Genomic DNA, 246,378 nt, shown 5'->3' with positions numbered 1-246,378 from the left:
ACTCTTGCATTCATTAGACTACTCCACCCACCTGAAAAGCCCACAAAAAAAGATAAACAACATTCATTGGGCAGGGTGCTATTGCTAAATTAGTAACTCCTGTTATCATTGAGATTCACATTTATAGATTAAAATTACTGTTTAGCACATGACTGATTACATTGTCTTTAATCATGTTCTTCAAAAATCAAAATCTATGGGAAATCATCTCTCTGTGTCCTCAAGTTTGAATTCACATAGTGTCTGTTGCTTTTATTATTATTAAATAAAAGTTATTATTATTAAATAAAAAAATCAAAAGTTAAAATTCAGGACTTGGGAGATAATGGCCCAGAGGGTAAGAGTGCCTAGTGCTCTTTAGGGGGCCTGAGTCTTGTTCCCATCACCCATGTTGGACTGCTCACAAATACCTGGAACTCTTGCTCCAATTACTCCTATCTAGAGTCAGGCAGGCACCACCTGCATTCACCCGCACATACGCCCACACACAGATACACACCATTTAAAAATAAACCTAAAGAGGGAAGTAACAGTTCTAGTATGGACCCAGTTTAAGCTAAGGTACATAACACACTTTATTCACCTGTAATTTCAAGCCCCGTTGTGATGCACACACAATCCAGTTGCATTCGTGTGTAAACATCTGTGCTTTCCATATACAGTTAACAAACTATGGGCATGTCATCGTGTTTATAAACTTCAAACTGTAGTGTCTGTATATATTACACACACACACACACAGAGAGAGAGAGAGAGAGAGAGAGAGAGAGAGAGAGAGAGAGAGAGAGAGAGATAATATTACACACACACACACATGGTGGGGGGGGGGGCTATTACCTTAGGATCCTTTCTACAATAGTGTACTAGCCAAACGTTTTCGAAATAATCCAAGAAGAAGTTTGTGTCAAAGTGTATAATAATCGACTGTTTCAAAGGACCAAACTTCAAAGCTGTAGGTTTTAACATCATTGTTAGCATGGTGATGCATTTTACTTAAAATAACTTTCTCCCTTCCTGGTAGTATTTGTGAGCTCTGCCAACCAGCTTCCTGTGTGACCTTTCAGAGACCTCAGCAGCCATGGCCATCTCTGCTCCCAGTGGCTTGCACTTCTGCCCAGCTCTGCAGAGACAAGAATGGTACAGACTTCCTAACCTGCTCCTGGTTGGAGAAGACCAATTCACATTCACTTCAATGCTCACAGGGAAAGGCAGATTCAGAGATAGAGACAGACAGAGACGGAGAGCACCACAAGCCTCCTGCCAGGTGATGGAGACAAGGGAAATCCTGCACATGCAGTCTTTCCCCCTCTTGACTGATACACGTACATGTATATCTCTACCTGCTACTAAAACACTCAAAGACGGGTGCGTGTAAACTATGTTTAGTTGACTGTTTAAATAGTCCTTTATAACACGAAGTTTCATACTTCCCAATAGTGGAAAGTTAGGTGAAACCTTCAATTTGGGGTTTTTTCTTTCAGTTTGATTTTTTTGTTGTTGTTGCTGTTTTGGTTTGGTTTCTCTTTGGTTGTTGTGGTGGTGGTTTTTTCATTTGTTGTTGTTTAATCTAAGAGGAGGTTTATTTTTGTTATTTCTCCACTAGAACACATTTCAGACATTAGTCTCTGTACAAAGTATGAACCAAGTTTCTATTCTCATTAAGCATGGGATTAAAGGTTGCATACTTTAAAAAAAAGGCTAGGGAACTGGAGAAATGGCTCAGTGGTTAATGATGCTCAGCGCTCTTACAGTAGAGTAGACCTGGATTCCCCACAGGGCAGTTTACAACCACCCCCATCTCCAGTTCTGTGTAGCATGATTAATGCTGAACCCAGAGACAGAAACTGGGGTTCAACCTGAAGGTCAGAGAACACCATCCTGCCTCCAGGAATCTCAGAATGAGACTGAGTGAGAGCTGTCTCCTCCCATTTTATATTCCCCTCTAAGGCTGGGATTAAAAGCATGCACCCCTGCCTCCCAGTTTCTATGACAAACTACTGGGATTGAAGGTGTGTCTTGTCTGCCTGGTCTGTAAGGCTGATCAGTGTGGCTGTTTTACTCTCTGATCTTCAGGCAAACTTATTTATTAAAATACAAATGAAAGCCACTACAGTTTCCCATGATGCACACCTCCCTTCTGGCACTCTCCTATATGTATGTGGTGCTCATAACGTAGGCATACACAAAATTATCAAATAAATTAAGAAATCTTGCTTTAAAAGTTGGAACAGTATGTCTTATTCAATGAAGAAAGCTTTAAGAGAAAGGAAGTGGCCAGAGAGAGCAGGGCAGGTGGGGAGTCAGGCCAGCCATGATGTGAAGCACAGCACTTCATTTGCTTCTGAAAGAGTCAAGAGAGCAAGCCTGCAGTTCTCCACTTCTGGGTGTCTTCATTCACCTCTCCCTCTGCCATCCAGCAGAGGGGAAAAACAGCTTTAAAAACCAAACACTTCTGGGGAGCCAAGAGTCTCCAGCCTGTCCCAGCAAACACTAAGAGGCTTTGCCTGCTTCTCTTCTTTAATTCCCTCCCCCCCTTTGATGCTCAGGTCAGAGGATCAGAAGACTGAGAAACTACAGCTTGCCCTGCCTCAGTTGCCTTCAGATCCCTCCCAATCCAGAGTCTATGTGTGTATAACCAGGTGCAGAGAGCCGAGATGACGAGACAGCAAGGAGGTTCTTGTCTGTCCTTATCAGGGACATCCACTCTGGGCTTCCGTGATTGAAGCCACTTGTCCTTCCAATACCCCAAATACCATTTGAGTGGTCCCCACTGGGAAGACTCTCTGAACCCCATCACTAACCTCTCAGCCTCCCACCAAGCTTAAACTATTACCAACTGGGAATAATTCTGTCAGATTTTTTTTTTCCTTAACGTGGTTTACCTGACACTGGAATAGTTCCAGTTAAACATGAAGGATTTGAGATTATTAACTTGAGTCAGGACATGCTATGTGTCCCAGGATAGCTTTGAATTTGCAATCCTCTTGCTTAGTCCCCTGAGTGCTGGGATTGCAAGCCTATTCCACCATGCATAGACTTCAAAACTTCTTAAATTTATCTTGATAATTAGAGGGCTATTTGGAGAATATTTGAGAAAGGACTGATCAGTGGTTAAATGTTCCCATTTAAACAAAGGGCATTATATGTGTTCAAAAATAAAATGCCTCTTCATGCTATGGACCACTGCCCTTCAAAATCTGACATGTGCCTGAATTGCCTGGAGAGCCTGGAGAGCCTGGTGAACTGCAGGTGACCAGTTTGGTAGGCGTGGGTGGGACCAGGGTCTGCATGTCTGATGCTCTCCAAGGTGACCTGGGTGCCACAGATGAAGCAGGAAGACTCCTTACACTTTGCAAAGCAAGGGTACGGAACTCTCCTTGAATAAATTGCAGGCCTCTGCTTTAAAAAGCTAGAAGAAAAGGTGACTATGTTAGTCAAAAATAACCAAGCTATCTAAGCATACCCACAACCAGGTAAAACCAGCACAGATGTGTTGTTACTTCTCGCTGTGACAAAAGGGCTCACAAATGCAGGAAGGGCAGGCTTGTTCTGCGCCAGTTTGGAAGGATGCAGTCCATCCTGGTGGAGAAGACAATGGGCATGAGGAAGATGGGCACACTGTATCCTCAGCCAGAAAGAAGAACGATGGGTACTGATGCTCAGATCACTTCCTCCTTTGTCCATTTTTCTCCAGTCTGGGTCCTCAGCCCATCGGGTGCTGCTGCCCACACTCAGGATGAGCCTTCCCTCCCCAGTTGAACTGTTCTAGAAACACCCCCTGTAGACATGCCCAGGGCATTCCCACACCCTGTAGACATGCCCAGGGCACCCGGAAGTCATGCCCATCCACTCAAGTTGGCGATGAAGATTAACTATCAGAGCTGTAGTCATCATGGTATTGTGGGCCGCATGTGTCCCTCAAAGAGAGAATGCTGAAGTCCATCTTAGTCTATCCGTGCTGCTCTGTTGAGAGGGGCATTTGTAAATAGTATAAAGCCACTGTTCGTGTTATGAAGGCCAGGAAGTCCAAGGGCAGGGTTGGTTCATAGATAGTAAGGGGTCTGGTGTTTGTTTTCCAAGATGATATCTCAGTAGTAGAGGGACACTGAATGCTATCTCAAAACCAAGTGGGGGTGGCACTTAGGGATGCGGTTTTAAGATAGACTCTAGGGTAGGTAGGATGTCCTTGAACTTAGGATCCTCCTGCCTTCACTTCCCAAATGCTAGGCTGGCAGGCATCTTTATATAGTGCTAGGGATGGAACCTAAGACTCATGCGTACTAGGCAAAGCTCTCCACCAACTGAGCTACATTCTCAGCCCCTTCATAAGGTCACCGGCGTAATTTTCGAAGGCTCTGGCCTCAGAATTTACCACTTAGAGACTTTACCTCTTATTACATCACACAGATTCTGGAGGGGACACAAACATTCAGGTCATTATAAAGCTATAACCCTAGTCCCTCTGAATAGGACCTCATTTGGAAACCTGGCCTCTGAAGGTGTCACTTAAATAGTGTCCCAATGAAGTAGGGTGGACCCTTCTTTCAACCTAATCGGCACCATTTCTTGTTGTTGATGTTTTAGTTATTTTGTTGTTTTGAAAGAGCCACAATGTGGTGTATTTTAATGTTTCTAATTCTAATTCTCCATCATTAGTGTATTCCTCAACACTGGATTTGGAAAGCAACATTCTTTTCAGAAGAGACTGGAGGTGCAGAAAGACACAAGCCTGGGAGGAAGACAACCTATGACCCCGAGACATAGGCAGAAGTGACACATTCCCGAGCTTCAGTGGCAAACACTAGAAGCTAAGAAAGAGGCCAAGGCGTGGCCCACAGAAACTTTGTTTCCAGTCTCGCTTCCAGAACTGAGACGCTGTCCTCGGCTGCTCACTCCGTCTGTGCCTTTTTCTCACAAAAGCCCTGGGGTTCTCGCTGCTGATAGAAAAAGCACCAACTGCCCTGGGAAATAAGAGTGTGCGCAGCAGGGAGCTGTGGCTGATCCTCGGAGAAAAACATCCCTAGAAAAGGGGAGGACATCAGGCCAGCAATGTCACATGACACAGACCGCCTTCTTGTCTGGGAGGTTCAAAGAGGCTGAGGAGTGGTTTAGCAAGTAACCAGAGGACCTCCTTTGGAATCTTCAAGACCCCAGGCAAAGGTCTGAAGAAATGTGGATGCTTGCCTCTCCCCGTCCCCCTGCATCTGCAGTTGGCTGTTCTGAAACGCAGTAAACATCCATAGGTTGTGCAAGCATTCCTCAGGCAATCCGACGTCCAGCCAGGGTTGAGAATCCTTGTTAAAGATCTAAACCTTCAGAGACAGGATCAGCCTGGGAGCCACAGTCCACGAGTGTTCCTTGGTCATGTGCTTAGAGCCTGAAGTAAGCAGTGCCATGTGGGTTGAGGTTGGATGTCTGCTGTCTAGATTGCTAAGTACCAGCTCTTATGGGAAGTTCCTCCCAATGGGAACCCCTGCTCTTTAGGGGCAGAGTTTCCATAGTTAGCTTTGATAATAACGGTGGTTCACATCCATCTGCCTGCTCTAAGGATCATAGGCCTGCATTGCCAATTGTCCAATGTCTGGAAACAACTGTGTTTATTGTATCCAGCCATTGACCTGTTTATAGCAGGTAGTCAAGCTAGTTTACTGGGGCCGCCTGGACGAAGCAGCACAAATTGGGCGGCTTAAGGCAACAGACATTCATTCTTTCACGATTCTGAAGGCAAGAGTACAAAATCAAGATATGAGAGAAGTGGGTTCCTTCCCAGGGATTCTGAGGCATAACTCGAGTCCCCTGAGTTCTGACTATAGTAGCTTCTTGGCATTCCAGCCTCCTAACTCTATGCTCTGCCCTCTGCGGTCACATGGTCACCTTCCCTCTGTATCTGTCCCTGCGCCGTTTTTCCTCTTCATCAAAGGACACCAGTCAGACTGGATTAAGGGCCCACCCCCTTCCAGAATGACCTCACCTAAGCTAATTACATCTGCAACAACCTTACTTCTAAATATGGTCACATTCTGAGATTCCAGGAAAGACGTGTGTTTTAGGGTGACACTGTGTATCGCGGGACAGTGGGTCACTATAATTCTGTTACTCCAAAATAGAATTTTCACTTGAATTACACACCCCAGGCCAGAGGATTGGTTTTTATTTATTTTGGGGGATTTTTTTTTACAGTACTCTAAACCAGAGCAATTTAACAGTTTGAGATGAATTAGGGTCACATAGTTAAAAAATAGCCCAGTGTCCTATAAGTACAGGTTCCAGGGCCCACACAAACCCTGAGAGGACAGAGCCTCAGAAGCTGCAGACTAGGAACCTGAGTTGTTGAGGGATCCTTGGACTCTTCCTGTGGACTCCCGCCTCGTCTGCACCCTGAGAGGCGGGCACTACACTGCACAGCAGTCTCCTGGAGTTTGCAGCGAGGTGCTGAGTTTGAATCTTATGGGAGACAGTAAGTCAGAGCTCTCCAGAGAAACAGAATCCATCACATAGAAGAAGACATATAAAGAGAGATTTCTATATAAGAAGACATACAGAAAGAGATTTCCTTGATGGAAATGGTTTGTGTGATGACACGGGATTAATAAAAAGTCTTCACAGTGGCCTGGAAGGCTAGAGACCAGGGAAGACTTGGTGCTGCGGCTGCAGGTGGGAGGCGGGCTGTCCAGAGACTCCTCTGGTCCTCTGGGACAGGGGTCTGTCTCCTGTTCCATCTGAATTTCAGCTACCAAGATGACCCCCCCACACACACAATGGAAGACATCAATTTGCTTTACTCAAAACATACCAGTTCTAAGCTGGGCTGTGATGGCGCACACCTTTAATCCCCAGCACTCGGGAGGCAGAGGCAGGCGGATCTCTGTGAGTTAGAGGCCAGCGTGATCTACAAGAGCTAGTTCCAGGACAGAAGACTGGCTTCAAAGCTACAGAGAAACCCTGTCTCAAAAAGACAAACAAAAAAAAAAAAACCCCAACAACAAAAACAGTTCTAATGCCAATCTCATACAAAAACATTTCGGAAGCATCCTGAATAATGTTTGGCCATGTATCTGATGCCATGACCCGGCCACACTGACACACCGTATCACCCATCACGTGCGCTCTTACAAAATCCAGCACTGAAAGACACCTAATTTGAGGAGAGCAAGAGGAAAGATGAAACCCTTCTTCCAATTTCATAAAGTTGGGAGTCTGACCCTAGACACCAGCCTTGGAGGTCTCCAGGGAGACATGGATCATCAGACCCCATCAGGAATCAGTAAACGTGGGTATGACAGAGGCTTCTATGTCACAAATCAATTCCTTCTGTTATTTTTAGTCTAAGTGTATACATAATAATTTCATAAGTGTATCAAGCGCAGACATACTTAGTAAACACACACAATACACTTCTATACAAAAGCAGATAATTGTCAACAAACATCAGATAGAAGCCCGCTATATAAATACTACTCAGAGATGTGTTTGTAGGTACACTAGAAACATGCACACCCACGAGCAAAGCGGAGCCTATTGTCAAGTTAACTCTTTCTCTGTATCCTTGCTCGCAGTGTCTGGGTCTGCCCCTGATGCGGGAAGGTGGGCATAACACATCACAGCAAGCAGCGGGCTGCCACACCTGTTCCAAAGAAATAGAGAAGGAAAGGCCACTTGGGGAGGCTGGCTCCAAGTGACATTTAGGCAGGACGAGAAGATGTCACCACGCTGAGAGGATAGGTAGTGAACTTGGGGGTGGGTAGAAAGCAAAGATGTAGGGTTTGGGGATAGAAACCCAGATTCTCTGGATGACAGGGTGGAGATCTGGGTGAAGATTGAACACTGAAGACTCCTCAGAGCCTGTCTGCACTTTGATCCCCAACTTCCCTCAAGTTATACTGTTTAGAGTCCTAACTGTAGACATTCATTATGACGCAAACTGTCAGAACAAGAGGGCAGATTTGGATGATTCCAAAGTCAAGGGTTCCCTAGAATGAGGATGGTCACCAAGGCTGATGTCCAGAAGGTCCCAGCCCTTTGCACATCTAAAAACCCCAAGATCTCAGGAGATTTTTTTCCCCTCTCTTTCTTAGCAATTTTATCCCATTCCATCATCCCAACAAGCTTATCCCTCATCCTCGCTGGGGGCTCAGGGTCACGTGAGCCCCAGGGGTGTGTGGCATTATCAGTATTTCAGACCAAACTTCCCTGGGTCCCCGTTGCCTGCAAGGCCTGCAAGTCTATCAGAGTAAGTCATCAAGGTGTTTATGAGCTGGCAGGATGCCTGGGCCATGGGAGTGCAGCTGTGTGAGAGAGCAAGAAGATTCCTCCGCCTGGGTTCTGGATTTGCTCCCTTTTCATCTTGGAAAATGAGAAACCATGGTGCATTTAACATGGAGTACCAGTTACTGTTGCTGCGTGAAAACAGAAATGACGCCATCTGTGTGAAGAGAGACCCTGCTTTCTAATGCCTTCCTTTCCTTCCTTAGTGTGAGTGTAGAGGGAGCCCTGTCACCCAGTCTTTGTCCCAGGGCACACGTTCACAGGGATAAATCCCTCATTGGGCACAGAGTCGGCTGTCTATTGCTATCAGGCCTCCAAATCAGTGACCTCAGCCCCTAATAGCCAATTCCTCTAAAACACACCATGCAAAACAGCCCTTTCCCTCTTTGGGAGTGCTTTTTAGGTCCTTTAAAATAGGCTCAAAGTTGTTGGTTTTTTTTTAAAACAAACAAACAAACAAACATGCTGGGTGTGAAAAAGAACACTGTCTGGGTCAGGGTTGTGGCTCAGGGGTAGAGTAGTGTTTAGCATATGTAAAGTCCTGGGTTGATTCCCAGCATCCACAAAACAAACCCATTGTCAACGTAAGAGCATAAGACAAGGAGCCATAAGGATTCTCTTCCTTCATTGTAAGTATAGCCACAGGGGTATTTAGGTGGTGGTAACAGTGAATTTAAAAGTCCGTTTTCACTAATATTAGCAACTGCAATGAGTGCACCTCCCCTCTTTATTTCTGAACATTTCACAACCTCATTGTTCAGATGTTTGTCGTTCACTTGCTGTATGCATGACTGTGTGCTGGTCATGGAGGGAAAGGTCGCCAGGCAGTGTGCAATCTAGCTAGAGATAAGCAGGCACACTTACGTCTTCAGTGATCGCCTCCGCCAGTCAGTGTCCTCTGCTTTCTCTGCCACCACACTCTCCACCCGTGGCAGTCTAGTCCAGTCCCCTGCTCCATGACGGTTTCAGCGCTCCAGGAACCCACTTCCTTGTGCACAGCCTTCCCTGATGACCTAATGGTTCTGTTGGTATTACGTTCATCCCTTCAGCTGCACTGAGTTTTTTCTGAGGCCATTGTGGGGTAGGTGGGCAACCTCATTCCTTTGCATTCTCTCATACAAGTACCACACAGACAGGATTCAGCAGTCCATGGATAATGCCCAGGGCTTAGATCATGAGATTTGCACTTGCTTTGAACCATATACACAGTACCTGATTAGCCCTCCAGGAGTTCAAACAGAAGAAGGGCCTCTCTGAAAAGTCTGAAATTTCCAGAAGGAGGCACAACACAAGCAACCCAGCTGTGATGTTATCACTATCCGTTCCATAATCTTACGTAAGTCTTCACTTAAGCAGCTGCTAGAAACAGTCACGTCAGGGTGGTGAGATCCTTCACTTCTCCGAGGCTGCAGGTTCTGAGCATCAGTGACTTTTATACAAAAACAGATAATTATCAACAAACATCAGATAGAAGCCCGCTATATAAATACTACTCGGAGATGTGTTTGTAGGTACACTAGAAACATGCACACCCACGTGCAAAGCGGAGACTAGTGTCAAGTTAACTCTTTCTCTGTATCCTTGCTCGCAGTGTCTGGGTCTGCACCTGATGCGGGAAGGTAGGCATAACACATCACAGCAAGCAGCGGGCTGCCACACCTGTCCCAGAGAAATAGAAAAGGAAAGGCCACTTGGGGAGGCTGGGTCCGAGTGACATTTGGGCAGGACGAGAAGATGTCACCATGCTGTGGTTTGTGGAAATGAACCAACCACTGCCTTTCAAGCTTTAGATTCTTGCCAACAAAATCAGAGAACTGTTATTATGGAGAGTTCCCTGTTCCCTGGGTCTCTCGAATTTATGAACAACATACTATATTTTTGAGAGGTCTTTTGCAAACCCAAGACAACTGTGCTGAGTTAGAAGATAACCAGTGCAATTCAAATGCATAACATTCCAAACTCTTATTCCTGCAGGTGTCCTCAGTGCCTGGGGAAGGACTTAGCTTGACCGGAACCATTTCCTTTATGGTCCTGGGCCTGTTTGTGCAGCCAAGAGCAAGTTTCTGGCCTGCTAGCTCATTTTCCCAAACTAAATCCTACAGAAAGAACAGCTCCACCTCCCTTGCCTCTTGCATGTAATTTAGTTTAGTTTAACATTTTGAGACAGGGTCTCATACTATAGCTTGCTAAGATATATTATATATAATATATACCATATATAACATATAACATGTAATTATATTATATACTATATAACCAAAGATCACTTCAAACTCACATAAATCCTCCTGCCTCAGCCTCTCGAGTGCTAGGTTTACAAGTGTATGCAACCATGCCTGGTTTTGTACATGTTTTGAGTGGAAGGAATGTATCGCATCCTAGAAATCTGGTACCTAATTGCCCTCTCCAGACCACTATTTTTAGGGACAGAGGTACGTTTAGCACACTGCTGTTCAATCAGCATCCCTAGGGACTCAGTTTCCCTTAGCTGGAGCAACCTCAGACTAGTCCAGGCTTCTACAAGCACAGCCTAACGGTGCCTTCTTCCCGGTGCACCCCAGTGTGCGACACCTCAGCTGAGATGCATGGCCTCCAGTCTGAGATGTGTTAAGACCGTCCATTCTGCCCAGTCTTGGTGGAGATGGAATCCCAGTGTAGACTGGTATCCTGTGCAGTAGCATGCATATATTTAAATCCCTACTAACTTCCTCCAGTTTTCTATTGATTACTTTTATATCACTGTAACAGAAATACTTAGCAAAAATAGCTCAAGATTAATTTGGTTCAGGATCTCCGATAGTACAATCTATCGTATCAAAAAGCTATTGGAAGAGTATGTGACCAAAGAGGTGTGTGGTATGGACTCCTCACAGAGCAGTGGACCAGGAAATAGAGGGAGACCGGCTGGAACCAGGAAGGGTTCTAATTCTCTAAGGCTAGCTCCCAGTAACCTACTTCCAGTAGTCAGACCCCACCTCCTAAAGATTCCAGCTTCCTACCAAAACAGTGCCGCCAGCCAGGGAGCATGGGCCTGGGGCGGCAGTTCAGATTCAAACACACCATCCCTCAGTAGTTAGCATCCTCCTTTCCGCTCTCTGCTCTTGACTGCGTGGCCCCTGTGCTAACTTGCATTCAGAACAAGACACATTGTATTTTTTTTAACTCATGGCTAAGGATTAAATCTTTCCCTAAATTCCATAGTTTCTTTCTCCTGATCTCAGCTGGGAGTAAAGGGCCAGGAGTAAGAGGATCTCAGTTTTTCTTACTCCATTTTGCACATTTATAGCTTATAAAAAACCTTTTATTCTTTATAACCTTTAAAAATGTAATCAGGTCCAAGACAAGATGTAATGTGTGTCTACACAACTCTTAAATATTTCAAAGCCATCTTTTAGCCACAGCAAAAGCTGTATCTTCAATTATTTTAGTTCAGCTTTCCTTGGCCCAGCATGTCCCAGGAAAGCAAGGGGAGACAATGGTTGCACAGGGCTCTCTCCAGCACACACACTGTGTCCTGCCTCCAGCTGCAGATTATCTTCTGCCTGCAGGTGACAATGTGCAGTCTTTTAAATGCGTGGGCACTGTCAAGACAGAAGAGAAGCACGGGACAGCTGAGCAACAAGGGAGTGAAGACACAAGACACATTTCCAGGTCAACGCTTCTTCAGTCTTCCTCTTGTTGGCTGGCCCCTCACTAGAAGCTGCAGGTACCACCAACAGTGTGGGGGAGGGGAAGACAAATGTTTTTATATCTTAGGACCAGAGTTTCTGGTTCAATGTATGAACAATCACACAAGGCAGGATATATGTAAAGAAATCAGTATTGTGCCTGGTACGCCAGACAGCATTCAGCAGTTGACGGTTATTATGATGACAATAGCAAGCATCCAAGAAGTGGCTGTTTCTCTCTCACCCAGATATTTATCAAAATTCCCTGCATATTTTGGTGAAAATGTTGGTCATCCAATGCCATTTTTGTAAGTAACACATAGAATAATATATTTATCTGTAACATCTGATATTTACACTAACATTTTATTATACTTCAATACAGTTCTATTATTTATGCCAGCTTAATAATTTCTGCTATATTATTGTATAGTTATCATTATGTCATACATAATTCGATACAAAAACTAAATGACAAATTCATTTAATGAGAAAAAACTTTTTCCAATGTTAGCTAATATACATATGATGTAACCTAAAAATGTGAGCTACATGGACTTTGAAAATATAGACCTATTTATTTTATGTATATGTATGTAAGCGTTCCACCTGTGTTCCTGGTGTCCAGGAGGCCAGAAGAGGTGTTGGAACCTCTGGAATTACAGAGGGTTGAGAGCTGCCGCATGGATGCTGAGAACAGATGCCAAGTTCTCTAGAAGAGCAACCCATTCTCTTTAACTGTGAAGCCTTCTCTCCAGCCTCCACATGGACAATTAAAAACTGCTAGACCAGTAAAATGGCACAATGGGTGGAGGTGCTTGCCTCTCGGGCCTGGCAGGATGGGAGCTGGAGACAGGAGGATCAGCAGGAAGCGCATGGACCAGCTGGGTAGAAACAAGAGACCTTCACTCAGCAAGGTGGAAGTACAGCTCCCAGCTGTCCTCTGAACTCCACGTGTGAGCAGTGGCACACAACCACCCACATTCACATATCTCTCTGTCACACACACACACACACACACACACACACACACACACAAACATGCATATACACACTAAAATAAATAACTAAAATTTTAAATAGTAAAATAACAATTTTGTAGTGTTGGCTGTTCTGGAACTCACTATGTAGACCAAGCTGTCCTTGAACTCACAGTGATCAGCCTGCCTCTGTCTGCAAAGTTCTGGGATTAAAGTTATATACCACTACACCCAGCATAAAATAATAATCTAAAAATATTTTTCTAGAATTAAACTTTTCACCCTAGGAACTATACTAAGTAGGTAAAAATAGGTGAAATGAATTTCAACAATATCTTTTGGTTCATCAAGGTCACTAAAAATACCACAAGTTCAATGTGCAATCAATATGGAAAGATATTAATGACATTTTGATTTTAAACTGCCTTTAAAAACTAGACTATTTTAATTTTTATTTTAGAACATTTTGGTTCTGGTCTGCCCCATTTCAAATGTGCATGAGGCACACATGGCTGCTGACTCCCATCCTGGACATCACAGCTGTAGTGATGACTAGTTATGACTGAAATTGATAATTATGTAAAGCATTGTGGTTATTTTTATTGCCCTGGTTGCCAGGAAACACACACCTGGATTTGGTGTTCAATTACAGAAATTTTCTCATCCTGAGTTTCTTTAAAATTTCTTGCTCTCCCTCCTAAGTTGATGTGAACATCTTTTTTCCCTTTTAGAAAGAGAATTCTAGCAGTAGTTGACTTCTGCTGGCAATAGTGAGCTATCCATCATTCACTCTGTGTCTAGCACAGTGTGGTGTGATTTCTGTGTATCTCACATAAAGACCAGAACTTAGACTGCTAGAGCCCAGGTCAGATTCCACAGCCCTGGCTCCCAGCCATTCCTGCCTTCTAAGACTTCTTAAGACCCTGGGTACCCTTTGTCCCAGGAGCTTCACCTCCTCTCCATCTGGTCAGCCTCAGAGGACACCTGCAATACAGCGTTATCACTCCCACTTCACAGGTCAGAGCTGGGCTGGGAGGTCGTGTTGTTTAATCAAGTGTAGATAGGGACACCAGAGCTGTCTGCTCACTGTGTTTCAATCAGCTTTAAAAGATGAAATCCCCTTTGGAGATTAATGTGTTACAATGTTACGAACTCACTCACTATGCTCTGAACTCTCTTTGTGAGCTAGCCACTGCCTCCAAGGCTGAGAAGACAGGCAGAAAAGATAAAACTTCTGAGCTTAGGGAGCTCACAGCAGAAGAAACAGAAAAACATAACTCATGTAACTTGTAAATTACGAGACTGTGTGCTGCAGGTGCGAAACAAATAATTTCAAATAAATGTATCTGGTAATATGAACTGGGAAAACCGGAGCAGCGCAATCAGAACTCTGAGTGCAGGCAAACTGGCTGACGTTCGCGGCCACTGGAATGGTTTGCTCTCTAGTGGGAGCACACGTCTCTAAAATGTCTGCATGTATTCCCATCCGCTGGGCCGATGGCAAAATGCCTTGAGAGAAGACAACCTCACTGTCTCAGTACAAACCGAGCCTCAGTTCCATTTCACTAAATTGTCCCAGTTCATGAAAGAGAATTCAAAGGTGACCATTTTAACGTCTGCCAGGGGCTTACAAATGTGAGCCATCAGACTGGACATGCTTGTGTTTCTAACAAGTGCTCAAGCAAAAGATGGTCTTGTCTTTCTTGGTGCTGACATCTCGGTTTTCTTCCCAGCATCTGAACGTGGCTGACTTTGATAGCGAATTAAAATGTTGCCTGCATGATCATTACGTCTTTACTCATACAATATCTCTAACCCCAGACTGGTAACGCTATCTTCCTATGGCCACGGGAGAAACAAACAAGAAGATAGGGAAACGACCAGCAAAGGCCCATCCATCTGAACTCGGCTGAGTGCTGCTTGTTGGTTTACCAGGTCTCTAGTCTCCATGCTGGTATTAGATCCAGCTCTATAAATATCACAGCCTGAAGCCTAACCTTTGAATGACATCTCATCTGTCATGCAATTTTGTTCTTGTCCTCCCTTTAAAGCCAAAGATCTGAAAAGTGTACATTTCCAAGAGATTTGGACAGGAGAGTTGGTTTCCCAGGAGAAGCATGTGTTTTCTGTGTGCTTGGTGGTGATGTCTTTCTACCCGTGCTCTTTTGGTTTCAGTGGAGGCATGCTCCTACATCCCAGGAAAAGAGGGCTCCTTGTAGGACCCAAATCAGATAGAAATGCATCTGGATCTGGAAGGCAGGTCTCCAGCCTCTACCCTGCAGGGGCTCAAACTGAATGCCCTTGGCTCTAACTTGTGGCACCTATTCAGCTGCTAAACTCCATGTCCAACAACGTCCACTCATTGGGTCCAGCTGCACTTTTAGCATTCTATAGCCCAGACTTTGGATCTGTTTCCCTTGATGCAGATGCACAACTCTGATCAGGCAGAGGTGGTAGTGATGTACCATACATGTCTTCCTACCCAAAGGCGAGGCTGAGAAGGCAATTATTCTTAAATTGCTGATGCTGAAGGCTTGCGTTGCACTACACAGGGACAGAAGTAAAACCCCATGGCATGAAAACCAACAAAGAAACATCTAGAAAGCAGATACTATGTCTGGAACTGAAAAAGAAAATAAATTCAGCAGGAAAAATGTCACAGGTATTAAATACTTGCACTAGCCACCATGTCAGCACGCAATATGCACAGTTTTGTCTAAGTCTTCTGATTCCAAATTCCTGCAGGTGCCATTGCCCCAGTTTTATGTACAGCCACTAAAGTTTTAGGATATTTCCTGCAATCCTGTATGGCCCAAAGTCACAGAGCCAATAAATGGTGGAGTCAAGATCTGAACCCATTTGCACTTGACTCCACTCTCTGCCCTTTTCCACTATAAACCATGAAAAATCAGAAGAATAAATATTGGCACCATTCCATTCTGCGTGCTCGGAAATGATAACATAGATTTAGTTTCCTGCACACCTCTAACTATAGCTGGACTTTGCCCAGAGTAACATGCATGAATAAAGACCAAGAGGTGACATTGGGACTGTTGTAAAATCATTAACATAAGTCACTGGGTTGTAACAATGTGCATACTTGCTCCTTGGAAAAGGACCAAGCTCTCAAAGTCTTAGCTTGTCATAGAAATGGATTATTTTAGCACAAGTACAAGTTAGCCCAGCAACCAACTGAACCAGCTTGTTACTGTAACTCTCATCCCTGATGTCTTTCACCCTGAGCTTAAGGAAATATGCACATGCTGACCCAATCACACTTTCTTTCAAAAGTACTGCCAGAGTTTATATTATCATAATATTTAATGGATGACGTTAGTAAACCACCATACTGAGCACTGCAGGAAGGGACACTGAGACTTAACCTTTAAAGATCTCAGATGTAGCCAAGCTGTGGGATTAGCTCCAAGTCCAGCAACACACAAAGGGATGAAGGGATGAAGAAAATGTGGCATATATGTATTGTGGCATTTTCCTTTTCATGGAGAAGAACGAACTGTCATTTTGGTGGGAAATGGGTATAAGAGACCATTACATCAAGAGAAATAAGTGATGCTTAGAAAGAGAAATATCACATTTTCACTCACTTGTGAGTCTTAGGATGTGGGATGTGCTTCTGTCTATGTGTTGCTTTTATTGGTTAATGAATAAAGCTGTTTTGGCCAATGGCTTCACAGAGTAAAGCCAGGCAGGAAATCTGAATAAAGATAAAGAGAGAGTAGGGGGAGTCAAAAAGATATCATGTAGCTGTTGAATGAGACAGGACACAGAATCTTACCATTAACCACAGCCTTGTGGCAATAGACAGATCAATAGAAATGGGTCAATTTAAGTTGTAAGAACTAGCTAGGAATAATGCCCAAGCCACTGACCAAATAGTGTTGTAATTTATATAGTTTCTGTGTGATTTTTTGTGTCTGGGCAGTTGGGAAATGAAAGTACAGTCTCCATCTACAATCTTAGATTTTATTTATTTATTTTATACACATAGGTGTTTTTGCCTTCATATATGTCTGTGTAAGGATGTTGGATCCTGTGGAACTGGAGTCACAGACACTTGTGAGCTGCCATGTGGGTGCTAGGAATCAAACTTTTGTCCTCTAGAAGAGCAGTCAGTGCTCTTAACCACTGAGGCATCTCTCCAGCCCCCAGTCTTAGATTTTAGATAGATCATAAAGCCATTTTTACATATGATATGGGGGAAAGGAGAAAGATGGAGGAAATAGGGAGACTAGAGAGAGGAGAGAAAGAGAAAGCATATGTAGGGTGAGTATAGTCAAAGTACATGAAATACTTGGAAGAAATTGTTTCTGTGAAAACCAGAATAATGTACAATGAGTATATGGCATTAACAAATATAAATTAAAAATCATAATTTTTATTATAAAGAAAAAAGATACAGAAGAGCAGGTTAAAAATGTAATAAGAAATCCAGTGTCCACCTGCTGGTGCTCACTGAATGTAATAGGAGGAAGTCCTACTTCTTGAGTTGTGATAGGAAGGGCCATAACTGCCCATAATGTTTTCATCCCATTAAAAACTGTTATCAGGTTGAGGTAAAAACATATCATTGTTGGCCAAATATCTTTGAAAAATCAACAAGGAAACTGCACACACAAAGACCACGTGAAAATAAGTATCAGTCTCTGAGGCTAGGTCCAAGAACACAGTTGTCACCCTGAGGAGTGTCGTCATACCTTCCTGTCTTCCTGGGAGTGGACTTCAGCTGTTTTTGTCTCAAACTGAAGTATTACCAGGGCTAGCATGACTTGGGTTTTAGACAGAGTTCTTGGTTAAAATTACAAAAGCTAACCTGACTGGCTTAGTTAAAATGGAATGTGTGTGTGTGTGCGTGTGTGTGTGTGTGCGTGCGTGTGTGTGTGTGTGTGCAAATGCAGAGGCACCAGATATGTGCAAGAGTGCTGATGGCATCACTGTGAAGAAGAGCCACACCTGAACCCAAACCAAATGACCGTGATAGAGGGACAGGTGACTCCTGGGGTGGATGCTCATGTGTGCGTGACTACATCTCAAGGCGAATGGAGCATGCAGAACAACATGCACAAGAAGGGTCCTTCCTACAAATGCTAAGTCAAAGAACCTCACCAGTGAAGGCCCCTGCCTCATCCTTCCATGGTTTAAATCTCAAGATGTAGACAGAACTCAGCTCTGAGAGGGCTTCTGAGAAGCAAGAGCAGACATTGCTTTTGTGTTGAAGGAACTGCGGGCCGCTTCACTACACTTTTGGGCAGTGTGGAACAAGACTGACACGGGGCTGGAAGAGGGTCTTGTGTTTTGATGTCATAAGGACTTATTATTTGTTGTGAAAACTGGCCTAGCTACATTCTTACAATTTGTACAGCCTTATGAATGTATGTTACACTTCATACAAAGAATACCGGGTGGGCAGGGAAGCTACACCCATGAAATCTCAACAGTATGGCTGGCTGCCTAGATAAGACCTGAATGACAACAACAGCCAATGTGTCAACATGGATGAGGAAATCTCACAACCCCAGATGAGGAGCTGTAGGCAACTCATGACTCACAAGAATGGGAGAATTAGTCTTCCCCAGGGATGAGCCCCCTAATGGATTATCCAATAGCAAATGGACCCTGCATATATGACCGTAACACCCTGAACATGCCCAATCTCATTCGATGCCCAACAGTCTGTCCTAAAAAAGAAATACATGCAAGCAACACTAAATAGGTCCAGCAGGTTGTTATATATGTGTGTAGATATGTGTAACAATAACAAAGAGAGGGAGTAGGGAGAAGTTGGAGGGAACGCTGGAAATATAGCATTTACATATGAAATTCTCAAAAACATTCTTTTGAAAACAAGTGCCGTGGGGTTTTTTTTTTTTTCACATGTAAAAGCGAGCCTGGGGTTGACGTCCTTTGAGGAATCTGCTACCCATCAATAGTCACTGTGGCTCACAGGCCCCTCTCACTGTCACACACAGTGCCTCCATCCTCAACACAGCAACACCCACTGATTCTAATTCTGACACACGTATGCACAACTGTGTGGCAGAAGATAGTCTTGGGGGTGGTGTCTTGCATTTTTGACTCCTGTATTAGGAAGCTATGTGGAGACTCAGAACACAGGAAGGTCAGGGTCTCAGCAAGTAGCCAAGGGCAAATGTCTTCCATCACAGCCGTGGGGCTGCAATCTCGTTCATCTGATTCGTGTGACCTTATCCCTAGTTCTAGGTGTGTAGGGTCCCTAGGAAGATGCTGCCAGATGAATATTTGTCTTTGAAAAGGTCTAGAGATGGTCACTGGGTCTGAGTCAGCAACAGAGATCTGCTGGGTGCTGACAGGCATGCAGGGTGGTGGAGGAAGCCATGTTGGACCATGAGAACAGTCTTTCACAAACTTAGCATCAGTTTGGATTCACAGAACTGTTGTAAAACTAGTGGAGAGAGCTCCCGCCTCCCCGCAGTCAGCCTTTTCTCTCCCGAAAATGTCTTTGTTCACTCCGCCAGCACGGATGCCTCATTAGTAACAGGACCACATCCCTTGTCCAGATTCCTAACATTCTTTTTTATTCTATTCCGGGATCCCATCCCAGATTTATGCTACCTCTAGTGACCATGTCTCCTTGGGAACTTTTGCTTGTCTCAGTGTCTCAGACCTTCCCTGTTTCTGGTTTTGTTTTTTTTATAACAGCTTGAAGGAATAGTGATCAAGGATTCTGTAGAAAGGCAAACCGCACCTGAAGTTTGCCGGATGTTTTTCTCTTGTTCGATTAGGATCATAGGGAAAGGAACAAGAGTGGAATTGTCCTCGTCCTCTCCCGTAAAGGGCAGCAAGCTTGCTGGCGCTCACCTTGGCCATCTGCCCTCACAGTTTGTCAAGCTGATCCACTGTAAAGTAACCCTCTTCTGACATGAGCTCTCTGGAAAGAAGGAGGGTGTGTGCACCATCTCATTGAGGTGGGCAATAGCTATCCAGGTTATTTGGGACTTTTTCAGAACAAGAGTTTTGTATTCATAAAAAAAAAAAAACCCAACTTCTACCTCATTGAGTTTTGTGTTCCAGATAAACAGCCAATCAGATACTGTGTTCTGATCATTTTTAAAAGGCCATGTGTGTGTTTATTTCTTTATATAAGAAGCCATGAACCTGGGGAAGTGCAGAATTGATCTTTTCCTGTATTATTTTGTGGTGGCTGCTGCTGTCCTCCGTGATTGTTTGGTTTGGAGTTTTTGAGACAGGGTCTCACATATCCCAGGTTGCTCTGAGTTCTGTAGCAGAGGAAAAGGCAACCTCGAACTCCTTATTCTCTGAGTCCCGTCGCCCCCGCCCCCCCCCCCCCCGCGCAAGTGCTAGGATGACAGGAGCACCCCACCATGCCTACTTCCTGTCGTGTCTAGAATCTGCACCCAAGTGTAGCTTATGACTGCATACTGGATGTCAAGGAAGGGCACAGGCACTTAGTCATTGCCAAAGTGGGTTTTGATTATACCAGTATTCCAGATATTTCAAACATTTGATAGCTGGCTTTTATAGAAGGTACTCAACTTATAAAATTTTAATTCTGATGACATGAATCCAATCTTTACCAGAATTAATGCTGAAAGAGAAATGGATACACAGCTACCACCCCCTTAGCAGGAAGGATGTAATAAGCCATTCTTTCCCAACTTACAGGTTTGTATGTTGTGTTTCATTCAGGCTCCCGTGGATTTGAGATCCAGGATTATCACTGTGCTACCACGGAGTGGGAGCCAATGCCATTGCAAAACTCTATTGCCATATGCATCTGATGAGAATTTGCCTGTAAAAGTTTGCTGACTCATCTATTTCTGAATAAATTCCATTTTGTACTTAAATGGATGCATGCTGCTTTTCTTGATGTATATTCAAACTGGTTAAACCACGCTATAAACACTGCATATGTGTCTACATTTTCGGTGGTGTTCCTCATTGGTGAAAGTAGCTGTCTTAGATCTGAGATCCACAGCTCTTCAGACCTCAGCCTTAGAGCTGGGGTAGGCCTCCAGGGAATGTATTAGGGATTGAGGATAGAAAAATAGGAATGAGAAACAGAAAAGCAGAGCTACATTGGGTGGAGTTCAGCTGGTAGAATGCTTTCTCAGCATGCATGAAGCCCTGGGCTTGATCTCCAGTGCTGCACACACCGAGCACCGTGGCTGAGCACGGTTAGGCACACCTATGACCCCAGCACCTGGGAGAAGGAAACAGGAGGGTCAGAAGTCCAAGGTCTCTCCATTGAGTCTGAGGCTAGCCCGAGCTATGTGGAACTCTCGCTCAAAACAGCAGAACTACACTTGAAAGATGAGAAACTCAGAGGTTACTGTTATAGAAAGCAAAGACAAGATAGAGAGAAACAGGCTGTAACTCAAGCTGCAGTCAGGATGAAACCCTCTGCAGAGACCTGTTGGGACATCCTCCGTTTGCTGTGGGCCCTCACTATGCCCTAAGTGGTCCTGAACTTGACAGAGATGCCGAGTGAGACAGACACCTAGACTTGGGTTAAAAACTTAACCTTGGCCTCCACTGATCCCAAGCCCCTGCCCATGGCAGTGAACTCTACTCTTGGCGGCAGGCCTCCCCACAGGAGCAGCAGACGCCGGAATTCTTGGGTATAAGTGGCATCTTAGACACGAGAGGAATCTTAGAGAATACTGAAAAGGTTAATAAGTCCGCTGGCCATTTTCCAGCCTTGGGTTGCAGAATCAACACAGCTGAATTTTCAGATAAGAGCGCCCATTCTTTTGCTGGCTGTCATCTCTGGGGACTAACCTTTGATATTTCAGCCTTTGCGGGAAATTAGTTAATTGCTAGGCCTACTCACATTACTAGGAATGTGAAAAAAAAATCACTTTGGAAACACTGTTTGAAAACAGCCCCGGGGCAGCATGTGGAACTGTAGGGCTTTGAAGACGGAGCTGAGGTAGACGGCTAAGGAGCTGCAGTTCAGCCCGAGTCTCATTTGACTGGCATCAGGAGGCTTCATGGAACTGGGACGACTTTGCAAACAGAAGTGGTATTCAGTCACGATAATGGAGCGTCGGGAGAGCTGGGTGGGTCCCCACATGCTTGGAAATGCTCGGGTTAAAGGGCAGGTCTGAGCTTCGGCTCCACGGCTGAAGCACTTTTCACTTTCCGTTTCATCAGCTTCCAGTGTTCGAACCTTGAAGGCAGAGCTTTTGCATTCTTCCTCCTGCAATTTGCTGCCCAACTAGCAGGAGGCCCAGCTAGCAGCTACTCCCTTGCCAAACTGACTGTGTACGTAACAGTTTTCTCCAGAGACCCACAATTCTAACCTGAGGACTGCAACATGTTAAAACACACACACACACACACACACACACACACACACACACACACACACACAAAATGTACAATATGGTGAAGACAGGGGATTTAATACCACAGAGATCTTTTTTTTAACATTTTATTTGTGGGGGGTCCTACACATGCCACAGGGTCCATGAGGAGCTCAGAGGACCAGTTTTAGGAGTCAGTTTTCTGCTTCCACCGTGTGGGTCCCAGGAATCGAACTCAGGTCATTCCAGCTTGGCAGGAAGCATCTTTACCCACTGAGCCATATCATGAGCCCTCCCATGCGGTTTTTAACACAGCACTGACCACAGATCACAAAGTACAAGTATGTCTATGTAGCACTTGGAATAGATTCGCCCGAAAGCAAGGCATAGAAAATGGAGCAAGACAAGAGTCGACGTTATTACTCTATAACCATTCTCGAGAGCCAACAAGTCTAACTTTCTTGTTAGGTGAACCCAGAAAGTCTGGCCCCAGTGGACACTCCTAGGGCACCTGGTGGTCATCTGCCTCTCTGGAGGTGAGTGGTAAGGAAGCAAAGTTGTTTGGTTTAAGGAAGGCATTCTGTTTTAAAAACCATTGGAGGAGGTAGAGAATGGGACTTTATGAAGTCCTTTTTTTCTCCCTCTCTCTGCATCAAACGCTCAGTAACAGTGGTGCCATTTCATTTTCCTAGTATCTTAGGGTTTTTCTTGCTGTGAAGAGACACCATGACCACGACAACTCTTATAAGTAAAGCATTTAACTGGGATGGCTTACAGTTTCAGAGACTCAGTCCATTATCGGCATGGAGTCAGGCATGGTTGCAGGAGGTGCCGGAGACACAGCTGAGACTCATACATCTTGCAGGCAACAGGAAGTCGAGTGACTGTCACACTGAGGGAAACATGAACAAAAGAGACCTCCCAGCCTGCCCACACAGTGACACACGTCCTCCAACAAGGCCACACCATCTCCCAAACAGCACCATCAGTTGGGGACCAAATAGTCAAGTATCTGGGAGCATTTATAACACATACATCTCATCCAAACCACCACCTCCTTGACTGTCCCATGGTCACAGTCACCCCTTCCCATAGGCCCCTGTGCTGGCTCCTTGCCATGACTGACACTTATTGGAATGCTGCAGGTCTCCGTCCTCGGTTGCTTCCCTGTTTACCCTACTTTTGAGATGGCTTCCCTGGCTTCGGTGAGTTTAATGGTCTTTGCCCACCGATGCCTTCTGAGCACCTATCTCCTCCCAGCCCGGGCTCCAGCTCTTACCAGAAAGCTCCCCAAATGCCTGAGACGGTACCTTTATGATGCCTCATAAATGTCACTGTCTGCTCCCAATGTCACACCACACCCTGAGAGTCAATAAACACACTCTGCCTGCAGCCTCTTTTGTAGGACTGCCTTCTTCCAGTTACTCCAGCCCCAAACTTAGCGACTGCCAACATCTGGATCTCAAACTCTGGAGTCGTCTTTGATCACAATCTGCCACCCCTACCCACAAGATGTGTTTAAGGCTGAGTAGGCAAGAAGTTTGACCTGAGGGAACTAAGGAAAGCGGCTGCTGCATCGTGCTGGTTGTGGCTCCTCATGTCCCAGTGCCCCCTCATGAGTTGCAGTCAGGTAATTGCTGCTGCACCAGAAATGAAGGCACCAGGTGCTTTATGAGCCACAACTCATCCTTGCTATTGAAGGGCCTGCATCCTCAAAAGACCCAGGCCCCATTAGAATAATTTGTTTGGTGCCCCACCCCATCCCTTTTCTTTGTAAGCTTTTTGAGAGAATCATGGGAAGAAATATTCTAAAGGGGATATTGGAGCTGATATGATTTGGAAGGGGAAAAGGGGGTCATCTTATTTCATGAATTCCACTGCTTCATAAATATCCATAAACATCTTGAAAACTCACAACATAGGACCCAGTAAGCTGCCACCCAGGTTGGTCTGCTCCGGTCTCTCCCTTTGGCACATACTGTCTATCCGCTTTGCTTTGCTGAGTGACTGTCTGCTCAAACTGGGTCTCTCCGTTTACCGCTTCCCTTCAGAAGACTCGTGCCAGGAAGAAACCTTCACCTTGTAACACAGCTGTGGCGGGAGTTCTTCTTAGCTACCTCACTGCCCTAGCCTTGCCTCAGCTACCTGGATCATTCTGGATCATTCCAGGGACACCTCCTGCAGAGAGAGAGGCCACTGGCCCAACTCTCCAGTCCTCCCTCTGGGCTGTTCACATCTTGGCCTGATGTGTCTGATAAGGGCAGCTATGAACCACCATTTCTCTCCTCCAGCTCCTCCTAGCCTGCTCCTCCTGCTTTGGTAAAATCAAAGGCCCCTGGCAGCCCAGGGAGCTGGAGAGATGTGCGCCCAATGTTCTCTAACCACCTGTCTGCACTCTCACCCACTTACTCCACCGTGGCCTCCGTGTTGTGTTCAGATAGCAGACTCGGTCCTGCTTCAGGGCCTTTGCTATGCCCATTGCAACACTTTAGATGGTTGCAATACTCACTTCAGTCTCTTGCTGCATGTCACGTTGTCAGCAAGGCTTTACCTAAATTCCCTGTGTCACAGAATGACCCCGCCATGTCCGAGACCCCTCACTTTGGTTTGTTTTTCTGCAGCCTGGCCTGTGTTGTATTTACTGGTGTTGGCTTCTTGTCTGTGGTCCTGCTCCGATGGCGTCTGTTCCATGAGGACACAGGCATTGCCTGGAGCCAGGCCAGCCATAAGCCTTCCAGGACTTGTCACGTGAATAACAAAGGCTCCCAACAGCAAAAAGAATGCTCTCCTGGTGTTCAAGATACTTGGGGTCAAAGCAGATTCCCTGGAGCCTGGACTGCGAATGTTTTCAGGTGTCTTGCTTGTTATAGGACACCAGAGAGGCCATGACACAAGGACAAGACGTGAACCATCTAAAGCACCGATAAATGTGAAGTGAGCGCCCTGCTGGTATGCAGAAGGAAATGTCCCATGGCTGAGTCTGGGTCTGTGGAGCCACTACTGCTGCAGCCTCAGAATAAGGCTAAGCAAGTGGAACCAAGGTCTTCTGCCAGGACACGGGGCATGAGTACTGTGTGTCTACTTGCTTATGTATTATTGTCTTAGATGTTTTAGGTCATGGGACAGCCAGGATATACGTTTACTTGGTTTATGTTGGCATCATCAGAGTGAGCCACGGTACCACCGTCTCCATGACCTGCCCTCCTGTCCTGACAACAGCATCTCTTAGACGCTTACTGGTTTTCCTGCTCAGAGCCACGCTAATTGCCTGGAACCCAAGTGCATTTGTAATGGAGTTACAACCACCATAGCTGCAGCTAGAGTCGTAAGCCAACACTGTAAACAAGAGTTTCTTAAACTTCTTTTAAGCCTAGAGACCACAACACATACTTTCTTCTCTAGTTCCTTTGTTAAGAGTGAAACATCCCTAGGAAGTCACAAGAGATGGAACCATGGGAAAAATACATCCGACTGAAGCTCAGGCCTCCAAGAGAAGAGGGACTACTGTGTGCAGAATGTCCCCAGAGTGCAAAGAATTTGTCTTCAACATCCTTTGAGACAAAGGAGCGTCTGAGCTCACATTCTTTCCTCTGGGGTATAATGACATTTTTGCAAAGAGAGGAGACATTTAAGAGCTGAGTCAGTGCGGGGCTTCTTAGGGACGGACAAGCCTTGGTGGCAAGAGAGAATTGGAGTGCCCACTGCGATGCCGGGTGGGGGTGGACTCAGGGGACACCAAGTGTACCGTGAATGCCGGAGCCCACTTCTTATCTTTCCCTCTGTGGAGCTGTTAGGACGCAGGGCAAGGGCGATGGTGCACAGGCTATGTACAGCAAATACCACGGATCCTCTTGATGGAGTGGGCCTATGCATACCCAAGCAGTCACAAAGCAGCTCCGCAGCAGGGTTAGGCAGGTTCTGGACTTTTTGTTTGTTTGGTTTTTTTTTTTGGAATAGTCAATAGCGGTGGCAACAGGCTACTGTTTATCTCTTCTTGGCTAGTCCTGTACAGCATGTTCTCTTCTCATAAAATGTTAGTGCTGAGCAAGACCTCAGCGGTTACAGACATCCAAAGCTCTAACTGTGCTCTCAGCGCAAAGATGATAAGACCCTTGCTCAAGGTCATAAGTCTGGCAAGGACAGCGGTAAACTCAGACTCATTGTTCCATAGAGCTCTAGTCTATTAAGTAACTTCAGCTGTCATTACACACACAGACATGCATGCACACACATACACACACTCATGCATGCAATACATGCATGCACACACATGCACACATTCACATGCATACAACCAAATTGAAAATGTATGGCTGATTTTTACTTATGATCTGAAACCTGAACTCATGCCTTTCATTTGTGATTCTGCGTGCCTACAGAGTGCCAGGGCGCCTGCTAGCCTGGAAGCTTATCATACAGAAGGTAAACACCATCCCTGGCTCTATGGCTGACCACCTGGTAGAGAAGACAGACAATTAAGCAAGGCACTAAAGCCCCAGGTAGTATGGCATATGATGGGAGTGTGTGAATTTGGTCGCGGGTACAGAGATGGCCTTGAACTCACAAAGATCCACTTGTCTCTGCTTCCCGAGTACTGGGATTAAAGGTGTACGCCACCACCGCCTGGCAATTTTGATAATTTTCCTATGACTCAGTTTCCCCTCTCTCGACTTTTGACTTTATAGAAGACAAAAGTATCCTTGACCTTGCAAGTCTAGCAAGTCCTCATATAAAAAGCTATCAGATCACATTTATTTCATGGAAGAAGATTGACAATAATATAAAATGTAGTAATTCTCATACCAACAACTGGATATGATAATGGTACATGGGCAAGTCAAATACAAGATCCTGGTTTCCTGAAAGGGAATTATCCAATTCCCTGAAAGTGCTTATTATGACTGATATCTGATGAGACCTAAAGTTGTCTGCATTTTCAAAATACAATGGCTCATTACCAAAGAAATGTGAAATTAGCACGCACATTGCTAAATTATTTTAAGAGCTGAACGAACAGCACAGCCCTGGCCGTGAGTCATCCCTTAACTCGTTTCTAGAATAGTCTGAGGTAAACAAACTGGGAGGGGACAGCACCTGGGCTGGTTCTGTGAGTGAGACATTACCTGGTTATGTCATCATCATTCAAAGGATTTGTAGCAAGATCAACCAAGGGACACGCATTCACCTCCAGATGCTATGGCCACATGCTCCTTTCTCTCTAAGCACAGCTTCTCTCAACTTCAGAAGCAAACTGTATTCTGCAAACACTGAGAGAGGTCATTGGAAGCGAAGAAAGCCCAGGAACTGCCCAGAGAGAGAGCAGCAGCAAGCAAGCTTTGAAAATGATTACCAGAGATAGCCAACTGCCTACAAATAATCCACAGAGTCTGCAAAGGCAAAGAGACGCCCATCTAGCCTCACGGGATATCGTAGCCTGGATTTGTGAACTGTGTGATCACTATGGAGCTCATAAAGACTTTTATTTTTAAAAAAAACTTTAGCAGGGAGAAAGAAATTCGGTGGCAGAAAACATGACATGAGCCACTTCTCTTCATAGCCACGCACTTTAAGCTTAGCCCAGTGCCCATCAGGAACATCGGCATACTTCAGTTGTGTTTATTTATAACCTTTGTGGGTATGGGGCAAAATACAACACCCTAGGTACTGCCATAGGAGCCTTTCTTCTCTGCCCCAAACTAATTCCATGTTTCTGCTCCGCCTCGACTTTGAAAAGTACATCTTGTCACATTGTGACAAATTGTCACTGAGCCGGCAAAGAGCCGGCTCCTCCGTTCTCCCTTCAGCAAGTCCTCTATGTAACAAATTGAATCAAGTCTTTGTACCTCTGTAACCTTGAAAGAAGAGAGGCTTCCGCAAAACGGCTGGATTTTTCCCAAGCCTCCAACACAGTTTTAGAAACATCTTAAGATGAAATATTGCTGTTAACTTAAAAAAGGGTAACAGTATAGTTCGGCACAGAACATATCTAAAAATAGGTGTTTGGTGAACACTGAGGCCGTGTGCACACACACCCGTCGGTGCCCCGTGCTTTAGCACACTTCTGGGAAACACTACTAGTTCACACGAGGATTTGGAATAAGGCCGTTGATGAAGTTCTTTGTATTATTTACATTTTAATTTGCCACCCTTATCAGTGTGTGTGTGTGTGTGTGTGCATGTGTGTGTGTCAGTGTGTGTGTGCATGCTCACACAAGCTCTTGTTCCACACTGCACACGCTGTAGATGTGAGAAGGCAACTTTGGGGAGTTAGTTCTCTTCTTCCACCTTTATGTGGGCCCCCAGGATGGAACTCAGGTCCTCCAGCTGACTGCAAGCCTCTTTATCTACTGAACCATCTTTGCTGCCCCCTGGCAAAAATTCTTTGTAACCAAAGGTTAAAATTTAAATTCTTATTTGAGTGCTTTCTAGAAAGTCATCTGTAGAGGGAAAAATGACTTTGATTCACAAATGCCAAACTTCTAAAAAGCATAGAAAATACCTTTAAAAAATGACTAGTCTTCTATATCTGAAATAGAAGCATTTTAAAAAAAATTTAAATCCGGTAGACTAAGTAGTTGAGAAAAATTAATAGAATATTACCATATAGCTAGCAAAGAGGCTTCTCAAAGTTCCCAGCACCAAGAAATGGTGGGTGTCTGTATAATAGATAACCAGCTATCCGGAGCTGCTGCTTTGACAGTGTTTGAAATGTCACAGCAGACTCCACAAATACATGCAATTATATGTGGCCTAGCATGCATGAAGCCCTGGGTTGCCTACTCAGTATCACATAAAACAGGCGTGGAGAAAAGAAAAAAAGAAAAAGAAATTGGGCGGTGGTGGTACACGCCTTTAATCCCAGCACTGGGGAGACAGAGGCAGAGGATCTCTGAGAGTTTGAGACCAGTCTGCTCTACAGAGCGAGTTCAAGGCCAGCCAGGGCTATGCAGAGAAACCCTCTCTCGAAAAACCAAAACCAAACAAACAAAAACCAAAAACCCTACACATGGTGAAACAAGCCTGTAACCCTAGCACTCAGCGGGTGGAGGCAAGAGGATCAAAAGTCCAAGGTTGTCTTCTTTACTGAGTTAGAGGCCAGCCTGAGCTGCAGGAGATCCTCCCTGTCTCAAAACCCAAGAGAAAATGATAACAAGAATGCACCATTAAACCTGTTCCTTTCCATGACTGCTCACTGTGCGGTGATAATGAGAGTCCCAGGTTAGACCTTGTTCAGTTTCTGCCCAGACAATGTTTTACTTTGTGGAGACACGATCTTTCTGCTTGAAGAAAAGCATGGGAGAATAAGCTGAGGTAAGCATACAGTATCACCTTGTGAAGAGGCACTTCGGGGCTTTTAGTGCCAATGGATTTGCTAGTTACTTTACGTTACAAAAATAAATCCTTTACATGACTTGCTAGTGTTTTTCTTCCCAACAAAACACAAAAGTAGCTAAGAGACAAAAAATAATCATTCACAGAAGGCTTATGAATATACCACCATATATTTAATGGCAGGGTAAGCCTAAACTCCGTGATGCTTTAAATCGATTGTCAAGTTGACAGGGTCAAGGATCGCGGTGGAGACACACCTCTGCGCAGGTCATCGAGGAAGTTTCCAGATCACACTGACTGAAACATGAAGACCCACTCTAGATGTGGGTGGCACCGCTCCTTTGGATCCAGGACCGAATTAAAGGCAAAAAGCAAGCTGATGAGAAGCCTTTGACGGTGGGTGCTATGAGGCCAGGTGCCTCTAGCTGCTGCTGCTGTGCCCTCCCCAACCATAAGGGTCCTGAACTTCTTGTTAACTTGGGAGCATAGCCTTCTCCATCCCAGCCAACCTGGCCTGGGAGTTGCATTGCTCTGGACTCCAAATCCCAGCATGCCAGGTCCTGACACTCCCACAGGATATTTAAGTGGGCTTCCACAGGAAAAACACGTGGTTTTCGGGTCTGCATGGGCTCCCTGCTTTTCTTTCTTCCCACCCTGCGCTCGGCCACCTGAGAGCGTCATTCTTAATAAAACAATGGGCATTTGATATGGTTTGATTTGACCCAGTTGGATTTCTTGTGCCAGCGGAGCTGCCCTTTTCTTAACACCTCTCTCCCTGACGTCACTTTTGTGGGGGATTTTGTTGCATCAGCTAGGTGAGTCACTAACCGGTCTCCTTGTATATCTTGCAAAAGGAAGAGTTGGAACGCATGAACAGTTCTCCCCAGCTTAGACTTGTTTCTGAGCTAAGATCTCACTTCCTGATAATTAATTGTCCAGATAGCTGAAGAAAACCAACTGTGACAAGCATTGCCTGGATTTAGCCAATTATTTCCCAGCCTCATAAGCATGCAAATAAAAACTATATTTATGTACACTGTAATTATTAGCCAATCAGTGTTGAGTTCATTAAGGCGAAAACTGGGAATATCCTGACATGTTAAAGTTCCAGATTCTGAAGACGCAATAAGCCAAGGGAAGCTCACACAGTTCCCACATATGACGTTGGGTCTCCCTTTCCACGTTTTTATAACTAGAGGATGCGGAGGGGGGAGTGTTTTATTAAAATATGAATTAAAATTAAAAATTCACAATATTTTCTACCTTCCTTCTGGACTTCGAGTACTTGGACACGAGTACATAACCTGGCTTGTAGGTGTGTGTAAGATACCATAGTTTGAACATAGTCTAGCCAAATAATATTCTTTTGCTTTGAGAAATGCATTTGTAAGAAAGCTGATAGATTGTATAGGGCTTTCATGGTTGTGCAAGTGCATTTGTAAGAGTGCAGATAATTCTGCTATCCAAAACAAACTTCAGTTACATCTCCCACCCACCCAAGTGCAAAGTGGCCCGCTAAAATACTTTATGGCAAGGAACCCCACATTGGTTTTTATCAAAACAAAAACATCTCTCACTGGTGTTTTCTAGTCTTCTCCAGAGAATTTATTGTCCTTGATTTTCTTCTGAAAGACAGAAGGCCAAGCAGCCTGCTGCTAAGTGCACCTTAGAGCGCCTTTGTATTTATTATCAAAACTCACCCTTTCGTTTTAAGGGGGGTGGAGCAAAAAGAAAATAAAAAGTCTACAAAGAGGCAGGAGCCTGTGCAGTGCATGTGTTCAAAGAAAATCTCCCCAGAGTGACTGTTGGAAGCCACCGTGGAAGCAGTCGGGTGAAGCTGAATGTGGGGATGAAAAGGCCAAGCGAGAACAGTCCCATCGGCCACTGCGAAAGAGCGGGCAACAAGAGCCAAGAGGAGGATGGAAGAAACTGCTCATAAGCAATTTTAAAACAAAGGGCTAACTTTCTAAGAATTGGGAAAGAAAAAAAACATAATTTGTTATATCTTCTCATTTTTTTGAAAATAATGAGCGATAGATGGGAGATTTATTCAGTGTGACCACACTAGGAAGAGGGACAATTTATGCGGAACTGAAGAGACCAGCCAACGTGTGGTCCCCTGCTCCTCACTGTCTCAGCTCCAAGTCTCCCCTGCAAAGTCATTTGACAGGTTGTATGACTTTCTCCAGGAGACAAGTTTTATTTCTAGCCAACAGGGTCCTCTTCTGACTGTCCCCAGGGCTTTGGCCATTTCTTATCCCAGCAGGAGAGTCAAGGAGCTTTGACTGGCATCCAGCTTACTGCAGAACCAAGGTTGAACTTCTGATTCTCCCGTCTCTTCCTCCTGGGTGCTTAGATCACAGACTGCACCATCTTGCAATTTGGTTATGTGGTGCTAGGCTCATAATCCAGTGCTCCGTGCATGCCAGGCAAGCACTCTACCAGTGAACCCGCACGCACAACCTCTTAATTCAAAATTAAAGAGTTGTGTTGGTGAAGAGCTACATCAGGAAGCACTGGAAGATGAAAAGGGATGTAGGATAGTCATAAGAAGTATGGAAGCTTTGGTGAGAGCAGTGTTATATTTGGGAGACTTCTGGTGTTGTTTGTAGATTGAGATCTGATGGAAGACTGAGCTAGAGGTGATGGATTGAGGGCATGAAGGCCATCTGAGTAGGCTGCACACCCTTAGCAAAGATCCAGAACTCACAGGCAGTCATATGAGAAGAAGATAAACACAGCTGTTGTCTGTGTTCTCTGTCCTGCTTTGTTCCAGCAATCAGTAAGTCCCAAAGAAATCACCCAGAGGTCTACATTAGTTATAAACTGATTGGCCCATTAGCTCAGGCTTTTTATTAACTCTTATAACTTATATAGCCAATTATTAGCCCATTATCTGTGTTAGGCATGTGGCTCAGTACCTTATTCAGTGGGGCAGTCACACCTTGCTTCTTCTGTGGTCAGGTCAAGACCGCAGAAGAATGGGTTTCCTCCTTCCCAGAATTCTCCTGTTCTCATTGACCGGCCTCTACTTCCTGTCTGGTTGTCCCACCTATACTTCCTGCCTGGCTACTGGTCAATCAGTGTTTATTTAAAATATAATTGACAGAATACAAACTATTGTCCCACACCACACAGTGATAATGACCACAATGAAACCATTGTCAGAATTAATGAGGGTAGAAGGTCAGCCAAGATCCAATCACACAGGTCTTTACAAAACGTCAAGGAATGGCACATTAGATTTGTGTGGGCAAGAGGCTGTTGAAATGATACAAGCGCGAGGTGGGAAGCATGGTGGTGGCTACCTCTGGAAGGAGGTGCCTTGGGGCTAGGCTAAGGAGGAGCTGAGCTGGGGAGACAGTAGGCAAGCAGTGGGGAGTGTCCTGACTGTAAAAAGGCATCGATGCCTAAGTACACAGGAAAGGGCACCAGGTGGGGGAAATGGAGTACTTGAGAGCCAGGTAGCTAAGAAGATGCAGCTGCTGATACCGCCTGAGTGGAAGTGTTTTACTTCTAGGGTTTCTACTGCTATGAAAAAATGCCATGACCAAAAGCAACTTGGGGAGGAAAAGGTTTGTTTCAGCTTACAGATTATAATTGTTGTTCATCATCCAGGGAAGTCAGGCAGGAGCTGATGCAGAGGCCATGGAGGAGTGCTGCTTGCTGACTTGCTCCTCATGGTTTGCCCATCCAGCTTTCTTAGCTAACTCAAGACCAGTGTTGACAGCACCCACGGTAGGCCACACCTTCCCACATTAATCAAGAAAATGTTCAGTTTGACTTGGTTATAGGCCAAGGCATTTTCTCAGTTAAGAGTCCCTCTTCCCAAACGATTCCACAGGTGTTGAGTTGATAAAAATTAGCCAGCACAAAAAGGATGGGAGACGTTGGACACAGGTTTGCTGAAGCCACAAGAGTGGGAAGTGTGTCCTTGTTTACGGGAAGGCTTTTGTAAGTTACGCCATTAAAGGAAGTCAGAGTCAGGAAAGACAGTGAACAGGCTCCCTTGCCCTCCACGGTGAACAAAGGTTTGCGCATACAAACGTCAGTACTCAGAAAACACATTTTCTTTTTTGAGATAAAAAAATATGCCAGTGGTTTGTACCATGCTACACCACATCTAGCAACTGTGGGTAGAAAAGGCTGTAAATACCTTGGCCTTCAGACTTAAAATATCTTTAACAAAGCAAGTTATTGAAATAATAGCATTCATGACCAAATCCCTGTGCTCATCACGGAAGCCAAAATTACCAACGGCCTTGATGAATTTTTCCTCAGCAAGTCTGATTAGTCACACCCCTGGCTCTCTCTATAGAAAGGCCACACAAGGACAGTGGAGACACAGAGCCCTTCACCTGGAGAGAGAGAGAGAGAGAGAGAGAGAGAGAGAGAGAGAGAGAGAGAGAGAGAGAGAGAGAGAGAGGAAACTGGACGTCCAGGCTGTAGTTGCTGATGGAAAGAAACCCATCCCAGATGCCCTGGAGGAGAAGACACAGGGAAAAGGGCGGAGCCGAGAATTCTAGATAAATAGTTCCCAAAGTTAATGAATGTTCTTTGAAAATGTTGGAAGCTTATATGTTCATTCATTCATTCAACATATCCAACTCATTCCTCCAGCAATTGGATCAATGAAAAGATCTACCTTAATACATGATGTCCCAAGAAGAGATCGCAGGAGAGAAGTCACTACCTGCCCTGGTTACTTCCTTCAGACAGACTATGGAGGCTTCTGTACTTCTTTTACGTGTGGACATGCTGCACGTGAGTGGGGGCACATGTGTATGTAAGCAATGCACACGCGTGGAGGCCCAAGGTTAATGATGGGAATCTCCTCAACTGCTCCCTACCTTATTCGTTGGTCAAGGTCTCTCCCTCAAACCCAAAGCTTGCTGTTTTAGCTAGTCTGGCTAGCCATCTTGCCTCCACGATCTCCTGTCTCTGACTCCTGCGGCCGGAATTGGAAGTGACTCACCATGCCCACCTGTCATTTACACGGCTCCTAGATCTGAACTCTGGGCCTCTTGCTTGTGCAGCAAATGCTCTAAGTGTTGAGTCATCTCCCCAGCCCAAGGCTGTTTTATTCTTTCTGATTGTTTCTTGAGTCCACGGGCTGCAGCTGGAGCCCGTGTAGATCACAGGACAGAATTTCCCTATGTTTAACTCAGTGGAAGCCATTCATCAGTTGCATTGATCATCTGGTTTGTAAGAAGCATCAAATAAAGACTTGGCTATTGAATGATCTGCTGAGCACGCTTGCTTAGTTAACAGTCAGGACAGGCGGATGTGAAAAGCAGGGAGAAGAGCAGGCACTGGGCACTCCCTGACCGTAATCGCTCCACTTTCAATTTTGCAGCTTTACGATGGCATGAAACTGATACTCATTCAGTAGAAACTGCCTTTCGAATCACGATCGCCTCCCAGGCTGATGACGTGTGGCACCGCCATACTTTCTCACATGCCAGGCAGTATCAATGGGCCACACATCCTGCCTAGACACTGGGTCCTGAGGGCAAACTGTCAGTACTCCGCTGCGGTCCTCAGTGACGATGCTGAGGTGAGGTGAGCAAGTGCATTGTGGGTTCGTGCTATTTCCAGCCGACCACGGGCTAGGACAGTGCATCCTAGCTATAGTAGGCAGTCAGATGCTCAGAAGCAGAGAAGACTGCCCTGAAATTTGCCCCTTCTGCTCTCTCAGCTTCTTCCTACCTTTCTCTGAAATCATGGTAGCCAGGCTGTGCTCAGTGAACATTGCAGGCCTTAGGCATCCGTTAGCTGCACAGTTGGCGGCACCTGCTGTTTCCATTTGAGTCTGAGGAGTCAGAAGGGACACTGCAAACTGGCATGCCACCACGGCATCGCAGAGAGATGTTCCTGCAGAGAGGGTGAAACTGTGGGATTGCAGGAGCAATTCCTCCATGGATGTCATATCCTTTAGGCTTGGTTCCACTTAGTGCTCACACCGTGACTTGGGAGATGAACACGGCAGAGGAGGGGTAGAGCGTTTTTTGAAAAGCAAGATAGAACGTGAATGTTCACAACACATGACTGTGGAGAATGCTGGCAGATAAAGGAAAATCTCTGATGACTTGGAAAATATAATGCGAATAACAGTGAGGGAAAATGAATGGCATAGAATGGTATCAGATGATGAGAGAATTGAGAGGCACAGTCTTTAAGGACAATGTCCATCTCTATTGGATCCTGGCTAAAGAAACAGTAGCAAGAACTATAGGAGACATTAGGAGGCCAATTATGGATATTAACATATAGCCAGGACAATATTTGCTATTAAGGATTTCTCTCTCTCTTTTTTTTTTAAAAAGATTTGTTTTATTTTTAAAATTCATTTGGTGTGCATGTGTGTGTGTGTTCAGGTAGCTGCAAAGGCCAGAAGAGGGTGTCTAATCATGCAGGCTGGAGTTATAGGCAGCCATGAGCCTCCCAGGGTGTGCGCTGGGAACGGAAGTCATGTCCTCTAGAAGACGAGTGAGTCTTTTTAGCCATCCAGTCTTGTCTCTGGCCCCAGATTTTTATTATTGTTATTATTAGTAGTAGCATAAATTTTTTTATTTTTATGTATATGAGTATTTGGGCTGCATGCATGCATGTTCACCATGTGTGTGTCTGGTGCCCACAGATGGGGCAGAAGGGCATTGAGTCCCCTGAAATGGACAGTTGTGAGCTGCCATGTGGATGCCAGGAACTGAACCCGGGTCCTCTATAGGAGCAACAGTTCTCTTAATTGCTATGCCAACCCTCCAGCCTCAGTCCTGAATTATTTTTAACTTTTAGAAAGCACATGGAAAGGTATTGTGGTTACATAAAATAAATTCAGATCATTTTATGAGACAAAATGTCAAAATTTATTTATGCCTTACTGGGTTGACATGTTTTTATCTACGAATTGTGTAAGTTTTTGTGTGTATATGTATATATAATGAAGAAACTGAAAGACAAAGGCTATCCTATAATTAAAGTATTGGTTATTAAACATGCAGAAAATAATAACGTATATGCACCTAATAGTAGAGCCCCTGATCATAGAACACTGGGCATGTCTGAAGGGAAGGCTATACGGTCACCATAGAAACTAATCAGCCACTCTCCATACAGTTGCATCACCTAGACAGCAAATCAGTAGGAAAAGAGTACACACAACAACCCTGTGGGCAAACAGACCTAAGAGACGAGCAAATGAATATTTCACCCGATGCTGAAGTACATCCCTGATTCTCAAATGTCCATGGCACTTTGCCCGGGACAGATCAGCATAGCGGCTTACAAAAGAAGCCTCGACAAATCCAACCATTCCAAGCATCTTTTCTAATGACGAAAGCATGGAGCTAGAGATCGGTTCGGAGTTAAGAAATCAGGAAAACTCTCAGAAGCCTAATGGCTAAAACTAACATGCTCCTTAGCAACAGCTGAGTTAAAGAGCAATGGGAAATGCATAACCAAGCCTGGTGTAGTGGTCCACGCCTGGATCCTCACTCTGAAGGCTAAGACAGGAAAACCCCATGTTTGATACCCTGCTTGGACTGAGGTAACTTTTAGGACCTGAGGCCTGCCCCAAAGGACAGAAGCTCATGGTGGTGGCTGTCTTTGAGTGGACTACAATGGCTGCAAAGAATTTCTACTCGGCTACCTCAGGTGCTGTATGCCCGCTCTCCTCTTCTGGAGAAAAACTAACAACAGTGATCTGGACCAAAGAGCACATCAGACCAGGCCTTTCCAGTGTGCCAGCGCTTCGTGGGTGCCATACGGTTATCCTTCAAGCCTAACCACCACCACCAGAGTTTAGCTGCTCCTCTCTGTGTGGAAGATCCCCGCACTGGGCTTTCTCACAGCGGGAGGGGGATGGGAAGAGTCACGGGACCCTCACCTGCCTACACAACCAATCCTCCGAGCCAGTTTTATGCAATTCTACCCTAACTGCCCGTGGCCTCGGGGTCTTTGGGGGGAGGGATGGGCTGGGAAGGCAGGGGACAGGGGCTTCATCTGTACAGCTGTGTAGAAGCCATCATCTTGCTGGGTGTAGACTTCCATTGTGGCTGCCTTGGAGTCATCCATGCCCTGTGACAAAGTCTGATAAACTTATTGTTTCCCTAGGAATAACTGAGAAAGTCAGGTTTGTCACTGGGACCTTAGAAGTGTGGGGGAAGGCTACAGAGAAGGCTTGATATTGCCTAGTGCCTCTCCCCTCAGGGCCAAAATTCTCTCAAGAGTAGGCTAGCATGTTTACTGATAAGAGAAACTTGTTGCTTGACCAGATTTTACTGTGTTGGTCTTTGCTGGCTATTTCATAAGTTTTCAGCAGACATCTTGAACACGTGGAAGGATCCAATATTCAGCACAAAAATGGCAGTTCGTTAAGGGATCAGACGGGATTTTACCACTGTTCTTGCCATAGGTGAGAGAAATGGGCACGATGTGAGACATGCGTAGGCCGACTTAGCCCACCGCAGTAGTCCTCCTAACGTGTAGCACAATGTCGTGTCCGATAATTAAATACATATACATCTCTATTTACAAAATGTCTTAATGAGGGCTGGAGAGATAGCTCAATGGTTAAGAGCTATCTCTCCAGATAGCTGCTCTTCCAGAGGTCCCGAGTTCAATTCCCAGCAACCGCATGGTGGCTCACAGCCATCTATAGTGGGATCTGATGTCCTCTTCTGGCATAAAGTCGAGAGAGCTGTCATATACATAAGATAAATAAATGAATCTTTAAAATTATCTTAATGATATGCAACAATATACAGTACAGAATATGATATTCCTTTCTCATATGTAAGAAAAGTAATTTTACAAGCATGCCCATAGGGGTCATATGGGTCAGATTATCAAAGTTTTAATCAGATTATTCCGTGGGGCTGGAGAGATGCGCAGCGGTTACGAGCGTGTGCTGCTCTTGCAGAGGATCCAAGCTGGGTTCCCAGCACCCATGGAGAGCAGCCCACAACCACTTTTAACTTCAGGGGATCCAACACTGTCTTCTAGCCTCTGTGAGCACCTACATTAACATACACACTCACAATACACACACACACACATTTGAAAATAATGTTTGCAGTTATTAAGCACCCCAGCAAAAGTATTGTTTTTGCTTGTTTGTTTTTTGCCTTTCTTTCTTTTTAATTGCTGAAGCTTAAATTTCAGAATAGTGGAGGGAAAATGTGGAATTAGTCAGCAATGAAATCTCTCTTTTTAATCATTTTTTTAACTAGAAAAGAGCAATTTAAGGGGGCAATTTAAGCCCTTCCCCCACATCACTTCTAAATAACAAGATGTTTGGTCACACTGTAGAGAAAGCAATATTAAGAGCACCCCACTACAAAGGTATGCCGCTAGGGCTTTGTTCTCAGCACTAGACCTAATTTCGAATGACCCAAACGTGAAACTCTTCTCTAAACCTTCTAGCCTTGTCACTTTTTCAAGAATTTGGAGTGCCAAGCCTTCTTCACAACAGCCAGGAGGTGAGGCTTTCATTTCTGGCAGAGTGTAGACAATGCACCTGCCAGTGTTCACTCCGGAGCCTCACTGGGGTAGCCTCACTCAGCACCTGACACACAGGGCAGGCTCTGGAAGAGAACAGCCAAGCCTCCTGGTACAGTGGGTGACTGTCCTGCTCCTACTTGCCCTGCAGGGTGTGGACACTGGCTGCCCAGGGCAGAGGCGTGGGAGGAAGAGAAGGAGGGAGGGAGGCCACCTGCACGTGTCACCACGACACTGCAGGAATGCAGACAGCTGCAGCTTGGCCAGCAGCTTCCCTTTTGCCAGCAGAAGCATAAATAACAGGAGACCTAGTCACGTGCTCGCACCAGCTCCGGTCCCCGGCCTTTGGACTGTTTTCTCTGACCATAGCCACACAGGTTTCTGTAGTTTTAGAAGGATTTGAACCCATCTGCTACCTGAAATCATCAGGAATAACCATGCAACTGACTCCTAACCTGGAGTTTCCAGTAGCCTCGGCTGCAGGAAAAAAAAGAAAGAAAAAAAAGAAAAAGAAAAAAAAGAGTGGTTTGCCGCCCTCTGTCGGCCGTTGTGGTTAGGTGCTTTTGTTTAAAAATCTCTCAACCATGTTCCAGAAAGCATCACATTTCCAGACGACGGCGGCGGCTGAGGATAAAGTTTGTAAACGACATGAAAGAAAAGAAAAAAAGCAAAGTTGCTCTTTGATGTAGCAATAGATCTTCCCAGCTCAACCAGCACCTCTGTGGGTTGGATTTAATTCCGAGTGCGTCAGAGGAATTGCCTCCAGGCCCTGGGATCCCACAGAGGACATGGTTTCGGGATGATGATCTGCAAAGCCAAGCCCTTGGGTGAGGCAACCTTTTGCACGTCGTGTGGCCTAATCCTTTTCCCTCATGAGATTTTTTTCATTTTGCAAAAGGAGGCCCACTAAGAAAAGTTGGGTGAGCTGATTGGTTGTCTGTTTGTTGACTTGGCCTATGAAATGGACACTCCTACAGGCATGAATAATAGATAACAAAAAAAAAGCCTAAAGAGGAACACTTCACACATTTTAACAGGAGTTTATAGGCATAACGCATGCCCTGCATAGATTTGGGGACATACGACAGAATGGCTCCTCCTAGAATTTAGCTCCCGTTGGATGATATTCCTGCTAACACTAGAAAGCAAGAAAACCAACCTAAACCAACCAACCAACCAACCAGACAAACAAACAAAACCTTGCAAGCTGAGAGCCCACATCGAAAGGCACACGCCCAGGCAAGTCCTGTCAACTACGGTCTAGAGTAGGCCGTGTGCCCCCTGGTGGTTCATGATGATCATAGCAGGCCATGGACGCTGGTTTGAATTCTGCTCTTTCCTTTCTTTGCTTGACTTAGCCCCTCTGGGCTTCCAAGGGTTCTGTTATTAATGTAGGTACCTAATAAGTGCTCGTCTGGGTCCTGCCACTGATGGCTGTGGCAATGACTTGGTTGGAGCAGTCTGCAGCAGCAAGGCATGGGGCTGAAGGGCATGGCATTTGGTGCTAATAATCTCTGCTCCAGCTGGTCTCGCTGGCTGTGCCACCTCAAAGAAGTTACAGGCACTCTCGAGGCTGATCTCTCTCAGTCAGTAACTGTGAGTCATAAGGTTAGTAACTCCCTCGCAGTTTCAGGATGACAAGAAAACACAGTCACCTACAGCACAGGATCCAGGGGCACCGCTGCCCCCTTCCCAGTAGGGAACTGCAATGCGATGGCTAAAGGGGATCCCTTGGAACCCAGGTGCTTGGTTCTGCTGGTTTCCATTGGCATAACTTTGGGTGAGCTTCCATGTCTTGATCTCCAAAAAGGCAGTAACAGTAAAGAGAAAACACTGTGAGTGAGTATAGCATGATAAAGCCATGACATGGTTATGTGTAATACATATATATTATATATATATGATTAATATATATATATACACACACACGCACATTATACACACATACACATACATACACAATTTATTTTTGAGACAAGATCTCACTGTATATAGCTCTAGCTAGTCTGGAACTTACTATAAACACCATGCTGGCTTTGAACTCACAGAGACTGGACTTCCTCTTCCTCCTGAGGGCTGGGGTTAAAGGCACGCTCTACTATACCAGGCTATTATAGTTACTTCCAAGATAATGGGATACTTAAGTTAGCCACTAATGAAACCCGTATCTAAGTCATTTTCGCCATTAAAGACAGTAGCCTCGAAGGGCTTTTATGCCGCTGGCCCCTCTGCTGGGAGTAAGGAGTCATAGTCTGAGGCTTGACTTTTAATGCACTTGAAGCCATCGAGGCCGAGAATTCCAAACATTTAAGCTGTGTAGCAAGGTGGGAAAGGAAGAATTTGAAGGGAGACATTAAAAAACCTCATTCTTTCACAATTTCATATGTATGTATAGTACATTCTGAACGCACATCCGTCTTCCTCTTAACTCTTCACCTACATCATGAGTCGCCCCCCCCCCATCAAGTCCTTCTGCTTTTATGTTGTTTTGATTTCTCTAACCTTTGCTTTGTGACCTACTGGGTTTAACCAGGTCTGTCCAAGTGGACAGTCCCTGCTGAGGTCCCAGGGAAAGCCGGTATAAAGATGGGTCAGAGGGGCAACGAAGCTGTGTAGCCATAATCTGACCACAACCTCACGAGACCTCAAATGACAGAATTGCCCCCAGGGAGCCCAGTCAGCTCCCATGACCGAGAGAGAATAAAAGAGCCACTCTTGTTCTAGACCGAGTCTTTGGGGGTGACCCATTTCACAGCAAGAGGTGACTCCAGAGGGGCTCTATAGTATTGCGTTTATTTGATCAAACATTTTGTTGTTGTTGTTTTTCGAGACAGGGTTTCTCTGTGTAGCTTTGGAACCTGTCCTGGAATTTGCTCCGTAGACCAGGCTGGCCTTGAACTCAGAGAGATCTGCCTGCCTCTGCCTCTGCCTCCGAGAGCTGGGATGAAAGGTGTGCACCACCACCAACCAACCGGATCATACACTTTTGTAAGTAAGTAAAAAGTTAAAATTTTTTAGCTCCCATTCATTACAATCAGTTTCTTTCCATCACCGTTTTTGTGTTGGGTGATGTTGGGAGATGTTTGTGAAGTCCAGCCAAGGGGGAACTGAGTTCACACTCACTTCCCTGCACTCAGTTGTGTTTGTACCATGGACTAACAGTGCAAATGATACACAGTTGAAAAGTCTTTGACAGGGCTGGAGAGATGGCTCAGAGGTTAAGAGCGTTGCCTGCTCTTCCAAAGGTCCTGAGTTCAAATCCCAGCAACCACATGGTGGCTCACAACCATCTGTAATGAGGTCTAGTGCCCTCTTCTGGCCTGCATAGAATATTGCATTAAAAATAAATAAATAAATATTTTTTTTTTTTAAAAAAGAAAAGTCTTTGACAATTCTGAATATTCACTACAGTATCCTATCGGGCAGTGTGGCTATCCTTGGACCTCAAAGGCCTTTGATGTAACGGCTGCGTTTTTTGTTCAAGTCTGACCTCCTTGATATGGTGCAGTGTCCGGTAGAGGGACCAACCCTTCCACCAACCTAAATGCCTCCATTGCCTGGATCAGGGCATACACATTCCATATGCTTGGTGCACGCATCTCCTCCTTCCTCAGTCTCCTGGTCTATTCTCAACCTCCATGTCAGTCTCTTTCCTTAGAGAAGTCCTCCCCCCTCACCCCCGCTACAATCAAGTCTGGCACACCTGATACCCCAACACTCAGCACCCTGATGCACAATGTGCCCTTTGAAGAAACAGACACGGAAAAGAGAAGAACTTGTAAGGATGGCTGTTGTTGTGGGCTCCCTGCAGCCTCTACCCCACCCCCCGCCCCTTACCCCACACCTTCACACTCAGATACAGGTGTGGACTGCGGAGCCAGGGACCTGGCAGGGCTGGGGTGACAGGAAGAGAAGAACGGTCATACCCTGGGCTCCAGTGGCAGTGTGGGGGCATATTTCTCTGTGTCCCAGCTGGGTGTGGACATGGATGGGTGGCTGAAAAACCTTTGAGGTGGAAGCAGCCTAGGATCTTCCCAGGCACCCGGTTCTGGATGTGGGAGTGGATGCTGCTGCTCAGGTCACACAGACCAGTCCTTAAAGATCATCTGACTTCCAGCCAGGGGAATGGAGAGGTGGCAGGGGCCTCTCTTCTTACCCCTGAGCCCATAGCAATCAGCTTGAGGGAAGAATTCTGCAACTTTACATGCCCCTCCCCCATAGCCTTGCAATGACAGAGATTCCTTTCTTAACTTGATACAAGCACTCCTAGGTGCTCCTAAAACACACACACACACACACACACACACACACACACACACACACACACACACACATGCATACATCTTTTTCCTTGAATTAATTGTAAATACATTAGATTTTATAAATATAGCACGAAGAGGTTCCTGGTACCCAAGGTCTTGCCTCCTACAAAAGTAACATTTCATACTATGCTTGTTGTCACAGCCAGGAAGCCACAATGTCACGATCTAGGCACAGGGTAAACAAGTACTCGGTTTTCCTAAAAGACTCCCGTGGTCTCTTCTTGTCCGTGTCTCCCAATACTGTGATGTAAGATTTCCTTCTCAGTGAGTTTGAAGAGCAATGAAAGAGCTTGTCTCTGCTGTCGCCATGGCGACTCTGATCCTGAGAGCCGGAAGTGTCTGTTTCTTAGCTCCACCCCAGCTGTGGAGGCTTTAGGGTTGCGTTCTTCCTCCCTGTCAGGATTATTCTCCAAACTCATGACAAGTCTGTTGGGGAGGTGACCAGGGAAGCCTAGGGTCTTTCAAAGATGAGCAGACATGTGGACTTCTTCCAGAATAACCTAGTTAAGGAAAACACCATCAGACACCAAAGAAATCCTAAGGGCTGGCTCAGAATATGTCCCTCATAGGTTATGTTTTAACCACTGTGTAACCTCTTTCCAGGAGCTGAAGACTGATAAGATTCTCTCTCATTACATGGTCTTGGGGGCTGGGGAGCAAAGGCTGCCGCCCAGCTGCCTTCAGGTGAACTAGAACAGGTTCCTTAGGCCTTTACCATGATAAACCAACCTGGTGAAAGTGGGCACCAAGGACAGGCAAAGGGGCCAAGAACCTCAAGGCTGAAAGGGGGTGCTGCTTGAGTCCTTCCAACTTTGAGATTTCTCTCACCTGCTTCTGCATCCCTCAGGCTAGATCTCCCACTGAGCTTCTGGGGATTCTGTCTTATCTCCCATCTTAGAAGCCGTTGTGTCTGGCTCTGTGTGGGTTCTGGTGATCAGAACACAGGTCTTTGTACCTGGCCGAATGCTTTACCCACCCAGCCATCTCCTTATCTTGGTGTTTTTATTTTGAAAGGGCATGTTTTATTGGGCTCTTTAGAGACCTCAAGGGAGGAAAGCGTCCTAGAATGATGGCTCCCACTAGGCAGAACCCAGGGCAGGAAGGAGGTAGATGCTGGTGGGGGATTACTGGCAGCTGTAAACCTCAGATCCAGGACACCATTTTACCTCAGGAGTCATGAGTGCCTGCCTGGCCACAGCTTCACCTCAGGTGAGACTGCAAACTCAAGCTCCCTATCTGGGTTAGACTTTCTATTGCTGAGATAAAAGTCATGATGAAAAGTCATTTGGGGAGGAAAGGGTTTATTTCACCTTGTACTTCCAGGTCATAGTCCGTCACTGAGAAAAAGTCAGGCAGGAACTGAAGCAGAGGCCATGGAGGAGAGCTGTTAAGTGGCTTGCTCCCCATGGCTTGCCTAGCCTGCTTTCTTTCATACCTTAGGACAATCTGCCGAGGTGTGGCACCACCTCCCAGTGAACTGGGCCTACCTATATCAATCATTAAAGAAAGTGACCCACAGATTTGCATACGGGCAAATCTTAGGGAAGCATTTTCTCAATTAAGATTCTTTCTTCCAGCTGGGTGTGGTGAGGCACACCTTTAACCCCAGCACCCAGGAGGCAGAGGCAGATAGATCTTTCTGAGTTTGAGGCAAGCTTGGTTTACTTCATTTCCAGGCCAGCCAGGGCTATGTAGGGAGACCCTATCTCAAAAATAAAAACAGGCAAATGAACAAAACCAATTCAACCCAAACCAACCAACTAACCAAACAAACAAACAAAATAAAACCAGCCAACCAACCAACCAAACAAACAAACAAAAAAACCCCAAAACCAAAAAAGATTTCCTCTTCCCAGATACATCTAGATTTGGGTCAAGCTGACGAAAACAGCCAGTACACTCTTCTGGTGAGGCTGGGTTGACCGTTCCTTGGATCTAAGACATTCCTTGTAAGGAATATTCCGCCCTAGTATGAGAAGAGACCAGAGAATTCTTTCAGCTGTCAGAAAGCATACATGATTTTTGTCCGAGCCCATGCTGCCCAGAGCTAAGGCAATTAATTAGGTTTGCCTTCCATGTTGTTTTGCCCTCTTTTTCAGCTCTGAGAAGAGCCACAGACTCAACACTTAGCTTAAGTGCGGAGCTCCTTCAGGGCGGGAAATGGAGACAGGAAAAGACAGCACCTTTTACACAACCCAGAACAGTGTGGCCCACTCTTGTTTGCACTCAGGGATCAATACTTAAGAATTAACTATATAAGGGCACATAAATCTCAGGACGTCCACACCTTGGTGAGAGCATGGTAAAGCCGTCACACCTGCTCCTTAGTTCCTGTCATCCTTTCAGGAGGAAAACGGCTAGTATTTTGAGATGACTTCTCCTTAACACCATGGACAGAACTCTCCTGTCCCTAAGTATTGAATGGGAGATCTCTGTGCATGATCTATAGCTCTCTATTGTGCTATACTCACTCTATTCATGAGGCTAGAGTAGGACCCGCTATGGAAAAGTCTGTACACACTCCCCCACATCCGAAGCTGAGCAACGCCCTCCCCGGCTCTGCTCTCCTCCTGTGGGGAGTGCTGTGTGCTGTCATGTAGGAAGAAAACAAAACAACAGAGAATCACCAGGCCTTTAGGAATCGACCCGATTTACAAAGGAACGCAGTAGGATTGAACGCATCCTGGAATTATGTCTGGGGTGCACTGTTGCTACAACTCGTTCCTAGGGGGAGACCTAAACAAAGTCCCCTCCTCTTCCCAGCATCACAACAAACGGAGGCATGATTCCACTGAAGTTCCCTCTGGGGAACAAATGAATTTAATGGGCTTCCTTATAGATCATAAGGGAAGGGTTACAGGGGTGTGTGTGCTCTTCCTCCTAAAGGCCAGAAAATCTTCCCTCAACGGGATGATGCCTTCCCATAGTCATATAGATGGAGGCCTCTCTTCCCTACTCTTCCCCAGCCTATGAGAGCCCCTTCCAAGGGCCATGTACGGTTAGGACAGAGCGGCATACAGTACGTAGCTGGAAGCAACCGGATACTGAGGTGAGGGTCTCAAGACCCTCCCCGACTTTCCATAAGGGAATATAGACATCTGGCAAGCCCGACTAGGATAATCTTTTTGCAAGGGGGCACAGTGGACCACCACAAGGGGGCACAGCGGACTGCCCCAAGGTGGCTGCTGCTTGGTTTGCAGGACAGGCACATACAAGAGGCACATATTGATGCTACCTATATTAATTATTTCTCTCATCACTGGACAAAACACCTGACAGAAGCAGCTGGGAAGAAAGATTGTTTCCACCCAACAACCCTTTGCTGGAGAGGCTCCCGTCTGAGGCAGCAAAACCACCAGGCAGCTTGGTCACAGCTGGGTGTCTGCTAGAAACAAACTGGGCCGGAAGTAGAAAGGGACTTCACCTCAGCCCCTGGCATCCATATATCCAAAGAGTCTGAAATGTTCAGGTTAAAGTTCTATCCGAAGCCCTCTCCCCTCCCCCATCTCTCTCCAAACCCTGCTGTAGCTCAGAAAGCACACCAAACGATGCCCCCTCCCAGTGATGCTCAAGACCACTCCCACAGGGAGTGCCCCCCAGAGAACAGACCTGTGGTTTTGTGATCTGTCTTTCCCGTCTCCTCTCTGGGGGTCTAGTAAGCCATCTGGAGCATCATATCCATTAAACCTGGGCTTTTCCTAATTTGGTTTGATTTGGTCTGATTTGGATTGCTGTGTTGGTGGAGAGGTTTATTGGGGTACAGAAACTTTTCAGGGACTATAACCTTCAAGGCCTGTCCCACAGCAGCCCACTGGCACAAGCTAAGCCCCACCCAAAGATTCCACAAACTCCCAAAGCAGCATCACCAGGTGCTGACTAATGTTTAAATTCATGAGCCCGTAGGGACATATCATGTTCAAACCTTTAATGTCACTGAAATAAAAAGTCAAAACAACATGTATGTTTGTAGGCATACACGTCTGATAACATTCTTACGGTGATTGGTGGAGGAGGAGGAGGAAGGCTTAAAATCAGACTTGAAGTGGAAAGCAATGCTCACCGGCACACCAAAGCCATTATTTATTAGTGGAGTCTGGTTTTATTTTCACCAAAGTATGTTAGACAGGAAAAAAACCCAAAACTCTGCTTGTTACTGACTTTTGAAACCGCTTCTAATTTATTAAACGGAGCCAACAGGTTCACGGAAGCGGGGATGAGGTCAGGGATGAGTGTGAGGGGAGGAGAAAGCTGGCTGACAGAAATGCAGGGCCTGCTCACACTCAAGTGTTCCCCATCAACCTGCTGGGTGAAGCTCCCCGGGAGGTGTGAACAACCGTCTCTCCCCATAGGGCACACCTGACAGACCAGAAGAAACACTTCCAAGTGAGCCTAGCAGAGAACCAATGGATTTACAAAGGTTGCTTTACAGGAACACGGGTAACAGCAGCTGCATGGCGGCCACAAGTGATCTAGAGTCCGCCCCCAGTTGCAGCGGCTCCACTGAGGAGAATCTCCCATGCTCAAGCCTCTGCTTGTATGAAACTGAGGGTCGGCCTTGTAGGTCTTGTAGCTGACTGAGTCTCCTAAGATTGTCAGCCTCCTGAGTCTTATGAACCTCCTTCCTCCCTTGAGGAGGAGCGGTTCACCGTGCCACGTCATGGTGCCATCTCTCCCTCTCCTTGCTTTTTTTTCTTCTCTCTCTCTCTCTCTCTCTCTCTCTCTCTCTCTCTCTCTCTCTTCTCTCTCTGTCACACACACACACACACACACACACACACACACACACACACACACACACAGTCTCATGGGGTTCTGTAGAAGGTTCTACCTGAGGCATCCTGGTCCTCTGGTCCTGCACTAATTGTCATGAGAAGGATTTTGTAGCCAGGAAAGAGCAGTACCTGTCTCTTGTCCTTATGTCACACTGGAATAGAAGTCAGTTTATTTCAAAATATTTTCAAACACTAAACCAGTCTAATCAAGACAGGAAAGAGTAGACTCTAGAGTTACAGTTGAGAAGATTACCAGAGCCTGACACACACCCATAGCCCTAGCACTCAGGCAACAGAGACAGGGGATCACTGTGAGTTCCAGGCTAGCCTAGGCTACACTAGGAGGCTGTTTCAAGGCAATAAGAACAAATGGACAAAAAGATGATCTTGTAACTGAATCCCACCTCTTTTACTCCATGCCATGAGGCGTTACCATGGTTCTGTGAGTTCAGATGGAGAAAGGGCTACATTGGGTGTGGATAATGAAAGGAATGGGAAGTGAGAGATGATAATATTTGTGTATTTGTGTATGTGTGTGTGTGTGTGTCCCCAAAAGCCTGGGAAAGGACATTAGAGCCCCTGGAAGCTGGAGATGCAGGTGCTTGTGAACTGTCTGATATGGGTGCTGGGAACTGAATTCAGGTCCTCTGGAGCAGCAGTAAGTGTTCCTAATCATTGAGCCATCTCTCCAACCCTCAAACTGATTTTGGTTCTGCACAGTAGGTTAGCGGTGCCTCTCTGCGGTACAGTTCTTGCCTGGTATTCTGAGTCTCACTCTACAGTCCAGGCAAGGAATAAGATGCACCAGGATGGGTTATATAGTGCTTAAATTCGAAAGGAATGGGAATATGGCAGCTTTGTAAAAATAATATAGATTAATCAATCGATTAAGTCAACAGCAGGGCAGGGATAGAGGTGAGGGATTGCCAACACAAAACCAATGGCTACTCACAACATAAAAACTGAAAAAACAAGCTCATAAGTGTTTTGTAATAAATGCATTGAGACATCGCCTGCTACCCCAGGCCCTAATCGGAAAGCCTGAACAGTGTCCAGGTAACTGCTGGGAAGGTCAAGTGAGGCTGTGTGTGGACCATTTGGCAGAATATGGCATATGGAAGGCACTCAGCAAACATAAGCTATTTTCACAATTTCCTTTGTGGACCCCAAAACAAGGAAACTGAAGAAGAGGGAAAGAAATGGGAGAAACTGGGAAACACGGTGTCTGGGTGAAGAGGGAAGGAGAGTCAAACAGTGAAGAGGAGCGGAGTGGGGGAGTTGCCGCTTTCACCTCCTCTAGCATCTACTGCGGACTCCACTCTCAAACGTTTTGTAAGCTCCCTCCCTATTCGAGGTAATGTTTGCTCCTCTGTGTACAGCGGTGGGGGCCTCAGAGAATCATTAACCCCATTGGACTATCTTGCTTGTGGGTGCTTTTGGTCCCCCTTAAGTCAACATTTGGGACTGGAACACAGTTCTCCAGGTGCTGTCGGCCAGTCCCAACCAGAATGGACCATAAGGAAGTAGTCCTTCTCCTTCTCTTGTTTCTGAAATCAGGTAAGGTTTGATGCATGGTTTCGTTTCAACTTAAAAAAGAAAATTCTAGCCATATATTAAAAGTAGATTTGCTATGACTTTATGTGCAATTCCTTTAATCGAGCTATTGGGTTTATGGCTCAGACTGAGGAGCTTGACGTCGACACTCAGTCTCCCTGTGAGTACCGTTGCAGTGGGGACGAATCGGCACATGTGAGGTCTTCGATCCCTGGTGGCGGTAGCAGCGGTTACCCTCTGGGCCTAGTTTGCAGTGTGACTGATGAAAAGAGCTTCTGTTGAGCTGTCCTGGTCCCCCTGGGATTTTCTGGTTGGTTTAAGGAAGGCTTTGCATAGGTGCATCTCTGCCTCCACGAGTCACACAGATTCGTTTTAAAATGACAATACGGTAATTGAACAAATACCTATTTAGAGATTAGGATGTGCTAGACACATGTGTGCTCTCGAGTGTGCTCCTGTGTGTGTACGTGTGTGTGTGTGTGTGTGTCTGTGGTCTGTGTGTATACTCATACTAGCTTACAGAGCTGATGGCAGAGGAGGGTAGCATGTCTTCCTCATTGTGTAGATGAAGGAATCTAGACTTAGGAAAATCATGACTATGGCCCATGCTGGATCAAGAAAGTAAAAAAACTTGGATTTAAATTAGTGCTTTCCAAGAAGGAATCTAGTGTTCTTTATTTTTCAACTTTGTTTAAAAGCTTTTAAAAATTCTAAACACAGCCAGTCATATGTTTTCTAGAAGTGCTTTATACGCTATCGGATGCATTCGGTTCTGGAATGTTCAGAGGTGTTCAACTATCACAATAGTAGTTAGAATATTTTCATAGCCCCCATGCAAAGGGACTCTGCTTGCCTCAACCTGCCAGCCCTATGCCCCATTCATCTGGCCTTCTGTCTTCATGGATTTGCTATCTGGGACATTTCATATCAAAGCAACTATATTTCATGCTAGCCTTCTTCATGCTGACACTGTCAAGGGACTTGAGAATTAATCTGTAGGTCACCAAAGTTTTATAAGTTGCTCTTTATGGTTAAATACATTTGAATTTAGTGGAAACCACTTAGAGACAGGAAAAATCCAGAGGTGTTTGTGTGTGTGTGTGTGTGTCTGTCTGACTGATTCTTTTTTCTCCCTCCTTTCTGTGTGTGTGTGTCTGTCTGACTGATTCTTTCTTCTCCTTCCTTCCTTCCTTCCTTCCTTCCTTCCTTCCTTCCTTCCTTCCTTCCTTCCTTCCTTCCCCCCCTCTGTATCTGTCTGTCTTCTCCCTCCTTTCTGTGTTTGTACGCGCGCGTGTGCATGCATGTGTGTATGTATGTGTGTGTGTGTGATTATCCCACTTCAGCCCATAGAACCTAGGATTGGCAACACCGTGAACTCAGGGCTCACTCCCAGGGGCTAGACCTAATCTCTGCAGCAAGTTAGTATCTGTCTCAGTCAACCGAGGCAGGATTCTTTCGTAAGCTCTTTGTACAAGTATTGGCTCTCATTTTCTGTGGAAATGACTTGACTTTCGTTTTCTTATTGCATTAAATGGCCTGGGAGAGTAAATATCAAAGTGAACAAAAAAGTTTCCACAGCTGTGTACCAAATACTGGGGATTTTGGGGGGGTGGGTGGGAGAATAAAGTCATATTATGTAGCCCTGGCCAGTTTGGAACTCGCTCTGTAGATGAGGCTAGGCTTTAACTCTCAGAGGCCTACCTCTGCCTCCCAAGTACTGGGATTAGAGGTATCAGCCACCAAGCTCAGCTAAGATTTACACACACAAGCACACGCACACAGTGATTGAGAAGTGCTCTTCACTTTGATGGTATAATACACATCTATATTTGGGCTGCAATACAAGTAAGTTTTCCTACTAAAAGATTTGTTTAAAGTTTTCATTTCACTGCATTATACCAAACCTTATTTCTACATGAGCCATGGGGGTAAAGACTTGGAGAGAAATTTTAAGTATTAAAGAAAAAAACTCAACCCTTCTTGGGGACATGTCTCTGGGACATCAGCTCCTTGGGTGGATCTCAGCAACTGCACCATGAAATAAAGCCAGACACAGAGCTGATGACCCAGAGAGCTCTCTCCTCTCCATCGGCATCTGAAACCTACCTTGCACACTCCCCAGAACTCTTTGCACAGGCGAAGAGTGACTGTGTGTCTTCCAGATCACACAGAGCTCTTCTCAAAATGAAGAGTCTGCGTCAGAATACAACACAAGCCTAAATGCCCCTGTCTTCGTCACCTCTTATGCCTAACTCAAGTGCTTTGATAATTTAAAACGCACCAGCCAACTTTCCACTCTTTATTCAGCCTTCCAGTTTGGAGCATCGAGGGGGATGAGGTCACCAAGGAGGGAAAGGGAGACTTCTAAAGATGAGTCAGGATTCATCAGTTGCCTTCTCAAGTCTTCCCACTTCCAGTTCTGGTCACTCTTTAACCTGCTGCATCCGGCGTTGGTCCCCTCAGGAGGTCAAGGTTGCCATGTTGCCTAATTCCATGAAGACTTTGCTATGTTCGCTAACCTCTTTGTACTCTCACCCCTCCGGAAATCCCGAGTGTTTACTCGGAGCGACTGGCAGCCGAGGCGCAGGCTTGGGCAGAGCAGTCTAAGCCTAAGCCAGCACCTTAGCCCAGGGGACACTCGACAGCTGTGACCAGCCTCTAGGGTGACAAGAGGGAAGAAACCGACTCTGCCTCAGACCGCATTTCACACACAAAAAAAACAAAGGCAGGCCGCCATGGGAGCACACACTCGCAATCCAGTACTCAGGAGGCTGAAACAGGAAGATTGCCTTGAGTTCTGGGCCAGCTAGGGCTGGCTATACAGAAAGACTGTCTCAAATAAAAAAGTGAAGCCCAGTGTTTGTACTAGGCTCTACTTTTTTTTTTTTTTAAAAAAAATATATAACTTCCTCTGAAATGATAGATACTTTCTCCAAAAATAAAAGCCTATCTCATAGGAAAGTATACACCACTGGCCATTGGGCAGTGGCTTCCACATCCCAGTCTCACTCTGGGAAGACCAAATAAAAACCAGATTGCCACTGATGGCATCCTACTGGCTTATCTCATGGTGAACAATGGTGAGCCATATTGCTTACTCTTTATTTCGAGCTTCATATTCATACGGTAATCGAGAGGTGGTTACATGGGCCTCGTGTACTAATCTGTCAGTCTAGCTGTTCTTTCAACACTTTGCAATCTACTGGAATAAAATAAATTATCATTATGTTATTTTATTATAGTAATTAATTTAATTTAAATAATAAATTAAGTAAGCCATGAGCCATGCACATACATGTGCTTGTAGTACACACACACACACACACTCAAACAGCCATGCACATAAACAACGTTGTCATCTGATTTACTCAGTTTTCTTCTTTTTATTTTTTCCTTTTAGGCCAAGGGGACTCCCTGGACGAGTATGTAAGCACACAAGGGGCTTCCCTGTTCAGCCTCACCAAGAAGCAGGTAGGGGCAGGAAGCGTAGCAGAATGCTCGGCTAAATGCGAAGAGGAAACAGAGTTCGTCTGCAGGTACCCGCGCCGCCATTGTCTCAAGCCTGCCTCTGGCTGTCCCAGATTTTCTGAGGAAAATCAATCTATTCATCTGTCAGGAGGGAGAGGGGGGCTGGTGAGGTGGTCCCCATACCCTAAGGACTGGAGTTTCAGCCTTAGAGCCCACACAAAGGTGGAAAGGGAGCCCCAGCGTTGTCCTCTGCCCTCCACATACATGCTGTGGTACAAACAGGCCTGTGTTCACACACTACGCACACACTAACAATAGGTTAAAAAAGCAGAATTAAATTCAAGGAAATTTCAAAACAAAACCCAGGAAAGGGGGAAGGGTGGAGAGATGCCTCAGTTGTTAAGAGTGTTCCTCCAGAGGACCGGGGTTCAATTCCCAGCATCCATGTGGCAGCTCACAATGGTCTGTAATTCCAATTTCAGGGAATCTGACACTTTTACACCAATGTACATAAAATCAAGTTAATTTTTTTAACGAGAAGGGACTTAATAGGGTTGGAGTTTGCTTATGACATCAAAGACTCACAGTAGAGGTCTTATTAAGAGTTTTTTTTTTTTTTGGTTTTTTTGAGACAGGGTTTCTGTAGCTTTGGAGCCTGTCCTGGAACTATCTCTTGTAGTCCAGGCTGGCCTTGAACTCACAGAGATCTACCTGCCTCTGCCTCCCGAGCGCTGGGATTAAAGGCGTGCGCCACCACCATCAGGCCTTATTAAGGTTTATTAGTGTTCCATTAAAAAAGAAGTCCCTGGGCTGGAGAGATGGCTCAGAGGTTAAGAGCATTGACTGCTCTTCCAGAAGTCCTGAGTTCAATTCCCAGCAACCATATGGTGGCTCACAGCCATCTATAATGAGATCTGGTGCCCTCTTCTGGCATGCAAGCATACATGGAAGGAATACATAATAAATAAATTAAAAAAAAAAGAAGTCTCTGAGGAGATGCTAGAGAGATAGCTCAGTAAAATGCTTTCCTTGCAAACATAAGGACCTGGGTTTGATTCCCAGCACTGTGTAAAAGCAATAGGAAGTGACTGTCATCTTAGTACTGGGGAGACAGAAACAAGCAGAGCCACCCAGTCTAGCTAATGGGGGAGCTCCAGGTTCAGTGAGAGACCCTGCACAAAAATATGACGGAGAGAGCTGGAGCGGACATATGATGCTGACATCTGACCTACACAGAGGGTGGTGTGGAGGCGGGGGGGGGGGGATGACAGGAAGAATGAGAATACAGAAACAGGCCAGAGGAGCAAAAAACCATACATATACATACACGATCTGGTGGGTCCTTTTGTACTTACGCAATAACCCAAGGAAACACCAATCATGTTAAAGATAAGACAGGTATGGCTTAGTGCAGAATCAATGTGTGTTCTGTAGAGGTTCAGAGGAAAACGCCGAGGAGCTGAGAGAGTTGAGGAAAGTCATCAGAGTCAGGGAGAAGAGGGAGGAGAGTTAGGCTTTGGGGAGAGGGATTTTGACAAGGCTGCAGGAGGGTGGAGAGGCACTCCAGGCTGGGAGAAATATGGTGCTAGCCTGTGTAAGACCTGTTTGATTCAAGCAAAGCCTTTAGGGAGGGGATCAGGATAAAAGATGGCCACCTTTGGCGCTGATTGCCAATGGAAGATGGCTGCCTTTGGTATTGACTGCCAAGCTGAGCCTCAAAGGCAGGATCACATGGGGACAAGATAAAAGAAGTTTTGGTTGTTTTCTGGGGCTGTACCAGCATTTCCAAGACTGGGCAATTAATAAAAGAAAGGAGTGTGTCAAATGCGTGGTTCTGGAGGCCGGAAATTAAGGCCAGGCAGCTGTACCCAGCAAGGGCCTGGTGGTGAGTGGGGACATGGCAGGAAAGGGAAGAGAGAGCAGGCAGAGGCTGCTTCAGGAACTGTTAGTCCTTCTTAACTTCATCACCTGTCACTAGGGAAAGAAAGCAAAGGAGTCAGATGGGGTAGCATATTCCTGGGGGAGGAGGATTGAAAGTTGGAGGCTGGCCTGGGCTGTAGCAGGAATAGCAGGCCCATTAGGTACTCCATCTTAGAAAGAAAGGAGAGAGAGAAGGAAGGGGGAACGGACAGGGAGAAAGTGGAAGGAGAGCATGGCTGAAACAGACTGCCAAGGGCGAGCGTGGAAGTTTAAGAACACGAGAGCAGCTGTCACGCTGGTATACATATCCTTAGGACTGCACTGCACAGACGCAGTGACCAAACCGCCCAGAGGTGACAATTCTGAGCTCCGAGGTCCAGCAAGAGACACACTCGTTAGTGCCCTCTTTGGTAATGGATGCACCCATCACCTGCAGGTCATTCCAGTACCACAGCAAAGAGCAGCAATGTGTGATCATGGCTGAGAACAGCAAGGGCTCCCCCATCATCCGGATGAGAGATGTCATCTTATTCGAGAAGAGAGGTATGGCCGTGTCCCTCCTTCCCCTCCCTTTTTCTCATAGCCTCAATTTATGACACCGGGGAGTATCACACAGACACTGAGTTAAGACTGTACCCTTGGGCTCCCACTTTTGAATTAGCCCCTGGCACACTAGGCACTGATGTTTCAGTTCTCAGTAACATCTAGGTGTACACAAACCTTCTTACTTCTATTTGATTTTCCACTTCTTCTGTTGAGGGGCTGTATTTTCCTCACTTTCTTTAAAGTTTGAAGATGATAAGATGTGTGATTTCTTTTCCAGTTTCCTTTACAACAAACCAAGAATCCATGGCTTAGGGCTGGGGGTAACCTAGACTCCTTTTTAAGAAGACACAAGTATTATTAAATGGATATGGGTTTTTAATTTGTACCATTCAGAAAACTTCTGCTATACTCTTCCACTGATTGGGTAGCACAATAAGATCATTGATAGAAACAATTTAGTTCTCCATGTGTTTTGTATTGGGAGTGCTGAAAAGCACGAGAGAGTTCTGATTTCCTGGGCTTTTAATAATGTTTCACATTACAAAACCACAGTGGTAACCTCTTCCTTTAGGTTAAGGGCTATTTCCCCAATCAATCCGCCTTCTTACACTTAACGAGACGTTTCCCTGGTATTCCCTTCCTTGCCTCTATATTTTTTTAAACTTTATTTCTTTTACATGCAATGGTGCATTGCTTACATGTGTGCCTGTGTGAGGATGCTGGGTCCCCTGGAGCTGGAGTTACAGACAGTTGTGAGCTGCCATGTGGGTGCTGGAAAATGAATTCAGGTCGTCTGGAAGAATAAACAGTGCTCTTAACCACTGAGCCATCTCTCCAGCCCCAGCCTCTGGGTATCTTGAGATTCAGGAGTCACCTAAATCTAAATCTCATCAAGTGAAGCATTTGGCTCTTACACAACGAAAGGATAAATTGACTTGCCCACCATTGCCTGGATTTTATAAAGAAGGACGGAGTAGGATTCTTTCTACGAACTGCTAAGACTTAAATATGACGCTGGTCAATGGTTAACCAGGAGTAACACAAGGGTTGAGTTGCAAGGCTGAAGTCTGAAGTTTGAAGGCTGGTGTTGCTTGTTTTCAGTGGGTCAAAAGGTTATATCCACCATGCTGGGAACGAACAAACAAACAAGGGAGGAGCAAACTCAGAGGCAATCACTCTTGGTTCCTGGTTTCTCTGCTCTGAATCTGGACTGGTTGCTAATTTATCAGCCAGGATTTTTCTAGGATCCATCACTGTCTGGTGACATTTCACCAGCTGCATTGGCACTGTCTCTACTGCCACGTCTAGAACCAAGCCACCCTGTGTCTGGCTAGTGCCTCTGCTGTCACTGGTCCTCTGGTTGTAGCTGTATATGTGACTGCTAAGAAATGAACCTTCCTGGCATCAAGCCATTCCCAGTATAATTTAATGTATTTATAGGGTACATTGTAATAATTTGAGGAGTGGGGAGAGAGATGTAATCAGAGTGCTTACAATTGTGTCTCTTCAAACATACAATAATTCCTACGGGTTGGGAAACTTTAAAATTTTCCCTTTTAACTCTTTTTAATATATAGTAAACTGTTTGAAGGCATATTCACCCCGCTGTGATAGGGTGAGTGCTGTTTTTCAAAGCCTTTCCCAGCTCCAGGCCTCCCTTGCTCATCACCCTTCAAGTTTATACCTTTGATGTGTGGGGTACCACTCCTGCCATGAAGCATACCCATGAAACCACAGTGCCCTCTTGTTTACGGTGTTTGTTTGTTAAACATCCTGAGGGTCAATGAACCAGAGAGTAGGCCTTAGTGGGGAATCTCGGTGGCACAAATACACTGGAAACACTATTGTGTGTCTTTACTGAAAATCCAAGCTGGCTTGTGATGTAGAGCAGAGACCTTTCACTTGGGATGCAGGGCCCCACTAGGGGCTCTCTGCAATGGGTCCCAGGGTGTTATTTCTAACACTGGTCTCCTGATCTTGGCAGTCTTGGTAACACAATGATTCTGCAATGCCTTTAGGTTCTTATGACTCCCCCTCAAGCTCACTGTAGTCAGTTATATGAGTGTTGTCCCCGTGAAACCTGACAGCAATTTTAAAATGATCCAACTTCCTTACATCCTTAAAAGCATTTCATTTGGGGCTGAGGAAATGGCTCAGTCAGTAAAATGCCCATAGCCGAAGCCTAAGTGCCTGAGTTCAGCTCTCCAGAATGTGTATAAAATGCTGGCAGTCCTGTGTGCCTGCAACCCTGGTCCCAGTGGGGAGGCAGAGAAAGGCCCGTCTCTGAAGGTCACTAACCAACTAGTCTAACCAAATCAGTGAGCTTAGGTCCACTGGGAAAATCTGGCAGAGAGGGATCATGGCACCTGCTGTCAACCTCTGGCTTCCAAGTGCACCCACAAATATATGTGCACCCCACTTCACTCTAACACATACAAACACACATAAAAAAGTATTCAACTGGCTGGTCATGGAGGCTCTTGCCTTTAGTCACACGGCTCAGGAGGCAGAAGCAAGTGGATCTTTGTGACTTCAAGGCCAGCCTGGTCTATATGGAGAGTTCCAGGCTAACCCCAATGATACATAGTGAAACCCTGTTACAAACAAACAAAAAAGGTATTTAACTTGCTTTAAAAAATGAAATATGAGCACTGTTCTTTCCTTGTTCATGTCTCAGTTAATTATAACAAAGCATCACCTATTCGGATAATTGCACATTACATACAAACAACGCCTGGGACACCGAACAATGTTTGGTGGGGAAAGAAGTAGGTACATGCTAGAAAGGTCCGCCTAGGGGGTCAATCCATCACTTGAGAGCCACAGTAGCATTTGATCATTTTAGAGACAGGATGGGACCCACTGGACGGCTGATGGTTTAGGTAAGTGGAGGCTGGCTAGGAGTGTTTATCATAAACATTGTGATTGCCCTAGCCTGCACTTTTTATATTGAGAGTTGTACAAAACACACACAAACACACACACACACACACACACACACACACACACACACACACACACACACACACTGGTTGGACTCTCTTGGGCTCTGAAAAGCCTGCTTTTCTCTTCCCTACCTGAAAACCCCTCTCTTTCTGTTGCTCAGTCTCATCACTCTGCCCCCTCCCATGATGCTGGGACGTTAGCTTATTTCAAACTGTTTCTCTAATTCCTTTTGTCCCCAGCCCAGCTCCATTAGGATTTATGCTCCAGGAGAGTGGCCTATGCTTGTTTTGTGTCCTCCTGGAGTCCAGTCCTGGCACAAATTAGGCACAGAGGGCCCAAGGAAAGAACTTTGGAATAAACCTATCTGTTCTAGTTTCATTCTGATGCTGTGATAAAACCCTCTGACTGGAAGCAATTTAGGGCAGCCAAGGGGTTATTTGGACTCATAGTTAAGTCTAGGTCATAGTCCATCACTGAGGGGAGGTCAAGGCAGGAACTCAAGCAGCTGGTCACATCACCTCCATAGTCAAGAGCAGAGACCATGTGTTCATCGTTGCTTACCTGCTGCTTTTGCTCCGCCAGCTCTCTCCACTCTCATAGAGTTCAGGGACAAACCCACAAAATCTTTACCTTCTGGGTAGGTCTTTCCACCTCATTTAACTCAATTAAGAAACCCTCTCATGTGCTGGAGAGATGGCTTAGTGGTTAAGAGCACTGGCTACTCTTCCAGAGGACCCAGATTCAATTCTCAATACCTGCATGCTAGCTCACAACTGTCTGTAACTTCAGTTCCAGGGGATCTGACACCCTCACAACAAGGTACATAAAATTAAATAAATTATTAAAAATTATCCGTCCACAGATACACCCCCAGGCCAATCTGATCTAGACAATTAATAGTCTTCCCAGAAGGTTCTAGGTGTGTCAAGGCAACAGTCAAAGGGTTCTAGGTGTGTCAAGGCAACAGTCAAAACTATCACATGATCAACGTCAAAGAGCATTTTCAGAGGAGGAAGACATGGCTTGGTTAGAGGTCTTTCCCATGGTGGGACTATGCTAGGAAAAGGTTGTTTGTTTGCACTTTGAACGACTGTGTGGGGGTGTCTTTCAGTTTATCTGTCGGAGTGTAAGACTGGCATCGGGAAGAACTATAGAGGAACCATGTCCAAGACGAAGAATGGGGTCACCTGTCAAAAGTGGAGCGCCACATCCCCCCACGTACCCAAGTAAGCCCTTTCCACTTTCCGTACCCTGCTCTTTGATGCTGGTACTTACGGAAGTATTTAGAATGATTCCATTGCTCCTAAACCAAACCTGAATGCTGAGCGCGGGCAGATAGAGAATCTTCGGATGCAGAACAGCTGCACTATTCACAGCTCTAAAGCAGAAAAGGGTTGTTTCCTATTCGTCTTGTCTTATAATACCCCAGAAGTCCTGACACAGAGGGGGACGTGTTAAAGACCGTACAGCTGAATTGGAGGCTGTCATCATTTTCATTCTGTTGCTGTGTTAAAAAAGAATTATTGCGGCAAAAAGGTAACTCTTGGGGGAAAGGGTTTTATTTTAGATGACAATTACAGATTGCCATCATTATAGTCCATCATTATGGGGAAGTCACAGCAGCAAAAGCTTGACTCTGGTAGTCACATCACAACCACAGTCAAGAACAGAGAAACAAATGCATGCAGGCTTATTGGTGCTCAGCTCCCCCTCTGTCCTTAGACAGTCCAGGATCTCCTGCCTAAGGAATGGCACTGCCCGTGATGGACTCAATCTTCCCACATCAATCAATGTAATAAGACAATACCCTCACAGGCACACACACAGTCGACAAACCAACTATCATAGAGGCCAAGTATCAGAAAATGATGTGTGCTTAGAGAGAGATGTGTTTCAGTCAGACACCAATTTAGAGTTTGCATAATACGCCCATCTCAATGCAATGACCCAACGAGGATATAAAACATGAAAACAAATAGAAAGTTTGCATCTTATTTATAACTTTAGGGTCATTCTGTTTGTGTCCCCCCAGTGCAGCATTAGGTGGCATTGAGTTCTCTGTGATGGCTCCAGGGGCCATAGCCACAGTCCAGGCTCATTTATGAGGCAGCTGAGCTTCTCCCCGGGTACACGGAGGAACCAGAAGTCAAGCTTGCTTCTTTAGAGTGCAGGTTTTTGCATGTTCTACCTAGCTATCTTTGCAGTAACTCTTTCCAGAACCGACAATGGGCTCAGCTTTCCCCCACCCCTTCACCTTCAGGCTGCATCTCAGAGAAAACCTGGTCCTGTGTGATCTGACAATGGACTTCCCGGTCTCCACTTGGCCCTGGCTGGCTAGGCACGCCTAGACACCACCTGCTGTGCCTGTTTCACCACACTCAGTTTTCCCAGCAGTAACGTGGGGGTAATGACCCCTTTTGAGCTGGTTATTTTCAGTAAGGGCAAGTGGCAGAATGTAGAAGGGGGTTCTAGTGGATCAGCAGGGGCAGAGTTCACGCAAACAAAAGAGCAATCGTTGCCATGGTTGCATGGGGAGGAGGACAACCAGAGAAAGCCTGGGTTTGGAACGAGCCAATGATTCCTCATTTGGGGCCTGGGTGTTCTGCTGCCTGCTCGGTACACATGCTTTGGCTGGACTTCTGAGAGTTAGCTGGTCATAGAGCAAGGACGGCGGGATGGGTTGCTTGACCCAAGCATCCCACCCATCGAGAAAGAGAGATGTGATAACCAGTAGCTAAAAGACATTCAGATGGCTCAACTGAGCCCCTGGGTAGGAAGCACAGCGTCCCCTGCCTTGCTCACACGCGCCACTCTTTAGGACTCAGGCCCCACATTCCATTGCTACCCTGCAGCTATTCCCCCAAAACACACCCCAATGATGGACTGGAGGAGAATTACTGCAGGAATCCAGACAATGATGACAAGGGACCCTGGTGCTACACGACAGACCCAGACAAGAGATTTGACTACTGTGACATCCCTGAATGTGAAGGTAGGTGTGGCTCTAGACACCTCCTCCTGTCTGCTTGTCACCTGGACTATGCTATCCAGCCATTGCCCACACAGACATCATAAAAAAAGACAAAAAAACCCGATTCATGCTTTATGTTACAAAACAGAGTAATGGACTCTTCTAAAGGAGCCCAGTTCAGACCTTAACCTTCTTTATTAACATGTTATCTCAATGTGTGAGCATGTATAGCCAGATCCAAACTGTGGGTACAAATTCCTCTGGTTAAAACCCGCACACAGTGTAAAACTCCAAACATGGTTTGAATTAAATAGCTAAACTAAAATCATAAAAATCAATGAAATTCGAGGAGGGGACTGATTTAATGTGGGCGATTCTGTTGTTGAGTTTGAAGTTAGGCGACACACCCGTATTTATGCCAGCATGCCTGCATTCTAGAGGGCCTATCAGCTTCACAGAGAACGCCAAAGGTCAATGCTAAAACATTAAGGTACCAGACTGGAAAAATGTCATCTTTTCCTATTCCTCGGTGTGTCTATTAGAGCAAGAAAAAGAGCCAGGTGGGGCTGCGGGGCAATGCGGGCATGTCTCAGGTGCCAGCTCGCTTGTCTCATTACTTTATCTATATGGTCAGAGGAGCTCCTGTATTTAGATATGGATACAGGTCATTTGGCCTTGAAATCCCATGAGCATGTGCTTTTCATATCAATTTCACAGCTGTTTTTTTAATGACCCCATAAAACTCCAGTTCTGTGTTATTCCTCCACACCATGGGATTTTAACAAATTCAAGTCAAAGTCTAAGTCTTTAAAGAAATTAGAGAGCAAAAAAGAGAGAAAAACATGACAACATTCAGGCCACCCCCATCAGCCAAGTTTCTCAGCAATACACAGACACTTGGGAGATTTGAGGCGAAGTGGCAGGTATCAAAAGAAAATCCAGCAGAAAAATTCCAAGATAGTGCCCATATATTGTCAGTCATCAAGTGATGAAAATAAATTCATAGAATTTTAAAAGACTATTCTAGAAATGATGTTCACTACTTAAAAATTAAAATGGAGAATATACAGGCTTCTGAGAATATGTCTTCCCCATGCGTGCCTCCAAATTCAAGGACATGTACGCCAGTTTTTGAATTTGACTACGGTCATCATAGTTAAGGCGGCACAGACCCAAATAGCCTAAATATACCACCTTAGAGAGAGAACAGAGCACTGACTGCGTCAGAACATTCCAAGTCTTTTTATCAGAAGTCAGGTCTGGATGAGTGGCAGGAAGCGTTGGTGACTTCTCTAGAGGGATCCCAGTCTGTGCTCCGCTGGGCTTCACTTCCGTTTCTTCCTTTCTCTCTCCCCTCTTTCACCACACAGAAGAATGTATGCACTGCAGTGGAGAACATTATGAGGGAAAGATCTCCAAGACCATGTCTGGACTCAACTGCCAGGCCTGGGACTCGCAGAGCCCACACGCTCATGGGTATATCCCTGCCAAGTAAGTCATGCGGCCAAGGTGGGGGCTCTTTAGACACGCACCACTCCTCCGATATGTCTGCTTGCTTCAGGATTTGAAGGCTAGGTGACTGAGTTCCCAGCTGGCATCCTCCCCCATTGGCTGCCTATGAAGTGTATCTTCTTGTTAATCATCACATGGTCCAAGGGGTATCATGGGTGCTTCTTAGAAAGGCAGCATCCAAGGCCCTATGAATAGAATTTGGGTTATAACCAAACCCACAGTCAATCTGTGATTCTGTTAAAACTGAGAAGCACACTTAGCTTGTGATGTCCCCTTTTCTCCCTTCCTTTCCTTTTAAACTCCAGTTACACTGTAGACTTCCTGACTCTGATCGATGCGTGAATGAATACTAAGGGTCTTGCAAATCCCTGGTATTTTATATGTATTTACATTGGGTCATTCACAACTTCTACCAAGTTCTCACAGGTGACTATGAATTTAAGTAGAGTACCTGGGGGTCCCCGTTCCAGAAAGCAATGATGGTTTTCAGAGTAAGCACTTGCAAGGATTCAAGCTGACATTTTGCACAGGAAAACATTTCCCACAGATGCCGCTCTCTTCTCCCTCCCTCTATGATGACCCCAGTGCCATTAATAAGGATTCTAAGACTCAAGGTAATGTGGCTGAGCCATAGCTGTCCCTGTGGAAGATGACATCACTGAGTTTTCGCATCTCCCATTCCATATAGCTTAAAATATGGTTCCTGCCATTGTCTTCCAAAGGCAAGCACAGTAGGGTCCTCAAAGTGTGACTAGGTCAAGCCATTTGTAGAAAACCAGAAGCGGGGGAATAAATTCACCATTGCTAGCTTTTTTCTTTCTGTCCTAAGCTCTCAGTCCTAGAGAGGAACAAGGAACAGAGACAATCTGGCTAGATCCCTGGGTCCCTGCCAAGGAGGTGTCACTGGCCAGGTGCTTACAGGAACATAGCTCCCCAACCTTGGATTCTCAAAGCTTCCTGTAGTGGGATGGGAGCCTGGTAGACCAGTAGGACCAGGCATCGACTTCTTGCCTGTACCACGTCACTGTCTTCAGACAGTGAACACTTTGTTCTTTGAAGAGTGCTATTATTTGTAGTAAATAACCAGAGCTTGTTTGCTTCAAAATTCTGCATGGTTAGAAAGATACAGTTTCTCACCCTCTTCTGTTAAGTCTTACATGTGGAAACTTCTAGAACTACAGTCCTTGGAAGGCTGAGCCTTCCTTCTTCCTGGATTGTCAGCAGAGGACCACCTTCCTCTAATTGCAGGCTGCTCATTCTCAAAGATTCTCATGCATTGATGTTTATAATAACTGTTTAAAAAATCCTTCATCCAGGCAGTGGTGATGCACACCTTTAATCCCAGCACTCGGAAGACAGAGGCAGGAGGATCTCTGTGAGTTTGGGGCCAGCCTGGTCTACAGAACTAGTTCCAGGACAGGCTCCAAAGCTAGAGAAACCCTGTCTCAAAAAACAAAAACCAAACCAAACCAAAGCAAAAAAAATCCTTCTTGTCCACCCAGATTTCCAAGCAAGAATCTGAAGAAGAATTACTGTCGCAATCCTGATGGGGAGCCACGCCCCTGGTGCTTCACCACAGACCCCAACAAACGCTGGGAATACTGTGACATCACCCGCTGCAGTAAGTTCACAGCCAGAACACTGTGCGCACCCTATCTGCCCCTTTTGGGAAGTATGTTGGAGCTGAGTCCCAGGGAGCAGTCCACAGATCTGCAGGATATTTTTGTCCCCTTTCATCCAATTTAATAGCTAGGAAGGTAGCCGATAAGAGGATCTATTTGTTGATTTGTCCCCAGCCAGAGACTTCTGCCTTTTGTCAACAGTATCATTTTAAGACAAACTCCAGCTCTAGGAGCCCTGACAGATCAGACTCACCCACTTCAGTTTGTCCATTAAAGACACAGGAATAATAAAAGACAGATAAGCAGACATAAGCAGAAAAGACATAATCAGTGTGGCCAACTAAGAAGTACAGATAAAGGGTGATGCTGAGTTCATATTTAAGCGGGAACAGGAGCTCTGAGACTTTCTGGAAGGGGAGAAATGAAGGATGGGCTTGGGGTTCACGCAGCTGATGGAGCAGGTGGTCTTGGTCATGGGTGGGCTGTGGATTGTTATCTCAGCTCTGCTCCTGCTGGAGAAGACTGTTATCATCATCACTTGAGAGGAGTGGTCTGGTTCCCAGGAGATGATGGTTCTCTGTGATGCAACCTCATCACCATGGGTAGCTGCCCTCACTTAGGGATGATCTGTCCCTAGAGGTGTGGAGTTTCTGGGGGTTTCACTCTGACCCAGAGGCTGATGGGATAGTTCTGTAGGTAAAGTGCTTGTCCCACAAGCCTGATGACCCAAGTTCAGTCTCTGGAACCCATATTAACAACAACAACTGAGAATATAGCAGTGGTTTATAATCCTAGTCCTGGCCAGGAGGAGGGAGACAGAGCAGGTGTAGACAATCCAATCCCTGGATCTGCAGAGGCAGAGGCAGGCATAGACAAGCCAGTCCCTGGATCTGCTGGCCAGCTGGTTAACAAGCCTACTTGGTACTTCCAAGTAAAAGACCTGCCCCCCCCCAAAAAAAAAGAAAAGAAAAAGCGAAATGTCTAGGGAATAAAAGTTGGGCCTGTCCTCTGGCCTCTACATGCACCAATGTGAAGATGTAAAACACACACACACACACACACACACACACACACACACACACACACACACACACACACACACACAAAGCTGTTTGCTCATCAGTGTAGACATTCCTCAAATCCAAGGTGACTATAGAACCAAGTAATCTAGCTTTCTGCTTTCACTCTGGGTTAATCCATTTCTGTTTGCCTTCTGTATTTTGAAGCTCTGTTGTTAGAATACATACGTATCAAAGATATTCTCCTTTTCCCATAGGCTCTTTCTCAGTTCTGTGTCTTTATGGGAGATGGATGCTGTTCAGTTGTGTTTATCCAGTGAATCATGTATTCTTCATAAAAGGGCCCGGATCACTGGTCTATGTAAGGACTTGAGGTTGGAGAGGACTTAACACTGATTTTTGCCATGGTTGATGAACACAAAAGACTAGAGAGAGAAGCATCTGACCCAAGGGTCCATGTTTAGAGACATCCCTGATGAAATTGCCTTAAAGATACAGAGTCTACTGGACTGAAGACACTAAGAAGTTCTCAAGTGTAAAACCCCAAGGGAGGAGTAAGGGGGTAGGCAGAGGATCTTGCATTAACCTTCCCATAACATCTGTTGGGTCATTCTTTATAGAGAACATTCACAATCAATTCTTTCCCCTATTCAAGCAACACCCCCACCCTCTTCTGGTCCAACCTACCAATGTCTGAAGGGAAAAGGTGAGAACTACCGAGGGACCGTCTCTGTCACCGTGTCCGGGAAAACCTGCCAGCGCTGGAGTGAGCAGACCCCTCATAAGCACAACAGGACGCCAGAAAATTTCCCCTGCAAGTATGTCCCTCCCGCCTCCTTCCCTGCTCTGGTAACTGTGGGCCTGTGAAGTCCATTGATGCTACCTTGGTTGTACCATAAAGAATTCAAGAATAAAGACTGATCAGGTCACATGCAAGGAAAGTGACATCCAGCAATGTTTTTCCTCTTAAAAGTCTTTCTCAAAGTGTGCCCCACCAATACCATCAGGAATTTACCAGAAATGCAAAGTCTTGGGCTCAACTCTAGGGTAAGTCTGAGACCCTAAGGACAGTGTGGAATGTCCTCATTACTCCTGCGTACAACACAGAACTAGAGACCTATCCCATCACACGAAGACAAGGAATAGGTTGGAGCCATCAGCTCTTCTGGGTCAGAGTCCATGACATGCTATGTGATATCTAAGCTCCACGTAAGCTGATACCTGACAGTCATTCAGTGTGTGAGATTCTAGAGTATCAGTTATGTGCAGCACCCCCCTCTAAAACGCATGTATACACCTGGATTATTCAACCCTTTGAATAAAAAACTCATACTTCTATTCTAGAAATCTGGAAGAAAATTACTGTCGTAACCCGGATGGAGAAACTGCTCCCTGGTGCTATACCACGGATGGAGATCTGAGGTGGGAATACTGTGAGATTCCGTCCTGTGACTCCTCTGCATCCTTGCCAGAACCTTCCGATTCCTTAGGTATGAGTAGGTCACAAGAGCTCACTGGGAGTCGGGTTGCTCTGTTCATGTCTGTGCTCGAATGGCCTCTTCACAGCGCACTTGGTCTCGCTGTGGGCCAGAGTGCTGCTTGTGTGAGTTCAAGGACAGCGTTTTCTTTTCTTTTTAAATTTTTAAATTGCATTTATTTATTTTGTGTATGTGTGTATGCATCTATGGAGGCCAGAAGACAACTTGTGGGAGTCTGCTCTTCCCACCATGCGGGTCCCAGGAGTGAATGCAGGCCAACAGGCGCCTCTACCTGTCGAACCTTCTCTCTGGTTCTTAGTGCTAATCTTCGTTGTTGCTGCTGCTGCTGCTGCTGTGCTGGAATCAAACCCAGGCTTCAAGCACACTGCACAAGTATTTACCACTGCGCTTCCAGGAGTAGTAAAGGGTTCCTTTAGTTTTGATGGGTTTAAAAAAAAAAAAAAGGACAGCGTTTTCAATTCGCTGTTTGTCTAGTGGCTCCGGGTACAGACTTCGTGAGTGTTTCCCGAGGTCTTGAAAATTTGACTTTCTGCTGTTGTGTTTAGAAAGTTTCTTCTAAAAGTCAATGTGGGCTAGAGAGATGGCTCAGTAGTTAAGAGCATTGCCTGACTCTTCCAAAGGTCCTGAGTTCAATTCCTGGCAACCACATGGTGGCTCACAGCCATCTGTAATGAGGTCTGGTACCCTCTTCTGGCCTGCAGACATACACACAGAATATTGTATACATAATAAATATTTTTTTTAAAAAGCCAAAGTGAACAAATCTTATTAGGGCTCTGTATTTCTGTTATATTGCTTACCTGTCCAACTTTAACGACAGATCAGTCTGTATTTCTTTGGTTGCTGTTTGCCTTCTGTATTGGGAAGCTCTGTTGGTAATACACACACATTGTCTTCATCTTCTTGATGAAAGGCATCCTTTGTTATGGTGTAACGTCTCCCCAAGTCTCTGAACATACTCCTCATTCTGATTTTATCTTGCTGATGTGAAGCCTTTGCCTACACTAGTGTGTGTGTAACTTATTCACCTTCTTTTTTGATTTTTTAAATTGTTTTTATTGAGCTATACATTTTTCTCTACTCCCCTCTCTTCCTCCCCTCTCTCCTTCTACCCTCTCCTGTGACCCCCATGCTCCCAGTTTACTCAGGAGATATTGTCTTTTTTTACCGTTCTATGTAGGTCCATGTATGTCTCTCTTAAGGTCCTCTTTGTTATATAGTTTCTCTGAGGTTGTGGCCTTCAAGTTGTTTTTTCTTTGCTTTATGTCTAAAAGCCACTTATGGGTGAATACATATTATATTTTTCTTTCTGGGTCTGGGTTACCTCACTCAGTATGTTTTTTTTCTTCTAGATCCATCCATTTTGCCTGCAAATTTTAAGATGTCATTATTTTTTTCCACTGTGTAGTACTCCATTGTGTAAATGTACCATGTTTTCTTTATCCATTCTTCAGCTGAGGTTGTTTCCAGGTTCTGGCTATGACAAATAATGCTGCTATGAACATAGTTGAACATGTGTGTTTGTGGCACGACTGAGCATGCTTTGGGTATATACCCAACAGCGGCGGTATTGCTGGGTCTTGAGGTAGATTGTTTCCTAATTTTCCGAGAAATCTCCATATTGATTTCCAAAGCAGCTGTACAAGTTGACCTTCTGAGAACTTTGCATTTATACAGTTGTGTGTGGTTGGCTTTGAGCCCATTGTTAAGGGAGTTGTTCTGTCCCCAGTTTTGTGGCCACCATTCGTCCTTCCTCTTTTTTGTGTCACGTGGAACACAATTACCCAACTATGTTTTAGTTGACTTGTTATCCCTTAGCTGTGTCTCCTGCTGATCGAGTCACTGAAGACATTCCTCGTCTCCGATGCTGTAGGTTTGGCTCCTTCAACTTCTATTTTGTTACTATTTTTAGAAGTTTCTACCTCTACTCAAATTCTCCTTTTATCCCCCTTGGTCATCTTCACCAGAAGACCCACCGACAGCTAACCAAGACTATTTCACACCCCAACCTAATAGTGCTTGACTATGGTCATCGTTAAGGAGCAACAGCTCTTCGTGTGCCCTACACGCAAGGCCGCCTTCTGCTCCATCTCCAGAAGTTCAAGGCTTTGGTGTCCTATGAGCAAAGAGAGGGTCTAGGGAAGTAGGCAAGCGTTTCAGGTCTGTCGTTTGCCCAGTCCCACCTGCTGCCCTCACCATGGAGCCCCTGCCCACTTGTCCTCATGACCACCTGGTAGTAATTTATCAAAATAACTTTTACACAGTGACGTTTTCAGTTAGCAGTCCTCGTTTGTTCCTCTTCCAAGGGCTTTCGTTTTGCTTTCATAATATGTTCTACACTATAAATCTTGTGTTTGTGACTGGACTATGCATGTGTATGCATGTACATACGTGCATGTGTGTGTGTGTGATGTCCAACTACCTGTTAATATGGTAAAGGAATTCCCACACTGCTTTACTGTGTGTGTCATAAATCGGTGTCCAGGTGTCTGCTCCAGGTCTTATTTGCTCCCCTTTCTTCTGCTTTAATTTTAGTTCTACCAGAGCAGACACCTGTGGTCCAGGAATGCTATCAAGGCAATGGGCAGAGCTATCGGGGCACATCGTCCACCACCAACACAGGGAAAAAGTGCCAGTCCTGGGCATCTATGACCCCACACCGGCATCAGAAGACCCCAGAGAATTTCCCAAATGCGTATGTCTTTGATTTTAACCATGAGAGAGCAATAGCTGACTTAGGTTTCCCCATACTGACCCAGGCTCTAAACCAAAGTCTTTGAACCAAAGTTCTCTGAGATCGGCACATGGGCAGACTGTCAGGAACTCGGTTTTGGCAAAAAGGGCCCGAGAAAAGAGAAGCCACCTACTGGCTCCCTTTCCTGAGAAATTTTGTAGAGGCAATGGGTGGTAAGGTCCTGTTGGTGGAAATCTTGAGAGAACAAGTCACCATAAAGCTTAGAAATGGTACCATCCCCCAACATGCGCTAAAGATCATGCCACCTCTCAGCATTGGGGTGTGCCACTCCGATGGAAACCACTGGAATGGTGTTTGAGTTTGCTGTTGTTCTTGACTTCCAGGCCAGCCTTTCTAGCTGCACCTGCATCCCTAAGGGGTATGGGTTACCAGAGAATACCAGTGTTGGTAGCCACTGCGTTAGACAATGAAAGGAAGCAAGCTGGTTAGGAAGGGAGGAGGAGAGCGAGGGAGACAAAGAAGGAAGGGAAGAAGGGTAAAAGGGACAGAGAGAAGGAAAGAAGGGAAAGATGGATGGATGAAAGGAAGGAGGGAGGAAAAGAGGGAGAAAACAAGTTAGGAAGGGAGGGAGGAAAGGATGGAGAGAAAGGAGGAATGAAGAAAGTGGAGACAGAGAAAATGAAGGAAAAAAATCAAGTTAGGAAGGAGAGAAGAAAGGAAGGAAAGAATGGAGAAAGAAAGGACGTGATGGGAGGAGGAAGGGACAGAAGGGAGGGAGGGAGGAAAAGAACAAAGGACAGAAGGAAAGGAAGGGCCTCAAGTTTTGAAATGAAGTACAGCATCTTTACTGGCAGGGCACATGACTAATGGACACAGACAGTCATGACAACTGAGCGAGTCTGCATGTTCAAAGAGAATCCGGTCTACACGAGGCCGACATTCAAACCATTGCACTCTACACTAGCTACACTTAACTAACAACGAAACCTTAAACACCACCAGCAATAACATAAAAACCACAAAGTACCTAGAGAAAATTTTAAAGTAGCATACCTAAGAACTGCAACTGTATAGCTTAAACATTGTTAAGGGGAAAATTAAGAGCTAAATAAAGAGAGATACTGTATAGCGATCAAAAGATTAAATATCTATCAGTCCCTTACCAAGTTAGGCTTTGGATTCAGCCCACAAATTCTAGCAGTATGTTTTTGGAAAAAGTGGCAACATTTGCAGGCAAAGTTCTCCAAATCATCAAGATAATGGTTAAATGAGCAGTTCTGGAGGGTTGGCACTGAAGTCCACAGAAGCACTGTGATCAAGACACTGTAGTGCCATGGTGTCAGCAGGAAGGGACAGAGACGAAGGAAATGGGGACAGTGCAGAAACAAACTCCGGCTCATATGGACAGATGTTTTTTCAGTGCAGGAGGCAAAGCAGCTCAATGCATAAGGGACGTCTTTTTCCAGAAAATCCGGCATAACAAATACTGTGTAGATAAACAATGCCCCCAACCCAAACCCTAAACAAAGCAAGATATTGATGTATTTGTGTTTGTTTTTTCCAATCTAAAATTACATTTCAAGATCTACATTGGGGAAAAGTATTTAACAGAGTATCAAAGGAGAATATTATGATGCCTGCTTTTACATTTATACAATGTAAATATATTGCATTGTACATTTTAATATATTGTACATTATGATATAATTCACATTGATACAATGTACATATATTATAACCGTATGCAATATAAATTATTACATTTACATTGTCTCGGTTTTGGTTAATATACATGATGATACATGTGTCTTCAAAGGTACCTTGCTAACACTGTTGTAACAAAATTGAGAAGGAGCTGAATTCCTCCATCACTGACAACCGCTGTCTTGGGGTTTGCAGAGGCTTGGAAATGAACTACTGCAGGAACCCAGATGCCGACAAGGGCCCTTGGTGTTACACCACTGACCCAAGCGTCAGGTGGGAATACTGCAACCTGAGGAGATGCTCTGAGACAGGAGGGGGCGCTGCAGAGCCGCCCGTGGTCCCCCAAGTTCCAGATGTGGAGGCCACCTCTGAGCCAGGTAAGGAGCGGGTGATCGGACATCTGTGGGCAGATGTGGACACTGGACACAGAGGAAGTGGTACTGATGTGGGCACTCCCATACTGTGTAGGACACCCATGGGGGCTGAGGGTCTGCTCTGTGGAATGAGCCTGAGTGCCATCTTGCGGTGGGTGGGGGAGGTGATCATCGGCAGAAGGTGGAGGGACAGCTTCCTAAGGCACCCTGTGAGCCCTCCAGGTGTTCTAACTATTCACACTCTTGTAAAGCTTGGCTTTCCTGTCTTCTAGCCTGAATTCTCCTTCTAAAACATCCTACCAATGATGGGATCGTTTCCAACCCTGTGCCTGTAAACATTTCTGGCAACTTCTTAAACCAAATAGGAAGTCTTGCTAATTGTCAGTGTGTCGGTGTTTGCTGAGACCCTGGGTCCGCCACTAGAGGGCAACCCAACATATTAGAACAGTGGTTCTCAACCTGTGGGTCCAGACCTCTCTGGGGTCTAATAACCCTTTCACAGGGGTCGCCTAAGACCATCAGAAAACAGATATTTACATTATGATTCATAACTGTAGTAAAACAAGTTATGAAGAAGCAATGGAAATCATTTTACGGTTGGGGGTCACCACAACACGAGGAACTGCATTAAAGGCTCATAGCACTGTATTAGAGCAGCTAGGACTGACACATTTATGCCGTGCCATGCTTGGACCTCCCAGGGTACATAATCTCCCTCTTCCTACAGACTGCATGATTGGGGTTGGTAAAGACTATCGAGGCAAAATAGCCGTCACTGCGGCTGGCACCCCCTGCCAGGAATGGGCTGCCCAGGAACCCCACCCTCACAGCATCTTCACCCCGGTGTCAAACCCACGGGCGGGTCTGGAAAAGAACGTAAGCTACTCTGGTTCATGTTCTGTTCTGCATTTTCCATACATCAGCTTCTTGAACAGATTCAATTTGGGGTTACACCAACTTGGCCAGGGCTGGTCTTTGATGATGAGGGGAAAGTTAGGGAGGAGAAATTTGGAGAAGGTCGGGGTTAGGGGACAAAACTGAGGCCATGACCGGTGTCCTCCAGTTTGACCCCATTCTGATACTGTCTGGGCAGAGCCAAATCCCATGGCTCCTGGGGTAACTACTGTGGGGAGGGGTGGTAGGCACTGCATGGGAGGGGTGTGGAGACAGAAGGACTCTTGAACTTTCTGGGTACATCATTCTCCAGCTCCCCACACCGCCTGGGAATTTCTTTAAACATGTATTTTTTTTTAATGGAAGCTTTGTTATGTTGGCGTGGTTGTTCATAGTACTGACTTTGGTGACCAGAGCAACCTTCAGGCTCTCTCCTTCTGTTGGGGGTCAGAGCATAAGGAGGCAAAAAGTCACAATTCTTTGCTCACGAGAGGTTCTACTAAACACCCTTCACCTCCACATCCCTAGCCCCTCTAGATGCTCTCTTGCTCACTTCATTAGAGCAAAAGATGCTCTTGTCAATCAAGGAAGTCACAAAGGCTTTAGGAGCTGACGCTCCTCCGGATGTAGGATAGGTCATAGGAGTCCGGAAGCACAGAGCAGAGACCACATTGTATTTACACACTTGTATGACTCTATCAGAGAAAACATGGCCCCATGGAGGGCACAAACCTTTTTTTTGGGGGGGTGGGGGAAGGGTTTATTTATTTATTTTTATTTTTTTAATTTATTTATTTATTAAGGATTTCTGCCTCCTCCCCGCCACCGCCTCCCATTTCCCTCCCCCTCCCCCGATCAAGTCACCCTCCCTCATCTGCTCGAAGAGCAATCAGGGTTCCCTGACCTGTGGGAAACCCAAGGACCGCCCACCTCTATCCAGGGCACAAACCTTTTTAATCAACGATAAGGCCTCATGACAAGACAGCCAGGAATGGCTCACTGTCCCTGATGGCTGGCTCTCTTACATCGGGCCCAGGGAGTGGCTTCCTAGCTGGAACTTGGTTTGAGCAGAGACTTGACCAGTGACAGTCTGAGACTTTAAAAAAAACCTTAAACCAACTATCAAAAAGTAAGATGGGAAGAAAGCAAAGGGACAGTCCCTCCCCCACCCCCCGTGAGAAGGTTTTCGTCTCTACATCTGGAGTCCCCTCCACCCCAGGGAGCCTCCCCTCAAACTCCTGTCTCTTTTCAGTACTGCCGAAACCCGGATGGTGATGTCAATGGTCCTTGGTGCTACACAACAAACCCCAGAAAACTTTATGATTACTGTGATGTCCCCGTGTGTCGTAAGTTCCTCCCGCTGCCCTTCGTCCCCCTTTCTCTCTCTTCCCTTCTTCTCTCCTCTCTTTCCTTCTTTGGCAAAAAAAAAAAAACAAACCACTTTCCAGAACATAGAGTGACCATCTTCTTCATGAGGATGTACACAAAACAAACAAGCACCACAGGCAGGCTTGAGCAGAGTGCCTCTGAGGAGACAATGGCTGCCTCTTACCCTGGGCCCTCATCCAAACATCTGGAACCTGGCCTATTATTGTCCTTGCCCCATATCAGCTAAACTTAATACTAAATCCTCAAAGTGCAGAAGGGAATGACTGAATCAGCTCCAGGAGGCATCCCAGGAGCTCCTCCACATTGGACTGGAGATGCTCACAGAACAAGTTCAGAGGCACTGGACTAGGACGTGTGTTAGCTATTTTGTTGCTGCTACAATAAAAATACCGTGATGGAGAGCAACTTAAGGAAGCACTCATAGCCCACTGCTCCAAGGAACGAGACATCCACAGCGGCAGAGACTTATGGACCACGTCAACTGCACCCAGAGAAGCAGAGAGTGACTGGAGGGGGCTGAAGTAGTGAACTCTCAAGGCCCAAGCCCTAGAGATGCACTTCCTTCAAAAAGCCTCCACATCTCAGAAGATCTTTGACCTATCCAAACAACCCCACCACCCAGAAACCAGTGTTCACATCCACGAGCTCTTGAGGGACATTTCTCATTTAAAGCACCGAAGATATCTTCCTCTTCAGCCTCAGAGAAGGGGAAAATACGCACATATTTTGAAAGCTTACAAAATATCTTCCTCAAATTTCATTGAAAAGAATGCAGATCTTTCTATTAGCCCCACTATCCCCCACCATGGATTTCCTACTCACTCACCACCTAACTTAGAGATGCCTTGTTAGGTTCCATCCTTGGCAAGTTGAGACTCTTGGGGAAAAAGAGGCTCGGACCTGGGAAAAGAGAGTTGACTTTAGTTCTTGAGATCGGGGTGCCAAGTTGACGGCTGACTCTGCAGGTAAAACTGCTTCTGCCCTGTGCTCACCTGCTGTGCAGTTAGAACCCATCACTGTGAACTCTTCTTTCTCCCAGTGTGCTTGCCTGGGGGAGGGCATGGCTGGGCCCGGAGGGAGGGGCTTACTTCACAAAGCTTTCCCTGGCTGGCCGTGTCCCTGGTATTTTGGGGGCAGTGGTTAGGAGCATGTAGGTGGCTCTTCAGTGGAACAGGGGATAGAGGGAGAGGAGGAAGTGATGGGCAGGTTCTACTTGCCAGTGTTACCATAAGAGTTGGGGAAATGGATAGAGACCTTTTTCTCTAGCGGGAGCTTTTGTATATTTAGAAGACACTGTCTTGGTGGCCTCTTTACCTGAAAGTTCCTAAGGTGTCAGTGTCTCTCAATCTCTGTTCTCAGTTTCTATCCCTTGTATGCCCCTCCCCCATTGTCTTCCCCTCCCCATCACAGGCTGCCCTTATGTGGTAGTATGGCATTCAGACCTTGGGCTCTCTGTCCTGGCTTCACAGATTCCTGATCGCCTCACCTCTGATCCTCTCTGGAAAAGCCTTGAATACCAGATGAGATACTCATCTCAGTATAAGTCAATAGTCAAGTCTTGGTACTCAAAGCCACGTCCCATAATGCCAAGCCTCAGCTACTCTCCATAATCCCTCCATGCCTTCAAAACAAGTACCACATGGGAGGGGCTTAAACACAATTTGCCAAATTCCGCTGCCAGCTTGATGTGCAGCTTTACCCCACCCCCACCCCAAACAGACTACAACTCCCGAGTGCTGATCTGAGGAGAGTCTCTCCAGGAGGTTCCACCTCAAAAATGATGGTCTCTTGTTAATCACAGCTGACCAGCATTGATTATCCAAACAAAGCAAAGGTTTCACTTCACAGATTCCCAATTCAAAATATCACATAAATAGGGCCAGTAGCGTCTTTGAGGATTCTCAGACTCCCCTCTGAATGCCACAAGCCAGATCTTCATTTTTGTTGACAGAGGTTTCTATCACACATGGTCCCACAGCTGTTCAGTCCCAACAAAACACACAGAGGTCTACATTAATCATAAACTGGTGGGCTTATTAGCTCAGGCTTCTTATTAATTAATTCTTACATCTTAAATTAGCCCACAATTCTTGTCTGTGTTAGCCATGTGGCTTGGTACCTTCATCAGTGAAGTGTTTTCATCTTGCTTCCTCTGTGTTTGGGTGAGGACTGCAGACTACATCTTTCCTCTTCCCAGAATTCTGTTCTCATTGCCCTGCCTCCTCCTGCCTGGCCACCCTGGTTCTACTTCCTGCCTGGCTACTGGCCAGTCAGTGTTTAATTAAAATACAAGTGACAGGGTACAGACCATTGTCCCACAGCACAGTTGTCTCCTAAGCGTCCACCGAATAGCTCTTTAAGCTCCAGCACAAATCTCCAAAATCCTTCCAGAATCCTCCCCAATATGACACACTCAGGTCTGCCACAGCAATCGCCTACTGACTGGTACCAATGTCTGTTCTAGTTAGTTTCTCTGTTGCCATGATTAAACACCATAACCCAAAGCAACCTGGAGAAGAAAAGGGTTTCTTTGGCTTACCCTTTCATATCACAATCCATCACTGAGGGAAGCAAGGCAGGAGCTCAAGGGAGGAACCGGAAGACGGGAACTGAAGCAGAGACCATGAGAGGACACTGTTTACCAGCTTGCTCCTAACGACTGGCTCAGCCTACTTGTACCACGCAGGACCACGTGCCCAGGGGATGGCACCACCCACAGTGGGCTGAGCCCTACTGCATCAATCATTGATCAAGAAAATGGCCCACAGATGTGTCCAAAGGCTTATCCGATGGAGGCAAGGCCTCAGCTGAGAGTCCCTCTTCCCAGGTGCCTGCAGTTTGTGACAACACTAGCCCGTGTGTGCATGTGGCTGAAGTACAAGGCACAGACGTAGCCACTGAGCTGAGCTTTAGTGAGGGGGCTCCCGCCACAGCGCAGCTATGTGTGAAAAGCCTTCCCTACATAGATCCTCAGAACAGGCCATGGCAAATAGAAAGTTAAGCATTCCGGTTCCAGCTTCTTCAGAGTATGGACTCTCTGGTTGACTAAGGCTGAAGGAATTTCTTCTAGGGAACGCCATGAACAATGCTTCCAGATGCCTTTCTGAAGACTCGGGGCTGCAGGCCACCAAGAAGTGTTTGTGAATATCCCCTGCACCCTTCTTAGTGGGAGTTACCAAAGATGGACGCAGACCCTGCTGTCTAGTTCACTGGTGGGCTGGCTGATGACAGGGAGCGTATGCAGGAGATAAACAGAGAGGAAAAGAAGGCAGGGACATGTGGGTTGAATGATAGTGGTTCATTACAGTAGGCTGTTTGGGGTCGTGTTCAGGGTGGGGTGGGATGGGGGAGCAAGGGTTGGGTCTGTGCTGAAACAGCAAAGAGAAGGTAAAATTGAGCTGAGAATAGTGCATTTGCTGTCTACACATACAGACAGATACAGACACACAACACACACAAATACATAAGAAAAAAACCACACTGTCTTTCAGTATGGGGGAAGAGCTATGGCCTTCAAGAGCCCCCTGTGGTTTGGAATTTTGACACTGCAATAGGATGCTGTGTCATCAACAGATGTGCCACATCTGGAGCTTTCCTGAGATTCTTGGGGGCTGCAGGCTGGGCTTGCCACATAGATGGTGTTGACAAGCAAAGCTTGGTGTCCCAAATTCAATATATCTAGTATATTATAGAAAACTATGTTTATGTTTGTCAATCAAAGCACACCAAGAAAAGCTCTTATTTTAATTCTATACTACGCCAATTTAATTAACCAATTAGAGTTTAGAACTTCTTGAGAGGAGAGGGTTCTGTGCTGCCTACACTACTTTTAAATCTCAGGGGAACTGTTTCAAAGGTTGCCTATGACTCTGGGATGCCACAAACTTGGTACCTGGCCACAGCTGCCTTTTGCAGGACTCTTTGACAGAACTAGGATGTTTGCTTCTGTATGACCTTCTTCTCCCACATCGTTTCATAGCACAAGCACCGTACGAGTGTGGGAAGCCTCGTGTGGAGCCGAGGAAATGCTCTGGGAGGATAGTGGGCGGCTGTGTGGCCTATCCACACTCCTGGCCCTGGCAAATCAGCCTTCGAACCAGGTAAGAGTTCGCAGGCGTGTTCTCCCGCCTGCCTGTGTGAATCTCACGCGGCTGTCATGCTAAACCAAAGCTGGCGAACGTCACCACCTTCCTCTGCATCCTTCTAAGGCGTAAAGACAGCGCCATAAACTTTCAAAAGCCATCTTATTGGGTTCTCTGCTTTGAAACTGACTAAAAATGGTATTTAAGGAAAAAACAACTCTGGGCTGCTGTCGTTAAACCATGCGAAATGATGTCATTCCCAGAGAACATGGAGGCGCTTTAGGGGGTACGTGCACCCACTGGCTGTTGTAAAATGAAAGGAATATCTTCACAGACACGACACTATGCAGGTGTGGGCTCACGAAGGGGTTTGCCTGCTGGAGATGCAAGGCTTTGACAATACTATGTGCCTTTTTGTGACCCCCCCTTGAATTTAACAGAGAGGCTGCATATATCCTTACAAATAAGTGAACAAACCAGCACATGACTCTCCTGGTTTAAGAGCGATGCATCTGAGCCTGTGGGAGCAGGGCTGAGTGTGGCAGAAAACATCTGTAGGCCTTAATTCACTCTTCCTGGGCACGGCTTCTAAAGTATATGTGTACAGCAGGCTCAGCACGGGCGTGTTGGCTTGCCCGGCTCACTTCCAGACCTCTGTGCATGCTCAGTTGCTGTTCACAGTCCCCTCAGCGGATTTGCAGAACGCCACTGACAGATGTGGGCATGGTTGGTTGCACTCTGTTACGGGGTATTTTTATAGAGACTTTATTTATATGAATGCTTGCCTGCTTGTATGAATGTACACCATGTATACATGGTGCCCTTGTTGACCAGAAGGGGGGCCAGATTTCTTGGAACTGGATCTACTGATGGGCATGAGCCACTGTGTCAGTGCTGAGAACCAAACTTGGCTCTTCTGGGAGAACAGCCCAGTTTCTTAACCTCTGAGCCATCTCTCCAGCACAGAGCTTGTCTGCTTTTTCACTGACCTCATCCTACACAGTAAGCTGTTTGCATTCAAGCCATTCCACCCTGGTTGGGAGCTGGTGATCTTGTCATCCTGAATTATTGCTCTTGGGGTCATATTTGGCTTCTCAAAGGATGATCCATGAAGACTTTTTGTAAAGTTCTAGCTAAGACGAAATAAAGGTAGCAGCCTCAAGGGCGGGTTTTGACTGGTGGTTTATGTTGGGGCTGAGGGTTAATAGGTCAAAGTGTAGGCACAGGACCACACTGGAGCCACCGCCTCTGCTTCATGGAGACAAGTGGCCCTTAATACTTCCGAGTTGGGTAGCTAGATGGTGCAGTGTCCCGACTGTTCTGTACACGGGCTGGCAGCCCCCTCTTCTGGGAATGAACTTGTCTTTCTGATTTTCTGTGCTATTGGATGAAACAAAACATCTGGCTTAACCGGAAGTTCTCGTTTCCCCCTCTAGATTCACTGGACAGCACTTCTGTGGAGGAACTTTGATATCCCCGGAGTGGGTGTTGACTGCTGCACACTGCTTGGAGAAGTACGTTCCGTGGGTAACTGGTGTGAGGTCTCCTTCTAAAGACTGACACCCTCCTTCCCTCCTCCCCTCTGTCATTCCCTCCTCTCCTCCCACTGCCTTCCATGGCAGTGGCATAAGAGACCCAGGAGTATGTATGCAGAAGTCCACAGCAATTACCAGGTCAACCAGGCAGAAGGGAAACAGTTCTAAAGAAAATCTATCTGCCAAGGATGCAGAGCAGGGCCCAGGCCTGGAGAAAAGGATCTGTTCAGTGGCAGGCACTGGTCCTGTCAAGGTCAAGAACATCACAGGTTCAAACAAATCTGGATTCCATTTCTTGCCATCCAGGAGTCACAGATGCTGGCGACTGCATGTGTTTGGCTGCCTGTGTCTGACACAGGATGGCACCAAGGAAAGGTCTGGACTATGTTTTACTCCTAATGTCACCATCTTTTCAGATCTTCAAGACCTGGATTCTACAAGGTTGTCCTGGGTGCGCATGAAGAAAATATTCGTGGGTCAGATGTCCAGCAAATAGATGTAGCCAAGCTGTTCTTGGAGCCCACCCGAGCAGACATTGCCCTGATTAAGCTAGCCAGGTATGCATTCCCTGGGGACTGCACCCCAAGCTGAGTGAAGACGGTGGTTCATGGCTGGGTTTTATGAGCGACAACCATGTGTGGGGTTAGAGAAGTGCTGCCTCGGATGCAAAAGCATGGGTGTTTGGGAAAAACAGGCCGACTTCATCAGAAACCAGAATCCAGCCTAGTTCTGCAAGCCCACAGGCACGTTCCTGAGGAGGGAATCAGGACTCCGGTTCCTCACGTGAAGAGTTAGAATGTAAAGTGGCCTATCACCTCAGCATCTCTTGCCCCTCATGCTTACCAGCTGACATGCATTCACCATCAGTTACCCCAGGCTCACAAAGGCTATCTTGATATAATGTGCTGAGAGACTCAAATGACATTATGTATCTCAAAGCACTTTTAAAACCACAAACAGATGCCTGACATCGTGGCCCATGCCTGTGGTCTCAGCACTCGAGAGGCAGAGGCAGGTGGATCTCTATGAGTTTGAGGCTAGCCTGGTTTACCGAGTGAGTTCCAGGAAAGCCAGGGCTATGTAAAGAGACCTCATCTCAACAAACCAAAACAATAACAAAAATAACACCCCATAGATGTTGAGGGGCTGGAGAGATGGCTCAGCAGTTAAGAGGGCTTGCTGCTTTTTTTTTTTTTAGAGGACTAGAGTTTGGGTCACAGCATCTTCATCAAGTAGTTCTCAACCCACCTGTAACCTCAGCTCCAAGGGATCTAACGCCCTCTTCTGGCCTCTGCTGGCATCTCATGCACATGTGTGCACATGCATATACTAAAAAACAAATAAACCCACATAGGTCACACAGAATGAAACAAGAAACAGTTCACAAACACAGGTTCTACCTCTGTTCTTTTCTTTGGCCCTATTTTCCCTGCTGAAGTGTGTGTGCGTGTGTGTGTGTGCGTGCATGTGTGTGTGTATGTGTGTGTGTGTGTGTGTGTGTGTGTGTGTGTGGTTTTAAAGCCTGACACTGGGCAATTAGGCTTGTGCCATAGAGTTAGGAATGTTTGGAAACAGGTCCCCGTAAGCTGTTTTGAGAGATACTCCTTCAGGACGGGCAGCAGGCACGTGGATCACATTAGCTGTGCCTGATTGATGGGGTCCAGATATCAGGGAGAGGATTCTGGAAGTGAGAGGAACTGGTCCAGCTAGGGCAGGCTGCTGGAGGGAGCATTTCGGGGCTGTAAACTGATGTCTTGGGTCATTCGGATGCACCAGAAGAATGGGCATCCATAAAGCAGCTCACCTCCCTGGTGTTCCCCAGAACCTTCTCTTGCATCCCACCAAATGAGCAAAACAAGACCTCCTGTCCTTGATTGCTCAAACAAGTAATTCAGCCAATAGGAGGATTGCGTCCTCTGACAGCCTGATATTTGTTTTTGGCGGGGGGGGGGTTTACTGCATCCTCTCCACACCTTGCAACCTGAGGGCCTGATGTCTTTGGTGCCCCTCACAGGAGCCTGTGAATTACATCCCTGAGAGAGGCTGGGTCTGCTTTGGTCATTCTGGGAAAATGCATCTTCCCTGAAGCTGGAGACAGTGTGGATTCTTTATGAGAACAGGGCATTTCTCATTTCCAGTCATTTTTCCTCTTGCACTCACTAAGGTCTGAGAAACCAAAGTTAGAACTCTTGTACATCCATGAACCTCTATGCAGGTGAAGGTTCCTTGGAAACTGGGCCATTTGCTTCTGCAGGGAGCTTACTTCAAACCCTCTCTTGCTTGGTGCCTGCCCTTTGCCTGGATTCTTATAATCATTTTAACCATTTTAACTGGTGAGGAGATTTGGGACCCCGAAATGGTGGAGCCCCTTGTCCTGGACAAATACCTTTTGGTCTTAGTGTAGCTGGGTGGCACCACCTTAAGTTAGCTGACCATAGGACAGCTCCAAGGAGAGGCCTCAGTTGGCAAAGAGCTTGCCACACAAGCATGGGGACCCACCCTCAGACCTCCGGCATCATGTAAAAGGGTTGACCTGAAGATGCACACCTACAGCCCCAGCACCAGGGAGGCAGAGACAGGAGGATCCCTGCAGCTCACTGCAGCCAGGCTCACCAACTCAGTGAACCCCAGGTTCAGGGAAGACCCTGTCTCAAGTGATGGGCAACTGAAGAAGAGTCCCAATGTCAACCGCTGGCCTCTATCTGCAAATGCCCAAGTGTGCATTTGGTACCTGCGTGGACACACATGCATAAACATACACACCCTCCCAGACGATTGATGGTTTAGCTCACAGGACACTGTAGGGCACTGTGGGGTTGAAGAGTTTTCTGTATTGTTCTTTGTCAGGGAAGTAGAGAAATACCAGCTCAGAGGATGCTGGGACATCGAGGCATGGCGGTGGGTGAGCTGCAGGTGAACGGGGGAGGCCTCCAGCAGAGCAGCAGATGTAACACTTCATGCTCACTTTTCAGCCCAGCCACCATCACAGATAAAGTCATTCCAGCTTGTCTGCCATCTCCAAACTACGTGGTTGCCGGCGGGATGCTGTGTTACATCACTGGCTGGGGAGAAACTCAAGGTGAGATGAACTGACTTTGACCTACAGCCTCTATGACAGAGGGAACAGTGGGGAGCAAGTTGTACAAGGTCCTGCACAGGAATGCGGTCCAGCCCCTTTCTGGATTTGTCTGGCCACTTGCTACATCTCTATAATTGGTCACCAAGATGTGAGGAAGAGGGGGACTTCCCCTTAGACCCTTAACCTACAAATGTCCCTTTGTCAGGGGAGGGGCTTCGGCACAACCCATCAGTTAGCCTATACTTTTCATGTGACTTTATTATTTTGAGTTCTCAAATATGACATAACACAGTAACAGCAAAAGTTGAGGCTAAGCTAGCTGTCTCCCCAAATAATCACACACTTAATGTGTGTGAAAGGCACTCAGAGAGGGAACAAGCTGTCTGTCTGGAGAGGAGAGAAAGGCCCCCAGATGTCTGGATACAGCTGATGGGGTTAGGACTAGAAGAAACCTCATGTAGGCTCCCCTATCAGAGTCTGTGCTTACTTGGTCGGGGGCCGGCGGGGCTCTTCCTTATCTCTTCGCCTACGCCTAATGACGATTAGATCCAGCAAGCTGCCTCAGCTGTGGGGACAGTAAAGCCACCTTACAAACATGGGCTCCCTCTCAGTACACACGTGAGGCGTGTGCTGGTTCTGGAGAAGACTTTCTTTCAAAGAAAGATTTTGTGACTTACAAACACACAAGCAGAACTACTAGTCTAGATTATTCCTTGACTTCCCCTATTTCACCGACCTCCAGTCTCCCTTACCACACTTCTGCAGCACTGAGGTCAAGGAAGGGGAACCTGGGAAACTGACGTGTCCCTCAGGGAAGTGTTAGATGGTTCTTAGTGCTTTGCAAAAAAAAAAAATGTTCCTTTGTGTAAACGAGGAGCCTGGTGCTCAGGGACATATGGTCGCACAGCAGGGACACAGCGCTGTTCCTGGCTGCAGAGACCTGGAGAGGAGCCCAGGTTACCAGCTGTGGATACCGAGGGACATCTTAATGTCAACTTGACTAGAGTCACCCGTGAGAGACATCTCTGTGAGGGCATTTCCAGCGGGGTTTGACTGAGGAGGAAGGTCCGCCCACAGCTGGAAGCCCAGATGGGTAACCCATGAGCATCAGCCCTCCCTTCGCTGCTTCCTGATCCCAAGAAGTGACAGGCATCCTCCTGCCACTGCTGCAAACTGCAGCTGTTCCCAGGTCGTGACAGATCTCGCTAGAGCCAGAAACCAAAAGGACTATTCCTCCCTTTCTATCATGGGTTTGCTCATGGAAACAAGGGAAGTATCTTGATTAAAGATGGAGCCCAGCTCCCAAGTATCGGATAGTAAGTTCCAGCTCGGTGTCCCTGTGACAGTGAGAAGTTAGCTAACTTCTGTAAGCGTCAGTGTCCCCCATTGTAGTACTTTATAAGGGCATTGTGGGTATTAATATTATGATATAATTAATACACCAGCATCAGTGTCATCATCACCATCACTATCAATACCAGTATCTTCGCCTCAGCACCATCAGCAGCAGCATCACCATCACTATTGCCACCACCACAGCTATCATCATCAACACCCTCACCTCCACATCAGTGTCCTTGTTACAATTACTATTGTCACCATCGCCAGCAATGTTTCTGTTTCGCCATCCATCACCATCACGGCGATCTTCACCATGACACCACCGCCATCACCTCACCATCCCCTCTTCCTCATCAGTATCATCAACATCACTAATTCACCGTCTGTGTCTCCATCATATCACCACCATCATCTCCACCTCTCCATCAGTGCCATCATCACTATTACCATCCTCACATCACCAAAGTGTTGAGCTCAGCCATACCTGATTCTCCAAGCCCATTTCCTTTCCTTCCCTATCCCACACCAAGCTCGCTCTCATTCCTGGTCCTATAACACACCTCCTGAGAAAATGATTCTCAGGATAGTAACTGGACTGAGAAGAGTCACATAACTCTAGCTCACTTACCACTTTTTCTCCATATGCATAATGGCATCAGGTCAGTCAGCGCTCTTAGTTTCTTAGACCGGAATTCTCCCTCGCTTCACTTCATGCCCTGGACTTGATCGGGTTTTCACATTCCAACGCTGACTTGCTGTTGAGGCTGAGGACTCCTTCAGGATGGCCCTTGCTGTCCCCCTCATATTCAGGGGTCCTGCTGGTTCCTCTCAGCCGAGTTTCTGATCTAAGCCACTTACAAGTAGTCCTCAGCCGCTGGAGATGCCTTCTTGACTTTGGCCACCTGATGGCAGCATATCTCCACAGACTACAGAAACTTCCAGTCACCCGGAGGTGATTTTTCTCAGAGCTCAGAAAGTGAACAACAGTAGCGGCACTGCAGTAGATTTACGGCCAGTCAAGTATTTTAAGAGGGGTACCGCCTCCATCCCTGTACTTGGTTCAAGCAATGCCCACCACCCCATCTGGTTCCACAGCCTTAAGTCTTCCAGCTCCTGCAATCACCAGACAGATTACACATTTTCCGAGCCCAAGACAAGTCTAGTCACAGTGTCTGGGGAGGGACTATCCGTTATTTCTTGGCTGCTCCATGCTAGCAAGGCAAAGGTATGTTACAAAACTCTGAGGAAAGCTGGGCTTGCGAACTGGAAAGCTGGGTGCTGTTCACAATTGTGGGAAATCCTGGGTAGGTCTCTCTGGACAACGGCAGGCACTCCTGGTGGGTCTGCAGGAGTCCAGTCTCAGGCTGGCTCACAGTAGCAGCAGCTTTTCATACAAAGAAGAAAAACAAACTCCTAAAACCAGCAAGGGAACGAGTGCCCCTTCCTCTAAGTGCCAAAGAAGTAGAAATTAGAGAATAAATTAGAATGATTTACGCCTACTACATTAGCTCAGTTTTTAAAAGTTACAACATTTTACTAATAGTGCAATGTGGACACTCATAAGGCTATTAAGGACTGATGTTTTCTAGTGGTGTTTTTAAGGCCATAGCAGTCTAGACAATAACCTGATCATAAATATGTGTCTGTCAGTCTGAGAACCAAGGCTTAAGAAAATACCGTGGGATGAAGGTAAACTGTAGCGATAGAGATGTCATATCTTTGTGAGCAGGAGGGGCCAAAGAGCACAGTGAAGAAGTGTGTCCCACGGTCCAGGTAAACACCTCGACCATACTAAGCCTCATTTCTTTAACTGCATGCCAAGAATCAAAGAGGTACCTACTTCCTGGCACTAGTGCAAGAATTAAATGAAATTACACTATGCCCACCAGCTTGTTCCTGGAACAGTTAATTCTTAGAAAAAGACAACTATGTTATGTTTTTATGGTTTAGGGAGGCCATAAATATACACAACATAAAATGGACTATTTGAAATGCCTGTAGTTCATTTACAATGTTGTGCAACCACCATCATGTTTCCAGAATATTTTCCTCATGGGAAACCCCATGGTCATTAAGCAACTAATCCCCATTAAGCTATCAGGGAGACTGGAGCATTGCTAAAACAGCAGAGGCTGGCTGGGGAGATGGCTCCGTTGGTGCAGTGTTTGCCATGCAAGCCTGAAGACCTGATTTGGATCCCCAGAGCCATAAATACAGCCCCGGTGGTCTGTCTTTGTAACACCAGCTCTAGGGAGCTGGAAACACGTGGATCCTTAGGCTCACTGGCCACCCGGAATAGCCTGCTAAGCATTTTCCGGGCCAGTGAGAGACCTTATCTCAAAAACATGTAAGGAGGGTAACATCCCAAGGAATGACACCTGAGATTCACCTCTGGCCCACACACACACACACACACCACACATGCACACACACATCCCCCCCCACACGTACACACAAACACCACACATGCCCACACACCACACATGTATACACACACACCCTGCACATGCACACACCATACATGTATACACACACCCTGCACATGCACACACACCACACATGTATACACACACATACCCTGCACATGCACACACCACACATGTGTACACACACCACACACATGCACACACACCACACATGTATACACACACACCCTGCACATGCACACACCATACATGTATACACACACCCTGCACATGCACACACACCACACATGTATACACACATACCCTGCACATGCACACACCACACATGTATACACACACACACCACACATGCACACACCACACATTATACACACACACCCCCCGCACACACTCTTACGGAGCTAAAGAGATAACTCAGTTGGTGAAGTGTTTACCTGGCAAGGGGGCTTGCCCAGTTGGGGAATGGGATTATCTATGAAAACATGGAGAAGTCTTGGGTATGTCCACCTGGAAAACAGCATTTGATCCCAGAACCCATGTAAAAGAATCTGGGTATGGTGGCACACACTGTAATCCCAGTGCTGGTGAGGAGAAGACAAGGACTGTCCCTAGGGTTTGCTGGCCAGTAGGCCTAGCCTACGGGGTGAGTTCTAGGCCAGAGAGAAACCTTGTCTCAAAAGGAATACAGTGCCTGTGAAATGACACCTGAGATTGTTCTCTGGTCCACACCCCCATCCTTATGCTACAACAAGGACCAGCTGGATTTGAAGTGGAGCAATATCATATGGGTGATAAACAAAGCCTAGAGAACCTGAAAAAAGATTACGTAACAATAGTAGCAATTGCATTTTTAAAGCTCTCTATAGTAAATGTATTTGGTTTTTTTTGTTTTAAGCTGGAAATAAAATGTGGACAAACAGCAGAGCTCCAAACACCATGAAGACCCGGGAATGTCACGGCAGACCCTGGGCACATAACATCTTGTATTATGTTTACAGCTTAGAGGGTTAAAAGCGATAGTAGCCCTTCCTTGTGCTACCCAACCTGATAAGCGAGAGCTCTGTAACTGCCCTCTGTCATTCTGGAAGTTTCCTGTACTGGATTTCTAACCACGTCTTTACTGCTTATCCCAGGGACTTTCGGTGCTGGCTATCTCAAGGAGGCCCAGCTGCCCGTGATCGAGAATAAGGTGTGCAACCGCTATGAGTATCTAAACGGCAGAGTCAATTCCAGAGAGCTTTGTGCCGGGAATTTGTCCGGTGGTACTGACAGCTGCCAGGTAAGAAAAGAGACCAGCTTCGGTCGTGGGCTGACCCATCTCTGCCTCTTGGAATTTCAGTCCAAGAGAATTTGACAACCTAGGGCCTGCAGAGGAAACCATTGCAAAGATAATACAAAGATGACATCCACAACCTAAAGGTGTAGCTCAAGCCTCATGTGGACTCTCCTTCCTTCATCTAGGGTGACAGTGGAGGACCTCTGGTTTGCTTCGAGAAGGACAAGTACATTTTACAAGGAGTCACTTCTTGGGGTCTTGGCTGTGCTCGCCCCAATAAGCCCGGTGTCTATGTTCGCGTTTCATGGTTTGTTAATTGGATAGAAGAAGTGATGAAAAATAATTAATTGGGCGGGAGGCAGAGCAAAACATCTACTTACTAAAACTTCCTAGACACTGCAAGGTAGGGAGGGGACTTGGGTTTCTTGGAAATAATTGGCAATAATCAGACCAAGACGCTACACCTCCCGTCACCCCCTCAGCCCCTTTTTTTGTATTATTGTGGGTAACTTTGTTCTTGTCCACGGACTTCTGGATTTTGTGATGATAGGGCCAACACTGCTGTGGTATTTGTTGAAAATAAACTCTATAGTTACTTGGCTTTGAGTTGGTTTTCGGGGTAAGGGAAGTCTTCAATATTTGTATACTCTTTGTTCACCCTAACAATTTAAAGACAACTGACTGAAGGGACTTAGGTGTTTTCCTAAGGGCCAGCTGCCCGTAGGACTAAGCAGATGGTAGGGCCACCAAGAAAAGAGCTGAAGGTCTCAGTAAGTCACTTGTACATTGGCCTCGTCAGCTAACAACAACCTGACACACATCTTCAATGTCTCCCAAGAACCTTGTTTTCAAAGCTGCCACATGGACGAGGAGTCAGGAGAACGAGTTCTATTCTGGGGATCAAAATCTGGTCCTGACAACTGGGCTCTAGCCCAGATCCTGGGATGTGAAGCTGGGTTGCGGCATAGACTAGGCGAGGGAAATCTAATACAAGACCAGCTGAGAATCTGAACGTTATTGTGGGTCAGATCCGAGTTCACGCACAGTGCCAGGAGCCCATAAAGGAACAACAAGTTAACAGTGAAGCAGTGTTTTTCCCAGTCTGGAGACAGTAAACAGCACACTGTTACGTGGGATAGTGTTTTACCATGACACATGTCCAGATGGAGCAGGAAGGGATGGATATTTTAAAAAACCGTTTAAAACTTGTTTATTGTTATGAAACACAACGATCAACTCCAAATGCAACCCAAAGGCAATAGTAAAGTGGACGCGAGCTGTGCTACAGCAATGAAACGCACGAAGAGCACAGCACGAATGTCTGTGCTCGCACGGTGGAGGTGGCACTGAACACCCAAGAGGCTGGTGCAAGACTCAACACTCACACTCGGTTCTCGTGTGCTTTAAGGATTACAGCGTTTGTTTTTCTGTCATTACACACATCTTCATAGTGTCAGAAGCACAGATATTCTCCACACACATAGTTTTTTCTTCCACATGGGTAGGGCTTTCTTTTAGTGCTAATTTTGCCTGCCCACATCATGTTTGAAGTAAAAATAAAAATCAGCCTAAGATACATACTGAGTCTGAAAATAAATCAAGAACAGCACAGATCGTGGAACACGGTGTTTGCATTTGAGTCCTCACGCCAGAAAAGTCTTGATTTAAAACAAAAAGGTCCAAGCCCTCATTTACGAAGTCACTTAGGAAGCGGCTACTAATTCTCTTTAGTGTGGATATAGTTGACTTTCCCTTTAAATGAAAAATAAATCCCCACCCCAAGACAAGTCGAAAGTGCCAAGATGGCCCGAAGGCAGGCTGTGCGAGCTTTCACCCTCAGCCACAGACACCACTGGAACTGAACTCACCAAAGGGACATGATTACTCTTTTCCTTTAAAATTCTAAGACCCAAGAAGTCATAAACCATGTTTTATGCTTCCTCAGTAATGAGTCTGTGATCACAAGGGTCCACTGAAGGAGGACACAAAATATCGGGGTCTCAGGACCCCAGTATGACTGTATATGAATACAGCCAGGTTCTCACAAGGTGTTGTAGATGTGTGATTTGTCCTTACTTAGGAAACTGTGTTTAGTCTGGGGCCTGTAACCTCAGAGGCTGTAGAAGAGAGAAGGGGTGGGGGGCACACGGACATGGGGACACAACACCTGACGTGTCGGCTCGGTGAAGCCGTATGTTTGGAGCACAGGGGAAGCAGAAATAGCAGTCCTCAGACTTCGAAACACAGCTCACTGCTGTCTGGATGGGATCGCGGAGCACATTTCTGTGCACGTGCCGATCCTCGGTTTGTTCATCCTGCCTCCTGGATGGGGCTATCCTGAGGACCATCTCCCCTTAACCCAATGGGTCAGAGCCAATGCTCCCGACAAAAGAAAGCCTACGCAGAATCTGTGTACCTATAGGCGCTTTGCAAGACAGGTCAAAGATTACGTGTTCCCAGAAGCTTGGGTAGCATGACAAACCTTCCCCGTCCTATACCATACAAAATACTCTGACTTTAAGGTTCCTTGGAAAGGCGTCACCAGGAGGAGTTGAAGCGCACCACACAGCCATATTCCCAGCAGGCTCGGCTTCCCCTGGCTGTGGGTAGTACCCACACAGCTCCAGCCCTCCAGGCAATGTAGGGGCCTCAGACATTAGAACTGGAGACCTGGGTTTTCTTCTTCCTGCCACACTGATGCAACTGTGAGCTGACAAGACAAAAACAAACAAAGGATCATGTGATGGCTTAGATTACAGTGGTTCTCAACCTGTGGGTCGTGACCCCTTGGCGGGTCAACCGACCCATTCACAAGGCTCCGCAGAAGACCATCTGCATATCAGGTCATTTTCATTATGATTCATAACAGTAGCAAAATTATAGTTATAAATTAGAAATGAAAATAATTTTAGGCTTGGGGTCATCACTCAGCATCAGGGAGGTTGAGAGCACTGGAAGACAGCCATCTGTCCTCACCAGCATGGTTTGTTCTATCAAACACACCCATGATGTTGCCTGACTTTCCCAATGCAAAAGTTAAGAAGCGGCTCTAGGCTCACTTTCCACATCAGGTTCACACAAGAGCCTTAAAGATTTTACTAAATGACATACGTGGTTTGGAACCAAGCTGTTGATGGGGACAGAAGATCCATCCTCTTGGTTTCAGAAGGAAACATGCTAACGGGCTGTAATAAACTGGTGCTAGGTAGATTTAGTTTATGGTAAATCATTATGGGCCGTCTTACTTTGTAGAACTATAAATTACTCTTTGTTTTTTTTTTTTTTTTTTTTTTTTTTTTTTTTTATTTTTCGAGACAGGGTTTCTCTGTAGCTTTTGGTTCCTGTCCTGGAACTAGCTCTTGTAGACCAGGCTGGCCTCGAACTCCCAGAGATCCGCCTGCCTCTGCCTCCCGAGTGCTGGGATTAAAGGCGTGCGCCACCACCGCCCGGCTTTGTTTTTCTTTTTAAAAAGAAGTTAGACTTATTTTATATGTACAAGTGTTTTGTCTCCATGTATGAAAGTGTATGGTTCTCCTAAAGAAGTCAGGACACTGGAGCCAATGGAACTGGAGTTATCAGGGGTTGTGGGTCACCACATGGGTGCCAGGAACCAAACCCAGGTCCTCTGAAGAACAGTAACTTAACTGCTGGGCCATCTGTCCAACCCCACAATACTATTTCCCAGAAAACAGAGACTAGGTATAATTAATTTATTCTACTTTCTATTATGGAAAATTTATGAACATGAAAAAGTGAGAATTTGTGCCCAGTTAAATTTTTTAATCTATTTTTTCATGTTTCTGTAATACTTTGAATAACTGATTTTCCCCACAAATATTTTAGGTCTGCCTAACCCCTAAAATTCTCTTGTCCAGTACTTTAACCTAGTGTTAGTATGAATGATTTGAGGAAGAGTCCCCAACTCCAATGGTTTTCTCTGACTCTTCTCAGAACCTGACCCCTGGCTGGTGAGTGTGAGGGTGTGGGGTCATAGGAAGGGACTTTCCAATCCTACCGGAGTGCTCTTCACGCTTTGGAAATATCACAGTAGGATGCAGAACAAAACAGAACCACATGCAGCCACCCTGGTGCAGCCACCCAGGTGCCCCCGACAGGGTCAGCACCACTCCTAGCATGGTGAAAAGCCTTTCTGATTTCCCAATGGGGCTAAAAAAAATCTCTACTATACAAAACTATTTTGACTATTAAATGAAAGAGCACACGAAAAACCATGGAGCACGTAGGTATTTTAAAATATCAATTTCTACGTTCTTTCTAGCCTGTGAGCAAGGAAAAACAGTGCCTTGAAAGGAACAAAACCGAGTCTTTTAAAAATGCATTTATTTGATCACTTTTAAAATTTAGATGTCTACCCTTAATTTCTGTCTCAGTAAGATTAGTTATTACCTTTAATATGTTACTTTAATATAGCACCAAATTACTTGTTAAGTATGCAAATAACATCAGACCATGTCATCTAATTGAAACTGATCAAACACTGCAGAATTATGTGGACAGAAAGAGGCTGACCCTCCTCCTACACTCTTCCCACTCCTGTCCTTTCCCACGGGGGGGAGATTACTGTTGGACAATTTTTAAAAATTATTATACATTCACGTTTCTATCTTTGTATTGTGAAATATTTCAGAAGAAATGGTAAAAAATTGTACACATAAAAATTTTTGTAGATATAACTCTTCAAATTTAAGTAGTGGTTGGAAGTGAATCAGTATATAACCAGAAATGATATAGATTTTCTCTCCAAAGCTTGATCTCTCTCTTGTTGTCTATCTATTCTATCTATCTATCTATCTATCTATCTATCTATCTATCTATCTATCATCTACCTGTCTATCTATCATCTATCTATCTATCTATCTATCTATCTATCATCTACCTGTCTATCTATCTATCTATCTATCTATCTATCTATCTATCTATCTATCTATCATCTACCTGTCTATCTATCATCTATCTATCTATCTATCTATCTATCTATCTATCTATCTATCTATCATCTACCTGTCTATCTATCTATCTATCTATCTATCTATCTATCTATCTATCTATCCATCCATCCTCCAGTCATCCATTTATCTACCTATCTATTGTCTTTCTTATCTTTATTTCTAACTTATGTATTTATCGACGAATCATTTATCTATTGTCTTTTTATCTAATTTCTAGGTATCATCATTTATCTCCTTTATTCCTATCTATCAATGCTCCAGCTCTCTTTTGTCTGTCATATATGTTCCCGTATCATCATCCTTTGAAATGATGCTACGCCCACGGCTTGCATTCCCCTTTGTAATGGATCTCGAGGAACATCGGTGTTGGTCCATGGGACAGACACCACTTTTCATCTCCGGGTGGCCCATATTCTGATGCGGTGCCATCTTCCCGATAGTTCCTCACTGATGCACACTTGGGCGTTATCACGGTCTCTTCATCAGCCCTGGTTTAAATCACTTAGAGTTTTAACACCTTACTAGGAAATGCTTCTCAGCCACGTTTTAAAAATAGCCCACATTCTTTTTATAGCTCTAAGATCTTCTGCATTAACCTTTTTAATCTTTTGAATGTTTTAAGGTATAAAATGAAGACAATGTGATTTCCCTTGTGGATAACCAATGCCCCATGGGTTAATAAGATGCTTTCATTTAGGGAGTGTTGAATCACGTAGTACCTGCCAAGCTTTTCCACGTCGTCCACTGTCTCCGGCAAGGCGATGCCCTTGGTTTCAGGCAAAAGCATCACGAGGCCTCCACAGATAGACGCCAGGATGCCTGCCAGATGAGGAGAGACATGACCACCTAGGAACACACAGACTGTCCCTTCCCACCGCTACGCTCACTCCCTGACCTCACCTGCCCTCAGCAGCCACACCCCTCTGCTCACCATGACCACCTTCCTCAGTTCTGCACAGTTCATGGTCCCTGTGCTCCTGGTGTACACTGACACTCAGATATCATGTAACCGTAGGGACATACACTGTGAAACGTAGCGATTTCATTGTCCACCACAGATAGAGTGGACGCAGGTAAGCTACGGCAGCTGTGCCATTGCTAGGCGATGCGGTCTTAAGGGTGCCACCATGCAGGCTGTGAGGCTCCATGTTTGTGTTATGTGACTATGTTTCCAGCGCATCTGCCAGGCTGCAGACACTCCGGGCCTCTTCTGTACACTGGGAAGACAGAGTCAGTGCACAGGAGCCCCCTCTACCTACTATCTTTCTGTGACCCTCCTACCGCATTACAGTCTAGGGTCACATGACTGTCTAGGGCCACTTTCTTCTTCGGGGTAAAGCCTTGGCCATGATTGACTTTGGGGACCCCTCACTGAAGTGTCTAATCTACTTCTCAGACATCTTCAGTCTGTTGTCAGACACGTTCAAACACACCAACCCTCTTCTTCCACGAGCTACTGACCCCATACCAACCCCTGGCTACCACCTACATTTGCTGTTCTTTTTGTTTGCTTGTTTTTTTTTTCCCAAGACAGGGTTTCTCTGTGTAGCTTTGGAGCCTGTCCTGGAACTAGATCTTGTAAACCAGGTTGGCCTTGAACTCACAGAGATCCACCTGCCTCTGCCTCCCTAGTGCTAGGATTAAAGGCGTGCGCCACCACCACCCAGCTTCCCTTTGCTGTTCCTTAGAGCCAAACTTCTGGGAAAAGCGTTTTCTGCTATTTCTTCTCCATCGTCACAGACTAGGTGATGTGCTGGTAAGCTTTTAACAACTGGCTCCTGAGGATAAAGAGCTGACTTTTGGCTTTGCCCGTCCCCAGAGTGTCAATGCTGCTGTATGCACACTTCAAGCCACCAACCTGACCTCACTGCACAAGGCACTAGAACGAGACAGACAGTGGGGCCTCCAGTCTACAGTATCCTCAGACAGGACGCATGAGGGGCGTGGATGATCACGGTACATGTAAAAGCAGTATCGAAGCAAATTTAGACATTGAATATTTTAGGAAATACAATTAGCTTTCAGGCCCATCTTTAAACATAAGGCAATGAAGCTAAAACTTGGTCCCTGGAAATGGATGTTTTCCTCTTCCACCATCATCGAAGAATTCCACAGTGTTTGATTTTAACTCAGAACCTCACGACAGAAGCTGACACAGACACTGTTTATCACATCCTGTTAAGGTAGAGTAACTTGAAGCCATTTAGCATTTTGAATGTAATGATAACAAGATTGACTCTTTAGAAATGAAACCGTCATCAGAAGATGGACTGGATGTCAGCAACATCTAACCCAGTGACCATTACAGGTTCTGTCATGCATGAACAAGTGAGAAGATTTGAGACCCACATGGAGATGGGTCAGTAAAAATCTGCCACGCAGGCAGGGGGACCTGAGCTATAGCTGCAGAAAAAAAGCAAAAAGCTGAGCATGGTAGCATGATGGCGGCATGATGATAGCATGACGGCAGCATGATGATAGCGTGACGGCAGCATGATGATAGTGTGACGGTAGCATGATGATAGCGTGACGGTAGCATGATGATAGCGTGACGGTAGCATGATGATAGCGTGACGGTAGCATGATGATAGCGTGACGGTAGCATGATGATAGCGTGACGGTAGCATGATGATAGCGTGACGGTAGCATGATGATAGCGTGACGGTAGCATGATGATAGCGTGACGTTAGCATGATGATAGCATGATGATAGTGTGACAGCAGCATGATGATAGCGTGACGGTAGCATGATGATAGCATGACGGTAGCATGATAATAGCATGACGGTAGCGTGTTGATAGCGTGACGGTAGCATGATGGTGGCGTGATGGCAGCATGACGATAGCGTGACGGAGCATGCTGATAGCGTGAGGGTAGCATGAACTTATAATTACGGTTCTGTGAATGGACCCCTGAGACTTACTGGCTGGCTAGCCTGGTCCAATGGGTAAGCCCTATGAGAGACCTTGTCTTGCTAAACAAGGTGGCTAGCTCCCAAGAAACAACCCAGAGGTTGACCTCTGGCCTCTGCAAGCATGTACACACATGTGCCTTCGCATGCACCTACATACACATGGCCCCACCCCTCCACTCACTCGGACCCACTCCCACATGAATCAAGTCTTACCGAAGATGATCAGAGGTAGTTCTAGCCACACAGCTGCTAGTCGGAAGAGTAGAAACGGAGCTATGATCCCCCCAAAGTCACACAAGCCTGAGCAGAGTGAAACCCCAAAGTTCCTGCAGATTAAAACATACTTTCAGGTGGAAGTTTGCAAAACAAACTCAGAAAAATAGAAATATCCAGACATACTAAATTACAGAGGTTGTGTCAATACTTCCTGTCATTTTCAGTTTTGAAAGCTACTACTGCCTCAAGCTCTAAACAAGCCACTCGCGTTCTGTACTGTCAAGCAGTGAGACTAGCGACTGGGCATCTCCAATGTTGGTGAAAAGATGTTTCTTCATCAGCAGCTCCATAGCCTGCCAGTCCATGACACTCAGAGGTCACTTTGGTACCCTGCAAGCTAAGCCTGCAGAAATATAGCAACTTGCCCTAACACTCCTTCCGTAGCCAGCTGCTCACAAGCAAGATAGGATGTCAGAAAAGGCTTCGCCTGGATACAGGGTGCTGCTGGTGGAGGCAGACCCAACTTACCATCTAAGCAGGCATGGTAGGAGACTTTCTGGTCCCAAGTCAGTGCTCTTTCAAAAATCATAGTTTTGTCTCCAGTTACAGCCACTGGACATATTTCTAAGTCACCAAATGTGGCAGGTAATGAGCGGAAGCTACAACTCAAAGCCCATTGTCTTAAGGGGCTGAACTGAGCCCTAGTTAATAGATCAGCAACCCTGGAAACATTTGGCTATAGTTACTTAGGAGAAATGGCAACATAAATGCCAGAATTACCGTAATGTTGTCGGGTACAACTCTGAATTTACCAAATAAACTATTTCAAAGGCCATGGTTATCCCGAGTCTTCCCAGGGTAGCAACTGTGGTCCTTAGCCATGGTATCCCTGTGAACAGAATGTGTAGAAGGGGAGAGTTAGGGCTCTAATGATCTCAGCAACGTTTTACAAAACAACAAAATGCATCTATTGGTCTCTCCAACCTAAATCCTTGATAACTTAAGAACAAATGGCAAAAGCTTTATATTATAGACAAATTCCATTAATCCCACCTCGATAGCTACCATTTAGTGTGTGGAAGATGCTTTCCTGAGTGCAGAATTGGCTGAAGAAATACAATTAAGAGCTGTTTGCTGAGAGATCACTATGCTAAAAACGTCCCAGGTAGTGCCGTCCTAGAGAGACCAAGCACTGGCCTTGATCTGGAAGTCCCTCTTGTCCCCTTGAAAACCATGGCTACAGTCAGATGTCCGTCTTTGCTCTGCACAGACCCAGATAGGTGTTCTCCTTAGCTAGGCTGGTTTCCAGTGAGGAAGAAGATTGAGAACTGGGATCCTGGGAAAGGGACTTTGGTTCCGTGTTATCCCCATGGCATGTGTCATTCATTGCCTTCATCCCCAGCCATGCTTCTTCCTCCAGGAAGCCAGTTTCATACACATACCTGCCTCACCTTAAAAAATAAACTGCTTTAGGAACATCTGCTTTTACTGGATGAAGACCCCCGCCCCAACCTGTCTTCTACTGTAGCAATGGGACACAGCAAATATTCCAGGAAACACTTTCTTCAGTTTTAAGGGAGACAAAATGCAACCTTTTCATTCTAAACAGTCAGGCCTTATGAATGGCTTATGAGTTATGCCATGTATGCCATCCTATCCTAGAGGTATGGGGGCATGGGACAGAAGGGAGACTGTATCTGCTGGTCGGTGCACAGCTGGGGTACCAGCATCTCTGCACAGAGGTTCACACCACACCAGATCATTCTCTCATCTCTTAGCAAACACTGCATCTCCCTGAAGGGGTAATTAGGCCTTATTGTCTTGTTGTGCTGAGGCTTGAACCCAGGACTTATGCATGGCAGGGAAGTGCTCACCCCTGAGTTAGATAAGGACCCTTATTTCTTGAGACAAAGTCAAGCTCAAGCTGGTCTTGAACTCTCAATTCTCCTGTGTCGTCCTCCTGAGTGCTGGATTCTAGTGTTCTCAGCATACACTACCACACAAGGCATAGTTTTTGTTTTGCTTTTGCCTTTTTTTTTTGAGACAGGATTTCTCTGTAGCTTTGGAGCCTGTCCTGGAACTCACTCTGTAGAACAGGCTGGCTTCAAGCTCACAGAGGTCTGCCTGCCTCTGCCTCCCGAGTGCTGGAATTAAAGGTGTGTGCCACCACCTCCTAGGCCCATATTTTTTTTTATGGAGAAGTCATCACAAACACAGATGATGAAAGAAGAAATTAAGCTCAGCAGTGTATGCTCACTCTTGAGAATATTCAACAAATTAAAAATCCAAACCACAAACATCTGTCAGGTAGGCAAACAGAGAGCGAGGTTTTGAGAGCCCAGACCATTGCTGGGAAGTTCCAGAGGATTAAAATTTAGTTGCAAGCTGGCTGAGGACATCCCATGCACTTGCTGCATTTGCAGATGGGACACCTGTAGTTGCTGCAACAGTAGTTAAATCAGGACGTGAGGAAGGTCAGAGCTGTGCTCATGTTCTGGGCCGCCACCTGCTCAGACACAGGACAGCTGTAAACATGGGTCTTATTTAGACTTTGCATCCTCGTGAGAGCCAGAGGGGGACTAGGAAATGCATTCCACCCTTGTCTGTCAGTGAGCAGTTGCTGCTGGAGATGCAATGGAGAGGAAAGCGGAAGCTCACCCAGATGCCCTGGGTCGCAGCTGACGGGATGATAAGGGCAGCCACAGAAGAGGCTGTCTGCTTCCATGGAAACCACTATCCAGGGTAGGTGCCTCAGGCAGAGCCTCTTCTTACTATAACAAGATGGCGGTTGTGAGTCCCACCAAGTTCAATGTCTACTGAGGTTTATAACTGAGGCTTACATTGTTCAATGGGAAAAAAATTAAAGACTAAGAAACCAACTTAAAACACATCCATGTTCTTCCTATACACCACCATCACCACCATCATAAAAAAATTTGGTTAATTCATAATTAACTAGTCAATTTGATAGAACAGGAAGTGTTATCAGTTTGACATCCTCTGCAGAAGTGGTCTGTCCTACAAGACCTTGGCCTAAAGACTTTCAGCTATTTTTCTCAAACACTACACTGCCACAGAACTTTCGTTGGGAGGGAAAGAAGTCCCAAAGATACCATACTACATTAACTAGAAAACAGTTCATTAGCAGATGTAGATTATGCACAATTACATATGGAAATGAAAATGATTGATTATTCTGATAATAGACATGTTTTTGATGGTAAAAACAAACCAAATTAAAAAATATCAAAGACGGGGGAATGTAGCTCAGCTAGCAGAATGTTTGCCCAGTATGTACAAAGTCCTGGGTTCCATCCTAACACACATAAACTGGGCTTGGTGGCATCTGGAAGCCCAGCACTCAGGAGGTAGAGGCAGGAGGATTTAAAAGTTAAGTGTTGTGGGATATTTGAGAAAACTGTGTAGAGATGTGTTCTGTTTTTGCCTTGCCTGTATAAGTCATCTGATTGGTTTAATAAAGAGCTGAATGGCCAGTAGCCAGGCAGAAGAGGTTAGGCAGGACTTTCAGGCAAAGAGAGAAACTCAGGATAAATCCAGGCATGTGGGAGAGATGCCGGTGAGGCACAGAGGGGGTCGGACATACAAAATGGAGGACAGGTAAAAATAGACACACACACACACACACACACACACACACTCACACTCACACTCACACTCACACACACACACAGCAGAATGCAGATTAATAGAAGCAGGGTAATTTAAGATATAAATACTCATTGGGAACAAGCCTAAGCTAAAAGCCAAACTTTAATTAATAATAATAATAATAAGTCTCCATGTCATTATTTGGTGCCTGGAGATCTAAAAAGAAAAGAAAATCTGACTACAGTTAAGGTCATACTCAGCTATATAGCAATTTTGAGGTCAGTCTGGGCTACTTTGATGCACAATCTCTCTCTCTCTCTCTCTCTCTCTCTCTCTCTCTCTCTCTCTCTCTCTGTGTGTGTGTGTGTGTGTGTGTGTGTGCCTGTCTCTCTTTCTTCCCACACATGCTCACATAGATGAACAATGACCACACAGCATCTAAAGACACTTTCCACAGTCATGTGTGAACACAGTCATGAACACAGTCATGAGAAACGATCCTCCTCTATGACGGGGACTTGCTCAGGCAGCTAGAGCCCTGAAACTCGGCTTTTGAAGAAAAGATATAGAATTTTAAAAGATGCATCTTTCACTCTCTCCTAGATGTACCATCTGCTCCGAGTCCTGAAATAAAGTTTAGAGAAAAGTCCTAAGAAAGATATGTAAATTGGGGTAGACAGACGCACTTTCCACTTGGAAAGCAAAGTAAAAGATAGTCTCGTTCTGGGAGGGGTCCTTGCCGCACAGCTAGGTTTGCTGCCACGCTGAGTAGAAACAAGTGGCAGTGACAGGTGGCTGTGAGCGACAGAAAGTGCTTTTTTCCCCAGGCTCCAGGATTCTGCTTTCTAGACAGCGAATCTAAGAGTTAGCAGCAAAGATCATTTCTTTTTCCCAAGTTCATTCTCAGACCATAAAAAGTAAGGTTTTCAGAGAACTAACTTTCAGAGTTGACCTCTCCAAAAGGCTTGGCAGCATTCTAGCCAGGGGCTGAGGAGATGTCAAGCCCAGCCGGGAAGGGCAGCTAGAAAGACTTTCCAAATGCTAATTCCACAGCCCCTCCCTGGTCCCTGGAGTCAAGAGTCCTTAAAATCGGAAGGAGCACTCGCTGGATAGAGGGGCTTCTGTTCATAGATGGAATTCGTTTTGGAAATTTGGAACATCTTCTGGCCCATCAATTGCGCAGACTTAGGACTCTAAAAGCGCTTATGAGGACGGCGGTTTGACGTCCAGGCCTCGCATGAAAAGGTCAAGTGAGGCACGGGGAGGGGCTTGAAGTCCCGGCACTAGGGAAGTGGAGACATGGAGTTCTGGGTTCACTGGCCAGGCAGCCTTGGCTGCTTAGCAAACCGCAGGCCAGTGAGAGACCCTGTCCCAAGAAACAAAACAGATGGAGCTGAGCGAGGACACCCATGCTGACCTCTGGTCTGCACATGGCTGGGAACACCCACACCAGCGTGAGCACTTGTGCACACATCAACACACACAAATACATTTAGACTGAGAGAGAAGGAGAGAGAGGAAGGGAGGGAGGGAGGGAGGAAGAGAGGGAGGGAGGAAAGTAGGAAGGGAGGGAGGGGCATAGAGAAGGAAGGAGGAAAGGAGGGAGAATTGTAAAGCTCAGAATTCTATAACATTCTTAAATTTTTACCCTTTAATCAAAATTGTGTACCTCTGAGAAAGGCAATTATGTTTCTCTCATTGCTTTCCATTCCTTTCTCTGTTTAGTGGCCAGCAATTAATCAGTATTAAATACATACACACTGACACACGGATGGCTGGTTATTTCTTAGCTTCTGCACTGCTTTTTTAAAAGATCTGTTTTTATTTGTCTGTCTGTCTGCCTGTGGAGGTCAGAAGAGGGCATCAGATACTTGGAGCTGGAGTCGCAGGTGTCTGGGAGCTGCCTGATCTGGGTGCTGGGAACTGCGCCTACATCCTCTGGAAGAGCAGCGGGTCCTCTTAATCACTGGGCCATCTCTCCGGCCCCAGCTTTCATAGCTCTTAAGAAACACGAACTGGGGCTGGAGAGATGGCTCAGAGGTTAAGAGCACTGACTGCTCTTCCAGAGGTCCTGAGTTCAATTCCCAGCAACCACATGGTGGCTCATAGCCATCTATAATGGGATCTGGTGCCCTCTTCTGGCATGCAAGCATACATGGAAGGAATGCTGTATACATAATAAATAAATAAATCTTAAAAAAAAAAGAAACACTAACTGTGTCGTGGGCTATTTGTGTTTCTTTGGATTCATATTTACTTAGAGGCTTGCAATGCGATCACATTAGGGGACAGAGGCCAAGAGGGAGAGTGTGTCCCGTGACGACAGAGGCAGAGATTGGAGGGAAAGGAAGAAAGATGAGGGTGACCATAGAGAGGCTAGAGACGCTGCCCCTCGCTCAGAGGCTCTGGGAGGAGCCACCTGGCACTGTGCTTTTAGAGGTCACCCTCCTTGCGTCAAGAGTGGGGGATGTAGGGAGGGGTGTCTGCTGTCCAGCCACCCGCCTGGTGGAGATTCATTGCTGTGGTCCGGGGAGTCGGAAGCACTTGAGGAAAAGGAAAGAAGCCCGTGTTTCTGCTCTTCATCAGTCACGGCAGCAGGGTGGAATTGCACGTCATTTACCTTTTCTGTCCCGAGGGCTGGCGTTTCTGTAGTTTTTATCCAAGTAAGGTCTAACTGCTACTTTAGGAATTCATAAACAGGTGTCTAATGTTAATGAAGTCTCCTGTGCGTGTCTGCTCTGATTTTTTCCACGTTAGCCATGTCTTTCCTGGCCCTTGGTATTCTCTGAGACAGACGGCTTCCTTCGTAAGCACAGGGACTGTGGAGAACCCCGCTTCCTGTAAAGCCTTCATGGCATACCCAGAATACAGAAATACCTCCTGTGCTCCAATTCACACCTTGCTGGGGGGTCCGAATGGCTTCCGAGGTCATCTGGCTGCAGAGTGAGCATCTAGAGTCTTTTTCTATCCTCTCTTCCTCCTCCTGACCCCCATCCAGCAGCCCTCAAGCCCCAGAATATTGACCTCTACAACACCTCTAAAAGAAGCCATCCTCCTCTATCCCAGCCAGACTACCCAGCTGCGAGCCAGGTGGCGTCTCCCCCTCCTGCCATACCCCAAAGCACTACAGGTGTGAGCAGCTCTTAGTTCCTTCTCCAGAAGCTCATAGGCAGCAGCAGGTCCTGCCATGTCCTGTGGGGACAGTCGTGCTGGGGACTGACCTTCCTCTGACTTCGTCATGCAGTTTCCAGCAATCACAAGGAAGCCTAAGTTCCTGAACTCATGTTTTATGTTTTGGGAAAATAGCAGGAAGAAACGGTAGTTAGTAAAGAGCTCTGGCTTCTCCCTCGGGTCTACACAGTACTTCTTCCTCAGCCCTCCTCTCCCTCACCCTCCTTTCCCCCACCTTTGTCAACTCTATTTACCACATTCTTGTTGTGATGTTGTGAACATGTCTATGTCTCTCAACAGGCTGTGAGCCAAATGAAGCCAAGAGCCACATGGTCTTTCCGTCCCTAACCTGGAGTGAAGCTTGGTGTCTGCATCATGGTAGGTATGGGAAATACGTTAAACGTCCCATCACCATGACCTAGATCTAGCAATCCCATTCCCATCAACAAACAAACCTGACATTTCAGCAAAGATTGATGCAAAGTTGTCTTCGATCTTTGCATCCAGAAAGAAAATAGGATGACATCACCCAAGCTTTTGAAGCAATAGCACAGCTCATAAAGACAAGGGACCCCCACCTGCTCCACCATATGCAATCATTACATTTTTGGTAAGTTCTTTGAGAACTGTCAGCTAAACGTGAAGGAAGATACCTTCTGGTAAGAACGCGGTGACCAGGCAGGCCACCCCAGCCACTATATTGCTTGCTGCGAAAGGAAGGCGTCGTCCAAGACGCTCGATGGTCAGAAGGATCAAGAGGGCTGCAGGCAGCTCCACGAGCCCCGAGATGAAGAAGTCGATGTAGAGGTTGCCTCCGACGATTCCCAGGCGCATGACGAGTCCTTGATACACCACGGCGCTTGTGAACCTGCAAGATGAAGTGAGAGAGAATAGGGCCTGCAACCAGAAGGAAATGGCGCACTTGAGCACCAGCTCCAAAAGTCAGCCCAAGTCAACTTACCAAGCAAACATCAGAATGAGTGTGCACTTCCTCATTTGCGGAGTCCTCACAAGGTCTAGAAAGGATGGGTTGCTAACTTCTTCATCTGTAACAGTGATCTGAACAAGAGAGACAGACTTCAGTACCATGTTATAGCAAGGTACACCTACATTGTGTAAGCGTGTAAACCGAACAAAATTAAAGTAATGTTCCTGGACTTCTGGGCCCTTCACAATTCCATCTTCAAAACTGGGCAAAGAAGAGTTTGTCTTCCAGCATTTTCAGTAGGTTGGACCCACAGAGATGCAGTTAACTCAGGCAAACGTCTGAGGATAAACCCAGTACTGGTGCTAAGTTGTTTCAGATCACGCTCCCCTTACGTCACCATGTACCTTTCCTCTCAGCACCCAGCTAATACCTGTTTCCCAGAAAACCTCAACGTAAGGGTATTATGCTGTTGAATTGTCAGCTTCACATAACCTAGAAGCACCTGTAAAGAGAGTCTTAGTGAGGGAATTTTGAGATCATGTTGGCCTGCAGACACACCTGTGCGGGGGCTGTTTTGATGGCTAATCAAGGTGCGAAGATTCACTCTGAATGTTGGTGGTGATCAGAAAGGACGCTCAGAACCAAGCAAGGACTCATATATCCTGGCTTCTCTTGACTGTGGCTATGTCGTGACCAGCTGCTTGAGGTTCTGTCCTGGCTCCCCGGACAGATGGACTGTAAGCTGCAACTGTGAGCTAGATAAGACCATTCCTCTCTAAGCGGTACGTGTTGGGGCATTTTTATCATAGCAACAAAAATGACAGCAGGCAGGACAGAACCACGGAGGGATTTCCCTTTCTGTTCTCGACTTCAGAGTAAGGCAATGATACCAAGTAGAGGGTGGGCACGCACAGATGGCAGTGATAGTTTCCCATGGTTCATTACCAAGTGTTTCCCACAGTGATTCTGTGCATTGTCTGAGGCAGGCAAGCACAGGAGAATGTAGGACACTGGGATCTCCATTTGATTTCGGTTTATGTACACTAGCCTCTCACAACAATGGGCTTGGCAGCCTAGTTCTCCCATCTCATATACGATGCTTATGAAATGCACCGTGTAACCCCAGGACCCTTAGTCTCTCACCTGCACCTAGATACATATACTCCCGTCTCTGGACAATTTGATAGAAGGTTCCCAACCCCTGTTGTCAATGAAATTCAGCAAAGTCAAGACCACAAGGACTAAATAGCAGAGGGTACAGGTCAGTATCTGACACCTGTATCCAGGAACCCCTCTCTTGTTGACCTCCCACACTGCTGTGGAGTGTGGAGGAGTCTTCTAACCATACGCATTCTATGGTTGGTGGCCATTTCCATGTGCGTTTTAAAGAACATCAAAATTAAAATGGAATCTTCCAGTTCAAACATGAAAAGGTTAATTCTGGCCTAAAATGATTTAGGTAAATTAGATTTGAGTGAAATCATTTAGATTTTTCAAAAAGGATCTTAATTTCAAGATGAAAACAACACACAATAGCAGGATGTCTCTCGCATAGACACATCATGACCAGCTTGGCCGGGGCGTCTTTTTCCTTCAGGTCAGATTTTCCCACGAGTCAGAGGATTCACCTCTCTCTTCAGCCCTGAGAGCCACTGACATCACTGCGTCCACATCCTCACACTGGCCACCCAGCACACACCTGGAGTCCAAAAGTTAACCCCTGGTGTCATTCCTTAGGAGGCATTCACCTCATTTTTTGAGAGAGGGTCTCTCATTGACCTGGAGCTCAAACATAGGCCTCCCGACCAGAGTCACAGGCACACAGCACCAACCCAGCTTTTTTATGTGGGTTCTGGGCATGGAGTTCATGTCCTCATGCCCATATGATAACCACCTAGCTGGTTTTAAAAGAGGATATATACAGGGAAAAAAAAGAAGAGAAAAAAATCACCATAGTCTCCCTAACTCATAAGAACCATGATACTGATTAAAAGTGTAGGTTGATCATCTCATTCATGGTTCTTATTTTGGAAAAAAAAAATCCTTTACTTCCCTTAATTCAGAGAGACCCAAAGGAATCTCCTAAAAAAAAATTAATGACAAAATAGTGGGCCCGACTAGATTTTAGCAGACACCCCACATCCTCAGGGAACCAGACTGAGAACGCAGCTGGCTGCTCAGGGTGGGGAGAGGGATAAGCAGAGTTTTAATGAGTTGCCCAAACCCTGGCTAGGACACCTCTGAACCCAGCTGGGTCTAGACTTCCAGACACATGAGCCCGTCCTTATTGTCCCAAAGCATTTAAATTGGCTTTCTGCCACTTAACGGCCAAAGCAGAATTATCTGAAGACTCCAACCCAGAACAATCTCTTGCTTTGACCTCTGAATATTTTGGGCAAAATAATTTTATTGTTAAAACAACTGCTTCCATTATTCTAATTCACTCGGATTCCAATTCGCTGTAAACATACTTGTTTCAGTGTAAAATTCATGAGATTTGGGACAAAGCAGGGACTCAACTCTGCTTTTCCAAAGCCCAGGTTTAACGTGTCACTGTATAATCACCTGCGGGACGACTACGAACTCCCCGAAACAAGGGAAAGTAATCAGTCACAACACGGTCCTTCCCTGCTCAGTGAATGGAGGGATTAACAGTACTGCCAGGCAGGTAAGTGAATCCAGCTCATCTCTGATTTACTAGCAGCGTCTCCGCAGTGACGCAGATATTCTGAAAGATGACCCACTTTCTGGATGTCCAGAGACCTCGAGAGACTAAGAGCCGTATCCTGGATGGAACATATCCAGTCGCGTCCTGCCAACTCATGAACACAGCGTCTGGGCTACTGCTCTTTTACAGAACACCTCCCTCCATAGCTGTGATTCTTTTCTACTGCCAAAGGGTGCTGGACTCTTGCCTAGTCTGAGTCAGAAACAAAAGACCTGAAATGCTATTCCAGATTGTTACATATTTTTTTAAAAAATGCATTTTAATAAGACGTGGTCTCTATACACTAAAACCCAGCAATTTAAAATGGAGCCCTCTGAGAATTCTGATGGATCCATGACCACCTAACAATGACTGTGCCTACAACATGGCACATGGCCATGATTCCCAAGTTCCTTCACGATTTCCCCAAACTCTGGATGAGGGTAGCCCTTATCTGCTCCCTGTTGGAACAACTTTGCTTTCTTTAGAACTTCAATAGACACAGAATCTCTTCCACACCATGGTTACCACTCTTCTTTGCCACACCTTTATGGGTTCCAAGTGGGACAGGCCCTGCTTTGCAGCAAAGGGCAGGGAGTTGCTTGTATAATACTTGTCTGTTTAGAGGCTTAGTGTTTAGTAATGCTCTCTTCAAGAAAGGTACCACCCAAGGCTCAGCTATGGATGCTGGCCTCCTTGCTTCTCACCAAGGTGAAGAGCCACTTGCTCTAACCATCCCCCCGACCACCTTTCCATTCTGCCAAGGTCTCATAGACCATCAACAGGGAGAGAGGCTATGTTAAAAAGAGTACTCTGTGATTAGCTCAGGTGCCTTTATAATTCTTCCTGGTACCTTTCTTCAAGATATGTTTCTTTGAGGTGAATTTTCAATTTAGATTGCCAAGAAAGAGAAGGGCTTTACAAATAACCATGCCATAAAAATAAAAATGATGCTCAGAGCCCCCCAGATGGAGAACTACTTTCAGGTCAGAAAACACACCCAGATGGATTAGGCTAGTGCTGTGATATTTGGCTCATAATATATATTTTTTCACTCCACACGTTATTGGGGCACCATGAGCATGGTTTTCTCTTCAGTAGTACAAGAAAGCTAATACTCTATGATTTTGAAGATTCAGTTGGATGCTTATGTATATCTGTGTAGATACATGTTCATGCATGCCGGATGCTATTAGTCTTAGGGTTATGTTTTAAAAAGTAACATTTAAAAGGAAATACTTGTAGGGGATAATTCGCTCACCGCTTACTCATAGCTACTGCTGTCATACAGACAGATACTCCAAAATGCACCGTGACACGAAGCCCTTCCCAATGTGAACTGCCACCATCCATTTTTAAAACTTGCATTTCAATGCAGTGTTTTTAATATAACAGCTACATCATTATCAGTTTGTCATCATTGACATATCAGGCTATAAGGTGGGTGTGATTATCTTAAAATGTACACACAACTAGTGTGTTCAAGAGACTTGGTACACGGAGTCAATCACCAGCTCACTGTACCCACGGGCTCACTAAGTACTGCCCTAGGTCTCAGATCTTGGTTTACATTTCAGGTTCCTTGGGAACTAGTAGAAGAAACTGAGTCAATGAATAGTTCCAGTTCATCTGCCAACTCCTAAGCCTTAGCTCTTCCCGGAACCCTGGGTTTAGAAGAGGTGTTGGTCCCCCAGGCTCAGGAAGGAATAACACGGTTTACACGCAGGATCTGCCCTGGGCAGGAGAAGGGCACAGGGCTGGTGGCTGCATCTGTAGCCTTACAAATCATTTGGTAGTTCTCAGTAGGTAATGTATGGTTGAGATGGCCATGAGCCCTTCACCATCACGATGTATCCAATGATGATGTTGTCATAGGTTGACTACAGGCTCCACCCTCAAGAAGCTCCTATTTTCTAAGTCAGTGGGAATCAATGGTTGTTTGAAGATTTGAGGTTTACTTATTTGAGCAGTCAGAAACCACTTCAAAGCTAAACCTCCAAGTCTTAAAGAGGAAGAGGGTTTGTAGGTGCTGGAAGGGTGACCAGTGACTGCTGGGGGATACCGAGGGTCTTTCACATACTGTCTAGTGCGTGACCCCATTACTCAGACATAGACAAGCCCCAGAAACATCAGAAGTTCTGGCATCTGACATGAAAGAGCTTCAGCCAACTCCTGGCAGAAGAGCACCGCCTGCTCTCCGTAAAGAGAGCAGGGTGCCGAGCTACCTGCTGTCCACACTGTCTGCTCTACATGAAGAGAGCGATATGCCAAACTACTCACAGTATATCCTGCCTGCTCTCCATGAAGCAGAGTTGCCAAGCTACCTGCAGTACTTTGAGAAACTTAGAGAAAAATCTATTAAACTAAAACGGAGGGCAAATAGAACATCTACTATGTGAGAGCACATAAACAAACGTCCGTGTTGACCCTTATTCCCAAGGCTCAAGGAGAAAGGGGAAGGAGGGGTGTAGGAGGAGGAGGGTGTAGGATCAGGACACCTGCTGAAGACAGTGTTGTCTACATGTGACACCCATGAAATCGCAACAGCATGGCTGTCTAAACAAGACCTGAGAAAAGACAACCACAGCTGACACACCAACCTGGATGGGGGAAACCTCACAAAATCCTGCTACTAGAAGAGGAGCTATACACTGCCGAGAGAGAAGGGGAATGTGTCCGCTCTAGCGAGAAGCTCCTGTAGGTTAACCAATCCCAAGCAGCCAGCTCTAAGTCCACATACACACGAACAACACTAAATGAACTCAGTAGATTGTGTGTGTGGTGTGGTGTATGTGGTGTGTGGGATGATTGTGTGTGTGCGTGGTGTGTGTGTTTAACAACAATACTTAAAGAACAGGAAGCCATGAATTTGAGAAGGGGTTGGGAAGGAATAAGAGGAGAGATGGTGAGGAAATGATACAAACACATTGTATCTCTTTAATAAAGCCTACAGTTTTTTTTGAAAATCATCCACAACAAGGAAATATCTGTGCCAAGATGTTTAGGAATGACCATTGCTTATCAAAATTAAGGATGAACTATATATAGTCTCCAGGACCAGGGCTGCACAGTAAAACTTACGTATGAGCCACATAGGTGAGCTGCCTAGTAGTTGTGGCACAAATGGTAAAGATAATAGGTGAAATTGATCACTCTGACGTGTTTTATTGGCCATAATCTAGTCTAATTAACGTTATCATGTCCAAATGAAGTCACTTATGAAGCATTTGTACTGTTTTAGAGCAAATCTTTGCAATTCACCATGCAGTTTTCTCTTATGGTAAATTTTAGAACGAACCAATTGATCCCTCCCCCCCCCACGCATGTGAGGCCAGAGGCTATGGTACTAGACAGCGGGCACTGACACCCTAGACCTTGGGATCTTCCTCAGGTCTTCTGCGGCTAAGATCTACTCTGAGAGCTCGTTGGCCCTGAAGGAGTCCCTGTCTCCACCCGTGTGACTGGGCATTCTGCACATGCTACAGAACCACCATGGTGGTTCCCATCTGAGGCCCCCCAGGGACCGGCTGCTGCCACAGCCTCAGCGAAGGCCCAGCGCTGTGGCTATGAGTCACTTGTGGATATATTTCTTCACCTTAGAAACAAAGCTGGGGACATTTATTATTTTTATTCTTTCCTAGGCGCGTTAATGAAAGAAGTGTCTTCCAGGGAGCAGGAGACGGCACTCACTTCCAAAACTCTAGTGCTCAGGAGACACAGGATGTGTGGGAGACAGGGTTTGGTGTCATGGGACTGAATCAGACATGGTAGAGAACTTGCCAGGAGCACCCATGGATGCTCATAACCACTACGGAAACAGAATTGTTCTCAGCGTCAAAGCTCAAGAATGCCCAGTGTCAGAACTGAGTTGACATCTGTTCTCTTGCATACTAATATTTGAGATGCCGAGAAATTTTGTTTTTAAAATATATATATATAAACATAATCATATTTCTTCATTAACATCATATGAAATATAATGCCTCATAAAATAAAATAAATAATGAAAACACTGGGTTTTTTTTATTACAACTTGTTTCCATTCTTACTTGGAAAATGGAAAATAAAAATCTGTAACAAAAAAAACCCAAAAAAACAAAACAAAACAAAAAGAACGTCCATTGTCTTCAACAACAGTAGCCCTCATGGATACACACAGACTTCAGTTCTGGATAGGCAAACTGGGTAAGACGCTAGACAGGGAGTGTCGTGTGGTATGGGAAGAGGAAAAAAGGCACCGTGAACAAAGTGAAGCAAGCCGTCTACTACATATAAAATTCAACAGCCCAAACCCACGCCATCATGATTCCCATCGTCTCTACGTCTCCGTCTCCCTACGCACCAGGAGTCACTGTCCTGAGAATTTGGTCTGTGATGTCTTGGTAGGTAACAACCAGATTCTGCTCACAAGTGGAGGGCGTCCACTCCACCGTCAGGCTCTCTCACACCGGTGCTGGGGTAATAGCCCTGCAGGATGAGGGTGACGAGGGCAGCAGGCCACTGCCCACACATCACGTGGGGCAAAGGTAGTCGGAGCTAGTCCGGGATGGTGTTCTCTAAGAGCTGGGGATGAGGGAGTGCTGGGGGGCAGCAATCGCCTTACAGGAGGGGTGGGACTGTCTAAAAGGGAGAAAGTGGCCCTAGCTCAAGCGCCCACACATCAGTTCTTCAGTTCTCTCACACTACCGTGACTGCTCAGCCATGGTGGACTACATCTGGACTTGTGAACCCCCGAAGTGGCTCCCAGACAGGCATTGTCTCACTACAGTGGGACAACCCAAGACAGGCGCTGCTCCCTGGCGGCTCAGGCAGCCGGTCTGTGCCCCCAACTGAAGTTGCACAGAGGTGCATGCTAAAGCCCTTGAGAACTGGAATCCAGAAAACCAGGTTAGACTCAGAAATGGAAAGGGTGCAATCACATGTCTGCTTCTTACCTGGTCCTCAAATCGGTTAAGTTAAGGAACAGGAGGAGCCACTCTTCTGTCCCATCCTGGACTCAGGAAACTGTACCAGCACAGAGATGCGAGATCTAACTACACTCTACACCTGAGAATAAGTAACAGCCACCAAATGCTCTCATAGGGGCCACCGAAGTCTCTTCAGAATCAACCCCCTTTTTAATGTTTCATTTGGGAGTGCTGAGAAATTACCCAAGAAATTCCGGTATGACCAAGGAGTGTGGAGATCAGTTTATATGCTCCACAATGAATGTCCTCATCCTTTGATGAGGGCTCCTCTTTCTGGGTCTCGGTTTTCAGACTATTCTGGATACGGTAACTTACTGTTTACCGGTGTATTCTTGTCACTCAGAGCAGAACCTTTCCTAGGGGAAGAGGAGACGCTTGAATGTGCAAGCCATGATCAGGTGGTTCACAGCACCTTGGGGTTCCAGATTGGAACTGTACTGAAAGGGGAGTATGACATTTGGTAGGATCTGCATCATTATAATATGTGACGACCTATCCCTGCCTTTCTGAGCTGTGACTTGATTTATTGCAAACAAATAGATAGATTAGCTTTCATAATTAATAATTATACTGGCCAAGATTTCAATTTGATGCCTTTCTCATGTGTGTGTGTGTGTGTGTGTGTGCGCGCGCGCGCGTGTACACATATACATGCAGATGGAGGTATCTGTCGAAACTGCTCTCTACCTTATCTATGAGACAGAATTTCTCACTGAATCTGGACCTCACTGGGACTGGTTGCCCAGTAAATCCAGGGATCCACCTGTCTCCAGACCTCCAGCACTGAGGTTACAGATGTGTGTGCCACACCTGGACCTTACTTGGCCCTGGGGCTCTGAACTCAGGTCCTTTCCTCTCATCTGCATGGCAAGCGCATGACTGACTGGGCCACCTCCCCAACCCCTCAAAATTCCCGATGTTTATTCACAAAGCAATCAAAATTCAAGCATGCCGGGGCTCACTCTGTGAACATAGAGGGAAAGCTCACGTTTGGTCTCTTTAAACACGTCTGTAAGGAAAGGAAGCATAGCAGGATAGAGAACAGTCTTAGGAGACAGGAGAGATGGCTCAGGGCTTATGAGAGCATGCTGTTCAATCATGAAGCCTGGAGCCCAGATCCCAGCATCCATGTAACAAGTTGGGCTTCTTGCCCATACATTATTCCAAAGGGAGTTGGGATAGGACAATCACGGAGGCTTGCTAGCTCTCAGCCTAGTCAATAAACCCAAACTCAGGTTCAAGGAGAAACCCTGCCCCAAAGGAATACATGGACAGTGATGGAGGACCACACCAGATGTCCCTTATGTGGTCTCTGTGTACACAGGGGGGTGCATTCATCACATGTATGTACATAGACACATATACATCATAGACACACACATATTCACACTCACATGTATGTACATAGACACATACACATCATAGATATCATAGACATACACATTCACACTCACGTGTATGTACATAGACACATATACATCATAGACACACACACATATTCACACTCACATGTATGTACATAGACACATATACATCATAGACACACACATATTCACACTCACATGTATGTACATAGACACATATACATCATAGACATACACATATTCACACTCACATGTATATACATAGACACATATACATCATAGACATACACATATTCACACTCACATGCATGTACATAGACACATATACATCATAGACATACACATATTCACACTCACATGTATGTACATAGACACATATACATCATAGACACACACATATTCACACTCACATGTATATACATAGACACATATACATCATAGACATACACATATTCACACTCACATGTATGTACATAGACACATATACATCATAGACATACACATATTCACACTCACATGTATATACATAGACACATATACATCATAGACATACACATATTCACACTCACATGCATGTACATAGACACATATACATCATAGACATGCACATATTCACACTCACATGTATGTACATAGACACATATACATCATAGACACACACATATTCACACTCACATGTATATACATAGACACATATACATCATAGACATACACATATTCACACTCACATGCATGTACATAGACACATATACATCATAGACATACACATATTCACACTCACATGTATGTACATAGACACATATACGTCATAGACATACACATATTCACACTCACAATGCAGAAACAAACCTTTAAAGAACAAAAAAGCATAACTATATATAATAATATATAATAAATGAATAAATGCAACAATACAGTGCTAGGGAAAATACAGGGATGGTGAATGTATGGGGGAGACAGTCTGGAGGGCAAATATTATGCAGGTTATTTTAACAACAGCATCCAATACGGAGCCTTGAACCTACCCTGAACATGAGGATGAACCAGTTACAGTGTGTGTTTCAATACATCTGTGTTTCTGAGAAAGCCTCTGGGAAGCTCTGTTCATCTGGAGTTGTCTAATGTGTTCAGTTTTTAATGTGAAAAAGATTTCATTACAGCAATTAGTAACCGACTTGTTGAACTTGAGAGGTTAGTTATCTTTAGAACATGGAGTATCCCCAAGAAAGGAGACTGTAAGCGATCCTGGGTGAGGTAGTTGTATATTTCACCCAGCTGACAATTGAGCAGGTTGCTCTGAATTTCAGAGTGAATACATGAACTGGCTTTTATAAGCTGTCTAGGTCAGGTCCCAGAGACATGCTTAAGACTTGAGGTTCCATATGCTTCTGGAAACACTTGAATAAATGTTTAATATCTTCTTCACTCCATCTGACAAACATAATCATGACAATAGCCATCCAAAAAGTCTTCCCCAGCCTCCTTCAAGATCTAGGCCATTTGAGGCGTGTTGACCTTAGTAAAAGCAGGAAAGGGAAACCAAGATTCTCCTTTGGGAGCTGATGAAGCACGTAAGAACTCAGTGCCTGATTAGCATAAAGAACTCATCCTTAAGGCCAGTAAATGATCATAACATAATCAACGTGTGAGTTAATCAAGGGTGCTTAGAACCTATCAAGGATTCTAAGCTAATCAAGTCCATGGGATTTGACTTTAGTTTTTTTCTAAGAACAAGTCCTACCTTGAACATTAGTCACCTGGGACAAAGTTCAGCAGTTAAGGAAGATACAAACATGTCCAGGTGCCCTGTGTGTGCGTCCAGGTGCCCAGTGTGTGCGTCCAGGTGCCCAGTGTGTGCGTCCAGGTGCCCTGTGTGTGCGTCCAGGTGCCCTGTGTGTGCGTCCAGGTGCCCTATGTGTGATTCCAGGTGCTCTGTGTATGCATCCAGATGTTCTGTGTGTGCTTCCAGGTGCCCTGTGAGTGCATCCAGGTGTTCTCTGTGTGCTTCCAGGTGCCCTGTGTGTGCCCTGTATGTGTTTCTAGGTCAGCAATTTCAATCCTGAGTATGAGGACTTAAGGTGAAAACATTTAGAGGTTGGCAGGGGTTATGTTCTACTTTCTGGTTACCGAGACCATGTACATATCCAAATGCTCTAATCACACCCTGTTCCTTAGTAATTACTCACTATGATGGCACTTCCCTTCACCTGAAGAAACACACATTTATGTCAGACTCCAATGCATCATACAGACAAGGTCTGAATGCCAATGGCTTGTGCACCCAAGCAGTGTATCCACAGCAAATAGAGAGCTGGTCCACTGGCCCAGCCATGTGACCCTTCTAGAGCCTCTGGGACTGAATTTACATCTGCTAGGACACAGGCCTGTGAACAAAACTGTTGCAACCACTCACCCAGGGGATCCTCTTGGCCTCCTCTCCATGGCTGTCTCTGGGGAAGGTGACAAGAATGTGCTATCACGTGAATAATTTCTCTAAATAGGAAAAAAGTCCTTGGTTCTGGCCAGTTTCTTTCCTTCCTTCCTTCCTTCCTTCCTTCCTTCCTTCCTTCCTTCCTTTCTTTTTGTTTGTTTTTTATTTTAAATTTTTAAATTCACTTTACATACCAACCACAGTTCCCCCACCTCCCCTCCTAACCCATCGTCCATCCATTCCTCAGAAAGGGTAAGGCCTCCCATGGGGGAGTCAACAAAGCCTTCTGGCTAGTTTCTCAAGAGGCCCTAAGTCATCTTCGTCTTCTTTTTTCTGACAAAGGATTTAGAGATTTCTTCTCTTAAGATTTTCTTTATTCAGACCCTTGAAAGAGACAAGTTCATCACGGTAAAAGGAAAGCTCTCAGCCTCCCTTTCTACATGGGTGTTAAGTTGTATTTTCCTCCTTCCACTAACACTGAATTCAAGTGAGGAACACACAGCATGGAACATATTACTTGTTCCTGCTTCTGAACTGAGTATCAAATTAGGTCCTGTTGTCAGGAGCAGAAAGGACCATGGTCAGTGCCCACATGCTACTATGTCATCAAACCATTTAGTCATGGATCACAGGAATCTTGAACTCAATTCTTCTCAGAGAACAGAGGATTTTATCCCAGGAAAATCCAGCATCTGGCACCTTGCTTGCCAGCTCCTGGTGGACCCCAAGAGATTAGTTTTGATGTGCTAGTTCCTGGGATGTGTAGTAAAAGTCCCTCCTGGGGTGTCTACATAGTAAAGACTATCTTTGTGCACCGATATTGCCTCCAGCTCTGTAGAGTACAGCAGATTTCACCTGCTCACCCGGACACATCTCTAAGAAGAGTTCATGAAGAAAGGCATTCATCTGGGTGGGTCAGAGAGCAAGCAAGCAGTGTCGTCATGGTAACTAAAGCTTGGGGCTGTGAACCACTGTAGATTTCACCTGCTCACCCTGACACATCTCTAAGGAAGAGTTCATCCGGGTGGGTCAGAGAGCAAGCGAGCAGTGTTGTCATGATAACTAAAGCTTGGGGCGGTGAACCACTGTGGAGTGCCCACCAGAGACGATGCAGTGCCGTGGAGCCTGGAGACTGTGCTCATCCCTCACACCACTGGACAGCGCGTTCCCAGAGAGGCACCACAGGAGGAAGCCCAGGGATTTGGATCGCAGAAATGGATTTTGCAGAAAACACAGAGGCTGGCCAAACGGCACGGGAACAAGACCCTTGAAAGAATCAATTGTCTTTCTCACAGTATGAGCATGAAGACTCATAGACAGGATTAGAGTGCTCAAAACCAGAAAAAGGAAAGGAAAACATACCCCTCTGTCCCGTTAGGCAAAGACCCAGAATGAAAAGAATTGAATTAGGAACTTTTGCAATTATCAGAGAAAAAAAAAAAGAACAACCAAACCAAACAGAATAAAGCAACCCTGTGGCCTTCATTCATCTTGTTTTGTATTTTAGTTTGTTGGTTGAACCAGGAGGGACTGGGTTGGACCAGAAGCAGGCAGAGGCATTTCTGCACACACAGAGTCTTGGGGAGTAGAAGGGACCCCAGCCCCTAAAGGACAAAGCCAAGGTCAGCTATTGAGGAGGAACAAAGGGCCACCCCTGACTTGCAGATTACACGATGGGACAATGAATGGCCACCAAGTGTGCTGTCACCAGGTGGAGCTTGGAACTCAACCCACACATCTATCTGCCAGGCTCTGAGAGCACAGGAAGCGAGAAGGAAAAGATTTTCATTCCTGGCTCTTCCAAGTAGAAAAAAACTATTGCTTGTCAAGTTTGGGGAAGGAGCATGGACATCCTGTCTTGCTCTGGACATCACAATTGATCAGTCTTCATGGCTATTCCATAATGTTTTCAGTCAGTCAACTTTCCTACCGTATGCAGCATTGTCTTAGCTTCAAAAAGTTAAAGACGTGGGAACTGAAGAAATTCCTGCAAACACTGTAAAATCCTGTAAGGCATTCACAGGGCTCAGACCACTCTCCACAATCTGAAGTATATCAGGCTAAACCATGGCTCAAAGGCCTGTTTTGTGTTGTACATCAAGTGTCTCGATATTTTTCATGCATCCAGGAACATCTGAGTTAAAGTGAGCGTGACAGCATGTATGCTAAAGCTGTCGACGTCAGACAGCCTTGCAGGGATAGGAGAATTCCCCACGGAATGCTCCCTCTGTGAGGTGAGGGGGTGCAATGTCAGCTCTGGGTGGGTTTCCGGGAGTGTCTTTCCAATTCCTTCACTGTTTCATGCTCATCCTGGATCTTGGAAACCCTTCAGCAGTTCATGGGAGAGCACTTGTATCTCAGCTCGGAGCCAACAACTAAACAAAGCAATTAAAAGCCCAGTGCAGGGGTTCTCCAGCAATTTCTATGGCTCAGCAATTAGAGCACACACCACTTTCCCAGAGGACTTGAATTTGATTCTCAGCACCCATGTCAGGCAGCTCACAACCAGCTGTAACTCCATCTCAGAGGAATGCAACATCTCCAGCTTCTGCAGGCACCGCATGCACATAGCTCTCTCCACACAGACACAAAATTACAAGTGAAATGAACCTTAAAACAGCCCCGATGGGCTCCACAGACTCCAGAAACACTATACAGCTCTGTTCTGCAAAGAGCAAAGGTTATGGAGACAAAAATTGTCCTTTGGGAGACATATCCATGCTGCTGCAGAAAGGGACTTCCCAAGTATCCTCAGACTGGAAGGTCCCTTCCCTCGGCAACATTACTGTCCATGCAGTGGGCCACTAACATGCAAGAGCGAGAACAGAGTTCAAGGGCCACAAGCCTGTCTAAGAACTGAGATGGTTTTAACCTTTCCCGTTGGGATCTTTGATATTAATCATGAGCCCAAAGAAATCCTTTTGGGATGAAGAAGCTCAAAAAATGTCCAAACATTCTACCCTGGGAACGTCCCAGGAGCGTGTCTAGGAGAGAAAATATGTTGCTAAGATGTAGGTTAGCTACCAGCAGCGAGCTCACAAAGAAATTATAACCAAGTCTATGGGTTGATTGGGCCAGAGTGGCATGAAAACATCACTGACAAGCATGGACCTTCAGTCCTGTGGTGACAGAGGCGTTGTCACCTACAATTGTAACCTGCTACATTCTCAGAGAATTTTTCCTATTTGGGGAGAGGCCGGGATTTTAGAAGGGAGAAAATCACGAGGATGAAGGCATTTAAAATCCCCCAGTCAAACCTGCTGTCATAGCTACTACCTCTGGGGTCCAGTCTAGCTCAGGGCAGTGGCAATGGCTGTTCTTTCAGCGTAGCAGTGAGCTCCTGGTAAATAAGTCTGCCTCACACCCATCAGTCGACTAAGTATAAACTAATCAGCATTTGCTTAGCTCACACGTGTGGGTAGATCTGGAGAGTTCTGGTTTAGTTTTGGGCAATTGTTGCTGAGGCAACTCTACTCCAAATTCTTTTAGGATCCTTTGGGACCATCAGGTGAGCCCGGGAATATTTTCCTCTTATCCTTGGATGAAGTCCAGAGATAAGGCCCAGCCACACAAACATTTTCAAGCCCCAGCTGCACCGCCTGGCAATCCACCCCAAGCTAAATCATAGCACCCAGCCCAGGGGGCAGGAAGAACATTCCTCCTACAGCAAGGGCAAAGCTTGCGTCAGCACGCCCAGAATCAATGAACCAGAAGTGTTTTTATCATATGGAAATGTGGGAGAAGATAGGAGCATTTCCCAGCAGTAAGCTGCCCTACCTCCATCAAAAGCCCTCTGGAGAGCCTGATGTGTGCTGACCCCTCCTCCTCTGGTAGCTGAAACAGTGCTGTTGTGATCCACAACAGTGAACTCGAACTGTGTGTAGACAACACCCACCCCTCATCTCTGCAGTTCAGAGACACATTGAGTATGTGGTGGTTTCTAAGGAAACAGTGACCTCCTGGCCATGGTCCACAAGGCAGTCCACCCCAAAGTGTGACTCTGCTCATTCTGAGGCTCTCCAGGGATGGCACCGATTCAGGATGTGCTGTCCTGTCCTTGTGGTAGGTGGGAGAGCAAGGGAGCAGCAGAAGTCCGTGCCTGGTAGAGCTCTGTCCTGAACCAGCAGAGCCCAGGTGAGTCGGGTAGCTGAGCTTGACACATTGTGGATGACACAGGATCACTGTAGGGTCCAGTGGCAGTGGACGCAGCTAGCAGGTATGTTTTTACAGGGAGGTGGTGTGGGAGGTCCTCTGTCTATGTGTTGCTTTTATTGGTTAATGAATAAAGAACTGCTTTGAGCCCATGGCAGGGAAGAACAGAACTAGGCAGAAAAGCTAGGCTGTATGCTAAGAGAAAGAGGGCAGAGTCAGGGAGAAGCCATGGAGCCATAGGAGACAGACGCTGGGAACTTTACCCGGTAAGCCACAGCCACGTGGCAATATAAGGATTACTAGAAATGGGTTAAATCAATATAAGAGTTAGCCAATAAGAAGCTAGAGCTAATGGGCCAAGCAGTGACTTAATTAATACAGTTTCTGTGTGATTATTTCCGGTCTAAGATAGCCGGGCAGCCGGGAACCAACAGTGGCTTTCTTCCAACAGGGAGGGTGTAAGCAGTTGGAATACTACCAATCTACCACGGATAAAACCTTTTTATGATAAGATAAAAAAAACATAATAGACCCAGCTCTCCATCACTCACTGATAGACCAAGCCTGCTATTATCAAAAGTGCTTGTCCACTTCTTCTGTCACCCCAAGCATGCGGCACCTGGCCCTATCCTCAGGTAAGTGCTGGTGTTCAATGCGACCGTTCATAGCATTTACCTGCATTCAGTTCTCCCACATAAAACTCCCAAGTGTCTATCATGTAAGAGTGGGAAGTTAATTGAGTCATCTCTAGCCAGGTGTCAGACAAGAAACGGCATGTTATAAACGTTGGGAAGTAAATGCAAACTGATACCAAAGGAAAAATTCAGTTCCTGGAATATGCTAGAACCTCATGAGCAAAGCAAAGGGGGTGTCCAGTTCTTTCATCTAGGGGTCATGCGGGGCAGTGGGTGCCGCTGAAGACACTGGGAGACCCACCATGCTGTAGCTTGCCCTTGCTGTAACGACTGTCGATGCACTAAGATTTCATCCCTATTTCTGAGTACATTTTAATAATTATAGCACACAAATGCTGAAAGTCAGAGGATGGCTGGTCTAGCGAATCCTTCATATGCACTGCTCACCGCTAAAAATCCTCCCCGCCCGCGGATTCGCCCCCATTTCTACAGACCACACACCTGTCGGGGCTTCAGTTCTGTTCTCAGTGGACATCAGTCACTTTGTGTTTGGGGCACCTGCGCTTTCGTTTTGTGCTGCAGGCTGTTTCATCAATAAAGCCAGGCCCAGCCAGGAGCTTGGGGCCAGGAGACGAGTGCCATTCATCTGAGATACAAGGGAAGGCAGTTTCGTGGAAGTTATTACAGCCAAACTTCCCGACACTCTTGAACAGAAGCACCACTGTGACGTCCACTGTTTGGAACAGCAATGTGTACTGATGGAAGTGAGATGCAGGTAATGCTGGTATCTGCGGTGAGCACGCGAACACAGGTTTCAAGGCGGTCCTGACATTGACAGCAGCAACACTTATTTAAGTGACTGACATAAGAGTCATTGATGCCTGCCGTGCTTACCAAAGCACAAAAGCTAGGATGGGACCCTGCTTTGATTTTGGTGTCAGAGGCCAGCAGCCTGTGGTGCTGGTTATTATTTCTGGGCTATCATAAGAGGTATTTGGTACCTTATTACGCTTCATGGGAATTGAGGAACATTCCAGATAGGAATCTGTGGTTTGTTCTAAGTTTAGCCCAGGGTTTTGCACTGAGAATGTTAATTCTTTGAGTTGATGTAGAACAGTTGATGTAAAAAGGTTTGTGGGGCTAGGGAGATGGCTCAGCGGGTAAAGCGTTTGCCACACAAGTGTGAGGACAAGAGTCTGATCCCCGGCATCCACGTAAAAACTAAGCAAGCACAACTTCCTATCTATAGTCACGGTGCTTGGGGACAGAGACAGGGGATACTGGCAAATCAAATGAAAAACAACCGAGGAAGACATCTGACATCAAGCTCTGGCTTCCACGCACATGTATACGCAACTGCAAACACATGCATACACATGTATGCACATTGCACACAGGCCCATGTAAAGGGGAGGATGTTGATAGCATCAATCTGAAGACACATTTCAAAACCAAAAAGAACAGACGGTTCCACAGATAAGGCTGTAACTCAGAAGGTGAGCCTGAAAATGCCACCAAACTAAATGGCAAGAAAATGCCCAGAAAGTGCAGGATGGATGGAAGATCCAACACAGGAAGCCTCATCTGCCCAAGATGAGGTAACGTGGGCATCAATAGGATGTGACCAAAATTAGCCAAAAAGCTCTGAAACATACGCAGTTTGCTGAAGTTAAGAAGGAGACCAAAGGATGCAACTCACCAGACACCATTAGAAGATGTTGAGGACCAATCCACTCCTTGGGAAAGGAAGAGGTAAGCACGTAGCATTCCATCCCTAGACTATTATATGTAAGGGCAACCAAAAGCTGGTAAGAAAACTTAGTAACTATATAAATATCCCAGGAATAAATGTAGCAACAAGGATGAAATGAGAATAACTCATCTGCAACTCTTGATGAACTAATCCACCCAGACAATGGTTGCCAGTCGCACCAACATTCCCAGAGAGACAGGCAGGCGAGCAGATATCTCTGATGGACATGTACTGAGCCACTTAAGAAGTAGGCTTGCCAAAAATATCAAGCCTGAACTCAACTAAAGTCTAATTCTAGCTACTGAAAGGGAATACAAAGACAGCAGATCATGTTAATCGGTTCTTAGAAATCAATAAGCTATGTTCAACCTTCTGACATCATGACAGGAAGTCATCATCTTCAGAGAATGGGGCAAACATGTGACAAAAAAGTCACACACACAGCTCATAATATTTTAACTTTAGAAGTTTTCCATTAGAGACATTCATAGTTCTCCTTTGACCACAGGAAGCCCACGTGCTACAGGTCAGACAACTTCGCTTAAATAAAAACTGCTTAAGAGTCTTTATCCTCAGAGATGCTTAGAAAAGCAACAGAAGACAAACTTATGGAGAACTCAAAGAGATGTGTCTTCACAATATCTAAACACCAGGAGACGCCGATTAGGGTATGGGAAACACCACTTTGCTGTTTGATACTAGATAGATATCTTAGCTCCTTTTTCCCATTGCTGTGATGAAATACCCCAGGGCAAAGACAGCTCACGGGAGGAAAAGGGTTAATTTCACTCTCAGTTCAGGGTTGCAGCCTACCATGGCAGGGAGGTCACAGCAGCTGGAGTAAAAAAAGAGCAGGTCATGTCACTTACATCCAGTCAGGTGCAGGTGAATGAATGCACTCGATGAACCAATGCAGGCAAGCACTCAACTTATTCTTTCCATTTGACACAATTGGGGATCCCCACACGGGGCATAGTCCTGCCCAAATTAACACAGTCTTTTCCCATTAATTGATGTAATCAAGACAGTCCCTCACAGACGTTCTCGGAGGCTAACCTTCATCTAGACAATCCCTCACAGGTGTGCCTGGACGCGTGCCTCCCCGGTGTGCAGCTGGCAATGCTAAGTGCCACCATAGGTAACTGTGTCTAATCATTTCTTCTTAGAGTAATGATATCAAAGTCATATTTTGGATAACCCCACTCTCCCGATTTGCTCATTCCCAGCCGTTGGATTGCAACCCTGATTATTTGAGTCTGAGTCAAATGAGTATCTCTATCACTATCCACTCATCCATGCCCCAAGGACAGCACCTGTGATCCCAGAGTTGCGTCAATACGTTTATGCTTCTATATCTGAGAGATGCTATAAGATGCAGCCAGGTTAGTATTCCAGGGAGAGGACAAGGTAGAGCAGAGAAACCTCAAGTTTGATCACAAGCCAGCAATTTAAAGGGTCTATATGATACATAGACAGAGATTTATCAACCTATTTTTCCTATTTTAATATGCTTGAAATTTTCTCTATTAATCTCTTGACCTGTAGGAGCTAGAGAGATGGCTTAGCAATTAAGAGCACTGGCTGCTCTTCCAAAGGACTCAGATACAATCTCCAGCACCCATGTGGCAGCTCACAACTATCTATAACTCTGATCCTGGAGGATCTAAGGCAAAACGCTGACAGTGGAGCTGGGATGCCATAACACATCCCTTAGGGAATCCAGTCTGGTTTGGGATGGAAACCCCTTGCCTATTTGGCTTTACATGAGAACCATGACGACTCAGAAGCCACAGCATCCAAGTTCAGGATCTCTAACAAGCACAGTCATGTAGAACGCTAATCTCTCCCCTGCTAAAATGATCATCACTGGGAGACTGAGAGCTATGTTGACCAGATGCACTGTGGGGGGGGCAGCACATCTGTCCACCCTTAGATGACTCCAGTATCTCATCTCATTGGCCCCAGCAGGCAGCTGTGCTTTCTCGGGCCTCACAAGCCTTGATCTGGATCTTCCACCCCGGGGACCATGTACGCAGTGTCTTCAGCGTGCTGCTAAGTGGATGGCAAAAATATTTGTCAGCCATTAACATAGAGGGCTGGAGAGATGACTGAGTCAGTCAAGTTCTTGCTCTGCAAGCATTCAGACCTGAGTTCCATCCCCAGAACCCAGGCGAAGAAATGTCAGGCCTGTAACTGTAGCTTTGGGGAGGCAAAGGAGAGTGGATCCCTGGAATTTTCTGAACAGCCAGCTTAACTCTTTGGAAACGTCCAAGTCAATGAGAGATTCTGATTCAAAAAGCAAAGTACCTGGTGCCACAAGAGCAACATCTACGGTGTGTCCTCTGACACCAACATGCGCACATGGATGTGCACCCACATACACATGTATACACACTTATAAAATCCTAAACACATGTAATCATAACCTTAACCCAGTTGTGAGGACCTGCAGTGAGATAAAGGGAGGCTGGCCGAGTGGTGGATGACTTCTTCCCCATCTCAAATGTTCCTTCAAAGGGCGACAAGAATAAGCATGTCTTAGTGGTTCGTGATTGGTTCACGAGAAGGCATTCTCTGTTCCTTTTAGTTCCAAAGTGGGGAGGTGGAAGGTTAGGGGTGGGAGTGGAGGTGGGGACAGGGACAGAGTCATCTAAAAGGTGTTTGCTAAAGAAGGAGAGGAGAGAAAGAAAGTAAAGGAGTGCGGAGAGAAAGGAAGAAAGAGGGGAAAGAGATGGAAGGAAATGCTAAGTCTAAAACTGAAATATTGCATTATCGCTCAAGATCTGTGTGAATGACTAGCATTTCTAAGGCTGCCTTAGAAAACACATCTACAGATACAGCTCAGTGGTAGAGCACTTTCTTGGCGAGAGAAAGACTCCCAGTTTGATCCCAAGCCCACATGGGTGGAAGCGAGGGGTAATAAGAATAACAAGAATAGCAGAACCCAATTCAAGAAAGACTCAAAAGTCAAAAAAAAAAAAGTAACTTTTATAACAAGGTGACTGAGGGGACACTATTCATCTACAGTAAAGAACAATGGTTCAAGCGCCAAAGAGTAACTAAAAATGATAGATGTTTAATAACACATAACATCATATAATACTATTTAATATTATATACAATGATATTATATGTTATACATAATAGTATATTATATAAAATAATACATTAGATGCTATAATATTATATATTGAATATATTACATATGATAGCATGTAATATATGATAATATGCATGCATAATTTTAAGGAGATAAGCGCAGAAGTCATAAAGAATTACTCCGCTCAATTTAACAATTTATTACTAGTAATGAGGAGCATTACCTCCGAGTAATTTGGTGAGAGGTATTTCCCATTGCATTTAGCCACATGTCTCAGGATCTTCAAAGCTTTTTCCCCTTGCTTCCGGGTGATCAGCCAGCGGGGAGATTCAGGAACTACCCTGGTAAGGGGGGAGACGTTTGAATTAGGTCAGAAATCTGAAAACCCAAAAGCTCGTGAGTCTTTCTAGCCAACAGGATCTTGCAGCAATCAGCTTACAAGTCAGGACAGTTCTCAGAATTGAAAACAGGCTCTCAGAAGTGAATTTTCTTTGCAAATTTACAATGAATGGGAAACAGGCTAACTTGGCTATGAACCCCCCACCCCCTCAAAAAAAATACCTGAAAACCATTTCTCCACAGTTCAGGGAACCCTACAGTACTATGTCTCCGGTTACAGATATGAAAAGGATTAGGGCTTAGTATGTATCTAGGAGAAGACAAAGACTTCCCTTATTCATGGAGCCTGATTTACCCATACATTAAAATTCAATGAGGGGAATAAATTACATTTGCCCCAGTATGAGTCAAGTGCATACATCTGGAACATCTTGACAACCTATTTCTCTGACATTCTCAACCTCTTATTCATCAGAGAAGGTTAATTTGTTTAATGGATTTTTTTATTATATTTAATCTTCATGGTGAAATATCGAGTTTGTTACTTTATAATTCTCATGAAAGTATTGCAAAGAGATAAATCATAATGCAATCACCTAGTCTGGAATTTTGTATTGGGGTATTTTACTATTTGCAATGGCCACTCTTAGTCAAGCAACCAATAATCCCTACCAGTTGTCAAAATTCTCTACTAACTCCCTAACCACGGCAATCGGGAGAGTTAGGAAATCTTCATTTCAGAACTCATTTCTGCGTTGGTTTGGCATTTGTTCATGTGCAATAGGATCAATGCAATGATTACCAAAATCATATTACCAGTAATAAAGGAGGAAGAGGAAGCTGGGCAGTGAGATGGCGAGCTGGATGCCCTGCCAGCTGGGCGTAAAGTAGGCAATCCCAGGGAGGAGGATTATTCCAAGTGTGAAGAACATCTGGATCACGATTCCCACAATCCTCCTTTGTTTTGAACCTACTATCTCTGTCACTGGAGGAAAAACAGACACAGACGAATAGGGAAGTTCTCAGTCAACTCCAAAACAAACAGAATGGACACCTGTTAAAAATCTTCTGGCATTGTTGGACTACTCCAGAGCCCAAGGACAAGGGGGCTTCCATACGTGCTGAACTTCTGAAGATGGCTCTCCAGGTACCCAATGTGTGTTTTTCCCAGTTTTTTTTCCTGCCCTGATCCTTAGGCTTTCAAGCCAGCACCCTCTGAGTGTGGCTGAGGAGGGCAAAGAACACCTATGCTGGTTTTAGGTCATCACACTATGGCTGTTGAGAAGGTCATTGCCATTGTCAAACCAAACACAGCAAGCTAGTTCACCCTTATCACTGTAACACTAAGGATATGTAAATTATAGTCCCTCTTGGAGAATTACCATGGACATCAGACTCTGCCTGTACTTTCCACCGCCCCAAGACAGTTTAGATTATGCATGTTGTTTGACTTTTCATGTATGCAACAGATCTCTAAAATCCACCTGGGAAATGTGTTGCTGGAAGCCCGAACTCCTCTGCACCTTCCCACTAAGTGGTTTTTTGTTCTCATCATCCTGCTGGCTGCCTCGCGGCTGCCCTAAGTTCACAGTTTTGAACATCCACATAGATTTGGGTCGTGTTAAAAATGCCACACACTTCAGTCATGCCTCCATTCCAGCCAGTGACTCTCAGTCCCTACTTGTGCCCACTCTCCTTTTCCCACCATAAAAAGAGCTCCAGGTATCTAAAGCGCCCCTGCTAGGGTCTCCCACAGTAGTCGTGGGCGGGATTGGAAATCCGAGCATCTGAGACAATACTGTCAGATGAGCTTTCTAACTTCCTTGCTCGTAAATCCTCCACCACTTAAAGCAGGTGGCTGATTTGCGCTAGAATCAGAGCCAAAGGGAACAGCCTGGACCAAACATAAGCAAGAGGCAGAGTTTCATATTCTCTGTCTGGTTCCCATTTTAAAACAGCCCCCAGTCTCTGCAGCAGCTGGAATCCCAGCCCAAGTCCTCCACCTGCTTGAGCACGTGTTGCAATGAGGTCTCCCGGATTTCGTTGTGGGAATGCTGAGCTAGACTCCCGCCCCCCTCTGCGCCCGCCCCCTCAAGTTCTCACACAGAGGAGTGGTTGCAACAAAACAATTCTTACCAATCACGAAGCAGGTCATCCATGCTCCCTTTCCAAACACGCCTTGCAGGAAGCGGAAGATGACAAACACAGAAAAATTTGGTGCAAATGCCACCACAACCCCTGTGACGCCAACACCGAAACAGGATATTAAGTAAATGAGTATCCTGCCATACCTTCATGAGAAAGAGAAGAGAGAGACCCTTAGACATGGTCTTCAACACAATGGAAATGGAATGAGACAGGATGCAAAAACAAACAAACAAACAAATCAGCATCCTCTGTAGCCCACCATCGCAGTGAACAATGTTGATAATACACCTAGGAAACCAGAGGGAAACAATTGGAACTCATCTCTGCAGGGACATTACGAAATCAACAGCCCACAGCACATTCTTTGAGACGGAATAATTCCCAGTGGTGACCCTCTCTGCAATGCTGTCCTTGCAGTTTCCCTGCTGGCCTGGTCCTGACATTTGCTTTCATTTCTGTGGGTGGAATCTCAGGGAGGAGGGGGCAGAATGAAGGAGCCATGCACGTTACAGAAGTCTCCACTTCAATCTTGCCTCATCCAGGTACTAGTCCAGGACCTTGGGCAAACTCCTCAGTGCTCTAAGACTCAGGTTTTGTTTGCTTCCCCAGTCACCCCCTTCTTTTTGTTAGTGATGGTAAAGAGGAGAAAATGAGGTTGTAATGTGAAAACTATAAAGTTCAATCAATGTGTGTTGTTATTGTGTGTGTGTATGTGTGTGTGTGTGTTTCATAGAACTATAGCCAAATAGCTCAGACAAAGGGATAGGGTTCTGTGGCCAGTTCCCCAGTCTGTTGTGAGCTGATCCCACAGTTGTGCCAGGTGATTGGCTGACAGGAGCTCATCCCCAATAACCTATAGGAGCTTTCCTCCTGTGGTATTTTCCTTACAAATTTTTAGATCATTCTTACTTCTGCGTCTTTGCATTAAGGGCCGAGAAGGAAACAGCCTTAATGTAGCCACATGTTTTAAAAGTCAACTTTATTTTTTAAAATAGCTTTAGGTTCAAACCGAATTTAAGCAGAAAAGACAGTGTTCCCATGCACCCCTCCTTTTACACATGCACACTTGCCCTATCACCCCCCCCCCCCATTGAGTGATCCGTGTGTTACAATCAGTAAGCTTAAGGTCACATATCATTGCACAAGTCTACAGTTCACACTAGGCTTTCGAGTTCCCTTCTCCAGTGCCAGGGATCAAACCCAGAACATTGGACAAGCAAGGTAAAAAGCTCTGCCACTGATCTACACCCACCCAAGGTTCACTGTTGTGTTGGACAGTCTGTGGGAGACGCCCACACTTCCACATCACATCCTTAATTCCTCGCTGGTAGGAATGCAAATGATGCTACCCATTATTAGTTCCTAGTGGTCACTCTGCATCCCAGGCAACCATTGTCTCCATTGTTGGCAACTTTCTAGAATGTTCTACAGATCTATAGGGATGTTCTAAGATTCTATAGGAATCATACAGCTTGAAATCTTTTCAGATTGGCTTCTTGAATAGTTTTCTCTATGTCTTTTTTAGGGTTCCTAGCTTGTTTCCTTCTAGTGTGGAGTAATATTCTACTGCCTGGACAATGGGTCATTTATCCATTCACCTACTGAAAAACATCTTAGCTGCCCCCAAATGCTGGCAATTATGAATAAATCTGTTGTACAGTCCACATGAGAGTTTACATGTGGATGTAGATTTTCAGCCTTGTTGGGTAAATACTAATACTGTAATCTCTGGTCCTGTGCATTTCGTTTTGCAAGAAACTGACAAGCTGACTTCCCCTCTGCTGTGCCATTATGTGTCCTCCCAGCAAGGAGCAACAGTTTCTGTGGTTCCACACACTTGCTAATGTATTATCCCCAATTTATTTAGTTTGAAAATTGCTAAGAGTGTGGGTGTTTTGCCTCCAGGTATCTCTGCAGCATGTGTGTGCAGTGCCTGCAGAGGCTAGACGAGGGCATCCGATCCCCTAGAACTGGAATGACAGCTGATTGTGAACTGCCACGTGGGTGCTGGGAATTGAACCTGAGTCCTCTGGGAGAGCCACCTCTTCAAACCTTATCCTGTGTTTTTGCATCTGTGTTCATGAAAGCTAAAGGCAACGAGGTTTTATTTTCTTCTAATATGTTCTTTTGGTTTAGGCAGTAAGGCAGTACTGATGTCACAGAACAAGTTAGGGAGTGTTTCTTCACCCTTATCTTCTGTAAGAAATGGAGACTACTGTGTATGATTTATTATCTACACAGTAGAATTTACCTGCCCCAAATCTGAACCTGGTACTTCCTGTTCAGTAAGGTTATTCAATATTGACTCAATTTATTTAATATACATAGGCCTATTAAAAGAATACACTTCTTATGTGAGTTCAGGTGGGTTATGTCTTTCAAAGAACAGATCCACTCGATCTTGGTTATCAAATCTGGGGCCATAGAGTCATTTAAATTGTTTCTTTATTATGTTTTTAAAGTCTTTGGGATTTTAAACCATCATTAATTTGAGTCCCATCTCTTTTTCTTAGTTGGTTTATCTAAAAGGTTATTAGATTTCGGGGCTTTCCAAAATCCAGCTTTTGACTATATTAATTTTCTCTACTGACTTATTGTTTCTGATTTCTTTGATTTTTTATTCTAATTTGTATCATTAATTTTCTTCTGTTTGGTTTAGTATTTAATTTGGTCATTTTTGTTGGTGTTGATACCTAGTGTATAAATTCAAAGTGTGGGTTTTAGATAAATCTTATGTTCTAGTAAGAATCTTAATGCAGTAACCTCCCTCTGCATTGCTTTTGCTGTGCCCATAAATCAGACACATTGCTTTTTTCTTCACTGTGTACAAAGTATTTTAAATTTCTCTTGGGATTTCTTCTCTGTTAGCAGAAGTACAATGCTTAATTTCCAAGTATTTCGGAATTTCCAGTTTCTTGTTACAGATTTATTGTTTTGTTTCTTGGAAACAAAAGATTAAAAGATTTGTCCTTTAATTTTTGTTAAAAATGTATTTTATGGCCCAGAAAATAACTTTATTAATGTCTCACATGTATTTAAGAAAAACTTGTATTTTGCTATTGTTGGATGATGTGGTCAGTAGGTGTCCACTATATCCAGCTGACTGGTGGCATTGCTGAATTCAGTTACGTCTTGATTATAATATTCTGTTGGCTGGATTTTTACATTTTGGATACAAAGTATTTGAGTCTTCAACTACAATGAGGGATTCATCTGGTTATCCTGTGGTTCCATCAGTTTTTCCATCCTGTATTTTGATACTCTGTTGCTAGGTACATATATTTTAAAGATTGTTGTGTCTTGTTGAATAAGTATAACTAACCCCGTGTTTCCATTATGAAGTTTATCCTTCCTAATATCAATATGATGAGTTCTACTTTGTTTGGTTATTCTTAGTGTGGCTTATGTTTCTCCACTCATTTACCCTCCACTGCGTGCATCTTTACAGATAAAGTGAGTTACTTATCGGCAACTCATTGTTGGGTCTTCTGATCCACTCTGAAAACTTGTGTTTTATTGTGACTGGGTCTTGGGCTGGGTGTAAGCTTGAGTTAATAGAGTTCTTGTCTGGACTGCATGGGGCCCTACAATGGACATGGTGGGATTGTGTCTATGAGCTTGCATTTGGTAGGTAGACATAGGACGATCAGAAATGCAAAGTCATCCTTGACTAAGTAGCAATCAAGGCTAACCTGGACTACACGAGACACGGTAGCAGGGGTGGGGGAACCTTTGCTGAAGCTAGAGTCTAGGCTGGCCAGTCAGCAAGTATCATTAACCCTTTTCTCTCTGGCCCTGCCCTCCTGCACTGGAGTTACAGGTGTGCACCCCATGCTCAGCTTGGATGTGGGAGTTGGGGACCCATCCAGTCCTTGTGCTTGTACAGCAAGCACCTCCTCCACTTGAGGCATCTCCCTAGCCCCCAAGTCTGGTCTTTTAATAAGCCCTTCATTCTTCACGTGTTTGATCTTGGGCATTTCTCTTTGAGTTCTAGAATTTCCACCATTGTTTGTGTTGCCCACCAACCCCCAAACACGCTGTATTATATCCATTAACCTCTTACCATATTAACCATGGTTTTAAATTTATCTGGCTTGACAGCGCCAACATCCATGCCCATATCTGGTTCTGATGTGTGCGGCCCCTGATTGAGCTCCGGGTTTGTCTACTGGCATTTTATGGCCCTCTTTGCTTGGCATTTTAGCATGCCCTGTGAAAAAACTTTAAATTGTTTCTTTAGCCAGTGGACAACGATACTGCAGACATTCCTTTTTTTTTTTTCTTTTTCACTTTAACTGGGACATGGTGATTAGACCTAGACTAGATGGTGAGGAGAGCAGGCTGGACTTAGTATTTCACTCCTCCCACATGGAGGGCTAGTGCTGACTTAAGACAGGAATTTCTCACCCCTCAGGTCTGACATTCAATAAACCTGCAGATTAGGTTCTAATTAACCAGATGTGGATTTTTCATTTTCTGTTTTGTTTTGTTTTTGGCTTTTGGTGTGTGTGTGTGTGTGTGTGTGTGTGTGTGTATGGGGGGTATGTATGTGTGCACACACATGTGTTTTCTGGGAGCAGGCCTTATTATGAACAGAAGCATGGGGAAATTTTTCTTGATAGTCACCATGAAAACCTGGTACACTTACAAGAGGTAAAAATCACAAACATGGGCTGGAGAGATGGCTATCGGGAAAGAATCCTCATTGTCCTTCCAGGACCTGGGCTCCTCCCCAGCATCACTGTCCTTCCAGGACCTGGGCTCGTCCCCAGCACTTACACCAGGGTTCACAACATCTGTGATTCCAGTTCCAGGGTATCTGGTGACCAGGTCTTTCTGGAATTTGCTTGCCCGCTCACCCTCCCTCTTCCCTCACTTCTCCTTTTCCCTCCCTTTCCTCTGCAACTGCCCTACCCTTAGCCACCTCCCAGGGGTTTTCCCTCTCAGAGCGGTTCACACACTAAGCCTCTAACACTCCAGCAATTCCGGTCAGGTTTTCATTACCCAGCAGCCTCTGCTCCAGTAAGTGCCGGTTCCTAGTTTCTGCTTAGCTTTCCAATTTGGGGAGCAGCTGCTTGCCCTGTGACCTCACAGCTGGGCAGCTTTGCTGACTTAGCAGCTGGCTCCACCTCATCCTTGTCCTGCCTGAGTGGAGATGAGAAGCTTTTCACTTGGAAGTCCCTGTCTAGAGTCTTAGCTCGCTCGGTCCTCACCACTCTCTTTTCACAGGCATGCCTATTAAAATACCTCTCATCTTGTCTTTAAGGAATATAAATCACAGACACACAGACACACACGGGGTGGGGGTGGGGGACACATAACGGTGGTCGGTGCTGGTAGGAGGCAGGGTTACTGACAGCCCTTCTCTCATGTCAGCTACAAGGGAAGACCCTCAGCCCTGACTAGAGTTTGAGTCCTCTCCTATGCCGAGTTATTTTAGGAGATATGTTTATTGATCATGTAGGATGAAATACATAAGCAAGACCCAATTATAAAAAGATTAAGTTACAGTAGCCAGAGCTGCATTGCAATTCCAGCACTCAGGAGACAGGCAGGAGGATTGGGAGTTTGAGTCTCATCCAGTACACATAGTGAGACCCTGTCCAAAACCAAGAAGACAAAACCAGAAAGACAAACCAACCTAAACAAAAATGAGAAAAACGTAATCTAGTTCCAACCATAGCCAATGAGGGAAGAAGTGAAATGTATATGAAAATCCCTTAATAATGCTGAGAAAAATTCTTTTCAAAGTTTCAATACAAATTTGTAGAATAAAATACAAAAATTAAAAAAAAATCAGAATGGCTGACCTCATGAGTAAATTAACCAAACCCCAGCCACTGGACTATTTTGAGCACTAAATCTACCCCTCGCCTGAGCCTTGACGTCACTGCTCTGGGGCCAATGTTTTCCCTGGGATCCGTTCTCAGCCGCAAGGGAACCTTTTCTACCAAGGAACAAGGAGAGGAAGTTTGGAAAGGGAAGAATTAGTCAAACTGAACAAGAGTGGATGTCCTGGGTAGTGGGATAAAAAGTGAATGTAGCTGATAAAAAAGCATTTCTCCCACCACCACATAGATAGTGTGCTAATAGTGAATGAAGCAGCCGGTAGCTTACCCATACCTACCTATCCGCTGCATAGCCCAAGGTGAACGCCCCAGCCAGGAAGCCAAGGTTCAGGATGGCTTGGGTGAGGTCCAACATCCAGGCATTGGCACAGACAAGGTCAAACTGGGGAATCAAAGAAAAACGCATGAAGATACCTGGAGCTGTTTGCCTTCAAAACTCTCTCTAATATAGGTCAACCATCTTCACGAGAGTTGCTTAGATATGCCCCATGTGAAATTTGAGGATGCATCATATGCATGCATAGACACTGATCTATGCATATTTTCCTTGTTGGCTGAAATGACGGCAAGGGAGTGAACCCCTAGGATACGATGGATACTGGCATTTTAAAACAATGCTGTTAGTTAAGTCTATTATGTGCACCCATGGTATGTGGATGCTATGGTGACCGCCTGCCTTCATCCGACATCGTGAGCTATGCAGAAACTGACACTCCATTCTTAGAGTCTTTCTGTGACAACCTAACACTGACATGTTAGAGGATTTTGTCATTAATTCAAGTCCTCGAAGGTATGATTCCGATTTTATTGTCATGTGTGGGATTATCAGAACAATGGAGTTAGACTCGTGGCAGACACATCTAGAGAAATGTGCAAAGGAACTCTGAAAGCAGACAGACTGCTACCAGAAAAAAAAAATACAACGTTTTGCTTTAGAAAAGTGACAAGCAGCCTCAAATATAAAAACCCCGCATGGCAGGATTTGCTTCAAACCGCTGAGCTTTATAAATAACTGGGTTAGGGAGATGGAGACAGGCGCAAGGCTCCTGCCAGGAGTGACCCTCTTAATGAGATTCCATAGCTTCTTCCGTGTTGTGTGAGTTTAAATGCCCCAAACTGTCTTCAAACGCATGTAATTTCTTTTATATCAAACTGGTTCTCCTCTTTGCTCCTCCATAGGAGCAACAATCAGAAAGGATTTTTACACCCCATATTTATATAAGATTAATTGAAAATAGATACCCATCAGTATGTTCTAAAATACCTGGAGAGCTGTCTGAGCCAGACAGTGCCTGCTCTTCTGAGCTTTCTGCATGCCAGGTGCCAAAGACAGAGGTTGCATTTCTCAGGCTCCTTTGCCAGTGTGGGGCTGCTTGGCTTTAGGGAGCTGGTGCAAGATCAAAGGGAAGGACTCTGCTTCTGGTCTTGATACAGCTCCTACTCCCATTATGGCTGCCACAGCGGTGGCTGGTGGCTGGTGGTGGCTGTCATTCCCTGCTTGCAGCCCTGACCTAGCCACAAGTGGACAAAGGGATCTGACCACACTGGTACAGGCATAGGGATGCCAAAGTTGGGTAGTCTGGGCAGGGCTGACTACCAAGACTGCAGAGTCTATGTTTCTTTTTTATTTTTCGAGTCCTTCCAAATTAGCTCAGTGCCATCCTTTTGCTAACTCCTGACTAACATATCTAGCCTGGTTTTTATTTTTCTGACTGGCACCATGCTGGCTTGCAACAGTACAAAGTAAGGGTCAACAATGTGTGTATTTAAACAAATGCACAGGTGCTCTTCCGTGTCTGTTACATCACAGACCCTCTAACTGACCCTCTCTTGCCCAGAATCAGGTCATGCTCCTCAGTCCTTGGACAGTTGACAAAGAAGCCTGCTGCACTGTGGCCCTACAGTTTCTCTTCTCTTGTTTACAGCTGCCAGGAGGCCCAGCTGCCCATGGTAGCCCAGCCTGAGAACTTTCCTTTGTAGCTTCAGTCTCTTGTCTACAGCCTTCCTCCATGTCAGAGGCCACATAGACGATGTTGCAAGGAACCTCCCTCTTTTGTCCTCTGAGGAACTACAAGAGCCAGAAACTCCAATTGTCCTATGGATCCAAAGGTTGTTCCTGCAGGACCCCATCATGCCAACTGTGATATGATACTTGCTCTGTCATGGCTAATCCTGGTTGTCAACTTGACTGTGTCTGGAATGAACTAAAACCCAAGTGACTAGGTTCACCTGTAAGGGAGCTTTCTTGATTGAATCATTTGAGTGGAAAGACTTACCCTAAATCCAGATATCTGAGGTGGAAAGAGTTACCTTAAATCTGGCCCACACCTCCTGGTGGCAGCCTACCTAAGGGACACGGAGGAAGCATTTGCCCTTTGCCTGCTTGCCTTACTCTCACTAGCAAGTCCATTCCTTCACTGGAGTTAGCCTATATCTTTAGGGTTCCATTGTATACTGCAGAACAGCCGAGACATCCAGAACTACTGGATTCTTGGACTTTCCATAGAGAGACAACCATTGTTGGAATAGTTGGACCACAGTATTATAAGCCTCTCTAAATAAATCCCGTACATTGACGTGTGTGTGTGTGCGCGCGCGCGCGCGCGTGTGTGTGTGTGTGTGTGTGTGTGTGTATGTTATATTCAGTCTATTGCTTCTGTCCCTCTAGAGAACCCCGACTAACACACTCACCAAATGCTCTCCCACAGGGACTCATCATGGCTCCTCAGGGGACCTACACCTGATACTGATCAGTAGGTCACCTTAGATCACCAAATTTACCAAAGTCTTCATCAGAGACACAAAAATGTAGGTCTCTCTCTCAAGGCAACCTATTCAGAGCAAGTGAGCCATATCCAATTTGATTTTCCAGGGTGTGCCTACCAGAAGCATTTAAATATCCTTAATACCCATAAACCTATGTGGCCACCTTGTTACTTATTAATCTTCAAAGTCACTTTACACAAACAGAGTAACTCTCCTTGGCACAGGCAGAAAGTCAATCTGATAACAGACTCAGGCAGCCCTTCCTGGAAGGCTGAAAGGATTCCACGTGCCTTGTTCTGCAGAAAGCATGGGTAACTCTAGGGAAATCAGGTATTTCTGAAGGGTTTCCAGATGAGGCCTTTTCCTGAGAGCTTCCCAGCTCTTAAAATACAAATAGATGCTATGTTGGATGCTATGTTAGACCCTATGTTAGATGCTATGTTAGACCCTATGTTAGATGCTATGTTAGACCCTATGTTAGATGCTATGTTGGACACTATGTTAGATGCTATGTTAGACCCTATGTTAGATGTTATATTAGACCTTATGTTAGATGCTATGTTAGACCCTATGTTGGACGGATGCTATGTTGGACACTATGTTAGATGCTATGTTAGACCCTATGTTAGATGTTATATTAGACCTTATGTTAGATGCTATGTTAGACCCTATGTTGGACGGATGCTATGTTGGACACTATGTTAGATGCTATGTTAGACCCTATGTTAGATGTTATATTAGACCTTATGTTAGATGCTATGTTAGACCCTATGTTGGACGGATGCTATGTTGGACACTATGTTAGATGCTATGTTAGACCCTATGTTAGATGTTATATTAGACCTTATGTTAGATGCTATGTTAGACCCTATGTTGGACGGATGCTATGTTGGACACTATGTTAGATGCTATGTTAGACCCTATGTTAGATGTTATATTAGACCTTATGTTAGATGCTATGTTAGACCCTATGTTGGACGGATGCTATGTTGGACACTATGTTAGATGTTATGTTAGACCCTATGTTAGATGTTATATTAGACCTTATGTTAGATGCTATGTTAGACCCTATGTTGGACGGATGCTATGTTGGACACTATGTTAGATGTTATGTTAGACCCTATGTTAGATGCTATGTTAGACCCTATGTTAGATGTTATGTTAGACCCTATGTTAGACCCTATGTTAGATGTTATGTTAGACCCTATGTTAGATGCTATGTTAGACCCTATGTTAGATGCTATGTTGGACACTATGTTAGATGCTATGTTGCTTTGAGTTTAATGACAAATGCACAAGTTTTTAGTGTATTGGAAGGTCATAAATCTTCAAATTTTCTAAAATCCAAGCCACAAAAGTTATCAGGCATACAAAGGTCAAAGGTGAGAAGTAAAGGTTAAAAACAACACAAGTCCTCATAAAGCCATGAGAAACAGCCGATTCGTCTGCTGCATCTGAAGGGAGAAGGTGAGGTCTCTGAAGTCCAGCCCCAGAGGCTAAGAGCCTCCATTTTATCCTTCAGACTTGGTTCCAGCATCGTGGCAGAACCTCTGAGAACAGTGTCTGCTGGGAGACAGATGGGAGATGGGGCACAGCTTGGAGGAGGCATGATCCCCAGGTCCCATAAGTGGGATAAAAGGGAATAAGCCATAAAAAGGAATAAGCTGACCTCTAGATTCCTCTGACTTCCTTTCTTACTATTTGATTCCCCCATATCTTTGTGATGCTGTCTCCATGAGGTCCTTAAAAGAAGCCAAACAGATGGAGACTTTCAACTTCTACATCTGTGGGCTACATAACCTCTTTTCTTCATAAGCACCAGGTTTCAGAAATTTTGTTCTAATAACAACAGCAAAGGATAAGAACACATTATAATATGGGATTCCCCTCTGTATGCTGTGAATACTATTGGTTAATAAAGGAATTGCCTTGGCCTGTTGATAGGGCAGAACTTTGTTAGGCGGGGAAAACTAAACTGAATGCTGGGAGAAAAGAGGAAAAGTCAGAGAGAAGCCATGTAGCTCCTGCCAGAGACAGATGCTGACCGGAATGTTACCTGGTAAGCCACAGCCACATGATGATACGCAGATTAATGGAGATGGATTAAATTTATATGTAAGAGTTAGCCAATAAGAACCTAGAGCTAATGGGTCAAGCAGTGATTTAATTAATACAGTTTCTGTGTGATTATTTCAGGGCTAAGTGGCCGGGAGCTAATTAGCTTCCTCCTCCAACTACAACATTATAAATGGAACCATTCCAAATCAGTGCTGAGCCTGAAGGCAGGAATGGCAAAACTCTTCACCGTCAGGTGTGGCATACCCCTGCTATGTGTGGCACAGACCAAAGCAATCACACACCAGTTTCCATTTTAAATCAACAGTAGAACACAAAACAGAGCCATGCAATGATTCTTTTTTTTTTTTTTTTTTTTTTGGATTTTCGAGACAAGGCTTCTCTGTAGCTTTTGGTTCCTGTCCTGGAACTAGCTCTTGTAGACCAGGCTGGCCTCAAACTCACAGAGATCCTCCTGCCTCTGCCTCCCGAGTGCTGGGATTAAAGGTGTGCGCCACCACTGCCCGGCGGAACTCCAATTCTTATGGTCATAATAAACACATTTTTAAAAAATGGGTAGCCCAGGTTGACCTCAAACTCTTGATCCTCCTGTGTCCACCTTCTTTAGCAAATCCTACCGGTGTGTACCACCACAAGTGGCCACCACAGTTTTGGGTGTTTTGTTTTGTTGCTTTTTTTCAAGATGGGGTTTCTCTGTGTTGCCCTGGCTGATCTGCAACTCACTCTGTAGACCAGGCTGGCCTCAAACTCAGAGATCTGCCTACCTCTGCCTCCCACACGCTGGGATTAAAGGTGTGTGCCACCACCACCCAGCAATAAACACATTTTTAATAAGATCTGGTGACACTATTAGGAGATCATTTAATAATAGCAAGTTAACGCTTTCCTTATATAAGATATGAACCATTATGACAAGCTGCAGGTATAAAAATGAGTCACAGGTATTTCTAGCTAACTTGGCGACCTTGGTGCTAAGCATCCAAGGCCAGGGAAGAACCTCACTGATTTTAGATCTACTCTCTGTCTATGCGAGCAGCTTGGGACACAGTTGGAAAGCCAAGGTCAATTTATGGGAAGCAAAAATACACCAACTGAGATCTAAACGGAGGATCTAAGTGTGAGAGATTCAAAGAAAGAAACAACTGGCAGAAGCAGAAGTCGCTTACGCCAAGGTGGATTTCGACTAAACGGCACTGAGGGCACTTGTGGCAGGAGAGGTGGAGGCAGCAAGGTGGGCACTGGGGAGGGTTTATGCTCTCTCAGTGCTGAGCCCAAAGTGCACCCTGCCCCACTGGCAGCCGGAAAGGCCTGTGGTAACGGCCCAGAACCAGTAGCAAAGCTCAGTGTGAAAAGTCACACTGAGGGACAGAGGCTCATAGAACCTGCAGTACCCGAAACCCTTTTCCAGAGTTCATCGTAGGCATTGTCAACACATTATTAACAAAACCAATTTGAAATAGTGTGGAGAGACGTCTCAAATGCATGCCTTTTGTCTGAACTTATGATGCTGGGAGAAATCTAAGCATTAACTCTATTTGATGATATGCATGTCCTGTAGCAGGCTAACCTGTGCCCACCCATCATAGAGGACACATCACCCACCCCTCCGTTCTATTTCTTGGCAGTGAAGACACTGTTACTTATTTTGATGTGTTTGTAATTTGTCTCTCAGGCTCCAAAGATGAAAGGCTCTCAGTTCCTGCAGGGGCTCAGGGCAGGGACGTGATGGTTCTGGGGTCAGGTGACCTTGGCTCTGCCCTCTTTTCCAGCTTTGCATCCTCTGATGAGTTGTGTTGACCTCTCGTGCCCTGTCATGCGCTGAGGATGCGAGCTGTGCAGAGTTTAATGCCTGAGCCATGAGAATCATTCAGTAAGTGATGCTGACTGCACCATGACCCGTGACACAAGGCACTGATGGTGAAAAACATAACTGATGGTTTCCCAAAGTAGCTTTTGACACCGGATGCGCCCTAGAAACACCCAGATTAACAGAAAAAGACGCACGAGCCCCACTACAGACCGGCGAAGTCAGAACCTAGTCTAATGTGTAACAGATGTGAAGGAGCTGCCAACTGCCGAAGGTGATTCGGGGGGACAATCAGCTGAGCGTATTTTAAGGCATCGACAGTGTCTGCCCTCAAATGTCATGTCAGCTGGACCTTCTGTAGGGATAGTCTACAGATGCAACTAATTATGATGAAGGAACAGTAGGTCACGGCGGCCCCTAATCCAGGCATAGTGGTCCTTATAAACAGTAATAACAGTATATAAGTCATCAGCCAAGAAGAACCACGGAAGGAGGAACCCACAGGAGCCAGCAGAGAGGCTGGAAACAAAGTCTCTGTGGAGGCTGCAGATAGAAAACACAGAGTATTCCTTCAGGGACACAGTGGACACAAAAATCTGCAGACATAGCATGGCCCTGCACACCTGTAGACGCAGCATGGCCCTGCGCACCTGCAGACACAGCATGACGCTGCACACCTGCAGACACAGCACAGCCCTGCACACCTGTAGACACAGCATGGCCCTGCACACCTGTAGACACAGCATGGCCCTGCACACCTGTAGACACAGCATGGCCCTGCACACCTGTAGACACAGCATGGCCCTGCACACCTGCAGACACAGCATGGCCCTGCACACCTGTAGACGCAGCACGGCCCTGCACACCTGTAGACACAGCATGGCCCTGCACACCTGCAGACACAGCATGGCCCTGCACACCTGTAGACACAGCATGGCCCTGCACACCTGCAGACACAGCATGGCCTTGCACACCTGTAGACACAGCATGGCCCTGCACACCTGCAGACACAGCATGGCCTTGCACACCTGTAGACACAGCATGGCCCTGCACACCTGTAGACACAGCATGGCCCTGCACACCTGCAGACACAGCATGGCCCTGCACACCTGTAGACACAGCATGGCCCTGCACACCTGTAGATGCAGCACGGCCCTGCACACCTGTAGACACAGCATGACCCTGCGCACCTGCAGACACAGCATGGCCCTGCGCACCTGCAGACACAGCATGGCCCTGCACACCTGTAGACACAGCACGGCCCTGCCACCTGTAGACACAGCATGGCCTTGCACACCTGTAGACACAGCATGGCCCTGCACACCTGCAGACACAGCATGGCCCTGCACACCTGTAGACACAGCACGGCCCTGCCACCTGTAGACACAGCATGGCCCTGCACACCTGTAGACACAGCATGGCCCTGCACACCTGTAGATGCAGCACGGCCCTGCACACCTGTAGATGCAGCACGGCCCTGCACACCTGTAGACACAGCATGACCCTGCGCACCTGCAGACACAGCATGGCCCTGCGCACCTGCAGACACAGCATGGCCCTGAGCACCTGCAGACACAGCACGGCCCTGCCACCTGTAGACACAGCATGGCCTTGCACACCTGTAGACACAGCATGGCCCTGCACACCTGTAGACACAGCATGGCCCTGCACACCTGCAGACACAGCACGGCCCTGCACACCTGTAGACACAGCATGGCCCTGCACACCTGTAGACACAGCATGGCCCTGCACACCTGTAGATGCAGCATGGCCCTGCACACCTGTAGATGCAGCACGGCCCTGCACACCTGTAGACACAGCATGGCCCTGCATACCTGCAGACACAGCATGGCCCTGCGCACCTGCAGACACAGCATGGCCCTGCGCACCTGCAGACACAGCATGGCCCTGCACACCTGCAGACACAGCATGACCCTGTGCACCTGTAGACACAGCATGGCCTTGCACACCTGTAGACACAGCATGGCCCTGCACACCTGTAGACACAGCATGGCCCTGCACACCTGTAGATGCAGCATGGCCCTGCACACCTGCAGACACAGCATGGCCCTGCACACCTGTAGATGCAGCACGGCCCTGCACACCTGCAGACACAGCATGACGCTGCACACCTGCAGACACAGCACAGCCCTGCGCACCTGCAGACACAGCATGGCCCTGCACACCTGCAGACACAGCATGACCCTGTGCACCCATAGGAACAGCATGACTATTTATACTTGTCAACAGTGTGAACCTGTACACCTTCACACATCACCACCATACATGATCACAGATAGCACGGATCAATAGACACCCCAAGTTTGCACTTTCAGTAATCTAGTTTATTGTAAGTTATTATACCAGTCTGAACTTCAGCCTGTCTTTTTAATTATTTTTTGGGGGGGAATATTCTTTCCTTTAATTAGTGAGTGCTGAGGGGCTGGGAGAAGAAAAGGGGGAAGGAGAGAAGAGACTACAAGAGGAAATGCCATAGTACTGACAGTGTTCATGCTTTATTTCAGTCACAGGTGACAGGAGACAAACACTCTTGTCCTTGCCCCCTCTGATCCTTGCTACCACCAAGGCCCATATCCTGACTCCGTAGTCCAGCCTGTCCCATAGTGGGGCTAGGTGCACAATTCAGTGTCCAGTAAAGGAAAGATACCCACACCTGACTGGAGACCCTGGCTCCCTTCCAGCACTCTGAGCAGGGATCAGCTGCCCCAGTGGATGCTCAGAGGAAGGCTTACAATGCCACCTGAAAGTGTGCCTTGTTCAGACGGAGGACAGCAAACAACAGGCATAGCAGCGAGATGAACTTCTCTAAGCCTTCAATAGACTCCCTTCCATGGGATGCTCAGAGCTCCAAGGACAGGATGCTTCATGCAGTGCTGCCATCTCCTGGACCTCTGTCTCCTGGGAGAGCGGGAATGCCTCTATGTGGCTGTATAGCAGGGTCACCAGGGTCCAGGTGACCATAGGAAGTACACCCACCTTCCTACCCCTCTGCACTCTTCCCCCATCCCTTCTCCTAGATGCCACCTTCTCATGACAGGGCTCCCTTGTTCTTCATCTGCTGTCCAGGCCACAGGAAATCATGGGAAGACTTTACAAGGTTTTGTTAGAGGATCAAGGCAAGGTCTCAAGTAACAAACACTGGCAAGTGTGAGGATCTGAGTTTGGATCTCCAGATCCCAGGCAAAAAGCTGGGCATGGCGGCACATGCTTGTGATCCCAGGGCTGCCAGGGATGGAGGGATGGAGGCAGAGGCAGAGATGGGAAGGTCTCTGGAGCTCTCTGCCTAGCTAGACTCACCTACATAATGAAGCTACAGGTCAGGGAGAGATTGTGTCTCAAACAGAAGGTGGAGGACATTCTTCAGCACCGTGCAGAGCACAGTGGGCAGTGTGAATGTGCACATCTGTCCACAGGCACCTGGTTTTGTGAGCTGAGAAACACTGCTACTCACATTTAGAAATAGGGTAATACCAGTTAACCTTCACTGTCTGCATGACTAGACTTAGAGTCACCTGGGAGACACACCGCCAGACTGGTCTGAGAAGGTATTCAGCAAATTCACTGAGGAGGGCAGGCCTGCTCTGAATGTGGGCGGCACAATCTCACGGGATGGATTCTCAAACTGAAAGAAGGGAAATAATGGAGAAACCTCATTGAGCATCAGCATGCTTCTCTCCCTGCTTCCTGAGTGCAGATGTCATGTGACCAGGATGCAACTCGATCAGCTTCCTCATTCTCCCCTCACCATGCCTTTTCAGCCAGAATGGACTCTTCCTTCTCAATCTGTGAGACAAAGTCCTTCCTCCCATGCTATTTTTCTGTCAGGCATTTATCTCAGCAAAAAGAAAATAATCAATACAATGTCCTAAAACAAATAAGGAGGACTTGCAAGATGGCTCAGTGGGTAGAGGCTCTTGCTGTGCCAGCTGGATGGCCTGAGATGGATCCTCAGAACCCAGGTAAAGGGAAAAGGAAAGAATCAGAGCCACAGCATTGTCCTCTCACCTCTGTGCATGTACTTTGATACGAGTGATCCACTACACTGTAGGAGGAGGCTGCTCATTTGTTCCTAGCTGCTCGGACCCAAAATAATTACACAAAACTGTATTAATTAAAACACCGCCTGGCCAATATATTTCTAGCTAGCTCTCATATGCTAAGCTAACCCATCTCCATTATACCCTTGTGCATCACCATGAAGTTGTGGCCTACCAGCAAACTTTCAGCAGGTTCCTGGCAGAGGTGTCTGTTTCTTGTGGTGGCTACATGGCTTCTCCCTGACTCTGTCTACTTTCTTCCAGCATTCAGTTTAGTTTCCCCACCTAGCTCTATTCTGCCCTATCAACAGGCTAAAGTAGCTTCTTTACATTAACCAATAAAAGCAACACATATACAGAAGGATTTCCCACACCATTTTCCCTTTCCTGTTTAAATAAAAATGAAGATTTTAACTTTAACATAGTAAAATGACATACAGCAAAACAGTTATCAAGCAAGAATTATAGTTACAACATTTATATCTACTTTATCTCTTATTATAACTAAGGAAAACTATAAGTGTCTATTCTTCAACTTCATCAAAGACTCCAGAAGGATATAATATTACCTAAGTAAACAGGGGATGCGTTGGAAACAACTTCCAAAATTCTAGAATTAACAGAGACATCTTGCTACTTGGATGGTCACCTAAAGTTCTTCTGTAACATTGGGTTACCCATCTTTAGCCTACAGGCCCATAGCATCTGGCAGATTTTTCCATGAAGCAGGACATTTCAAAGACAGTTTCACCTATACTGGCAGTTTATCAGACACTTCTTCTGTTTCCTGCAGAATGTCTAGCAGACTCTTTTATGAAGCAGGAACCCTAAGGACCTTCTCACCTTTAGGCAATTTTAGCAATCATTTTTCTGTGGGTTCATACAGCAAAACATCAAACAGTTCAGGCAAGAGCAGTTTCTTGCCCAAATGGCTAGCAAACTCCATAAGGAGCCTCTTTGATGCCCATCATCCTCTTGAAGTAGATTTGTGTGGCCAGGAGCAGATGTGTCTCATTGTCATGAAAAGTCCTAAGTTCTTAAGCATTTTAAATGCCATATTCTGTTAGTCTTTGAAAGGTTTGAAGAATAGCTATCCATCTGAAATGTATCTCTGTACATCTAGAAAACCTAACTAACATGACTACAAGTTTGACTTTATAGATGACTATCTAATAATCTGTATTTCTTAATTATACATTACATTTTTAAATGAGCTACACAAACATAATACCTTAAGAAAGAGCAGAAATACATTTAACAAAATCAACCTTAATTATATCAATAAGCCAAAATCCATACCAATGCAAAGTATCCATTTCTATAGCATATCCATCTTTAGATGTAAACAAAAACTAATAAACAATATTTGGGAATTAGTTCTATCCAAATTGCTTTCTACTTTTTGTTGGGCAAAGTAATTTTAGGGGTTTATGGAGACCTTTCAGGGGGTCTTGGTTTATGAAACCACATTAGTCTGGAAGGAATTCATAGGCTTCCAACCTCTGTGGAAACAAAAACAGAACCTCTTTTCCAAAGCAACATATCCTTAGACACAAATTTTGAAGTAAAGAAACCTTTAAAATATATATGTTGGTTTATCTTAGCAATATTAGCAGCCTGTACAATGAAATGTCTCTCTATACTTAGTTCATTCACAGACAAAATATAAAGAAATCACAATAATATGCATAATATGCCCAATGGGGGGCAATTACATCTACGTAAATCCTGAGAGAGCTTGGGAAGTAATTTTAGACACAAAGAACAGAGTTAAGCACTGCCTCTTGATAGCAGCACTTTCTTGGGTGGACTCTGTTTGCTAGAGGCAAGTGCATCTCATTTAAGAGAGGCTTCCTGACTCAGCTTTAGCTGCAAAAGTCTTGCAGCTCTTTTAAGAGGCCCCACCACCAAACATTTAAATGGTGTTTATGAATAGCTGACAACATGCTTCTTGGTGGTGGCTAGGACCTTGAAACTCCATAGAGTTTTGACAATAAACATGGCTCCCACCAGTACCTCAGCCATGAAAGTAGACTTTCAGAAAGCTAAGGAAGGGGGTGGATCCAGCTGTCAAAGCCATGGCTTTAATCCTAGCCATATTGTTTCACAAATTAAAGACTCATGTTGTCAGAAGAAGAGAGATAAACAGTAAAGATAGATTCAGACAAAAAATACCAAACCTCTACACAGTTTAAAGCATGTTTAAAAATATATGTAGGTTTGGGAGAGAAAAGAAAAACAATAAAGTCCTTAAAGAAAAGAAAGAGAGTAGTTGGGTGTCTTGGCACACAACTTCAATCCCACACTTGGGAGGCAGAGACAGGCAGATTTCTGTGAGTTTAAGAATAGTCTCTGGGGCTGGAGAGATGGCTCAGTGGTTAAGAGCATTGCCTGCTCTTCCAAAGGTCCTGAGTTCAATTCCCAGCAACCACATGGTGGCTCACAACCATCTGTGATAAGGTCTGGTGCCCTCTTCTGGCCTTCAGCATACACACAGATAGACTATTGTATACATAATAAATAATAAATAAATATTTAAAAAAAAGAATAGTCTCGTCTACAGAGTGAGTTCCAGGACAGACAAAGTTACACAGAGAAACCCTGTCTCAAAAAACAAAAAATTAAAAATAAAAGAAATATTTAATAAAACCACATAAGTTGGAAAATACAGAGAGAATTTGGATACTGTGTGTTATTGTGTTGTCTTTGAATTGTTTGATGACTGAGGAACGAGCAACAGCTGCTAAAAGACATTTGATTATAAGTGTTGCTGGATTAATCCAACATATATGTTTTGAAAATGCCTTGACTTAAAAATTTAAGTCAAAAGATACGTTACTTTTGAGAAAAGGTTTTACTTTTGTTTCCACAGGAAATGAGAATCTGTGGATTAAGAAAAATCAGGCTTGATCAAGGAAGACCCCCTGAAAAAAACCTCTGATAGGAGTGGATGGTCCAGATGATCCAACATTTCAGAGAACCTCTGTAGGAGCTTCCTTTGAGTTTTACATCCAGAACTGTCTCAAGACAGTTAGCTGAGATGATCAAGTCTCACAGAATACTCTAGTCAGGACTTGACCATAATCTTAAATTTTATTTAGGTCCTCAGAAGATTATCAGTGCCTCAAATCAGCAGGAGAAAACCACACCCACATTCCCAAAAATGGACTATGGATATTTGTCTTTGTTTAGAGTGTTGGTTACAAGTTGTTATGGATAATGGTCAGGAAGAATGCTAAAGAAAGGAGATTAGATTCAGAGGTTTTGTTTAGAAAAATGGGGGAAATGCTGTGGGACAATGGTTTTATACTCTGTAAAGATTTGTCACTTGTATCAATCTAATAAAACATAGATTGGCCAGTAGCCAGGCAGGAAGTATAGGTGGGGAGACCAGGAAGGAAGTATAAGTGGGGCGACCATAGTAAGAGAATTCTAGGAAGAGAAAAGGCTCAGTCTGTAGTTGTCACCCAGATGCAGAGGAAGCAAGATGAGAATGATAAAAGTTATTAAGTCATGTGGCTAACACAGACAAGAATTATGGGTTAATTTAAGATGTAAGAGTTAATAAGAAACCTGAGCTAATAGGTCAACCAGTTTATGATTATTGTAGACCTCTGTGTGTTTCTTTGGGACTGAATGACTGTGAGACCTGGAAGGACAGAAACCTCTGTCAACACCATACCAATGAAAGGAAGAAATGAAAATCTTTTAATTAAAATAAAAGATTAGCTTCCAATATCTAAGGGTCACAGAGTTACGAATTTTTAGGATTCTTTCTTCCTCAATTTCCAGATAAAAGCCTCAACCAACATACAAATAAAAATTCTGAACTATAGCAGGAAAAGGGTCCTACCTGTAGGTCAGCAGCTCTTGGAAGTTTTATCAGAAAGCAGAACATGTGTGTGTGCAGAGCCAGGGAGACACTGTGCTGCTGCCACCTAACCTGCGTGACATGAGGACCCCATCTGGGGACTGAGCACAGAGATTCTTCGACTGCTTGTCCCTGTTCTCTTCTCTGTCAATCATGAACCACCTGGGAGACAGAGTCAGGCCCTTGAGGGAGTTCAAGCTACACTGGGAATCCTGTTAGAAGAGGGTCCTTCTGAATACTGCCCCCAGCCTGGCTATTTAGCTGTGTGTGCTGGGGAGGGAGCAACAACCTATTGCTGAGTGCCTGGTGGGAAAACCAGGCACTCATCCTCCCTTAGCTGTCCAGTGCAGCTACATCAGACTCCACAAAGGAAAGCTGCTGTAAACTCCTGAACTCAGGGCCATCTCTTGGTGCCACAGAAACCAGAAACAATGACAATAAGTTGGAGCTAAGAACTTAAGTGACATTATGTGTCCTTACAAACACCAGATAAACAATATCACTCTGTAAATACCAGTAGAATCAGAAATGGGCCTGGAAGGAATTCAGTGACTCAGAAGATCAGAGCCATTGAATCCCTTGGAGGTGACTTCAAGGTAAATAGTTATAACAGAAAGTAAAAAGTATACCACTGACCAAAACTGTGTTAATACTGGGAATGGGGTAAATACTTGTATTCCTAGTAACCAGAAGCCTGAAGTAGCAGAATTGATAGTTCAAGGCCAGCTTAGACTATATAGTAAGTTCCAAAACAGCTTTGGGTACATATTGTGAACCTGTCTCAAAGAAACAAAGCAACACACACACACACACACACACACACCAACAACTCTAAATAAAAACATCTGTATTAATACATTCAGTGTGCTTTAAGGTCTTGTGTCCTGTCAAGGGGTGGGGTAATTTATAATTGCATAAATTGGCGATCACCAAAGGTTTGTCAGAAGTTTATATTTCAATCTAGGTGTTCATCATTTCTGTGGTTCTCATATTTTGAAGGATTCATACCTACTAACTTCCTGTTGGTCTATCAGATAATTTTTTCTGTTGATCTATAAACTAATTTCCTGTTGGTCTACCAGCTAACTTCCTGCTTGACTGCCATCTAATTTCCTTTTGGTCTGCTGGCTAATTTCCTGTTGTCTATCAGCTAATTTCCTGTTGGCCTACCAGCTAACTTCCTGTTGTCTATCAGCTAATTTCCTGTTGGCCACCAGTTTGTGGGTCTGTCTGAGTCCTATAGCTCAAACCTTCAGCGTTCTGGCCCCAAACTGTCCATGTGCTAGGAGGATATACTCTGTGTCAATCTGAATAAAATTTCCTTTCTTCTAAGAAGTCAATTTGGAAAAAATGTACACATTTTGGTTTTTGTAAAATAATACCTACATGATAATGCTATCCTCTTCCATACTTTAAAATCTCAATGAAATATACTTTAGATTACAGAATCATTTAAAAATGGATGTTTTGTGTTTTAAAGAAAACAGAATAGCCCCTGCCATTATGAGTACATACTTCGAGAATTTTAAGATTTCTTGATTTCACGAGACGCATCAGAAACCTCACTAAATGAAGTTTTATTGTCACCAGGATGGTGACAGGACTCCAGAGATAGGATCTTTCCAGAACTCTCTTTGCTTCCAATGCCAACACATTATACTAAGCCATCTTGGTTTCATCATCCCAAATTGTAGTACAAATTGTGGCTACTTTTTGCTAAGAAATGATCTACTATCCTTATAGCTATAAAATATATAACTTATAAAAATAAATTAATAAATTTACATTAAAGCATTTTTTAAAGCCCAACTAAATTTATAGCTCAAAGATTTATGTCTAAACTTTCAAGACAGTGTAGAATAACTGAAGTCTTAGGGTTTAAAACACTACATTTCATCTAATGTCTCTTTAACATGGTGTTAATTCAAAATTATATACAATATTCACTCATGTTTTTACTGATATTCTCAATCCTGAAGGCCAATATCACCTGGAGTAGTAGAGAGGAGCTGGTGTCTGTGATACCTACTGTATCTTCATAGACACAAAGTTCAAGATCAAGATACCTAGGTCTTCTGATATGTTTTAAAAAACACTACTTCAGCACTGAGAAAGGGGGCCCACTGGAGCTGTATTCACTAGATACCAAATAATCCATCTAAAACAACAGCTCCTACCTGGACTTTCCTGTTCTGTGGCTCTTCCTGGGGGCATATGGACAAATGTTCACTCAGGTAAGGTACAGACGACAGACCAAAGAAAGGATCTACATAAGTCTAGCTGGTGAACCAGTGAGTTTATTGAGGTTACGGTAGAAATTGGAGATACTCTGCTCAGATCTAAGCTGGTTCTCACTTTTACAGAAGAGTCATGCTCTTATGGTGTAGGAGGTCCTTCTGTCTATGTGTTGCTTTCATTGGTTAATGAATAAAGAAACTGCCTTGGCCTGTTGATAGGGCAGAACTTAGGTAGACAGGGAAAATAAATGGCATGCTGAGACAAAGGAGGCATAGTTAGGAAGAAGCCATGGAGCCACATAGGAGACAGATGCTTGGAATTTTACCCAGTAAGCCACAGTCATGTGGCCATATATAGATTAATAGAAATGGATTAAATTAATATAAGAGTTAGCCAATAAGAAGTTAAAGCTAATGGGCCAAGCAGTGTTTTAATAAATACAATTTCTGTGTGGTTATTTCAGGGCTAAGCTAGCCAGGCGGCAAGGAACTAGGCAGCAGGAACCAACAAGCCTCTCTCCTCCTAAACTCTTATACTCATCAAGGCCCTTCCCAGAGTGCCTGGACCCATCCTCCAGGTCTTCTTCTGGCCCAGTACTGTTTACCACCTCAGCATCGCCATGCACACACACTGTGTTCACGTCACTTTTCCCTTCTGAGTCCCTGATGCTGCTCCTCTGTCTGCAACATCAGTTTTCCATCTCTTCTCAAATCACCATGGTCACCAGAGTGAAGATCCCCACCTGGGCCTTGCAGAGACCATTGTCATTTAGCTCTGATGATAAACACTCAGTTTTGACCACACATCCTGAATTTTTCAGTAAAGTCACAATTTTATAATTTTATTTGTGACTAAATGAACCTTTTACTTCTAAAAGCATGTCTGTGATTTTTTTTTATTCAAAATCTGGGGTTTACTATATTCCCATTCTGCACCAACAGATGAAAAAGCTGGGAGAATAAATACTTTTTACAATGCATTGACTGTAATTTAATGTTTTGCAATATAAGTATATGCAAATTAGACAAAAACAGCAGAACTCATTACCATCTCTTAAGTTTCCACACATTTGCAGTCTCTGAGTTTTTTTCCTGTGCATTTACCTGTGTATGTGATACTACGGTCCATGACTGCTTTATAAAATCTGAGTATGATTTATGAATTTCTTTTGTAGATCATTGCCATAAATGAGCACACATGACTCCTATTCTTTTTGTTTGTTTTGTTTTGTTTTTTTCTTTAGAGACTGAGTTTTTCTGTGTAACAGCTCTGGCTGTCTTGGAACTCACTTTGTAGACCAGGTTGGTGTCAAACTCACTGAGATCCACCTGCCTCTGCCTCCCAAGTGCTGGGATTAAAGGAGTGTGCCATATGCCCAGTCTCAACTCCTATTCTTAAACTAATGGTTTATTTTGGATAAGGATGATGTGGCTTCTTACACACAGGAATCAGAAACACCAAGAGCCTTCTTTTAAAAATATGACTCTGAGTCTCTAAGAGTTTGGAAGTGTAGTCAAGTCATAGTAAACATAAAAAGTATTGGTTAAAAGGAAAATCCTCATAATTTTAGTAAAATTATTTGGTTGTTTTATATACTTTACAATCCAAATACTTCTAAAACAAGATTTAAAATACTATGTAATAAAACTTGATAGTTTATGTCAATTTCACTCTTGTAAAACCTCCCAAAATAAATACTTCTGACCACATTCCATAGAATGTCAACTTTTAACTCCACAAAAATTTTAACCACAGTTTCTTTTTATTTAAATATATAAGATCTGTATACATTCTATATCTGGATTAACTTTAATTAATAACAGGGGCGACAAGCTTTTCTTAGAGTTGATTTTTTAAGATCCCTGAGAAGCAATCTCCCAGAATAACCCCTGAAGAATGAAGAGCCATAAAAACTTTAAAACCAGGGGCTGGAGAGATGGCTCAGTAGTTATGAGCACTGGCCGATCTCCAGAGGACCCAGTTCAATTCCCAGGACCCACGTGGCAGCTCACAACTGTTTGTAACTCCAGTTTCTGGGGTTACCACACCCTCACACAGACATACATGCAGGCAAAACATCAATGCACATAAAATAAAATAAACAAATCATTAAATACTTCTTCAAAAAAGAAGCACTAATTGTTCTTGCAGAAGAACAGGGTTCAATTCCCAGAACTTACATATTATATCACAACTCCAGTTCCAGGGGTTCCAGTATCTTCTTCTGACCTCCATGGGCACCAGACATGCACATGGTAAACAGACATACATGCGAACAAAACACTCATAACATAAAATAAGTAAATCTTAAATTAAAAAAAATACCTAAAAAGGTGATACCATAAACCTGGTCAAGACCCTGTGGCTGGGGCGGTTATGGATACTATGGAAGAACCCGTTGTTATTGATTTAGCTAGGTGGGCTCACACACACACACACACACCTCCAAACACTTATCTGTATGACCATAGATTATTTTGGCACACAGCTTCCCTCAGAGAAACTCTATTTTGCTATAGACAGTGGTTAATCCACAGACAGATGGCTTGTCAAGGTGCAGAGAAGGGACCACAGCATCCTTGACTCTACATGACCATACCACTTCTTACACACGTGAAAGACTCAGGGGACACCAAGGAAGAGGACACAGAAAAAACATGTTAGAGCCAGAGGTGTGGTCTGAGAAACAGTCATCTCCTCTGAATGGGACAGGATGCAGTCATTACACTAGGCCATCTGCTGTGGTCACCTGCACACGACCTGCATACAGCTGGAGCAGTCAGCATTTCGTGGTCCAACAGGGGAAGGTTCACAAGACTCCATCCTTCCCTGAGGGCCTATGGAGGGACTTGTTTAATCTAAGCATCTGTGCGGTGGCTGCCTCCGTCTAGATGTGTGATGATTTACTGACAAGTTAGTACAACAGAGTGATTTGATTTCCTTTTAAAGCTCTGACCTTTTCCAGCGGTCCCTGCCTCTGCCTCCTGCGGAGGGTATGATCCGGAGTTCGGAGTTCACGGTAAGCACTGGGGATGCTTCCACGTCCAGACTCACATTCTTAGAAATCCGCCATCCTGAAGAGCCAAGGGGCTCCCCACCTACAGCGCCGAGAGGGAATCCCAGGCTGCAGAACAAGATCCGACCCGTCTACTAGAGCTCAGTTTCTGTCTTTCCAAACTGCCAGCCACTTCTCTGCTTGGGAAGTGGGGTTGCCAATGCTTTGCATAATTCTGTCAGAAACTGGGGTCATTAGTACCTTTTAATATTTGCCAAAGGTCATATTTTCTAATAAGGACACACCCTCAGGACCTAGGCAGCCAAGGCGATGACACTGTCACCAGAAAAATACGACTTTTCCCGAATGTCAAACTAGCCTTCAGAGTCAAAATCTTTGGTCTTTTCCTGGTCTAACAGGTGTGGTTTTTATAAACTTCACAGAACAAGCACATTTGACATGAGCATTAAGAAGCAGTATTCCAAGGCCACTGCCTCAGTTTTTACTTTGGCACTCCATTCTAGAATCTTCTTACATCAAATCAGAGAATGCTGCTTAGTCCTGCAGCCTAGGGACTTCCTCTTCTGTGAAGACGAGGGCATGTTAGACACAAACACAAAGGTCCTCGTGTCACTGAGCCAGCTACTGTCAGAGACAAAAGAGTTGGAGAAGAAACACGACAATACACAAAAGCCTCTTCCTTGTCATTAGAATCATTCAACAAACGACGACAGGGTTAAAAACTGTTCCCTGACTCAAACAAGAAACCTTGCACTACACTCCAGTGCTCTTAGCAGACCCTGGGGATGGCTCCTCCTTCCCGTGCCTCGCGCTCAGTTTGACTTTGTTTATTGTTCTCATGGTGGTTTGAGACTGAGAGCGAGAGAAAGTAAAGAGTTGTTTTCATAACATTTCCCATGGGCTGCCATCAGGAAAACATTTCATCTCAGGACAGCACCGGCCAGGTTTGAAGACGGATGGCTTCAAGGACACCCAGGCTAGCCAGAGACAATGGAACCGTTTGAGTGCTCTCTCCTCAGAGGTCACAGTCCTGCTTAAATTTAAGCAGCCCAAAGAGCAGGCTCTGAATAGTTCATAACGCAGAAAGACATTATTTGTAGCACTCGAGGTCGCTCGGCAGTGCCCTTTCCACAGGACTCCCCAGGATGTCCTTGTTCAGGGGACAGCATGTTAAGATAGACTTTGTCTTTTCCACTCACGTGTGGCTTCTGCCAAGCCCTGGGGCCAGGCTGACTCAGCTCCCAGTCTTTCCACGGCTTGTCACAGGCTCTGCAGTCACATGGGACCTGTGACCAATAAGGTTGCACAGGCTGTAGATGGAAAATATTCGTTTCATAAAGTATTTCACACGTGAATTGCTTTTGTTGTGATAATTTGGGGTTATTGAAACAAACAGGAAGAAAAACCCTGCTTAGCCTTCTTGGAGCCCTTGGTTTGATGCTCGGTACTGCCAAATAGGAGGACAGGAATACCAAGAAAGGCACGTGAACTTCACGCTGGCCCTGTGTTGTCAGAGCTTGCTTTCCCAATACACACTAACCAAGACGCAGAGCACAGTCAGCCAGCAGCCTTCAGCAATCACAAGCTCTCACTGTGCACATTCAAGTGGATAAGTGCACGGGATGTCCTGTGCAGTAGCGTGCGTCTAACCTAAAATTCAACTATCACTGACTTCCTGCCCTACTGGACAGAAAGATGGCTCGCTCACTCACTCACTCACTCACTCACTCACTCACTCACTCACTCACTCACTCATTCAAAAGACTCATGAATTGCTCCAGGAAGGAAGACATACCATTGTACACCTAGAAGGGGTCTAGACTGGACTTGGCTCCTGGCTAAATGTTAGGGATGTGACACTGGCAATGGAATACAAAGGTGGGTGTGTTTAAATGCTGTCAGAGAACCACAGGCTGCATTCCAAGCACAAGGAAAGAAGGGTGAGCCCTGCAGGAAGGCGCGGGTCAGGACAGGCCTTTGGAAGCAGTGTTTAAGATCCAGGGACACAGCTTCCATTAGCTGTCTGTCACCCATCCTGGGCTGAGCTCAGTGATGAAACTGCCTTTGAGTCACCCATGTTCCTGTAAGTAATGCCAATGAGCCCATTGCTTCTCCAAGCAAGACTTGGGCAGTTCCTTTGCTCTGTCTTTGGGGGGTCTCTCTGAGAGGACAGACTTTTGTTTGTGTCTCCTTAGGAAACCATGCGTCACTGTGATAATATGACCCTACACAGTGGCAAAATGTGATACTTTTCAGATGACTAATACATGAGATAAAATTTTATAATCATCTAGAAAATATCAGCATCCTGCCACAGTGTTGTTTATGTGAGTTTCAGAGATGCTAATAGATTTGGCCCGGTCTAGGCGGTTATAGAAAGCACAGGCATTTCGAGATAATTTGCTGACACACTATGGCAGGCTCTGAGTTTGGTCATACATAGATTGGGGGGTTACTGGAAAGACAGAGAGAAACAGAAAAATTAAATCATTGAAACAGAAGCCCCAGGGAACATCTACGCTACAAGTCCATGCTCAGAAATCGTTAGAGTGTTGGAGATAATTAAATGAACAATAGTTACCACATATCATATTCCTTCCAAATATTACTAATTAGGATCTTTCTTTTTTTTTGCAGGCAGTCTCTAGATTCTGGGTGGTTCCTGGAAGCCTTCCCAGGCAGCAGTCAACTGAAGGCCGGTGGTACTTGTCTGCATAGGCGTCTTTGGTACCTGTCTGCGTAGGCGTTTTTGGTGCCTGTCTGTGTAGGCATCTTTGGTACCTGTCTGCATAGGTGTTTTTGGTAGACTGTTTGGGAAGCAAGACATGCTGAAGAGCACCAGATGAGTGAGGGGTGAGATAGGGTGGTGGACACACAGCCTGGGTAAGCCACAGTGTCTCCTGGAGCCTGGCTCCTATGCCTTTCTCTTGGAAGACCAGGAATAAGACTGGGTATGAAGAACAAGGAGGCTCATCCTCATCAGAGTCCTGGGAATGGCTGATGCTCTGGAGGAGGCCACACTGGGCTGAGATGAGAGCAGAAGGCTGAGTTGGCTGTGAGAAAACACATAGAAGAAAGAGAAGGTCACCTTGAGGGGCAAAGGAGACAAGCATAGTGCCTCGTGGAAGCCAGGACACTCTTCCTCCAAAGAGTGAAGATCAGGAGTGAATTTCCTACAGAAGAGTCAGGTGCCAGCCTGAGGGACAGATGCCAGCCAAGAGCTGGGGGTTTGAGGGAAGGCTATGCCCTGAGTCTTATATAGGCACAAATGAGAGCTGGGGTTATTTAGGTAATAAGGTAAAAAAAAAAAGCAAGAACCAATCAGGAATGAGTCCACCAGCCCCAGGAGAGAAAACAAGTCTGCCTCCAAAGTTCCCCACCAGGCAGTTCCTGTTCACTTTCTGCAAAGGCTGCCCCAGTGCTCAGGCTGGCAATACAATTACTGGGGCCTCCTGAGCCCTGGCTGCTAATGCCAGCTCCAGTCATGACTGGGGTCTCGGCCACCCCTCTCAGGCCAGAGCACAGCTGGAAAGTCAGGGCCTCCACAGGAGGCTGCTCTGACACTTCTGCTGATTGGCTACAACTGATACAGGGAGATGGGATAGGGAAGAGACTAAAGACTACAGGCTCTAAGCTAAAGTGAAGAAGCTAAAGACTACAGGCTCGAAGTTCCCAGGAAATGGGGAGTGAGGGGTCAGAGTGGTGGGACTCGGGGCACTGATAGCTCACAGATAACAGAGACCAGAGAACCAGAGAGCATGGGAAGCCACATGTGAAGCCAGGTGATCAGGCATCCTGGAACCTGACAAGAGAAGAGGACAGAGTGGTAAGTGAGGGGCTCTGGGGGACTTCATGGGCTCTGCATGGAGGATGCCTACAGGCTTTGCAGGATGGGGAACTGAAGAATAGAGAGCTGCTTTTGACTGGGGAGGAGGGAGGGAAGGAGGGAGGGAGAGAGGGAGAGGAAGGTTCCACAGAGAAGCCCAGACATTGCAGGTGGCTGGGCATCAGGTGGAGAGAGCATGAAGTTGGAGATAGCTGCGAACATCGGAAATCTAGTCGCTGAGGTACAGTGAGGGGCCTGGGCCGCCTGTTCACTGTGGTGTGCCAGAGCCTCTACCATGTCAGGCACCCTGGTCACTCTGCATCCTCCACTTAAATGGATGGACTGGCAGCTCCTCAGGGATGGCTCAGGGCATGGCCTCTGGGGTCACTGAGAGGCCACTGGAGATGGAGTTAGGAACACTGAGCAGTAGGGTTGGCCTGGCAGGCAGAGGGGATGTCAACCACATTCAGACTCCACATACAGGGAGAAGAGCCCAGGGCCCCATTTGAGGTCATGATGCTCACCCAACGAGCTCCAAAGTTACTCCTCTGAAACATGTATGCTAATGTGGAGAGTCACTCAAGTATGCGGCTAGACAGTCAGTCATTATCACCAGGAACCTGGTTGTCGGAAGCAATCCTCCTTCTAGGCTGGTGGTGCAAGTGTCAATAGACCCACAGTGACATGGTCATCTAGAAGGCAGCCAGAAGATCTGCAGACTCTCAACCCCCGCCCAGACCCGCCGAGTCACAACATTCTAGGGAAGCCCAGTGGCCATCAAAAGCTCCCAGGTGACCCTGAGTCCTGCTGTCACTGTCAGGGACAGCACAGAGGTTTGAGAGGCCGCCCTGGAGGAAAACCCATCCTCAACCTCTCCTGTTTTAGGAAAGCCACACACACTGCTTACAGACACACTTCTGCGTTGGGGAATACTCCTTTACACTGTGTGGACATGTGTCACTGTGATTGGTTTAATTAAAAGCTAAATGGCCAATAACTAGGCAGGGGGTATAGCAGGAACTTCAGGACAGAGGGAACCCTGGGAAGAAGAAAGGCAGAGTCACCAGTGAGAAGCAGAGCAAGCAGGATGGGCACCATGGAGATGAAGTGATAAAGCCATGAGACAGAAAATAAATTAATAGAAATGGGGTAAGTCATAACAGCTAATTAGGAACAAGATAAGCTATTGGCTCGGCTCTCATAATAAGAAATCTCCATGTGGTTATTTGGGAGCTGGCAGGTGGGGCAGCACAGTCCCACTGTACTTCTACACTGTAGAAAATGGAGAAACCATGATGACTTCCATTCATTGGCTTAGCCATGCCCCCATTCACACCCCTTGTGTTAGCTATGACTTCACCCCACCCCCACCTCCTCCACATAGAGTTCTAGTAGATTCAAGAGTCTGTATCTGGTAATCATCTTCTTGCCTATGGAGTCCCCAGGTGATACAGGGCATCACATGGCAAGAGGTAGGTGATGTATATATGTGTGTGTGTGTACACACACACACACACACACACACACACACACACACACACACACGTCTTCTGGCTTTGCTTTATTTCATAGAGCTACCAGAATTGAACTATGAAACCCACCCCAATGGACCTACATAATCCGGATCAGCACAGAGTTCAACCTCTAAACACCAAAGTCAGATTATGTTTCTAGCATCTCACCACCTCATAGCAGGGACTCCATTCCACAACACAAACCCTGGGGTAACATCTGCACTCCTACAGCATGGCTGCCTGCATCTTTTTATGAAATCTGTGATCAGTGATGGTGTCTTCTAATTTCAATGTGACGCCTGTGACTGTCAGAGGCCTTGTTCTGTCCCTTGCACACAACAGCACTCCCTGAAAACTGCTCCTGCCCAGAACCTTCTCATTCATAAGACACAATAGCAGCTTGTGGAGGTCATTGCCATGTTTTGAGCCTAAGATCTGAGGGCCTCCTCTCCCGAGCCTCTCTGAGAAGGGCTTAGTGCCTCTGTGTGCTTTGGGGAAGTCATCTTGCATTCATGGCTCAGACCCCACCAGGCTGAGCGCGATTGTTGCCCGGCCTCGCTCTTCATTCTGCTCACCAAGTTCAGCATGGCACCCAACATGGCCTTGTGCCTACTTCACATCTTCTCTAGCCCTGCCTTCCTATTAAGCATCCACGCTGTGTGCATGTATAAGTTTCATTATTTTATATCTTTTGAATCCTTTATTTCCCATGGTGGGGCATGTAGGGTAACCAAGTGTTGCCAGGGACTTTCCTAGTTTTAACACTGACAGGTCCTTGTCAGGAAACCCCCTCAGTCATGGGAAAGTCAGGGTAGCTGGCCTGTCACCTTGGGAGACTCCCAGCTGAAGAAAGTGGAAGAAGTAGGGTCCAGATGTTGGGCACAGCATCCTAAGTGAAACCTCTGCAAAGAGGTCCATTTAAGACACTCTGTTAAGAGGAGGCTGGGGCATAGAGCTAGAGGGAGGTTTGTGAAGCTGTCCCCTAGTGGATAAAAGCCAGTGACAAGGACTCTAAGACATAGAGGGGTTGGGAGGTAGGAAGGCAAGAGCTTGGAGATACAGTCCCACTGTGACTTGAGACAGATAGGAGTACACTCTAGCCTGGAGGGAGCAGGCAAGGATTTGGGCCTCCTTACCTGTCTCCAACCCTGCGGGAATCCCCTTCACCACCTGGCAGCTCCTGGCCTTTTGTCCACCTTGCACCTCTGGCTTCCACATTGATGTTGCTGCTTGTTACCCCAGGCCATCTACCAGCGTGGGGAAAACTAACACCTGGAGAGGAACATTTGATGCCTGTGGATCAGCTCTTCCTGTTCATCCATTCCTGCTCTCTGCCTCTCCCTATCTCTCTCTCTCTCACACACACACAAACACAGTGCTGGCTCCTCACAGTGAACCCCGTGGCTTGCCATTAGTCCACTGCCCTGAGCAGCAGCTGCCAGCGGAGACAGGGGACTCCTCGCCCACCTTTCAATGCTACTGGTTTCTTGTTGACCTAATAAGTGAGTTCATGGGCCACCTCTGTCCCAGACCCTGCTCTCTGGGTCTGCAGGACTGAGAGGATGGTGAGAAAAGGAAGCGAAAAGGGGGAAGACATGCTTAGCCAGTGCAGCATCTTGTCCCAGGGATGTGGGATTCGTCTACCCAGGGGGGCTTTAAGGATCTGACTTTGTGCTCTTTGGGCAAAGCAATGCCTGAAAATTCACCCATGAAAAAGCATGCAGACACACACACAGACAGACACATACACACACACACACACACACACACACACACGCGCGCGCGCGCGCACGGACAGATGCAGGCACATACACACACAGAGACCCAAACAGACACACAAACATACACCACACACAATCTTTAAAAAATAAAACAAATATTAAAATTACAAAATTTAGGTAATCTAACTACTAAAATAACTTGATAGTTAACTATCAAGTCACTATCAAGCTTTTCAGGTGGAAACACTGATGCCTCCTGACATATGCAGCCATGACTGGGATTTGGGCAAGCAGCTGCTACCCAGGTAATCTCACCTGTCTGGGGTCTATGCTATCCTGAAGCAGTGGGAAGCCCCTACACACAATTCCTCGGAAAACCAGGATCAGGCCTTGGGAGTGGAGAGACCATGACATTAGAAGCTTCAGTACACTGGACATTGACTTCATTCCAAGTTTAGGGTACACAAGGCATAATTGTTAACTACAGAATATCAGAGCCCAGAGGGGACCTTCAGAAAGGAAGACACTATTGCTGCCTCTCCTCCCATGTCCTTTGTCTTGCTGATTCACAGCAGTTCCATTTATATTCTAGAATCATCCACGAGCATTCACAAACTCAGACCTTGTAGGTATTTTCTCAGCTCTTCTGCAGCAATTCCGAAGCTTCAGAAGGCAATTTGTGTCGTCTCTCTGTATCATCACCTCCTCCTCCTACTAAATGTGGGTTCCAGCTTGAAACTCACAGGGCAGGGACTGAATAGGCATCCATGAAGTGGGGTGTGTACAGCACTGTGGAGCACGGTCAGCATCCCTAAAGTTCTGGGTGTGTGAGGCACACGGCACAGGATGGTATGAATGTAGAACATCTGCCTAATGCTATTCTATCGCCAGCCAACATCTTCAATGTCTGTCATTAACAATTAGAATCTAACCTATAAACATCTAGATACTCAACTATTGTATTACAATATATATAGTAATATCATATAATTATATAATATTATATATATATATATATATATATATATATATATATATATATACCCTCTCCTGGAGCTAAGGAGAAGGCTCAGTCAGTAAAATGTTTGCCATGCAGGCATGAGGACCTGTGTTCAAACTCCACTACCCACATAAAAGTCAGGAGATGAGCCCCTGTAATCCCAGTGCTGGGAGGTAGAGACAAGGATCCCGACAGCTCACTGGCCAGAAAGTCCTGAGAAATGGGCAGTTCCAGGTTCAGCAGAAGACACTCTGTTAACCTCCAGAACCTGCTCACACGGTAAACACACACGTGTGCACATATTAATTAAAAATGCCTCTCTTGACGTTGTCACCCCTGCCTGCCTCTATTTCCTTCAGTAACTCTGTCATTGGATGTTTGAGTCTACCAACCTTGAGCCCACCTTTGAAAGTAGTGTTAGGTAGGTTTTTGTCTTCCTGATCTGAAGAATCACTGTGGGATCTTCCACACAGTTTACCACATAGTCCATCCTTTTCCCCTTAGAATCATGGGACCATCAAGCTTGTGTAGGACAAGGCCTTGGGCTGGGGTCAGTCTCCAGAATCATTTCCTGCCATTGGCTGTTTCTCTGTTCTTGATCTGACCTCATGCTGTTCTTTTCTCTCTTTACTTCTTATCTTCCCCCCATTTCAGAGTGATTTACCTATTTGTAGACCATGTAAATATTACAATATTACATTTATTAAAATGAATTACATTTATTATAATATTATATTTATTACATTAATCTTTTGTGTAAATATTACAATATTACATCAGCATACTGTAAATATGTATTGCTTTCATTGTTAGTAAAAAGCTGATTGGTCAATAATTGGGCAGGAAGAGATTGGGTGAGACAGCATGCCATGAGACAGGAGGAAGAAGGCCAGAGTCAGAGGAGCTGCCAGCAGATGTAGGGAGAAGCAAGATGGGGATGTGGTATTGAAAAAGGTACCAAGCCATGTGGCAAAGCACAGATAAGAAATATGAGTTAGTTAAAATGTAAGAGTTATCTAGGAACAAGCCTGAGCTATTGACCAAGAATTTATAATTAATATAAGCCTCAGTGTGGTTACTTAGTAGTGGCTGGCGGGAAAGAAACATTCACCAACAGTTTCTTCGCTCTTATTCTTGCCTTACTATTGGGGGTTATAAGGCAAATTTTCCTATAAGAAGGCTGACTTTCAGCTCCTAATCTTCCTGCCTCAGCCTCCTGAAGGCTGAGGATATAAGTGTGAACCACCATGCCTAGCCAGCACCACCATCCCCTCCTCCTCCTTTGTTAACTAATGATAAAGCAGAGCACATATCTATCCTGGGTTGGTGCTCACACAGGTAAGACACGCTACGTTTTTGGAAACGGGTGTATAAATGAGGCACATACCACATATTAGCATTCACTCAGGGAGTGAGCGTCCGTGGAAAGTGTTACTTGGGACAATAATCAAACACTGACTAAAGCTGGACACTCAGAGCCTTTAAAGGAAGACAGTTAAAACACAGATACTTAACATTTTAAAATTATTTATAGCCTGCATATGTTTTGACATTGATGGATTCTGTGGCTACCGTGGGTGAAATGACTGTAAAACTTCCTAAGAAATGTCCACATAACATGCTATTAAATAAGACTGAAGCTGACTATACCAGAGAACACCAAAGTTATAGGCACTCAAGGGGTATAAGAGGCCTTTTTACCACTCTCCTAAGAGACCTAGCAACGTGAAAAACCAAATGTCACTCCTCCCTAATGGGTCAGGAATCGCCGTCCTCAGCTTTGTTTGCCAATGTTATTGCCACTCTTCCCAGATCATCTTCAAGGGCAGTAAAATGCCACTGTTCAAATGCAGGCCATATGTTTATCCTCAGAATCTAGGGCAGAGGTCAGCATCCACCCTACTGAGTGAGGCTGGCCTCGGTCTTATCAACATTTTCCCAAGCATTTTTATCTCTCGAGACTATGACTTGTCAAGCCGTACCAGCTGGATTTAATTGCTGCTTCTGTTGCTCTATGGCAGGACCTGTTTGGTTAATTAATTAACTCATTAACTAACAGACCATTAATTACACTGTGGGGTTTTCTTCCAGCTCAAAAATCCATATGCGATAGTTTCTTTTTCGCGGAACCATACAGTCTCTTTCCCTAAGCTTTAGTGTAATCCAATATTAGACTTATAGTTTTTGCATTTTCTAATAAGTAAGAAAGATGTGTTTGGGGCTACAGAGGTGGTTCTGTGGCTTAGGGCACTTATGGTTCTCACAAAGGACTCAGGTTTGGTTCCCAGCACCCATATCATGACTTATAACCATCCATAAGTCCAGTTCCAGAGGATCCAATGTGCTCCTCTGGCACCAGACACACACATGGTACACATGCATACATACATGCAAAAAATCATAAAATAAATGCAAAATATGTTTTTTTTAAAAAAGAGATTTCTAAGCATGAAATTCAACCCTACGGTTCAATGTAGTATGTCATAGGACTTTGTCTCTACTGGATATAAGGCTGTTTTTGTTTGTTTGTTTATCATGGCTATTTCATGTGCACATATGCCTAGATTCCACTTGTGTGCCTGGTGCCCATAGAGACTAGAAGAGGACATTGGATCCCCTGCTGAAGTTACAGATGATTTTGAGCCACCACTCAGGTTCTGGGAATCAAATCCAAGTCCTCCGGAAAAGCAGACAGTGTTCCTAACCTCTGAGCCAATCTCCAGCCCCTAATTAAGCGACTTATAAAGGTTAAAGTTTAACATCAATCCAATAGCACCTGCAAATTCCGCTCAGCCCTACCCTAAACCTCAATGCTCATGATCAATGCCCACCATCACCGTAGGCATATTTTGGTGGTGGCGGTGGTGGTGGTGGTGGCATCAGGCTGCGGCATTTTGTTCCAGGGATCAAACCCAGGGCTTTGGTCTCCTTTGCCTTTGCCTTCCAACTATCAGAATTACATTCATGCATCACCATGCCTGGCAGTGATAGAACATTTTGATTACCACTGCAAGCACCCCAAAATATGACACAAAAATTTCCTGTTGACCCCATTAGAATAGAGGCATACGTTCATAGCTCTGAGTGCTGTGTGCCACATATTTATTAAAAGGGAGCCTGTGGGAAGATTACTCATGGACAGAGCTTTCTGTCAAAATGATGTCCTCATTCTGAAAGGGTCTCAGACAGTGTGGACAGTGAGGTAAAATGCATGCCACTGAGCCCTGAGACATTAACCCTCGGTCCTTACAGTCCCAAGGAAGATGATACCAAGCTGGAGCTTGGTACTGAGCTACCATTTCAACTGTCCAGAGAAGCCGTACACTCTGCATTGGATCAGAGGGCTTCAGTGTGTACCTTGGTTCTGACCATCATCCAACTGCTGGGCTGCAACCGTTCTCGTGGGGTCTCTGAACACTCCAACTGCAAACATGACATTCAACTCGAGTCTTTTTGCCAGTGAAGCAGGCTCATCTAATGACACCAGATGCTGCCAGGAGAAATCCAAAGCCCGCATGCAACCAAACAAACCCATGAATTCTGGCAACAAAAAGGTGCCAACTGCATAAAGATACCTCATTATCACCTCCTTGGGGTGAAGCGCAAAAGTTTCAAGTTGTCCAATATTCTGTTATGTGCACCTGCCACACCACAGAGAAGGCAAAGCCAGTTTAGGCCACAGAGTCACCCAAGTGGGTACCAGGCTGAGCCTTGGAGCAAACACTTTAGCTGAATGAGCTTCCCTTGGTCATCATGTGATCTGAAACACATTGAGCCCTCTCTCTTTATTCAGGGGTTTCTAACCCTGGGAAAGAGACAAAGCCAGTGGCATGCAGGGCAGTGTCTGGCACCCAGTGAGCACCTGACCTATGGAAGCTGCTACAGAGATGAAGAAGAGCAGAGAGCATGAAGATTGAAGAGATGGGGTGACTTCCTGGAGCGACGAGCAGGGAAGTTTCCCTCTCCTGCCTGGTTCCCTACTCAGGCTGTGGGTCAGCTGTGCAAGGCAGACTCGACACTGACCCCAACAGAGACTACACGTGTAGACAAAGGAGTCCTTCAGGATGGGAGGGGACCAGTCACAGGCTCTGAGGTAAGGGTGCTTGTCACTTACATGACAATGTTGTTGGGTCCTCCTCTCAGGGAGGCCACCACTTATCCTCCCCCCCCCCCCAGCACGGTTGCTATGAAGGAGAAAGCCAACGCTCATTCCATCTATATCCACTTCAGGCTTCCCACACAGCCGGCAGCCCATGGCCCACTCTTCAAGCCCCGCTGAACCCTGACTCTAGCATCGTTCTACTTGGGATGTCTATGGCTCTTCCCATCTGTTCACTCTGCAGCCAGAGCTCCATGTGGGGCTCTGAGCAGGTCTGGGTTCTGCAAGCCCAGAGCAGATCAGGTACACTGAGGACCTGGGGGCCATACAAAGTGATAGAGCAAGAAGGGGCGTGAGTGTGTGTGAGGGAAGGGGCGTGCGGGAAGGTGTCCTTCCACGATCTTGTCTCATGCACGTTCTTCATTCAGCCATCATAGCCATCTGGAGAGGAGAGACTGTCACCTGAGGCTCTCAACCCTGGGTCTTTTTCTGTATGTGTGAGTACATGTATGTATATGTGAGTACATGTATAGAATGTACACGTGTGTGGTGTGTGTATGTGTGTTAAACAAATGTGTGTAGAGATCAGAGGAGACCGTCGGTGTCCTGCTTTATCACGCTCTACCTTATTCCTTTGAGACAGGGTCTCTTCTGCAACCTGGAGCAGACTGGTGGTCAGAAAGCTCCCACAGCCCTTTTCCTTTGGTTCCCGTAGTTGCTGAGGTTACAGGCACATGTGGCTATTCCTATTTTTTCCATGGGTCCTGGGGATTCAAACTCAGGTCCTCATGCGTGGGCAGCAAGCACTCTTTGTATACTGAGCCATTTCCCTAGCTTTGACGTGGGTCTTTCTTTAGTCTTCATTCCTATGCTTCAGTCTGTCCAGCTCAAGAATGGATGGTGCGAGGTTCTTATACTGAGTCTTGGCACTTTGATTAGCAAATGTCATCTCAAGCCTGGGATTGCTATCTGTGTGTGTGTGTGTGTGTGTATGTGTGTGTGAATGTGTGTATACTTATATAACCCAGTCTAATATATAATAGTAAATATAATCTGTATATAACAATCCATATAATAGTATATATTTATATAATAATCTACTGGACTAGGTTAAGTTTAAAAATATAAATTCTTCTAGAGAAGCTGTTGTAAGAGGTGGCTTGTTGGTTCCAGGATGCTCAGCCCTGAAATAACCACACAGAAACTGTATTAATTAAATCACTGCTTGGCCCATTAGCTCTAGCTTCTTATTGGCTAACTCTTACATCTTAATTTAACCCATCTCCATTAATCTGTGTATTGCCACATGGCTGTGGCTTACTGGCAAAGATTTAGCATGTCTGTCTCTGGTGGCGGCTCCATGGCTTCCTCTGACCCCGCCCTTCTTTCTCCCAGCATTTAGTTTAGTTTTCCCTGCCTAGCTCTGCTCTACCCTATCACAGGCCCAAAGCAGCTTCTTTATTAACCAATGGTATTCACAGCATACGGGGGGGGGGGGGTAATTCCACATTACCTCCCCTTTTCTGTTTAAATAAAAAGGAAGGTTTTAACTTTAATATAGTAAAATTATATATAACAAAACAGGTATCAAGTAAGAATTATAGTTACAATATTTATATCTACTTTATCTCTTATCATAACTAATAAAAACTATAACTACATATTCTTCGACTCCATCAAAGACTCCAGAAGGATATAATAATATTATTATTATAATAAACATGAAGTAAACAGGGAACAACTACTTCCAAAACTCTAGATTTGACAGAGACATCTCACTGCCTGGACAGTCACCCAAAGTTCTTCTGTACTGTTGGGGCATCCATCTTCAGCCTACAGGCACATAGTATCCAGCAGACTTTTTCATGAGGCAGGAAATTTCAAAGACAGTTCCACCTATACTGGTAGTTTGTCCATCACATTTTTCTGTGTCCTGCAGAATGTCTTGCAGACTCTTTCATGTAGCAGGAACCCTGAAGGACCAACTCACTTTTAGGCAAGTTCAGCAGTCATTTCTCTGTGAATCCTACATGTCCAGTCTTTACAGCATATCATGAAGCAGTACAGACAAGAGCAGTTTCTTGCCCAAATGGTTAACCAATGCCATAAGGAGCCTCTTTGATGCCCATCATCCCTTGAAGTAGACTGGTGCTACCAGGGGCAGATGTGTCTCATTGTCATGAAAAGTCCTAAGTTATTAAACATTTTAAATGCCATATTCTGTAGTCTTTGAAAGGTTTGAAGAATGCCTATCTGAAATATATCTCTGTACATCTAGAAAACCTAACTAACATAACTGCAAGCTTGACTATTATAGATGACAATCTATTTACTTATATTTCTTAATTATACATTACATTTTTAAATGAGCTGCACAAACACAATACCTTAATCAAGAGCTGAAATATACATATAACAAAATTGAGCTTAAATCTGTATCAATAAACCAAGATCCATACCAATACAAATCTCTATAGCAACAAGCCCTACAAACATGTGTACTAAATAGGGGATCCCAGTCATGCTATAGGGTCTCTGACAAAAGAGGTCTCTGATAAACTGGTCACATGATCACTAGATCATTATTAACTAAGACACACAGACAGGCGCCTCCTCAGGAAAGGCTCTTCACACAATTTCTTACACTCTAGAACTAAATTTCCTTATTTGATGTTTTAAAAAGTTGAGGCCAAGGATGGAGAGATAGGTAGCTCGGTAGTTAGGAATGTGTAGAGCTCTTGCAGAGGGTCCAAGTTTTAGACGTCTATCACCCATGCTGGGCTCACAACTCCCTATAACCCCAAACCCAAGGAATCCTAGACCTCCTCTGAGCCTCCATAGGCACCTGCACTCACATGCACGTACCCATACACATAGTCTAAAAAAGCAGCAAAAGCATCTTTTAATCTTTTCTCTTTTACCATGGATATTTAATACTTTGGGCAAAGCATGTGACTTTCCTATGAGTCTGTAATTTGAAAACTCACCTGAGCAATGAAAGGAAATTTGATGTTATCTGGAGGACATCACTTGAAAAATCAGAATTAAAGAGGTGTCATTGTTTTCCCTGCTCCTTTTCCATAAATGTGCTGCAGCGCTTTCAGGCAGGAACCCTGGCCCCTGGCCCCCTCTGCTTATGACTCAACGACATCGGCTTACAGTGTATCGCCCTCTGGGACTGGAGACGCACACATCGCCTTTCATCTTGAGCTGTTGGCCGCCCATCCCTTCCAGTTGGCAGAAACACCATGAAATCAGAGCCATCCTGTGCGTACACTGGGCTGAGCAACAACTGGGAAAGGCATTCGAGACGCGGAACACTGGAGCAAGGATGCAGTTGTCCTGGACTGGGGTATCACATGCCTCAGAATGGTTTGTATGCTACTGACAAAGTGTGGTCCAGACAACGGTGGTCCAGGCTGCTCTCAGAAGGATCCCGGTGCCCTCGCCCTCTTCAGTGTGTGACAACCAGGTCCCTCACTACAACATAGATCACGTTGAGCCCAGTCTGTATCAGCATTTATGATGTCTAAGGCATTCCGTCTGTCTCTGTCCCCACTCCTTCTAGGAGAGGACCTTCAAAATCCCACCTGAGTTTGGTAGCGGCCTTCCTCTGGGTGTCTGTTTCTAGATACCACTGTGTACATCATAGTAAGCCACCATTCCACCCAATCTACCTCCATACCACACGGGGAAAATAGAAACTCTCTCTAAGGACCTGCTGGAGCATTGGGATCAAACACACCCCATGCAACTCCCTGAGGTCTCTGTGCCAAACCTGTCCTTTCTATATGAGGAAGCCATGGGGAGATGGGACAGTGTCATCTCAACGCCCAGCTACCAAAACAGCAGAAACCAGCAAGAGATCTGCACCAGGACTCTGACGTCTGCTGGGTGGGAGAGGAAAATGACTCCCGCATGCTCTCTGCCTACACAGGAACAGCAAACGTCCTCAGAAAAGGGGGACATTCAGGCTGTCATAGCATTTGATGCTCCTAAATTTTATCCTGCACTATTTCTGAGCAACAAGAAAGTATAGTATCCCATGCTTATATGTTTCTTTACTCATAAATAAGGCATAAGTTAGCAACAAAACCTACCAAAAACTTAGTCAAGCCTAAGCAGATGTGATATTATTAAAGTTAGTATGAGACATTGACTGTTACACCAGGTAAGTGAAATGTGAAGTTAAATATTTAAATATTGCATTAGCTATTTTTGATTTGCTATGAACTAAATACCAAACAGAACAATTTAACAGGAGGAATTATTTATTCGGCTTACAGTTGTAGAGGGTTCAGCCCATGGTCACTTAGGCCCATAGGCTTGGCAGATCAACATGGCAGTGGGAGCATGTAGTAAAGAAACTACTTCTTGGTGAACAGAAATAGAGGGAGGAGATGCAGGAAGGAGGCGGGGCATGACATAGATCCCAAGAGCTCACCTGTAGCAATCTCCACCTTCCAGCTAAGCTCGATCTCCGAATGGTGCCATGGTAGGAAGCCATGAAAAGGACTGATCCACTCTCAGCACAGAGTCTCATGACCTAACCGACTCTAGAAACATCCGTGTAAGATACGTGTGGAGGTGTGTCTCACTAATCTACATTTCTCTGTTCAATCAAACCAGTAATTAATATCAGCGGCTACAATCAGACCTTTGTGGGGAAGCCTTGGGTGTGGACAGACTTCTAATGCTCTGATTCATTTGTGATTGGGCACTGCTGTCAGGAGGGAAAGCCAGAGCCCTGCATGCCACTCGGCTCTCTCCTCTGCCCTACAGTGATCCTACACAGGAGGGCAGCTCCTTCCAAGGACCGGGCTGTTTCCTTGCTGGACTCTGAGGCAGGACCACGTACTGCAGGCTGGCCTTGAACCCCCAGGTTGAAAAGAATGCCCTTGAACTTCTGATCCCCTGGTGTCTACGGCCCATGTGCTTGGATTTAGGCATGTACTCCCTTGGCTCAGTTGATCAGTGCTGGGGACCTGACTCACAGATTTCTGCACAGTGTGTGTGTGCTATATCCTCATTCCTTAGGACTGGGCTTGGCAGAAGAGCAAATATCCATGTTTCTTAAGTCTGAGGCTGAGCCCACTCTACCTGCATGTAGCATTTTCCTAGCCTATGTCAGGTTCTCTCCTTGACCACCTATGAGGGTCTAGATGTTTAGCAGACAAACCAGATCTCTGTCAATGCCATGTGTGGCGTGGCAAACCCACCAGGAAGAAAGGTCACCCTGGGAGGGACTCGAGAAATCTTGATTTCAGGAAGCCCGCACCTCCATGTTAGTTTGGTTTCATCCTGAGACATCTTCCTGCTTGCACATAGATCTGGTATCCCTGAATGCAGGGCTGGGGATTAAACACCTCAGGAACCTGAACACTGACTCAGCTGCCAGGAAAATGACACAACCAGAGGGACCCTGCGGTCTTCCTACCACAGTGCCTGCTTCTCTGATTAGACAAACATGGGCACCAGAGGTCTTGGAAGCTATTTGACAATAGCCCCATATTCCTGCCTGACTTTCATTTTTCCTCCTCGACCTCAGTTTTGAAGATTAAAAATGCTAAATTAGTTTTGATTTTGAAGGCTACACTGGGTCCTTACCACCCACCAATCAAACCACTGTAGAGCACAAGGGCTTTTAAAATATCACATTTACCTCCTTTTTTAGAAACCCCCAGCCTCCATCCTCCCTGTGGCTCTCTGTTATCACACAGGAACCAGCCCCAAAATGTTTTTGTTTTATTACAAACACAGAAGAGAAACAAGAGACTACAGTCTCCTAGAAGCCTCCTTTCCGATCCCTTGTTCAGATAAAGGAGCCATCTGCTGCCTCTTCGGGCATTTATCACTCTGCAAGCACCATCCTGAGAAGGCCAGGGAGTCCACTTCCCTCACACTGTAGAAATAAACTCCTTTCTTGGTCTTTGTTTAAGGGGGTAGGGTGGGCAGAAAGAACATTGGAAAGTTTCCTTTTGTTGCGAAGGTTGGGTGGCATGTTTTTGGCTCCGACTCCTTAGAGGGCAGAGGGTCCAGCTGTCCCTTGGCACTGCAAGCACCAGCTCCTGCGTTCCCCTTGCCTCTGCCGAGCCCTGCGCCTGTGGCCAGCTGCCCCCACAGAAGGCTCTGCTGACGACACAGGCCTGCCGAGGAGAGCCAGGACAGCTGAGAAAAGTCTTTTCTGCACAATGGACGTCAGCACATAAAAATGATGACCTCAGGAAGCCGACAGCTCCATTCCCCCTGTTCTCTTCATGTGCCAGGTCACATCCCTCAGAGGATGCACCCACAGACGACAGCCCACACGCAGGCAGACACCAGTCAAGGGAGGATTGGAGCGCTCTGACGCTGTTTGTATGTGGTCCTGACCACCTGATGAGTGGTCACACCTCACAGATCTAGGGAGGAGAAAGGCACGAGGACCTGTCTGTCGTGCGTACGTCATTAAGAAGCTGCAATGTCAGGAGACAGTGGCTTCTCTCAGTCTATGGCAGTCCATTTCAGGATTAGCTTAGCGAGAGTTACAACAAGGGGTGAACTCGCCACTCAGCCCCTTTCTCGTTCACTCATGAAATTCCTCAGAAATATATACTAAGTGCTGTGTTAAGAAGAGGGTCAGAATACCTGTGCTTTCTCGATAAGGAAGGCAGCTGTTCATCCATCAACACTTAGTGGGAGAGAAATAGGAGGCAGAGAAAGGAACCCAGCCTTAGCCCCAGGGTGGAGGTGAGGGTCAGGGGACACTCTGTCCATGCAAGCAACTTCTAATGTGAATGCTAAGGGGAAAACTGGGATGACTGGGAAGAAAGAAGAAAGGTGTTTGGAGAAGTAGAAGGACATACGCAAGGACCCATGTGAGAGCAGGCACACCTCATTGGGTCCAGGGACACAAGAGAGGAGAGGAGCCCCAGATGCATAGCCAGTGAGTGGGCAGGATCACCCAGGACCCTGTATGCCAGACAAGGGAGACCAGGAGCCAACGTCCTGCTGTTGTGTTGAAGTCTATAACCTTATGGTCTTCCCTCTGATAGGAAATGGACCAAAATTCATCACTCAGAACTGGCTCACAGGAAGAGCTATAACAGACAGTGGTTTATATCAGAAAGTTTGTCTCTTGGGGCTCGGATGATGGAGTGTTTGTTTAAGATGCACAGAGCCCTGAGTTCAACTCCCGGCATCACATGAACTAGATATGATGAACTCATGTCATCCCAGAACCGGGGCAGGGGAGTTGGGGGAGGCAGAGGTATCTGAACCTCAAGGTCAGCGTGGGCTGCAAGAGTTCAAGACCAGCCTAGTATACATGACCCTTTCTGCCTTGAAAAAACAAAGTTTGTCTCATCCATAGTCACATACTCTCATTCAGGTCAATTGAGTGTGGGGAGGGGCTGCCATTCCTGCAGACTTTCAGAATCTGGTGTTTTCCCATCTAAAGAATCCCTCAGCCACTAAGGTTTTGAGGTTCGCTGCTGCCAAGTACTAGAAGAAAACAACAGGGGTGGGAGGCAAAGGGAAAGTTCTTTTGTCTCTGGGCCTTGCAGTATCGTTTGAGGTCCCATGTCCCCTCCCCCCCCCGCTGACCAGGACTTGGTCACATTGTCCTACAAGTCGCAAAGAGACTTGGATAACGTGACCCAGCTGTGCATCCCAGAGGGCAAGTCCTGGCATAGTCTCAGCTTCGAGTGCAAATGACTGCCTTAGAAATTAGTGACCTTTTCTTAAGGGAAAACTTATTAGTGATCTTTTACATTAGACCAGGAGTCCACAAACTGCAGTCCCAGGGTCATACCTGTCTGTCAGCCTGTTCTCTGTTGCTTTCCCTCAGGTTCCACTTGACTCAAAAGACCTTACACAGTCACATGAAGCCACTGTTTTAAGCAGCTGGATGGCTAGATAGATACAATGTCTAGACACAAAGGTTGCTACCCCTCTAGATACAAAAGCAGCTACCCATCTCACACCAGACAACCACTAAGGAGGGACTAGCTACTTTTAGTTAGCTTCCGGTTAGTGGCTTTTATGTCTCTGTGATCGAGTAACACAGAGAAGAAACTCAAGGAGGGAAGGAAGCACTACTTTAGGTTCACAGTCTCATAAGACTTAGTCTTTCATGATAGAGAGAATGTGGCAGAGTTTGTGGCAGGTAAGATAGGCATCTGTGGCTCCTTCCACCATGGTACCAGACAGCAGGCAGAGAATTCCGGCTACAACTGTCAGCAGATACAACCAATAGCCCATCTAGTCTTCAAAGGCCTGCCCCTAATGACCCATGCCCACCAGCTAAGCCCCACACCCCAAGGTTCCACAGTCTCCCCAAACAGTGCCAACAGCTTGGTACTAGGCATCCCAACACATGGCTACCCCAGAACTAAGAAGACAGAGTCAGGCATTTGCTGGACTTGCTGCTGAGGTTGGGAGACAGAGGAGCTGGGATGTAGGCCCAACACCATCCGATCCAGGAAGTGCTCCCTTTCCAGTCTACTACAATGTTTACACAAAACACTTTAGCCAGTTGTGATGACGAATAGTGTCAACCGGATCCACAATCACTAGGAGATAACCCCTTGGGCGTGTCTGTAAGGAACTGTTTGGATTGAATCAGCTCATTCCTACCCCGGATGTAGGTAGCACCCTTGCATGTGCTGGGGGTCTGGGATGAATGAAAGGAGAAAGTGAGCTAAGCCAGCGTTCCTCACTCCCTGCTTCCTGACTGCACATGCAATGTGCCCAGCTGCCTCCTGCTCCTGCCTCTGTGCCTTCTACACCATGGTGGTCTGCAGAGCCAAGCTGGGAACCAGAATACACCACTCCTTGCCAGGCATTTGACACAGCAGCAAGAAAAAGAAAAAGAAAAAACACAGCCATAGATTGTGAAGATGCCACACCTGTCTGACCTGCATACGGCAGTGTCTATGTATAAGTTCCTCTCCAACCTTCGGTAAGACTGTCACAGTGTGGTCCAGCTAGGCCCTGCCCCCATCAGTCAAAGAATCTTCCTATCTGCTGTGCATCTCTGGGGAGTGCAGAGATCTTGGGGAATAAACAAAGGCATCTCATCAGAGAAGACCAGGACTTCTGCCGGGAGCTAAAGGAAAAGGACATTCACCCCAGAGTCTGCAGGGTGAGTTTGGCAGATCCGTTGCTGATTTGTCTTCCTGCCATGAGGTTCTCATCACACTCCTCATTAAGAAACAGAGTATGTCTCCCTGGGAGGTCCGTGGGCCACCTGCAAGGACCTAGGGTGCTTGAAAGTAAGAAAGAGTCCTGAACCCAGCCCCATCTTTGGATTCCAAACTCTACGGGTGGGACCTAGGAATGCATGGCCAGCCCTGCTGCTGGGCCCTCAAGGGCTACAGAGGAAAGGAAGATAAAGATGAGAGAATGTGAAAACCAAACACTGCTTCTCTGGCATTTTTATCCCGAACCCATCCTTGTCCTCCAAGACTGAGATCCAGGTCAGCATACATGGCGCCCTGGCTCACCTGGCACCCGAGAAAAGGCGGGCCCTCACCACAGAACTCATCTCACTGCGGTCTCAGAACAGTCTGCCCTGCCAGGCCCGGAGCTCGGTGGAGAAAGGATCTCACTCATCCTTGTATCTCCGGCCCGGCCCAGTGCCTGGCGTGCACTGAATGTAAATAATCTCCGTGGGTACTGTTGTTGATAACCCAGAATGCCAGCTGCCAGGGGAAGCAGGAAGGGCTCTCACACATTCCCACAATGAGGGCCCTGTTGCAAACACTTTCTTGGTTGTTCTGGGGTCCACAAATGTCACCGGATGGTGCATCTGTTTGGTCTTCCTACCTAAACCTCAGAGCAGACATTTAGTGGTGTGGCCCCATTCATTAGGGTCCTGATTTTACTCCATTAAAAACACATACTACTAAGACACATTTGTCACTGCCTGAAATAAACAGTTACTGTGATGGCCTTACGCTAAAGTGGTTCAGGAAGTAAAGAGAAAGCTCATACTTCCAATCAAAACAGGCAAAAGCCTCAGTCATTCTCGATCCAGCCAGGCTGCCTAGAAGGGAGGCAGAGTTCCAGGCAACTGCGGTCTCCAAGTATCTAAGGAAGTGAGAAGAAATCCTGCATGGAAGGAACTAAACTCCCACAGAGACAACCAAGGACTGGGAACATATAAACCAACAATCGTTAAATACACAGTAAGGCACAAACAATAGAGAACACCAAGGACATCGGGTAGTCGCCACATGCGAAGTAAAAGCAGTTGTGGGGAAATGAATTAAAGAGATTTAAAAAAGTAGAGAGAGGAAGCAAGAAGAAAGCCACCAATAAATGACCAGGCATATGAAAAGTTCGAAGGATGGGTTAAACAGAAGATTTGACACCGCGAGCCAGACTGTATCTATAGACACAGAAATGGACAATATGAGAGGAAGTCACCAAGGGAAGGAAGAGCAAGTCCAACTTCTGTCTAACGAGAATCTCAGCAGGCAAGGCTGAGGATGGAAAGGCTGCACTGGAGAGAGAATGGCGGAGTGTCGTTCAGAAGCGATTAACAGGCCAAATGCAGAGAAGAAAACATACTCATTCACTCAAGAAACATTTAGTGAATGCTTAGCGCATGCCCATTGTGTTTTAGAGGCAACTCTTCCAAGAGAAAACAAGATCGTCTGCACCAGGACAGAAAGACTCACGACAGATTGCTCCAGAGCAAGATGGAAAGTGCGGGACAGATCCACATTCTTCAAAATGGAGCGAGGATTAGAAACAGCCTTGGAGTGAGGATTAGAAACAGCCTTTACTGAAGAACACTGCATCCTCCTTCTGGGCCCTCGAGGTGCACAGAAGCAGGATGGATGCCTGCCCTCCCTGCCCCATCCCTTGGACCCAGCTCCTCTACTTTGCTCCACTCTCCTGCTTGACTCTGCACATAGTCGTGTTCAGCACTCAAGGTGCGGTGCTTGCAGTTACAGACCTGACGTTCAAACCCATCACAGCCTCTGCAAGGCTGAAGACGTGAAGACAAGACCAAGGTATTTTAATGCCAGCATTTATGAATATCCTATTCCAGAACTCTGAAAAGGTGACCCAAAGTCTCCACTGTTCTAAACCGTTGTCCCCTTGGGTTGTAGGTCCCTCATGTATCATCCCATGATGAGATCGCCCCCAAGCAGAAGCAGCATCTCTTAGTTTGTATGCCAAGCAAAAAGGCTTCTCCAAGCCCCACCTACTTGCAGAACCAGCCCTGAGATGTGAGCATCCCCGGGGTTGGGGGAGACCGCTCTGCTCTATAGCCCTCTCGCCCGTGCCCAGACACTTCCCACTTAAAGTACGTGTCACTACACTGACAATGGCCTGAGAGACTCTTTATGGTCCCCATTTTTCATGTCAATTAAACTCTTTTCTAAGTTTTTGGTTATCATACAAAGTAGGAGGCCCCATTATGGCATCGCCAGCCACGCATGTCATTTTACCATCACTGCCTTTGTTTGCTCCCTCAGAGAGAGTGGCTGGACCCGACATATTGGAGTCCAGCAAGCTGGCCCTTTGACCTAAAACTTCTCTTACAGAAGGAAAACAGCTAATGGCAGGGGGCCACTCACCTGGAAAGATGACTTTCAAGACTAATGATGAAATAAAAATATATAAATATAAAAAACCCAAAACACATTTCTTACCTACAAATATACATTAAAGCAGTGGTTCTCAACCTTCCTAATGCTGTGCCCCTTTAATACAGTTCCTCGTGTTATGGTGACCGCCCCCAACAATAAAATTATTTTTGTTGCTACTTTGTAACTGTAATTTTGCTACTGTTATGAATCGTAATGCAAATATCTGATATGTAGGGTATCTGATATTCACCTCCTGAGAAAGGGTCATTTGGCCTCCCCCCGAGGGGCTTGAGACCCATAGGTTGAGAACCACTGAGGAAAGGTGGAAAGGAGATATCCTATAGAATAATGGGTAAATATAGTATGGATATGAACCAAGGTACAATAAACAACATTTAAAATCACGAATTAATAATAGAATGACAAAGAACATTTATAATACTGATCAAAAGATGGGGGAGCAGCGGCTATATTCAAGTGTTCTAAGTTTCTTAGATTGTCTAAGAGAAGATCTAGGGGGTTAGACAGATGGCCCAGTGGTTACGAGCACTTGCTTCTCTTGCAAAGGACCAAGGTTCTGTTCCAGCATCCATACGGCCTCTTACAACTGCCTATAACTTCAGTTCTAGGAATTCTAACACCTTATGGCCACCTGTACAGAAGTGGCACACATACACGCACACGGGCACACATGCACACGCATACATAATCCTTTCTTGAGGTGGAAGAAGCCCCCACATTAAATTCAGGCTCGGTTAAATAAGCGTGTTCACCGTTCCAGGAGTAATCACTACAAGAGGTGAAATAAAGGCGCTACATTTCCAACAAATAAAAGAAGGAATAAAACGGAGTAGGAAAAGCAGGTCTAACTATTTTGCTTTCACAGAAGGAAAAACATAGAAAAGCCAAGATTAAGAGAAAAAGAAAATGGTCTAACAAGCCTAAACTCACCAATTTCCCACGCACATTTAAAGAGATCAAGTACCACACTACTTAAGGAGCACCGAGGCTGGGACACCAGCCCAGGGTGCTATGGGGACACAATGGAACCTTTATGACGGGGAGCCTCGTACAAGGAAGTACCCTTGAAAGCAACAACAGGGTACCCATCTACCCTGCTTCCAGACCGTGCACAGACTTCCACCATGAGAAGCTGTGTCATCACAGGCCCAAGTGATGTGATCAAGTGGCCAAGGGCTGAATCTTCTGAAACCGCGAGCTGACATACAGCTTCCTCGTTGTAAGCTGATTGTCTCTGGTATTTTGCCACAGAAAGGAGAGCTGACTACCACATGGACACTAAAGCATGTTCCAGAAAAGCAAAATTATCTTCTGTGCATCTTAGGAGCCCCTTAAAACTACTGGAAAATGGGAGATTGGAAATTCAAGGTAGCAAAAGATTAATTATAGGTAAATACTAACCAAAGAAAAGATGGAATTGCCATATTAATAGCAGATAATAAAGATATTAATACAAAACATACCCTGGATCTCCTATCAGATCTTATACTATAATAAAGCCTTCAATTCACTATGAAGAATTCACACACACATTCAGTAAAATTACATCTTGTATAAAAAAATCCTAAATAAAATAATGTTTTGTAATTATTAATCACCAGCATATGAAAACTGAACTCAGATATAGGATGCTTTAACAGTAGACATAGCTGGGTCCAGTTGTTGAATATCTATAAAACCTATACTTTATACTAAAAACCAAACATTCTTGCCAAGCATGAAAGGAACACTTACAACACTCAAAGTTAATAAAAGTTAAAAAAAAAATCAGTATCATAAAAATCACATTCTCTGACCATATCACCGAGAAAAAGAACGCAAAAAAAAATTTAAAAAGGAGCCAGCTTAAATTAGTTTAATAATTAGCCTCTAAAAATAAAGTATGAGTCAAGGAAGGAAGAGCAATGAGGATTTAAAAGACTAAGAACTGAGTAACAGTTAACATACACATTTTGGCAGGGTGGATATGGTGGCTGGCGCAGGGAGACAGCTCTAGAGATGTGAGCAGCAGCCAGGGCTGACGCCCCTGGCCGCAAGAGACGTATGAAGTCCTCCGAAGGACACAGGGCAGGTCACTGGCTGCAGCAGGAAGCTAGAGACCATTGAAAACTGTGTATGAGGATAAAGAGGAGCCAATGAAAAAGACGCGGGTGGCAATTGAGAAGGAAGACACGGAGCTGAAAATGACAGGGATCTTCCCCACAGCAGAGAGGAGCTGGTGAGATCACAAGGGTGAAGTGGTAGAGACTCTGATTGTCCCAGCCGGTGGAGAATGGCCTTTCTCAGTGTTTTAACTTCTCTTTATTTTATTCTTTTTTGCAATCTGATGATTTGGGACCAAGTACAGTATATATGCTCATGTGGGGAAATGTATATACTGAGAGAAGGCTGAATTTGTTCTTCCTCCTATAACCTTCAACTTGTCTATGTGAAGAGCCAGGGCAGAAAAGTGTCTATGTTCAAACACAGGTTCCAGATGACAGGCTAGTCTTGTTCATTTGATTAGCTTTAATAATGATGGAGGCTTTGAAGTTACTGTACCTAAAGGCATACATCTCCAGGATTCTTCCCTCCCTTCCCCTTCCCTCCACTTTCATTCCCTCTCCTCACCTCCCCTCCCCTCCACTTCCATTCTTTCTCCTTCCCTCCCCTCACCTCCACTTCCATTTCTTTCCCTCCCCTCCCCTCCCCTCCACTTCCATTCCCTCTTCTCCCCTCCCCTCCACTCCACTTCCATTCCCTCTCCTTCCCTCCCCTCCCCTCCCCTCCCCTCCACTTCCATTTCCTTCCCTCCCCTTCCCTCCCTCCCTCATGTTCTCTTTTCTCATCCCCCCCCCCTCTTTCTTTTGCTTCCTGTTTGTTAGCTTCCAGGCAGAGACTCTCTGTATATCCAGGCTGGTCTCCAGTTAATAACCTCTCTTCTTCCACCTCCTGCACTGTGGAACTACAGTCACCAGGGCCAGCATTCTAAGACTGTTCAGAGTCACGAAAAGACTAGTGTCTGTTTAGGAGCCTTTGTACACAGATATAAGTTACCAAACTGCTTCGTAGTCTATTGGAGTCAGAAGTTGGGTATTAGAGGTAAGAATGTGGTAAAAACAGCAGACACCAATGCTTATGTTTAAATTTGCCCCCCCCCATCTTAATGTGCAACCAGCCTGGGCTTAAATATCTGATCTTTGAACTGCATCAGCCTCTGCAAATACAGAGATTACAGCCGTGTGCTGCCACACCCAACATGCACAGCCATTTATTATTTTATAATAATTTCTTGCATTTGTGTTTTTATGCCAGGACATTAAACAGCTTGATTAGTCTAAGAGGGTTTCCTTCAAGGCCAGTGAAATGACTCACTATGTAAAGGCACCTGCTGCCAAGCCTGCGTTCCAGTCCCAAGACCCACGTATTGGAAGGAGATAACTGATAGATGCGGTTTTAAAGAGTAATTCTTCCAGTGGGGCGCTTTAAGGGTGTGGACATCTCGGTGTAATTTATGTTACATTTCGAGATGGAGCTCTGCTGTTGTGCCTTAAACTGTTGGGCACAAGCGACTCTCCTAGGTCAGACCAAGTGCCTGGGATTACAGGTGTGTGCTAACTCACCTTAGCCCTCTCGCCTTCCCTTTGCATGTTTGATTTTGTTTTCATTTTGGCTTATTTGTAGGAAAGAAAAGTCTCCTTGATGATAAAATTTCATTCCTTAAAACACCTAGAACTCTCACTCCTCTCCTGGGGGTCTGGGGGTTACACACGAAACAGTCAGCGAATGCTGAACTGAACAAGGTGACTCAGTTGCCACACACAGCATTGATTCTGCTCCTCAGATATGAGCTAGTAAAGATGGATTTTTACTGCTGCTTGGATTCAAAGAGACACACCACACCTTACGCATCATCCTTTGCTCTGCATATAGACGCAGCCCAGACAATAACATACATCTGTATTTGCTCACAGACTAAATCTGATACTATTTTGAAAACTACACATTTAGAAGCTTGTTGAAGTGCAGCTAAGGGAGTCCATAGAAGCAAATTCATAGCTTTAAATATTTACATTATTCTTAAAAAGGTTAGTAGAAGATTCAACTTAGCCTGGGAAAAACATACCAACACTTAGTAAAGAGGAAAAAATGAGGTGGAAAACAAATGATGCCAAAATTGTGTATTTAAATAAATAACATTAGAGATACTCCAGTGATCAAGCTAATGGAGAGGGGGAAAAAAGGAAGACTCAAATGACATTACACATTCAAATGATATAGCAATATAATCTCTCTGGAAATTTTAAATGTATATTTTGCCTGCATGTATGTCTGTATACCACATGCATCCCTAGTATCCATGGAGGTGAGAAGAGGGATTTGGATGCTCTGGAACTGGAGTTACAGATTGCTGTAAGCATCCATGTGATGCTGGGAATTGAACCTGCTCTAGAAGAGCAGTCAGGGCTTTTAGCCACTGAGCCATCTCTCCAGCCCCAGTACTTCTTTCTAAAGCATCCATAGTGAACTAGAGATCCTGCTTAGGCCAGAACTGTGGCTTGACTAACACCTTTCTCCAGCACACACAATAGCTCAGTAAAGTATTTAGCAGATCCTTAGGGAGCCAGCATTAGGCTGGCACTGTGGGGGATCACCCTACCCAGTTGGCCTTTATCTTAGGACAATTGCACAGGAATCAAACCAGGCTTTTAAGGGATAAAGAGCAAGCCTGAGAACAAAGCAGCCAGCACTCTCTCCAACAGATCATCCACATCCCTGACCTTTCTTGTATTTCAGAAGAAAAGAGATGGCAAAGCAATGGTTTACCCTGAAATAGAAAGATGGCTTTTGTTCCTTCCTGGTGTTGCTTCCTAGCAAGCACTCAAAAAATTCTCACCATCAGTCTTAAAGGCTCCCTCCCTGGGTAGTGATTTGAAACATTCAGTGAGTAAGGGCTCTGATTTAATGTTTATATTCCATTGAGGTGATTCTGCCCCATAACTAACAAAAAGTCCATCCTGAGGAGTTCAGCACAGATACGAAATCTCCTTGAGTATAGACACTGACAGTCGCTCCTGAGTTAGCTCCTTGGAGTTCCTTCCAGTTGTTAGGAAGCTATGGCGAGGGTGAATGTGTTCAAAACAACCTCTTTCCCTTGTTCACAAGGATGATAAGAACCCATTGCACCAATGACGTCACAGCTTCCCCAACAGCCAGTCTGGCTGGTGTATTCCCAATGCCACCAAGTGAAACACAGGGCACATTGACTGGAGGACCACCATAGGAATAGAGAGCTAAAATTTGACCCATGGCAACCTCCATGACAGCTTGGGACCCTGACAGGTTCTCTGACATTACCAGCCTCAGCTCTTCCTTCTACGAAGCTAAGACCATCTATCGTGTCTGCCCCTACAAGTACCACCACAGCCTGTCCACTTTCACTTCTTCCAGGGTGTCCCCTTTGTATGTCTTAAACTTCAGGTCTCTGGAAATACTGCTCAGTCCATAACATCTGCGGAAGCTAGAACCACAGTTGTGCTCACGACTTTGATAGTATCTGAAATGTCAGAAATGAATTTGTTCACATTCAAAATGAAAGAAAGCAGGAGGGAGTCTGGGAGGGTCTGTGGGATTCTGAGTTACTTTCGGGGGCAAGGCTTTCAGGATAGATGGGGGAGGGAGGGTTTCTCCCGGGAGCTGACACATGAAAGATGAGCCACAAGAAGCGAAATCTTTCCAGTAGGTTTCAAAACCTCATCTGCAGCTTTAAGGAAGACAGTCCTAAATAACCCTTTAGCTCACCCGTGAAGTAGTCTGACCCCTGTTCTGTGCACACTGAGACATCACCTGCTAGTGACCATAATGGCATGAATAGAATGAGAAGCTGGGGCTGAAGAAGTTAATCGACACACTGTAGCCACCCAGCCAGCCCCCTAGAGGCCATGACAGGACCATCTCCTGACTTCCTATTCCTCTGCTCCATTTTTAGGAACTGTCAATCACTCAGTAAAGTTCTATCAACCCCGGAACCCCCCAGTACAATCCTGAAGTAGCCGTCAGAGGATTTGCACACAGGTTTCTAACAGGGATCCACCTGCCTCTGACTCCCTAGGACTGCGCCACCACCACCCAGCAACTTGTTTTTTGAGGCAGGATCTCCAGAACTTCACTGAGTAGGCTACCATACCCATGTATAGCCTTACAGGAAAGAACAGCTTCATGGAGCTGTATCCTAACTTGACACACGACCACCAAGACAGAGAAACTACAGGAAAGGCATTCCTGCCTCCTGGTTTTCCTTGTTGCCTAAGCGAGTGTTTTGAACAAGAACTAAGAGAAGAAAATTGTCCTTCCTGCATTTACCTGAGTACAGTCAACCATCTTACAAGATTAAGCTGAGCAGTGACTTAGGCAGACTTAGAACAGTTAGTCCCGGGGACTGGGTGCCTCTGAGGCAGTCTCTAAGCTGACTTCAAACATGAACTCCGCAGCCTCCCAGCTCATGGTGCCGGAGGGTGTAGAATCAGACTTAAGTTAGGGTCTGAGAGGGAGAGAGACCCCCTAAAAGTGTGGGAATTGCCTCCTCCTCAGCCTCCAGCAGCCACCATAGTGTGTGAAGTGGGTGCCCCTCCTGCCGCCTTTCTATAGTTTACTAGTGGAAAAACCATAAACTCTTTCCAATACCCTAGCTTTCCCAACTTCTCTTCAATTGCTGCTCTTTGTTCCCAAGCAGTTTTGCCAAAATTACTACCCGGGAGAGCCTCGACCTTTGTCTCCTGCATTTCAGATAATCATTTGGGCACTGGAAAAAAAAATTGCTGGTCCTCAAGTCTCCAAAGTCAAGTTCTCCTCTCCTAGTCCCCCTCCCCCGCCCCCGCGGAGATAAACCAACCCAGACGTACCAACATAGTTCAACACCACTTGAAGGCAGAAAGTCCCCAGTCAAAAGGGGACCCATAACCTCCAATCACTGTGCCAACACATTTCAGTGACAACCGAGGGGGCAGGTGTGTGAAGCATCTCCGAGTTGGCTTCTAGGAAAGTTTTTATTTTCACCTGAAATCAGATCATCTCTTAGCCTTGGGACAGGGACATAAACAAAAGACTTTCCCGGGTATTTTCAATACAGCAGTTGTAAGCATGCACTGAAACCTAGTGGGTCCCCAAAGCTGATCATCCTGAGTGGGGTCTCCAAGTCAGGAAAACTTCAGAGACCTAGTCTGGCGACCACCTTCTCACACTTGGAGTGTGGCGGCGAGGTGGAGCACAGAGCCACGCTTACCTGGCTGACGATGGTGGAGTGGGTTTCCACATAGTGCCAGTCCCCGCTGCAGGGCACCAGGGGCGCGGAGCGGTTGGGGAAGGCAGCGAGTGGGTCGCAGCTGAGCTCCGGACTGGCATTGGTGGCTTCCAGCAGGTAGCGGTGGCAGTGGCCTTGGCCTCGGCGTTCGGCCGGAGCGCGGAGCTCCGGTGCGGTGAGGTTCCACTCCTCCTCGGGGCTCCAGGAGCAGCGCTCGGCTAGCTCGGTGGCACGCGGCCCACGACACCAATAGTAGTCGGGCTGGCTGCCCAGGAAGACCACGCCAACGAAGAGGAAAGCGAAGGTGACACCGGTCAGGCACAGCAGCAGGAACACGCGCCGCTGGAAGCGCCCGAACTCGCCCGCCTTCCTCAGCGCCTGGTCGAACGTGGGCATGGTGCGCCCCGCCACCCCGCGTCCTGCCGCCCGCCTCTCCGCCTGCAAGTGACCCGCGGGCGCCGCCGCCCGCAGCTCTGCACCCGCCGCCCCCGCCTCGTTCGCTCCTCTCTCGCCCTGGCAGCCCGCCCCGGGCCGCTCCTCCCGCTCCAGGCTCCCGGCCTCCTGGCCGTTTGCGCCCTGGGCTGGCGCAGACCCGGAGAGCAGGTTGGGGGTGGGTTCACAGAGGTGCCACCGTGCACCAAGGTCCCGGACCTGTAGCCTGCCCTAAAGAAACAACCCCGGGTCAGAGTTCCCTGGGTTCCAGGATTACCCAGCCTCACAGACCCCGAACTCTGCAGACTCCAGGACTAGCCTCCAGTGTTCTGAGGCTGCTGGAGCAGAAGCCACTGAAATCCCAAGGTGACAGTCGGCCAGCTCCAGGAACAGGGCTTCACACCTGCCCCTGCCCCTGCCCTGCCTGGGACGTTGGAGACATAGCAGAAACTGACTAACTATTCCAGCAGGACAGAGGGACAGCACACAGGGCTAAGAGATTTATTTGGCCCCAAAGTTCAACAGGAGAAGCTACCACTTTAAGGCAAAGTCTTTTGCATGTACTCGCATCCTGAATCTCTGGGAAACAGTGGTGTTTGGTCATTTGACTCCATCATAGCGTCTTTGCTGCGTCTCTAAGATCTGCAGATCCTGTAGTATGCACAGCATGTGTGGTCCGTACCACAACGCCCCATCGGCCGGTCCAGTGTGTTAGCAATCAGCCGCCAGTGCATCTGAGTTAGCACGCTCTGCTCAGTATTCTAATTTCTCCAGCCAGCTCTTCTCCCGGCCCCTAACTCATGCCATCAGCCAGCCTTTAGCTAACTTTCTCAAGGGACCCAGATAGTGCAGATCTAACTCCTTCCCCGCATACAGCAAACATGGCAGAGCCAGGCTGCCTTGTTCCAGCCCATCTCGTTCCCCTTACTACTTGTGACCGGAGGAATTTAATTGACCAGCCCTGATTTTTCCATCTTCTAAGTGGGTCTATCAACATACCTACTTTATAGGGTCCCCCACGAAGACTGAGTGGATTAACAAGAGGAAAACACCAGAAAAGGCTCCGGGTTTTCACTCAGTAATCATACCTGCAGCTCTTCTTTGCTACTGAGCAGACATCACCACGGATGAGCTCAAGAATTGCTGCAATCATAGGGCATAGAAAGACCACCCCCTCTCTCTTTCCCCCTCCCTTTCTCCCTCTCTCTCACTCATACCACCTACTCCCCAGCCACTTCTGCATTTGTGTATTTCACACCTCACTCGGCCCATTTGTAACTGTCTGCTGGAATCTCCCCACCCCAGCCACCACACCCAGTAGGCCTCCCCTCTCCAGCCCACTTCTGCCTCCCGACCTGGCTGTTGCTGAAAGCATCTCTCTCCTGCCCCAGACTCAGAATCTCAGGAGCACCCCAGTCCCTCTCACTCCTTAGTTTTTAACTAAGGTGACTAGCAAGGTGACGCTCAACCCCTGACCCCATACAAGCACACCCCAGGCTCCTTTTCCTGTCCTGTCTTCAAAGCTCTCACCCCCAGCTAATCCCTGTACGCATTTATTCATTCATCTTATATTTTACTCGTGACCTCATTCTTGCTCCCCGACATCTCAAGTTTCACACAGGGAGAAAAGTTTGCTCTGGGCCTCAGGTCGGTACCAAGAGTCACGCACAACACGTCCCTAGCAAACGTTCCTGTGATAAACGCAGGCTGATTGTCATGTCCTGCCAGTTTTGAGTGTGCCCTGTCTCCCTCTTTTCTGACTTCTGGTCCTCGCTGACGGTCAGCTGCTCTAGGCACGGCAGCCTCTGTCCTCTGGGCCAGCCTGCTCTGAGGACGACTTTCCATGAGGCAGACAGCTTGGCGGTTCTTTCTTCAGGGACTCGTCTTGTTCTCCAAGTCAAACCTTCATCTCTCAACGCTCTTTCCAAGTCCTAACCTTCTCTTTCTGTCCCCTGCTTGCGTTTTTCTGATTCTTGAGGACTTGTTGGGTTTGGGTGAGACCTTATTTGCATATCTGTGGGCTTTGCTCATGAATGAACCTGTGTGATAACATGAGTGCCATCTTCTTAATCTGTGGATTAACATCTGTTTGTCTGACACTATAAGAAATCTCAATTTGGACGGAATAAAATACTCCTTTTTCATAGCTTGTCAATAAAAATCATGCTTTCTCATATTCATGCACACACATATACACTGTCCAGCGCTCAGTGCTAAACAGCACTGAACTACACCCTGGTCCTTTATAAAGCTTTATTAAATGGTATTTTCACATTGAATTTTAATATCTCTGGAGCGAATTCTGTGCAGAATATGGCAGGATCTAATTTTACTCGTGCCTTCCACATGATCGAGCAGCGCACTGAACGCACATAACTTCGCCTGGATTCACAGCTCTGTCTCTGTCTTTATGAGACCCCTAGTTGTGCCGGAAGAACCTGACCCGTGCCCTTCATCCTGGCCTGTGGCTGTCTGTCTGTCCCCAAGCTGCGCCACTGTTCACCACTGTCTATCACAGTCATAATAACTAGTATGGCCAGTCCCGCCTCTCCTCCCCACTCAACCTGCCCTCTTCAGAGTGAACTTGGCCATTCCTGGGGCTCTTATCTTCCAGATGCACTTTACATTTTGATAAATTCCATACATATTTGACTGAGACTTTTATTTAAAGTCATATGTGTGCTTTATTTTTCACCTCTGCTTTGAAGGGAATTTGAGAGAGAAAAAACTAATATCTCTTCTCTCTCTCTCTCTCTCTCTCTCTCTCTCTCTCTCTCTCTCATGTCTACACACGTGGGCACACATATTCACACACACATATTGTATATGAGTATATACTATATATATAGCATATGCACATATATGTATGTACAATATACATATATTTCAGTGCTGAGAGGTAGCCCTGGGACACAGTTGTGTTAGGCAAGAGCTCTACCAATGAGCTATATTGCCAGACCTTGGCCTTTTTTATCTTCAAAACACTAAAAGCAGTTGGGTATATTGCCATGCACCTGTAATCCCAGCACTTGAGAGGTAAAGGCAGGAAGACAGCTACAATTTTAGGGCCAGTCTTGTCTATATGGTAAATTTTGACCATCCAGGGCTATGTAGTAAGAGCCGGTCTCGATAAAAACAACAAACCCATCACACACTGCTCTTCACCTACACCATCCAATGTGGTACAGTTAGACACAAGTTCTTAAACTCTCATTCATGAAAAGGAAAAGATGACAAACTGTGTTCCTCATGGCCACATGTGTTTAGTGGGTAACATGTGCTTTCTGAAAAAAAAAAAAGAATATCTTTTCCTTTACCGGGGGACATCATTCTGGGGCATACTACTGACTAGATGTTGTGACCAACTAATTCTAGTTGGGGTTTCCAAAAACAACCAGAAATAGAACCCCCAGCCATACCACTCACTACATAGCCACAAGAGGAATAAAACGATATAATGAAAATACTTTTACTCCTATGTTCATTTTAACACCATTTCTAACAAGCAAGGTATGGAACCAAATATGACATCCATGCATATATGAGTGAAGGATCTGTGTGTGTATCAGTAGATGAAGGGATGAAGAAAAATATATGTCTATGTAGACAGTGTGCGAGTGTATATGTACGAGTGGATGTTTCTCAGCCAGAGTAAAAGAATAAAATCCAGCCACTTGCGGGACTGGCTGGAACTTGGATATGTCATGTTAAATAAAATAAGCTGGACACAGAAGGTCAAACCCACGTGTTCTCACTCACGTGTGAAAACTTCAAAGACTGACCTGACTCAGGGAAGAGGAGGATCAGTGGTTGCTGAAGCCCAGGAGAGGTGGAGGAGATGGACAGAGGTTATAGATCAGTTACCAAATGCAGCTGAAGGAGGAATTAAGTCCCAGCGTTACCTGACGCAGTCAGGTAAGCACATGACACCATAATTTAAGATGCATTTCTAAGCAGTTAGAAAAGTCCAAAGGCTCACAATACAAAGAAATGACCAGTTTTAAAGAGATTGAAAGGCTGATTAGCCTGATTTGGTCAAAACCTACCGTACCACACTCCACAAACATATATAAGCAATATATATCCATTTGAAAGATAAAATGCTAATTGAATAATAATTAATTTCCCTCTGCCTTCAGCTTTTGTAAAACACACTCATGTGATTGATTTTTTTTAAAGATCACTTTTAATTATGTGTGTGATCACTTTTAGTTAGGCTTGTGTGTCTGTATGTGGCTATGTGCACATGAGAAGCCAGAAGACGTCATGGGATCCATGGAGCTGGAGCGCCAGGCAGTTGTGAGCCATCCGACATAGGAACGGTATAGCAAACAGTACCTCTGGGAAAGTATACGTGCGTATAACCACTGAGCCATTTCTCCAGCTCTGGAAACATGATTGTTTTGGTTTACTTGTCTGAAAATTATAGACGTCATTCTGACAGTTGTGGACTGGTAAATATAAGGCATTATACTCGCCATATACTGAGTGACCAAGTTAAGTATATCTCATTGATTCTGTTTGGACAAAGTAAAGCATGTGCTCGTACACACACCCACACAAGTGTGAATGCATGCACACACACTCACACATACCACAATTTATTTGTTTTGGAAAACTATGATAAATGCTAAGATACAGTCTTTTTCAATGCACTGAAGAGAACTTGGCAGGTGAGCTGGGACCAGTGCATGCTTAGGGCAGAGAGCAAAAGGACTCATCTTCCTTCCCCGGTTTCAAGGAGTAGGTCCGAATGCCCCAAGACTTGTTCCTCCATAGTTAGCACCGTGGAGCGGCTCTTTCCACCTTCACTTTTAGTGTAGCAGGAGCTCCTCCTGGGCCCTGCTCTCACTCTACGGCTACAGCTGCAGCTGCCCCACCCCAGCCCCAGCTGAACTGGCCAATGGCCATCATCACCTTTCACTTTGTCGATGGATTTTAGTTACTTCCCTGGAAGAAACCTTTATTTGAGAAGAAAAGCTGCTGATACTGTATCCTTTTCAAAATGCATATGTTCTATGGTTAATCCTGCTGGGACCAGCTCTGGACACACCCTGGGTGGTGACGCCTGTTGCTTGACTTCTCCTCTGATCAGGAAGGACACCTTCCGGTTCCCGTTCTGCAGCCCTCCTGTTGCCTGATCCCCCTGGGTAGATCTCTTATTTTGCCAGCACTGACACTTTAGACATAAACGTGACCCACCGGGCTCCTGTCTCAAAGCCTTAGCCTCCACTGAGATGGCTTTTGGTAGATACTTAGGTGAGGTGAGGTCACGAGAATGGGGCCCTCATGATGAGATAAGTGTCTTTCTTTAAATGATATGTGTTCCTTTAAAGGAGCAGAGTGAGAGAAGAAAGCCTCTCTGACCAGCCACTGCTATAGCTTGGACCTCCAGCTGCAGGACCGTGGGAAAATCAGTGCCTGTCATTCAGGGTCCCCATGAGTGGTGTCCATCTCAGCAGACAGGCAGACTGAGACAGTTGACATCCAGTTGCTTCCAGCAAGAATCCTGAGCAGTCAGCGAGAGGCTGAAGATGACAACCAAGAGCTACCGTCACAGTGTGAAGCCTGCAAAGGCGCGAATGTCCTCAGACAGGAAACAGCGATATTAGCAGGAAAACAAAACCCTTCTCAGCCAGGCTCGCATCAGCCACAGGCAAAAGAGATCAAGTCTGTAACAGCTTAAAAATCCATGTGCTAACTTGGGTCACAAAATAATAAAATAAAATAATCAAAATCACGGAGTGGAATATGGTGTCTCTCCTCTGGGCTCAGTAGAGCACTGTCTGGAGGATATCATGGGAGGGCGTGGGTCACACAGGGAGGAGGCTGGCTTTCTTCTGGGAGTGACCAGTCTTCATCTTCCACCCTGGGCTACAGAGTATCTGCCCTTGCGAAGTTCATGGCTCCAGCCCAGGAGCCACTAATCTCCCTGGACTCTTAGTCCCCAGCTGGTGGGACAATTTGGGAAGGTTGAGAAACCTTTAGGAGGTGGAGCCTCACTGGAAGAAGTGGGTCACTGGGGGTGGGCTCTGAGGTTCTTTATGGCTGGAATTCACTTCCTGTTCTGTTCTCTTTCTGCTTCCTGATCATAGACACAATGTGACCGGTTGGTGTCCCTCTCCTGGCAGCATGTCCTCCCCACCACAGTGGCCTGTGTTCCCTCAAAGTGTGAGCCAAGATAAGCCCTTTCTCCCTTAAGCTGCTTATTATCTGGTTATTTGGCTGCAGTGCCAAGGAAAGTAACACAAGTCTACTTCCCTTTTGTGATGGACTATGGGTTCAAACTGTCTTTTCCTTTAACTACAAAGAAAATGCAGACAGTGCAGTAGCTCAGGTCATTTCTAAAGCAACTTCCTTGAATTTACTGAGACGAGTTTGCTAATACAGAGCAGAGAAGGCTGGCAGATTCCGTAGTCAATGGTCCTGATTGACAGCAAGTGGAGGCTACATCTGAAAGCACCAGCAAGAGAGGAAAGCCAAGGGAGAAGAGGTCCTCACATGCACATCTCATAGGAGCCGTGCTGAGTGAGACGGTAGCCCACAGTTGTCTTGTTTTCAGATTATGACGTCTCAGATAGGCAGTCATTGGAATCCACAGCCCCAATTCTGATCTCAAATCCACAGCAAGAGTTGTGTGGGATGTGTTACTTTTTCTAAAGACAGATTGGGGATCCAGTGCTATGGGACAATGATTTTACCCTGTAAAGATTTATTTCTTGTATTTGTTTAATAAAATGCTGATTGGCCAGTAACTAGGCAGGAAGCATAGGCAGGGTGGCCAGGCAGGAAGTAGAGGCGGGGCAATGAGAACAGGAGAATTCTGGGAAGAGGAAAGAGTCAGTCTGCAGTTGTCACCCAGACACAGAGGAAGCAAGATGAGACTGCCTCACCAAAGAAGGTACCAAGCCACATGGCTAACACAGACAAGAATTATGGGCTAATATAAGTTATAAGAGTTAGTAAGAAGCCTAAGCTAATAGGCTAATCAGTTTACTGTTAATGCAGACCTCTGTGTGATTCTTTGGGACTGAATGGCTTCAGGACCGGGTGGGACAGAAACCTCCATCAACACCCCAGTGTTCAGTTTTCTGCTGTAGACTGATGTTCTCTGAGGAAGCCACTTCTGTGGTGAAGATCTGGAAGAAGGCTTGGCTGAATGGAATCACGGTGTGGAGAGATGGGATGTTGAAAATTGAGAGCCAAAGCAACCATGGTCCTATCTTAATTCTCCTAGTAGCGTACTCTGCTGTCAAGGGCTCGACAGAATGTCCTAGCAAAGCAGCCTGTAAATTCATGTGCCGATTTCTGACTTTCTGTTGTTCTGTGACTGACAAAGAATGTTCATGTAACCTCTTCTCCAGAGGTACATGTCACCCAAAGCAACCTGAATCCGTGTCACTCGTATGCAGCTCAGAATCAACTATTGTTTTCATTTTTGTCTTTGTTTTTCCTTTGGGGCCATCAACACCGCTCCTCTGCCAATCCAGAGCATGCTCCAACTGCGCATCTCGCTCCCTCGCTTTGTGAGGAAAGCCAGCCACACACTTCAATGGTGCCAGGCTGTGGGCTAAGCTTTCTATGTATGAACTTTGGAGAACATTCCAGATCCAAGTACAGCATTCTCTGGTCTCTTAGCATGCGTAGCATGAGGCCCCTTGCCAGGGCTGCTCCTGTGTGCTTTATATATTGTATCACCTTTCATCTTAGAGTCCCATTAATCAGGTACCTCCCAGGAAGGGTAGACGACTCGGGGAATTCAGACCACAATGTCCTCTTCTCCATCCTCAGCATCACCGCCACAGCTGTGAAATGCTCCATTCCCTCTTCTGTGACTTTCTGCAAATATAAAACTTCACTTGTGCTCCATCTTTTAAAAAAAAGGGGGGAGCGGGCTTATTTTATTTTTTTCATGCAGAGTGCCAGAGAGAGTCAGAACAGGGGCTGTGGACTTGGAGCTAGAATTACAGGTATTTGTGAGCCACCCGACGTGGATGCTAGGATCCAAACTCCAGTCCTCCAGTAGAACATTAAGAAATCTTGACTGCTGAGCCCTATTGCCAGCCCCTGTTTTCTGGGGTTTTTTGTTGTTGTTGTTTGTTTTTTAAATAAAACCATTGTATGCTTTCAATATAGACTATCTTTGGCATTGGACTATCAAGAACTTTTCATTTTCAAAACTGAAAGATATTCTCAAAGCCCCAATCACTCTGATTTCCTTCTTTTTCAGTCAGCCAACAAGAGACCAAAGAGTGTAAGAGACTCAAGCGAAAGGCTTTGCTCAGTTTATAGCAGCAGAGGGCTCGAACCCAGGTTTGCACACAACTATAAGTTCCCCAGCTCACACTGATTCTTAGAATCTCTCATTTGTAGGTCATTCTTTTTGTCAAAAATGCAATACACCGTAGACAATTTTTTTAAATAATTACTAAAATTAATTTGTGTGAATATAAAAAAATTTACTCAGTCTTCAGCCAAAAGAACATTGTCAGTAAAAAATAATTTTCCCCCCACAGGAAATAAATGGAAGCTTTATATTGCCAAGGTAAAGATTTTGAGTATTCATATGACTTGAAAATGAAAACAATTCAACAACTTCTAAGTTCTGTATTTGCTTAGGACAAAGTAAAGACGGCTTGTGAAGTCAGAGTGAGCTCTTTCCCTCAGAGGATGGTGCCAACATTCATTTCCTAATTCTGCTGATGCAATTAGTCCTTAATCACAGAAAAGAATCCCTGAGGGTCTGGGGACATGGTTCAGCTGACAGAGGGGCTGGGTAGCATTCACAAAGCCCTGGATTCAGTCTCCAGCACTGCATAAAACCCGGTGCACAGGCACACACCTGTGATCCAGAGAACCAGAAGTCCAGGGTCACCCTCAGCTCCATAGTGAGTTCTAAGCCAGCCCCATCCCTGAGATCTCTTCTCTCAGAGCAACAACAACAAACCCATAAAGAACCATGGGAACTCACCGTGCTATTTTTACAACTCCTTTGGGTCTTAAACTATTTTAGAAAGAAAAGGTATTTCCGAGTACTGGTACTGACCCACTGTAGGCTAGAGAGTCCTGAAAACCTTGTGGCAAAAGATCATGCCATTGAGCTCTTCCTCAGAAAAACATGACGAAATCCGCAGGGAACCTCAAGTGCAGCCCCCAGAGGTGCCCCATCCTCAGCCCTAGTGTTGCTCAATGGCTCGGTTCACTCCAGAGCTCAGACAGATTTACAGGAGAGCCTGAGTTCTGACTCCACTATTTCCGCAGGAAATGCTTCAGCATTCCAGAAAACCAGTTTACAAGAGTATCTTTGCAGCCAGACTTCTTTTCTGCTGGGGTTTGTCTGTGTGCCTGCTTTCTGTCCTGAGAGCAGCCTTCGCCTAGAGGACATTTAACTTATGGGGCAGGAGAAACAAGAGCTGTGGGCTGTGGATTTCTTCTATTGGAATTGGTCTTTACATAGACAAAGAAGCGGATCTGGTCAATATAGTGATCAGCCATATTTGCCCAAGCCAAGTCCCAGGAGGAAATGGTGCCTGGGCAGAGGTTTCGTGTTTCTCCTGCTCCTTTGCTGTGTGAGCAATGGCTTCCAGTGACCCCTGCCGCCAGTTTATCCCTACGTCTGCATAGCCCTGCATCCTGAGTACCACCTGAGTCCAAGTTCTCTCCTCAGATTCCCTGATCTCTGATCAAACCAGGGATATCCCTGAGCATCTGTATTGTTCACCCAACACCCTCTTTGTCCAGGCTCCAATTTTGGTTGTCATCTATTTGGCCAGCCAGCACACATTCAAATCCAAATTCCAGACAGTCCCTCCTCTGCTGTATGTCAAGACTACCTGCCCACCACAGCCGTATATAACCTAACCTCTGACCACATGACCTGTTATCTGGCCCTGACCACCTGACCTGACCACCTGGCCCTGACCACCCAGCCCAACCACCTGGTCTGACCACCTGGCCCTGACCACATGACCCTGACCACCTGGCTCTGACTACCTGGCCTTGGCCACTTGGTCTGACCACCTAACCTGACCACCTGGCCCTGACCACCCAGCCCAACCACCTGGTCTGACCACCTGGCCCTGACCACCTGGCCTGACCATCCAGTCTGACCACCTGGCCCTGACTACCTGGCCTTGGCCACCTGGTCTGACCACCTGGCCCTGACCACCTAACCTGACCACCTGGCCCTGACTAGATCTATTTTTTCCATCCGTCAGTCAGATTTCCCTACTGCTACCACCCCAGCTCAGTCTGGTTCCCACTGTTCTACTGAGCTCAATACTCCTTTGCATTCTGGAATTCTTTCTTATTATTATCTAATGTTCACCTGCACTACACCCTCAATTCACATCCACTCCTGTACCCTCGACTGTAACTGAATTAGTTATTGTAGCAAGATGGTTATTCTCTCAGCTCCCAGGCTCAGCTCTGGACCTCCACCTCTGTCCCTCATTTCCTGTGTCCTAGATACATCACTCCTCAGAGCAGCTGACACTGCGACCCTTTAACACACTTCCTCATGGTGATGCCCAGCCATAAAATGATTGTTGCTGCTACTTCATAGCTATAATTGCTACTGTTATGAATTGTGATGTAAATATCTGTATTTTCTCTGTGAAAGGCTCATTCGGTCCCCAGGTTGAGAACCACTGTCGTAGAGGCAGAGGACGAAATTGGAGACAAAGAAAAGAATTCACTCGGTTGGCACCCTAGGGAGAAATAAATGAAACTCTGGAGCTAAACCCTTAACATTAGCTATTTTTAAAAAATATTTTTGTATTTCCAAGTTACTTTCTCATGCCTCTTCACTAAAATCTACTTTTTTCTCTTAACTCTGAAGTGCGGATGCCCGTGTCACCCCCTGCATACTTAGCCTCACACACCCCACTGGGCAGTGGGGTGCTTTCCTCCTTGGGAATCCCATTGCTAGTGCTGGCACCCTCTTCTCAGTGTGATGGGGACCACATCACATATCTCTCTCACTGGGAAGTACTCGGGACAGCACTGCCAATGCTCCTCTTGTTCTCTGGGTCCTTCTGAAGAAAACACGGTGACTCACTCACTAGTCACCTACCGCCTTAGAAGACTCATACTTCCTGGGCCTCTTTGTCTTTTGATACGTTCGCTTACTAATACCTTCCCCAGAACCAAACAGGGAAAATAGATTAGGTCCCCCATGGCTTCCAGAAAACGCTCCTTCCTGTTCATCCAAGAGCAAGACACCCATGATCTCACCTTATCAAAATGGGCCCAGATGTCTGACGCAGTTACTAATTATTGCCCAACGGACGTTTTCCACTGTGCCTCTGACCAGCCTATCACCAATGGGTGATGCCAACATGACAGTTCCCAAAGGAAACTTGGCAGGGTGGCTTCTGATTTGCCCTCGCAGGTGTTCCACAAACACGATCTGAGAGGCAGGCGTCGGCTTGAGAGAGTATGCTTCTCATTGCAGATATGGTGGCAGAAAAACTAATTGCAGAAATTTTTCCATGGGTATTTTATGACTGTGAAGCTGCCTCTCGGGGACATCAGACAATTTCTACAAGATCTGAAGATGTCAGGGGCCATCAGCCTCAGCCCCCCCTCAGCTGTGAAGTGGCGCAGATGCCCTGGAAATCACAGGGAGGGCTTCCCAAGTGGCTCGGTGTGGTTACTGACAGTGTGACTCAATCCACATTCTTAGGAACTGAAGTCGGAAGAGCCGTGAAGCTGGGCTCTCCCACGCCACTTCTAGGATAGATTTTGAAATTCCTCTTCCCTGCCGGAGTCACGGTGGGAAGTGCCCCTGCTGCAGGAGCAGGCCCAAGCTCTGACTGACGCAGCGGCCTCTGAAGCTTCAGGGAAAGGACGGCAGAAGGATGATGACATAAAATGGACTCCAGTTCACTGGCAGAAGCCAAGTGGATGTGAGTGTGACCGAGTGTCTTTAAAGGTAGCTCTTACACAGAAGGTGCGTGTTTCTGTCTAGGGTGCATGGATAGACACACCCAAGGACCCTCCCTAGAAGTTCAGATTTAAAAACGTGAACTAGCCAGGGTGCAAATCATTCAAACAACTGGAACTCTGAGTGAAAACTCCTGATGATGAGCTTGAGGGAAAAGTAACGGAGACTAGAAGCAAAGTGGCCTCTCGGGAGCCCCTGGCGGTGGCCAGCAGAGAAGTCACGTACCGAAAGGAACAGGGGAGATAGAAATGCCTGAAGTTAGAAGAGGTGGGACAGCTTTTGGAGAAACAGGCTTCCAGGATGCCCCACAAGTGTCAGACTTGGCCACGGGGACAAAGAAGCAAGAGACCGGCAGGACAGACGGGTGGATTTTAGACAGTGACACTCCAAGTACCCAGGGGGCCGCTGGCTGGCATTTCAGAGGTTGTGCAATGAAATCACATGGGCAAGGGGTGAGAAATCATGTGTCTATATCTTCTGTTTTTCTTTTTCTTAGAATTTAAGGAGGCTTCAAAGAAGGGAGGGTACACACTAGTAGCCCCAGCGTTTAGAAGGAGGAGTTCCAGGCTTCCCAGGCTGCGTGCATTCCAAGACCCTTCTCACAAAACCAAAGACAGAAGTTCAAAGGATGGAATGAAGACAAAGAGAACTAATGAAGGGGGCAAGGCAGAAGGAATCATGTCCCCCATAGACACCTTTGGCCTCCAAGCACTCCCCACCCCTGCTCAGTCAAAGGCCGTCTTCCCTCTCCTTCTACCAGTCTTTGGCATGGGCTCAACCCTTACCCTCTTGGTGGAATTGTGAAAGAGGGTAAACACATCCAGTCAGTAAGACTTGATTCATTTTTTGATTAGTAATTTTCTTAGTAGTGCACATTAGTTGTACAAAACAGATTTGTTTCATATATATATACATATATATGTATATATATGAAATTATATGGTTACATGTAATATCCTGTTATCCACATTTCTCTCCTGTTCACCACCCCCTCTGTTTCCTCCCTAGTTCCTTAAAGTCATGTTTTTACTTTGTTTGTTTGTTAGGTTGCATGTGTAATAAAAAGCATACTTTCTTTTTTCTGAGTGTGGATTATTATAATAACACAATGATCTCCAGGTTTGTCCATTTTCCTGTAAATGACATGATTTCATTTTTCTTAATGGTTGAGGGATATGCTGTCTTGTACACATGCCACATTTTCTTCATCCATTCACGAGCTGACAGCTATCTAGGCTGACTTCCTGGCTATCATGAGCAGTGCTAGACACACAAAGGCTCAAGCCCAGAAAAACTCAGTTCAGAACGTGCCAACAATCCGATGTATTGTGTCTGCTGTAACTGTGTCCTTTCTTTTCAGCACCCACAACACCAGCTTCTCAAAGCCCATCCCTCAGGCTTATCAGTGGGTACCTCACTCTACCCATCCTTCACGTGAGTCTTCCTGGGGTCCTATCCGGGATACCCTCCTCAACTATGAAATCTTGGGTAGTCATCATGGAGGGGATGCAGGTATAGGAGCAACTGCACCCCCAAGTATGAAAGGGCTCAAAGTCAATGTGCAAACCAGGAGGGCACTGCACTGGGTCTTCTCAACAGTTACACCTCATGGGATTCAAATTCTGTTCCTCTTCCCTGATCCACACTGCTTCCCTCTTTCATCTACCTCATTTCCACAGACTTTTATTTTATTTTACTTTTTCAATTCTCATCTCTTTTGGAGGAACACTTACTGTGATGCCTCCAAACAGTCCTACACTTTCATCTCATTTAATCTGTCTGGTCTATTTGTAGAGGAAGGCAGGGATTCAAACAGAGGGGAGACTAGACCAAAAGGGATTAAACAGAGAGGGGGAAGAAGGGTAAGGAAGGGAATACAGAGAGGGGCGGCTAACACTAAGAGCCATGAAGGATCTCTAAATGGAGTCACCAAATAACAGGGAGGCATCTCTCAACATCAAGAGAAAGTTCCAGTGCCAGAGTGGGTTACATCTAATTGAGTTGTTAGCCAAAAGGGTCCCATAAAACCCCCCAAACAGCACAAGCTATTGCCAAGGATATTGGTTGCTCTCCACAAACTGATGGTAAGGCCATATTGCTAAGACAGCTGACATACCTAGTCGACCGCTGGGATGTCTAGTTGCTGCCTAACTAGAGACTCCATGTCTATTGACTAGTGCTCATGGTAATAAAAGGTACTCAGGATACTACCAGAACTCCACACTACAAACCCTGGGATCTGCAATGGTGATCTACCTGAACAACAAGCTGATGCAACGGTGGTACAAATGCTATAGGAGAAACCAACCACTATCTGATTGGATTTAAGGCCCACTCCATAGGATGCAACCAATGCTTGACACTGTTCAGGTGACCAACACCATGGGGAAAACCAAACACTATTGTTCTGCTAAAGGAACATAGCAATATAATGACTCCTAACAGCATTCTGCTGTACTGTTTGATTGCTGTCTTGCTCAGCCCTCATCAGAGACCCTTCTTCCTACGATAGATAGGAATAAATATACAGATCCACAACTGACAATGTGCAGAGAAAGGGAGACTTTGAAACATTCAGGCCTAATGGGAAGTCTTCATTAAATCCCCCACCTCAAGACTCAGGGAATTATGTGGAAGAGATAGATTATAAGAACCAGGGGGGATGGAAGACAATAGCCAGAGGCTTTTCTGCATCCCATCCAGTCCCATAGCCAATTATAAAATAACCACTCAGAGGCTTATATCAATTATAACATGTTTGACCAATGATTCAGGCTTATTACTGTCCATCACTTACATTTAAATGAACTCATTTCTAATAGTCTATATTTTACCACGAGGCTTATGGCTTATTACCTCACACCTTGCTTCCCTAGCGGCAACTGGCATCTCTGTCGACTCTGCCTTCTTTCTCCCTTATTCAGTTTGGCTTTCCTGCTATATTCTGCCCTGCCAAAGGCCAAAGCAGCCTTATTCATCAACCAATAAAAGCAGCACATATTCACAGCATACAGAAGGACCTCCCACATCAGAAGACAGCAAGGAAATATGGCAGGACTGATGAACATATAAACTAGAGACTGTGACAGTGTGCACAGGGCCTGTACAGGTTTAAGCCAGACGGGGTCCCAAGACTGGGAGAGGAAGTAGACATAAGACCCCGACCATAACCAAGAAGCTATCTCAAATTAACAACTGCTTACAAAGTAAGATTTAGTTTTGTCTGATATGGTCTCACTGAGTGTACAGCTTATATCTAAGGGCAGGCTGCATGCCCAGCAGTAGACCGGCAGCACAAAATGAACTCAATGGTAATTTTTGAGGTTTTTTTTGTCTCATATTGCTTTGTTTGGGCATTTTTCTATCTCTGACTTATCCTTTGCTTGGATATTATTGTTTCTGATTCTGTGATTTTATAAGTTTTGTGTTTGTTTGCTTGTTTGAGTGTGTATGTGTCTTCATATGTATGTGTTTCTCAGACTTCTCTGTTATTGGTCTTTGTTTTATTACTCTGCTTTTTAAAATATTTGCTTGTTTTCTAAAAAGATAGAGGCAGAAGGCATGAAGCTGGATGGGTGGGGAGGTGGGGGATCTTGGAAGAGATGTAGGAGAGTAAACCATGATCAGAATACGTTGTATGGAAAGATATTTTTCATTACAAAGGGAATGCAAAACAAATTGTAAAGCAATGGAGTATGCACTTGGCCACTCTGCTTTCTCTCTTTCAGAGAGACTGGTGTTAAAATAGGAACAAATGAGCATCAGTGGGAGGCGACATGAAGTTCAGCAAATCCAAGCTCTAAATCGTGTGTTGTGACCCACAGGTTGAGAACCACTGATTCAGCCCCATCTCTAACCCCTCCCCCTTTGCCTTCACAATCTAAGATCCACACCCAGCTTGGCACAGAAGCTCTGTGGTGCAGCCAGAGGTAGCTTTGCAAAGCATAAATCCTGAAGCTAGGAACAACCAGGCAATCAGCAGTCCCAAGACCCTTCCAAGAACTTTTCAGTCTGTTACGGGTTGTTCCCTTTGGGCCCCGACGCCTGACATCTGGGGTGAGGAAGGAGCCCAGATGGGCCTAGGCTACATAGACTAGCGTTTCCTCTCAGTCTCTACCTCTCCTTTGAAAATACGTTGCAGCATTGGGTTGTTTTATTTTAAAATATTTAATAAAAATATTAGAAAGATACAAATAAAATACGGGGAAAATATCTCCCATAAAGCCCTTTCTGTACTGTTCCTTCCCCAGAACAGAAAATTCTCTTAGGAGCTCAGGTCTTAAGAGCTGTCTGCCTCCTGGAAGTTGATGTTAGAATACAAGCCCTAAGCCCCACTTCCCTTTTCTGCTTGGTAGCCCAGACAGTGATGACAAGGGATAAAAGAGCAAGCTGTCATTTTGTTCTTTCCCATAATTCTCTGGTCTTCTAAAGGTCTCACTCTGTATAACCCAGGCTGGCCTATGACTTATTATGCAGCCCATGCTGGGTGTTAAACTCTTGGTAATAACCTTGCCTTGTTAGCATTCTTAGTGCTGGGACTATGGGTATGATCCATCATGCCTAGCAGTATTTTCTGACTACAGATTAATTTTGAATTCTGTATATTATATAAATCTCTATCTCTGGTTCTAGAAACCTTAACTCTGCCATCATCATGAAGGATGAGGAGATTGATACCCCATATTGCTGGTAGTCTACTCTTCACATCCCCTGTCAGAAGTGTAGGGACTCTCCACACGGTCAGTGAGTGGAAAGTTCCAGAACCCCACAGTGCATATCATAGACCACAAGTTCATCCCTGGAGAAATACTTGCGGTTTTGCTGTCCAGAAATAAGGCCTCTCTCATTGGAATTCGCTCATTCAGCCACAGTACTTATCTGCTCTGAGCACAGTCTCAACTAAAATTATCTCCCGAACAAGACCAAGGACAGGGCAGCCAGAAATGGAGAGGCAGAAAACAAAATGCTGAGAACCAGAGACCAGACGACCATAAACGTGGACTTCAAACCAACAAACATCTATTCCCTTCATAGTTCTAGAGGCCAGAGAGATGGAGGGGGGGTATCAGGTGGGGGGACCCAGGGACACAAAGCTGCTGGCAGAGCCAAGCTCCCTTCTGAGCTACTAGGGAGGCTCCATTCCTTAGCTCTTCCATCTCCTGAGAATCACGTATTCCCGAGCAGATGGCTACCCCACCCGGTCTCTGCCTCCATCTCCACATCCTCCCTGCAAGTCTCTCCTCACTATGCTCTAGTCATGCAGAGGCCTTGTACAGTCTTCCACTGCCATAGGCCTTTCTGCTGCAGCAGGTCCCCCGACCCCTCGGTGCTTGTGCCCTAGACTTGTGAGGTGGCCCGCATCAGCCCCGGAGCTGGTGTGCTGCCATGCTCGATGCTGTGGACTGCTCAAAGGGCATAAGCGCTGAGCCTAGGGTGCTTTGGTGGCCAGAGAACAAGGCTGATCACAGCTCCTGCTTGTCTCAGGATCTCCACACTCAAGATCTCCACGCATGCAGGGCAGCACTAGACCAGCTGCAGCCCCAGGACTACACAAACCAGGCGTGGTAGTGTGTGCCTACACCCCAACATTCAGGAGGAAGAGGTAGGCTTAATTCCAAAATTCCTAGGAGAGAGACAAGGCTTAAATCATTGTAATCAAGTTAATTAAAGCAAGCAATTTATTAAAGCAAGCTTTTTCATTCAAGTACACAGGCTGCCTCCCCCTCAGGTGGGGTTCAAAACGTCAGCCTTGGACATGGGCAAAATAAGTTTTATAGCTCAGAGATTGGGGTTTCCAAATGGGGGACTTGGCAGGCAAATAGGTGGGGCTGCAGGAGCAACATAGCAAAGTGGTCATCATAACAAACCTTCTTTGAGACAGAGGTGATGACAAGTTTTAAAACAAAGTCATGGCTGCAGTCTCCTGGAAGAAGCAGTATAAACCCCTCAAGGTTATAGGTGGGGCATAGCCTGATCATTGAAAAACAGAGAATTAATCAAACAGGAATGAACCTAGTTTGCCTTTACTGTAAGATGGCTTTTAAGACTAAGATGAAGGCAGGCTGGTTCAGCAGCAGGAGGATCAGAAGTTCACAGTCATCCTCAGCTATGTGCTGGGTTCAAAGCTAGCCTAAGACACATGACAACCTACTTCAGAAAAAAATTACAGAGCAAGAGAGAGAAGGAGGGAAGGAGAGAGTGAGAGGGAGGGAGAGAGGGGGAGGAAGAGGGAAGGAGGGGAGGGAAAGGGAAGGAGGGGAGGGAAAGAGAGGGGAGAGGAAGGGAGGGAGAGGGAAGAGAAGGGAGAGAGGGAGAGGAGGAGGGGAGGGAAAAAGAGTGGAGGAAAAGAGAAGGGAGGGAAAGAGAGGGGAGGGGAGGGAAGGAGAAGAGAGAGGAGAGAAGAGGAAGGGGAGAGAGGGAGAAAGAGACAGAAGAAGAGGAAGAAAAGAGAGAGAGAGAGAGAGAGAGAGAGAGAGAGAGAGAGAGAGAGAGAGAGAACCTTTGCCTTCTTCAGAGGTTCTCTAACCATTGGACAAGGAAAATCTCACCCCCATCTCCAGCATCATCAGTCATGGTTAACATCCTTGGAGATACCACATTTGGTTCTCTGAGGCTCGGTTGATAGAACACTTGCTTAGCATGCAGGAAGCCCTTGGATCAACCCCTAGCAATACATAAAGCAGGTAGGGTGGTGATGTCAGATTCCCTTCTGTATGTGTGTTGCTTTTGTTCGTTAATGAATAAAGAAGCTACTTTGGCCTGTGATAGGGCAGAATAGTGCTAGGCGGGAAAACTAAATTGAATGCTGGGAGAAAGAAGCCAGAGTCAGTGAGAAGCCATGCAGCTACCACAGAAGTCTGATGCTGGACACCAGACACCAGACAAAACCTTACCTTACCAGTAGGCCACAAACACATGGCAATACACAGATTAATAGAAATGGGTTAATTTAAGATGTAAGAGTTATGCATAAGCTAATAATCCAAGCAGTGATGTAATTAATACAGTTTCTGAGTGATTATTTGGGTCTGGGCAGCCAGGAAATGAATGAGCAGCCTCCGCCAACAGGGCAGCCCAGGCCTATAATCCCAGCACTCAAGAGCCAGTGGAAGGAAGATCAGAAGTTCAAGGTCATTTTCAGCTATATAACAAGTTCAGAACTAACCACAACTATATGAGAGCCTGCCTCAAACAAAACAGAACAAAATAAACAAACAAACAAACACAACAAAATAAGTACCTCAGTGTCTCAGAATCCTCTTCTCTATGACCAAAAATAAACCCCACCCACTCAGGATCCCATAAGGTATCCTGTTCTGGGGAGGACTGGAATGGGCCACCAGGGTTCTATGTACAGCTGCAAATGCCACTTTACCCATCAAGCCTAACCTAGCATATAGAACAATTCCCCTGGGTCTCCTTCCCCATTTTGCAAAAACATTAAGCCAGAAAGTGGGCACAATTTCTCCCTCGTCTGCTCCAAGAGCGCTTCGAAAATTATTCTCTCCAGGAGTCCCATCCAGTTCCAGGCATTTCACACTCGGGAATGTGTCTCAAAATATCCAAGAACATTTGTTTCTCCCATGGCCAGCAAAAAGGGTCTTACCAATGGGTTTTACAGTTGAAGATGTCCAAATCCATGTGAGAACCACAGAGAGTGGTGACCTCCAACCTTGAGTTAAGAATACCGATTACTCAGAAATGAAAAGGAGGACATAACAATAGACATGGAGGAAATCGAGAGAATCATCAGGTCATATTTTGAAAAGCTACACCCCACAAAATTGGAAAACTTAAAGGAAATGGACAACTTTCTGGATAAATATCACTTCACCAAAATTAAATCAAGACTAGATAAGCAAATTAAATATATCTATAACTGCTAAAGAAATAGAAACAGTCATCAAAAGTCTCCCAACCAAAAATAAATAAATAAATAAATAGCCCAGGACCAGATGGTTTCAGCTCAGAATTCTACAAGATTTTCAAAGAAGAACTAATACCAATACTCCTTGAATTGTTCTACCCAATAGAAACAGAAGGAATATTGTCAAACTCTTTTTATGAGGCTACAATTACCCTGATACCCAACCCATATAAAGATATTACTAAGAAAGAGAATTACAGACCAATCTCATTAATGAACATTGATGCAAAAATACTAAATAAAATACTGGCAAATCAAATCCAAGAACATATTAGAACCATCATCCATTATGATCAAGTTGACTTTATCCCAGAGATGCAAAGATGGTTCAACATACAAAAATCTGTCTACGTAATCCACCATATAAACAAACTGAAAAATAAAAACAACATGATCATCTCATTAGATGCTGAAAAGGCTTTTGTGACAAAATGCAACATCCCTTTTTGATGAAGGTCTTGGAGAGAGCAGGGATACAAGGAACATACCTAAACATAATAAAGTTAATATATAGCAAGCCAAAAACCAACATCAAACTAAATGAAGAGAAAGGCACAGAAATCCCACTGAAATCAGGAACAAGATAAGGTTGTCCACTCTCTCCATGTCTATTCAATATAGTTCTTGAGGTCCTAGCTAGAGCAATAAGACAACAAAAGGAGATCAAGGGGATACAAATTGGAAAAAAAAAAAGAAGTCAAACTCACTATTTGCTGATGATATGATAGTTTACATAAGCGATCCCAAAAATTCTACCAAGGAAATTCTTCAACTCATAAACACTTTCAGTTATGTAGCAGGATACAAGATTAACCCAAAAAAATCAGTATCCCTCCTGTACACAGATGATATATAGGCTGAGAAAGAAATCAGAGAAACATCACCCTTCACAATAGCCACAAATAGCATAAAATATCTCGAAGTAACTCTAACCAAACAAGTGAAAGACTTGTATGACAAGAACTTTAAATCTTTGAAGAAAGAAATTGAAAAAGACATCAGAAAGTGGAAAGATCACCCATGCTCTTGGGTAGGTAGAATTAACATAGTAAAAACAGCAATCTTACCAAAATCAATCTACAGATTCAATGCAATGCCCATCAAAATACCAGCAAATTTTTCACAGACCTTGAAAGAATGGTACTCAACTTCATATGGAAAAGCAAAAAAACCCAGAATAGCCAAAACAATCCTGTACAATAAAAGAACTTCTGGAGACATTACAATCCCAGATTTCAAACTCTGCTACAGAGCTACAGTACTGAAAACAGCCTGGTATTGGCAAAAAAAAAAAAAAACAACAACAACAAAAAAAACAAACAAACAAACAGACAGGAGGACCAATGGAACCAAATCAAAGGCCCAGATATGTTGACTGAGGTTTCTGTCCCACCAGGTCCTACAGTCAAAGAAACACAGAGAGGCCTACATTAATTATAAACTGATTGGCCTATTAGCTCAGGCTTCTTATTAACTCTTGTAACTTATATTAGCCCATAATTCTTGTCTGTGTTATCCATGTGGCTTGGTAGCTTTTTTGGTGAGGCAGTCACATCTTGCTTGCTCCATGTCTGGCTTCCTCTGTGTCTGGGTGACAACTGCAGACTGAAAATTCCCTCTTCCCAGAATTCTCGTTGCCACACCTCTAGTTCCTGCCTGGTCGCCATTGCCCCACCTATACTTCTTGCCTGGCTCCTGGCCAATCAACATTTTATTAAAAATAAGACACGTGACAGGATAAAAAGACCTATGTCCCACAGCGTGGATATTAATCCAAGCACCTATGAACACCTGATTTTTGACAAAGAAGCAAAAAATATAAAATGAAAAAAAGAAAGCATATTTACCAAATGGTGCTGGCATAACAGGATACCAACATGTAGAAGAATGAAAATAGACCCATATCTATCATAATGCACAAAACTCAAGTCCAAATGGATCAAAGACCTCAACATAAAGCCAGCCACACTGAATCTCATAGAAGAGAAGGTGGGGAGCACACTTGAACGCATTGGCACAGGAGACCAATTCCTAAATATAACCCCAGCAGTACAGACACTGAGAGAAACAATTAATAATTGGGTTCTCCTGAAACTGAAGAGCTTCAGTAAAGCAAAGGACACAGTCAACAAGACAAAATGGGAGCCTACAGAATGGGCAAAGATCTTCACCAACCCCACATCAGACAGAGGACTGATCCCCAAAATATACAAAGAACTCAACAAATTGGTCATCAAATAATAAATAACCCAATTAAACAGAGAACTCTCAACAAAGGAATCTAAAGTGGCTGAAAGACACTTAAGGAAATGTTCAACATCCTTAGCCATCAGAGAAATACAAATCAAAACAACTCTGAGATTCTATCTTACACCTGTATGAATGGCCCATATAAAAAAAAACACTGACAACAGCTTATGCTGGAGAGGTTGTGGGGTAAAGGGAACATTCTTGCATTGCTGGTGGGAATGCAAGCTGGTATAGCCCCTTTGGATATTAGTATGGCGATTTCTCAGAAAATTAGGAAACAGCCTTCCTCAAGACCCAGTAATACCACTTTTGGGTATATATCCAAAGGATGCTCAATCATGCCACAAGGACATGTGCTCAACTATGTTCACAGCAGCATTGCTTGTCATAGCCCAAAACTGGAAACAACCTAAATGTCCCTCAACTGAAGAATGGATAAGGAAAATATGGTACATTTACACAATGGAGTACTACATAGCTGAGAAAAATACTGACATCTTGAAACTTGCAGGCAAATGAATGGAGCTAGAAAACATCATTTTGAGTGCGGTAACCCAGACCCAGAAAGACAATTATCACATGTATTCACTCATAAGTGGCTTTTAAACAAACAACAACAAAAAAAAAACAAAGAAAACCAGCCTACAAATCTCAATCCCAGAGAACCTAGACAACAATGAGGTCTCTAAGAGAGACACATATGGATATAATCTGCATGGGAAATAGAAAAAGACAAGATCTCCTAAGTAAATTGGGAGCATGGGGACCATGGGAGAGGGTTGAAGGGGAGGGGAGAAAAAAGGGAAGGGAGCAGAGAAAAATGTATAGCTCAATAAAATTAATAATAAAAAATAAATAAAAAAGAATACTGATTACTGAATACATCCTTTGGTGCATACACATAGGCCATGAGCCCATCAAGAAGCGCCAAGGCCTGACTGCAATCCCTACCTACAGTTTTGTTCCTTGTTTGTGACTGCTGACTTTGTATGCGATCGGTTTTGATGATTTTTCTGTTATATAGGATTGCATAAATGTTTTGTGGTTGCTGTGTCTTGTGGGTTATTTTTTTCTTTTGGTAATCCCAGCATTGCTAATGATCTGGATTGTTCAAGGGAAGCTTATATATTTTGTTCTCACCCTAACCTGGCAGAGAGATTTAGCTAAAATGAAGCCCCCATCTCAGTCTGCAGCTAGTCCCACTCAGCAGGAATTTCATTCAGCTGAAAAGTAGCCAAAGGGGACTCTGCTAATGGGGTCTCAGTGAGGGACCTAGGCAGGGAGCTTGACCTGCTGGCTGATGTGGGGTTCCCCTCTGGATGCTGTGAATACCATTGGTTAATAAAGGACTGTTTTGGGCCTGTGCAGGGCAGAATATATGTAGGTGTGTGGGGGGGGCTAAGCTGAATGCTGGGAGAAAGGAAGGTGGAGTCAGAGAAGCCATATAGCCTTGCCAGAGCCAGATGGAACTTTACCCAGTAAGCCACAGCTACGTGGCAATACACAGATTACTAGAGATGGGTAATATTAATATGTAAGAGTAAGCCAATAAGAAGCTAGAGCTAATGGATCAAGCATTGATTTAAATAATATAGTTTCTGTGTCATTATTTCAGTTCTGGGTGGCTGGGACAAACAAGCTGCCTTCCTCAACAGCATGCCCTGGAAGATACTTGAAAAGCTGAGAGCCCTGCTCCTCAGATGTCTGTTGTTGACAAGGAAGTAAGACTGGATTGACATTCTTGGGTTAGCCAAAGACTGCTTATTAATATGCTTTTTTTTAGCATATCTATGTTAAGTATTCAGTACTTAATTCAGTACTTAAGAGGTCTTGTTGCTCTTCCAAAGGACCTGAGTTCAATTCCCACAACCCACACCGTGGGACTCACAACTACTTGTAACTCCAGCCCTCTTTTGAATTCATGCATGCACCCTCGGCCCCACCAAACTCACATACACATAATTAAAACATAAAACAAAATATTAAAGAAAAAGAACCTAAAAATACTTGTGTTTTTTTAATATGTCAAGGTATATGTAAGGCTTGGTTTCTGAAGTATCTCTTACTTGATTGTGAAATTCTGTATTTGACAGCAACATTTCCCTTGCATAATTCCCGACAAGTTTTCCACACAGAATGTTCCCCCAGGAGCATAGAGGCTATGCTGGTCACACTAGCAACTGTAGCTGGAAGCAACGTCTTTCCCTTGGCACAGCATTGTGATAGGAGACTGATCAGGAAAGTTCTGAGAGCCAGGAAAGTGCAGGGAGAGAAGCAGCTCTTCGAGGAAAGAGGCTGGCAGCTCAGAAAACCAGGGTCTCTGTTGAAGGGACTTGGTCTCAGCGGTGGGGACCATTGGTTCTCGGGCTATCGTAACCACATAGTCATCTTCTTTACAGAAAGCAGCCTATTCTTGCTTACATTCAACTACAGCTTGTCCTTCAGTTAAAGAGCGTGTGTTAGATTTCTGAACACTCTGGTGTTTTGATCCAATCTGAGTTCAGATTGGATCAAAACACCGAACCACGGTGCTCACCCTCCAAAAATGATGGCCACGGGGAAAGAATAAATGTCATATGATCAAGTATGTTTATATAAATAGAAGCGTACATCCAGTTAACTTTTAATTCGGATATTTTTGCTGTTGTTATTTTAAAAGTTATTCAAGACAGGGTTTTACTACAGTAGCCCAAGGTAGTCCCAAACTCAGACTTTCTCAGCCACAATCTCCCAAGTGCTGGGACTGCAGGTTCCTATAAGTGAGGGACCCAGATGTAGCCACCATGGTTAATTTTGGTGCTTTTTTCTTCTGCAGAAACATCCAAACTGTCCTTTGATTATAAGTATTTAACCCCTAGCCTGGTAACTCCTGAGGTGAATTCTGGGTAGAAGGAGCTTGCCAAGCATGGGGGTGTGACAGCTAACTCCCACACATTCCCATTTTAAAGACACAGCTTCTCTGAGCGGCAGACAGCATTGACTGCTGCCTACTTCAGGGCAGCCCCCCAGACAACCCTTCATTCCGTTCTGGTAAAAGCTTGACAAGGCCCCTATGCCATCTGGTCAACCCTGAAAATGGACAGAGATCCAGTCCAGCATTTGGCAGTGTTTCCCGGCCCACCATGCTCAGATCAGCCTCCTGAGCAGTTTGTAAAGAACAGGCAGGAGAATATGGCAAGGCGTAGTTTCCTGAAATCCGGGTCAGGCTCAGCTTAGAGTCATCATGCCCTGACGAACGTGTTCTTCCTGCACAGAAAGCTTCCCGCCAGACCCGCTTCTGCTGCCCACCTCAGCCCCACAACTGCGCATCGCAGCAGATGCATTTGGTCCCTCCACACATGCCGTGTGTCACACACCAGGCATTAGGATGACAAAACCGTGGAGGATCTTCAAGGGCTCATGCATAGATGATTTAAAAAAAAAAATTTGCTGGTTTAGTCTCTTTTGCTTCGTGATTCCATAACTTCAATTCCAAGGCTTTTCATTGTAGAGTTTCTAGAATTTAGAGTACTGATAACTCGTAAGGAAGTCTGCTTTATGTCACTCCCTGTAAATACTAGCAAGATGTATTCTTATATTTCCAAATCCGCTCTTCCGTGATTCTATGTAAGGCTCAGTTTCCCTGACTGTACAATGGGTGGTTTCTCCCACAGCACCGCTCTGTGCTAGTGTTATCTGATGTATATCAATCAATTGTTAAAACTTTTATTCTTCTGCTCTCATCTCTGAGGCCCCTCTCACTCATGTCAGTGAATTCTTATCTCTTAAGTCAGTGAAAAGAGAATTTGGGGGTTGGGCCACCGTCGCTTTGATTTGTGTTTATATTTAATTGTCACTAGTAACTCCATGTCACCAGTGACATTCTTGAAATGTCCTTTCCTGACCCATGAAGGCAACCCAACCGGAGCCATCCAGTCAGGAGAATCCTCACCTGCATACACGACTCTCTCCAACAAGCCTGTGCCCCACCTGCCAACAGCTAATGAAAACATCTGGAGTGTGTGACCTTCGCTTCTCACCCAGACTCCGGCACATTGTCCCATCTCTGCCTGGTGCCCTTAAGGCACCAACAATGACCTTCTCCTTCCCAGAACCCCCTCCTTCCCGGTCAGACTCAGTACCTGTCTCAAGTGAAGATCTGCCTCCCTCACACACCCTCTCAGGGCTGTCCTACCCTGACCCAGGCAGTGGCATCGAAATAAGCAAGACCCACAGCATTAATGGGAGAAATGGGCCAACTTGTGCCAGAAGGGGTCTCCACAGGCAATGTCTGTCTGTGCAGGGTTCTACACCACTACCTCCAACAAGACCAAGGCACAGAAAACTAGTTTGGAGAGGAACGGGAACCTCCACCGGTCCCCTCCTGCTGGAGCAGGTGACACTGACCACGTGACACCTGGGTGTGTTTCCTGGGAGAACTTGTGGTGATTTCACACACTGACTTTCAGAGTCTAGCCAGCTGACCGTCAGCTCTTGTGTCAAGGACGCTCTCGGAACTGGTTACCAGCAGGAACAATTGCCTAGAAATAGTGTCAGCCTGGGATTGATCAGATCCTCAGAGTGAATCCTTTTCTAAATCTGGACCCTGCAGTTACCAGCAGGGGCAGAAGGGTGCTTAGGCAGCTAATGGGTTCAAGGCTCAGGGCCCCAGGAAACACTTTAGTTCAGGCATCTTATGCCTTATCAAAACATCCTGAGAACATGAGTTTGGTTTAAACTGTTTTAACTTGAAATTAAAAAGAACGGAACTTTTATTTAGATTGCAAAATATGGGTCAAAGAGAACAATCAGCTTCAACGACAAATTTAGTAGGTCTATAAGAAGCCAGATCTCAGAAATGTCACCAAGTATGTGTCACTGGCCCTGGGCAGGTGGGGGCTGCGGGAGAATTGTGTTCTCAGTGTGGTTCAGATGTCCAGCCACTGTCACTTAGCCCAAGGAATGATCCAGAACACAGAGGGACCAGCAGCACAGTGACTCATGCCCCTCCTGGTTCAAGACTGTGCCAACTCTACAAGGTCCATTTAAAGCGAGATGCAGGAGCTGGGAGACGGCTCAATTGTCCAGAGCGCTGGCTGCTATTCCAGAAGCCCTGGTAGCATACAACCATCTGCAATTCCAGTTCTAGGCGATCTGATGTGCTTGCTCCTCTGGTCCCTTTGAACACCAGGCACACCCGCAGTACACACGCTTACACACAGGCAAAACACCCGTACACATAAAAATAAACACAAAAGCTTAATTAAGACACAGCTCAAAGGTCCCTGAGCCAAATTTTGCCAGGAAAGTCCTTACAGAGGTTTCTCAGCTTGCCAACGCTGGTGGCAGACAAAATGTGTAGAAAAACAACTTTTTCTCTTCCTGTGGGCAGGATAATTCCGTGCCTGACCCCACCATGGGAAAACTGCAAATTGGAAGACTTACCCAAAACCAAAAGTAGGACGAGTATCCTCTCCACATTCCTAGCTAAGACTCGGAATGGGGACAGAGATTTCCAACAGCTGAGGCCTGCAGGATGCCCAGGGCAACATCAGGGCACTGCTCAAGTCTCTAGCACGGAGCTGAGCCACAGTCCGCGATCCAGGCTTAGGAAGGGGCTTTGTGAGCACAGTGGACCCGCACTCCCGTAGAGGACCACCGACCTGCCCAAGGGCCTGTCTTGTAAATGCTGGTAGGGCATATTCTGGGTGTCAGCAGTAAGTGTCCGCAGTCATGAAAGACCTCCCAGATGACGTGGGAAAGAGTTTTTCTAGAAAGAGAGGTCCTGATTTACTTTGGTTTCTGTTGCTGTGATAAAACACAGGACTAAACCAGCTTGAGAAGGGTTTGTCTGGCAACCTGGAAAGTCAGGGCAGGAACCTGGAGGTAGGAACTGAATCCGGGACCCTGGAGGAGCGCTGCTCACTGGCTTGGCCCCCTGGTTTGCTCAGCCCTGCCCAGGGAGCATTGTCCACACTGGTCCTACAGACATGCGCACAGGCCAGCCTAATGGAGGCGATTCCTAGGCTGATGTTCGTTCCCCCGTCTCAGCTGTCTCTATTTTGTATCCAGTTGACAAAACCCAACACAAGTCTGAACTGGGCCCTTGCTCCTGGTGGGGACAAAGCTGAGGGAGATCCTGGCAGACACAGGCTCCACTCGGTGCCTGGAAGCTGGAGGAAGAAAGGCTTTCCCGAATAAGCCACGCCTCCCCGCCTGTTTTCCTAGTCATACACACCTGTGGGCTTTGCCAGACTGGCACCTGCATGCCCTTCAGTACCAGTCACCCTTCTGGGGAGTCCTGGTTGCACCCTGCTTGGGCGTCAAGGTGCCCTGCTCGGAGGTCTCAGAGCTCCTAGCAGCGCTGTAAGGTGGGCAAGGGTCTGTTGGTCTGTGTGTGGCCGGCAGGCTGTGCGCACCTGTGGCTGAACCCGGGGTTCTGAACTGTGACTTCCTGAAGGTTGAGGGTGGGGTATGCTGCGCCCCCTTGTGGTGAACAGCGGGAGTGAAGCGGGATGCTTCGAGAAGAGACTGCAAAGAGCCCACTTACTGGACTCCCACACCCGAACACCGCCCCCTACACCCTCCCCCAGCCTAGCTAGAGGCTAGCCAAGCTCCGTGGCTGCTATGGTAATTAGATGCCTCTCAGTGCCTCAGTTTCCCGTCAGAAAAAAAACAGCTGTTTCACAGAGACGGCTTAGAATGCCCAGGTGCTATTAATGTCTTTAATTTAGATCCAGCATTCCACACACCTCTGGGAATTGGTCCTGTAAAAAAAGTCAAAGTATATGAGGGCACGCAAAGGGATATCAATCCTAGCCAAACACGGGAAACATGAGGGATGCTCATCAAAAGGAGCCTGGTGGCGTCCATCTGACGCACATACCAAGGAAAGCTGCTCTTGCCCTGGTGAAATTACTTGGAGAGATGTCGGGGCTGTTGATAAACGAGAATGATAAAATATGGTTCTTTCTTCCCTCTTCTCCTCCCTTCCTTCCCCCTTCTCTCTGCCTTCCCCCTCCTCCCTGCCTTCCCCTCCTTCCTGCCTTCCCCCTCCTTCTCTCCTCCTTCTCCCTGCCTTCCCCTCTCCCTTTCTTCTCCCTCCTTCCTGTCTTCTCCCTCCTCCCTACCCCCTCCTGCCTTCCCCCTCCTCCCTGCCTTGCCCCTCCCCTCCTCCTCACCTCTTCCCCTCTGGCTTCATCCCCCCTTCCTTCTCTTCTCTTCCCCTCTCCCTTGACCCGTCCCCTCCCTTCCCTTCCCTTCCCTTCCCTTCCCTTCCCTTCCCTTCCCTTCCCTTCCCTTCCCTTCCCTTCCCTTCTTTCTTTCCTCTCCCCTCCCCTTCCTTTCTGAGTGACAGTCCCATAGCCACTGGGGCTGAGCAGGTAGAAGTCCTCCCATGGGAGATGTTGAGTTTGATCAGGGTGAGGAAGACTTCCTGAATATGGCACCAAGGTGTCTGCACTAGTAGGGAACTACGTGATGGTTGAGTGAACAAGAGCAGGGTGACCAAATGGGGTGTCCTTCCAAGGAGCCAAGGGTCCTGCTCAGATGTCAGAGTTCCTGAAAGAGAGGAGGCCTGCCCAGGCCTTAGGTTTGACTCTGGTGGGGCCATGTGTTTCCAATCACTGCCCACATCAAAATCAGAGAACTTTGGTTACCTGGGACTCCAGCAGGAGTGGAACACTGCGCAAACTATATAAAGGCACCAAGTGACAGCCACACAGGGTCAATGTGTTCATGGTGCGTCTTGTTAACTTCGTCATAGGTAACTTGCTGAGTGCATGTCCTAAGCATGAAAGATGGAGGTATTATAGACGGACCTTATTGCAGGCACAGTGTTGGGGGCCAAGCACACATGTGAACAGAACAGCGCGTGGTCCAGCCAGAGCAGCACACAGAAGCATCAGGGACATGAGGTACATATTCCACGTGTGGCATGTAAATAGGATCATGGCCCTCAGGTTGGTGCCCTACCTACTAGTGTGGGATACTGAGGTTGTCACCATATGCTGGCCAGACCGTCATTTAGAGGTCGAGACTGTGACTCCCAAATAACTCAGCCTAAGAGGCCCGCTTAGGAAGCCAGTCTTTGATTCAGATCCCATGAGGACAGGGCTCAATAATCCATGTCACAAATCTCTAAAATAAAAAACATTCACATTTCTGTTTTGTTTTGGTGTGTGTATGAGGGGAGGGTGTGTGTGCATATGCAGGTGCAGGTGAACCTGTGTGGAGGCCACAGGTTCCTGAGAAACCATTCACCTTGTTGTTGAGACAGGGTTTCTCACTGGCCTGAGCAGGCATGGCTGACCAGAGAGCCACAAGGACCCACTTGTCTCTGCTCCTGCACCCGCATACCTGGCATTTTTTTGTGGCTTGTGGAGCTTGAACTAGGGTCCTCGTGATCAACAACAAGCCTTTTTTACTAAACAAACTATCTCTCCAGCCCTCTTGGTTCTTTATGTCTGTTTGTGGCTATTTCTAGAGATAGGGTCTGCTTGGCCTTGAACTTGCTAACCTTGAACTCCTAGGTGATTCCCCATTTCTGCCTCCTGAGTGCTGGGATTGCAGGTGTGAGCCATAACACCCAGCTTTGGGTTTGTTCTCACATGGTCCATGGTATCTTATAACACACAAGCCATCCAGTAGGGCACTGTATTTATCTGAAGAAAACTCCTAGCAGAGGAAATATCCCAGATACCGTTTTCAAAATACCAGTGATAGAGCAATGGTCAGTGCCGAGAGTCTGTCTGATGTCAGACTAACTTGTTCCCTTCCAATTCCCAAATCCAAGAGCAAAATGAAAAGTCACCCTCTTTTTATATGCTGTGTGTGTGTGTGTGTGTGTGTGTGTGTGTGTGTGTGTGTGTGAACCAAGGAGCTTGGTCAGGCTACCCTGTGAGCACAGGTGGGAGGGTATTTGCTGGAGCATGGGCAATTCATCAGCATCTACACCAATCAAGACAGTGACAGCTCTTCTCCCAGGCACCATTGTCAATAGTCCCTCAGAAAGGGGTGGAGCTACCTGAGGCCTTCCCTTTCTGTGATGAAATCTTGACTGGCCTAGTCTTGAACAGGTCTTGTGTAGGCAACCAGATCTGTGAGTTCATGGCTTCAGTTGCAGTAGGATGACCTGAAGACGCCATTTCCCAGCAGTGTCCCCAACTCTCTTCCTCCAGGTTCCCTGGGCCTTTTCATGTGTGATACAGGTGTCCCTTTGCACCTTGACCAATCATGAGTTTCTGTATTAACCACTGTCTACTTCATTATAAAAACTTCTCTGGCTGAGAGCTGGACTAATCTATGGCTGTGAAGATAAGTGTTTAGAGGTGGATTTGATACTGCACCCACTTAGCTAAATCAATAACTGATGTGGGAGGTCCTTCTGTATATGTGTTGCTTTTATTGGTTGATGAATAAAGCTGTTTCAGCCAATGTCTTAGCAGAGTAAAGCTAGGTGGGAAATCTGAACAGAGATAGAGAAAGTAGGCAGAGTCAAAGATAAGCCATGTAGCTGCTAAAGGAGTCAGATGCCAGAATCTTACCAGTAGGCCACAGCCTCATGGTGACACCTAGATTAATAGAAATGGGTTAATTTAAGAAGAGTTAGTTAATAATAAGCTGAGATAATAGGCCACACAATGTTGTTATTAATATTATTTCTGTGTGATTATTCGGTTCTGGGAGGCCAGGAAACAAGTGAGCAGTCTGCATTTACAAATAACAATGAGTTCTTCTCTAGTTGCCCATGCCAATCACAGATTCTTGGCTGGGTTTATAGTACTAACTTTTATGATTGTTAATAGCTCCTCATTACTTTAGGGGTTATTCTGGGAGATTGCTTCATAAGGGATAAAAATCCAATTACAAGAAAGGCTTGTCATCACTGTAATTAATTCAGGCTAATCAAGATATACGGTCTAGAAAGATCTTACCTATGCCCATGAGTTTGGGAGTTTCCCACAGCTTTTCCCTCTGGAGTCTGATGTGGCTGCACAAGACAGCTAAGGAGGATAATGGTTTTCCCACCAGGCACTCAGCAAGGCTGCCACTCCCTCCCCAACACACAGCACAGCAGCCAGGCTGGGGGCAGCAGCCAGAGGACCCTCTTCTGACAGGATGTCCAGTTGTGTAGCTTGGACACCCTCAAGGCTCTCCCTTCTCTGCCTCCCAGGCAGTCCAGGGATGACAGTGAAGGGAACGGGGACAAGGAGTGGAGGAATCCCTCTGCTCAGTTCCCCAGTGGGGTCCTCATGTCACACAGATTAGGTGGCAACGGGACAGTGTCTCCTGGCTCTGTGCACACATGTTCTGCCTTCTGACAAAACTTGCAAGAGCTGCTGACTCATGGGCGGGACCCCTTTCCTGCTGTGGTTCAGAATTTTCATCTTGGTTGGAGTCTTTCAGAGAGAGAGAGAGAGAGAGAGAGAGAGAGAGAGAGAGAGAGAGAGAGAGAGAGAGAGAGAGAGAGAGAGAGAGAGAGCCTTGACTCTGTGACTTTCAGTTTTATTAAAAGCCAATTTAATTTAAAATTAGTATCATGTGTGTGTGTGTGTGTGTGTGTGTGTGTGTGTGTTGTGTGTGTGTGTGTCTTACACATCATCTGGGTCTTACCTTTCTTTCTATTGCTTATATTTCTCTTTTTCTCAACAGAAAGTACACATGGGTTTAGCCATACATTTCACACCATTCATTTTAAACATATTCAGCTGTGTGACCTTGAAGACAAGCTGGGCTGTTAGCAATTTTCCACGCTATTCTTCTATTTTGGGTAGGGAAAGCATCTTAGCAGAATTAGCAGGAGGGAGCTGGACTTCAGACAATAGCAGGGGTCTAGTATTTTCTGTTCACTTGTAGTTGGACCTAAGTTAACTCTAGGCATCTTTCAAAATGAACCATCAGATTTTTTCTTCTTCATCTTTTTTTCCTTCTTCTTTCTTCTCTCATACAATACATCCCAACACACTTTCCCCTCCTTCCACTCCCCCCAGCTCCCCACCTTCCTCTCCTCTCTCTCGGATCCCCTGCCCCCTTGCCTCCCTTCAGAAAAGACAGACCTGCAAGAGAAAACATCCAAAATACAATAAGACAAAACAAACATCCTCAAACTGAGGCTGGATGAGGCAACATGACAGGAGGAAAAGAGTCCTAGGAGTAGGCAACAGAGTCAGAGACACCCCTGTTCACACAATTAGGAGTCCCACAAAACACCAAGCTGACAGACACACATATACAGACGACTTGGTGCAGACCTGTGCAGGCCCCATGCTTGCTGCTTCAGGCTCGGTGAGCCCATATAGCTCCAAGGGGAGGGACCCCATGGAGGCATACAATTTAGACTCTGTCTCCTCCATGTGTGGCTGTGGGTCTCTGCATCAGCTCCCCTCTGCCGCTGAAGGTTGTATCTCTGATGACAGCTGGACAAGGCACCAATCTATGAGTATATAGAATATCATTAGGAATCATTGCATTGATTTTTTTTGACCAGTTGTATTTTGTTCTACCCAAGGTCTCTGATCTATCCAGTCTCAGGTTCCTGGTTATTCAATCAGTGTCAAGCATGGGCTCTCTCTCTTGGAATGAACCCCAAGTTAAATCAGACATCAATTGGCTACTCTCTCAAGTCTGTGCCACCATTGCTCCAGTACATCTTGCAGGCAGGACAGGTTGTAGGTTGAAGGTTTTGTCACTAGGTTGGTGTCCAGGTTTCTCTTTCCCTAGCCTGCAGAGACCTGACTGCACCAAAGAGATTAGAATGTAAGGGTGAAGGCTCCATGCGGCATCAGGTCATTGAGCTGTTTGTACGTTGTCCTCTGCAATGGGGCCCCTGCTGTGAGTTTGCAGAGAGCAACCCTCTGTCCTAGCATCAACCTGGGTTGGATGGCCACAGGACCCCCTCAACCAAAAACTCAACCGAATGAAAACCGGTCCTGCCACTGGAAACCTTACTTGGCTACAAGAGATGGCCGGTTCAGACTCCATGTCTCCCGTTACTAGGGGTCCTCACAGTGGTCACCCTCATAAATTCCCAGAAGTTTCCACTGCACTAGGTTTCCACACGGACCTCCAAATGCCCTCAGTTCCAGCCATCTCTCCCTCCATCCCACTCTCCCCCAGTTCACCCACAAAATCTTTTCTATTTCCCCCTCCCAGGGAGATCCATGCATCTCCCAATCTCTTCTTTACCTAACCTCTCTGGGCCTATGGACTGTAGCTTGTTTATCATTTACTTAATGGCTAGCATCCACTTATACGTGAATATGTACCAAATTTGTCTTTCTGGTTCTGGGTGACTTCACTCAGGATCATTTTTTTTTTCTAGTTCCACCCATTTGCCTGCAAATTTCACGATGCCATTTTTAACAGCTGAGTAACACTCCATTGTGTAAATGACCACATTTTCTTTTATCCGTTCTTCAGTTCCAGTTTCTGGCTATTATGAAAAAAGCAGCAATAAACATAGGTGAGCAAGTGACCTTGTGGTTGGATGGAGTGTCCTCTAAGTATTTCCCAAGAGTGGTATTGCCAGGTCTTAGGGTAGATTGATTGTCAGTTTTCTGGGGAACCTCCATATTGATTTCCATAGTGATTGTACAAGTTTTCACTCCCACCAGCAGTGAAGGAATCTTCTGCTTGCTCCACATCCTTGCCAGCATGAGCTGTCACTTGTGGTATTGATCTTGGCCATTCTGAGAGGTGGATGATGGAATCTCATAGCTTTGATTGCTTTTCCCTGATGGCTAAGGACGTTGAGCATTTCTCTAAGTGTTTCTCAGCCATTTGAGTTTCCTTTGAGAAGTCTCTGTTTAGATCTATACCCTATTATTTAATTAAGTAATTTGTTTTCTTGATATCTAGTTTCTTGGGTTCAGATTTTATTTTTGCAGGCCCCTCTGGACAAACAGGACCTTTCATGCTGCCCACTGTGCTCTGAACCCTGCCTGCTGGGACAGGCACGCGAGGCTCCCGAGGCTCCGCATGGGTGAGCCTTGTGGGCAGAAGCCCTTCCCTGCACTGCCGCAGTGGAGCAGGGTCCTCTAATTCTTGCACCCCAGGGTGCTGTGTTCCATTTGCTGCCCCCAGGCCTTTCTCTTTAGCCTTTTTACCTCCTCTGTCTGTTCTCCAATCTGTTTACGTTGTCTTGGTGTGTTTTCTGAAACCTCCCCTTTCCCCTCCATCTGTGAGCCCTGAGGGATTCCGAGGAAGAAAAAAGTAAGGAGAGCAGCGTCTTTAAGGAGAAAAGGACATGGCACCAGACAGTGTTTGTGGCTCTGTTCTCAGCTTCGTCCTTCTAGCCAGTGCTATTTTCAGATACTCCTTTAAGTGAGAATATCTTTAAATATTATCAGCATTCGTGATCTCCCAGGGGATGGAAGTCCAGGAGATGTTAACAACTCTCCCTTTGGGTATCCACCCAGGCAGTTGATTCCCTACTCAGAATGATGGACAGGAGTCACCAGCCCTACAAACCAACTGGGTGTATGTAAGTAACTCCCACATGGGGTACCATACTGTTACCCCAATCTCCACTTAGGAAAGCCTCGATCATTGGGTTGGGATAAGGGAATGGTTTTGGTGGCAGTGAGGCTCAGAGGGGGCAAGGACAAGGGTGTTCGTCTCCTATCACCTGTGACTGGAATAAAGCATGAACACCTTCAGTACCATGGCATTCCCTCTTGTAGTCTCTTCTCTCCTTCCTCCCTTTCTTCTCCCAACCCCTCAGGCCTCACTAATGGAGAGAAAGGATGTTTTCTATCCCAGGAAAAAGAATAGAGAAGACAGGCTAAAGTTTGGATGGGCCTAATAATTTATAATAAACTAGATCACTGAAAGTCCAAGATGAGGGTGTCTATGGGGCCATGGTATCAATGATTACATGTGACCATGATGTGTGAAGGTGTGCAGGGCCACACTGTTGGCAGGTATGAAAGGTCATGCTGCACCTGGGGTGCACGGGGCCATGCTGTGTCTGTGGATACACAGGGCCGTGTTGTGTCTGTGGATACACAGGGCCACACTGTAGAACTTGTGAAGTTCCACTTCTAACACAAGGCTCTCTATAGCAATATTTTATTTGTGTTTTAATAAATAAAGCTTACCTGAAGATCAGAGTGCAAAGCTAGCCACACTAGTCAGCCATACAGGCCAGGCAGTGGCGGCACACAGCTTTAATCCCAGCAACCATACTAGTTAGCCATAGAGGCCAGGGCAGTGGTGACACACACCTTTAATCCCAGCAGCCACACTGGTTAGCCATAGAGGCCAGGGCAGTGGTGACACACACCTTTAATCCCAGCAACCATACTAGTTAGCCATAGAGGCCAGGGCAGTGGTGACACACACCTTTAATCCCAGCAGCCACACTGGTTAGCCATAGAGGCCAGGGCAGTGGTGGTGCACGCCTTTAATACCAGCACTAGAAAGAAATACAAGGTGGGATGAGACAGGAACTCGTTCTCTTTTCAGTCTGAAGATTTTACAGAGGTAAGAGCTCTCTAGTGGCTTGGTTGCTTTGCTTTTCTGATCTTCAGGTTGAACCCCAATATCTGTCTCTGGGTGTTCATTATTCATGCTACAGCTCTCCATGCCTAATTCTCCCCATTGGGCTCACAGCAAGTTCATTATACATTTTTTAATTTAATTATTATATTTAAAAAAGTGGAGCCTACATCCCCCATGACCTCACTGGCAATTCTGGAGGTTATAGAAGAGAACAGACTGTCCTCAGTCCTGGGGTGCGGTGGGCTGGTTGCACAGGAACCTGGGAACTCAGTTGCTTTCCTACCCCAGGTCATTTCCCCTGGAGAGCATTCAAGTTACCACACAGTGCAAACAGCTGAGGAGTATAAAAGATCTTCAAGCTGATGACAGAGGGGTCTGTGTCATTGGTCTCTGACCCTGGATTCACAGGAGATCCCTTGTTAAGCTACCTCCCACAGCGGATTGGATGAAATCCCTACCTTTCTATATGTTTGCAGAGTACTTCAAAGATGTTTGGCTTAGAAACACAAGTTCTTGCCAGAATGTGATGCTGTGCAAGGCCACTAGTTCCAGTGACCCTGTCGCCTCAGAAAGAGGTGACTAGAATAGGAAACTCCCATAATGGGGCTCATGCCTATTTGTGTTATCCTTATAGACTCTCCTGGGGTGAGGGCCATTGCTGCAGCATGTCCCAACATTGTGCTAGCAGTGTGCTCAGAAAACAGCTTAGAAAAACAGCTCAGAGGTTGGTCAACTGGTCAACCCTCTGTTCCTGTCTTGCTCTGAAATAATCATGTCCTTAGATGGCAAAAGAAAGCTCTGGGGAGATAACTTATGGGGTAAATTACAGATCACAGAAGGGTAAAATTGCTATGAAGGTGGGGTTTTGATGGTTGCGTGTCACAATGTGGTACTAAGGCTCATTTCTCACTCAGTGAGGGCTGTTTCATCCTCTGCAATGATAGATGTGGTATATCTGTGGTTCTACTCAGTTACCTAACCATTAAAGCAAAATATAATCACAACATGTGGGTACTTTGAAAGTTTGGGCTCTATGTTCTCCCTTTGTACAATGTCGTCAGCATCTCATAGGACATCCTGGGACTCATGGAGTCGAACTATAGATCAAGTGACTGGGACTATGTTATGAATGTTGATTAAGGAGGACACTCAAAACTGAGTAAAGATGACTGGGACATATCATGATGAACGATGATCCAGCAGGCGATTCTTAGACATTACCACATATTCTAGCAACCAGCAAAGATCAGTAACAATGCCTCAAGTTCTCAGCTACAGTAGAAAACAAGTCGGTGAGGATCTGGTGGGCTGACTCAGTGGTTAAAGGTGCTTGCCAAAGCCTGAAAAACTGAGTTCAATGCCCAGGGTCAACACAATGAAGAGAAAGGAACAATGCCTGCAAGTTGTCCTCTGACCTCCACAGGCATGCTACATGCTATGACATGTGCATGCCCAGACATATGTGTACCCACATGCACAAACTAAATAAACCTAATTGATGTGGGATTCCTCTCTATATGCTGTGAATACTATTGGTTAATAAAGAAACTGTCTGGGCCTGTGATAGGGCAAAAGAGTAGCGCTAGGTGGGGAAAACTAAACTGAATGCTGGAAGAAGGAAGGCAGAGTTTAGAGAAGCCATGGAGCCACCACCAGAGTCAGACATGCCAAAACTTTGCTGGTAAGCCACAACCACATGGTGATATACAGATTAATGAAGATGGATTAGTTTAGGATATGAGTTAGCCAGAAATATGCTTAAGTAATTGGCCAAGCAGTGATTTAAATAATACAGTTTCTCTGTGGTTATTTTGTGAGTCTGGGCAGCTGGGAAATGAACAAGAAGCCTTCCTACAACACCTAATAAAAAAACAGTGCCTGGAAAAAAAACAAAATTGCATAGAACACACACATCATGTGCATAAATATGTATACATATACATAAACTTTATATGTGTATATATTCATCAAAAGCCATAATTGAGCAGCCTAAATTGATAAATAAGACACTCATGAGTAGAAATAATAAGAATACTAATGTCCTATAAAATGTTTTTTCCATAAATGATTATGATTTTCTACTAATCACACACAAAGTTTAGTGATAGCTTGATGTGGGAGTCCCCTGTGAGCTGTGATTACCACTAATGAATAAAGAAACTACTTTGTACCTATAGCAAGGCAGAACTTAGATAGGCAGTAAAAGCTAGGCTGAATGCTGAGAGAAAGAAGGGCAGAGACAGAGAGACACCGTGGAGCCGCTGCCAGAGTCAGACATGCCAAAACTTTGCCAGGAAGCCACTGCAACGTGGTGATACACAGATTAATAGAAATGGGTTAAATTAATATATCAGAGTTAGCCAATAAGAAGCTAGAGCTAATGGGCCAAGCAGTTATTTAATTAATATAATTTCTGTGTGATTATTTCAGGGCGGAGCAGCCGGGAACTAACAAGTGCCCCTTCTCCAACACTAGCTTTTGGGTATATGCACATGAGTTGAGGTACCTGCAGAGACTACAGGCTCCCCTGGGGCTGGAGTTAAAGGATGCTGTGAACCAGGTTCTCTGCAGTGCAATGAGCTACCTCGCAAGTCCCTAGTGCTGTGTTTTTAAACTAAATAAAGTTAACATAATCTTTATCTGGAAAATTGCATGATTAAAAATAAACAATGATAAGGAAAATACTGATTTTTTTTTCTACAAAAGAGTTCTCCTGTCAGATTTGATAGCTATTTTCAGTTAAAATTATTTGGCACTGGGATGATAGCTTGCGGGTAAAATACTGCACAACATGGTGACTGAGTCATCTCTCAGAAAAGCTGGACCCGGTGGTAACACACTTGTTTTACACACACCATAAAGACGACAGGCAGCTGGTTGGGGCTCGCTGGCCAGCGAGCCTTGCCTGCAGTGAGGCAGCCTTGCCTGCAGTGAGCCAGCCTTGTCTGCAGTGAGGCAGCCTTGCCTGCAGTGAGCCAGCCTTGCCTACAATCAGTCAGCTCCAGACCAGTGAAAGAAACTCTTTCAAAACAGGAAGAAGATAGCAACTGAGGATAGCAGCTGAGGCTGTCCCCTGGATGCCTCATGTGCACACACATAAACATACACAAAGTTAAAGTGATTTAGAGATGCAGTACAGAGCTAATGAGAAACAGGAAGATAACTAAAACAGAGCAGAGGGCCCATAACCAGAATTTATGACATATCAGTAATAAACATTCCATAAAAGTGGTGTCACAAGTTACTGGAGATGGATGCCTTAGATAAGTGTTGTAATTTTTTTTAATTTTGGAAAAGATAATATAAATGCCTTATCTTATACCTCAATAAATTCCCTATGAAATAGGTCATAACTTAGAGAGAAAAAATCCCTTGAAATAAGAAAATATCAATTTCTGGGTAAGATGGCAGACTAAAGACTGGTAATTACTTCTTTATGGCCCAGTAAAAAAGAGCAGTCAGGACAAGGAAAATAGACTCTAGTGAGAGAAAGAACCAACAAATTTACAGGAATTAACAAAAGTCCACCCTTAAACATGCATGGACTCAGTTAACAAGTAGAGATACAGACTGGCTAGTCTTAAAAAGAAAGATAAACTATCTATTGTCCCCAAGAAATATATCTAATAAGCAAAGACATCCAGAAACTAGGTGGTGTGGGAGTCCCCTCTGTACCCTGTGAATACAATTGGTTAATAAAGGAACTGTCTTGAGCCCGTGATAGAGTAGAATGGAGCTAGGCAGGGAAAACTAAACTGAATGCTGGGAGAAGCCATGGAGCCACCTCCAGAGACAGACATGCCAAAACCTTGCTGGTAGGCCACAAGCCTTGTGATAAAATATAAAATAATGGAGAGGATTAATTCTAGATGTAAGAGCTAGCTATCAATACGCTGAAGTAATTGGCCAAGCAGTGATTTAATTAATACAGTTTCTATGTGGTTATTTCAGGAGTCTGGCCACTGGGAAACGAACAAGCAGCCTCTTACTACAACTAGGAGTCTAAGTATAGAGTCCACTAACCAAGCAAGCAGAAACTGAAAAGCAGGCATCTGCCTTATTTTCTCCGTGATCAAATGTCCCAACAAAGCAACTTAAGGGAGCCAGTGTTTGTTTAGCTCACAGTTTATGAAGGTGCAGCCTATCATGGCGGGGAACGGAAGGCAGCAGGAGCTTGAAGCAGCCCATCCCCCCACATCTACAGTCAATAGGAGAGAGCAACACATGCAGGCATCCTGCCTGGCTCTCATTCTTCACTGAAGTGGTCCAAAATCCGAGCCAGGGAATGGCACCATGCACAGGGCACAGGTGTTCCCACCTACAGTAAGGCAATCAATGAAACCCTCCACCCAGAGACCCATCTCCTGGGTAATCCTAGATTTCGTTAAACTGGCAAAACCAGCACTAACCATCTCACTGGCATAGCTATTCTGATATCCAATGAAGAATGTGTGAGGCCAAAATTAGTCAGTAGTGATAAAGAAAGCCACTACAAATTAATAAAGGAATGCTTCATCAAGAAAACACAACAACTTTAAATATTCAATCACCAAAAGTTGTGCTTCCTAATTTTATAAAAACAAACACTAATGGGTACAAAAGGTCACATGGTCCTGATAAAATCATAGTAGACAACTTCAATACCCCACCCTTGTCCTTATGCAGGTCATGCAAACTAAAAATTAACTAAGAAGCTTAAAAGTTAACTGTGCCATACATCAAAAGGACTCAATAGACATTTGCAGAATATTCCATCCAACAGATAAGAATATATTCTCAGCAGTCCATGCAAACTTCTCTGAAATAGATCACATTGTAGCTCACAAAGGATGTTTTTTTATATTTATTTATTTTATATGTAGGGATGTTTTGTCTGCATGTATGTCTGTGCACCACATGCATGTCTGGTAAATGAGGAAGCCAGAAGATGACATCAGCTTCCTTGGGACTGAAGTTACAGATGGTTGTGAGCTGTCATGTGGATGCAGGGAATCTTAAATGCTATGCTGTCTCTCTATGTCCAGGAAATATTAACGAACAACTCTTATATTTTATCAGATTATAGTGGAATAACAGTAGGCATAATTAGCAAGAAAAACTATAGAAACGGCAGAAATACTTAGAGACCAAACAATAAACTCCAGAATGACCCATAAGCCATTGAAGAAATCAAGAAGTAATTTTAAAATTCTTAGAACCAAATGAAAATGAAGGCCCAATATATCAGATCCTGTAAAATATAGTGAAGGAAATTCTAAGAGGAAAGTTGATATCTACACACGCTTACATTAAGTTGGCAGACAGTTATATTATAACCTAATGATGTATTTCAAGGTCATAGAAAAACAAGAACAAATCAAACCCAATAGCAGTAGATCTAAATAAATAATAATAATAATAAATCAGGTAGAAATCAATGAAAGGGAGACTACAAGAAAAATGCATAGAATCACAAAATGAAGAGTTAGTTCTCTGAAAACATAAAATCAACAAAACTGCTAACCAAACTAACCAAGGAAAAGAGAGATAAGACCCTAATCAGTAAAATTTAAAGATGAAATGTAGGCATTGTGACAGATTACAACAACATCCAGAGAACCCTAGGAGACATATTGAAAATCTGTATTATAAAATACTGAAACACTTAAAAGAAACGGTTAAATTCCTAGACACAAACAATTTATCAAAATTAAATGGAGAGGACATAAATAATTTTAATAAAGTCATGCCAATGAGATTAATAATAATTAGTAATAAGAAGTCTCCTGATGTGGGAGGTGATGTATGCTGTGAATACATATTATTGCCATTGGTTAATAAAGAAGCTGTTTTCAGCCAATGGCTTAACAGAGTAAAGCCAGGCAGAAAGAGATATGTATAGAGAGAGTTGGCAGAGTCAGAAAGACACCATGGAGCCACCAGAGGAGAATGTATGAGCCAATGGTGTGGGGAGTCCTCCTGTATATGTGTTGCTTTTGTTGGTTAATGAATAAAGAAGCTCCGTGGCCTCTGATAGGGCAGCATAGAGCTAGGCAGGGAAAACTAAACTGAATGCTGGGAGACAGAAGGCAGAGTCAGTGAGAAGCCATGTTGCCTGCCTCTGGAGACAGATGCGCTGGAACCTTGCCAGTAGGTCACGACTTCATTGTGATGCACAGATTAATAGAGATGGGTTAGTTTAGGATATAAGAGCTAGCTAGAAATATGCTTAAGCTATTGGCCAAACAGTATTGCAAATAATATAGTTTCTGAGTGATTATTTTGTGGTCTAGGCAGCTGGGAATGAACAAACAGCCTCCTACAACAGTCACCCTCTGAGAAAAGCTCAGGACCAGATGGGTTCACTGCTGAATTCCACTCAGTCTTTAAAGCATCAATGCTCCTCTAATAGCTGTATGAAATAGAAACAGAAGCAGCTCTGCCAAACTCATTTTATAAAGTCAACCTTACCCTGATACTAAAGCTGGGTAAGGATAGAACAGTAAACTATACATCAGTTTCCCAGATGAACATAAACATAAAAATTCCCAATAAAAGGCTTACCAAACACATTCAAGAATATATATTAAGATAATGACCAAGTTGCAGTCATTCCAGGGATGCCAGGATCGTCCAACTTACATGAATCAATAAACATAATAATATATATAAATAAACTTAAAGGTAGAAATTTCAAGTCATTGCAGTTGATATAAAAAGCACTTAAATAATTTCATACTTACTTAATTTATAGGTTTTGTTTATATGCATGTCTGTACATCTTGTGTGGGCCTGGTGCCTGTGGAGATCAGAAGGAGATACTAGATACCCTGGAGCCGGAGTTATGTACTATTGTGAGATGTCATGTGGATGCTGGGAATCAAACCCAGGTCCTCTGCGAAAACAAGAGCTCTTAACCACTGAGACATTTCTCCAGACCCCAGGAAGCACTTTGACAAAGTTTATCATCCATTCATAATAAAATCCCTGAAGAAACTAGGAATATAATGAGGATACCTCAATACGATAAAGGCTGTATACAACAAACCTAAGGATAACATTGTACTAAATGGAAAACTGAGGGCATTTCCTCTAAAATCGGGGCCAAGACAAGGATGCCCACTGTCATATCTTTCTTTTACTCAATATTGTGCTCCAAGTCTTAGCTAGAGTAGTAAGCTAAGAAAAATAAACCAAAGAGATGCACACAGGAAAGGAAGGCATCCAAGAATCTCTCAGAAGGTTAGGAAGAATGTTCAAGACCTGTACAATGAAAACTTTAAAACATAGAAGGAATTAAAGGCATCAGAAGACAGAAAGACCCTTTGTGCTCATGGGTTGGTCAAATTAGCGTGTGACAATCACTAGGTTGCTGAATACAGTCTACAGAAAAAACACAGTCCCCCTTTAAAATCCCACTGATATTCTATACAAAAACAGAAAAGGAATTCTAAAAATTTACACGAAAGCACAAAAGACCCCAAACAAAGCAATCCTAGGCAGTGAGAACAACACCAGAGATATCATAACACCTGATCCCAAACTATACTGCAAAGCCACAGTGACAAAACAGCATGGCACTGACACAAGAGCAGATGCAAAGACCCAGGGAAATAAAATAGGACACAGAAGCAACCATGGCTTATAGCTGTGTAAATTTTGACAAAAATATAAAGATATATACATATACATTGTATGGGTATATGTATTATATATACACACATGCACACACACACAGTGGGGGGAAATCCTCTTCAATAAATGTTGCTGAGAAAAAATATGGGAAAGAACAAAACTAGGTCTCTGTGTCCTATTACCCTGCGCAAAACTCAATCACAAGTAAATTGATGCAATACCTAGAACCCTGGAATTTCTGGAGAAACCATAGCACAAAAAATGAGCCCAAAATTTTGTATGTGGATCACACAAAATTAAAAAGTTCTGTACAGCAAAGGAACACAGTATCAAAGCTAAGAGACAGCCTGAAAAATAGAAGAATGTCCAAGCCAGGTATACATCCAATTTGGGTTTAAACTCTAGACCCTAGGAAGAACTTGAAATTTTAAATCCAAAATCAGTAAGTGAGCTAATGAACTAGACAATTTTCAAAGGAAGAAATACAGTTAGCCAAAACTGAAAAGTGTTCAATATCCTTTGTTACCAAGGAAACGTCTCTGAGATTACATTTGACTCCATTCAGAATGGCTATAAATGTGGGGCTGGAGAGCTGGCTCGGGGTGAAGGGCGCTCGTCCTTGCATAGGACCTGGGTTCAGTCTCAGCACCCACACGGTTGCCCACAACCATCTATGACTCCCGTTTCAGGGGAGTCCGGCACTTTCTTCTAACTTCCCTGGGCAACATGCCCGTCCAATGGTGTTCATACATACATGCAGGTGAAACACACATACACGTGAAATGCAAATAAATAAATCTTTTTAAAACAGACAACAAATGCTGGCAAGGAGTTGGAGAAAGAGGAACACTCATACAGTGCTGGCGGGAATGCAAACTCAGGCAGCCAGTTTCCACTCCGGAATACGGTGGAATACCACTGCAGAAATTCCGAAAAAAGCTACTCACAGAAATACCACGTGACCCAGCTCTGCCACGTCAAGGTGGACACCTGAAGGATTCTTCGGTGGCACACCTTCACAGCCACACTTACAGGCAGTATTCACAGCGGCCAAGTAAATGCTATAGTCCATATTAAAATTCAATCTCATCACAACTTATAAAAAGCAATAGAATTTTTTTAAAAAGCTATTGAAATTTTGGCCATATTTGTAGGTCAAAGCTCTGACAATGCCAGAGACCAAAAATAGACGGCAGGGTGCGGGAGGCATTGGTGCAAATGTCCAGGTTTCTAAGCGCACCAGTGCTGTGTGTTCTCAGCTCTGGCAAAGGACAGGCTATTTCTGGGCTGCCGTAGGCCTGAATGTGCCCATTTCTGTTTTTCTGACCTCTGTGAACCCATGAACCAGAGTACGGGAAGACCGTGTATGGAAATGCTACCGCGGATGCAGAACCCTTGTGGAAGGCTAGGGAAATGTCAAAATAGTCCAGCATCTTCAGACCACGTCATGAGGGGTGTTTCCAGGCACCGTGCTCCTTTGAGCTTCGATTTTAAACACCATGGGGGCTTGGGTCATAAAATTCTCAGGGGCGCAAAAGGCAGGATTTAAAGAAATGAACTTTGCCAACTTCCTGGGTTCTTCACAGGGACGACAGAACCCCAGCTGATAGAGGAGCCTCTCCCCACACAGAACAAGGGGTGCCTGCCTACTAGTGAGAGATAGCCAAGGGGACATAGCTGCATCTGTGCAGTATTTATGGCATCTATTACCTGGGGAGCAAGACCCATAACCCACTCATCTGGTCAGTTCCAACATAGAAACTAGAGCCTGTTTTGCTCATAGAAATGTCTATTGTGTGGGCACACATGTGTATACATACACTCACACAGACATATTTATTAAAGATGAGTAAATCTTTTTTAAAATTAAGATAAATCATTAGCAAATTGCATAGTGGGGAACGAGCATTAAGAATTGAACTCATTTGTGTCCCTGCTCCCTGAGATAGTACATGGTGTGTGCCCAGCTGCCACTAGCTCCTCCCACCCCACTCCCCGCCACAATAGACTGTACCCCTGAGCTGTGACAATAAAGCCTTACTCCCCTAAGTTTTTCACAGAATTTTATCACAGCAATGGAGAAAGAAATTAAGACAGTGAGTCCAAAGGTCCCAGGAAAAGGAAGAAAAGGCACAAATTGTCATCGTATACACAAGGTAAAATCTAATTAAATGCTGCTTGTAAGCAAAAGACAAATACGTATGAAGAAAGAAAACCCAGGATAAAAGGCAAAGGAGGGAAAAAAGTTGTGACATATAACACTAGACCAAAAACCTAGAGTTTCTGTCTAACAAAGAAAAACATCGACCAAGCAAGAACCGTGTGTAAAAAGACTCTCTCTAGCTTAAAGGGTTAATTCATTAAGTGGATAAAATAATCCTGGAAGTCTGTGTAGCTAACAACAGAGCTTCAAAAACCATGATGCAGAAACCAGCTGGTGTGAGAGGAACAACAAGGTCCCCTGATGACAGTGGGAGATCAGTAGGTGATAGACAGGCACGCAGACACTGAAGGGGCTGGGACACAGGGACAGCGGTGCCAGGCAGGCCACCTATTGGCCATTTGTCCCCCCTCCTCCCCAAAGAGAAAACTGCACCCTTTTTTCTAGTAGAGTAAGCAAGTACCAAGTACAAAGGCAGTCACATTCTAGAAAGTAAGTCTCGCTATGTTCAAAAGTCTCCTGTTGACACGATGTGTCTTCTGACCACAACAAAAGTCTCCTGTTGACACAATGTGTCTTCTGACCACAACGCAGGCAGGTTAGAAATCAACAATAGGAAGATCATTGCAGAGTTCCCACAGAGCTAGAAATTAAATAACATAATTCAAAACAACGCATTTTTCATTTGAAACATGTGCTATTTGTTTTACATTGTTTACACATCAAATTATTGGGTTTTTTTTCCCTTAAACTTAGTACAAAATTTTAGACTCCCATTTCCATGATACAGCCATGTCACACTAGAGGGGGGTCTGGTCAAGGAAGCCAAGATCCACAGCAAAATACAGAATATGGGTCCTGCCCTGGAGGAGACTTATTAATGGAGTCACTTAAATATTCCTGAGTGCTAGGTGCTTCTCTGGGCAGTAACAACATTTTGAGGGAGGAAGATGGGAGGTGAACAGGACAACTAAGAAGTGCTTGAGAACGTGAAACGCTCGCAGAGAAACCAAAGCAAGGTGAACAGCAACTAGGGGGCTGAGGAAGGAGCGGAGAGTTGAGGAGATGCTGAGGCCAGAGAGAAGCATTCTGGCAGTGGAAACAGTGAGGACAGAGGCTTTGGGGGAGTTAGGATGAGAGGGAAGAGCAGGGCCTCCCCAGAAAAAGCACGGGGCAGACGAGTGTGCAAAGGAGTAGAGGCGAGGAAGAAGGCTGACCACGAAAATCTTACTCTTTGTGTTCTTCATTTTTATAAGCCTTACTCTTTACATTTTATTAATACCGTGTGTGTATTGTGTGCATATGCATCTGTGTGCATATGTGTGGATGTCTGGTGCTTATATCTGTGTATTGTATGAGGTGTGCATGTGCACATGTGTATATGGGAATGCAGATGCTGTGTGTTGGTTTGTGTGCATAAATGTGCGTGTGTGTAGGTATGCACAAGTATGCATGTGTGTACATCTGCGTGTGTGTGTATGTGTGTGTGTGTAAAGGTACATCTGTGCCACAGTTCAGGCCTGGAGTCAGAGGAAGAGTTTCGGGAGTCACTTGGCTCCATCCATTGTGCACGGTGATCACTTTTATCCGGCTGACTCACATCTGTACTTGAGTGAAAAATCTGTACTTGAGTGAAAAGGAGAGCCAAGGAGGAGAACAGGGCTGGACCCTTTGGCTGATGGGTAGAAGACAGATCTTGGAGGCACATGAAATGCAGTGGGGAGGCCAAGTGAGCATCCTCTGCACTAACCCACGAGAGCCTGTGATGGCTGAGGCCAGCAGGTGACAGTGAGAGGAGGGCAAGGTGTCCAACCTCGCCTCTCTGCTGAGCGGTGTGTGAGAGGAGGAGGATTCAAAGTTACCTGGGTGCTTGTCTTCTGAGCACCAGAAGAGTGGAACTGCCGCTAACTGGGAGTTCACTACACCAACTTGTGAGCGTGCTTCCAAAGACCATCTTTCTGGAAACTGAAATTCTAACTGCAATTTCATTTTCTCAAAGACGTTTGGTGGAGACGTTTTAAGCCTACAAAACATACAAACAAACACCCAGCAAAAATCCCTTAAATTGTCTGACTCCCTGAAAACTGGTAGCACTGAAAATAAAGTTTTCAAAAGAAAAGAAAATGAGTTGAGATCATTTCTGGCAGTCAACAGAGGCCTTTAGGTATGGCTACAATGGACCAGTTTGTGCAAAGACCATGCATCATTTGAGAAGGTCTGCTTCTATGAATCAGTGCCCACTCACTCAGGCCGCAGCCATTCTTGCCAGCTTAGCAGTAGAGCTGTAGAAGTCAAACTGTGGGTTTCTCCCCATTTAGTTTGATGTTGGCTGTTGGCTTTCTGTAAGGTATGTTATTTATTATATTTATTATGTTTAGGTATGTTCCTTGTATCCCTGCTCTCTCCAAGACCTTTATCATGAAGGGATGTTGTATTTTGTTGAATTTTTTTTTTGGCATCGAATGAGATGATCATGCTTTTATTTTTCATTTTGTTTATATGGTGGATTACATTGACAGATTTTTGTATCTCTGTATCTCTGGGATAAAGCTGACTTGATCATGGTGGATGATGGTTCTGATGTGTTCTTGGATTCAATTTGCCAGTATTTTATTTAGTATTTTTTGCATCAATGTTCATGAATGAGATTGGTCTGTAATTCTCTTTCTTAGTAATGTCTTTCTGTGGTTTGGCTATCAGGGTTATTGTAGCCTCATAAAAAGAGTTTGGCAATGTTCCTTCTGTTTCTATTGTGTGGAATAATTTGAGGAGTATTGGAATTAGTTCTTCTTTGAAAGTCTTGTAGAATTCTGAGCTGAAACCATCTGGCCCTGGGCTTTTGTGGTTGGGGACTTTTGATGACTGTTTCTATTTCTTCAGCAGTTTTAGGTCTGTTTAATTTGCTTATCTGGTCTTGATTTAATTTTTGTAAGTGATATTTATCCAGAAAGTTGTCCATTTCCTTAAAGTTTTCCTATTTTGTGGAGTGCAGGTTTTCGAAATATGACCTGATGATTCTCTGGATTTTCTCCATGTCTATTGTTATGTCTCCCTTTTCATTTCTGATTTTGTTAATTTGGATATTCTCTCTCTGCCTTTTGGTTAACTCCCTGTGATTCCACTGAAATCAGGAACAAGACAAGGTTGTCCACTCTCTCCATGTCTATTCAATATAGTTCTTGAGGTCCTAGCTAGAGCAATAAGACACCAAAAGGAGATCAAGGGAATGCAAATTGGAAAAGAAGAAGTCAAACTCTCACTGTTTGCTGATTATATGATAGTTTGAATAAGCAATCACAAGAAATTCTACCAAGGAACTTTTACAACTCATAAACACTTTCAATAATATATCAGGATATAAGAGTAACTCAAAAAAAATCAGGAACCCTCCTGTACACTGATGATAAAAGGGCTGGGAAAGAAATCAGAGAAACATCACCCTTCACAATAGCCACAAATGGCATAAAATATCTCAGAATAACTGTAACCAAACAAGTGGAAAACTTGTATGACAAGTACTTTAAATCTTTGAAGAAAGAAATTGAAGAAGACACCAGAAAGTGGAAAGATCTCCCATGCTCTTGGGTAGGTAGAATTAACATAGTAAAAATGGCAATCTTACCAAAATCAATTTACAGATTCAATACAATGCCCATCAAAATCCCAGCAAAATTCTACACAGACCTTGAAAGAATGGTACTCAACTTCATATGGAAAAGCAAAAATCCCAGGATAGGCAGATGCCACGGTGCAGAGAGACCGGTGCAGATGTGCTGCCTCGCAGAGACCGTCGCAGACATCAAACCACACACACTAGTAGTGGGAGACTTCAAAACACCTCTCTCACCAATGGACAGATCAATCAGACAGAAACCTAATAGAGAATTAAGAGAATTATTGGAGGTAATGAAGCAAATGGCCTTAACAGACATCTATAGAACACTCCACCCAAATAGGAATGAATATACCTTCTTCTCTGCAGCTCATGGAACCTTCTCGAAAATTGACCACATACTTGGTAACAAAGGAAACCTCCACAGATACAGAAAAATATCAGTGTCCACCTGTGTCTTATCAGATCACCACGGATTAAAGTTAGAAGGCAACAATGGTGCTACCCCCAGAAAGCCAACAAACTCATGGAAACTGAACAGTCAACTACTGAACCACACCTGGGTCAAGGAAGAAATTAAGAAAGAAATTAAAGTCTTCCTTGAATTTAATGAAAATAAAGAGACAACATACTCAAACCTATGGGACACTATGAAATCAGTCCTAAGAGGAAAGTTCATAGCACTAAGTGCCCACTTAAAGAAAACGGAGAAAGCTTACATTGGGGACTTAGCAGCACACCTGAAAGCTCTAGAAAAAAAAGAAGCAAATGCGCCCAGAAGGAGTAGAAGACTGGAAATAATCAAACTGAGGGTGGAAATCAACAAAATAGAAACACAGAAAACAGTCCAAAGAATCAATGAAACAAAAAGTTGGTTCTTGGAGAAAATCAACAAGATTGACAAACCCCTATCCAAACTAATTAAACAACAGAGAGAACACGCAAATAAATAAGATCAGAAATGAAAAGGGGAACATAACCACAGACACAGAGGAAATTCAGAGAATCATTACTACAAAAGCCTGTATGCCACAAAACTGGAAAATGTAAAAGAAATGGACATTTTTTTAGATAAGTACCATATACCAAAGTTAAACCAAGACCAGGTGAACAATCTAAATAGACCTGTTAGTTGCGAAGAATTAGAAACTGTTATCAAAAATCTCCCATCCAGAAAAAAGCCCAGGACCGGATAGTTTCAATGCAGAATTCTACCAGAACTTCCAAGAAGAGCTAATACCTATACTCTTTAATGTATTTCACAATATAGAAACAGAAGAGTCATTGCCAAATTCCTTTTATGAAGCTACAGTTACCCTGATACCAAAACCACACAAAGACCCAACCAAGAAAGAGAATTACAGACATATTTCACTCATGAACCTCGGTGCAAAAATTCTCAATAAAATACTGGCAAACCGAATCCAAGAACACATTAGAAAAATTATCCATTGTTTTTTACCGCAGCATAGTACTCTAATGTGTATATATTCCATACTTTCTTCATCCATTCTTCCATTGAAGGGCATCTAGGTTGTTTCCAGGTTCTGACTATTACAAATAATACTGCTATGAACATAGTTGAACAAATGCTTTTGTCATATGTTAGGGTATCTCTTGCGTATATTCCCAAGAGTGGTATTGCTGGGTCCAGGGGTAGGTTGATCCCGAATTTCCTGAGAAACCGAAACACTGATTTCCAAAGTGGTGGCACAAGATTGCATTCCCACCAGCAATGGATGAGGGTACCCCTTCCTCCACAGCCTCTCCAGCAAAGGCTATCATTGGTGCTTTTGATTTTAGCCATTCTGACAGGTGTAAGATGATATCTCAGAGTTGTTTTGATTTGCATTTCCCTGATTGCTAAGGAAGTTGAGCATGACCTTAAGTGTCTTTTGGCCATTTGAATTTCTTCTGTTGAGAATTCTCTATTCAGTTCAGTGCCCCATCTTTTAATTGGGTTAATTAGCATTTTAAAGTCTAGTTTTTTGAGTTCTCTATATATTTTGGAGATCAGACCTTTGTTGCGGGGTTGCATGCAAATAGATGGAAATAGAAAAAACTATCCTGAGTGAGGTAACCCAGACCCAAAAAGATGAACATGGGATGTACTCACTCATAATTGGTTTCTAGCCATAAATAAGGGTCTCGGAGTCTACAATTGGTGAACCTAAAGAAGCTAAGTAAGATGGTGAACCCAAGGAAAAACATATAGTTATCCTCTTGGCTATGGGAAGTAGACAAAATTGCCGGTGAGAAAATGGGGATCTTGGGGGTGGGGTGGGAAGAGGGTAAGGAGAGATGGGGAGAGAAAAGGGAGAAGGGGAATATGGGGGGAACTTGGGGAAAAAGGATGATTGGGATAAAGGAAGGTTGGATAGGGGAGCACGGAAGCACAATTCTTAGTTAAGGGAGCCACCTTAGGGTTGGCAAGAGACTTGAACCTAGAGTGGCTCCCAGGAGCCCAAGCCGAGGTCCCCAGTTAGTTCCTTGGGCAGCTGAGGATAGGGAACCTGAAATGACCCTATCCTATAGCAATACTGGCGAATATCTTGCATATCACCATAGAACCTTCATCTGGTGATGGATGGAGATAGAGACAGAGACCCACACTGGAGCACTGAACTGAGCTCCCAAGGTCCTAATGAGGAGCAGAAGGAGGGAGAACATGAGCAAGGAATTCAGGACCACCCACCCACTGAGACAGTGGAGCTGATCTATTGGGAGCTCACCAAGGCCAACTGGACTGTAACTGAAAAAGCATGGGATAAACCCGGACTCTCTGAACATGGCAAACAATGAGGGCTGATGAGAAGCCAAGGACAATGGCACGGGGTTTTGATCCTACTTAATGTTCTGGCTTTGTGGGAGCCTAGCCAGTTTGGATGTTCACCTTCCTAGATATGGACAGAGGGGGGAGGACCTAGGACTTACCACAGGGCAGGGAACCCTGACTGCTCTTTGGACTGGAGAGGGAGGGGGAGAGGAGTGGGAGGAGGGGGAGAAGGGTGGGAGGAGGGGGAGGGAAATGGGAGGCTGGGAGGAGATGGAAACTTGTTTTTTTTTTCTTCCTTTTCTCAATAAAAACATAAATAAATAAAAATCAATTAAAAAAAAAGAATATTTTCCCTTGGTTTCATCAGGTAAACAGAGCTGAATTTCAAGTCAATAAAAGCCAAACAAACCAGAAAATCCAAGCCACTCTTCTCTACGTTATTCACATAGAAAATAAAGCAAAATATCATTTGCAGTATTTTTCAAAGAAAACTTTAACTTTATAAGATGCCAAAGAGATGCAACTGAAATTAACATGAAATGGCATGGCCAGAATGCTTCAATATGAATGACAGGACACTTAAGCTAGTTTCACTTGGGAATTAAAACAGAATCATAACCATAGCATAAATCCAGCCAAGGAAATGCAGTGGAATGAATCCACCCCAAACTTAAGAAGAAACGTGGTCAATGCAGTTAGGAAAGGCCCAAGAAATAAAGCTGTACAAAATGACACCGGTTTATCTCACAGATACCTGAACTCCTGGGAACATCTTTACAGACAATGATCTTTAAACAACTGGAGCACTTCTCCAGACCCGGGCAATCCAAAGGTTTAAAGAAATGAATAAATGACTTTGGGAAATAAGAGGGGATGATAAGGGGGTGACGGTAGTAACCCAAAAAGACACATCACTTTGGCAAAGAAATCCTAAAGTAGCTTCATTGTGGAGTGGAAAAGCAAAGACCGAATACTAAAATGTTGCTCAATCCAATTTTCATTGTGAATTCCTAAATTCACAGTAGAGTCTAGAAACTTACTATGACCCAGATTTTCAGAGGCAAGATGGGGTGGGAATGAGGCTAGACAGTTTCCCAACTAAAAGAAAACTGGGTTTTCCACATCAATTGTTTCATGCATCCTGAGAGTCCTATTTACCAAAAGCAATAACTTCCTGGGTCTGAAAGTGTTAGCCTCTGCCCTAGGGCCCCAGCTGAGGTTCAGAATGCAGTTTTCTGAGCATTGGTCACACTCCCTTCCCCAGAGAAAGCGTGGGAAAATGCCCTAAGACTGCCAGGGCACGCAGTGCTTACCTGACTGATCCACTGTACCAGGGAGCTCTTTCCTGCGATGTCTCCGCGGAGCACCTGTCCATCAGAGGAAAGTTGCAGCAGGAGCCAAAGTTATTGATTGCTCCCACAAAATTTGTGCCACTATTAAGCTAGTGTGTCATACAGGCAGGTCACTGTTGTAAGTCACAGGGTTGTAGCTCTGTAATATTGGTGATTACCTTTCTCTTATGGTATCAAGCAGAGTAACTTCTAGAACCAAAATAGCTGATCAATAAAGGTGAAGCTTCTAATTAGGCCCTAGCTCAGTTCTTCCATATTTGATGAGAGAAGTAAACGTTACCTTCAGCAATAGAGCCGTACTATCAGTTTATGGAAAGTGTTCAGTAGCATTGGAAATAACCTGTGATATTTGAGGGTTTCCATGGGGCCTCTTCGGCCAACAGCTCAACAAGTTATCAGCTATTCCAAGCACTGGAGGTTTTACTTGGTGGCATAAGATGTCCAGTTGTCTCTACTGTATTTGGTAACTCCATTTAGATTCCTCTCAAACATGCATGTGTTTTAGGAATCTTCTACAGTAGTAGGTTTCCACATTGGTTTCTCAAAAGTCCTTTAGTTTTAGTTGTCTATCTCCATAGTCCCTCCTTTACCCTTTTCTCCCATCTCCTCCCATTTTAATTCTCCTAGTATCCCTGTCTCTCCACAACAACATAGTCTATCTTTTATTCCTTCAGGGAATCTCATTCCCCCAGTCCTTTACTTGGTATCCAACCTCTGTGGTTATTTGTAAAATAACATATATGTTGAAAGCTTAAAAGCTAACATCTACATATGAGAGAAATCATACAATGTCTTTTAGGATCTATGTTACCTCAGCTGAGATGATGTTTTCTAGCTTTATTCATTTACCTGAGAATTTTATGATTTTTAAGAGGTGAATAATATTTCATTGTCTAAATGTATCACATTTTCATTATCCACTCATGAGTTTGTTGACATCTAGGTTGCTTCCTGTGTCCAGCTATTATGAATAGAGCAACAATGAACATGAATCAGCAAGTGTTTCTGTATTTTGGTATATATCTAAAAATGGTTTAGCTAGATCTTGATGTAGATTAATTTCTAACTTCCTGGTAAACCATCACACTGATTTTCATAGTGACTAGAGAAGGTTGCACTCCCATCAGCAATGGATAAGTGTTACCTTTCCCTACATCATTGAAAGCACATGGTTTATTTTATTGATCTTGGCCAACGTTGTAAGAGGTAGAACAGGATCCCTAGCCAGATTCCCAACAAACTGTCCATGTCTGCCTAGTCCAACCTTGGAAGAGGGAACAGAGCATCCCCAGCCTGGCTCACTAGCACATGGCCATCAGTCAAGAGGCCAGCCGTGGAATACTGGGTGCATCTTCTGCAGCCTGGATCTGCTGGACATGGCCAGACCTAACGAAGTCATCTGTGAAAGAGAGTGCACAACTTTCCAACCCTAGATCCCAGAGGATGGCTGGCCCTGAGAAGTACAGTCGTGGGAGAGGTTGGGGCAGCTCCACCAGCCTGATTCCCCATGAGTTGATCAGCCCTAGAGAAGTCTGTCATGGAAAAGCTGTGTGCCACACCCCTAGCCTGGCTCGCCAAATACTCTCCAGTCCAAGGTAAGCCAGGAGTTGAAGAAGGGGAACAACTTACTTGGCCTGTCAGTCACTGGGAAGGCTATCCAAAGAGGAGGTGGCACAGGTTACTTGTCAAGGGCAGAGACTCCCAGGTATGCCACCCCAGGGCCTGTCCTTTACTGTGGAGACCAGCTGTGGACGATTGGTGGCACAGCTTCCCCAGCATTTCTCTTAAGGGGTTGTTCAGTCCCGAGATTATCATACGTGGAAGATAGGGGCACAGCATCCCAGGCCTAGCTCTACAGGATCTGACCAACCATGGAAGATAGGGGTGCAGCTTCCCCCTACTCTCTCTGCAGAGCCTGTTTAGTTCTGTTGAGGTCAATCATAAAGATGTGGATGCAGATCCCTTGGCTGGCCCTGCTGAATCTGGCCACATAGAAACCAGTTCTGAATGAAGTGTGCATACTATACGGAGATTGGCATTCCATGTCCTGTCTGTCCCTGCATTGGACAGCTGTGGAAGGAGGGATGTACCAAGCCTGAACTCTGCAGGGCAAGGTAGGACCTGGGGAGGCTAGTCATTGAAGAGGGGCACAGGTAATCCATGGAAGAGGGGCACAGCTTCCATCACCTGGCTTCCCATTCTATGGCTGGCCACTGGGATTTCTGTCATGGAGGAAAGAGCACAGTTTGCCTTGCCTGGCACCACAATCCCTGTTCTGTCCTGGAAAGCCAGTTGTGAATACAGGGTGTGACTCCCCCAGGCTCTCAGGCCCTGTGGAGGAGTCTCAGGCCAGGCATTGAAGATGGGGCAGAGCTTTCACACAAGACACAGCAGTTACTGGCCAGTCCTGGAGAGGCCAGCCATGGAAGAGTAGAGGCAGATTCCGTGTCTTGACTCCCCATGTCCTGTTCAGCCCTGGGGAGGCCATTCATGGAAGACAGGTGTGAAGCATCTCTGGTTGGGCTCCCCTGGTACTCTTCTGTCCATAGCAGGCCAGCAATCAATGAAGGGTATAACTTGCCTGTCCTGGCAGTCCCAAGGGAGGACATGCATAAAGAGGTGGCATAATTCCTCAGCCAGGCTCCAGATGTCCTGTCTGGCCCAGCAGAGGCTCGCCATGGAAGAGGGGACATAGCATCTCAGGCATGACATCATAGGTCCTAGCCTGCTACTAAAGGACTTGTCAGACCCTGCAGTGGACAGTCATGGAAGATAGGGGTGCAGCTTCCCCACTTTGGATCCCCAGGGCTTGTTTGGCCCTGAGACATCAGCATTAAAACTGGGGTGTCAGGGTGTCTGGCATGGCTCTCCAGAGACTCTCTCACCATACTGAGGCAGTTGTGAAGAGGGGAGCACAGCTTACAGGGCCTGGCTTCCCATGTCTTATCTGGCCCTGCCTAGGGCAGCTGTGAAAGAGGGCAGTGCAACTTCCCCAGCCCGGCTCCACAGTACAGGGCAGGCCCTGAGGAGACCAGTCTTGTATAGGGGTGCAGCCCATCCACATAAGAGTGGGCACAGCGATTTGGGTCTCTGTATCTGTCTGCTTTCATCGCCCGATCAAAGTTAATTTCCAGGAGGATGCCTATATGTCTTTCTTTGGGTTCATCTTTTTATTTAGCTTCTCTAGGATCACGAATTATAGGCTCAATGTCCTTTATTTATGGCTAGAAACCAAATATGAGTGAGTACATCCCATGTTCCTCTTTTCGGGTCTGGCTTACCTCACTCAGGATAGTGTTTCCTATTTCCGTCCATTTGCATGCAAAATTCAAGAAGTCAGAGATCCAAATCGGAACACCGGACTGAAATCCCAAGGTTCAAATCAGGAGCAGAAGGAGAACATGAGCAAAGAACTCAGGACCGCGAGGGGTGCACCCACACACTGAGACATTGGGGATGATCTATCGGGAACTCAACAAGGCCAGCTGGACTGGGTCTGAAAAAGCATGGGATAAACCCGGACTAGCTGAACATAGCGGACAATGAGGAATACTGAGATCTCAAGAACAATCGCAGTGGGTTTTTTGATCCTACCGCACGTACTGGCTTTGTGGGAGCCTAGGCAGTTTGGATGCTCACCTTACGAGACCTGGATAGAGGTGGGCAGTCCTTGGGCTTCCCACAGGTCAGAGAACCCTGATTGCTCTTCGAGCAGATGAGGGAGGGGGACTTGATCGGGGGAGGGGGAGGGAAATGGGAAGCGGTTGCGGGGAGGAGGCAGAAATCCTTAATAAATAAATAAATTAAAATAAATAAATAAAATCATACATACATTATAAAAAAAATTTTCACCTTCTCCCCTCCTATTTCCCTTCCCCTCCTACTTCCCTCACCCTCCCCTCATTCCCCCTCCCCCTCCCTCTCCAGTCCAAAGAGCAGCCAGTGTTCCCTGCCCTGTGGGAAGTCCAAGGTCCTCCCTCCTCCATCCAGGTCTAGGAAGGTGAGCATCCAAACAGACTAGGCTCCCACAAAGCCAGTACATGCAGTAGAATCAAAACCCAGTACCATTGTCCTTGGCTTCTCAGTCAGCCCTCCTTGTCAGCCATGTTCAGAGAGTCAGGTTTGATCACATGCTCCATCAGTCCCAGTTTGGCCTTGGTGAGCTCCCATTAGATCAATCCCACTGTCACAGTGGGTGGGCACACCCCTTGTAGTCCTGACTTCCTTGCTCATGTTCTCTCTCCTCAGTGGTAAAAAACAATGACATCTTGAATTTTGCATGCAAATGGATGGAAATAGAACATACTATTCTGAGTGAGGTAACCCAGGCCCAAAAAGATGAATATGGTATGTACTCACTCATTAGCGGATTCTAGCCATAAATAAAGGACATTGAGCCTATACTTCGTGATCCCAGAGAAGCTAAATAAGAAGGTGAACCCAAAGAAAAACATGTAGTTATCCTCCTGGATATTAGAAGTAGACAAGATAGCCAGGCAAAAATTGAGAGCTTAGGGGTGGGGGTGAGGTGGGAGTAAGGGGAGAGGGGGAGAGAGAAGTGAGAGGGAAGGATGGGGAGAACTTGGGGGAATGGGACAGTTGGGATGGAGGAAGAGTGGATATGGGAGCAGGGAAGTATATATCTTAATTAAGGGAGCCATTTTAAGGTTGGTAAGAGACTGGACTCTAGAGAGGTTCCCAGGTATCCAAGGAGACGTTCCCAGCTTGTTCCTTGAGCAGCTGAGGAGAGGGCGCCTGAACTGGCCCCATTCTATAGCCACACTGATGAATATCTTGCATATCACCATAGAACCTTCATCTGGCGATGGATGGAGACAAAGACAGAGACCCACATTGGAGCACTGGACTGAGCTCCCAAGGTCCAAATGAGGAAAATTTCTAAATTTTATAAAATATTTCTGACAGATTGTCACTTAAAAGCCAATGTAATAACATCATAATGACATCATTTTTAAAGTTGTCTAATATCTTTAATCTTTCAAAATAATGTACAACAGGTTAATAGGTTTTTTAGAATACTACAAAAGGAGGTGAAGTAAGAAGGAACTAGATTACTATATGCTACCAGAAATACATTATAATTTATTTTTATGATATATTTTGATAGTATTCTTTCCTCCCCTGCAGCATATTCCACATGCTTCCTCAAAAACACAGTTTTAAAATCATGCATTCTGAATAAAATTGAGCTCATGTAAGGACCAGGTATTTTAATTGTACATATATACATACATAACCCCCCCCACATATGCCATGTTGATTTTTATATTCTAAGCCTAGCTGAGCCTCTTAGCCTCAACAATTCTCAGTGGAATTTTTCATTCCAGAATGTTGAACAATAGGGTGCCAAGGAACCCATACATATCTATATTTGTATTCATAAAGATGTGACAAACTCGGCATCTAATATTTGTCATCTTTTGTTACAAATGAACATCTCTACTCAATTTCTGGAAATCTCATGAAATTCATTCTAGGCAGAAATTGATTTCAATATTTTATCGGATGGCAGAATAATGAATTTATTGACCTCTTGGAAATACTTTTGACCCTTTGCTCCTTTCAACTCTCCATTACAGCTCCTTAATCTTCTTAGAATTCCACACAACTAGGAGGCTTCTGATCAGGGAGAAAGTCCAAGTAGCAAAGTGTTTTTGTTTATCTTTCAGAACTTATTGTATGTTCCACTAGATAAAGTCAAATTCCTATTGAATTGTGTATCCCCTTGAGTTGTGTCCTCTCTCTGGGGATGCATGTACAGTACATGTTTAAATAGGTGAATGAAAGTTTAGGCAGCTTTACATGTTCTGAAAGCATAATAAGATCTGTAGAATCAGATAAGATTTAATGTTTTAATGCCTGGCCAGTAATTCAAGGAACAAAACACTACATGTAATTTATCTGCAAAAGTGGTGAAAGATGGATGTTATGTCTCCCTCCCTTTTTTAATAACTCACTTAGTCCAACTGATAATGTCCACATGCACTTGGCTGTGGGGGATCCTACTGGAAGTTTTACTCCTTAAGATAAATGATACAAAAATGGGATGAGGACAAGTTAGGGGATGGGATGGAGGCAGAGGACAGGGATGGGGAAGATATGAGCAACATGAATGATCTGAATTACATACATCAAAATGTCAAAGAGTAAACTGAAAATATTCTTCAAACAATAAAATGAAAGAAAACCTTAAAAAAAATATTTCTAACAGCTTGTCATTTGTTGACAGGAGCTCCTCAAAGGTTGTTCAGCAGAAACTAAAAAGAAAAGCAAGAATTATCAGTAGTATCAAGAACATCATTGGTGGCATCGTCAAGATAAGCAGTAACAGAGGCATCACCCGTAGACTCCTATGTAGCGTCATGTCACAATGAGTATCATTGTATTTGAGAACGGTGAGAATGTGGAGTCTTGTTTCATTGGTTTTATTCTCAGAGGTTGTTTCTTTTGGGGTGTTTGTTTCCAAAACACTGCTGTCCACATAAGTCACAGTGTATGGACACAGAAAAATAACAACTAATATCTAGCAGTTACATTTCCCTGCTTAGCCATTCAGAAAATACAAGTTTCACATTAAGAGTGAAAATCATTTCCTCATTCCAGCATGGGAGGCAACTGTGTGCTTACCAACTTTACTTGATCAGTTTGGTTGGACTAAACTGATTTTGTTAATTTTATGTGATACATTTTCAATATGACTAGAAAAGATAATCATTTTTTCTAGTTATAGGTAATATCTAAAGAGTCCTATACAAAGTATGGAATTTATTTATCATCTTGCATATTAGAGCCAAAGAGAATTGGATTTCTCGCACAGAAATATTTATCTATTTTAAACAATTGCTGTGGTCTAACTTACCTTGTTAAGCTCCTTTAACTTTAACTGTGCAGGATTTCTAAATTAGGTTCCATATCCACGGCATCGTCAAAGCCACCAACTGCAGCAACCACATTGACGATGTTAGGAGGAGCAAGGATGTGGTTGCTGCCCAAATTGAAAAAACCATGACGGGAGTGTTCGCTGCATAACTGGTGCCGTGAGCAGGACTTGAAGAAAGAACCCGCATATGAGCATTCTGAGGGTCCAACGCAGCACCTGGGATACAAACAAAAGCAGATTCCTGGTCAGTAGTGAAGCTAAGATACTGTGTTCTCTTCTAAGCAGGTATCAAGAACAGGGTCAGAATGTTGCACAGGGTCCATGGTGTCACCAGTGTGGCTACAAGGAGCAAGCTCAGGGACAGCATGTGTTCTCCCCCTTGCATGCCCAGTATAAGTACCTAGAGAAGGTGTGTGATCCACGCTGGTGTTGTTAACAGTAGTTTCTTCAGATGACTGACGATTGTCACCTCTTTCACTAATGCTGGTGGTGTTAACAGTAGTTTCCTCGGATGACTGACGATTGTCACCTCTTTCACTAACGCTGCTGGTGTTAACAGCAGTCTCCTCAGATGACTTAAGATTGTCATCTCTTTCACTAACATGAGAAGTTGATGTCACATCGGCATGGGCAGGAGGCTGGGGCATGATGTCATGCATATTAGGTGGAGGAAGGAAATCTTCTCCTTTCTTTGTTTCAACCTTTAAGGAAATTTTGAGATGTTAGGTTTCATTGAAAATTTCACTTATTTTTGTTCATTTTAGAACTTATCTGTTAATGTCA

General features: G+C 45.3%; 2 protein-coding genes across 2 annotated transcripts; one reads left to right on the top strand and one right to left on the bottom strand.

The window, feature by feature from the left end:
• The first annotated feature begins 49,585 nt into the window (after nt 1-49,585).
• On the top strand, nt 49,586-88,612 carry Plg (plasminogen). The gene is made up of 19 exons (XM_075959303.1): nt 49,586-49,717; nt 53,115-53,250; nt 55,539-55,645; nt 59,706-59,820; nt 61,447-61,586; nt 62,936-63,056; nt 64,580-64,698; nt 66,374-66,536; nt 67,063-67,208; nt 69,753-69,912; nt 71,812-71,993; nt 72,718-72,866; nt 74,137-74,230; nt 78,253-78,373; nt 79,792-79,869; nt 80,307-80,447; nt 82,863-82,969; nt 87,870-88,015; nt 88,198-88,612. The coding sequence occupies exons 1-19, from the start codon at nt 49,669-49,671 to the stop codon at nt 88,357-88,359; spliced, it is 2,436 nt and encodes an 811-aa protein (XP_075815418.1). The 5' UTR covers nt 49,586-49,668; the 3' UTR covers nt 88,360-88,612.
• Nucleotides 88,613-90,077: 1,465 nt separating this feature from the next.
• Nucleotides 90,078-184,792, bottom strand: Slc22a3 (solute carrier family 22 member 3). The gene is made up of 11 exons (XM_075950793.1): nt 184,124-184,792; nt 133,543-133,646; nt 127,404-127,558; nt 126,084-126,252; nt 125,152-125,269; nt 103,853-103,950; nt 103,545-103,759; nt 96,892-97,000; nt 96,109-96,221; nt 93,702-93,801; nt 90,078-90,722 (listed from the first exon to the last, which is right to left on the bottom strand). The coding sequence occupies exons 1-11, from the start codon at nt 184,535-184,537 to the stop codon at nt 90,662-90,664; spliced, it is 1,656 nt and encodes a 551-aa protein (XP_075806908.1). The 5' UTR covers nt 184,538-184,792; the 3' UTR covers nt 90,078-90,661.
• Nucleotides 184,793-246,378: the final 61,586 nt, after the last annotated feature.

Source organism: Microtus pennsylvanicus, chromosome 1 (genome assembly GCF_037038515.1).
Source record: "Microtus pennsylvanicus isolate mMicPen1 chromosome 1, mMicPen1.hap1, whole genome shotgun sequence".
NCBI classification, from domain to species: Eukaryota; Metazoa; Chordata; class Mammalia; order Rodentia; family Cricetidae; genus Microtus; species Microtus pennsylvanicus.
This window is presented reverse-complemented; position numbering and strand designations above follow the sequence as displayed.

Coding starts and splice junctions, on each gene's coding strand:
- Slc22a3 (XM_075950793.1), bottom strand. CDS start 184,537: ATGCCCACGTTCGACCAGGCGCTGAGGAAGGCGGGCGAGTTCGGGCGC. Junction 133,647..184,123: donor ACTCCACCATCGTCAGCCAG/GTAAGCGTGGCT, acceptor TTGATTCCCCAG/TTTGACCTTGTCTGTGCCAA. Junction 126,253..127,403: donor GATGACCTGCTTCGTGATTG/GTAAGAATTGTT, acceptor TTTTTCCTCCAG/TGACAGAGATAGTAGGTTCA.
- Plg (XM_075959303.1), top strand. CDS start 49,669: ATGGACCATAAGGAAGTAGTCCTTCTCCTTCTCTTGTTTCTGAAATCA. Junction 53,251..55,538: donor GAAACAGAGTTCGTCTGCAG/GTACCCGCGCCG, acceptor CATCACCTGCAG/GTCATTCCAGTACCACAGCA. Junction 66,537..67,062: donor CCAGAAAATTTCCCCTGCAA/GTATGTCCCTCC, acceptor CTTCTATTCTAG/AAATCTGGAAGAAAATTACT.